The sequence below is a fragment of the Mobula hypostoma genome, chromosome 4 (assembly GCF_963921235.1).
Source record: "Mobula hypostoma chromosome 4, sMobHyp1.1, whole genome shotgun sequence".
In the NCBI taxonomy this organism is placed as follows: Eukaryota; Metazoa; Chordata; class Chondrichthyes; order Myliobatiformes; family Myliobatidae; genus Mobula; species Mobula hypostoma.
In genome coordinates this window covers 193,502,388-193,790,745 of record NC_086100.1, presented here as the reverse complement: position 1 = coordinate 193,790,745, position 288,358 = coordinate 193,502,388, and the positions used below count along the sequence as shown (strand labels likewise).

The window sequence follows — 288,358 nt, the reverse complement described above, 5'->3', positions numbered from 1 at the left end:
AGTGAACTGCCCCAGAATGGACACAAAAGGCCCCTTCACCAGAGGTATTACCTCCTCCTGGACACCCTATACACCCCAAATCTAAATGTGTCCCTATCTAAACGTCTCTTAAAACGTATCTTAAAAGTCCCTAATGTATCTGCCTCTCCCACCACACCAGCTGGCGCATTCTAGACACCTACCTCACTCTGTGTAAAAAAAGCTTCCCCTTACATCTCCTTTGAAATTACTCCCTCTCACCTTAAAAGCATTAGACATTTCGACCCTGGGAAATAGTTACTGTCTCTCTACTCTGTCTTTGGCTCTCATAATCTTATAAATCTCTATCAGATCTCCCCTCAGCCTCTGCCTCTCCAGAGAAAACAGTAGTTAACCCCAACCGTACATCTGTGGGATGTCGGAGGAAATGGAAGCACCTAGAGGAAAGAACATACAAACTCCTTACAGGCAGCGATAGGAATTGAAACCTAATCACTGGCACTCTAAAACATTACACTAATCACTATGCTACCATGCCGCCCAGGTGGTCAGTATGCAGGGAAGAGGGCTTAGATTAATTAGGAGCCATTGGTTTAATTAGTTTGACACAGCATCATGGGCTGAAGGGCTACTGTGGTGTTCTATGTTCTTCAAAAGGAAGGAATTTCCACAGCCAGGCAGAGAGTGGGATATCTGGGGTTGCTCTCACACAGGGCTAGTATAGACTCAATGGATTGAATGGCATCCTTCCGTTTGCATCACACTCTGATCCTGTGATTCTTCATGTTATGGGGACACTGTAAATTTGTCTGCCCCGCCACATCCCTGGGTCTGTCAGATTGCTTGGACGGTATCCAGTCTTGGATACGGGGTGGTTTATTCCAATTAAACCAAGGAATACAATTCAAAGTTCAAAGTTAGGAGTAAATTCATTAACAAAGTACAATTATTTCAACATAAACAACCCTGAGATTCATTTTCTTGTGGGCATATTCAATAAATCCATAATAGAATACTAACCATAATAGAATCAATGAAAGAGCACACCAACTTGGACTTTCAAACAATGTGCAAAAAGCAACAAACTACGCAAATACAAAAAGAAAGAAATAATAATATTAATGAATAAGCAATAAATATTGAGATCATGATATGAAGAGTCCTTGAAAGGGAGTCCATAGGTTGTGGGAACATTTCAATGAGGGGGCAATTAAAGTTGGGTGATGTAATCCCCTCTGGTCCAACAGCATTATGGCTACTACTACGTCGACTCAGGCCTAGGGGGCTGGCGTCAGGCATTATGGCATTAACTGTTCCTGAATCTGGTGGTGTGAGTCCTGAGATTCCTGTACCTCCTTCCTGATGGCAGCAGCGAGAAGAGAGCATGACCTGAGTGATGGGAATCCCTGATGATGGATGCTGCTTTCCTTTGTGTAGCTGTGCTCAATGGTGGGGAGGGCTTTACCGGTGACGGACCGCACCATATCCGTTACTTTTTGTAGGATTTTCCATCCAAGGTCATTGGTGCTCCCACACCAGCCTGTGATGCAGCCCGTCAATATACTCCCCACCACACATATATAAAAGTTTGTCAAAGTCTTAGATGCAATGCCAAATCTCTGTAAACTCCTAAGGACGGATTCCACAATTCCATTTCCACAGCATGTGGCCCCTGGCATTCATGAGTTCGAATTGGAAATAGAGTTGGAACTGGAATAGGTTTATTCTTGCCATAAAGGAAGGCGGGAGAGGCAGGTCCATTAGGGTCACAAGAGACACAAGAGCATCTGGATAAAAGAATAATGGGGTGGGGGTGAGCAATTCTGGGCCCCTTACCTAAGAAAGGATGTGCCAGCATTGGAGAGGGTCCAGAGGAGGTTCAGGAGAATGATCCCAGGAACATGCTTGATGGCTCTGGGTATGTAATTGCTGGAGTTTAGAAAAAAGAGGGGGGATCTCATTGGAACCTATTGAATTTTGAAAGGCCTGGATAGAGTGGATGTGGAGAGGATGCTTCCTATCGTGGTGAGCCTAGGAGCAGAGGGCATAGCCTCAGTGTAGAAGGGCATCCCAATGGAGCAGAGATGAGGAGGAATTTCTTTAGCCAGAGGGAGGTGGGTCTGTGGAATTCATTGCCACAGACAGCTGTGGAGGCTAAGTCACTGGGTATACTTAAAGCACAGGTTGACAGGTTCTTAATTCGTAAAGGTGTCAAAAGTTACAGGGAGAAGGCAGAGGAATGGTGTTGAGAGGGATAAAATCAGCACTGATGGAATAGTGGAGCAGAATCAATAGACCAAAGAGCCTAATTCTGCTCCTGTGTCTTACGGTCTTGTGGGAGGGAAGGCTTAGATCCAACCTTGTGGGCCAAAAGTCCTGTACTGTGCTGTGCTGATCTATGTACTGAGGTGCAGTGAAAAGGTTGTGTTCTTACAGATCATTTCATCACATCAGTGCGTTGAGGTAGTGCAAGGTAAAACAATAACAGGATGCAGAATAGGGTGCTACACTTACAGAGAAAGTGCAGTGCAAGACAAGAAGGTGCAAGGCCATTATGAGATAAATCGAAGATCAAGAGTCCATCTTATCATACCGAACCATTCATTTCTTCTCTGAGGATCGTCATCTTGTTGTGGTGGAGAGGCCTTGAATTCCTGAGATTCCGGAGAGTGATGCCTTCTGGAGTTTAACCATTTGGCATTTGGATTTCGGTAGGCTCAGCATCACATCCTTGCTCTTGTGTTCTAGACCTCCTGAAATGACTGCTAACATGGCATTTGCCTTCCTCACCACAAACTCACCTTCCAAGTTAACCTTCAGGGTATTCTGCACAAGGACTCCCAAGTCTTTCTGCACCTCAGATTCCTGTATTTTCTTGAAGTTTAGAAAATAGTCCGCACATTTATTTCTACTACCAAGGTGCATGACCATGAATTTTCCAACTTTGTATTTCATTTGCCACTTTCTTGCCCATTCTCCTAATCTGTCTAAGTCCTTCTGCATCCTACTGGTTTCCGCAACACTACCTGCCCCTCCATTCATCTTCGTATCATCTGCAAACTTGGCAACAAAACCATCTATTCCATCATCTAAATCATTGATATACAGCAAAAAAAGAAATGGTCCCAACACTGACCACTGTGGAACACCACTAGTCACTGGCAGCCAACCAGAGAAGGATCCTTTTATTCCCACTCGCTGCCTCCTACCAATCGGCTAATGATTTTTTTAGTTGCTCTCTGTAGGTTTTTAAAAAATTCTCAATCCTCTATCTTCTCACTAATTTTTGCTTTGTTGTATGCTCTTTCTTTTGCTTTTACAATAGCTTTGACTTCCCTCGTCAGCCACGGTTGTACTATTTTACCATCTGAGCATTTCTTCATTTTTGGAATACACATGCTCTGCACCTCCCTCATTTTCCCCAGAAATGCACGCCATTGCTGGTCTGCTGACATCCCTGCCAGTAGCGCCTTCCAATTTACTTTGGCCAACTGCTCTCTCATGTCACTGTAATTTCCCTTACTCCACTGAAATACTGCTACATCAGATTTTACTTTCTCCCTATCAAATTTCAAGTTGAACACAATCATATAGTGATCACTGGTACCCAAGGGTTCTTTTACCTAATTGCCTCCGGTTCATTACATAACACCCGATCCAGTACAGCTGACCCCCTAGTTGGCTCAATGACAAACTTCTCATGGACTAATAGCATTAAGCAAGGGGTCCATGGACTCTAGGTCAGGGTCCCCTGGCTAAGAGGGATATGGACCAAATGAAGGCAAATGGGATTTGCTTAGATGAACATCTTGGTCAGTATAGACATGTTGGATTCAAGGGCTTGCTTCCATGTTGTTTCACTCTCTGACTCTTTTACTCTTCTGAAGATCCATAAGCCCATTAGATTTAGGAGCAGACAAAGGCCATTTTTTAATTATTGAGATACAACGCAGAGGGTACTTCAAGCCTGTTGCCCAGCAACCCCTGATTTAATCCTAGCCTAATCAAGGGACAATTTACACTGACCAATTAACCTACCAACCGGTACATCTTTGGACAGTGGCAGGAAACTGAAGCACTCTGGTAGAAACCCACGTGATCACGGGGGGAGCGTACAAACTCCTTATGGACAGTAGCGGAAATTGAACCTGGGTCGCTGGTATTGTAAAGCATTGTGCTAACCACTACACTACCATGTCACCCCATCAATTAGTCCATCAATCATGCCTAAATTTTTCACAACCCCACTCTTTATACTGTACATATTTTTTGTGTGATTACATGTTTACTTGCTATTTTATATGTGCCAAATGTCCCTTGTGCTGTGTATGACTGTCAATACTGTGTTTTGCACCTTGGCCCTGGAGTAATACTGTTTCATTTGGCTGCATTCATATATGGTTGAATGATAATTAAATTTGAACTTGAACAGTCCTTCTTTCTCTTAAACTTCTTACCAGTCAAGAACCTATCAATTTCTGCTTTAGATATGCCCAATGACTTGGCCTCCACCACCCTCTGTGGCAATGAGTTCCAGATATTCACTACCCTTTGGCTAAAGAAATTCTTCCTTATCTCCGTTTTAAAGAGATGCCCCATTATTCTCAGACAGTGCCATCAGAGCCTAGATTCTCCTACGAATGGACCTCTCCACGTCCACTCCATTCAGGTTTTTAAGTATCTGGTAGTTTTCAATGAGATCCCCCCATCCATCGAGTACAGGTCTGAAACATCCTTGAGCAAGGATAACAGAAAGAATCAGATCAGGACCACACCTAGACCTTGTATCCTGCTCTACCAGTCAATACGATCTCTGCTGATCTGGCTTTAGTACAGCACCCCCTTACCCGCGCTCTCCCCATATTCCATGTAGGTTATTCGTCTGTCGCACTGTGGACTTCAAGAAGGGGAAATCGGGGAAACACATACCAGTCCTCATTGAGGGGTTAGTGGTGGAAAGAGTAAGCAGCTTCAAGTTTCTGAGTATCATCATCGCAGAGCTCTGCCCTGGGCTCTGCACAACGTAGCAAACGTCAAAAAGTCATGCCAGCGACTATACTTCTGTTAGGAGTTTGAGGAATTTGGTATGTCTGCAAAGTCTCTAGCAAATTTCTACAGATGTACGCTGGGGAGCACCCTAACTGGTTGCATCTCCATCTGGTAAGGGGGCTCCAATGCACAGGATCACATGAGGCTATAGACTCAACCAGTTCCATCTCGGACTACATTGGTCATTGATGCAAGAGCGGCATTTCATTATAAGTTTCAATGTACCTGTGACAAATGAAGCTGATCTTAAATCTTAGATCCTAACCTGACCAGTTTATCCGTATAACTCAGGGCGTTGAGTCCTAGCGACAGGATTGAAATGTGATATTAGGACTGGCCAGAAAATCTTCTCATGATAGCTGCTTGGGAGCTTGAGAGTGTGGACAGAGCTTTGGTTAGACTTGAGTCACAGAGCACTGCAGGACAGAAGCAGGCCATTTGTCCCATCTAGTCCATGTTAAACTGTTGTTCTGCCTAGTACCGTTGATCCTCACTTGGACCATAGACCTGTGTACCCCTCTGATCTATGTACTTCCAAACTTCACACTTCAGACTTCATATCCAATTATTTCAACACTTCTTCCATGTTATGCTAGAGCCAAGGTCTCGGAATCAGGGTTATTATCACTGTCATATACAGTCAGAGAGTCATAGAAAAGTATAGCACAGAAACAGGCCATTTGGCCCATCTAGTCCACGCCAAACTATTTAAACTGCCTACTCCCATTGGCCTGCGCTGGGACCATAGCCCTCCATACCCCTACCATTTGTGTTCTTACCCACACTCTCACCACTCTCTGAGTGAAGTAGTTTTCCCTCATGTTCCCTCAAATATTTCACCTTTCGCCCTTAACCCATGACTTCTAGTTGTAGTCCCACCCAACATCAGCAGAAGAAGCCTGCTTGTATTTACCCTATCTACACCCCTCATAATTTTGTATACCTCTAAAAAATCTCACCTCAGTATGCTGTAAAATTTGTTGTTTTAGGGCAGTAATACAGTGCAAGGCATACAAATTCCTCTAACTTACAATAAATTAGAATATATTAAAATATTAATGTAAAAAGAGGCCAAAATAGTGCGGTAGTGCTCATACATTCATAGTCTGTTCAGAAATCTATTGGGAGAGGGGAAGAAGCTTGTCCATAAAATGCTGATAGTGTGTCTTCAGGCTCCTGTACTTCCTCTGTGGTGTTAGCAATGAACAGAGGGCATGTCCTTAGGGTGTTGTGGGTCCTTAATGATGGATGCCAGCTTCTTAAGGCATCGTCTTTTGAAGATGTCCTTGACGCTGGGCAGACTAGCGCTCATGATGTAGCAAGCTGACTCTCCAATCCTGTGCGTTCAAGCCTCCATACCAGACGGCAATGCAACCAGTCAGAATGCCCTCCATCTTTAGAAATTTGCTGCAGTCTTAGGTGACAAGCCGGATTAGATCTCACTGCCTTTGGATTCAGAGTGTTGCCCCCCCCCCCCCCCCTGCCGTGGGACCCCTGCAGTGGGTGGAAAATTGAAGAAAGCAAAGTCAGCTTTTCAGAATTCTCCTTTCATCTCCCGGTTGTCTCTTCGAGCCTCTGACTTTCCTGTTCCTTGAAACTATACAGTTTACTTTAGTCCTCTCTGATTATTGTCTGATGTTGAGTGTTAACCTTCTCTAATGGTTATAAGATTGGGCTGTTAAAAGATAAGCCTTTTCTTATAGGATAACAACAGTTACAATGTTAGGAGTCCTTTACTAGCCCTGGCCTGCAGCCTGCTGCGTTTAATGCTTGGACCAATCCATTATACCTGTCTCACACCCGCCTTTAAGATATATAAAAAAACCATCGCTTTGTTCTGACAATACACAAATAATCACAGGATGGAGCCCTGTAATCTCCGTCGTTCTTGCCTCAGGCAAGCCGATATACCAAAGGACTATCACAAAGTTCTTAAGCTTTCTGTCTGGTTCCTCTGTTTTCTTGTCAATTTACAGATGTTAGTTTGTAAACCAGACACCACAATGAAAGTTGGCAAGTTGGGCGCTTGCCAGAGACTTGAAAGGCCAAAATCAGTTTGGCTTTGTGTTCTGTGGAGCTCCTGTTGAGACCCTTACTGACCAGCGAGCTTTTAACCAGGGGACGAGAGCATAAAAAGCTAGGATGTAATGTTGAAGCTTTGTCAGGCGTTGGTCAGAGCACATTCGGAGTATTGAGAGTAATTCTGGCCCCATATCTAAGAAGAATGTGCTGGCTCTGGAGAGGGTCCAGAGGAGGTTCACAAGAATGATCCAGGGAAAGAAAGGCTTGATGTATGAAGATTTGATGTTTGGCAATCGATATATTGTGCTGAGTCCACTGCCCTCCACAGCTTCTTAAATTCCTGCACACCATGATACACCCACTCCCAGTCAGTACATCTGTAGAAGTTTGGTGACAAGTTTAACATCCTTAACCTCATAAGAAAGTAAAAGTGTTGGCATGCCTCTTCGTGACTGCACCTATGCAGTCATTCGTAAGGCCAGTGATGTTGTGGGGATGGAACTGGACTCTCTCACGGTGGTGTCTGAAAAGAGGATGCTGTCCAAGTTGCATGCCATCTTGGACAATGTCTCCCATCCGCTACATAATGTACTAGTTGGGCACAGCAGTACATTTCAGCCAGAGACTCATTCCACCGAGATGCAACACTGAGCGTCATAGGAAGTCATTTCTGCCTGTGGCCATCAAACTTTACAACTCCTCCCTTGGAGGGTCAGACACCCTGAGCCAATAGGCTGGTCCTGGACTTATTTCCTGGCATAATTTACATATTACTATTTAACTATTTATGATTTTATTACTATTTAATTATTTATGGTGCAACTGTAACTAAATCCAATTTCCCCCGGGATCAATAAAGTATGACTATGACTATGTGCTGAGCTAGGACAGATCTTCTGATATGTTAATGTGCAGGAATTAAAAGCTGCCGACTTTCTCCACTCCAGATCCCCCAATGCAGACAATGTTTGCCCTCCTTCCCCTTCCTGAAGTCAGTGCTCAGCTCTTTCATTTTACTGAAGTCCAGTGAGAGGGACAAGCAGGTGTCCTATCTTGGTGTATCCTACACTGGCTTATCACCACTCAACACCAATAGTAGTGTTGTCAGTGAACTTAGAGCTATGCTTTGCCCTACTGCCATAGCACATGGAACATTGAACGATACAAGACAATACAGGCCATTCAGCCCACAATGTTGTGTCAACTCTTTAACCTACTCGAGGATCGATCTAACCTTCCCTCCCACAGACCCCCCAATTTTTTTTATCTTCCATACACCAGAGGGTCTCTTAGATGTCTCTAATTTATCTGCTTCTATTGCCACCTCTTCCAGCACATTCCACACACCCACCAATCTCAGTGAGAAAAAACTGCTTCTGACCACCTCCCCATTATTCTCCCTGTTTTCTTTAGAGCATAAAAGATTGCAAGGAGATTTGATAGAGGTGTGCAAAATTATGAGGCTTATAGATAGGGTAAATACAAGCAGGTTTTCCCACTGAGGTTGGGTGGGACTACAACCAGAAGTCATGGGTTAAGGGTGAAGGGTGAGAAGTTTAAGGGGAACGTGAGGAGAAACTTCTTCACTGAGTGGGTGGTGAGAGCTGACAATTCAAGTGGTGCACGCAAGCTCGATTTCAACGTTTAAGAGAAGTTTGGATAAGTTCATGGATGGTAAGGATATGGACGTCTACGTTTCTAGTGCAGGTCAATGGGACTAGGCAGTTTAAATGGTTCTGGCATGGACTAGCTGGGCCAAAGGGCATGTTTTTGTGCTGTATTAACTTATGACTATGACTCCATGACTAGTACTTACTCACTGCCAATTGCGCTACTAGTGTTTGGAGCAGCAATGAAGGTCCTCCATCTCTGTCTGTCCTTGACCACTCAGACGTAGGATTCCTTATTGCTGTTTCTGTAACAGTTTTGTTTTACCAGTCAAGGTTGTTACCCCTGAGCTGAACCCCCGATCCTGGAGGACCGGTGGTCCACTCTTAGTCTGGCCTCTACCCTTTGACCTGTCTGTCATGGTTGACCCTACCAAGACCCAAAGCATAAAGCCCTGACTCCAGCTAACATAGATTGCTGGGTCTTTGAGGCATGCAAGCGTCTAAACCTTATGAGAAGGTTGTGGTCATGTTGGAGGATTTTCCCTATACGTTCCTCCAATCACCTTAAATTATGCCCCCTTGTGCCAGCCAGTTCTGCCCTGAGAAAACGTCTCTGGATATACTCTTGATAGCCTCTTACCATCCTGTATCAAATCACCCTTCATCCTTCTTCACTTCGAAGAGAAAAGCCCTAGCTCATTCAACCTTTCCTCATAAGTCATGCTCTCTGATCTCCTCTGCATCTTCCCTGAAATTTTCACATCATTCCTATAGTGAGTCAAGCAGAATTGAACACAATATTCCAAGTGTGGTCTCACCAGAGTCATGTGGGGTATTGGGTGTAGAGTCATGGGCTATACACACATTCCTGAGGAGCAGATGAGCTGAAGCTGGTTAAGAAGAGATTTGTGATGTTTGCCAGTTTTTGTTTGGTTTACAACAGAAGAGTATGAAGACATGCTCGAACATAATAGATATTCATTAAGATAGAGTGCAGAATAGGCCCATCTGGTCCTCCAAGCTGCAATGCCCAGCAATCTCCCAATTTAACCCTAGCCTAGCCTAAACATAGGACAATTTACAATCACTAATTAACCTACCAACTGTCTTTGGACTGTGGGAGGAAACCAGAGTGCCTGGAGAAAACCTAGGGTCATAGGCAGAACATACCAACTTCTTAAAGACATGAAGGCTTGGAGTATCTGTGAAAGGCAGGGTCAATGTTACTACCTACCATGGGCTGAAAGACCTGTATCTGTTCTATGACTCTATGACTCTAAGATGTCACAATTTCCACATCGGATCAGGCACAAGAAAGACTGTAGCTGCTGGGCTGGAGCAATACACACAAATTCTGGAGGGACAGAGATTTGTGGAGGGGAGCACTTTGCAACTAGTGATCATAATGCCATTATTTTCAAGGTAATTATGGAGAAGGATAGGTCTGGTCCTCTTGTTGAAGTTGGAGAAAAGCCAGTTTTGATGGTATCAGAAAAGATCTAGCAAATGTGGATTGGGACAGGTTATTTTCAAGGTATACTTGGCAAGTGGGAGGTCCTCAAAAGTGACATTTTGAGAGTACGGAGCTTGTATGTTCCATTTTGAGAGTACAGAGTTTGCATCTATATTTACCCAGGAGATGAACACAGAGTCTATAAAAGTGAAGCAAAACAGCATGAGGTCATGTACAGATTACCGAGGAGGAGGCATTTGCTGTCTTGAGGAAATTAGGGTAGATAAATTCTTGGGGCATGACAAGGTGTTCCCTTGGACCTTGTGGGAGGCAAGTACAGAAATTGCAGGAGGCCTAGCAGGAATATTTAATATATCCTTAGCAACGGGTGAAGTTCAGGAGGATTGGAGGATAGATGATGTTGTCCCATTGCCTAAGAAAGGCTCTAAAAATAATCCTGAAAATTATAGGTCAGTGAGCCTGACATCAGTAGTTGGTAAGTTACTGGAAGGTATTCTAAAGGACCAGATATACTGTACAAGTATTTTGATAGACAAGGACTGATTGGGATAATTAACGTGGCTATGTGTATGGTAGGTCGTGTCTAACCAAACATAGAGTTTATTGAGGAACTTACTAGGAAAGTTGATGAGGACAAGGTAGTGGATGTTATCTACATGGAGGTTAGTAAGGCCTTTGACTAGGACTTGCATGGGAGGTTGGTCAAGAAGGTTCAATCAGTCAAGAAGGTTTAGTTGCTTGGCATTCAGGATGAGGTAGTCAATTGGATTAGATATTGACTTCACTGATGAAGGCAGAAAGTGGCGGTAAATGGTTGCCTCTCTGACTGGAGACCTGTGACTAGTGGAGTGCCGCAGGGACCGGTGCTGGGTCCGTTGTTGTTTGTCATTTATATCAATGATCTGAATGACAGCAAGGAAAGCTACCAAAGCTTGCAGCAGGATCTAGACCAGCTGGAAAAATGTACTGGACAATGGAAGATAGAATTTAATGCAGTCAAGTGTGAGGTGTTGCACTTTTGAATGATCAACTAGGGTAGGACATTAGCAGTGAAGTGTAGGGTACTGAGGGGTGCAGTAGAACAGAGGGATCTGGAGGAACAGATCCATAACCCCTTGAAAGTGGTGTCACAAGTAGACAGAGCTATAAAGAAAGCTTTGGGCACATTGACCTTCGTAATCAAAGTATTGAGTACAGGAGATGGGATTTTATGTTGAAGTTGTATAAAATGTTGGTAAGGCCTAACTTGGAGTACTGTGTGCAGTTTTGGTTACCTACCTACAGGAAGGATGTAAATAAGATTGGAAGAGTACAGAGAAAATTTAGAAGGATGTTGCAAGGGTTTGGGGACCTGTGTTGTAGAGGAAGGTGGAATAGGTTAGGAGTTTATTCCATGGAGCATAGAAGAGTGAGCGGAGATTTGATAGAGTTATTCAAAGTTCTGAGGGATATAGATAGGTATACATGGATGAGAGGGGAATGCAGGGCTATGGTCTGGGTGCAGGTCAATGGAACTAGGCAAATTAATAGTCTGGCACCAACTAGATGGGCTGAAGGCCTGTTTCTGTGCTGTACTGTTCTATGACTCTATAATTCATCATGTCAGACTGCATCTATGGAAGACAGTTCATTTCCTTAATAGATGCTGCCTGATCAGCTGACTTCCCCCAGCATTTTACATGTGTTACAACATCATGTCACAAGTCTTCTCCTGCTTTCATCTCTGTACATTGACCAATTCTGCTCCATCCCTCATCTTGTAATGATGTAATGCTGAGGTTTTATAAGGCCAGCTCACATTTGGAGTATTGGGAGCAGTTTTGGGCCTTTCTATAAAAAAAGGAAATAGTGCATTAGAGAGGGTCTAGAGAAGGCTCACGTGAATTATTGTAGGAATGAAAGGGTTACTGTGTTTGAGGAGCATTTGAAGGCTCTGGGCCTGTACTCCCCGGAATTTAGAAGAATGGGGGGTGGGGGTGGATCTCACTCAAACATCAAATATTGAAAGGCCTAGTTTGAGTGGCTGTGGAGAGGATATTTCCTATAGTAGTTCTGTCTAAGACTAGAGGACACAGCCTCAGAATAGAAGGTTATCCCTTTTAGAACAGAGATGAGGAGGAATTTCTTTAGCCAGAGGGTGGTGAATCCGTGCAATTCATTGGCTGTGGAGGCCAAGTCATTAGGTATATTTAAAGCACCATTGATCTGTTTTGATTAGTAAGGGCATCAAAGGTTACTGGGAGAAGGCAGTAGGAGTGGGGTTGAGAGGGAAAATAAATCTGCCATGGTCAAATGGCAGAGCAAACTTGATGGGCTGAAAGGCCTAATTCTGCTCCTATGTGGTATGGTCTCCTAGTCTTGCAGACTTCTCCTTTCCCTTCCTCTGTCACTTATACCCCCCATCCTGTCAGATTGTGGACTTCCTTTTCACCTATGGCTGCATTCCTGTACATGGTTCTAACTCCATAATCAAGTTCGCCGACGACACCACGGTGGTTGGCCTGATCAGAGGGGATGACGAGACGGCCTACAGGGACGAGGTCCAGCACCTGGCTGCATGGTGTGCCGACAACAATCTGGCCCTCAACACCCAGAAGACCAAGGAGATCATTGTGGACTTCAGGCATGCCAGGAGTCACACTCATGTCCCCATCTACATCAATGGAACTGTAGTGGAGCGTGTATCAAGCTTCAAATTCCTTGGTGTCCACATTTCCGAGGATCTCACCTGGTCCCTGAACTCGTCCATCTTGATCAAAAAGGTGCAACAGCGCCTTTATTTCCTGTGGTGCATGAAGAAAGCTCACCTCTGTCCCAGGATACTGATGGACTTCTACCGCTGTACCATTGAGAGCATACTCACCAACCGCATCTCAGTGTGGTATGGCAATTGTCCCGTATCGGACCGCAAAGCACTCCAGCGTGTGGTGAAAACTGCCCAGCGGATTATCGGCACCCAATTACCCACCATTGAGAAAGCATTATCAGGGATGCATCTCACCGTAACCATGGACTTTTTAACTCTCCTCCCATCCGGTAGGCGCTATAGGAGCCTCCGCTCCCGCGCCAGCAGGCACAGGAAGAGCTTCTTCCCTGAGGCTGTGACCCTGCTGAACCTCTCATCACAGCGCTAAGCAGTATTGCACTCATATTGTACTGTCTCAGTACTTTTATATTTGTGTGCTGTAGCACTTTTTTTATTTGCAGTTATTTTGTAAATAACATTATTCTTTGCATTTCTGGTCAGATGCTAAATGTATTTCATTGGCTTTGTATCTGTACTCGGCACAATGACAATAAAGTTGAATCTACTCTAATCTAATCTAATCTTCAGGTTGGGGAAGTTAGGAGCACACCAGTGCTTACTGAGGGATCAGAAATGGAAACAAAGGGCAGTTTTAGGTTTGTAGGTGTTGACATCCCTGGGCTCAACATAATAAGGCAATTGTGAAGAAGGTGTGCCAGTGGCTATATTTCATTCACTGCTTGAAGAGATTTGGTAAGTCACCAAAGACCATAGAACTTTCAACAGATGTACTGAGGAGAGCATTCTAACTAGTTGTATCACCATCTGGTTAGCAACTTTAAACTCCTCAGTGTTATTATTTCAAAGGACCTGTCCTGGACCCAGCATGGAAGTACAACTGTGAAGAAAGCGTGGTAGCACCTCTAGTTCCTCAGAAGTTTGCAGAGATTTGGCATGACATCCAAAACTTTGACTAACTTCTATAGATGTGTAGTGGAGAGTGTATTGACTAGCTGGATCACAGCCTGGTATGAAAACACCAGTGCCCCTGAATGGAATATCCTACAAAAAGTAGTGGATTTGACCCAGAACATCACAGGTAAATCCTTCCCAACCATTGAGCAATCTGCATGAAAAGCTGTCGTAGGAAAGCAGCATCCATCGTCAGGGATCCCCACCACCCAGGCCATGCTCTTTTCTCGCTGCTGCCATCAGGTAGAAGGTACAAGAGCCACAAGACTTGCACCACCAGGTTCAAGAACAGTTTCTGCCCTTCAACTATTAGGGTCTTGAACAAAAGCAGATAGCTCCACTCAACTTCACTTGCCCCATCATTGAACTGTTCCCACAACCAATGATCTCACTTTAAGAACCCTTTATCTCATTATGTCATGTTCTTGTTATTTCTTGCTATTTATTTATATTTGCATTTGCACAGTTTGTTGTCTTCTGCACTCTTGTTGATGTTTCAATGATCCCGTTACAGTTACTATTCTATAGATTTCCCGTGTATGCCCACAGCAAAATGGATGTCAGGGTTGTACAAGGTGATATTTATGTACTTTGAGAATAAAAATTTACTTTGGACGTTGAACTTGTTGGTATAGAGAGGCCACTGCACAGAACTGGGAAAAGTTAAAGAGGGTTGTAAATTTAGTCAGCTCCATCAAGGGCACTAGCCTCTGCACTGTTGAGGACATCTTCAACGAGCAATGCTTCAAAAAGGCGGTATCCATCATTAATGACCCCCATCACCTAGGACACGCCCTGTTCTCATTGCGACCGTCAAGGATGAGGTACTGGAAGGAGTCTGAAGATACACATTCAGGAACAGCTTCTTCTTCCTCTCCACCATTGATTTCTGAACAAACAATGAATCCATGGACACTACTTCACTATCTTTGCTCTACTTATCTATGTTTTGCTTATTATAATATATATACTAACATTTATAGTACATTGTATGTCTTGCACTGTACTGCTGCCATAAAACAACATATTTCACAGCATATGTCAGTGATGATAAACCTGATGCTGCCAACTGATTTCGGTATGGACATTGAACCCATGAACACTACCTCACCACTTTTTTATTTCTGTTCTTTGCACTATCTATTTTAACTAGACTATTTAATAGACTTAAATAAGCTTAATGTAACCCAGTTTTTTGTTCTCTATATTTATCATGTATTGCATTGTACTGCTGCTAAATTAACAAATTTCATGACACATGCCAGGGTAATATCCCTGATTCTGATTCAGATCCTGATTTGTGATTTAATAAACCCAACACCTGCTGATGCTATCCTACCCCAAAACAAGTACTGCTTGCCATCTGCCCCTCTGATATCATTGGCATCTGACCTCCGTCCTCCACCACCTCTCTGTTAATAACAGGGAGTCGTGGAAGCAACGTCTTTGAATGTCTTTAGGGAAGTGATAAACAGGTTCTTGATAAGTCAGGAGGTGCAAAGTTACCATTGCTTCTGCCGACTCTCACTCACTAATCTCCTCACACATTGTCTCCCATGTCAAGGCCCTTCCCACTGGGAAAGATTAAGCAGGAAAATGCCAGCACAGGAGGACAAGACATTTTTGGGAGAGGCTGGCCAGGCTAAGTCTTTATTATTTGGAACGTAGGACATACATTGTCCATGAAGTCCATAAAGTGATGCTAGGCACAGGAGTGTCTGTACATAAGGTGACTCTGACAGGAAATGAAAAGTAGTGGTGGTAGGGGGTGTGGAGGGGTGGGTTAGTAGGTGGAGGTGTTGATCAGCCTCACTGCTTGGGGAAAGTCACTGGTTTTGAGTAGCCTCCTCCTTGATGGGACTGGGAAGAACAGCCCACAAACAGGGTGTGTGGGATCCTTCATGTGCTTCACGTGTTTCTGGTCCTTTTCTGTACGTATGTTCTTGATGGTGGATAGATTAGTGCCAGTGATGCCTTGGTCAGTTTTGACAGTTATGGAGCCTTCCTGTCTGCCGCAGTGTAGTTTCCAGACCGTGCAGTGATGCAGCTTGTTAGAACATAAGATAGGAGCAGAATTAGGCTAGTTGGCCCAAAAGTCTTCTCCGCCATTTCAACATGGCTGATCCAATTTTCCTCTCAGCCCAATTCATGCTCTGATCAAATTCCTCCTCATCTACATTCTAAAAGGATGCCTCTCTATTCTGAGGCTGTGTCCTCTGGTCTTAAACCCTCTCATCATAGGAAGCATCCTTTACACATCCACTCTATCAAGGCTTTTCACCATTCAATAGGTTTCAATGAGGTCACCTCTCATTCTTCTGAACTCTACTGAATACAGGCTTAAGCCATCAAGCACTCTTCATATGACAAGCCATTCAATCCAGGGATCATTTTCTTGAACCTCCTTTGAACCCTCTCTAGTTTCAGCACATCCTTTCTAACATAAGGGGCCCAAAACTGAGGCCTCATCGGAGTTTTATAAAGTTTCAACATTACATCCTTGATGCTCTTTAGATGTTCTCTACTGCGCATCTGTAGGATGATGTGAGGATGGACGTGCATAGTCCAGCACTCTCCAGCCTGCTCTGAAAGTGGAGGCATTGGTGAGCTTTCCTGATTGGATGGGATGTGTTCGGGGCCCATGAGATGTTCTGCGAGATGTGCCCGCCCAAGAGTTTGAAACTGCTCACAGTGGAGCGAGTACTCTGTGGCCTCACAAATTTGAGAATTTTCATTTCCCCTGACCCCTCTGCTTCATCTTCACTAAGGATGGAAAATCCTTTTTTTTCATCTCCACCCTCATTACAAAGTTCTTAAAGCCCTTCACTTCTTTCTACAACAAAGGTCCAAGCAGTTTGCCTCCACCAACATTCTCACCCACCTGACTGAACTTGTTCCTGCCCTGAAGAACTCCCCCTTTGACTCCAGGATCTCAGGCAGGTTTAAGATTCAAAGTCAAAGTCAAAGTCGAGTTAATTGTCACCTGCACAAGTACGTGTGTGCACAAGTGCAATGAAAAACTTACTTGCAGCAGTGTCACAGGTACATTGCAGCAGAAAAGCAGCATTCACATGAAAAAACATATATAAAACATAAATGATATAAACGTTATGTATTTATTTAATTTAGAAATACTGTGTGGTACAGGCCCTCCGAGCTATACCAGCCAGCAACCCCTACCCTGATTTAATCCTAGCATAAACACAGGACAATTTACAATGATTAATTAACCAGTATGTCTTCGTACTGTGGGAGAAAACCAGAGCACCACAAGGAAACCCACATGCACAAGGGAGGAACATACAAAATTGCTTAGAGAGATCACTGGAACTGAACTTGAACTCTGATGCCCTGAGCTGTAATAAGTTCACACAAATTGATAAACTACCATGTACCACAATGAGAAAGAACTAAATTAGAACAAGAAAAAGCAAGGACCATTTTAGTGCAAAATGATGAAAGTGGTCGTAGTGTTTCTATACCCACACAGAGTGGTGAGTGCGTGGAATGGACTTCTGGCCGCGGTGAACGAGACGGAAACAATAGGGTCTTTTAAGAGATTCCTGGATGGCTACATGGAGCTTAGAAAAATAGAAGGCTATGGGTAAAGCCTAGGTAGTTCTAAGGTAGGGATATGTTTGGCACAGCTTTGTGTGACGAAGGGCCTGTATTGTGCTGTATGTTTTCTATGTTTCTATGTAATGATTAACAATGTTATTTTTGTCTGCCTGACATGCTCTATGTGTTTCCTACTTTGTTGATTTTCTGCAGGTTTCACCTTTAAATCTGCATTTGTTTGGTGAATATAACATCCTGCCACAAAGGTAACACAACTTGTTTGGCCAGACCAGTTTATGTTTAGTTTTGTTCATGCTTGCTTTCATTCCTGACTGCAACTCAATTGTGTCTCTGTCTGCGGTTTCCATTGAAACAGCAATTTCCACATTCATTTGAATGTAAGCTGTGCTTCAGTTACGAGCCATTTTTCAATGCTTTCTTGTAAGAGTCCACAAACTAAGTGATCTCTCAGGGTATCATTAAGCCCATCACTAAACTGACAAAGCTCATGTAGTCTCTTTAATTCAGCCACGTGTGCTGAAATGGACTCCACTTCGTTTTGATTCCATGTATGAAAGCATTCTGCAATCAACAATGGCTTTGATTTTAAGTGTTCTTGCATTACTTTCATAATATTAGCAAAGCACATTGCTGCATGTTTGGTTGGAGTAATGAAACTTCGAAGCAAACTGTATGCCATTAAACCCAACGAACACATGTAAATCGGTATTGGCTTTTCATTGGCCATTTCATTTGCTTCAAAATACTGTTCTAATAGCTCAGTATACATGAGCCAATTACCCATTGTGCAATCAAACTCATCAATATTTCCAAAGTACCCAGCCATTTCAGATTTTTTTAATGAATATTATCACCCTGTACTCACTCTTTATGAACCTCAAATTCTTATTTTCTAAGTTTTCTTTAAAAATTACTCGATCATATCTTGCCTTCTGAAGAACGCTGCTTTTTTTAAAAAAAGAACTCAACTATCTCCATGTGCTGACCTTTTTACTGAGGGCCGTTCCTCACGGCCTTATTTTTAATTCAAAATTCTCACTTCTCTTCAACAAGTAGGGAGCTGTCTTGGGTTTTGTTTTAAAAATACCTTGTCATCAATGCTATGTTTTGTAACTGCAAAACATTAAACTAACTCTACAAAAGACACGAGAGTCCAGGAGTGCAGGTGTAATTTCATGTTTTACTTTAAGTAAGGCGCATGGTCTTTCCACAGCCATGATTGTTCTTGGCAAATTTTTCTACAGAAGTGGTTTGCCATTGTCACCTTCTGGGCAGTGTCTTTACAGATGGGTGACCCCAGCCATTATCAATACTCTTCAGAGATTGTCTGCCTGGCGTCAGTGGTCACATATCCAGGGCTTGTGATATGCACCAGTTGCTCATACGACCATCCACCACCTGCTCCCATGGCTTCACATGACCCTGATTGGGGGGCTAAGCAGATGCTACACTTAGCCCAAGGGTGACCTGCAGGCTTGCGGAGGAATGGAATACCTTACACCTCCTATGGTAGAGACGTATCGCCACCTGGCCACTCGACCTGCTGCACTAGCTTTTTGTGTGTGACATTATGATGCAGTCATTGTCCCCCACGGAAAGGAAGAGGGGGAAAACGAGAGAGGAACCTGTAAGGCAGCAATACCGCAATTGTATTCTTTAGAAGAGGAACGGTTAAAGGGAGATTTAATTGAGGCAATAAGCCGAAAAAGGGTTTTTTGCAGAGTAAATCAGGAGATGCTGCGTCCATTAGCAAATACTAGGCAGAAAACTTGAAAGAGATAGACAGAATAGATTCTGCAGATGCTGGAAATATCACACATATAAATGCTGGAGTAACTCAGCAGGTCAGGCGACATCTATGGAGGGCTGTAAACAGTTGCATATATAAGAGTTTCTTAAATGTCCCTGATATATCTGCCTTTACCAATACCCCAGGCAGCAAATTCCACATACCCACTGCTCTGCATGACAAACCTACCTCTGACATCTCCCACCCCATTCTTTCATCCAATTACCTTAAAATTATGCCCCCTTCTATTAGCCATTTCCACTCTGGCTATCCATTATGTCTATGCCTCTTATCATTGAATACACCTCTGTCAGGTCACCGCTCATCCTTCTGGACTCCAAAGGGGAAAGCACAATTCAAGCCGTGCAGTTCTTAGGCCATGTAAAAACTTTCTGCTCTGAGCAATGGTCACTCCATGCAGCCGTAAAAAAAAAGAGAGAATACTGCTCAAATCACATTTCTTTAACAAGTAGGTGGACAGATTTAGTTAATGTAATGTGCCTAGTTACTGCCTGGAGTAGGTAGTAGGAGTTGAGGCAGAATCAATTCATAATTGGTTCAAGTTCAAAGTTCAAAGTAAAATTTATTATTAGAGTACATACAGTATGAAATGACAAGATAGATTCCTTGAAGTGAGACCATAGGTTGTGGGAACACCAGAAACTGAGTGAGTGTAGTTATCCCTTCTTGTTCAAGAGCCTGATGGTTGAGGGATAGTAGCAGTTTTTGAACCTGGTGGTGGGAATCCTGAGGCTCTTATACCTTCTACCTGATGGCAGCAGCAAGAAAAGAAAAAAGCAACACACATAAAAGTTGCTGGTGAACGCAGCAGGCCAGGCAGCATCTTTAGTCTAAGGGTCCTGACAAAGGGTCTCGGCCTGAAACGTTGACTGTACCTCTTCCTAGAGATGCTGCCTGGCCTGCTGCGTTCACCAGCAACTTTTATGTGTGTTGCTTGAATTTCCAGCATCTGCAGAATTCCTGTTGTTAGCAAGAAAATAGCATGGCCTGGGTAGTGAGGATCTTTAATGATGGATACTGCTTTTCTATGGCAACGTTTCACTTAGGTGTGCTCTATGGTTGGGAGGGATTTACCAGAGATGTACTAGGTCGAATCTATTACATTTTGTAGGATTTTCCACTCAAACGCATTGATGTTCCCATACCAGGCCGTAATGCAGCTGGTCAGCACACTTTCCACCACACATCTATAAAAGTTTGCCAAGGTTTTCAATGACATGCTGAACTTCCGCAGACTCCTGAAAAAGTAGAAACGCTGTTATGCTTCCTTTGCAATTATATTTATATGATTGGTCCAGGACGGGTCCTCTGAGATAGTGAGTAAAAGGAATTTGAAGTTACTGACCCTTTCCAGTCTGATCCTCCAATGAGTTCTGACTCAGGGACCTCTGGTTTCCTTCTCCTGAAGTCTACAATCAGTGCCTTGGTCTTGTTGGCATTGAGAGGGAGGTTCACACACAAATGCTGGAAGAACTCAGCAGGCCAGGCAGCATCTATGGAAAAAAGTAGTCGGCGTTTCGGGCCGAAACCCTTCAGCAAAACTGGAGAAAAAAAAGCTGAGGAGTAGATTTGAAAGGTGTATATATATAGGCTATATATATAAGTTTTATGATTTTTATGATTATGATTATGAGGACACGCAATCCCCTTTTATTGTCATTTAGTAATGCATGCATTAAGAAATGATAAAAATGTTTTTCCAGAATGATATCATGAAAACACATGACAAACTGACTTATAAACTAACAAAAACCACATAATTATAACATATAGTTACAACAGTGTAAAGCAATACCATAATTTGATAAGAACAGACCATGGCACAGTAAAAGTCACAGAGTCTCTGGAAAGTCCCATCATCTCACGCAGACGGTAAACCTCCAGCACCGCCAACTTGCCGATGCAGCATCCCAGAAGCATCCGACCACAGTCCGACTCCGAGTCTGTCCGAAAAACTCCGAGCCTCCGAACACCTATTCGACACCGAGCACCTAGCACCATCTCTGCTGAGCGTTTCGACCCTGACCCTGGCCCTGGCAACAGGCGATACGCAAAGCCGAAGATTTGGGGTTTTCTGAGTCTATATGATTCTTTGCTCACTTGCTCGCTATTTTGATTTATGTTTCTTGCTATTTTTGAAGATTGCTTGCTAGTTTGAATGTTTTGCACCTTGGCCCCAGAGGACACTGTCTTGTTTAGCTATATCTACTGTATGTATGGTTTGATTGATAATTAAACTTAATTTGATTTGATTTTGACATAGTAAGATGCTTTTGAGCTTTTCCTAAAGTAAGAGCAAGGGAGAAACACAAAACGAAAAGCAAGAATAGAATGCAGAATGAAGTGTTCAAAGTTCAAAGTAAATTTATTATCAAAGCACGTGTTACCATATACTACCCTGAGATTCCTTTTCTTGTAGAAAATAAAGATACAAAGAAGTACAATAAAATCAATGAAAAACTGTACACAATAAAACTAGACAAACAACTAATGCGCAAAAGGCAACAAACTACAAATACACAAAACAAAATAGTAGTAATAATACCTGGGTGCACAAACCGCTGAGTCAGAGTTGGTGACCTCTTCGCAGAAACAGAGGGGTTCCTCAGGATCAGGTAGTTAACACAAAAAATATCAAAAATACATAATTAAAGATTTACAAATTCAAGATGATAAATGCAAAAATCCCCAGGGAAACCAGAAACAATCCAACACATTACAGGTCCTGCAGCAGTTTAACTCAATCTGATTACTTACACAGGCAAAATCAAACATCATTCACCAAAATCTTGCTTTAACGTACAAATTTATAAAAGGCACTATATAGTGGTATATACTACTATATCTTTCTATAAATACAAATACCAGCCTGATCCAGTTTTAGAGTCACAGTCCAACAAATTGTATTACGACCAATCCATTATTACAGAGAGGACAATCCATTAGAACCATCCAGATATAATATTACAGGATAAACAAGCAAGAACAACTAATAGATAGAGCCATTCCAAACACACATAACATGCAGAAGTCAATAAGTGAAAAACTTATTGCTGAAATATTCCGAATTAAAAGAGGAAATTGAAAGACTTTGGAACGTGAACAGAACATTGTCTCGATAGTAGTATCTACGAGTGGTATCATCCCAAATTCACTACACAACAGTATAAAATAATTAAGCCTACACAACAATGTTTATGTAAATCTCCAGAAAGCCACAACACTAAATAGCACTAGAACAGTTCAAAGTTCCCAGCAATTGAGAAATGAGTGTGCTTATCTATGTCCGTACCTCAGGTTTTACCAGCTTGAGCTGAGAAAAAATAAAAATAATAAAAAAGTAAGCACTAAATATCGAGTTATAGTGAAATACAGTTATACTGTAATAGAGAAAGCACAGTGCAGCTAAGGGACGTGGGAGGGTAGATTGTGAGGTCAAGAGTCCATCTTATCATACAAGAGAACCAATGTATAGTCTTACAAGAGTGGGATAGAAGTTGTCAGTCTGGGAGTGGGAAGGAGAAATAAATGATTGGCAAGCTAGAGATCCATAAGACCATACAACATAGGAACAGAATTAGACTATTCACCTGTCAAGCCTGCTCTGCAAGTCCATCATGGCTGATTTATTATCCCTCTCAACTCCATTCTCCTGCCTTCTCTCCATAACTTTTGACATCCTTACTAATGAAGAACCTATCAAACTCTGCTTTAAATACACCCAATGACTTGGTCACAGCTGTCTGTGGCAATGAATTCCACAGATTCACCACCCCCTGGCTAAAGAAATTCCTCCTCATCTCTTGTTTCAAGGGACATACTTGTTTTCTGAGGCTATGCCCTCTGGTCCTAGACTCCTCCACTATAGATGGCCATGGTGATCAAGAGTTGTGAGCTCAAGAGTTCATCTTCTAAAAATTGGGCATAATTTATGCTTAATTTATGGTCTTCTTATGAGTATTGTTTACATGATACTCTGCACCTGTGATTCTGCTGCAGGTGAGTTTATCATTCCAATTGTGCATACATATATTTATGCAGATGACAATGAACTTAACTTTGATCCTTCTTCTGCAAGAGGTCTTACAACTTGGCACAGTAGTATAGTGGTTATCATAATGGTGTACCAACACCAACGACACAGGTTCAATTCCCACCACTATCTATAAAGAGTTTTAAGCTTTCCCCGTGACCGTGTGGGTTTCCTCTGGGTGCTCAAGTTTACTCCCTCGTTCCAAAGATGTACTGGAAGGGCTTGGTACCCTGCTGTATCTCTAAATCTGAAACCTGAAATTGAATAACAGTGGGCTTGAAGCTGACCTTGTGCCTGGTAGTATGTGTTCTCAAACTTTGGTATCTTCTGCCTGATGGAAGTGGGTGAAGAGAGGTTGTCCAGGAGGGAGGGGTCCTTGATTAGCATCAGTTGTAGCATTCAAAAAAACAGGGTAAGCACTTCAGGAAAGTAATGTCTGACACTATAGGGGGAGGGCAAGGGAAAGGAACCAGCTGAATGGCTGTTGAGTTGGATAGACTGAGTGGCCTCCTGTAGCGATTCCACGATTCTGTGCTATTGTTGTTTAGCTCCCTTAACATGTGCACTTCCAAGAATCTGCGTTCTCTGAAATAAGTATAGGGTACCTCGCCTTCGATGGAGCTTCACAGCTGTTACTGCAAAGCTGCGAGGGACCCATTACTCATGGACGCTGCAGGCATGGGCAAGGCAAGGGGCTGCTTCTCACGCATGAGAAGAATGAACAGGGTTTCAGTCAATGGCTTCCCTTTCTCCAATTCTCTCCTCCCAACCTAATTTACTGTTCAATGACTTTTAACACCATAGAACAAAGAACACTGCAAGCCCTTCAACCCTTCACTGCTGACCTTATTACTGATTCTAAGGTCAGTCTAACCCTCCCTTCCATTTCTGAGCTATCCACGTGCCTGTCTAAGAGTTTCTTAGATACCCCCAGCATATCTGTCTCTATCCCTGGCAGGGCATTCCACGCACCCACGACTCTCCATGTAAAAACCTACCCCTGACATACTCTCTAAACCTTCCTCCAATCACCTTAAAATTATACCCTCTCATATTAGCTTCTTCACCCTGGGAAAAAGTCTCTGGCTGTCCACTTGAACTGTGTCTCTCATCATCTTGTACACCTCTATCAAGTCACTCCTCCCCCATCCTCCTTCATTCCAAAAAGTTAACAATTCCCAATTCCTTATTTGTTAACTTAGCAGCAGCATTTCAATGCAATACATCATATAGAAGAAGAAGAAGAAAAAAATAAAAATAATAATAAATAAATAAGTAAATCAGCGACAGTACACACATGTTGAATAGATTTAAAACCGCGCAAAAAGCAAAAATAATATATATTTAAAAAGTGAGGTGGTGTTCATGGGTTCAATGTCCATTTAGGAATCTGATGGCAGAGGGGAAGAAGCTGTTCCTGAATCGCTGAGTGTGTGCCTTCAGGCTTCTGTACCTCCTACCTGATGGTAACAGTGAGAAAAGGGCATGCCCTGGGTGCTGGAGGTCATTAATACTGGACGCTGCCTTTCTGAGACACCGCTCCTTGAAGATGTCCTGGATACTTTGTGGGCTAGTACCCAAGATGGAGCCGACTAAATTTACAACCCTCTGCAGCTTCTTTCGGTCCTGTGCAGTAGCCCCCACCCCCCATACCAGACAGTGATGCAGCCTGTCAGAATGCTCTCCACAGTACATCTATAGAAGATTTTGAGTGTATTTGTTGACATATCAAATCTCTTCAAATTCATAATGAAGTATAGGCACTGTAGTGCCTTCTTTATGACTACATCGATATGTTGGGACCAGGTTAGATCCTCAGAGATCTTGACACCCAGGAACTTGAAAATGCTCACTCTCTCCACTTCTGATCCCTCTATGAGGATTGGTATGTGTTCCTTCGTCTTACCCTTCCGGAAGTCCACAATCAGCTCTTTAGTCTTACTGACGTTGAGTGCCAGGTTGTTGCTGCGACACCACTCCACTAGTTGGTATATCTCACTCCTGTGAGCCCTCTCATCTCCATCTGAGATTCTACCAACAATGGTTGTATCATCAGAAAATTTATACATGGTATTTGAGCTATGCCTAGCCACACAATCATGTGTAGACAGAGAGTAGAGCAGTGGGCTAAGCACACATTGTTGAGGTGCACCAGTGTTGATCGTCAGTGAGGAGGAGATATTATCACCAATCCACACAGATTGTGGTCTTCTGGTTAGGAAGTCGAGGATCCAATTGCAGAGGGAGGTACAGAGGCCCAGGTTCTGTAACTTTTCAATCAGGATTGTGGGAATGATGGTATTAAATGCTGAGCTATAGTCGATGAACAGCATCCTGACGTAGGTGCCTGTGTTGTCCAGGTGGTCTAAGGCCATGTGGAGAACCATTGAGATTGCATCTGCTGTTCAACTATTGTGGCGATAGGCAAATTACAATGGGTCCAGGTCCTTGCTGAAGCAGGAGTTCAGTCTAGTCATGACCAACCTCTCAAAGCATTTCATCACTGTTGATGTGAGTGCTATCAGGCAGCTCACATTATTCTTCTTTTTAGGCACTGGTATAATTGTGACCTTTTTGAAGCAAGCAGGATCTCCCAGTGGCCACACATTTTAATTCCACATCCCATTCCCATTCTGACATGTCTGTCCACAGCCTCCTTTACTGTAAAGATGAAGCCACACTCAGGTTGGAGGAACAACACCTTATATTCCATCTGGGTAGCCTCCAACCTGATGGCATGAACATCGACTTCTCTAGCTTCTGCTAATGCCCCACCTCCCCTTCGTACCCCATCTGTTATTTATTTTTATACACACATTCTTTCTCTCACTCTCCTTTTTCTCCCCCTGTCCCTCTGAATATACCTCTTGCCCATCCTCTGGGTTCCCTCCACCCCCCCATTTTTCTCCCCGGACCTCCTGTCCCATGATCCTCTCATATCCCTTTTGCCAATCACCTGTCCAGCTCTTGGCTCCATCCCTCCCCCTCCTGTCTTCTCCTATCATTTCGGATCTCCCCCTCCCCCTCCCACTTTCAAATCTCTTACTAACTCTTCCTTCAGTTAGTCCTGACGAAGAGTCTCGGCCTGAAACGTCAACTGTACCTCTTCCTAGAGCTGCTGCTTGGCCTGCTGTGTTCACCAGCAACTTTGATGTGTGGTGCTTCATTATCTCTCTCTTGACTGGGCGAGCTCTGACCTGAGTCATCACTGAGACTCTAAATATGATGAATCAGCGCTGAGATGCGCTGGGTTTACGAGCATCCAAGAAGTGGAAAGGGTCAGCGGATCAGATACTTCATCTGTGTCAGGGTTTATGCTTGGCACTGGATTTCACCATGGAATTCAGGACCCCCACAGCAGAGTACTGCAGCAATGCAGAAGCACTGCTGGCCCATTACCATCATGGCTTCTTGGAGCACTTGAAAGACAAGCTGTCTACCTGAGAAGTAGTCACTGACCTCAAAAACCAAGATTCTTGTGGAACAAACCTCCAGATCACCAGTCAGATCCCTAGTTTTATTCCCAGAACTATTTCAGGCTGCAGGACCCTAATTATCAATGCCTCTAGAACCCATGCGGGTACAGAAATCTCCCTTAAACTCTGAATAATGTGAGCATCAGTACAGAAACAACTTCTGCACCTACTGTAGAGCCGTCAATCACCCACACTTCAAGTGCCTGCTGCAAACAGGAAAATGACACCACTAGATAGAGATGAGGGTGCTTCCATCTGGCAAGCTGTCTCCGGCCCCTCGTTCCAGCACCATAGCCCAACTAACTCTCTCTGCCCTCCTCCACGCCCCGGTGGCTCTCCGTGCACAGGAGACTGTGGTGGGTTCCAGCACAGCAGACAACTTTCTGGACCAGATTCTGTGTGTGTAGCTTAGGCCTCCCACCGAGCCTTTCTCTCACCCCTTCTGCATCACGGCTACTTATGGATGTCCACTGGGGTCTGGAATGATAAAAATGTGCACATGGCCTGTGCATATGAGCATTGGAGAGCACTGGAAGTCCATCCAAATCCTGCATATTGGCTCATCCACATTTTGGGTTACCCCTGACTCTCCGCTCATGACCTTCACTTTGCCTGGTCATCTGGTTCACTGCTGAGCTGGGGACCATCTGCTTGCAAATTAGGAGGGAGGAGGAGAAGATGATGGCGCGACGCAGCGCACGTGGCCGCTCCGAAATGATATCGGCATTTGTAAGTAGGTACTGTGCACAATCCTGATTTGATGGAGACAGACGTGAGAAGCACAGAGGAACATCTGGAGAAACTTCTGAAATGCCCGCCTCGCTGCCGCTGCTACTGTGTGATCGAGAATCTCCAGAGGGGAAGGCCCCAAATCCTCGGCTTTGCCTATTGCCTGTTGCTGGGGCCAGGGTCGAAGCACTCAGTAGAGATGGTGCTCGGTGCTTGGTATCGAAGGGCTGGTCGGATGTTCGAAGTTTTCAGACGGACTCAAGAGTCGGCTGTGGTCGGGTGCTTCCAGGATGCTGCATCGGCAAGTTTGCGGCGCTGGAAGCTCATGGCAAGGAGAGTTTTTCTTCCTTCTACCGTCTGCGTGAGATGATGGGACTTTTGAGAAACTTTGAGACTTTTTACCGTGCCCAAGGTCTGTTCTTTATCAAATTACAGTATTGCTTTGCACTGTTGTAACTATATGTTATAATTATGTGGTTTTTGTCAGTTTTTTTAGTCTTGGTTTGTCTTGTGTTTCTGTGATATCATTCTGGAGGAACATTGTATCATTTCTTAATGCATGCATTACTAAATGACAACAAAAGAGGACTGCGTGTCCTCATAATCTAATCTAATCTAATAATCTATCCTACTTTTTAAAAAATTAAGTGCCATTGTGAACAATAGCTAGATCAGAAATGCTGATCAGGTCAACTAGTTCCCAAGAGAACTCTGATAGGCTAATCAGATGGTTCACTGCTGCTCAGCGATAGAACGCAAAACTGGCACAAGGGTCGCTAGCCCCTGTACCCCAGAAACACACCTGAGCGGTGCGGCAGAGGTATGTGCTATGCATGACCTGATCTGAAAGCATCATGTTGACTCATAACAGATCGTGTTCACGGTGGAACAGCTTAGTTAAGGATGGGGTGATCAGCACAGATGGACAAATTATACCTCCACTACCCACTTGTCATCAAATGGGCTTTAGAGGAATGGGAATATTGGCTGATTGGAAACACTGAGATCTTCCTGATCTGTACTGACCATCTGAATGTCATATCCATACAACAGGTCCACCAACTCAACCTATGCCAGTCTTGTTGGGCCCTCTTCTTTGAATTCAACTTCACCTTCTCCGACCGACCCAGGTCCAAGAACACTAAGGCAAATGTCCTGTCACAACAGCTGAAACGGAGCTCGACCCTCAGCCCGTCATTCCATCCCCTCAGATCCTTGCCCCAATCATATGGGATCTTGAGAAGCAGATCCGCCAGGCGCCACTGCGCCAGCCTGCTCCGGCCAACACAAATGACAGCCGTACGTAAGTGCTGGTGGCTGTGCACTCCTCACCCCTCCCCGGCCATCCAGGCACACATTGGACTCTGGACTTTCCACGGTGCCAGTCCTGGTGGCCTACCATGATCACAGATGAACTGTACATCAGTTGATCATTGCCTGCCCTCAATATGCCCAGTTCAATTCCTCCAACTGGCACCCTCTAGGTTCCCAATGCCCTTCTAAGCTTCTACCCGTACCTGATGCCCATGGTCATGCATCACCATGGATCTCATTACAGGTTTGCCACCTTCCGATGGGGCCACGGTGATCACAATAGTGGTGGACCAGTTCTCCAAGGCTGCCCACTTCATTGCCCTCCCCAAATTTCCTTCAGCCACTCAGACGATGGTCCTGGTTTTCCAAAGTGTAGTTTGTCTCTATTTTTTTTCCCTCAGGACATTGTGTCAGACTGGGGTCTACACTTCGTCTCCTGCTTCTGGCGAGCCCTCTGCTCCTTCCTCCGCGTCTCAGTGAGTTTGTCCTCTGGCTATCATCCGCGGGCCAATGGTCAACCAGAAAGAGCCAATCAGCAGGTGGAGAAGTTTCCGGGATGCTTTGTCACCTCTAACCCTTCCACATAAAGAAGTAACACACATCAAAGTTGCTGGTGAACGCAGCAGTCCAGGCAGCATCTCTAGGAAGCGGTGCAGTCGACGTTTCAGGCCGAGACCCTTCGCTAGAGATGCTGCCTGGCCTGCTGCGTTCACCAGCAACTTTGATGTGTGTTGCTTGAATTTCCAGCATCTGCAGAATTCCTGTTGTTTGCACATAAAGAAGTATCTGCTTTTGGCTGAACTGTCCCACAATTTGCAAAACTCCTCTGCCACAGGTATGTCATAGTTTGAAGTGCTTCATATCTAGCAATCTCTATTGTTTCCCCACAGAAGAGCCAACGGTGAAGGTCTGGGCTGCCAGGGCTTTGTGTTCACTGATGCCAGAATGCTTGGAATAGGGTGTGGAGGGCTATCCTAACCACCATTGGTGCCCTGCCAGACTTCTCCAGCCTGGGGATTGTCTCTCTCAGCACTCGATCTGCCCCTGTGCATCGACTTCTGCAAGTTCTCACTCCAGTTCACCGGTCCCTTTAAGATTACTCATCATATTAACCCAGTCTCTTACCTTCTCCAGCTGGCACCACCCCTCAGGATTACACCTACCTCCCACGTGGCCAGCACCAAGCCCATTGTCCATGTACCATTCAACCCAGCTGAGCCTGCTCCTCCAGAACCAAGAATGCTGGAAGGTGGTGCAGTGCACATAGTTCGGCGGTTGATGGATTCACATCATTGTGGATCGGTTGTGCAGTACCTGCTTATCTGGGAAGGATATGGTCCAGAGGAGAAGTCTTGACTGCTGTCCAGTTTCATCTTGATTCCACCACTCACCTAAGAGTTTCACAGGACCCATCTGGATAGGCCTGGGCCATCGGGTGCCTGCCGTAGGTGGGGCAGGGTCCTGTCAGGCCTGCACCTGCAAATCTCCACCCAGACAACAGGAACCACCTGCCACTCATTTCCAACTCATAACCTGCAGCCTATTTAAACCCAGCTCTCATCATCCTTGTCCTCTCATTGCACCAGCCAGCTTCATTCAGTCGCTGTTGGCCTTGTCATGTTAAGTATCCATTCTCTCTTGTCTTGTGACCCTCATGGCTCGTTATTTTGCTGTTTATTAGTAAAATATCATTTACAACTAAGTTGTCTCCACTGCTCTGCTTTTGGGTCAAACTTCCTCTACATTTCCTGACAAAGTCTTTGGTGACATATCAAACCTTCTCAAACACCTAATAAAATACAATCGCTGACGCGCCTCCCTCAAGTTTGTATCAAAATGTTGAGGCCAGGATAGATCCACTGAGATGTTGACACCCTAGAACTTGAAGCTGCTCACTCTTTCCATTGAGGACTGGTGTGTGTATTCCATTCTTCCCTCTCCTAAAGTCCACAATTAACCTCTTGGTCTTATTAACATTGAATGAAAGGTTGCTGTTACAATACCACTCAACCACCCGACCTGTCTCACTCCTGTACATGTCCTCATCACGGTCTGAGATTCTGCTAACAGTAATGTCATTGGTGTAGTTATAGATGGCATTTGATTCCATTTATAATGGGGGGGGGAGGTGTAGTGGGGATAAGCTCCTACTCCCTATTAAATGTTCCTTATGGTGTGCATCTCAGATAGCCTCTGACAACTAAGACCAGCTTCAAGCCTACTAAGCCCAACAGAGCAATTACCACTGACAGGAGAAAGGTCAAAGATGGGTTACTGGTACCTTAGAACCACCTTAAAAAAGTGGACAGCTGGGGCTCATCAGTGATGTTTGGCAGCTCATCTAGGAGAAGGAAAATACCTACTCATGGGTTAAGTTTCAGGAATAAATCCTGAGGGAAAAATCCAGAGCTAAAGTCCCTAAGGAAACATTGAGTTCAACATTGATCGACAACTCCAGTAATGCCACTGGTGCCAAGCTGTTTCAGTCTCTGCCATTCCCTTGGATTTATCAGCTGTGTGGAGACGGGGAGCTTGAACTCTATATCGTACCGCCCTGGCTTATAACTGGCGTGCGGACAGCTAAGACGCAACATCTATGGTTGGCCCTGACCAACGGGGGGCTTCAAAGATGAGATCTGAGCTGTGCTTAGCCACACAGCTTTTGATGTAGAGAGAGTAGAGTAGTGGGCACAACTCTGAGGTGCACCTGTGTTGATTGTCAGCATGGAGGAGATGTTATTTCCGCTCGGTATTGACTTGAGTTTGATTTCATCGGAGCAGAGGAGGTGGAGTGCTGAAAGAAACTTACAAACTGATGAGAGTTTTAAATGGAGTAGGAGAAGAGAGTCTGACCAGGGTGGGTGGGATCTTTGATTATGTTGGTTGCTTTTGAAGGTGGTGAGCAGAATAGACAGAATCCATGAAGGAGAGTCTGGTTTCCCTGATGTAATGAGCTGTGTCTACAACTCTGCGGTTTCTTGTGATCTCGGGCAGAGCAGTTGCCATTCCAAGCCATTATTTATGCGTCCAGACAAGATGCATTCTATGGTGCATCTATAAAAATCTGATCAAAATATCAGTTATTCCTTTCCATAGATGCTGCCTGAACTGCTGAGTTCATCCAGCATTTTGTATCTGTTTCTGTGGATTTCCAGCATCTGAAGAGTCTTTTAAGTTTATGCATTTGGGCAATTGGTGTTTGCAACTGATGGGCTGAAGGGCCTGAGTGGTCCCAGATTTAGACCCAGCCACAGCAGTTCTAGAGTCATACAATCATGGAGCCATACAGCACAGAAATAGCCCCTTTGGCCCATCTAGTCCATAAGACTATAAGACATAGGAGCCGAATTAGGCCATTCAGCCCATCAAGTCTGCTCTGCCATTCCATCATGGCTGATCCCAGATCCCACCCAACCCTATACATCTGCATTCTCGCCATATCCTTTGATACCCTGACCGATCAGGAAGCTATCAACTTCCACAATAAATAAACCCATGGACTTGGCTTCCACCACAGTCTGTGGCAGAGCATTCCACTGATTCACTACCCTCTGGCTAAAAAAGTTCCTCCTTACTTCTGTTCTAAAGGGTCACCCTCAATTTTGAGGCTGTGCCCTCTGGTTCTGGACACCCCCACCATAGGAAACATCCTCTCCACATCCACCCTATCTAGTCCTTTCAACATTTGGTAGGTTTCAATGAGATCCCTCCCACATTCTTCTAAATTCCAGTGAGTATAGGAAACATCCTCTCCACATCCACCCTATCTAGTCCTTTCAACATTTGGTAGGTTTCAATGAGATCCCTCCCACATTCTTCTAAATTCCAGTGAGTACTGGACCAAAGCTGCCAAATACTATTCATATGTTAACCCGTTCATATCTGGAATCATCCTTGTGAACATCCTCTGGACTCTCTCCAATGACAACACATCCTTTCTGCGATGTGGGGGCCAGAACCATTGACAATACTCCAAGTGCAGCCTGACTAGTGTCTTATAAAGCCTCAGCATTATCTCCTTGTTTTTATATTCTATTCCCCTTGAAATAAGTGACAACTTTGCATTTGTTTTGTTTACCACTAACTCAACCTGTAAATTAACCTTCTGGGAGACTTATACGAAGACTCCTAAGTCTCTCTGCACCTCTGATGTTTAAACCTTCTCCCCATTTAGGTAATAGTCCGCACTATTGTTCCTTTTACTAAAATGCATTATCATACATTTTTCCAACACAGTATTCCATCTGCCACTTTTTTGCCCATCCTTCCAATTTGTCTAAGTCCTGCTGTAATCACATTGCTTCCTTACAACTACCTACCCCTCCACCCATCTTTGTATCATCCGCAAACTTTACCACAAAGCCATCAATTTGTTGACAATGCGAAAAGAAGCGGTACTGATACCTTGAGGAACACCACTAGTCACTGGCAGCCAACCAGAAAAGGCCCCTTTTATTCCCACTTGCTGCCTCCTGCCTGTCAGCCATTCTGCTATCCATGCCAGTATCTTTCCTGTAATACCATAGGATTTTAGTTTGTTAAGCAGCCTCATGTGTGGCACCTTATCAAACGCTTTCTGAAAATCCAAGTAAATGGCATCCACTGCCTCTCCTTTGTCCACCCTGCTTGTTACTTCCTCTAGGAACTCTAATAGATTTGACAGGCAAGATTCCCCTTTTGCAGAAACAATGCCATCTTTGACCTATTTTATCATTAGTCTCCAAGTCCCTCGAAATCTCATCCTTAATAATAGACACCAACACTTTCCCAGCCACTGTGGTCAGGGGATCTGGTCTATAATTTCCTTTCTTTTGCCTTCCTCCTTTCTTGAAGAGTGGAACAATATTTGCAATCCTCCAGTCGTCTGGGACCACGCCAGAATCAAGCGATCATGACCAATGCGTCCGTTTTCTGTTCAGCAACCTCTCTCAGGACTCTGGGATGTAGTCCATCTGGCCCGGATGACTAATCCACCATAAGACCTTTGAGCTTGCCGAGAACTTTTTCCTTAGTAATAACAATGTCATTCACTCCTACTCCCTGACACTCTGGCACACTGCGACATGTCTACTACAGAGAAGACTGATGCAAAATGCCCATTAATTTCATCTGCCATTTCTTTGTCCCCCATTACTACCTCACCAGCATAATTTTCCAGTGGTCCAATATTAACTCTCACCTCCTTTTTACTCTTTATCTAACTGAAAAAAATCTTTGGTATCCTGTTCTATATTATAGGCCAGCCTGCCCTCATATTTCATCTTTTCCCTTCTTACAGCTTTTTTTAGTTGCCTTTTGTTGGATTTTAAAAGTTTCCTCATCATCCAAATTCCCACTTACTTTTGCTACCTTGTATGCCCTTTACTTAGCTTTTAAGCAGTCCTTAATTTCCCTTGTCAGCCACGGTTGCCTACACCTGCCATTTGAGAACTTCTTCCTCTGTGGGGCATATCTATCCTGCACCTTGTGATCTGTTCCCAGAAACTCCAGCCATCTCAGCTCTGCCGTCATCCCCACCAGTATCCTCCTCCAAACCACGTGGGCAAACTCATCTCTCATGACTGTGTAACTCCCTTTATTCCGTTACGATACTGATAAATGTGCTCATTCTGAGGCAGAGTACGTGCTGAACTACTAATTTGCTTAGCCCCATGATACTGTATCCAGACCATAACCCTCCATATGCCTCCCATCCACAAACCTATCCTAACTTCTCTTAAATGTTGAAATCAAACCTGCATCCACCACTTCTGCTGGCAGCCCACTCCACACTCCCATCACTCTCTGCATGAAGTTCCCACTCATCTTCCTCTTAAACATTTCACCTTTCACCCTTAACCCATGACCTCTAGCTCTAGTCTTACCCAAGTTCAGTGGAAAAAGCCTGCATGCACGTACCTTATCTGTGCCCTTTATAATTTTGTATACCTCTTTCAAATCTCCTCTCATTCTGAGGCAGGGTCAACCATGCGTGTTGCATCTTAGTTGTCTAGATATGCAAGCCAGGGCAGTACAATATGGAGAGCAAACTGTTGCCCATATAGCAAGCTCCCCCTCGCCACGCATCTGATGAACCCAAAGGAACAGCAGAGACTGATATAGTTTTGCACCAGCGGCATCGCAGGAGTTGCCAGTCAGTGTTGAACTCAATGTTGGACTGCCTTGGGGACTCCAGCTCTGGATTTTTCCCTCAGGGTTTACTTACAAAGTCTTCCCCATGAGTGGGTATAGCCACAAGACAGCGGAGGTTTGAGATCAGAGTTTTCCTTCTCTTAAATGAGCTGCCAACCACGGCTGATGAGCTTCATCTGCCTGAAGTGACTGGTTTAAGGTGCCAGTAACCCGCCTTTGCCCCTTCTGTCAGTAGAGACTCTTCTGCTGGGTTTAGTAGTTAAACCACACATGAAAACCAGGAGCTGGACTTGGTTGTCAGAGCCATTTAAAGGTAGTGGGAGCTTATCCCTATTACCACCCCTGCCTATAACAACTGTGAGGAACTATTCTAAGGGTGATAATTTCTCCTCATTCTCTGTGTAATCATTTCCAATTCAGGATAGAGGGTGAATCGGTGACAAGTTTGGTCAGGTCATTGGACAATCCTGGATACGGCCTTTCCCCGTTCTTGGGTTAGGCTCAAGTAGCTCCAAAGTTAACTTCTGATTTTTCACACATCTGTAATCTCAAGGCTGGCTATCCATTATTCAGCTGGGAAATCACTCCCCAACCAGCTGGTACAGTAACACATTTCTAATTTGCACATTCCTAAAGTGGAACAAATTCTTTCCCATCAGCTAAAAACAGATGTCAGCACAGCAGACTGAGTTAACCACTCTCCAGGCAGCCTTCGTACACCATGCTGAGAGGCTCCTGCATGAGCACCAGGAGACCTTAACCCTCCACACGGTCCATAAGTCAATAAGATGCAGGAGCAGAATTAGGCCTTTTGGCCCATCAAGTCTGCTCCCGTTCTATCATGGCTGATTTATTATCCCTCTCAACCCCATTCTCCTGCCTTCTCCCTGAAACCTTTGGTACCCTGATTAATCAAGAACCTATCAACCTCTGCTTTAAATATATCCAATGACTTGGCCTCCACAGCTGTCCTGGCAATAAATTCCACAGATTCACCACTCCCTGATTAAAGAAATTCCTCCTCATCCCTGTTCTAATTGTATGCCCTTCTATAGATTGGCTGCAGCTTGTTCAAATTCCAGCTGCAAGAATCTTTTCATCAGTTTTGGCATCATTACACTGGCTGCCTGTGCCCTTTAGAATCAATTTTAAAATGCCCTTTATTGTATGTAAAGCTCAGAGTAATCGAGCTCCTCCATATATTTTGGAGTGTCTAACTCCTTACTTCCCTAATCATAATTTTAGATCCACAAATACTGGTTAGCTTAGTGTTCCTAAAATCAAACATGTAAGAACTGATGATGGGGCCTTTTGCTCTTATGTACCAAAAATCTGCAATATTCTGCTGACTGAGATATCCCAGGTTAGTACTGTGGAACTCTTCAAAACAGTTCTAAAAACCTACTTTTTAATTTGGCCTACTTATATAATCACTTAATATCTGTTGATCTGTTTATATAATTTTGGGATATTTGGTTACATTTTATTCTGTATAATGTTTGCCTCATATTTTTATGACTATATTGATTTATCTTTACAATCTATGTAAAGCACTTTGAGCCTACATCTTCAAAGTTCAGAATTTAAATACGAAGAGAAGATGGCGGTGCGATGCAGTGCGCAGCGGCCACTCCGGAATGATACCTGTAATCTGTCAAGTAGGATGCCATGCACAATCTTGATTTGATGGAGACTGATGTGAGAAGCACGGAGGAACATCTGGAGAAACTTCTGAAATGCCTGTTTCGCTGCCGCTGCTACTGTGCGATCCAGAATCTCCGGAGGGAAGGCCCTGAATCCTCGGCTTTGCCTGTTGCTTGGCGGCCGGGGCCAGGGTCGAAGCGCTCGGCAGAGGATGGTTCTCAGTGCTCGGTGTCGGAGGGCTGGTCGGAGGCTCGAAGTTTTTGGACGGACTCAGAGTCGGCTGTGGTTGGGTGATTCCAGGGTGCTGCATTGGCAAGTTTGCGGCGCTGAAGGTTCAGGGCAGGGAGAATTTTACTTCCTTCTACCGTCTGCGTGAGATGATGGGGCTATCGGGACTTTGAGACTTTTTTTTACCGTGCCCATGGTCTGTTCTTTATCAAATTACGGTATTGCTTTGCACTGTTGTAACTATATGTTATAATTAGGTAGTTTTTGTCAGTTTTAGTCTTGGTTTGTCATGTGTTTCTGTGATATCATACTGGAGAAACATTGTATCATTTCTTAATGCATGCATTACTAAATGACAATAAACGAGGACTGAGTGTCCTCATAATATAATCTAATCTAATATTATACAACCTTGAGATTCGTCTCCTTTTAGGCAGCCACAAAACAAAGAAGGAACCCATAAAAAAAAGAAGATTGTCAAACACCCAATGTGCAGAGGGAGGGAAAAAAAACGTGTAAACAATATAAGTAAACAAATAAGATTCATTCAAGTAAGTCCACAAACATGAAGCTGAGAGCAGCCGGAGGCAGGTCACCGCCTCAGTTCAGTGCAGAGCCGAGTAAACATCACAGAGCAGCGAGCAGAACCAGCCTCTTAATGTATGAAAGGTGCAATATGAATAAAGTTACTACTATTATTAAATTGCAATAAGAAAAACACAGTATATATAGAAAGGTTGAATGTGTAGCGCAAAAATGGTGAGTTGGTGTTCATGGGTTCATTATCCATTCAAAATCTGTTGATGGAGGGGAAGAAGTTGTTCCTAAAAGGTTGACTGTGTATCTTCAGGCTTCTGTACCTCCTCTCTGATGGTAGCAATGAGATCAGGGCATGTCCAGGGAGGTGAAGGTCCTTCATAATGGGCGCCGCCTGTAATGTATGGATCTATTTCTTTTAAAGCAATGACCTTCCCCCACCCGCCTTAGCACGATGCATTGACCTGTTGTTTATGCATACACATTTCTCTCTCTTTCTCTCTCTCCCTGCAATGTGAATACACTAGTTAAAGCCATCTCCCATGTGCATGCTTTTATTTAATTGATATGTAGTTGTGCACAGACACAACAAATTTGCGACGAGTACAAACCTGAAAATACCACGAACTGCACCAACAGTTACGGGACAAAACAACGAGATTTAAACAGCATAAAGCTGTCACAGATGCTAACAAAGGCATGAGAATTGAGAGGGTGGAACTGTATTGTAACACAAACAACATAGATGAGCAAAAGAAAGCCCTTACGTTTCTTAGCTTAATTGGCCCAAGAACGTAAGAATCTTATGCAACTTAGCAACCCCTGCAAAGCCAGCAAGCAAAACTTCCAATGAAATTGTTACCATTTTACAAAATCACTTGTAATTACTGAGAGATTTAGATTTTACAAAAGGAGCCAGTAAAAGGATGAAAGCATTTCTGAATACATTGCAGATCTCTGCAAACTTTCCCAGTACTCTGATTTTAGAGATGGACTTTCTGATGCATTAAGGGACAGGATTGTATGAGCCATGCATAGTCAAAGCACTTAAAAGAGGCTATTGACCGAAACAGACCACACCTTAGAAGGAGCATTGACCATGTAATGTTATTAGGGACTGCAGCAAAATTTGCAGCAGAACTACAGGAAAGGACGTTAGAACTTGAAATGCACAAAATCTCCCTGAAGGGTGCAAAAAGCCAAATAGGTTATCAATGTGGCAAATCCTCCCACGATGCAAATGACTGTTGGTTTAAAGAAAAAGTCTGCAGAAAGTGTCACAGACAAGGTCATATAGAGAGAGTGTGCAAGGAAGACAAAAAAGCACAACCGAGTGAAAAGTCTCCAAAACTATGCAAACGCATAAAGTTACCAAATGTAAAACAGAATCAGACAACATAGAGTCTGACAAAGGTGAACTGTTATGCCTAAAACTACATAGTATTACTGAAGCAGATCACAAAATTATTTGGATCACAATAGATGTGTTTGATGTAAAACTGAAAATGGAACTGGACACAGGGTCACCTTTGTCTATAATTTCAGAGGCTGACTACAACATACTGTTTTCTATGATACCATTAGAGAAGACCTCAATGATGCTTAAGACCTATGCAGGTGAAGAAATGTCTCCCGAATGCACGCTGAAGGTAAATATAACGTATGGAGGCCAAACACAGCAGCTAGAGCTTTATGTATTCAAAAGTGGAGGCCAGCACTTCTCGGATGTGAACAGCTGAGAAAAATCCAACTAGACAGGCGCTCAATCAAAGCTCTCAATGTGGCATCAACAGGCAACAGCAGCCCAAATGATAGTACTAACCAGAGGCTGTCACAGCTGCTTAATGCTAATCAAAAGGCGTTTGAGAAGGGAATAGATGAACAGATTGAAGTCCTGGCTAAAAGCTGTCCAGGATGCTAAAAAGTTAAAAAATGCACCCCCACAGTCGGAGAGGCAGTCTTCAGCATGGCAAGGAGTACATATCGACTTTGCTCGGTCATTCATGGACGTCATGTTTCTAATTGTTGTGGATACTCATTCGAAGTGTCTGGAGGTTATACCACCACCTTAGGAAAGACTGTTTCCACCCTGAGAACTATCTTCACCTGAAATGGCTTACCAGAACAAATTGTGAGTGACAACAGACCACAATGCATGTCAGGAGAATTCCCACTGTTCATGAGAAAAATAACATCAGACATTTCAGCTCAGTGCCTCACCACCCGGCAATGAATGGGTTAGCTGAAAGGTTTATCCAAATCTTCAAGAAACCCATTAAAGCAATGGAGAAGGAGGACATTTCTTTACAGCCCAAGGCGGACAGCTTCCTTTTTGTGTATCGGAACTCTGTTCATGTGATGACAAATCAAACACTTGCAATGCTGTTTGTGAGCAGGAATCTGAGATCTCACATCATCATCATCATCCGGTGCCATGCCCAGTTTGAGCTTTGACTGCCATGGCCCACACACTCCTGTTTCGGGTCAAGTGGATCAATTCAATGGTATTCATTTCCAGTTCTCTGGCTGCTGTCTCCATCATCATTTGTCTTTGTCTTCCTCTTGCTTTCTTCCCTTCAATCTTTCCCATAAATACCGTGCATTCTAACTCCTCGTTCCTAATCACATGTCCAATGAAGTTACGTTGCCTTTTCATGATCTCATACATTATTTCTCTTTTTATGTTTGCTCTGCTCATGACATCCTCATTAGATATTAGTTTTGTTCATGATATTCTTTGCATCCTCCTCAAAAACCACGTCTCTGCTGCTTCAATTCGTTTCCTCATGTTACTAGATATTGTCCAACATTCTGAGCCATATAACATAACTGGATAAACGTAACATTTCAGTACTCTGAGGCAGGTTGTCATGTCTAGTTTAGTATTGGTCAGTATACTCTTCATTCTCGTAAAGTTGTCTTTTGCCATCCCTATTCTTCTTTTGATGTCCATGTCGCACCTGCCATCTGATGTCACCCAGCTTCCTAAGTAGCAAAAGTTCTGTACTTGTTTTATGTCTTCCCCATTTATTCCCAGCCTGCAGATAGGATTCTCCTTCTTTTTGGATATCACCATACATTCTATCTTTTTGCAATTGATAGGTAGACCCATTTTTGCACTTTCTTCAAAAACTATATCAATTAAATTTTGTAGTTCTTCCTCCGTACTTTCAATTAACACAGTGCCATCTGTATATCTGAAATTATTGATGTTTTCACGGCCAACTTTGATTCCCAAGATGTCTCTTATTTTTTGTAATATTGTTTCACTGTACACATTAAATAAATCAGGGGAGAAAACACACCCTTGTCTAACACCTCTCTTGATTTTCATAAACTAACCTATTTCTCCACCTATTCCTACAGTGGCAGTTTGTTCCCAGTACAGATTTCTGATTAGGTGGAGGGCTCTTGAATCTAGATCTAGAGTTTTCTGTAATATTTCAACTAACTTATTGTGCTTCACTTTATCAAATGCTTTTGTGTAGTCGATAAAACAAACAAACAAACAAAAATCTCCTGAAACCAGACCTCCAGAGGGAAGTACAGAATAAACATTTCAGCCATTTGCCATGTGAAGCAAAAGGAACCTCGAGATCGGACAGGAAGTCCGAGTGCGTGATTACCGAGAAGACAAGTAGACACCGGATAGAACAGCTACTAGACCACTAATGGACACAGTGAATGTTGGAGATCAGACATGGAGACATCATGTGGACCAAATACTGGATGCTCAACCGAAGAACATACTTGAGTTGATTGCCTCCAACAAGACGGACACATTACAGTCACTGGACTTACCTCTCAGTAATGATCATGTTACTGACAGCAACCGATAAGGTTGTCTTAGACAAGACACCTACCAAACTCGATGCCACTCTACAGGTCCAGAGGCATGATGAGAACATTATCGTTGAGAAGACACCTGCCAAACCTGATGCCCCTTGTCTCTCACCCTCTGCATGCCACCTTGGCTGAACAGAGGAGCACTTTTAGTAATAGACTAAGGCAACTGTGCTGATCCAAGGAGCGCTATATAATGAGTCAACCTATACCCGGGGAAGTGATGACACCCTCCTGTTAGAATGTTTGAAGTTACTCATTTTTTATGCTTTCTTACTTCTCTTCTGTTATTTGTATATTTGTATATCTGTGCACTTGTAATGCTGCTGTAACACTGTAATTTCCTTTGGGACCAATAAAGTATCTAGCTATATATAACAGAATCAATGAAAGACTGCACCAACTTGAGCATTCTTCTAGTGTGAAAAAAGCAACAAACTGTTCAAATACAAAAAGGAAATAATAATAATAATAATAAGTGGGTTGCAGGCAGACAGGGTGATGAAGGAGGCTTATAGTACACTGGCCTTCTTCAGTCGGGGCTGTTGGTTCCTGGTGATTTTGTGATCCAGAAGTTTGGAAGTCAAGAAAGAGGCATAAAACTTGTTTACGGCCATTTTATGAAGTGCTACAAGGGCAAAGAATGAACAAAGAAGAAAGAGAAGAACAAAGAAGCCTAAAACATCTTATACAAAAATTAGCTCTGACTAAAAATATAACAATATTTCAGTGATAACAATTAACCTATAAAATAGCCAGTTTCAATTGGCTTAAAAAAACTAAGAAGTTACTAAAAAAATACAGAAGCAACTATGTTATAGTTACTGGAAAATTCACTGAACAATTTCACACACATTAAATCGGTGCTTTTATAAAAATATAAGCAAGCATAGGAAAGATCAGCTGCAAGAAAAACTCAAGAGATTGAGCAATCTTATACCCTAATCCAACAGGACATTGAGTATTGAAGTTGGAGTTCTTATGTTTCAGTTGTACAAGGCTTTGGTGAGTCTATGTCTGGAACATGGTGTCCAGTTTTGGTCAGTTAAGTTTCTACAGGCAAGTTGCCAGTAAGATGAACAGAATGCAAAGGAGATTTATGAGAATGTTACCGGGACTTGAAGTACTGAGTTATGGAGAGAGCTTGAGCAGGTTATTATTTAGCATTGGAGCATGGGAGAATGAGAGGTGATCTTACAAATGTGTACAAGATGATGAGGGGCCTAAATAGGGACAATACGCAGTCCTTTTCCTAGGGTTGGGGAATCAAGAAGGCACAGAGAGAGGAGAGACTTAATATGAACCTGAGGGGGCAACCTTTTCACCCAGAGAGTGGGCAGTGGATAGAATGAGGTGCCAAAAGTGGCCATGACAACTGCAGTAGCAGCATCCAAAAGGTGCCTGGACAGGTTCAAGAACAGAAAAGGTTTACAGCAGGGGTTCCCAACCTGGGGATAACAGACACCTTGCTTAATGGTATTAGTCCATGGCATAAAAAGCTTGGGAACATCTGGTTGAGAGATGTGTGGGCCAAATGCGGACAAATGGGACCAGCCTAGATGGGAATCTTGGGTGGTATGGACACATTGGGCTGAAGAGCCTTTTTCTATGACCCTATGACTCCATCTCTCTGAACCACCTCCATTTCTTTAATTTTTTTTAGGTAATTAGAGATACAACCCATTAACAGGACCTTCCAGCCCAACGAGCCCCCGCTGCCCAATTACACACATGTGAGCAATTATCCTACTAACTACTAACCTGTACATCTTTGGAATGAGAAGGGAAACCAGAGCACTAGGCAGAACCCATGCAGCTATGGGAAGCTTGTACAAACTCCTTACAGACGATGGCGGAATTCAACCCGGTTCATGGGTACTGCAATAGATGCTACCATGCTTAATTACATTAAAAATTCATTTAAAAATTAAACCTCTGCACCTTAAAACTTATCTTTCCAGTTCAAGGAAGCATAGAGTGATGCAGCATGGAATTAGATCCTTGAGGCTGATCTCTAGTCCCTGAGTCTGAACTTCGGTCATTTGAGTCTGAACTCCGGTCACTGAGTCTGCTTTCGGCCAAGTCTGATTATCTAAAAGATTGGCCCTTGGTTCTCCCCTCTTTAGATGCCTCCTGACCACTTGTGTGTCTCTGAGCCTTTGCCTTTCACTGTGGATAAAATAGGTCGCAGGCTCAGTGCAGTGGATGTACACCATCCTTGTGTTTACAATCGAGCATCAATGTGAAAAATATTGACGTTTTGAGATTTGATGCACGAATGAAATACCCGGATTCATCTCTTGCTGCTCAAAGTGAAATGTTCCATTTATTTTAGAACATAGAACACAAAATATTACAACACAGTACAGGACCTTTTTGCAAAACATAGAACATAGAAGTTGCGGATTGGAGATAATTGCCCTTGGGCAAGGTGTAGCACCCACTTAGCAACCCTCCACCTGATCCGGGTCACGTGAAGCCATGGGAGCAGGTGGTGGATGGTTGTACGAGCAGCTGATGCAGATCACAAGTCCTGGTGATGCGACCACTGACAGCAGGCAGATAATCATGAAGAGTATTGAGAATGGCTGGGGTCACCTGTCTTGTAAAGACACTGCCCAGAAGAAGATAATGGCAAACCATTTCTGTAGAAAAATTTGCCAGGACCAATCACGGTCATGGAAAGACCACAATCACCTACATCATACAATGTGGTACATAACGAATTAGGGAGGAAGAACACAGAACATAATTTGTGGCCGAAAATCCTACTCCATCATCAATCTAACCTTTCCCTCCTACACATCCCATAACCCTCCATCTTTCACACATCCTATTTAAGAGTCTCTTGTATGCTGGTATTGGGTATTGAAAGGCCTAGACAGAGTGGGTGTGGAAAGGATGCTTCCTATAGTGGAAGAGTCTAAAATCAGAGGGCACGCTCTCAGAATACAAGGACATCCAATTAGAACAGAGATGAGGAGGAATTTCTTTAGCCAGAGGGTGGTGAATCTGTGGAATTCATTGGAAATATTTAAAGTGGAGGTTGATAGGTTCTTGATTAGTTAGGGTGTTTGCAGGGGGAAAGGCAGGAGAATTGGGTTGAGAGGTAAAATAAATTAGCCATGATCAAATGTCAGAGCAGATTCAATGAGCTGAATCGCCTAATTCTGCTCATATATTTTATGGTCTTATGAATTCCCTACAGGGTAGGTGTAGAGGCAGATACAGTACATTATGGATGTTTAAGGAACTTTAGATAGGCACACAGATGATAGAAAAATGGAGGGCTATGTAGGAAGGAAGGGTTAGTTAAAAGATCGTCACAGTAGTGAGGGCCAAAGGGCCTGCACTCTGCAGTAATTTTCTATGTTCTGCATGTCAACCTCTACCACCACCCCTCACAGTGTTTTCCAGGCACAAATACTCCTTGTATGATTTTGCATAATTTATGTTTTTCTTGTGTGAATGCTGTGTCTCTGATGCTGCTGCAAGTTTGTCATTGCCCTGTGCATGCATGCAAATGACAATAAACTCGACATAAAACGTAAAGATTACAGTCTCCATTTACCTAACAATTAGAAAAAAATAGAGAAATAGATAGACAGATATAGACAAACAGATAGATACATAGATAGATAGACCGAACAGTACAGCACAGGACCAGGCCCTCTGGCCTATGATATCTGCACCGAATACGATGAAAAATTAAACTAAACTAATAAAAAATTCTGCACATTGAACATTTTTCTTCTTTTCTTAATGGGTGCTGCTGGGTTTCTTCGTTTTGTGGCTGTCTGGAAGCAGATGAATCCCAATGTTATATGTGGTAAACATAGTTTGATAGTAAATGTACTTCGAACTTTGAAATCCATGCTGATCCGTATCCCCCCATTCCCTGTATTTTCATGTGACTATCTAACAGCCTCGCAAGCATCTCTATCACATTTGCAGCCCCAGTAGCCCAGTCAAGGCACCCACCACTCTCTGTGTAAAAATTTTAACTCGCAAATCTCTATTAGATTTTTCCCCCGTCTCATATGAAATGCATGTCCCCTTGCATTCGATTTTTCTACCATCGGGAAAAGTCTCTGACTGCCTATCATGATTTCCTCTCAGCCTCTGATGTTCCTGAGAAAACAGCTCAGCTTTGTCTAACATCTTCTTCGAGTACGAGTTTCACGAGGCTGCAACTACCAACATCTTGTGAGGAATTTTAACTCCCGTAAAATGTCCACATGAATAATACCTGCAGACCACAAGACATAGGAGCAGAATTTGGCCACTCAGCCCATTGACTCTGCTCCACCATTCAATTATGGCTGATTTATCACCCTTCTCAATCCAACTCTCCTGCTTTCTCCCTGTAACCTTCGACACCCTGACTGATTAAGAATCTATCAACCTCAGCTTTAAATTTACCCAATGACTTGGCCTCCACAGCCATCTGTAGCAACGAATTGCACAGATTCACCACCCTCTGGCTAAAGAAATTCTTCCTCATCTGGGACATCCTTCTATTCTGAGACTGTGCCCTCCCACTGTGGAAAACGTCCTCTCCATGTCCACTCTATCTAGGCCTTTCAAGATTCGATGGGTTTCAATGAGACCCTCTCCCCTCATTCTTATTCAAGTGAGTACAGGCCTAGAGCCACCAAATTCTCCTCAAATGTTAACCCTTTCATTTCCGGGATCATTCTTGTGAACCTCCCCAGACCCTCTCCAATACCAGCACATCCTTTCTTAGATAAAGGGTGCAAAACTGCTCACAATACTCCATGTGGTCCGACCAATGCCTTATAAAGCCTTCGCAGCCCAACCTCCTGTAACTGAATTTGGTCAGGTTTGTCCTGCACAATCGACCCTTTACAGATCCACGCCGGCTCTCTCTGATCAGCTGAAAATGTTCAAGGCATTCAGTCACTCCATCCTTAATTATAGACTCCAGTAATTTCATTGCTACAGCTGTCAGACTAACCGCTCTATAATTGCCTGGTTTCGCTCCATCACCTTTCTTAAGTATCAGAGAGACATGTACAATTTTCCATTCTCAGGGAACGGGCCCCAAATCAAATGAACTTTGAAGGATTATACTTGGTGCATCTACAATGCGTTTCTATAACACCTTTAATGTTCAACATCCGAGCAGAGCCATCAAACAGTTGACACTGAACTTCATCAAGGCAGGTTCCCAGAAGTGAGGTCAAGGAGGAGAGAACTGGACTGCTGATGCTGGAATGTGGAGCAGAAGCAACAAACCATTTACTCAGAGGTTCCAAACCTGGGGTTAACAGACCCCCGGTTAATGGTAAGGCTTCATAGCATAAAAAAGATTGCGAACCCCTGAATCTGCTGGAGAAACTCAGCAGTTAAATTGGTAAATTGGCTTATTATTGGCACATGGATCATGGTACAGTGTTTTAACCATATAACCATATAACAATTACAGCACGGAAACAGGCCATCTCGGCCCTTCTAGTCCGTGCCGAACTCTTACTCTCACTTAGTCCCAGCGACCTGCACTCAGCCCATAACCCTCCATTCCTTTCCTGTCCGTATATCTATCCAATTTAACTTTAAATGAGAATATCGAACCTGCCTCAACCACTTCTGCTGGAAGCTCGTTCCACACAGATACCACTCTCGGAGTAAAGAAGTTCCCCCTCATGTTACCCCTAAACCTTTGTCCTTTAACTCTCAACTCATGTCCTCTTGTTTGAATCTCCCCCACTCTCAATGGAAAAAGCCTATCCACGTCAACTCTATCTATCCCCATCATAATTTTAAATACCTCTATCAAGTCCCCCCTCAACCTTCTATGTTCCAAAGAATAAAGACCCAACTTGTTCAACCTTTTTCTGTGACTTAGGTGGAGAAACCCAGGTAACATTCTATTAAATCTCCTCTGTACTCTCTCAATTTTATTGACATCTTTCGTATAATTTTACCTGCTGTCCATACCGAATATTTAATCTCATTATTTACTTATTTATTTACTGAGGGACATTGTTAGGCCTTTCGAGCCACGCCTCGCAGGAACACCCGATTTAACCCCAGCCTAATCACAGGGCAATTTACAATGACCAATTAATCTACCAACCAGTACGTCATACATAGACATAGACATAGAAAATCTACAGCATGTTACAGGCCCTTCAGCCCACAATGTTGTGCCAGCCATGTAACCTACTCCAGAAACTGCCTAGAATTTCCCTACTGCATAGAACTCTATTTTCCTAAGCTCCATGCACCTATCTAAGAGTTTCTTAAAATACCCTGTTGTATCTGCCTCTCTCATGTCATCCAGACAATAAGATGTAAATTCATAAATTCATAAGTTAGATTGTGAGGACAGGAGTCTATCAGATCATTCTGGGAAATGGTTTAATAGTCTTATAGCAATGGGATAGAAGCTGTTCTTGAGCATGGTCGTACCTGCTTTCAGGCTTTTGTATCTTCTGCCCCACTGGGTTGGGGATGGGGCAGGAGAACAGAGACTGTCACACCTGGAGAGGGTGGGATCGTTCATTATGCTAGCTCTATTTCCTGAGGAGACTGAGGTCCTTTAACATCTGCCGGATGATGCTGAGGATGTTCTACGAGTCTGTGGTGGCCAGTGCTATCAAGTTTGCTGTTGTGTGCTGGGGCAGCAGGCTGAGGGTAGCAGACACCAACAGAATCAACAAACGCATCCGTAAGGCCAGTGATGTTGTGGGGATGGAACTGGACTCTCTCATGGTGGTGTCTGAAAAGAGGATGCTGTCCAAGTTGCATGCCATCTTAGACAATGTCTCCCATCCACTACATAATGTACTGGTTGGGCACAGGAGTACATTCAGCCAGAGACTCATTCCACCGAGATGCAGCACTGAGCGTCATAGGAATTCATTCCTGCCTGTGACCATCAAACTTTACAACTCCTCCCTTGGAGGGTCACCCTGAGCCAATAGGCTAGTCCTGGACTTATTTCATAATTTACTGGCATAATTTACATATTACTATTTAACTATTTATGGTTCTATTACTATTTATTATTTATGGAGCAACTGTAACGAAAACCAATTTCCCCCGGGATTAATGAAGTATGACTATGACTATGACTACTTTGCCAAGGCAGAGAGAGCTGTAGATGAAGTTCATAGAAAGGAGGCTGGTTTCCCTGTTTTGCTGAGCTGTGTTCACAGCTCCCTGAAGTTTCTTGTGCAGAGCAGTTGCCATAACAAACCATGAAGAAGAAGGCATGGTAGTGGCTATTTTTCATCAGGAGTTTGAGGAGAATCGATATGTCACCAAAGACACTCACAAATTTCTACAGATGTATCATGGAGAGCTTCCCAGCTGGTTGCTTCACCACTTGTTACGTAGCAGCTACTGCACAGGATCAGAAAAAGCGGCAGAGGGTTGAAAACTCAGTCAGCTCCAGCATGGGCACTAGCCTCCTCAGCAGTAAAGACATCAGTGCGCACCTCAGAGGTGTGAGCTTAGCCCACTGCTCTACTCTCTATATACACATCACTGTGTGGCTAGGCATTCCTCAAGAACCATCTATAAATTTGCCCGAAGGTTGGGGACCACTGCTCTAGAGAACACTGGGTGGAGGTTTTTGGTGACAGACACTGCTGCGGGTCGAAGTCTTTTTGGTGGGAGCTGGGAGAAGACAGGAGGGAAGATGGCTGAGGATGCCATCCCTGTTGCACAGGGTGCCTTGTGAAGATGAATGGCTTCCAGGAGGAAGGAGGAATACTCCCTTGGAGGAACCCATTTGTTCAACACACATAAAAAATGCTGGTGAACGCAGCAGGCCATGCAGCATCTATAGGAAGAGGTACAGTCGACGTTTCGGGCCGAGACGTCGACTGTACCTCTTCCTGTAGATGCTGTCTGGCCTGCTGCGTTCACCAGCAGTTTTTATGTGTGTTGCTTGAATTTCCAGCATCTGCAGATTTCCTCGTGTTTGCCCATTTGTTCAAGGTGGGTTTCGAGTGACATTTGAAAGGTGGTGTGTGTTTTCACCGCAGGTCCAGCGGGTGAGTTAAAGACAACTTCAAGATGAGCTCCAAGTTATATGCACATTTGGACTGGGTTAACTGTAATGGGTCCTTATTTATTCATTTCTTTTCTTTTTCTTACTAACCATTCAATAAAGCTGAAATTTGTAAACACTCTTCCTTTATAATTGTATGCAATGTACGATCTGTTATTTCATGCCAATGGGTAATTGCAAGTGGGCAGCATTTACAGAGCACTTACTCAGATTGGGGGCGCGGGTAGTCAAAACACCCTGGCTCTCCCGGTCTGGTGGGACCCAAGTCATATCGTGTGTGTGTGTGTGTGTGTGTGTGTGTGTGTGTGTGTGTGTGTGTGTGTGTGTGTGTGTATAAAAACAATAAGAAATATCTATAAGTATTTCTGATTGTAATTTACAGTATTTTTTATGTATTACACTGTACTGCTGTGACAAAAGACAACATATTTCATGACATACGGTTCTGTGCAAAAGTCTAAGGCACATACATGCAGCATGCACCAAGCGCCCACTCGGAAAGATGCAGGAAAACATCAAGCGGGCTCGAATGAAAATCAGACCCAGCAAGTCACAAAGCATCTCCATAGTCAAGGGAATGCTGAAAGGCATCAGGTTCTGCATTGGTGATGACCCACAGTGTCTGAATAGCCTGGTAGATGTCACAATGCCAGTCACATAGACAAAGAGCAGGTGCAGCAACTAAAGCAGCACATTGCCAACGGCCTGGATAACATCGACAAGACCATGCTGCCTGGGAAACTGAAGCTCTGGTGCTTACAGTTTGGATACCTACCTGGGTGATGTGGCCACTCACTGTCTATCAGGTCCCACTATCACCTAAAGGAGCTCGAGCGAGCAATCATGTTGTTCATAAAAATGTGGCTGGGTATCCCAAGCTGTATCAGTAACATCAGTCTCCCTGGTAAGGGAGTCCTTGAACTACCTTTCACTAGCCTTACAGAGGCATTCAAGTGTTCTAAGGTGTTTCTAGAGATGACACAAAGTCTCTCATGACAAGACCATCAGTATCACTGCACGGACCTTATCAACTGGGGTGGGGAATGGACCCCAGCTGATGTAGTGCAACAAGCAACAGCCGCCCTTAGTCACAAAGACATTGTGGGGCAAGTCCAACAGGACAGGGACGACTTTGATCTGGCAGCAAGTGGACTCACCTGGGGCAAGGACACAGTTCCAGAGCAAGGACGATGGTTGTTGAGGAAGTACGGTGACAAGAAGAGTCAGACAGACGTGCACAGGCTGTCTCCCTGGCTAAGCAGGGACAATGGATGCGGTGGGAAAGAATTAAGAGTAGGAAAATCAGCTGGAAGGACTTCTGGGAGATGGAAGCAAACAGACTTAGCTTTCTCATCAGAGCTACATGTGATGTGTTTCCCTCATTAAAAAACCTCCACCAGTGGTTTGGTGAGGGCACAGCTTGTGCCCTGTGCCTGATTCCAGCGACCCTCAATCATACCCTGGCAAGCTGCAAAACCAGCCTCACACAAGGCAGATACACATGGCATCACAACCAGGTCTTGAAGAGTCTGGCAGCAGCAATTGAAACTGTAGTTCCCCGGCCAGCCTCAGGGTCGCTCAGCTCGCTGTCGTCTAGGGAAATAGCCCTCGGCCCCGCCAAACTGGGTAATAGTTTGTGTGGATGCTGTGTGATGTACCCCACCTCGCCCAAATAACAGACAATACACCAGATACGATTAAATGATTTACAGTTTATAGATATTACTGGAACTATATAATTAATAGAGAATAAAATATAAAAGGAAAATAAAAGGCGCCACACTTATCGAAGTTCAATCTCTTCGTGCACAAACAGTCAGAGCTCAGGACCCTCCTTCTTCACCCTGCGATCCCCTCGGACCACCTCGACCTTGTGGACTCGCGGCTCGGGACCACTCGGAGTGATCCACCTGAGCCTTACAGACACACCGAAAGCATAACAACTATCCCAATTGGTTCGTAACATCTTCTTATCAGTAACATGATCCAAACAAACTGCTAGCGGGAGGACTTTCTCAGCAGTTAACATAACAAATAAGCCATTTTAATTAGGCTACGCAGTGACATAAAAAAAAGAAACCCCTTACAAGAGGATAGAAACCAGCTCCTTGCCCCCTAGAGTGACTAATACTCTGACACCAGCAGCATTTGACCAGGAGAGAGAGAAAAGGCCAACTGATCTCCCCCCAAGCCTGAAACCGTACAGATGAACGTGGCCTGTGGCTGGAAAATGCTGGTGGATGTCAATAAGCAACTCACCTTTCCACCAGACCTTGCAACCACCAGCCTTAGGCCAGACTTGGTTCTCTGGTCCAATTTATTACACATTGTCTACATCATGGAACTCACAGTCCCATGGGAGGATTCAGTGACTGAAACACATGAGCATAAGAGGCTACACTATGCAGTTCAGCGACAGGGCTGGAAAATCAATGTTTGTTCTGTGGGATTTGGTTATTGGGGATTTATAGCCACACCCACCATCAAATTGGTGAAGGAGCTATGGATCTATGGTCAGGCTCTATGGCAAACCTTCAGAGCCACATCAGAGGTGGCGGAAAGAAGCAGTCAGTGAAAAGACCTCTCCCGGGCTCCAAGATAGCATCAAGAGAGTGGGAGGACACAAAGGAGGGGAAGGAGGTGACTCTGGGATGCCAGAAGTCATCATTGTAGTGGGCTAACTGATGAAACATCGAGAAAGGAGGGTGCCCACTTGAAAACCCCTGCGAGTCAACCCTGTACCACTCCCTACATCAAGGCAGTCTCGAGCAAGTGCTCATGACCCATTGGCATGAGGGATATTAACATCTTATCCTGTGCTTTTTGATTTTGATTAGGTTGCCTAAACCATTAGCACAATACTGTAGTAATTTTATGTGGGGTGATTGATAAGTTTGTGGCCTAAGGTAGAAGGAGATGAGTTATTAACTTCAAACTTTCTGCATTTTTCACTCAAAGAGTTGAACTGCATGTGCATGTAATGAGAGCCGTATAACTCATCTCCATCTACCTTAGGCCATGAACACCCCTCACGTGTGTGTGTATATATATATATATATATATACACACACATACCCAATGACCTGGCCTCCACCGCCACCTGTGGAAACGAATTCCACAGACTCACTACTCTCTGGCAAAAAAATTCCTCCTCAACTCTGTTTTAAATGGACATCCCTTTACTTTGAGGTCCTCTCCACATCCACTCCATTGAGGTCTGTCAACAGTCGATAGGTTTCAATGAGATCACCTCTCAACAAGTTCTTATCCAGGCGTGATATCTCCAGCAATGTACCATACTCTTGAGAGTTGTTTTTTCTTACAAAATAATCTTTATTCTTAGAAAAAGATAGTTAATCTTTTTAAAAAATCTTTAGCTTTAAGATCTTAAAACCTGAAGATAGGTTATGAACGCATTGTGTCCCAGCAGTGATGTTCCCTGTTCCGTACCTGACATGCTCTCTCATGTGTGAATAGCCGGGAGCTCATTGTCCAGGTCACCGGCCCCCTGGATCAGCATGCACTTTGGTCATTTGAGAGGTGAGATGCCAGGAGAGACATCGGGACCAAGCCCAAGATCCAGGTTCTTTGAGTACCCTGCCAGACCCATAGTTAAAAATAAAGGAGATTAGCTTTACCTGACACCTACACCTTGAAACATCAGAACTGCCCAACGCATCACTGGCACTACCATCAATGACATATATACAGAAAGGTGCCAGAGAAGGGCCAGTAATGTCACGAAGGATCCCACTTCAGAGATTGTTGGCCTGGCGTCAGTGGTCACAAAACCAGGATTTGTGACATGCACCAGCTGCTCACACAACCATCCACCACCTGCTCCCATGCCTTCACCTGATCCTGATCCGGGGGGTGGGGGTCGGATGGGAGGAAACCAGAGCACCTGGAGTAAACCCATACAGTCATGCGGGGAACGTGCAAACTCCTTACAGGCAGCCGCGGGAACTGAACCCTGCTGGTGCTTTAAAGTGCTGTACTAACTGCTACGCCACGGTCCCACCAGCTCCACTGGTGGCCAGATCCTCTGAACATGGAACAAGCTGAGATCAGCAGTTTTCAATGAGCAATTTCATGGGTTTAATTTGGCTCGTGCATAGAAGATAGAATGGAAAATTGGTTACATTTCATAGACCTCACAATCTACCTCGTTAGGACCTCGTTCCTGACTGTCTGCCTGGATTGCACTTTCATTGTAACTGGAACAGTTTATTCTGTTATTGCATTTCCCATGCAGTACCTTAATGTGCTGTTGTAATGAAATGATCAGAATGGATGGGATGAAATACACGCGAGAATATGAGAGCATTCTGATTGGTTGCATCATACATACAAACTACACTACAGACAATTTGAATTATATTTTTCAACTTATTTCAGAACCAGAAACAGGTTTAATATCACTAGCATATGTCGTGAAATGTATTGTTATGTGGTGGCAGTACATTGCAATACAGAATAATAAAAACTGTTAATTACAGTAAGAAGTATATATATATATATATATATATACTTAAGTTAAATTAAATTAAATAAGTATGCAAAAAGAGAGAGAAAAAAGTAGTGAGGTAGTGTTCATGGGTTCAATGTCCATTCAGAAATCTGGTGGCACAGGGGAAGAATCTGTTCTGAAAACATTGACTGTGTGCCTTCAGGCTCCTGTATCTCCTACCTGATGGTAGCAATGAGAAGGGGGCATGGCCTGGGTGATGGGGATCCTTAATGATGGATGTTGCTGTTTTGAAATGTCGTGGATACTATGGAGGCTAGTGCCCATGATGGAGCAATCCTATGCAGTAGCCTCCCCCACCCCACCCATACCGGACGGCGATGCAGCCAGTTAGGTGAACGCTGTCCACGGTACATCTGTGGAAATTTGTGAGAAGTTTATTATCACTGAGATGCGCTTCTTTGTGCAATGCCTAAAAAGTTATTATAAATTACAGTAAATAAAAGTACAGAAATGGAATAGTGAGGAAGTGTTTGTGTGTTCATGGACCATTCAGATATTTGATGGTGAAGGGAAGGAGGCTGTTATTAAAGCAGTGAGTGTGTGTCTTCAGGCTTCCATGGTCATGTGGGATTTCAGCTTCGATACTTCTCCATCTGACGGTAGCTGAGAGAAGATGGCATTACCTGGATGGTGGGGTCTTTGAGATAATGGATGTTGCCTTCTTGAGAAGGAGTGATCAGCAGATGAAGGAGGGTGGAGGCAGTGACGGAGGCTATGAGGAGAGAGGTGGAGGTGACAAGAGGTGAACTCAGACCATCACAGTTGAGGGTGAAGCACTGAATTCCCTGTTTGCAAACTTAGTGGTCTTCTCTGTTCTGGGAATGCGCAGGGATGAGATATGATGGATGAGATATTAGCCTCATAGGCTAAAGTCAATTTAACAATAGGCTTTGGCTGGGCTCTCACTGCCCCCTAGTGTTTAATAGCTCCTAACACACCTTCTCATCTTCCTTCAATACCCGGCACCATTCGCGCTAGATCCTTCAAAAATTCTCCTATGTTGCTTGGGCTTCACTGTCATAAGCTCTAGTAGGCATGTGTTATGTGTTATAAGAAACATCACAGAGTAGCAGCTAAGAAAGCTTCTACCTCCTGTGAGCCACTTCAATCTTGACCAGTGATTGGTTGAAAGTGTAGGCTGGTGAGGCAGAAGACGAAGCCAAGGCCTAGACAGAGTGGGTGTGGAGAGGACGTTTCCTATAGTGGGAGAGTTTGGGACCAGGGGGCACAGTCTCAGAATAGAAGAATGTCTATTTAGAACAAAGATTAGGAGGAATTTCTTTAGCCAAAAGGCGGTGAATCTGCAGAATTTGTTGTCACAGATGACTGTGGAAGCCAGATCATTGAGTATATTTAAAGTGGTGGTTGATAGGTTATTGATTGGTAAGCACGTCAGAGGTTACGGGGAGAAAAGAGGAGAATGGGGTTTGGAGGGATAATAAATTAGGCATGATGGATTGGCAGTGCAGACACAATGGTCTTGTGGTCTAAGGTAAATGTGACCTGGTTCTGGAATGGAAGAGAGGAGAGTGGAGGTATGGGAGGTGGAAAAGACACCAGCACAGTGGACAGGAATCATCGGCTGAGGTACAAGGGAAAGGTATTGCCTCTGTAAAAGCAAGGATGCAATGGTGAACATAAAGTCCCTTTCTGTATTGATGCCTATATCCTTTGGTCAATGGTTCAACCTTCTGTCTGTTAGTCCAGTACCTAATGTCTGTGCAGTACTCATTATCATTATGTGCTGTATCGTATGATGTGGGCGATCATGGTCTTTCCATTACCATGATTGTTCTTGGCAAATTTTTCTACAGAAGTGATTTGACATTGCCTTCTTCTGGACAGTGACTTTACAAGATGGGAGACCCCTGCCATTATCAATACTCTTCAGAGATTGTCTGCCTGGTGTCAGTGGTCACATAACCAGGATTTGTGATATGCACCAGCTGTTCATACGACCATCCACCACCTGCTCCCATGGCTTCATGTGAGCCTGATTGGGATGACTAAGCAGGTGCTACACCTTGCCCAAGGGTGACCTGCAGGCTGGTGGAGGGAACGAGTGCCTTACACCTCCTTTGGTAGAGACGTATAGTTGAAGTCAGAAGTTTACATGTATCTTAGCCAAATACATTTAAACTCAGTTTTTCACAATTCCCGACATTTAATCCGAGAAAACATTTCCTGTCTAAGGTCATTTGGGAATCCGATAGAAAATTTGTGGGCAGAACTGAAAAAGCATGTGCGAACAAGGAGGCCTACAAACCTGACTCAGTTACACCAGTTCTGTCTGGAGGAATGAAACAAAATTCCAGCAACTTACTGTGAGAAGCTTGTGGAAGGCAACCCAAAACATTTGATCCAAGTTAAACAATTTAAAGGTAATGCTACCAAATACTAACAAAGTGTATGTAAACCTCTGGGAAAGTGATGAAAGAAATAAAAGCTGAAATAAATCATTCTCTCTACTATTATTCTGACATTTCACATTCTTAAAATAAAGTAGTGATCCTAACTGACCTAAGACAGGGAATGTTTTCTAAGATTAAATGTCAGGAATTGTGAAAAACTGAGTTTAAATGTATTTGGCTAAGGTGTATGTAAACTTCTGACTTCAACTATATCTCCACCCCCGTCACCCAGTAGTACAGTACTACTTGGATTGATAGTTTAACAATGCAAAATGGGTATACTATATGTGTTAAAGCAGCATATTTGACATGAAGACAAAGAATGCTAACAATGTTCAGTAGTTCAGGCAGTGACAATGGAGAGAGAATTGGGACTGAGTATTGTATATTGGTATATTATTGTCACATGTACCAAGATACACTGATGATCTCACCTTGTCCCTCAACACCACCTATTTGGTCAAGAAAGCCCAGCTACATCACCTCCACTTCCTTTCCCCCAACCCTATTCTAAACAACTTATACAGGAGCCCCATTGAGAAAGTCCTGACCAGCTGCATCACAGTCTGGTACAGGAATTGCAAGGTATCTGACTGCAAGACTGTGAAGACTGTGAAAGGTTTGTGAAGACTGCTGGGAGAATCATCGGGGTCTCTCTTCCACTTATCCGAGATATTTATCTGGAGCACTGTGTATGCAGGGCCCTTAGCATTGTTGAGGATCTCTCCCATCCATCCAACAATCTCTTTGACACCCTACCAGGAAGTACCAGAGCAATGGGACAAGGACTGTTAGAATGGGAATCAGCTTCTTCCCCCAGGCCGTGAGATACTGAACTCCCTGCCAGCACTGAGGTATCATCACATATGAAGTGCCAGTAATGTTATACTGCTTACTTTTTAACTTGTATCATATTATTTGTTAATTTCTTTGTGGTAATATTACTTTATGTGTTGTGAGTTATCGGTACTGTAGTGTGCACTTTGGAGCAGAGGAATGTTGCTTTGTTTGGCGGTATACATGTGTACGGTTGGTTGACAATAAACTGAACTTGAAAATTAGACCTAAAATAGCAAAGACAAGGCCACTGAAACCTCAAACAATTGGAATTGGAAAGGGAAAAGCTCTTTTTTTTGTGCACATACACAGTAAATCCAAGAAACACAATAGAATCATTGAAAGACTCCACCCAACAGGACAAACAACCAGTGTGCAAAAGACAACAAACTGCAAATACAAAAGTGAAAATAATAATAGTAGTAATAACAAGCAACAAATCTCAAGGACATGAGAGGAAGAGTCCTTGCAAGTCCATAAGTTGTGGGAACAGTTCAGCGCTAGGGCTAATGAAGTTGAATGAAATTATCCCCTCTGGTTCAAGAGCCTGATGGTTGATGGATAATAACTGCTCCTGAACCTGGTGGTGTGGAGTCCTGAAGCTCCTGTACCTTCTACCTGATGGCAAGAGCGAAAAGGGAGCATAGACTGGGTGCTGGGGGTTCCTTGATGATGGATGCTGGTTTCCTGTGACAGCACTCCTTGCACATGTGCTCAATGGTTGGGAGAGCTTTACCCATGATGGAGGGAGCTTTACCTGTGATGGACTGGGCTGTATCTGTTCATGGGCATTGGCATTTCCATTCCAGGCTATGATGCAACCAGTCAATATAGTCTCAACCAGATGGCATGAACATCGCTTTCTCAAACTTCTGGTAATGCCCCCCCCCCCACCTCACCATTCTCTATTCGCTTTTCCCTCTCTCACCGTATCTCCTTACCTGCCCATCACATCCCTCTGGTACTCCTCCTCCTTTTCTTTCTCTTCTGTGGGCAAAAATGCCTTGAGAGAGGTCAATGGAGAATGGCCATACTGGTTCACGCTGGCAGGAAGGTGACAGTAACTCAAATAACCATGTGTTACAACAGTGGTGTGCAGAAGAGCATCTCTGAATGCACAACAGTTGAACTTGAAGTGGATGGGCTACAGCAGCAGAAGGCCACATTGGGTTCCACTCCTGTACCAAATGAAGTGGCTACCGGGTGTATTGAAGCTGGAGAGAATGGGGATAGGTGGAGTGAATGGAGGGAATGCCTATGAGGGTACAGGGACTTTAGATGTGAACTCTTGTTTCTCTCTCAGCTGACCCAACCTGACCTGCTGAGTGTTCTCAGCATTTTCTGTTCTTTCAGATTCTGAGCATTTATTGCTGGACTTGTGGACAGAATTTGATACTAAGCCACAAAAGGTGATGGGGAGTAGCAGATTTACACGCTGAATAAGATCATTTGGAGATTAACCTTGTGTGTTTTATTTTTCCTTGAAGGCACGGCCACAAAGATATTTACTCCCTCACATTGTCGGATGGATGTAAGAGTTAAATAAATTCAATTCAAAGTCGGGCAAATTTCAGCCTGGTGACCGAGGCGACTCACTCAAAGCTCATCAAAGGAAATTGACTGTTCTGCCCAATCTAGACGTTAGAAGCTGAATTGCCTTGGTAGACCAAACTGAAACAGATTATTAGTTGTTAAGCACTTTGAGACACCTTAAGGCTCTTAAAGAACCATGTGCCCAGTCAACCTCACAATCTACCTCAAGGGCGCAGAAGAGATTTACAAGGATGCTGCCTGGTTCAGAGAGCATGTCTTATGAAGATAGGTTGAACAAGCAAGGATTTTTCTTCTTGGAACAAAGGAGAATGAGAGGTGACTTGACAGAGATGTACAAGATGATAAGGGGCATAGATCCAGAGTACAGCTAGAGACTTTTCCCGGGGGTGGAAATGGCTAATACGAAGGGGCATAATTTCATGGTGGGAAGTATAGGGGAGATGTGAAAGGTATGTTTTTAACACAGAGAGTGATGAGTGCGTGAAAAGCTCAGCCCAGGATGGTGGTAGAGGTGGATACGTTAGGGATATTTAAAAAATCTTAGATAGGCACATGGATGGTAGAAAAATGGAGGGCAATGAGGGAGAGAGTGTTCGATCGATCTAGACTATATTACAACATTGTGGTCAAGGGGCCTGTACTGTGCCGTCATGTTCTATGTACTGCACTTCCTCAGTAGCTTGTATACTTCATTCTGCATTCTGTTATTGTTTTACCTTGTACTACCTCGATGTACTGTGGAATGAATTGATCGATAAGAACAGAGTGCAGAACAAGCTTTTCATTGTTCCTTGCTACAAATAATAAATGAATTCCAGTTCCAATTCCAATTTCATATTACATTCTCTGCTAAGATCAGGCATCTGAAACGTGAAAGACAACAGATGTTGTGTGGGATGTTATGTTGAAACTGATGTGAGGCCTAACTTGCAGAATTGTGTCCTGTTCTGGTCACCTACCTACAGGAACATTATCAATAACATTGAAATAGTACACAGCAACTTCACAGGGACGTTAATGGGACTTGATGACCTGAGTTATAGGGAAAGGTTGACTTTAATCCCTGGAGAGTAGAAGAATGAGGGGAGATTTGATAGAGATATATGAAATTATGAGGGGTATAGATAGGGTAAATGCAAACAGGCTTTTTCCACTGAAGTTGGGTGAGACTAGAACTAGCGGTCATGGGTTAAGGGTGAAAAGTGAAATGTTTCAGAGGAACATGAAGTGGAACTCCTTCACTCAGAGGGTGGTGTACATGTGGAACAAGCAGAAGTGGTGGACGTGGGTTCGATTTCAACGTGTAAAAGAAGCCTGGGTGGGAGGCATATGGAAGGCTATGGCCCAGGCACAGTTTGATGGGACTAGGCAGAATAGTCAATTCAGCAGGGACTAGATGGGCCGAAGAGCCTGGTTCTGTGCTGTAGTGTTCAATGACTGTATTTAAGGGGAAACTGAGGGGCAAAGTCTTCATTCATAGGGTGGTGCGAGTGTGGTGGATGTGGGCTTGATTTCAACATTTATGAGAGGTTTGGTTAAGTACTTGAATGGGTGGATGTGAAGGGCTACGGTCCAGGTGTGGGTTGATGGTACTAGGCAGAATCATTGCTCAGCTTTTCTGTGCTGTAGTGCTCTATGACTATGTTAAGACACACAGAAAACTCTGGAAAAAAAAACTAAAGCAGATTATAGACAACCAGTGAATCTTTATTCAGAAAGCAAGTACAACAAGGAGACCTGTTACACCCATTCGATTCCTGACAATCAAATATGGAACAGTGCAAAAGGGTAAAACATTTACACAGCTAAAAACCTCCAGTATCTGAAAACCACATTCTGTTCGGTCCTCAGAGCCACTGCTGAAATATTTCACGTTTCACCCTTAACCCATGATCTTCATTCACTAATGTTTCCGTACAAAAGGAGCATGGAGAACTGAATGACTATTTGGTATTCCCTTGAGCATATATTTCACTTAGAGATATGGCACAGAACAGGCCCTTCCGGCCCACCGAACTGCACCGCCCACCTATTTAACCCTGGCCTAATCACGGGACAATTGACAATGACCAATCAACCTGCTAACCAGTGCGTCTTTGGACTGTGCGAGGAAACAGGAGCACACGGAGGAAACCCACGTGCACACAGGAAGAACACACAAGTTTTCTTACAGAGGGCATCAGAATAATCAAGTACAAAATCACCTCAACCTGTAGGTGGGTCTACAAGGATTAATGAACACAGTATTAATAATAGTAGCATATGAACAGCACTACTGTTGTACTCTGCTGTGGAAAGAGCTTTGGCCTTTAATGTAAGAGGGTCAGAGTATAGAACATCAGTGGGATCACACATGGAGTAATGCCTAAACACAAGACATTTTGCAGATACTGGAAATCTAACACGCACAAAATGATGGAGGAACTCAGCAGGCCAGGCAGCTTCTATGGAGAGGAATAATGAGTCGGTGATTTGGGCTGAGACCCTTCATCAGGAGTAATACAGATGCTTTTGTTTTACTTCCTTAAGGACGGATGCACTTGCTTAGAATGTTCAGAGAAAGCTCATTGGTTTGACTTCCTCAGATGAAGGGTTATCTCTAGAGTTTAATAGAATGAGAGGTGATCTTGTTGAGATTTGTCTCGACAGGGTAAACGCTGTGAATTATAAACACAAGAGATTCTGCAGATGCTGGCTATCATGAACAACACACACAAAATGCCGGAGGAACTCAGCTGGTCAGGCAGCGTCTACGGAGGGGAAAAGGTAGTTGATGTCTTGAGCTGAGCCCATTCATCAGGATTGGAATGGAAGGGGGTAGAAGCCAGAATAAGGTGGGGCGAGGGGAAGGAGCACGGTGGTGATAAGCGAGGGGGAAAGTGGGTGGGGGGGTGAGGGGGTGAAACAAGAAGCAGGGAGGTGATAAGTGAAACCAGGTTAGGAAGAAGGTGGGGAAGGGGGAATAAACGAAGGAGCAGAGAGGGGAGTGGTGGAAGAGGTAACAGGCTGAAGGAGGAATCTAATAGGAGAGGACAGTAGACCATGGAAGAAATGGAAACCAGAGGGAGGTGATGGGCAGGTGAGAAGAAGACAAGGAGTGTGAAGGTGAGAGGATGGGAGAGGAAGAGATAGATGGATGGAAGAGAGAAAGGAACAAAAAAACTATTTCTATTGTGTGTAGGAATAATGAAGTGTCTTGGCTCGAAATGTTCATTACTTATTCCTTCTCAGATGCTGCCTGACTTGCCGAGTTCCTCCAGAATTTTATGCCTGTTGCTGTTAATGCTTTGAAGATGTTTTGTTTCATGGGAAGATGTAGAACGTGGGAACACTACTCTGGAATAAGGTGCCACCCATTTTAAGCAGTGAGGAAAAGGAATTACTAAATTAAGGGTTGTGGAACATTGTAGCTTTCTATCCCACCGAGCTGTGGAGGATGAGGCATTGAATATATTCAAGGTTGATGTGGATGGATTATTTATCTACAGTGGTGGATTGAGAGCAATAGGGGAACTGGTAGCAATGTAGACTTGTGGCTCAGGTCAGAAGATCCACGATGGGATTGAGTGGAAGGGCAGGCTGGAAGGACTGAATGGCCTCCTCCTACTCTTATTTCTTGAGTTCCCTAACATTCCCAATTTGAGGAACATTCCCAAATTGATCATTCCAATGAAGGAGATACATGTAAGACCAGGGCAAGAACACTGGCAGTCGACATTTGGGCCAGTCCAGGTAAAGGGTCTCCACCCAAAATGTTGACTGTCCATATCCCTCCACATTTCAGCCTGAAATGTTGACTGTACTCAGCCTTACCTACTGACTTCCTCCAGCATTTTGTGTTTGATATTTATTGGCAATTCCTAATTGGCTGCAAACAATAGGTTGTTGGGCTATTAGAGTAGGAGATGAAGAGTCAATCATACAGGTACGACTGGACTCATATGCATGCCACTCTGGCTAGATATTCTTTTTGAAGCTGATACTTTTTATGACAATCTGGTAGCTTCTCCAGGCTACGAATGCCCAATTTATGTACCGCCCAGGCATACGGATGAGTGTTTGGGAGACTGGGGAATGGATTTCCTGGTAACTAGGAGGGCTGCTGGCATCTTCTGCCATGTGGGAACTCTGTTTGTGGCTACATTTCAGACTTGTGAGCTGTGCAGGTTATAAACAGTTCACAGGAACAGAACCCTGTTGTAACCCAGTGAAGGCCGGTATTTTAATTTAAGTTCCCCAGCTGAAATTATGGGGATTCAAACTCAAGTCTACAGATCGATGATCCACACCTCCAGATATCAGTCCAGTTCAGCATAACCACTGTCATACTAAACATGGGGAAGATTGTCATCTCTAGCTAGCAAAAGCAAACATTTGGAAAGGAAGATTAAAGGGATGGGGGAGGAAACAATGGTATTCAGGTAATTATTCCAGTAGGTAGCAAGCAGATTGAGTCCTTTTACAATTTAGTTGGTACTTAACTGTGGAACTTAAACTATCCATGATAAGGACCCTGTGCAGGATCGGAATAATCTACTGAGGGTTGTAAACTCAGCCAGCTCTATCATGGGCACTCGCCTCCCCAGCATCAAGACCATCTTCAAAAGTCGATGCTTCGAAAAAGGTGGCATCCATCGTTAAGGACCCCCACCACCCAGGAGATGCCCTCTTTTCATTGCTGGCATCAAGGAGGAGGAACAGGAGCTTGAAGACACACACTCAATGTTTTAGAAGCAGCTTCTTCCCCTCTGCCATCAGATTTCTGAACCTGTGAACACGACCTCACTATTCCTCATTCGCATGATTTAAAAAAAAATTATAACTTTGTTACGCCTGCACTGTACTGCTGCCACAAAACAACACATTTCACAACCTATGTAAACGACAATAAACCTGATTCTGATAGGGTGAAAAGTGGTTAGCGCAATGCTTTACAGCACAAGCTGTAAGATCGGGTTTCGATTCCGGCCACTGTCTGTAAGGACTTTGTACATTCTCCCTGTGACCAAGTGGGTTTCCTCTGGGTGCTCTGGTTTCCTCCCAATATCCAAATACATACGGGTTGGGGTTGGTGAGTTGTAAGAAGCATGGCAACACCTGAGGGCTGCCGCCAGCACATCCTCAGACACAAACGATACATTTCCCTGTATGTTTTAATGTACATGTGACAAGTAAAGCTAATCGTTAAAAAGAAAGCTCGACAGTAAACAGAAGCAGTCTGCCAGCACATGCCCGTGACATGGCCACCTATTCACATTCCAGCCTATCCAGTCAGCACTGGCTGGCTACTCCACAAACAGTAACACACACAAAATGCTGCAGGAACTCAGAAAGCCAGGCAGCATCCACGGAGAGTAACACCGAGAGCCAAGGGAAAGATTAGTTGGACATTCCAGGCTGAGACCCTTCATGGTCCACGCACAGATCTGACCTCGCACTTGGTCCACATGCACACATTTGTGGAACAAGCAGAAGGCGAAGGTGGAAAGGTTGACCTGCATTTATGTAGTACCTTTGACAACCTCTGCAAAGACAGGGTTCAGGGATAAAAGTTCCATCTACCTCATCCATCAGGCGTTTGAACCAAAGGGGATAACTCCACTCGACCTCACTTGCCCCATCATTGAAATGTTGCCACAACCTATGGACTCACTTTCAAGGACTCGTCATCTCATGTTCTTGATATTTATTGCTTATGTATTTATTATTATTATTTCTTTATTTTTGTATTTGCACAGTTTGTTGTCTTTTGTACACTGGTTAAATGCCTAAGATGGTGCAGTCTTTCATTGATTCTGTTACGGTTATCATTCTATGGATTTATTGAGTATGCCCACAAGAAAATGAATCTCAGGGTTGAATATGGTGACGCGTATGTATTTTAATAATAAATTTACTTTGAACTTTGGTGTGATCAAGACTCCTTAAAAAGATTCCAGGCCATCTCAGAACAAGGTATCACCAGTGAAGACTCAACATTAAATTGAACTTTGGAAAACAACGCGGCAATTTATCTAAAAAAAATTTGTTTTTGGTGACACAGGAGACTGCAGGCGCTGGAATCTGGAGCAACACGCACAGTGCTGGAGGAACTCAGCGGGTTGAACAGTCAACGTTTTGGGTTGAGACTCAAGAAGGGAAGACACTTCATTACCTGCCAGATCTTTGTCCACACTTTCCCTCCACCTCTTTATACTCCCCTCCTTCCTTCAGTCCAGATGACCTGAAATGTCAACTGCCCATTTCCCTCCTTAGATACTGTATGACTTGCTGAGTTCCTTCAGCACTTTGTGTGGATAAAATTTCCTGTAAACAGCTAGTCAGGAGAGATAAAGATTAGCTTTATCTGCCACATGCACATCGAAACATACAATGAAATGTGTTGTTTACTTTAATGACTAACTCAGTCTGAAGATGTGCTGGGAACAGCCTGCAAGTGGTGCAATGCTCCCAGCACCAACATAGCATGTTCACAACTCACTGACCCTAACCCCTATGTCTTTGGAATGTGGGAAGAAACTGGAGCACCCGGAGGAAACGTTTGCCGTAATGGTGAGACCATACTGTACAAACTCTTTACAGACAGCAGCAGGAATTGAACCCTGATCGCTGACGCTGTATTCATCTGTTTACTTATTATTGAGATACAGTGTAGGATAAGTCCTTCCAGCCCTTCGAGCCATTCCGTCAGCAACCCCCGATTTAACCCTAGCCTGATCACAGGACAATTTACAATGACCAATTAACCTATTAACCGGCACGTCTTTGGACTGTGGGAGGAAATCGGAGCACGGGGAGAACATATGAACTCCTTATAGGCAGTGGCGTGAATTGAACCTGAGTCACTAGTACTGTAGAGCGCTATGCTATCATGCCGCAGGAACAGAAACTCTGACCAATCTTCCCCGTTCCTTGGTTCTTGGGGTTGAGAGATCAGGGATCGACGAGCTTCAGACCCAGAACTACCTCCTACACCACACCAGGGAGTCCCAGTAAGCTCAAGAGGTACAGTATGCTTCGAGTGGCCATCAAAAGAGAAATTGTCTAAAGGACATGGCATTCTGTGTAGTTTTAAGAACAACTAGTCCAATTATTTTGCATGCTTTTAATTGCATGGAATTTATTGGCTATGAGCTATATAAAATCAAATTAAGGAACATAGACAGTGTTGAGAACAGAGTGGGCCTATCAGCATCTAAAGGAGAAGAGAGGGTTTCATGTAATTTCTTAAAGCAATTAATAGGTTAGAAATATTAATCTCAGATTTGTTAAGATGCTGATACACTTGCTATGTTTCCATTGGCCGTGCCTTTAATTTTAACTTGCTTTTTGGACTCCCTCTGGCAATATTTTAGAACAGCATATCTGTGTCACCAAAGACATGAACATACAAATGTTTGTAGAAACAACTTCAAACAAAATGTGGTTTGCAGATATCCTGTGGACAAAATAGGTTGTAGAACCTCCATCAACTCGGCAAATTGTAGGCGATCTTTGAGAGAAATGAGTGGCAATTTTGGGCCCCCCTCACTTGGCTTGCTTCAGGGTCTGACCCCAGGTCCAAAGCTCCTCAATTACCTGTCGACAAAGATAATAAGTGTTCAATCAAAATCAGGTTTAATATCATTGGCATACAGTATGTTGTAAAATTTCTTGTTTTTGCAATGGAGCACCACTACAGCAGCCTGAAGTGTGCGTCTTCAGGCTCCTGTAGTGGTGCTCCACTGGTTAGCACAGTGCTGTCCAGAAGGAGTTTGCACGTTTTCCCTGTGATCGTGTGGGTTTTCTCTGGGTGCTTCGGTTTCCATCCACAGTCTGAAGACGTACTGGTTGAAAGGTTATTTGGTCATTGTAAACTGACCTGTAATTAGATTCCTAGTGCACATGCGCCGGTCGTGCATGCAGCCTGGTACAGCCGTTCTGATCTATTCTTTTACTTTCTTCTTCTTACTTTTTAATTTACGTTATTTTTTGTATTTTTTTCTCACGGTAACACGTCGAAGCTGCACCCCCTCTAATATGCAGGTAGAGAGAGTTTTATTTGGGTTTTCTTTAGCACTGGAAATGGTTACATCCCGACACGTGGGACAGAAGCAAGGTCGCATTGTGTATTCCACGGACAAATTCCGGTCGGCTTAGCGAACAGAGCGGCAGACATCCCTGCTGAAATCCAGAGGAAAACACACAGAGGGGGATCACAAAGCCGAGGAAAGAGGACCGGGTCGAGACAACAGAGACTTTTGGAGAAGAGGAGTTTGGTGGGTAATACCATTCTGGCTGACCAGAAGTGCACTGAGAGCAGTAATCGTAAAGGAATTGGGTGCTTACTGATCTGGTTAACAACGGATGGTGCAATCCGGGGTATATCACGATCGAGGAACGTGTTTGTAGACCGGATATTGAACTTTTTACTGTTGGACTTCGGCCACATTCCACCGTGATACAACACTTGGCGGCACGGGAGGTCGTTCCTGCCTGTGGCCATCGAACGTGCAGCTCCTCCAGTGGAGGGTCAGACACCCTGAGCCAATAGACTGGTCCTGGACTTATTTTCCATCTGGCATAGTTTTGCATTTTGTTGTTTGATTGTTGGGCTTTTTTGTATTGCTATATTTACGCTCTATTCTTGGTTGGTGCGGCTGTAACGAAACCAAATTTCCCTCGGGATTAATAGAGTATATCTATCTATCTATCTATTAAAGATTAAAGTCTGTCATGAGCCTTCTGGCCCATCAGGCCGGTGCTTATGCTGGTTTCCGTGGCGTGAAGCGACTGAGAGTACGAGACTCCCCCCCCCGGTACCCATTCTGAGCTGGACAGACTGGAGCATTGTGTGGTTAAGTGCCTTGCTCAAGGACACACACGCTGCCTCAGCTGAGGCTCGAACCCACAACCTTCAGACCTGTGCTAGTCCAACGCCCTAACCACTTGGCCACGTGCCACACTTGTCCTGTAATTAGACTAGGGTTACATTAGGGGTTGCTGGGTGGAGTCCCTCAAGGGGCTGGAAGGGCCGATTCTGAGCTGCATCTCAATAAGTAAATAAAAATAAATAAAAACATTGAGTGTGTGTCTTCAGGCTTCCGTTCCTCCTCCCTGATGGTAGCAGTGAGAAGCGGGAATGTCCTGAATTCCTGAATGATGGATGTCACTCTTTGAGACGCTGCCCTTTGAGGGTGATTTCTGCGCTGGGGAGTTACCGCCCATGATGGAGCTGACTGAGTTTGCAACCCTCTGCAGCCCCACAGCAATAAACGTGGTGAAGAGTACCTGGGTGAGGTGAACAGGAACGACCACCTTCTCTTGGCGGAGAGTTGCTAACTTGCGGTTAGAGGGAAACTGAGCTGAAATTATTTTAGCACACGAGTAGTGGTGGTCTAGGACACTGCCTGAGAGGGTGGTAGAGGCAGAAATTCTTCTTTATTTATTGATTGAGAAACATGGAATACGCCCTTCGAGCCATGTGAGCCACACAGCCCATCAACCTCCGATTTAACCCCAGCTTAATTACAGGACGACTGACAATGACCAACTAAACTACCAGTATGTCTTTGGACTGTGGGAGGAAACCAGGCCACCCGGACCATGCATTCACAGGGAGAACATACAGACTCCTTACAGACAGCGACAGGAACCGAACCCGGGTCGCTGGTACTGTAAAGCATTGTGTTAAACACCACGCTACCGTGCCCACCCCTTCAGCAGGATGAGCACTTAAGGAAATAGAGTCATACGGCACAGAAACAGACCCCATGACCCAACTCTTCCATTCCCAATGTGTTTCCCAGTAACAGACCCATCTGACTGCATTTGGCCCGCGGCCCTCTAAACCTCCCCTATCCATGTAATTATCTAGATGGCCTTTAAATATTGCTAATGTGTCTGCCTTCACCCCCATTTCTGGCAGCTCATTCCAAATAAGCACCACCTTTTGAGTGAAAAAGCTGCCACCAAAGTCCCTTTCAAATCTCTCGCCTCTGGTCTTAAACCTGTGCCCTCTTGTTTTTAGCACCATCTCTTTGGGAAAAAGGCGACATGCTTTCACCCTGTCTATGTCTCATTATTAAGGACGATGATTTGCTCTGACTCTGCTCTGCCATTCAATCATGGCTGATTATTCTTTCCCCTCCTCTGCCCCACTCCCTGGCCTTCTGCCCGTAACCTCTCATGCCCTGGCCAATCAAGACCCTATCAAGCTCTGCCTTAAATACACCGAATAACCTGGCCTCCACAGCTGCCTGTGATAACAAATTCCACAAATTTACCACCTTCTGGTGGAAATTTCTCCGCACCTCCATTTTAAATGGACACCCCTCTACCCTGAGGCTGTGCCCTCTTGTCCTAGACTCCCTCATCATGGGGAACATCCTTTCCACATCTACTCTGACTTGGCCTTTCAATATTCGAAAGGTTTCAACGAGATTCCTCCTCATCCTTCTAAATTCCAGTGAGTATAGACCCAGAGCCGTCAAACGTTTCTCATTTGATAAGCCTTTCATTCCTGGAATCATCCTTAAGAACCTCCTCTGAACCCTCTCTAAAGCCAGCACAAATTTTCTTAGATGAGGAGCCCAAAACTGTTCCTAATACTCAAGGTGTGGCCTCACCAGTGCCTTATAAAGTCTCAGCAATACATCCTTACTCTTGTATTCTAGACCTCTTGAACTGAATGCTAACATTGCATTTGCCTTCCTCACCACCGACTCAACCTGCAAGTTAACCTTTAGGGTGTTTTGCACATGGACTCCCAAGTTCCATTACATCACAGAGTTATGGATTTTCTCGCTGTTCAGAAAATGGTCTGCACATTTATTTCTACTACCAAAGTGCATGACCATGCATTTTTCAGCTTTTCCACTTTCTTGCCCACTCTCCTAATCTGTCCTTCTGCAGCCTACCTGTTTCCTCAACACTACCTTCCCCTCCACCAATCTTCATAAAATCTGTAAACTTGGCAACAAAGCTATTTATTCCATCACCTGAATCATTGACATACAATGATTTATAATCTTATAAAATGGTAGAGACATATAATCTTATACATCTCTATCAGGTCACCCGTCAATCTTCTACATTCCAGGGAATAAAGTCCTAGTTTATACAACTTCTCCTTGTAACTCAGGCCCCCAAGTCCAGGAAACATCCTGATATATCTTTTCTGCAATCTTTCCAATTGAATAACATCTTTGCTAGACATACAACAAAGGACATAGAATAGTACAGCAGAGTACAGGCCATTCAGCCAATGAATTTGTGCTAACCTTTTAACCTACTCTGAGATCAATCTAACCTTTCCCCCCTACATAGCCCTCTATTTTTCTATCATTCATGTGCCTATCTATGAGTTTCTTAAATATTCCTTCTGTGAATCCTCTCACTATCACGTCCCTCTCCTCAATGTTTACAGACGAGGAGTATTTATTTTAAAGGGTTGCTCCTCGTGACCACACATGAACCAAATAGGAGGATGATAACTGGACAAATGCCCAAACCCGGTGTGCTTAGGCAGGCTTGGGAGCCAAACAATGACGAGCTAAAACACAGAACACGAGCCACTACAGCACAGTACAGGCTATGATATTGTGCCAACCCTTCAACCTGCTCTAAGATCAATCTAACCCTCCAGAACATTCCTCCATTTCTCCTTCACACTAACACACAATGTTCTGAAGATATTCCCTTCAGCTATTAAAGGCCCAAAGTATTGTTGAGGATCCCTACCGCCCCTCCATAATCTCTTTGGCCCACTACAGTCAGGAAGGAGGTACGGAACCAGGACTAGGTAACAGCTTCTTCCCTCAGGCGGTGACATTAATGAATAACCCGCCACCACTGAGGTCTTGTCAATGTTTACTGTTTACCTGTGCTGCACACTACATATATTTTGAATTATATTTTATGAGCTTATCTGTGGTAATATTTTGTTTTATGTGCTGTGTGTGATACATGTTTTGTGGGTACACAGTTGTCCGGTCAAATGTTGTTTCATTTGGTTGTATATATGTCAAAGTCAAAATACATTAATTAAAAAAGTACATATACTACATACAACCTTGAGATTCATCTCACTACAGGCATCATAAAGCAAAGAAACCCAAAAGAACCAATTTAAAAAAGACAAAGAAGCACCCAACGTGCAGAGAGAAAAAAAAAATCTTCAGTAATTTTCTTTGATTTGTTTGCCATCGGCTAGTCTTCACTGAGCTTCACCGGTGCCATTTTAAACCGGTCAAACGACAACAAAATTGAACTTGAGATTCTTACTTAAAGGCTGATGTTACTCACTTTTTGATCTTCAAGTCGGAATGAACTTTTTATAAAGTTCTGAAACTTCTGTATGGTCTTCGGTAAGTGCTGCCCCTGCAAACCAGTAGCAACCAGGGTCAGTGCTGACCACAACATCATGAAGAAAGTCTGCACAACAGTCATAGGAGCTATATATCACCTGGAACAGGTAGCCCTGGGGAAAATGGGGGAATGGGAGGCAGCAGCCAGAAGGACAAACAATCGAGGCAGGTTGGTATGAAAATGGAATGGCAGACAGAAAGAGAGAGGGTGATTTGGGAAAAGAGCATGAATGGGTAAAGAAGGGGGCAAGCAGGAAAAGAGGAGTATGACTGGGAGTAAGGTGGGGAGTAAGTGAGTGGGGAAAAAAGGGGCACAAAAGAGACGGTAAGCAGGAAAAAGGAGATGAGATTTAACCAATTTCCCCCGGGGTCAATAAAGTATGACTATGACTATGAGCAAGAAAAGGGGTGCAAGTGGGGGAAAGAAGAAGGAAAGTGAGAGAAAAGGGAAATAAAACGTAAAGTCGGAGAGCTGGGCAGCATCTGAAGGGGGAGAAACATCTGACGCTTCAGGTCCTGTCTCCTGGGCAGAACTGATAGTCCCAGAACCAAATCTGCAACCGTTTTTCTCTCTCCACAGATACCGCTTGGTGTGCTGAGTGTTACAAATTTCCAGCATCCGCAAGATCTTTTTTTAAATGTTTTATTTTCATCACATTTTGCTTTGACTTTACCACCCAGAGGAAACACCTGATCTCAATTTAAATCTGTTATCACCTCCTTCCCAAAAAATACAGGCCTTGGATTTTCTCCCAACAATTCTTGACTCACAGAGCACTACAAGCATAGAAACGAGCTCTTTGGCCCTTTTAGTATATGCTGGCCTGGTCTTCTGCCTAGTCCCATCGACCTGCACAACCAAACATCTCTTGAATGTGCATCTACCACTTCCACCTGCTGTTTGTTCCACACTCTCACCACCCTCTGAGCGAAAAAGCTCCCTCTTAGATTCCCCTTTAACACTTCACCTTTCACCCTTAATCCTCTGACCTCTAATTCAAGTCTCACCCATCCTGAGGGAAAAGCCTGCTTGTATATTTACTCTACCTACACCCCTTATAATTTTATATACCTCTGTAAGATCTCCCTCATTCTCTTGAGCTTCAGGCAATAAAGTTCGAATCTATTAAATCTTTCACTCTAACTTAGGTCTTCAAGCCCCGGCAGCATCCTTGCAGGTCAGGCAGGGTTTTGGGCAAAGACCCTTCATCGGAATGGAAAGGAAGAGGGCAGAAGCTAGAATAAAAAAAGTTCGGGAGGGAAAGGAGCTGACAGGTGACAGGTGACAGGTGGATGAAGGTGAGGAGGGAAGCGAAAGCCAGGAGGGTGCGGAAGGGGGTAAAGGGGATTAATGTCAGAAGCTGGGAGATGATAGCTGGCTGAAGGGCTGAAGAAGGAATCTAATAGGAGTCTAAAAGACCATGAAAGGAGGCAGGGAGCCAATGGGAAGAAGGTGAAGGTGATGGGCAGGTCACGAGGGTAACGGGACCACAGGGATAAGGGAAAATAGGAGGGGAGGAAGAAGAGAGGAGAGTGGGCACATGTTGTTAAGGTAAATGAATGTTCATGCAGTCAGGTTGGAGACTACCAAGATGGAATAGGAGGGGTAACTCCTCAAATCTACATGTAACTTCATCGTGATAGTGGAAGAGGCTGTCTGTAGGTGTACAGCCTCATCAAGACACCAGGAACTAACAGCATTTTTGAGTAACACAGATAGTTACCTTTTCAACCAAGGCCTTCATTTTCGTTTTAATGTCGTCTATAGCAACTGCAGTCTTGGAGATTTTCGGTGGTTTTGAATTGTCTCCTAGATTTTTGGTTTTCACAGGAGTCTGCCAAAAAAAGTAAAGAGCATCAGCCTCAGCCAATCAGGATTTAAGTACAATTCCAAGTAAATTCTTTCCTCTCCCTTTCCGCCATCATAGTATAACAGAGCAATAGTGCGCATGTCCTTAAAATCCATCACCAAATACCAAACACTTAGAAAAATAGAGGGCTATGGGTAAGTCTAGTAAAGTCTAAGGTAGGGACATGTTTGGAACAACTTTGTGGGCCAAAGGGCCTGTATTGTGCTGTAGGTTTTCTAGGGTTCTATGTTTCAAATGTAGAATAAAACAGAGGAGACAATCCTAATGCTCACAACAGCATGAACAATTAACTCTTTCCCACTGCTATCAGGCTCCTGAACCAACTGAAAAAGTATGACACCACCTCAGACTATATAGTCAAGTGCAAAAGTCTTAGGCACAGAGATAAGTACAGCATAGAAACAGGCCTTTCAGCCCATCTAGTCAATGCTGACACCATTTACACCCATCCACTTGCACTGGGACCAAAGCCTCCATAACTCTACTATCCTTGCACCTATCTAAACTTCTCTTAAACATTGAAATCGAGCTCACATGCACCACTTGTGCTGGCAGCTCATTTCACACTCTCACAACCCTCTGAGTGAAAAAGTCTCCCCTCGCCTTTTCCTTAAACTTCTCACCTTTCACCCTTAACCCATGACCTCTGGTTGCACTCCCACCCAACCTCAGTGGAAAAAGCCTACTTACATTTACTCTGTCTAAACCCTCATAATTTTGTATACCTCTATCAAATTTCCTCTCAATCTTCTACGTTCTAAAGCATACAGTCCTAATCTATTCAATCTTTCCTTATAATTCAGGTCCTCCAGACAAGGCAATATCCTTGTAAATTTTCTCCGTACTCTTTCAACCTTATTTACATCCTTCCTGTAGGTAGGAGACCAAAACTGCACACAACACTCCAAATTAGGCCTCACGAATGTCTTATACAACTTCAACATAACATCCCACCTTCTGTACTTAGTACATTGATTTATGACGGCCAATGTGCCAAAAGCTTTCTTTACAACCCTATCTTCCCGTGACTCCACTTTCAACTAATTATGGACCTGTATTTCCAGACCCTTTGATTCTACCACACTCCTCAGTGCCCAACCATTCACTGTGTAAGACCTACCCTGGTTGGTCTACCAAAGTGCAAAACTTCACACTTGTTTGCATTAAATTCCATCTACCATTTTCAGTCCATTTTTTTCAGCTGATGCAGATCTCTCTGCAAGCCACAATAGCCTTCCTCACTGCTCACTACACCCCAACTCTTAGTGTCATCCACAGATTTGCTGATCCAGTTAATCACATTATCATCCAGACCATTGATATAGAGCAAGGACCCAGCACTGATCCCTGTGGCATACCACTAGTCACAGGCCTCCATTCAGAGATGCAACCCTCTAATACCACGCTCTGGCTTTTCCCACCAAGCAATGTCTTATCCAATTTACTACCTCATCCTGAATGTCCAATGACTAAACCTTTTTGACCAGCATGTGTCAAATGCCTTACTAAAGCCTATGTAGACAACATCCACTGCCTTGCCTTCATCCACTTTCCTGGTAACTTCCTCGAAAACTCTCTAAGATTGGTTAGACATGACCTACCATGCACAAAGTCATGCTGACTATCTCTAACCAGTCCATGTCTATCCAAGTACTCATATATCCGGTCACTTAGAATACCTTCCAATAACTTTCCCACAACTGTTGTCAGACTCACGGGCCTATAATTTCCAGGTTTACGCTTAGAGCCTTTTTTAAACAGTGGAACAACATCGGCTATCCTCCAGTCATCTGGTACTTCTCCTGTCGCTATGATTATTTAAATATCTCTGCTAGAGCCCTGGCAATTTCTGCATTTGCCTTCCATAGGGTCCGAGGGAACACCTTGATAGACCCTAGGGGCTTATCCACCCTGATTTGCTACCTCAGGGTAGCAAACACTTCCTCCTCTGTAATCTGTACAGGGTCCATGAAGTTGATGCTGCTTTGCCTCACTTCTATAGACCCTGTGTTCGTCTCCTGAGTAAATACAGATGAAAAGAATTCATTTAAGACCTCCCCCATCTGTTTTGACTCCACACATGCATTACCATTTGGTCTTCAAGAGGATCAACTTTGTCCCTTGCAATCCTTTTACTCTTAATATTTCTGTAGACATCCCTAGGATTCTTCTTCACCTTGTCTGCTAGTGCAACTTCATGCCTTTTAAGTCCATTTAAGTCTCTTGTGTTTCTAATACTCCATAAGCACCTCATTTGTTCCTATCTGCCTATACCTGCTATGCTCCTCTTTTTATCTCTTAACCAGTGAATACCTCTTGAAAACTAAGGTTCCCTACAGTTGTTATCTTTACCTTTTATTCTAACAGGCAAATACAAGCTCTGTACTCCCAAAATTTTGTTTCTGAGGGCCTCCTACTTACCAAGTACACAATGCCAGAAAACAGCCTGTTCCAATCCACACTTGCCACATCATTTCTGATACCATCAAAACTGGCCTATCTCCAATATAGAATCTCAACCTGTGGACCAGACCTTTGTTTTTCCATATTTACTTTGAAACTAAAGGCATTATGGTCTCTGGATACAAATTGTTCCCCTACACAAACTTCTTTTACCTGTCCTGTCTCATCCCTAAAGCAGATCCAGTATCACACGCTCTTTCATTGGAACTTCTACATACTGATGAAGTAAACTTTCCTGAACACATTTGACAAGCTCTATTCCATCTATTCCTTTTACAGTATGGGATTCACAGTCAATACGTTGAAAGTTAAAATCACCTACTATAGTAACCTTGTTTCTTGCAACAGCCTCTGACCTCTTTACAAATTTGTTCCTGTAAATCCCGAGGGCTGTTTGGTGATCTGTAACATAGCCCATTAATGTGGTCATATATATACATATAAAACAAGGGAGCCTAAGATTTTTGCACAGTACTGTAGTAATTTTATGTATTGCACTGTACCGCTACCGCAAAAAAAAACAAATTCCATGACATGTGAGTGATGATAAACCTGATTCTGATCTGGGTCTCTATTGTGGACTGAGAGCGGGAAGGGCGAAGGAAGAGGGGAATCATGGTTGGGAAAAGGGGAAGGGAGAGGGGAGGGAGTGGGAAGCACCAGAGAGACATTTTGTAATGATCAATAAAACAATTGTTATTATTACTCTCTGCATCTTGCGGAGCATCAGGTGGAAACCTTGCCATTTCTTTAGCATTTTGTCTGTTTTCTATGAGGCCACGATGCTAGCTTGACACTCAACCCAGCATGGATGGGAAGCGTGCATGGAGCTGGCTGGATTCAAACCCAGGACCACTCGTCCAGTGCTGATGCCACTACACCACCGGCCGGCAATAAACCAACTGTATGGAATCAAATTACCTTTTCCTGGAGTCTCATTGCTGAGTAAGTCTGCACCCATGCCAATAACCCCCAACCCCATCCCCTGGCACACCTTTTCTGCCACCTGTCTCACAATCCTGTGGTGCTCCACCCTCACCATTCCCAACATCCTTTGCTCATGCCAGGTTTACAGACTCGTAAACACAAAACCTGCTGAGTTCCTCCAGCGTGTTGTGAGTGTAGATTTACAGACTCGCTCTCTGCTCCATGTTGACCATCACAGTACTATGCAAAAGTCCTGGACTCCCTGGCTATATATACACTGTATGTGTATTATTTCTCTGACGATTTTGCACAATTTGGCCTTTTGAAAATTAAAGTGCACAACATCCATCGATTCTCCTGTCTATCCTGTGTGTTGTTTCTTCAAAGAATTCCAACAGATTTGTCTGGCAAAATTCTCCCTTAAGGAAATCATGCTGACTACGGCCTATGGTGCACCCTCCCAGTATCACAAACACCACAAGCCCTCTAAGTAGAATGGTCTTCACTAATCAGACTATTGACTACAGAAGTTGGGATGTTATGTTGAAGTTGTATAAGGATTTGGGGTATACTGTGTATTTGGAAATTTGTTTTTATTTTTGTGGCACAGGTACAGTGCAATACATAAAATTATTATAGTACAGTGCAAAAGTCCTAGGTACACTAGCTACAGTTAGTTATGTGTGCCTAAGAATTTTGCACAGTAATGTAGATTAATTTGTAAGGGATTAATGCAAGAGATTCTGCTAAAATCCAGAGCAACACACACAAAATGCCGGGGGGACTCAACAAGTCAGGCATCGTCTATGGAGAGTCAGTATTTCGAGCTGAGACCCTTCATCAGGCCGAGAAAGGTAGGGGACAGAAGTCAGAATAAGAAGGTGAGGAGAGGGGAAGAAGTACAAACTGGCAGATAATAGGTGAGATCAGCTGAGTGGGAAGGTGGGAGGTAGCGAAGGGGAATTAAGTAAGAAGCTGGGTGTTACAACCACGGATTCAGCAGCGCAGCAGATTTGGCAATTGCCCTTGTGAATATGCACGTGTCAGCTAATTATTATTTCATTGTGATAGTATTTAACTCCACTCATTCTGTCATGGTATTTGTCAAAATTTGGACATAGCTACACTTCGTTATCTGCATTCCGCCTTGCCTAAGAAATTGGACTGTCGAGTCAACTGACTCTGAAGACTAGCGGTATTCGTTTTATTCTTAGTTGTTCTTTTCAGCCGCAGTGTAGGCTTCATTTTCCATTTGAGTGTTTTAGTCAACGGCCCTGTTTGGCTGAGCGTTTATTGTTTTCTTTCTCCCTTTAACATTATTCGCATTAAAGTCTGTGAAATATCGACCCGCTTCTGTGTCACTCACTCCACACTTGGGCCATATCCGAACCGGGTGACAGCAAGTCTGGACCACGCAAAGATGGAACCAGCGGAGAGAGAGAGGCTCATCTTGGCCGTGAGATTCCTTGGTCAGAGTGATTTGTCAAGGCAACAATGCTCAGCTGGAATTCCTACGTATGATCTCTTGTTTCTGTCTCCAGCGTGACAGAAGGATCTTGCCAAGTAATGGACCCAGCATAGTTTGAACAGTGACGTTTTGACATTGGTGGCTTGAAGACAGGGTGCCTTCTATTCTCAGTGCATGTCCTGCCTCTACACTCCGGGAGTCCCGAGTCTACCTATCGAGCTTCTCTAGTCTACATTGAGTTTCTTCGGTATCCATTCCAAGCTTTTCCAGTCACAAATACCCAGGTTCCCAGCACTGTGGTTCCGTGACTCCGTGCGGAGGATCAGAGGGATCTTGGGGTCCGAGTTCATAGGACACTCAAAGCAACTGCGCAGGTTGACTCTGGGGTTAAGAAGGCATACTGTGCATTGGCCTTCATTAATCGTGGAATTGAATTTAAGAGCCGAGAGGTAATGTTGCAGCTATATAGGACTCTGGTCAGACCCCACTTGGAGTACTGTGCTCATTTCTGGTCGCCTCACTACAGAAAGGATGTGGAAACCATAGAAAGGGCGCAGAGGAGATTTACAAGGATATTGCCCGGATTGGTGAGCATGCCTTATGAAAACAGGTTGAGTGAGCTCGGCCTTTTCTCCTTGGAGCAACAGAGGATGAGAGGTGACCTGATAGAGGTGTATAAGATGATGAGAGGTATTGATCGTGTCGATAGTCAGAGACTTTTCCCCAGGGCTGAAATGGTTGCCATAAGAGGACACAGGTTTAAGGTGCTGGGGAGTAGGTACAGAGGAGATGTCAGGGGTAAGTTTTTTACTCAGAGAGTGGTGAGTGCGTGGAATGGGCTGCAGGCAACGGTGGTGGAGGTGGATACGATAGGGTCTTTTAACAGACTTTTGGATAGGTAGATGGAGCTTAGAAAAATTGAGGGCTATGGGTAAGACTAGTAATTTCTAAGGTAGGGGCATGTTCAGCATAACTTTGTGGGTCGAAGGGCCTGTATTGTGCTGTAGGTTTCTATGTTTCTAACAAATGAGCGCTTCAAGCAAGCCTTTCAATTGATTCAACGTTCAAGTCAAGTGTAAATTCTGGAAGAGCCCTACTCCACAATCTGATCCCTGGCTGGAGTGTGCAAATACACAAGTAAAGTAACCCTATCAAGAGAACTTTAACCCCTTGATGAAAGTCATGGTATAGACTGGGAAAATTGAACTTTCATGTAGCAAATTAAACAAATCTACGGAGAACCTGCTAGCTTAGTGATGAAAGAAACCTGTCTATGCTGTATTGATCTGTAAAATTGAGAGTATATCCTAATAGTCTCTGGAAAAATTGTTTCAAGTTTCATGGTTTCAAGGTTTCCTAAGGACTTCTCTTTATGTCCCCAGGGTTTTCTTTTTCCAATCGTTTCCAAGGATTACTCAATGTGTTTAGGGTTTTTCAATGTCCTCCCCATCTCGAGGACTCCCAAACCTCCCTCTTGGCCCCGCCCGAAGTTCCTTGATCTCAGTCTATTGGGGTTCCCAGGTCTCAGTCTCTCTGGATCCCCAAGTCTACCTGCCTCTCGAGTTCCCCATGCCTCCCTCTTCAAGTTCCCCAGGTCTTTCGAGTCTTCTCTGGATCTTAAGTTTTCTGGTCTTCCAGGGCCATAAGTAGTAGTAGTAGTAGCAGTCATAGTCATACTTTATTGATCCCGGGAGAAATTGGTTTTCGTTACAGTTGCACCATAAATAATAAATAGTAATAGAAATAGTAATAGTAATATTACTATTAGTAAATAGTAAATAGTAATAGACATAGAAATAACAAATAGTAATAGAAAATAGTAATAAATAGTTAAATAGTAATATGTAAATTATGCCAGTAAATTATGAAATAAGTCCAGGACCAGCCTATTGGCTCAGGGTGTCTGACCCTCCAAGGGAGGAGTTGTAAAGTTTGATGGCCACAGTCAGGAATGACTTCCTATGATGCTCTGTGCTGCATCTCGGTGGAATGAGTCTCTGGCTGAATGTACTCCTGTGCCCACCCAGTACATTATGTAGTGAATGGGAGACATTGACCAAGATGGCATGCAACTTGGACAGCATCCTCTTTTCAGACACCATCATGAGAGAGTCCAGTTCCATCCTCACAACATCACTGGCCTTATGAATGAAGTGCCAACTATAGGGAGGGGGGTCCTGAAGAGACTTCTTCAGGCCTGTGCAGGACATCAGAGAGCTTTGGGCTCTGAGGTTTTTAGAGCACCTGAATTGGTTAATTGTTGCTGAATAGTTATTAATGGTTCTAGAGTTTCTTGTGTTTTTCTCGAGCAACTCGCTCTTTGTAGTGTGGTTTCCGGGTGCTTTCTGTTTAAGTTTATGTTTATTTTCATAAATTCAGATTCTGTTAGCTTTGTTCTTGAAGCAGATGCCGGATTAGCTCCAATCGGAGAGTCCTCACTTTGAGAATGGTTCGTCTCACGGTGTCACTTGGTTGAACTACCTCTGTAGAAGCTCTTGTTCCTGTCTCTACATGGAACTCTCTGGCTCCGATAGTGGCAGTACACACCTTGGCACTTATCAACCAGCATCACTGAAGGACATCTTGGACAAGTCCCTCATTCAGGACTTCTAGCGGACACAGGTCTGTGGCGCCTCAGGGGCTGCGCCTAGAGAGGGGGGCCCTGCCACAACCACGGATTCGGCAGCACATCAGATTCGGCAATTGTGCTCGTGAATATGCACGTGTCAGCTAATTATTTCATTATGACAGCACTTAACTCCATTCATTCCGTCGTATTTGTTGAATCTTGGACATAGCTATGCTTCGTCATCTGCATTCTGCCCTGCCTGAGAAACTGGACTATCGAGTCAACTGACTCTGAAGACTAACGGTATTCGTTTTATTCTCAGTTGTTCTTTTTCAGCCGCAGTGTAGGCCTTGTTTTCCATTTGAGTGTTTTAGTCAACGGCCCTGTTTTGGCCTAGCGTTTATTGTTTTCTTTTTCCCTTTAACATTGTTCGCATTAAAGTTGTGAAATAATCGACCTGCTTCAGTGTCTCTCACTCCGCACTTTTGCCACATCCAAACCCGGTGACTCTGGGAGATGATAGGCGGAAGAGGTAAAGGGTTGAAGACGAAGGATTCTGATGAGAGAGGTCATTGGGCCTAATTCTGGCTTCTTCCCCCTGCCTTTTCAGACCTGATGAAGGGTTGTGACCCGAAATGTTGACGGTTTAATTCATTTCTGTAGATGCTGCCTGACCTGCTGCGTTCCTCCAGCATTGTGTGTGTGTTAATTTGTAAAGATTGATAGTGGGACAATATAAAGCTGCAACATTTAACTGGCCAGTTGCGCTCCTTCACCGTCTCCCCGGTGCTGGCGAGGTGCCCTACAACTAACCCCACATAATCAGTGCAACACTGGTGCCGGAGGACAACAGTAAGCGCAATGCCTGCATCACAGCTGGGATTGTGACCTGGAGATTTGCAAAGTAAATGCCTTGGCCTTCCACAATTATCTTCTACGTAATGGAATGCCAAAAAAACAAAGGCAGGAAACATTGCAAAGAGCTTAAACCCCTTGTGGAAGACCAAAAAAACAACCTCTGCTGTGGACCACAACACAATTCTTTGAAGGCTCAAAGTCTACTGGTTCTGGCTCTAAGCCAGGGATTTGAATGTAGTTTCTGTATCCCATAATAACGTTGTCTTTGATCTGACTGATGTGATGCATTCATTTACAACTGGAATTTTTTTTTGTAGTTCTTATTCTCAAGGCTCTCCATTACTATTTTTGTAAAAAAAAAGGGAAAGTGTCATTAATTTACTCATTCAGGTGAGTAATGGCCATATTAGGGGATGGAATGTCTTTTGTCTCATTTCTTTCAGTGAAGCGAGAGTTTGGTTGGGTCAGGTATAACACAGGCTGCAATGAATTGCTGCCCAGTTTCTCATAAAAGTTAGTATTTAATAAATTATAAATGAAGGAACTGCATTAAGAACAAAGGCATTAAAAGTGAAAAGTGCAGTGGAAAAAACTAAAAGTTTAAAGATGTGGAGACCATAAATTGGTTAGCAATGGGAAGGATATCATAAGACCATAAAACTATATGACAAAGGAATAGAATTAGGCCATTCAGCCCATTGAGTCTGCTCTGCCATTTGATCACAGCTGATTTATTATACCTCTCAATCCCACTCTCCTGCTTTCTCAACATTCAAAGTTACTTTGAACTTTGAACTTTTTGATTTGGGCTGAAGGGCCTGTTTCTGTGCTGTGGTATGAATGACTTTAAATTATTTGAAAACTCAAACCGGATCTTTAGGGCTTTTCAAGCATTTCTGAATATCACATAAAATCAAATGACCTGAACAAGACCACACTGATCATTATCTCACTATTTTTGAGAGGTTGCTGGACGTAAACTGGCTGCAGTGTTACCAATGTTACAAGAATGAAAACAATTCCAAAGCAGATGGGAACATCTTTAGAAGTTATTGAAATGTAAGTCATTTTTATCAGGGTCACTCCACATACTGTTTATCAAAGTTCAAAGTAAATCTAGGATGATTCTGAGAAAGAGAGGGTTATTGTACAAGGAACATTTGATAGCTCTGGATCTGTACTCACTGGAACTGAGAGGGATGAGGGGGATCTCACTGAAATCTTCTGAACGTTGAATGATGTGGGAAGGATGTTTCCCATGGTGAGACAATCTAAGACAAGAGGACACCTCCTCCCCCCCCAGGATAGAGGGGCTTCTGTTTAAAACAGAGATGCAGAGACATGTGGAATTTGTTACTACAGGCAGCTGTGGAGGCCAGGTTGTTGGGTGTATTTAAGGCAGAGCTTGCTAGGTTCTTGATTGGACATGGCATCAAAGGTTACGGGGAGAAGGCTGGGGAATGGGGCTGAGAGGGGAAAAAAGGATCAGCCATGATTGAATGGCGGAGCAGACTCGATGGGTCAAATGGCCTAATTCTGCTCCTATGTCTTATGAATTTATCAAAGTACATATATGTCACCATTTACAGTACTGTGCAAAAGTCTTAGGCACATATATGTAACCAGGGTACCTAAGACCTCTGCACAGTACTGTATTTATCAACATGGAGACTGAATCTGTAAATCTGGTGGAAGCAATGGATGCTGGGAATGGCGAGGGTGGAGTGCCATGGGAACAGTGTCTCAGGGCTGGGTGCAAACACACCACGTGAGGCCATTTGATTCCAAACAACTGGTTTATTGATCATTACAGAATGTCTCCCTGGTGCTTTGCACTCCCTTCCCCTTTTCCCAACCATGATTCCCCTCTCCCCGCCCTCTTCCCACTCTCAGCCCACAACAGAGACCCAGATCAGAATCAGGTTTATCATCACTCGCGTATGTCATGACTTTTTTGGCAGTGCAATGCAATACATAAAATTACTACAATACTATGCAAAAGTCAGACGCCCCAGCTGTATATGTGTGCCTAAGGCTTTTGCACAGCACTGTATTAGCCCGAGATTAATTGTCTTGCAAGCATTCCATAGAAACCATAGAAACTACAGCACAGAAACAGGCCTTTTGGCCCTTCTTGGCTGTGCCGAACCATTTTCTGCCTAGTCCCACTGACCCACACACGGACCATATCCCTCCATACACCTCCCATCCATGTATCTGTCCAATTTATTCTTAAATGTTAAAAAAGAACCCGCATTTACCACCTCATCTGGCAGCTCATTCCATACTCCCACCACTCTCTGTGTGAAGAAGCCCCCCCTAATGTTCCCTTTAAACTTTTCCCCCCTCACCCTTAACCCATGTCCTCTGGTTTTTTTCTCCCCTTGCCTCAGTGGAAAAAGCCTGCTTGCATTCACTCTATCTATACCCATCATAATTTTATATACCTCTATCAAATCTCCCCTCATTCTTCTTCGCTCCAGGGAATAAAGTCCTAACCTATTCAACCTTTCTCTGTAACTGAGTTTCTCAAGTCCTGGCAACATCCTTGTAAACCTTCTCTGCACTCTTTCAACCTTATTAATATCCTTCCTGTAATTTGGTGACCAAAACTGAACACAATACTCCAGATTCGGCCTCACCAATGTCTTATACAACCTCATCATCACAGTAAGATAAATACAATAGAATCAATGAAAAACTACACACTATGATGTGACAAGCAACCAATGTGCAAAAGAAGAAAACTCTTCAAATACCAAAAAAAACCAAATATTAATAATAATAAATAAATAATATTGAGAACACGCATTGTTGACTCTATAGGTTGCGTTCAGTGATCATTTCCGCGTTGAGGTGAGTGAACACACTGGCTCAGAAGCTTGGTGGTTGTAGGGTAATAACTGTTCCTGAGCCTGGAGGTATGGGACCTAAGGCTCCTGTGCCTCCGTCCCAATAACAGCAGCGAGAAGAGAACATGAACTGGATGGTGGAGTTTCTTGATGACAGGTGCTACTGTGGAGGTTCTGTAATTCTCCTCTCTTTTTGAACTACTTATTTAATTTAATTTTTTAATATATATTCTTATATCATTTATAGTTTTTATTATTGTGTATTGCAATATACTGCTGTTGCAAAACAACGCCAGTGATATTAAACACGAGGAATTCTGCAGATGCTGGAAATTCAAGCCACACATATCAAAGTTGCTGGTGAACGCAGCAGGCCAGGCAGCATCTCTAGGAAGAGGTACAGTCGACGTTTCGGGCCGAGACCCTTCGTCAGGACCAACTGAAAGAAGAGCTAGTAAGAGATTTGAAAGTAGGAGGGGGAGGGGGAGATCCAAATTGATAGGAGAAGACAGGAGGGGGAATCACCTGTCCAGCTCTTGGCTCCATCCCTCCCCCTCTTGTCTTCTCCTATCAATTTGGATCTCCCCCTCCCCCTCCCACTTTCAAATCTCTTACTAGTTCTTCTTTCAGTTAGTCCTGACGAAGGGTCTCGGCCCGAAACGTCGACTGTACCTCTTCCTAGAGATGCTGCCTGGCCTGCTGCGTTCAACAGCAACTTTGATGTGTGTTCCAGTGATATTAAACCTGATTCTGATTGCTTTCGTGTGGCAGCGCTCTTTGTAGATGTACTCAGTGGCGGGGAGGACTTTTCCTGTGACAGACTGGGCTGTATCCACCACTTTTTGTAGGCTTTTCCATTCTTGTGCATTGGCGTTTCCATACCAGGCTGTAATGCAGCCAGTCAGGATACTCTCCACTGTGCATCAGTGTTTTTCGCCACTTTAGTTCAAGCAGAAAAGTAAACATTTGCTATAATTTTGTTTTAGTACAAAGCACATGCTAAACTTGGCTTGCAAAACTATTTACACCGCAATTGATCTATTATATTTTGTGTGCTGTCCTTGGCCAGTCCCTGAAATGCCATATACTATTACAGTGGATCTGAAAGACGACCCCACACCCCCCCTGTAGCAAGACTAACCAGGTAGTCACGCTCTGATTATTACATACTTATTAAGGGTAAGAGACATCTGAACACTGTGGTTAAAGAACTAAAAGAAGCATTAGTCCACAATTTGTCTCGCATAATCATGCCAAACTTAATTACATGATGCTAAAGGCTGGAATTCATTTCATGTGGTAAAATGCTAAATACTGTGATGGAAACCCATGTAAGTTGTAATTCAATACCGTTGATTCCTGGTCAGTCGATAACCCCAGTTTGCCGTGAAGTTTTTCTCTTCATTAAGAGACAAAATAGGTGACTTAAGGGATTTTAAACTCTAACACAAACCTACATGTGCTGTAAAACACTCGGCTAATCTGTTTTAGCCACGATGGTGAAAGGAGAATATAAATAAACAATTGGGAATATGCCAAGGCAAAGAAAAGAGAGATACTGCAGTTTGCCGGAGTGTGAAATGCGTGAGCGGACAGACTTACAGAGTTTTGTTTGAAATTGTCCTTTAATTGAACTGATCAGGGTGGCTACTGAATCTCAAGTTGGAACAGCGCTAACCTGACTACAGAGTGGCAACATCCCTCGCAGGCAAAGGTCCAGTTCACTTATTGCTCAATAAGGTTCCGATGAATAAAAACAACAATGGCCAGGATGGGAGGCAGTTTCTTCCTTCAGGCCATTAGGCTTTTGAATGCCCTGCCGCATCATATTCGAAGTGTCACTGGTTAATCTGTTCCATAGCTTACAAATTTAATATATGCACTTTAGTTTGTTATTTATGTATAATTCATTTGTAGGTTTTATCCCTACCTTCAGAAGTTACTGAGTGTATTGTGTACTACTGTGCTTTGCACCCTGGTTCAGAGAAACATCTTGCTTGACTGTATACATGTATATAGTCAAATGACTAGGCTTGAGCACATCTACAAGGAGCACTGTCATATCAATCATCATGGACTCCCACCGTCCAGCCATGTTCTCTTCTCGCTGCTGCCATTGGAAAGGAGGTACAGGAGACTTAGGTCCCACACCACCTGGTTCAGAAACGGTATTACCCTCACAGTTATTGTCAGGCTCCTGAACCAGCATGGATAATTTCACCCACCTCAACTCTGAACTGATTTCACTCACTTTCAAAATTGCTTTGCAAATAATGTTCTGTGTTATTTACTTTTAAGATATGCACTATTTGTCTTCTTCTGCACAGTTTGCTTATCAGTCTTTGCTTATGTATAGTTTCTCATAAATTCTATTATATTTCTTAATTTTCCTGTAAATGCCTGAATGAAATGAATCTCAAGGTTGTATATGGTAGCATATACGTACTCTGACAATGGTAAGTGGACATGACAGGAAACACAGGTACAGATATAATATATGGTTCCAGATGCTGGGAAGTTGTGTCCCAGTAGGGCTGAAATGCCCAACCACCATTCCAGTGATGGGGTGGGAGTGGGGCAGGAGCTGCTCCATCCATAAGTGACATCACAGGCAGACAGGAGAGACTGCTGACGCTGGAAATTCAGAGTAACATAAGGAGTGCTGGAGGAACTCAGGTTCAGATTCATTTATTCATCACGTGTACGTTGAAAAATACAGTGAAATTCACTGTTTGTGTTTATAACCAACACAACCCAGAGACGTGCTGGGGTCAGCCCGCAAGTGTTGCCACACATTCCGGTGCCAACATAGCGTGCCCAGAACGTTCCGCAGAACAACACAAACAACAACAACACAACAACAGCAACAAAACAAAACAAGACCATTTCTCCACCCCCCCCCCCAGCGGGTACTGGGGGTTAGGAACTATTCATTAGTAATGGGCCTGCAGCCCCTGACCAGGAAAACAGTGTGCCTGATGGTGGGGTGGCATGAGGACAGTGAGTGTCCGTGTCAGGCTCTGCTAGTCTGGGCTATATTGTATGAGTGTAGCATTTGGATTAGAGTGCAGTGAGAATGAATGACATCGAGTGTAGACACTGGTTCTAAGTAAATTTGTTATCATATACAACCCTCCGATTCCTTTTCTTGTGGCTATTCATAATAAATACAAAGAAACACAACAGAATCAATGAAAAACTGCACACAACAAAGACGGACCAACAACCAATATGCACAAGATAACAATGTGCAAATGCAAAAAAAAAACAAATAAAATTATAATAATAAATAAACAAATAAGTGATATACATCGAGAACCTGAGATGAAGAGTACTTGAAAGTGAGTCCATAGGTTGTGGGAACAGTTCGGTGATGGGGCGAGTGAAATTGAGTCAAGTTATCCCACTGGTTCAAAGCAAGCAACATATTTCACTGTCTGTTCCAATGTACATGTTCAAAAAATTTAAAGTTCAAAGTAAATTTTTTTATTAATGTACATATATGTCACCATATGCAACCCTGAGAATCCTTTTATTAGTAAATCTAAGAAGCACAATAGAATCATTGAAACACCACATCCAACAGAACAAACAACCAACGTACAAATACAAAAGAGAAAAATAATAATTATAAATAAAAAACCAATAAACATTAAGAACATGAAATGAAGAGTCTTTGAAAGTAAATCCATAAGTTCTGGGAACAGCTCAGTGAGGGGGCAAGTGATGTTGAGTGAAGTTATCCCCTCTGGTTCAGGAGCCTGCAGGTTGAGAGGTAATAACTGTTCGTGAACCTGGTGGTGTGGGTCCTGAGGCTCTGGTACCTCCTTCCTGTGGGCAGAGAGAGAGCATGGGCTAGATGGTCGGGGTCCCTGATGATGAATGCTGCTTTCCCGTGACAACGATCAATGTAGATGTGCTGAATGCTGCAGATGGACTGGGCTGTATCCATGACTTTAAATAAATCTGAATGTTGAATCTGAATCTTAAATTGTGATACTAAAAATACAGTCCCTCAATTTTAAACCTGTTTTACTAGCCGGCCCTCCATGCCAGTATTTGTTATGTTCACATTTCTTCATTTTTGGCTGATGTTGCCAATCAGATTGCATCAAAGAGGGAAGAGATCGGCAATGCTGAGCTTCTTATGACAAGACAGGTCAACGGAAGCATCCAGTGCAGCGTGCTTGGTAAGGGTTTCTTATTGCCACATGCACCAAGGTACAGTGAAAAGCTTCCCTTGCATAGTTCATACAGATCAAATCATTACAAAATGCTTTGAGGTACAACAAGGTAAAATAATAACAATGCAGAATAAATTGTAAAAACTACTGGGAAGTGCAGTGGAGGTAACTGATAAAATCTAAGATCATATCGAGGTAGAAAATGAGGCCAAGAATCCATCTCTCCTCTGCCTGTACGGAATTCGCATGATCTCTCGTGGGTTTTCTCCAGGTGCTCTTGCTTCCTCCCACAGTCCAAAGATATACCACTTGGTAGGTTAATTGGTCATTACAAATTGTCCCGCGATCAGGATCAGATTAAATCCAGGGATTGCTGGGTGGCAGAGCATGAAGGGTCAGAAGGGCCTATTTCAAGTCGCAGCTCAATAAATAAACAGATAGAAAGATAAATAAATAAACAATCTTATCATACAGGAGTCTGATAACAATGGGATATCGATTAAGATTTTTTAAATTAGCTTTATTTGTTGCAAGTGCATCAAAAGATACAATGAAATGTGTCATTTTGTGTCAGATCAAATCAGTGAGGATTGTGCTGGGCAGCCCACAAGTGTCGTCACGTTTCCAGCGCCAGCATAGCGTGCCCACAACTTACGAACCGGAACCATACATCTTTGGAATGTGGAGCACCCGGAGGAAGTTCATGCAACCATGGGGAGAAGGTACAAACTCCTTGCAGACTACGGCAGGAATCAAACCCTATTGTCGATTGATGGCACCATAAAGCAATTGTGCCAGGTGCTACGCTATCGTGCTGCCCACTACACTATTGTGTCACCCACAGATAGAAGCTGTCTTTGAGCCTGGTGGTACATGCTTTAATGGCACTCAGTAGCTGCCCTGGATCTACATATAGAAGCCACTCTATGTGCAGCTAGGCACGTCAGATAAATCTTGATTCTGTCATGATTTTGTAAAGCAACTGTTGTGCTTGTTCTCTGAGCCAGAGAAATATTCAGGAAAACTATTGGATTGGTATTCAGTAATACCTTTATGGAGCAACATACCAGTGCAACTCTAGTTGCAAACTACATAGTGGTGCCTGAGAACACAGTTTATGACTCAGTATTGTTAGGAGTGAATAATAAATGTAGTCTTGGTGACAGAGTAGCGTAGTGATTAGCACAACACCTTACAGCATCAGCGACCTGGGTTCAATTCCCACCGCTGCCTGTAAGGAGTTTGTACGCTTACCCATGAGCGTGTGGGTTTCCTCCCATATTCTAAAGACGTACGGATTGGTAGGTTAATTGGTCATTATAAATTGTCCTGTGATTAGGGGCCCGGAAAGTTCTATTCTGCACTGTATCTCAATAAATAAATAAACACTTTTCCAAACAGCAATTTTAAAGAACTTCTGGAATTGTAAAGACTTAACAAACCATAACAATATTAAGAAAAACTTTTGTTTCATGTTATACTTATAGTTTGATGTAACATCTTTCAGGAATATATCAGGCATGTTTAAATTTGCATGTATTTACATTTGTAAAATAAAATAAATTTTTACTTATTTTAGAGATACAGCATGGTGACAGGCCCTTTCAGCCCAAACAACCTGTGCCACCCAGTTACACCCATGTGGCCACTTAACCTACTACCGGTATGTCTTCGGACTGTAGGAGGAAACTGGAGCACCCTGAGGAAACCCACATGGTCACGGTACAAACTCCTCACAGAAACTTAAAGGACCCAAGAAACAGATTGCAGGATTGCATCTGAGGAGAGAAAATACTTCACATTTAAGGTTGACGACTTTTATGAAGTATCATTGGTCTAAAATAATTCCCTCCATAAAATATTGCCTAACAAGTTATGTATTTTCAATTTTTTTTAGATTAACACCTTGAGTATCTTGTCTATTTGGATTGTCTCCTTTTGACAAAATTCTTCTCTGAGGCACCAGAGTATTTGCCTAATTCTTGATTGCAGAATGGTGGCTACATCACTTCAGTAGTTCATAAACTTGAGGAGAAATTCTGTGTGTGTGTGTGTGTGTGTGTGTGTGTGTGTGTGTGTGTGTGGCGGGGGGGGCAGTTGAGACTCTAAATTAATCTATAAATTCAAGCGTTTCTTGTTCTTAATCTTGCCTTGTCCTTGTAATTACTTTATTCCCTAGGTTATGGATGGCCTGACTTACCGGAATCTGACAGTGCAAATGCTCCCTACGTTTCTAAAGCATATTTCAATATAATAATGTTTTGTCGTATTCATTTATGACTAAATACACTATGTATTCCAGTAGTGTTAGGGTGAATATTCAATGAGATTATAGTAATTGTAAATAGAGCAAGACGATGTTGGATAACAGATGTTTCTGACTTAAAGGAGAACTCAGCCTGCAGACTGTTAGAACATAGCACAGTTCAGCATATTGCAGGCCCTTGGACCCATGATGTTGTAACGACCTTTTAACCTACCCTAAGATCAATCTAACCTTCCCTTTTACATAAGATCATAAGAAATACAGTACTGTGCAAAAGTCTTAGGCACATAAATATAGTTAGAGTGCTTAAGAGTTTTGCACCGGACTATAGTAATTTTATGTATTGCACTGTACTGCTGCAAAAAAAAGTCATGATATATGTCAGTGATGATAAACCTGATTCTGATGTGGGTCTCTTTTGTTGACTGAGAGTGGGAAGGGGTAGGGAAAGGGGAATCACGTTGGGAAAAGGGGAAGGGAGAAGGGAGGATGTGGGAAGCAGCAGAGAGACATTCTTTGCCGATCAATAAACCAATTGTTTGGAATCAAATGACGTTGCATGGTGTCTCAGGGCTGAGTGTGTCTGCACCCACACCACCCTCCGCCCCGGCACTCCTTCTCTGCCACCTGTCCCATTCCCCTCCCGCAATGATCCTTCCTCGCCATTCCTAACATGCCTTGTTCCAGCCAGATCTACAAACTCGCTCTCCGTTTCACGTTGACAAATACAGTACTGTGCAAAAGTCTTAGGCACCCTAGCTATATATATGTGCCTGTATGAGTCCGCTCCTCCATTCGATCATGGCTGATTTATTTTCCCTCTCAGCTCTACTCTTCTGTCTTTTCCCTGTAACCTTTGATACCCTTTATTAATCAAGGCTTATGAACCTCTAATTTAAATATACCTATCGCCTTCATTTTTAAATTAATAAATATATAGATAGCCCTCCATATGCTTATCTAAGAATCTCTTAAATGTTCCTAATGTATCTGCATCTACGACTATACTGGCAGTACATTCCACACACCTAGTGACCCTGTGTAAAAGACCTACCTCTGATATACCCCCCCCCCGCATACTTTCTTAGGGTGGCCACCTCCTCAACTGTACCAAAGGAGGTGTAAGGCACTCCTTCCCTCCTCTAGCCTACAGGTTGTCCATGGGTAAAATGTAGAACCTGCTTCGTGCTCCCTCCACCCCCGATCAGGATCCCACAAAGCTGCGGGAGCAGGCGCTGGATGGTCATAACAGCATATCACAAGTCCTGGTTATGTGACCACTGACGCCAGGCAGGCAATCTCTGAAGAGTATTGATAATGGCTGGGGTCACCCACATTGTAAAGACACTGTCCAGAAGAAGGCAATGCCAAACCACTTCTGTAGAAAAATTTGCCAACAACAATCATGGTCATGGAAAGACCATGATCGCCCACATCATACGACATGGCACATAATGAAGACGATGAGTTTTTTCCAATCACCTTAAAAGTATATCCTCTTGTATGAGCTACTACCTCTCTGGGGAAAAGGCACTAGCTGTCCATTCAATCTATGCCCCTTAACATCTTATACACTTCCGTCAAGTCACCTCTCAGCTTCCTAAGATCACTCAACCTTTCCACATAAGGTATGCTCTCTAATACCAGCATCTTGGGAAATCAGGAATGGAACCCTTCTGAAATCCAGGAGCTGCCGGTATAATGTATTTTCTCTTTGCTGTTTCCTAACATCACTTGCAAGACCCTTTTGGAGGAGCAAGTGGTGCAGCTAATAGAGTGGCGGCCTCACGGTTTTTGAGACCTGGGTTCAACATTGACCATGGGCCATGCCTATCTGGAGCTTGTTAATTCTCCTGGTGCCCATGTGGGCTTCCTCTGGGTGTTCTGGTTACTTCCTGAATGACAAAGACGTGCAGGTTGGGAGGTTCACTGAACTTGTCATCAGCATGAAGATGAGTTGACGGGCACGTGGGGAGAATAAAAAGGGATTAATGACTATGGGTGGCAGACGGTCAGCATGGATTTGGTGGGCCAAACAGCCTGTTTCCGTGCTGTATGACCATATGAGTAAACTGTCTAGCCTTGACCCTACATTCCAATTAAACAATTGTGAATTTAAGCTCCAGTCCACCAAACTCACAATCCTAGTTGACAACAGAGCAGACTGAACAAGCAGTGAGTTGTGTTGAGATGCGACGTAACTCAATAGCTCTTAACCACTTAATAAGAAGACGCCTTTTTCTCTTTGCTGTTGGTTATGGTACTAGTTGTGTGCGTCTATCACTTTTCACAGCTTTTTCAACATTTTGGTATGTAGGGAAGATCTACAGTAAAACTGATAATCTATTATTAGACAACTAAGATATCCTAATGGGTTGGGCACCTTGTTCAACAGGGCTTTGATTCCCTCCCTCGTCCTCAACACCAGGGCCCTCATTCCCACCCTCCTTAAAATGATAAAATGATAAATTTGATGGGAATAGGTAGGGGAATGCATGCCCCAGGGTCATAGATTCAAGAACTCATATTTATAGGTTTAAGCTAAGAGAAGGGATTTAAGTTGCCCTCAGGGGCAGTTTTTTCCACCCAGAGGGATGTCAGCATATGGAATGAACTGCCAGTGGAAGTGGTTGAGACAGTTAGGGTTAGAGTTACATGTTACATTAATAATATTTAAAGGAAGCTTGGACAGGTTACATGGATAGGATACATTTTTGATTGATCAAGGATCTGGGGCCTGACATGATCATGCTAACTGGTGGGCTAGGCTCGAAGGCTGCCTCCTATATTCTTCTATGCTCTTCCATCATCAAAGACAAAGTCGATTTTACTATCACGTGTACAGTACACGTAAGCGCAAGTGCAAAGAAAAACCTTTTTGCAACAGCATCACAGGCACATGGCATCAAATAAGCTTCATTCAAGAAAAGCAGAAATTATACACATTCTTTTGGAAGAAGACACAATTAGGTAAAAGAAATCCATTTTGGTGCAGCATGGTCAAAGTAGTCAGTGTTGCTAAATGAAGTGATTAGGGCTGTGCTGGTTGTTTCAAGAACCAAACAGTTGAAGGGAAGTTCAGATCATCCCTCAGCCCCCTTTACTCCAGCAGAAAACAAAACTAGCCAGTCCCATGTCTCCCCACAACTAAAGTCCAGCAATCCAGGCAATATCCTGGTGAATCTTCTGTGCATACTCTCCAACACATCCTGTGGTACGCTGCTGGTCACAGGCTTCCTACCAGAGAAGCATCATTCATTACAAAGATTAATGTACCAAGTTGCCTCAGTATGTCAGAATGAAAATCAGGTTTATTATCATTAACATATGTTGTGAAACAACAACACACAGAAAATACGGGAGAAACTCAGCAGGTCAGGCAGCATCAATGGAAACGAATAAACAGTTGACGTTTTAAGCCAAAACCCTTCTTCAGGACTGAGAAGGAAGGGAGAAGATGCCAGAATAAAAAGGTGGGTGGGGTAGAGCAGGAGCATAGCTATAAGGTGATAGGTGAAATCTGTTGCTTTGCGGCAGCAATACAGGCAATGCATAAAGTATAATATAACTTACGAAAAGAACACATAAATATAAATAAATAGTGCAAAAAGAGAGCAAGATATTGAGTCATTGAGAGTAAGTCTTCAGGCTCCTGTACCTCCTCCCTGATGGAACTGCACAGCAGAATCGATGGGCTGAATGGCCTAATTCTTCTACGCCCAATGTTTTATGGTCTAGTACTGAGAAGAAGGCACATCCTGGGTGGTGAGGGTCCTTCACAACAGATGCTGCCTACTTGAGATGCCGCCTTTTGAAGATGTCCTCGATGGTGGCGAGGGTTGTACCCGTGAAGGAATTGGCTGTGTTTATAACCGATGTTGCCGAGTTCTGAGGACCTGAGTTATAGGGAATGGTTGAATAGTTATGAGTTTATTTCCTGGAGGGAGGAGAATGAGGGGAGATTAGATAGAAGTATAGAAAATTATGAGGGGTATAGATAGGGGAAGTGCAAACAGGTTTTTTCCACTGAGGTTGAACTAGAGGTCATAGGTTAAGGGCAAAAGTGGAATGTCTGAAGGGAACCTGAGAGGGAACTCCTTCACTCAGAGGGTGATGAGAGTGTGGAACCAGCTGAGAGCATAAGTGGTAGATGGGGCTTTGAGTTCAACATCTAAGAGAAATTTGGATAGATGCATGGATGGCAGGGGTATGGAGGGCTATGGACCAGGTGCGGGTTGATGGGATGAGGCAGAATAATAGTTAGGTATGAACTTGATGGGCTGAAAGGCCTGTTTCTGTGCTGCTTTATGACTGTATGCCTGCTGTGCCTCTTCCCTGATGGTAGTCATGAGAAGGGGGTATGTTCCAGATGGTGAAGATCCTTCATGATGGATGCTGCCCTCCTGAGGTGTCGCCATTTGAAAATGGAGAGGCTAGTGCCCATGATGACCCTGGCAGAGTCTACGACCCTCAGCAGGTATTTCCACTTATCTCACCTGTGCTGCATGCCAATAATCAGCTGTTTAACGGCAGGCACAGTCACAACACTACAACATTTCAAAGCATCAACAAACTCAGGTGCTCCGGGTGCTTATCCGACCAAATTTTGAGTAGAAAACGTGGGGTGTTTGGGGGGGGGGGGGTGATCCTGCAAAGAACAGCCTTTCATGGACGGAACTGCAGACAGCGACAGCGCTGGTGATTTGCAGTCGGAAGCAGATGTTTGCTGATTATGGGTGTACACTTGAAGATAATGACAGGACAGCGTGTGTACAGTGAGGAATTCGGCTGCTCGAAGGACAGCAGGTTTCCATGCCCTGTGCTTTGAAAATGAAACCCCGCTCCTTTTATTTGAAAGCTGCTGATTGCTGGGCAAGATGAAATGTTTGTTCAGGGAAAAGAATTGCTCAGGTAAATTAAAGGTGCATGTATTTAAACATCAACTGGTGTTGAAGCATCTCAAAGATTTCTCACAGTTCATTTCTTCTGTAGTGCTGTAAACAGAGTGTAGCCAACGTGCTTCAGTGGGCAGCATGGTAAGCAGTTAGCACATTGCTTTACAGTGCCAGCGAACAAGGTTCATTTCTCGCCGTGGTCTGTACGTTCTCCCGGTGAGAGCGGGGGTTTCCTCTGGGTGCTCCAGTTCCCTCCCACATCCCAAAGACGTAGGGTCAGTAGGTTAATTGGTGACATGCGTGGAATTGGGCCAGAAGGGCCCGTTACCATGTTGTATCTTTAAATCAATACAAAATTAAAGGAATGATATTCTGTAAACAGAATGAGACTGATTTATTTCTCACATGCAGTGAAATGCATCATTTGCGTTAACAACCAACACAACCCAAGGATGTGCTGGGGGAGGCCTATAAATGTTGTCACCCCGGCACCAACATAGTGAACCGAATCAGATCGACTGTGAGAATGTGTCGAGTGTGCGTGTGGCTGACTGATCGCACCGTTAATCAATGGGGCCTCCTACGTGCAGAAGGCCCCTGTCTTTTTGCGGGCAGCTTTGGAGTACACGTTTTTTGTATCGACCATGCTGTGAGTTTCCCAGCGTGTACCAGGGCTAACATTTGCTCCAATTTTCAAGACTGCTTAAAGTCATTTCCTGTCGACAACTGTGAAGGAGAACGAAATAATTGTTATTCCAGATCCAATGCAGCACAAAAAATACACAAGATAAAGAATTCAATAACAATAAGAAAACAATGAATACATAAGATAGCTTATATACCGTACATAGATTGCTTGTATGTCCATGAAATGGTGCTAGGCTGTATATAATGTATCTGAAGGAGATAGTAAATTAGTGGTGGAATTAGTGGTGGAGTTATTGGCTGGGGTGTTGATCAGGCTTACTGCTTGGGGAAAGTAACTGTTTTTGAGTCTGGTAGTCCTGGTGGGGATGCTACGTAGCCTCCTCCCTGATGGGAGTGGGACAAACAGTCCATGAACTGGTTGAGAGGATCCTTCATGATGATACTGGCCATCCAGCCTACCCACCATCAAGGACATATATACAGAAACATGCCAGAAAAAGGCCAATAACACCGCTAACTATTAACCCAACAATCCACACTCGCAACACTACTTTGTCATTTCCTGTCAGTCATGTTATGTACAGATACTCCTGTACCTAGCGTCACTTTATGAACATACAATCAATCTATATAAGCAATCTTACATATTCATATGTTTTTATTATTGTTGTATTCCTTATTTTATTAAGTTTTTCTCTTCTGCATCGGACCCGGAGTAACAATTATTTGTTCTCCATTACATTTGTGTACTGGAAATGACATTAAACAACCTTGAATTTACAGAGACAAACTTGGGGTGCATGTTGGATTTTTCAGAGCTGCAGGATGCTCCAGAAGTATTTCCAGCTACTGAGGCAAAGATGGGTTGTAATCACTACGACAATACCAAAAAGACATACAGTACATAGATATCAAAGTTGCCGGTGAACGCAGCAGGCCAAGCAGCATCTATAGGAAGAGGCGCAGTCGACGTTTCAGGCCGAGACCCTTCGTCAGTGTCTCGGCCTGAAACGTCGACTGCGCCTCTTCCTATAGATGCTGCTTGGCCTGCTGCGTTCACCAGCAACTTTGATGTGTGTTGCTTGAATTTCCAGCATCTGCAGAATTCCTGTTGTTTGCAGTACATAGATATATTTATTTATTTACTTTGATAGACACAGCATGGTAACAGGCCCTTCTGGCCCAGTGAGGCCAAGCTGTCCAATTACACCCAGATGACCAATCAACCTACTCACCCAGACGTATTTGGAATGTGGGAGGAAACCAGAGCACCCAGATGTTCTATGTATTAGGCAAAGCATAAACACAAGAGGTTCTGCAGATGCTGGAGATCTTAAGCAAAGCATTTTCAAATTTCAAAGTTCGAAGTAAATTTACTATCAAAGTACATATATGTCACCATATACGACCCTGAAATTCATTTTCTTGCCGGCAATCTCAATAAATCCATAGAATAATAATCATTACAGAATCAATGAAAGACCACACCAACTCGGGCACTCAACCAGTGTACAAAAGCCAGTAAACTGTGCAAACACAAAATAGAAAGAAATAATAATAAGAAGAAGTAGATAAACAATAAATATTAAGAAATAGATAGATAGATAGATAGATATACTTTATTGACCCCAAGGGAAATTGGGTTTCGTTACAGCCGCACCAACCAAGAATAGAGCATAAATATAGCAATATGATAAATATAGCAATGCATGAGATGAAAAGTCTTGAAAGTGAGTCCATTGGTGGGAACATTTTGATAATGGGGCAAATGAAGTTGAGTGAAGTTGTCCCCTGTGGTACAGTTGAGGGGTAATAACTGTTTCTGAACCTGGTGCTGTGAGTCCTAAGGCTCCTATACCTTTTCCTGATGGCAGCAGCGAGAAGAGAGCATGTCCTCGGTGGTAGGGGATCCCTGATGATGGAAGCTGCTATCCTGTAACGGTGTTTCATGTAGATGTGCTTAATGGAGGGGAGGGCCTTACCATGACGGACTGGACTGTCTCCACTATTTTCCACTGAGCGACATTGGTGTTCCCATACCAAGCAGTGATGCAGCCAGTCAATATATTCTTCACTACACATGTATAGAAGTTTGTCAGAGTTTTAGATGTCATGCTGAATCTTCACAAACTCTGAACGAAGTAGAAGCACTGCTGTGCTTTCTTCATAATTCCCCTTATAGGCCCAGGATAGCTCCACCGAAATAATAACACAGAGGAATTTAAAGTTTCTGAATTTAAAGGTGTGTGTTGTACTAAAGAAAGATTTTCCACAATTAAGGTGGACAAGGCGCAAAGCATTCCGATGCCAATCAACATTCTTTACCTAAATCCTAATGTCTCCGTTAACTTGGGATGGCTCAGGCACTAATCAGTGGATTCAGAAGAGGTGCAAGAAAGTGCGTGGGATTAGGGGAGAGCAGACAAAATAACCGTGAAGAATGCAAGATGAAAAGAGAGGAAACTGTCAACTGGTTTTGCATTTCAGCTCAGCCAAAACTGGAAGGAAAGGAGGTATTCAGGTAGGCACTGACCTCTATAGGCCTTACAGCCAGGAAACTTCTGGTGTTTTGATCAAAGTTCAGGCTCAGAAACAACTTTATTCAGCATTTAATTTATATGTACTGGAATTTACTGTGGTGTGCTGGAGCAGCACGGTAGCGTAGTGGTTACAGTACTGCTGACCCGGATTCAATTCCCACTGCTTGCTGTAAGGAGTTTGTACGTTCTCCCTGTGACCGCATGGGTTTCCTCCTGGTGTTCCGGTTTCCTCCCATAGTCCAAAGACGTACTGGTTGGTAGGTTAATTGGTCACTGTTAACTGTTCAATGATTAGGCAGGATTAAATCTGGGATTACTGGGTGGTGTGACTCGACGGGCCGGAAGGGCCAATTCCACACTGTTTATAAAACAAAACAAAAACTTCACACCATCTTAAAAATTTTCTCCCCCAGTTAGTTAATCTGGTCAACAATTCCAGATAGTTCCCACTTACCCCCCTATACCTATTACCCCCATCACTGAACTACACTGTAAACACTTTAAACCACTTTTTACAATGCTGTTTACATTGTAAATGTCCCACCTGCAATAGAGTTTGTGGGTCCAGGAAAGGACTGTGTAGTCATCAAAGATCTCACCGTTAAAGGAGTGGACGTCGTCATCGAATTTCGATGGACAACCGAAGAAGAAGAAGATGCTGGTATTTGTTCTATTATTTAGAGATGCATAATGGTAACAAGCCCTTCTGTCCTAACAATCCTGCGCCACCCAATTACATGCGTATGACCAATTAATCTACTAAACCGTCAGTCTTCGGAATGTGGGGGGAAGCGGGAGCACCCGGAGGAATCCCACACAGTCACGGGAAGAACGTACAAACGCCTTACAGGCAGCAGCAGGAAGAGAACCTGGTTCACTGGGCCGAAAAGCGTTACGCTAACCACTACGCAGCCGTGCCACTCCAAGTTATGTTTCATGTATTATTGTTTATGCACATTTTATTCCATATCTATATTCCTAACCGTATTTTATATAATTCTTTATTCTGTATAATTGTTGTATTTATTTATTTATTGAGGTACACAGCTCAGAATAGACCCTCCTGGCCCTTCAAGCCACACCACCCAGCAATCCCCTGATTTTAATCTGAGCCTGCTCACAGGACAATTTACAACGACCAATTAACCTACCAACCGGTACGTCTTTGGACTGTGGGAGGAAACCAGGGCACCCGGACCGTGCAGTCACAGGGAGAACACACAGGCTCTTTACAGATAGCGGCAGGAACCAAACCCAGGTTGCTGGTACTGTAAAGCATTGTGCTAACCACTATGCTACCGTGCCCACCCCTTTAGCAGGATGAGCACTTGAGGAAATAGAGTCATACAGCACAGAAACAGACCCCACGACCCAACTCTTCCATACCCAATGTCGTTCCCAGTAATAGTCCCATCTGCCTACATTTGGCCCGTAGCCCTCTAAACCTCCCCTATCCATGTAATTATCTAGATGGCCTTTAAATGTCGCTAGTGTGCCCACCTTATTTTTGGCAGCTCATTCCAAATACACATCACATTTTGTTCGTTCGTGCCAACACACTACGGCAACTTCTTAATACATGTAAATGTATATGGCAAAGAAAGTTAATCCTTGCTCCTCATTTGTACGTCACACAGGAGATAAGGATCTACAGGGAGATGTGTGTGAACTTTTACCCAGCACTTTCCCAGCATAATGTCCAACATGCTTATCATGTCTTTTTGATATCTATGACCAAGTCCATTTTCAAACACAGTTGACTAATCTGTTATTAATTACTTTATGTTATCTAGATGCCTCCGGCAGAAATCTTAGAAAATTCAACTATAATTACATCTCTAGCTTCACACCAAACAGGTGATGAGCACACAGTTCTGTGAATAAATGTGGAATTCAAAGTCCTGTGTACAGTTCTGGGCACCAATCACAGGAAGGATGTGGAAACGTTAGAAAATATGCGATAGAAATTCACCAGGACTTTGTCTGGAAAGGAAGGCTTTATTTATGAGAGAGTGGATAGGCTAGGACAGTTTCTGGAGATTCAACACCTTCACAAAGCGCAAAAGGTTGGTTTGCAGATGCAACAGGTTATCAAGATTTGTGAGTGGAATGCTGGCCTTCATTATGACAAGGATTGATGTTAAGAGCAGATATGTTATGCTGCAAATCCACAAGTTAGGCTGCACCTAGAATACTGCATCTCCTTACTTGAGAAAAAATACTGTATACTGGCTTTGGTGGATGTGTAGAGGAAGTTTGCCAGGTGAATTGCGGAGATGACGGGGTTAACCTGTGTTGGATTAGGGTGTAAAATCCTTATTTTTCTTGAGTTTAACTTTCCTGTGCATGTGTATAATTTTATATAATCAACTGCATTCCACACACCCACCACTCTCTGCGTAAAAAACCTATCTCTGACATCCCGCCTGTACTTTTCCCCAATCACCTTAAGATTATGCCCCCTTATATTAGTCATTTCTGCCCTGGGGAAAATCTCTCTGGCTGTCCACTCTATTTATGCCTCTCTTCATCTTGTACACCGCTATCAGGTCACTCTCATCCTCCTTCGCTCCAAAGAGAAAAATCCTAGCTTACTCAATCTATCCTCATGAGACACGATCTCTAATCCAGGCAAGGTTTGATAACACTGGATAGGTTGTGAAATATGCTGTTATGTGGCAGCAGTACATTGCAATACATATTAAAAAAAAATGTGAATTATGCTAAGTACATACACAGCAATATATAATAAAAATTGAATTACAGCAAGTATATATACATATTAAATAGTTAAATTAAATAAGTAGTGAGGTAGTGTTCATGGGTTCAATGTCTGACAGCAGAGGTGAAGAAATTGTTCCTGAAACATTGAGTGTGTGTCTTCAGGCTCCTGTACCTCCTCCCTGACAGTAGCAATGAGAACCAGGCATATCCTAGGCGGTAGGCTCCTTAATGATGACCGCCACCTTTTTGAGGCATCACTCCACGAAAATGTCCTGGATACTGGGGAGGCCAGTGCTGATGATGGAGCTGACTGAGCTCACAACTTTCTTTCGATCCTGTGCAGTGGCCCCTCCAAACCAGACGGTGATGCAGCCAGTCAGAATGCTCTCCACAGTACATCTTCAGCAATTTGTGAGTGGTAGATCCCAATAATCTCCTCTGCATCCTCTCAAAAGCTTCCACATCCATTCCTATAATGAGGTGACCAGAACTGAACACAATACTTCCATAACTCCTACGTCTATTTCTTATGTTCTTATGATTGTAGCGTATGTAATGCCGTTCACAACCCCCCAGATAAGGAAGTTATCTGGATGACATTCAGGGTTACAGCTGCCATGGGGTAAATAATACTTAACCCACGCAGGTGTCGGCCAATGACAGCTCGAAACCAATGATGGCCTCTACGTCTTTAGAAGTCTGCCAAGATTCATTATGACATCTAAAACTTTGGCAAATTTCTATAGATGTGTGGTGGAGTATATATTGACTGGTTGCATCACGACCTGGTATGGAAACACCATTACCCTTCAACAGAAAATCCTACAAAAAGTAGTGGAGACAGCCCATTGCACATCTACACTAAGTCTTATCACAGGAAAGCATCATCCATCATCAGGGACTCCCACCATCCAGGCTATGCTCTCTTCTCACTGCTGCCAACAGGAAGAAAATACAGGAGCCACAGGACCCACACTACGAGGTTCAGGAACAGTTATTACCCCTCAATCTTGAACCAGTCAAGGTAACTTCATTCAACTTCACTCACCCCATCACTGGACTGTTCACACAACCTATGGACTCACTTTCAAGACTCTTTATCTCATGTTCTTGATATTTATTGTTTATTTATTTATTATTATTATTTCCCTTTTTTTCTTTTGTATTTTCACAGTTTGTTGTCGTTTGCACATTGATTATTTGCCTGTCCTGTCAGAAGCAGTCTTTCATTGATTCTACTGTGTTTCTTGGATTTACTGAGTATGCCCACAAGAAAACAAATCACAGGGTTGTATATAGTGATATATACAGTACTGTGTCTGAAGAAAAAAAATATATAGAGAGAGAGAGAGAGAGAGAGAGAGAGAGAGAGTGCGCGCATGCCTAGGACTTTTGCCCATTACTCCAGAAATTTTATGTATTGCACTGTACGGCGGCCGCAAATAAAAACAAATTTCATGACTTTTGTGAGTGATGATAAACCTGATTTTGATATGTGTCTCTATTGTGGACCGAGAATGGGAAGAGGCAGGGAGAGGGGAATCACGGATGGGAACAGGGAAAGGGAGAGGGAAGGGAGTGGGAAACACCAGAAAGATGTTTCGTAACGATCAATAAACCAATTGTTTGGAATCAAGTGACCTTTCTTGATGTCTCAGGGCTGGGTGTCTCTGCACCCACGCCACCTCTACTCCGCCCCTGGCACTCCTCTGCCACCTGTTCCACACCCCTCCCGCGGGTCTCCACCCTCGCCAATTTCCAACATCCTTTGCTCCCGCCAGATTTACAAACTTGCTCTCTGTTCCACAATGACAAATACAGTACTGTGCAAAGGTCTTAGGCACCTAGCTATATATATATATCCCTAAGACTTTTGCACAGTACTGTATGTACTTTTGATAATAAATTTACTTTATACTTGTTCTTTGCTTGCCTGAGCATAATACTGCAGAATCCACCTTTATAATATATGCTGTAGCTGTACTGCTTATGACTGAGTGTTCTTCGGGGAGGAATAACCCACGATTGGGTGCATCTGAAGAATGGAAAGCATTCTTTGGAGCAGGTCCCCACCACGCTGATTAGCCGCATCTTTATAAACGAGAGCTTTGTATCAGCGAGCTGAGTGACTGTAGGTCACCACCACCCGAGCCACACATCAAACTTGGCACAAGTCACAGAGACCCAGCAACATTTATCAAAAGGTTAATGAGGGTCAGGAAAAGTACATCTCAAGCTTAACCGACTGCATGCCGAATACCCTGACGCAGAACGAGGAAAACAGAAGCACTGCCTTCAATAATTCCAGACAATTGAAAGGTTGTCACCGTTCGCCTCTGCATAACCACTACCAAGAAAGTTGTGATCACAGCTCAGCACATCACAGAAACCCTCAGTGGGCTCCGCTTATACCTCTCACGGCCTCGGTAAAGCAGCCAGCATGATCAGAGACCCACACCCACACATTCTCTCCCATCGGGCAGACAGTACAAAAACTTGAAAGCATGTATCACCAGGCTCAAGGACAGTTTCTATCCTCTGTGATAAGACAAGCTTCAAGATTTGTAAGATACATTTTTCATTGATTTTATTGTAATTCTCTAGTTCTACTGTGAATGCCTACACAAAAATTAACCTCAAGGTAGTATTTGGTGACATACAGTTCTTTGATAATAAATTTACTTTGAACTTTGAAGATTATTGAATGGTTACCTAGTACGATAAGATGGACTCTTTAACTCACAATCTACCACATTGTGATTCTGCACCTTATTGTCTACCTGCACCGCACTTTCTCTGTAGCTGTTACACTTGTTTCTGCATTCTGTTATTGTTTTACCTTGTACTACCTTAATGCACTGTAGAATGCTTGATCTGTATAAACAAAGTTTTGACCATGTTTTAGTGCAGATGACAGTAATAAAGTAATTCCAATTCCAGTATGGCAGAAAGAAATTGGGAAAGAACTCAGGAGAGGCACTCACCACAGGTTAAGCCTCTACTATTGTTGGCCACTGTATTTGAGTTTCCGGTCAACGGTGACACCATTATGGGAATGGAGTATCAGCTGCAGTAAAAAGCCATATGACACAGGAGCAGAATAAAGCCATTCTACCCATCCAGGCTGCTTCACCATTCCATCATGGTTGATTTATTATCCCACTCAACCCCATTCTGCTGCCTTCTCCTCGTAATCCTTGATGTACTGATTAATCAAGAACCTACCAACCTCTCCCTTAAATATACATGAAGATCTGGCCTCCATAGCTCTCTGTACCAATGAATTCCATAGATTCACCACCCTCTGGCTAAAGAAATTCCTCCTCTTCCCATTCTGAGGCTGTGCCCTCTGGTCCTGGACTCCTCCACTATAGAAAAGACCCTCCCCACATCCACTCTTTCAATATTCAATTGGTTTCGATGAGATCCCCCCCCCCCGCGAACTTCTCCTAAACACCAGCCAATACAGGCCCAGAGCTATCAAACATTCCTTTAATGTTAAGCTTGATCATTCTCGTGAATATCCTCCAGATCCTAATGCCGTTACTGGACAGTAATGCCATTAAATATCAAGGGAATAGTCATTTACCACTTCTATAACATGAATATTACTTCCACCTGTTGTCCAAGTCTCACATACAACAAAGAACATAGTGCAAGTAGAGCACAGTACAGGCCCTTTGGCCCACAAAGTGCTGACCTATTAACCTTTTCCAAGATCAATCTGACTGTTCCCTCCTACATATTGTCCATGTGCCAATGCAAGCTTAGTTTCTTAAATGTTCCTAAGGTATCTGCCTCTACCACCACCCCTGGCAGGGTGTTCCACGCATCCACCATTCTCCATATAAAAAACTTAACTTTGACATCCCCCTTATACTTTCCTCCAATCACCTTAAATGATATTCCCTTATATCAGCCATTTCTGCCCTGGGAAAATGTCTCTGGCTGTCCACTCGATCTATGCCTCTTATCATCCTATACACCTAATTTTCTCAATATTATTTGTTTTTCTTTTAGTACTTGTACAGCTTGTTGTCTTTTGCACGTTGGTTTGTCAGTCTTTGTGTGTAGTTTCTCATTGATTCTATTGTGTTTCTTTGTATCTACTGTGAATGCCCGCAAGAAAATTAAATCTCAGGGTATTTGGTGACATGTTCTAATAAATTTACTTTGAACCTCTATCAAGCCGCTTCTCATCCTCCTGTGGCACACAGGGACAGATTGCTGCATTATCTAAGGAATTGCAATAGACAGAACGTTGAAGACTTTCCAACAATCAAAACCACAGAAACGGTGCAGAGGAGATTTACAAGGATGTTGCCTGGATTGGGGAGAATGCCTTATGAGAATAGGTTGAATGAACTCGGCCTTTTCTTCTTGGAGCGACGGAGGATGAGAGGTGACCTGATAGAGGTGTTCAAGATAATGAGAGGCATCGATCGTGTGGATAGTCAGAGGCTTTTTCTCTGGGCTAGTTTTAAGGTGCTTGGAAGTAGGTACAGAGGAGATGTCAGGGGTAAGAGTTTTACGCAGAGAGTGGTGAGTGTATGGAATAGGCTGCCAGTGACAGTGGAGGCGGATACGATAGAGTCTTTTAAGAGACCCCTGGATGGATACATGGAGCTTAGGAAAATAGAGGGCTATGGGTAAGCCTAGGTAGTCCCAAGGTAAGGACATGTTCAGCACAGCTTTGTGGGCCGAAGGGCCTGTATTGTGCTGTAGGCTTTCTGTGTTTCTAAAACCCCAAGATCAAAGCTCTCAGCTGTGACCCACTGAGCAGCAGTTTCATCTGTGAGCCAGATACCGTGGCTCCAAGAATGAGTCTATAGGGATGAGCATAGTCTTGACCAACACTCAATACAATGCTGAGGGAGTACATCACTGTCAGAAGTGCAGTCATTCTGAGGTAAAACTGCGTCCAATGCTTCAATGCACAGGATCGAAAGAGGGTTATCAACTCAGTCAGCTCTATCATGGGCATAACCCTCCTCTCCAATGAGTACATCTTCAAAGGTGGTGATGCAAGAAGGCAGCATCCATCATTAACGATCCTTACTATGGGGCTGGGCTGGGGGTGGGGGACATGCTCTTTTCTTATTACCACCATCAGGTACAGATGGACCGTGGAGAGCTTTCTAACTGGCTGCATCACCATCTGGTATAGGATGGGGGAGCTACTGCACAGCACTGAAACAAGCTGCAGAGAGTTGTAAACTTAGTCATTTCCATCATGGGCACTCGCCTCTGTGGTATCCAGGCCATCCTCCATGAGCCATACTTCAAAAAGATGGCATCCATCAGTAAGGACCCCCATCACCCAAGTCATGCTTTGTTCTCATTGCTACCATCAAGAAGGAGGTACAGCAGTGAAGGCAAGCACTCAATAGTTCAGGAACAGCTTCTTCCTCTCTGCCATCCGATTTCTGAATGGACATTGAACCCATGAACACTACCTCACTACTTTTTTATTTCTTTTTTTTTGCACTAAATTAATGGTGGCTGTGTGGAATGAGCTTCCAGCAGAAGTGGTTGAGGCAGGTTCGATGTTGTCGTTTAAAGTCAAAGTGGACAGCTATATGGACAGGAAAGGATTGGAGGGTTATGGGCTGAGTGCAGGTCGGTGGGACTAGGTGAGAGTAAGAGTTCGGCACTGACTAGAAGGGCCTAGATAGCCTGTTTCCGTGCTATAATTGTTATATGGTTATATAGTTATATAATTTAACTATTAAACAATATATATTATTTGTACTTATTTTCCTATTATTATGTATTGCATTGTACTGCTGCAACAAAGTAAACAAACTCACAACATAAATTCTGAGTTCTGTAAGTCAGTGATAATAGACCTGATTCTCATTCTGGTGGATGAAGATCTAATTGTGTTGTTTTGAACAACAGGAAGGCAGCTTCTCCCTCATTCAAACAACATGTGAAACAATTTTCACACTGTTATGATGTTGCTTTTATGGAAATTGGCAACCACACTTCCTAAATTACAGTAGTGATTAAACTTCAAATGTAAAGTATTTAATTATCCCTATGATTGTGAAAGGTGCATTTCCTGTGTGGAATAGGAACTGTCAGATGTACCGAAGTACGGTGAAAAGCTTGCCTTGCACAGAGCATACAACGTGATGTTGTGCCAACGTTTTAAACTACTCTAAGATCGATTTACGTAGCCCTCCATTTTTCTTTCATTCATGTGCCTGTCTAAAAATCTCTTCTGTCCCTAATGTATCTGCTTCTACTTTAGTATTTCTATTTTAACTTCATCAGTCCACAGGACTTGTTTCCAAAATGCATCAGGCTAGTTTAGATGTTCCTTTGAACCTTTTGAATAGAACTTTTATGGCCGCAATGAGCAAAGGTATGTTTGGAGAAAAAAGGATGCAGAATTTCATGAAAAGAACCCCTCTCCAACTGTTAAGCATGGGGGTGGGGGGAAAATCCCCCAAACAAGAATTGAAAGACTCTTAGCTGGCTACAAAAAGCGTTTACAAGCTGTGATACTTGCCAAAGGGGATGTTACTAAGTACTGCCATGCAGGGTGCCCAAACTTTTGCTTCAGGCCCTTTTCCTTTTTTGTTATTTTGAAACTGTAAAAGATGGAAATAAGAAAAGTTTTCTTGCTTAAAATATTAAAGAAATGTGTCAACTTTAACTTTCTGCCTTTTGGAAATCAGTTCATCTTTTACTTGGTTAGCTATTCACAGTAACAGAAATTTTGACCAGGGGTGCCCAAATTTTTGCATGCCATTGTATGTTTCCAGGTATATTTAGCAAATAAAGATAATTTCCTTTCAAGTGTTAGCAGTTCTCTGTGATTGGCCAGTATTGAGATGCACAGCAATAAAGAACTGCTGGGGTTATCCAGCAGATCAAAGCAACATCTGTGGAGGTAAAGGGATAATTGACATTTTGGGTCTCGACCCTCCATCAACACACAAATTTGTTTTTCGTTCCAGGTTCCAGCATCTGCAATCTCCTGTTTCTCCAGGATCAAGGATCAACTTTATTGGTGTACTCAGTGGCCACTTTATTAGGTACACCTTCACACCCGCTCATTAATGCAAATATCTAATCAGCCAGTCATGTGGCAATAATTCAATGCATTGAAACATGCAGACCTGGTGAAGAGATTCAGTTGTTGTTCAGACCAAACATCAAAATGGGGAAGAAATGTGATCTAAGTCACTTTGACCATGGAATGATTGTTGGTGTCAGACGGGTATCTCAGAAACTGCTGATCACCTAGGATTTTCACACACAACATTCTCTGGAGTTTACAGAGAATAGCGTGAGAAAACTAAAAATATCCAGTGTGTAGCAGTTCTGTTGGTGAGAATACCTTGTTAACAAGAGATCAGAGGAGAATGGCCAGACTGGTTCAAGCTGAGCGGAAAGTGACCATAACTCAAATAACCATGCGTTACAAGAGTGGTGTTAGAAGAGCATTACTGAACTCACAACATGTCGAGCCTTGAAGTGGATGGGCTACAGCAGCAGAAGACCATGAATGTACATTCAGTGTCCACTCTATTAGATACAGGAAGTACCTAAAAGAGGCCACTGAATGTACATTTACATGTATTAGGAACTTACCGGGGGTGTGTTGGTGTGTCATGCAACAAAAAAAACAATAATTACAAAGATTTATAGAAAATATAAAATTGGTTAAAGTACACTTAAGGAACAAAATGTGTATAAATACATAAATACCAGCATGGATTTACAATGTAAATCATCTCCATCTGAGATGACCTGAACTCCTCTCGGATCAGTTTCATTTACACAGATGACAGCACTACTGCAATTTTTTTAAACATTCAGAAACAATGATTTAACATACGTGAAATTTAATGGAGTCAATGATGTTATACGTGCCCTCCTTGCCTTTCCCTAGCCTGTAGGTCTACCTACTTCAAACAGGGCAATAAAGGTAAAAATGTCAGAATAAACAAGCCAGCAATTTATTTTCTTTCCAAAAAAAAAATTGGTGTTTGGTTTAATACTGTCCTCCCAAGTTGTGGTAATTGGTCTTTTCCTCTGCGGCTTTCATGTGGCTTAAAGGGATTTCCGAACAGTTACCATGTGGTTTAGCTTCCAGCCAGTTTCCCACAATTTTTTTCCTTCTCTCTCTCTCTCTCACACACACACACACACACACACACACACACACAGCGCTGTTGCAGATATTGATGCTGAATGACAATAATCTATAAAAGTGGGAACAACACACACAAAATACCGGAGGATCTCAGCAGGTCAGGCAGCACCCATGGAGATGAATAAACAGTCAACATTTGTGGCCAAGACCCTTCATCAGCCTGAAAAGTCAACTGCTTATTCTTTTTCACAGATGCTGCCTTACCTGCTGAGTTCCTCTTTGCATATGTTGCTCAAGATTCCCAGCAACTGCAGGACCTCATGAATTTATAACAATTGAACCCTATCAAATGTTGGAAGGCCTCAATAGAGTGGATGTGGAGAGGATGTTTCCTATGGTGGGAGAGTCTAGGACCAGAGGACATAGCCTCAGAATAGAACGGAGATGAGGAGGAATTTCTTTAGCCAGAGAGTGATGAATCTGTGGAATTCTTTGTCACAAGCAGCTGTGGAGGCCAAGTCTTTACGAATATTTAAGGGAGAGGTTGATAAGATTCTTGGCAACACTCACAACACGCTGGAGGAACTCAGCAGGTCGGGCAGCATCAGTGGAAAAGATTGGTCGACGTTCCGGCCCGAAACGTGGACCGATCTTTTCCACTGATGCTGCCCGACCTGCTGAGTTCCTCCAGCGTGTTGTGAGTGTTGCTTTGACCCCAACATCTGCAAATTATTTTGTGTTTATGATAAGATTCTTGATTGGTCAGGGCATGAAGGAATACGGGGAGAAAGCAGGAGATTGGGGCAGAGGGGGAAATTGGATCAGCCATGATGAAATGACCTAATTCTGCTCCTATATCTTATGGTCTTATGTAATTATTTATGTAGCACACTCACAACCCTGAGAATTCCCACTAGATTATGTACCTAGCTGAAGTTTCAGCACAATTTTTTATTTACTATTTTGTTCATGGGATGCAGATGATGCTGACATTTATCATCTATCACTAACTGAGAAGTTAAATGTCAATTATATTGCATGCTCTAGAAACACATATACACCAGGCTAAGTAAGAATACTTTACTCAAATTGATTAATTGATTAATTAATAGATAAATAAATACATGACAGAATTGGCCCTTCTGGCCCATCAAGCCGCATCACCCAGCAACCAACCTATTTAACCCTTGCCTAAACACAGGACAATTTACAATAAACAATTAACCTACTAACTGGCATGTCTTTAGACCATGGGAGGTAACTGTAGGTCCCGGAGGAAGCTCACACAGTCACGGGTGGGCGTGCAAACTCCTTACAGATGATGTCAGAATTGAACTCTGAACTCCGACGGCCCAAGCCGAAATAGCATCACAGAAACCGCTATGCTACCATGGTGACTTGTTGATTTGCAACACAGTCATTGTTACTAAAAAAAAAATACCATTATTCCAGATTAATTAAACAACTTAAATTTCAACTCCCTGGCACTCTGATGGGATACGAATTTCTGACTTTGGATCAATAGTTAGGGATTCTGGGTTTGAATTGGGTAACCTGAGCTCCACGAACATTTTCACTGTGGTAATGCAACAGCCAGTTTCCACAAGTAACTTTAGCACAGTTACAAAGAACAATGAAACATAGGGCAAAGAGCAGAAAACCACAGGAATAGGCTCTTCAGCCCACAAGGTCTGCATCCATGATGATGCCAATTTAAACTAATCCCATCTGCCTCCAGATAGCCTGTATCTCTTAACTCCCTGTCTGTTCGTGTGGCTGTCTACATACCTCTTAGGCATTGCCATTGCATCTGTTTACACCATCTAATCAAAGTAGTAAGCTCCCCCTCTCCATGTATTTGATGAGCCCAAAGGAACGGCAGAGACGGATATAGTTTGGCACCAGCAGCAGAACAGGGTTTGGCAGCCAGTGTTGAATTCAATGTAGGACTGTCTTAGGGACTCCAACTCTGAATTTTTCTATTGGGGTTTACTCCCAAAGCCTTCCCCATGGGTGGGTATACCCGCAAGGTAGCGGAGGTTTCAGACCAGAGTTTTCCTTCAGAGTTTCCATAACTTGCCATCCCTACCTTTCATCCTCACAAGAACACGGTGGCCCTGAACGCCAATCAATTGGCCTATAGAAGACAAGTTAGGTGCAGATTTTACCATCAAACCACTGCTCCCAATCTATTTTCTGCAGTTCCTGCCTAATACAGCTGTAATTAGCCTTCTCCCAGCTTAGCACTTTCACCTGAGGATCTGTGTTCAACCCTGATCCCGGGTGTGGAGTTTGCACCTTCTCCCCGTGACTGCATGGATTTCCTCTGGGTGCTCTGGACTCCCCCCATGTCCCAGAGCTGTTTCTGCTTCTGTGACCCTCATCGATTTTAACAGATGATTCTACCCAGGTGCACCATGGCTAGGTTTGGCAAATGTTCTGCCCAAGACTCACAAGATCACAGAACGGTACATCACAGTACAGGCCCTTTGGCCCTACTCCAATATCCTTCCCTCCTACATGGTCAATAATTCTCCATTTTTCTATCATCCACATGCCTACCCAAGAGTTTCGTTTAAGGGACTTTTAGTTAGGAACGTGAATGATATAAAAATGGAGAGCTATTGTACCAACTCTAACAGTGAGGAATAAGATAATCTACTCCTGAGGTAATAATAAATAGTTGTTGTCAGTTTCTTCAGTCCTGAAAGAGACATAGAGCATAGAAAAGTGCAGCACAGAAACAGCCCCTTCAGCCACAATTTATCTGCCAATCAATGATGTACCGTCTCTACCGCCACACCTAGCAGTGCATTCCAGGAACATGGCAGTGCCTGTATAAGAAACCTACATCTGACATGTCCCCTACACTTTCCTCCACCCACCTTAAACAGGTGTCCTCAGGTACTGGCATTGGGACATATTTAAACACATACACGTACAAGATAAATTCAATGTCGTCAATAAGAAAATAACACAGAAGATTTTGTCAGCATTCCAGGGATAAGCATGTGTCACAGCACTGGGTATATTACTCACCTTTCTTATGGATTCAGTACCAATTCGTTGTCGTTATGTGCCGTGTCATATGACATGGGCCATCACGGTCTTTCAATAGATTCTGGCATGGTTGCGGAGGACTGGAAGATTGCAAATGTCACTCCGCTATTTAAGAGGGGGGCAAGGAAGCAAAAAGGAAATTATAGACCTGTTAGCTTGACATCGGTGGTTGGGAAGTTGTTGGAGTCGATTGTCAAGGATGAGGTTACGGAGTACCTGGAGGCATATGACAAGATAGGCAGAACTCAGCATGGTTTCCTTAAAGGAAATTCCTGCATGACAAACCTATTGTAATTTTTTGAGGAAATTACAAGTAGGCTAGACAAGGGAGATGCAGTGGATGTTGTGTATTTGGATTTTCAGAAGGACTTTGACAAGGCGCCGCACATGAGGCTGCTAAACAAGATAAGAGCCCATGGAATTACAGGAAAGTTACATACGTGGATAAAGCATTGGCTGATTGGCAGGAAACAGAGAGTGGGAATAAAGGGATCCCATTCTGGTTGGCTGCCGGTTACCAGTGGTGTTCCACAGGGATCAGTGTTGGGCCACTTTTTTTTACGTTGTACATCAACGATTTGGATTATGGAATAGATGGCTTTGTGGCTAAGTTTGCTGATGATACAAAGATGGGTGGAGGGGACAGTAGTGCTGAGGAAACAGAAAGACTTGGATAGATTGGGAGAATGGGCAAAGAAGTGGCAAATGAAATACAATGTTGGAAAGTGTATGGTTATGCACTTTGGTAGAAGAAATGAACAGGCAGACTATTATTTAAATGGGGAGAGAATTCAAAGTTCTGAGATGCAACGGGACTTGGGAGCCCTCGTACAGGATACCCTTAAGGTTGACCTCCAGGTTGAGTCGGTGGTGAAGAAGGTGAATGCAATGTTGGCATTCATTTCTAGAGGGATAGAGTATAGGAGCAGGGATGTGATGTTGAGGCTCTATAAGGCACTGGTAAGACCTCGCTTGGAGTACTGTGTGCAGTTTTGGGCTCCTTATTTAAGAAACAATGTGCTGACATTGGAAAGGGTTCAGAGAAGATTCACTAGAATGATTCCAGGAATGAGAGGGTTAACATATGAGGAATGTTTGTCTGCTCTTGGACTGTACTCCTTGCAGTTTAGAAGAATGAGGGGAGACCTTATAGAAACATTTCGAATGTTGAAAGGCATGGACAGAGTGGATGTGGCAAAGTTGTTTCCCATGATGGGGGAGTCTAGTACGAGAGGGCATGACTTAAGGATTGAAGGGTGCCCATTCAGAACAGAGGTGTAAAGAAATTTTTTTAGCCAGAGGGTGGTGAATCTGTGGAATTTGTTGCCACAGGCGGCAGTGGAGGTCAAGTCATTGGGTGTATTTACAGCAGAGATTGATAGGTATCTGAGTAGCCAGGGCATTAAAGATTATGGTGAGAAGGCGGAGGAGTGGGACTAAATGGGAGAATGGATCAGCTCATGATAAAATGGCAGAGCGGACTCGATGGGCCGAATGGCCGACTTCTACTCCTTTGTCTTATGGTCTTATGATGGTTCTAGGCAAATCTGCGTTGCCTTCTTCTAGGCAGTGTCTCTACAAGACAGGTGACACCAGCTCTTCAGCGATTGTCTGCCTGGTGTCAGTGGTCACATAACCAGCTGCCCATATGCCCATGGCTCCCATGGCTTCATGTGACCCTTGATCGGGGTGGGGGGGGGGCGTGGTGTGGATAGATAAGCAGGTGCTCCACCTTGCCCAAGGGCGACTTGCAGGCTAGTGCAGCACTTCACCTTCTTTGGTAGAAGCATATCTCCACCCTGCCACCCATGAGTTCCGTTTATAGAAGTTTAAGAGAGAGGCTTCGCCAACCTCAAAAATTGTGTATTCAAAATCAAGAAGAGTTGTGAACACACCTCACTCCATCAGGCAAATCAATCTCACCCCCACTGACCCTGTCCACACTTTCAACTGCCTCAAGAAAGCAACTAACACAATGAAGGACTGTTCCCTCCCCTTCTCCTGCTCTTACTGAGGAGAAGATACAAAACCCTGAGGATCAGTCTCAAGGACAGCTTTTATCACGCTGTTAGCAGATTCGTGAACAGATTTTTTATCCACTGAAGATAAATCTTAGTTCACTCAATCACTTTATTTGTCTACCTGGACTGAAAGGTATTAAGAGTATTGTAAAGACACTACCCTGAAGAAGGCAATGGCAAACCACTTCTGTAGAAAAATCTGCCAAGAGCAGTAACGGTCATGGGACCATAATCGTCTCCGTCATACAACACGGCACATGATGATGAAGATGATGTGCTGCCTCAATATATGGAATGATTTAGCTGATTGTCATGAAAAACAAACGTTTTTTTATGTGACAATATTAAACTAATTTAACTGTTATGATCATTCAATTCTGGGACATTTCAAAAGGGTCAAGTAACAATGACTCCAGTGAACACTCTTATCAAAAAGGCTCAGCTCAGGTTGTGTTTCCTATGTCAACTCAGGAAGTACAACCTGCCTCAGGAGCTGCTGATTCAATTCTATTCAGGAATAATCCAGTCTGTTCTCTGTTCGTCCATCACTGTCTGGTTTGGATCAGCTACCAAACAAGACAAGAATAGACTCCAAAGAACCATCAGGGCTGCGGGAAGGATTATTGGTGTGAAGCTGCCCTTGATCCAGAACTTATATGCATCTAGAGTCAGGAAGCGAGCAAGCAGCATCATTGTAGACCCATCACACCCTGGACATCACCTGTTCCAACTCCTTCCTTCTGGTAGGCGCTTTAGATCACTGTGTGCCAGGACAAATAGGTACAAGAATAGTTCCTTTCTGTATGCCATCAGTCTTATGAACACTTGAATTTTAGTCTATTATAAACCAAGTCCACCTGTATATACACAGGTATACTTCATTTCACGATTATTTGCACTATTGTTTTGTTTGCTTTTTGATTCTGTACAGCGAGAGCTCAGGGAAACCAGCACCAAATTCCCTGTATGTGTCCACATACTTAGCGATAATAAACGATTCTGATTCTGATTCTGAAGCAATGAGTAAGTGAACATGGTGAGTAGGTTATATAAATAACTCCCTCACCTTCCAGTGCAACACACACAAAATGCTGGACCAACTCAGCAGGTCAGACAGTATCTATGGAAATGAATAAACAGTTGATGTTTCAGGCCAAGACTCTTCTTCTGGACTGAAACGTAAGGGGGAAGATGCCAGAATAAAAAGGTGGGAGGAGGAGAAGGCGGCTAGCAGTGATCAGCTTCCAGTGTTTCCCTCACTCTCCCACCAATGCAGAGTTCAGAATCAGGTTTATTATCACTGACTTACATGACATGAAAATTGTTTTGCTGCAGCCCTGCAAAAACATAAATAGCTATAAATTACGAAACTAAATTATAAATGCAAAAAAGGGAAATAATGAGACAGTGCTCGTGGAGTCATGGGCTGCTGATGGCAGAGGAGAAGGAGCTGTTCCTAAATCAGTGAGCGTGGTCTTTAGGCTCTGGTACCTCCTCCCCATCAGCAGCAATACGAAAAGGTCTAAAGTGTAGACCTCTAATCTGGACATGGAGAGAGTATTTCCTGTAGTGGGAGAGTCCAGGACCAAAGGGGAGAGCCTTAGAATAGAAAGACATCCTTTATAACAGAGATGAGGAAGAATTTCTTTAGCCAGAGGGTACTGAATCTGTGGAATTCATTGCCACAGGCGGCTGTGGAGGCCAAGTCATTGGGTATATTTAAAGCGGGGGTTGATATTAAGGGTGTCAAAGGTTATGGGGAGAAGGCAGGACAATAGGATTGAGAGGGATAATAAATCAGCCATGATGGTGCTCGGGTTTCCAGCATCTGCAGATTTTCTCTTGTTTATGATGGAATCGCAGAGCAGATTCGATGAGCCAAATGAACTGATTCTGCTGCTACACATTATAGTAAGGTCTTGTGTATCCACCAGTCTCCTTCTTGTGCAGCATGTTGGCACCCTAGTCTCAGACATGAACTTCCACAAGCCAAGCAAAACAAAGTAGTTACTTTATACCCAATGTACCTGGGTCTAGAAACCAGTCATGCAAAAGAGCAAGGGACAAAATCACAAAAATGCCTCAAAGAGAATGGATGAAACGAAAAGAATCCCGCTGCATTTACCTAGCGCTGTGATTTGGCACTGGGTGTGACTGTTTCCCAGGTGCACCATTCAGCTCCTCGTCGAGCTTAGGCTCGGTTTTGACCTTTGCTGCTATCTCCTCTTAGAAAGATTCGATTTGAAAAGAAAGAAGATTAAAATAAAAAAAAGATCAAATACACTATTTTTGGTATGTACGGAGTGGAAAGGGGCGATGGGGAGGAAGGCGGATTATCACAAACACTTGTGTGAGGATTAACTTTATAACTGGATATTTTTTAAATACTTTCGTGAAGCGTAAAAATGTGTCCATAAATCCTCCTTTCTCATTTACCTGTGCTGTAATCTACAATGAATGGATTGGGTTTGTCAAAGTAGCCACATGAGCTGGATCGGATATCTAATACCATACTGTACATTTCATGAGCCCCAAAGCCTTTATTTTGCCTCTTAGCATAGCTTTGAGGTAAGAATTAACATTTAAAACTTTTAGGACAATAGTCTGCCTTTCACAATTTTATTTAAACAATGTGCATTTCTTTCACATCATGTTTGCACTGTAGGTATAAGGTTGCAGCGGTGAAGTTACTATACAGAAAATTCAGATACTCAGGCTAGTGATCTAGATACAAGGGTTGAAAATCACAAACCAGTAGCTAAGGCATTTAAATTTGATTAAATAATTCTGAAAAACAGCACCCTCAGTAATTGGCAACCGACCCAAAAATTCTGGAGGAACTCAGCAAGTCAGGAGGCATCCATGGAGAGGAATAAACAGTTGACCATGTGGATTCATGAATATCATTAAAGCCCAAATGCCCTTCCAAGAGGTAGTTTGCCTTTATATACAGTACCTCAAGACCCACACAAATGCTGGTTCACATCTGCCCCGTGATATTTGGCCGGGACTTGAGGACCTGAGTTGTAGGTAAGGTTGAATAGGTTAGGACTTTATTTCCTAGAACGCAGAAGACTGAAGGGAGATTTGATCGAGGGGTATTACAAAAATATGACAGGGTGGCCATCTCAGTATATAATTTGATGAATCTTTTCTGCACTGTCAATACCAAATACGTTCTCTTGTTGGATTGGAGTGGAGTTCAATTATTTTTCTTGTAGTTTTCTAACTTTGAAGTTCAAGCTAAATTGTCATTCAACCATACATGAATACTGATGAATATAGCCAAATTAAATTGCATTTCTCTGGGGCCAAGGTGCAAAACACAGTAGCAACAGTCATATAGCACAATTATAACAGCAAATAAACATACACGCTAACTTCCGGTAAGATGGCCACGCAAGAGAACGCAGTGGCCTCTAGGGGCCAACCAAAGGTGCCTTTTCCTTAATAAAATTTGTTTTTGCGAAGTTTCGTGCGTGATGCCCTCACCGCGCAAGACAGGCCTTTCGCCGCCAGTAACCAACTGGAACTCAAGAAATGCAGCCACAATCTACGCAATCATCAAGGCAGCCAAACGACAATAAAGGGAAAAGATCTAGACACAACTCTCCACCAACACATGCAGCTTATGGCAAGGTCTGCACACCATCACAGACTTCAAAGCTAAACGCAGTAGTGCTGCCAACGTCGCTGCCTCTCTCCCAGATGAGGCAAGTCTTTTCTACACAGTTCAATATCACCAACACTGAGCCCTCGATATGACCTGCACCTTGGTCACCTCTGAGGCTGAAGTACGCAGGTGTTTCCAACGAGTGGACAGCCTCAAGGCTGCGGGACCAGAGAGCATCCAGAGCGGGGTACTCAGGATGTGTGCAGCACAACTGGCTGGTGTGTTTACAAACATTTTTAATCTCTCCCTCTCCCAGTGTAGAGTGCCCTCCTGCTTCAAAACATCCACCATTGCTCCTGTACCTAAAAAGACCAAGGGAACACGTCTGAACAACTGGCATTCTGTCACGCTCACCTCAACAATAAGCAAATGCTTTGAGAGGCTGGTCAAGGACTGCATCTGCAGCATGCTACCACCCACACTGGACCCCCTATAGTTCACCTACCAACACAACCCGATTGACAGATGACGCAATAGCTGCAGCTCTACACATCATCCTTACACATCTGGAGAAGAAGGATGCTTATGTGAGAATGCTGTTCTTGGACTACAGTATAGCATTCAACACCATAATTCCCTCCAGGCTTGACACAGAGACCTCGGCCGTCACCCTGCTTCATGCAGCTGAATCCTGGGCTTCCTGTCAGATCACCAGGCAGGTGGTAAGAGTGGGCTCCCTCATGTCTGCACCTCTGACCCTCAACACAGGTGCCCCTCAGGGCTGTGTCCTAAGCCCCTCCTTTACTCTCTGTACACCCATGACTGTGTCAGCACCCACTGCTCCAATCTGCTAATTAAATTTGCAGATGATACTACAAACGGTACATTGATTGGCCTTATCTCAAATAATAATGAGACAGCCTACAGAGAAGTCATCACCCTGACACAGTGTTGTCAAGAAACCAACCTCTCCCTCAATGTCGCAAAAACAAAGGAGCTGGTTGTGGACTACAGCAGGAACAGAGACAGGCTCACCCCTATTGACATCAATGGATCTGGGATTGAGAGGGTGAACAGCTTCAAGTTCCTCAGTATACATCATCGAGGATCTCATGGGGTCTGTACATATCGGCTGTGTGGTGAGAAAAGCACAATAGTGCCTCTTTCACCTCAGATGGTTGAAGAAGTTTGGCATGAGCCCCGAAATCCTAAGGACTTTCTCCAGGGGCACAATTGAGAGCAACCTGACTGGCTGCATCACTAACTGGTATAGGAATCGCAGGACTCTGCAGAGAGTGGTGCGGACAGCCCAGTGCATCTGTGGATGTGAACTTCCCACTATTCAGGACATTGACAGCAACAGGTGTGTAAAAAGGGCCTGAAGGATCATTGGGGACAAACTGTTCCAAATGCTACCACCTGGTAAACGGTACCGCAGCATTTAAGCCAGGACCAACAAGCTCTGGGACAGCTTCTTCCAATAAGCCATCAGACTGATCAATTCACGCTGATACAAATGTATTTCTAAGCTATATTGACTGCTCTGTTGTGTATCTCACGGCACATACTATTTATTACAAATTACGATAATTTGCACATTGCACATGCAGACGGAGACGTAACACCAAGATTTTTACTCTTCATGTACTGTATGTGAAGGATGTAAGAAATTAAGTCAATTCAATTCAATGCAATTTTTATGATGTAAAGACAATTCTACTCCAAGAACATCGGGCATACAGGGCTACTCCATCAATGAGTTGCTCGTTGATCAGAATAGCTGGACTGGTGTTGGCAGTGGAGCCGGCCGAGGTGTCAAACGGGCCAGTCAAGGCTGAGATGGTGGAGAAGGAGCCCCTCGGGGTATCAGAGGAGCTCGTCAGTGTATCAGAGGAGCCCATTGGGATATCGGAGGAGCCTGCCGGGATGTCAGAGGAGCTGGTTTGGGTTCAGAGGAGCTGACCTGGCCGCAGACCATGTTGCTGCCCGCGACTCGGAAGCATCAAATTTGATGTGGTTTAACTGTGTGAGATTGTCCTGGACATTTCACTTAAAATCACAAGACTGTTGGACATTGATAATGTAAGTTGCACAGGCCTGTTACCCTTATCTCGTGGAGGGACAGTCAACATGGGAGCTGTGTAGTCTTGGTTGCAGTGAGAACTAGGCCTCAAGCCTCGGGTTAGCCTGCTGCTGCAGACCAGACGAGAGACACGGAAGTGCAACAGTGTGGTTGAGCTCAGCTGGGGCCTGCCCTTGCCGGTCGGTGCTGCCCTCCCGTGTTTGAGCAGTGGACTGACAGGCTGGATTGCATGCATCAGTACACTGCTGGGAGACTGTACCATTGATTGCCAGACATTGTCATTCAGGGTTTTGTACTATACATGCTTTTTTTTGAGTGAATATGCTTCTTTGAATTTGTTACTCACTTTTTTTTAATGTTTGCTTGCTATTTTTTAACGTTCTGCACTTTGGCCCAAGAGGAACACTGTCTTGTTCAGCTGTATCTAGGTAGAGTTGAATGGTAATTAAACTTGATATGATTTGATTGATTTTATTGTCACACAAAAAAAATATTTAGCCTAAGTCCCTGAGTGACACATCTTGTAAGCTGATGGCAGGTTTCTGCAGTCCACAGACAAGCATATGCACACAATCCTCTGAGTGAATACAGGAGAAGACAGGAGAAGCCAGCCCCTAACCCAACATAGAACACCTTCAACGCCTTCTCTCCTGGACTGCTACAACAGGCGAGCCCACGGCTTAGGCATAGTCCTTGCTATAACCAAGCTTTCTTATGCCTGCTTGTATTTTTATATGATCACCGACATACATGTGATTGTTCAGTGAATTTTACAGTGCTCGACGTACAGACACACACAGCACTGAGACACTAGGCAAGGTCACTTGAATTATTGATCACTATAGAATGTCTCTCTGGTGTTTCCCGCTACCTTCATTCTCCCTTCCCCTTTTTCCAACCATGATTCCCCTTTCCCACTCAATACAGAGTCATATCAGAGTCAGGTTTATCATCACTCACATATGTCATGAAATTTGATTTTTTTTTTGCAGCAGTACAGTGCAATACATAAAATTATTACAGTACTGTGAAAAAGTCTTAGGCACCATAGCTATGTAGATGTGTCTAAGACTTTTGCTCAGTACTGCATAATAAATTTAAGTAGTATTTCAAATTCAACTGTTCAAATTAAAATCATTTCAATTTTCTGGGTTGAACTCTACCTGCCATGGGACTGATAAAATGTACCTGCTGAGAGCCAGAATGAATCTGAAGGCCTTCATACTATGATGAACTTCTGACTGAACGATCTATATCCCTCCACCTCCTGCACATTCATGTGCCCTTCTGAAAGCCTTTGATCGCCACTATTGTATCTGCTTCCACCATCATGCTTACAGCCTGACCCACTCTCTCTATAAAATCTTTTCCTCTCTCACCTTTAACTATGTCCTCCAGTAGTTGTTTTCCTTTTCTGGGAAAAAGATTCTAGCTGTCTACTTTATCTATGCCTTTCACAATCTTATAAACTTCTAACAGATCTCCTCTAAACCTCCAACGCTCCAGAGAAAACAATCCAAATTTGTCATACCTCCCCTTACAGCTGATCATCATCATGTGTCATGTCATAAGATATAGGCGATCATGGTCCCATGACCATGAGTGTTCTTGGCAAATTTTTCGACACAAGTGGATTGCTACTGCCTTCGTCTGGGGCAGTGTCTTTACAAGATGAATGACCCAGCCGTTATCAATCCTCCTCAGAAATTGTATCCCTGGTGTCAGTGGTCACCTAACCAGGACTTGTGATATGCACCATCTGCTCCCATGTGACCCCGATCAGGGATTGGATGGGGGGGGGGGGGTGCTAAGCAGACATGACCTGCAGTTAGTGAAAGGAAGGAGTGAAGGAGTGTCTTACACTTCTTTTGGTAGAGACATCTTCACCCAGTCACCCACTTACAGCTAATACCTCTCCCTATTAGTATCTCAAAGAAAAACTAGAAGGAATCAAAATCAGACTTAGGTTTAATATCATTGGCATACGTTGTGAAATTTGTTAACTTTGCGGCAGGAGTTCAATACAATATACTGTGGCATGCAAAAGTTTGGGCACCCCTGGTCAAAATTTCTGTTACTGTGAATAGCTAAGCGAGTAAAAGATGACCTGATTTCCTAAAGGCATAAAGTTACAGATGACACGTTTCTTTAATATTTTAAGCAAGATTACTTTTTTATTTCCATCTTTTACAGTTTCAAAATAACAAAAAAGGAAAAGGGCCCGAACCAAAAGTTTGGGCACCCTGCATGGTCAGTACTTAGTAACACCCCCTTTGGCAAGTATCACAGCTTGTAAATGCCAGCTAAGAGTCTTTCAATTCTTGTTTGAGGGATTTTCACCCATTCTTCCTTGCAAAAGGCTTCTAGTTCTGTGAGAATCTTGGGCTGTCTTGCATGCACTGCTCCTTTGAGGTCTATTCACAGATTTTCGATGATGTTTAGGTCGGGGGACTGTGAGGGCCATGGCAAAACCTTCAGCTTGCACCTCTTGAGGTAGTCCATTGTGGATTTTGAGGTGTGTTTAGGATCATTATCCTGTTGTAGAAGCCATCCTCTTTTCATCTTCAGCTTTTTTAGACAGTGTGATGTTTGCTTCCAGAATCTGCTGGTATTTAATTGAATTCATTCTTCCCTCTACCAGTGAAATGTTCCCCGTGCCACTGGCTGCAACACAAGCCCAAAGCATGATCGATCCACCCCCGTGCTTAACAGTTGGAGAGGTGTTCTTTTCATGAAATTCTGCACCCTTTTTTCTCCAAACATACCTTTGCTCATTGCAGCCAAAAAGTTCTATTTTAACTTCATCAGTCCACAGAACATGTTTCCAAAATGCATCAGGCTTGTTTAGATGTTCTTTTGCAAACTTCTGACGCTGAATTTTGTGGTGGTGACTCAGGAAAGGTTTTCTTCTGATGACTCTTCCATGAAGGTCATATTTGTGCAGGTGTCGCTGCACAGTAGAACAGTGCACCACCACTCCAGAGTCTGCTAAATCTTTCTGAAGTTCTTTTGCAGTCAAAAGGGGGGTTTTGATTTGCCTTTCTAGGAATCCTATGAACAGTTCTTCCGGAAAGTTTTCTTGGTCTTCCAGACCTCAACTGCTGATTGTTGGGACAAGGTTTGAGGAGTCAGGGTATTTATAAAGCATTGAAATTTGCATCACATGGCCTTTCCTAACGATGACTGTGAACAAGCCATAGCCCTAACAAGCTAATTAAGGTCTGAGACCTTGGTAAAAGTTAACTGAGAGCTCAAATCTCTTGGGGTGCCCAAACTTTTGCATGGTTCTCCTTTCCTTTTTTTCACTCTAAAATTTTACAAAACAAAAATAATACACTAATCTTGCTTAAAATGTTGAAAAGAATGTTTCATCTTTAACTTTATGAGTTTTGGAGATCAGTTCGTCTTCTACTCACTTAATTATTCACAGTAACAGAAATTTTGACCGGGGTGCCCAAACTTTTGCATGCCACTGTATTAGCTATTTCTGCCTTGGGAAATAAAGTCTCTCTCCACTTGGTCTGAGGTCACAAACAGGGTAATCAAAAATGTAAATTCTTGCTTTCTTTCTCCACACATTCAGTGAGAAATTTGAAGTATTAGCAATTGAATTTGATATAAAGTGTCTGCAGAAAATAGTATAGAAATGGCTGTTACGGTGCTTTTTTAAGTTAATAGCAGTCTAAAATTGTATGTTTCAATCATTTAACTCAAGACAAGCTCCCGACCTGCTGAAATATATGGTTTTGAGTTTAATCATATGGACACAGCTTTGTAATCTCTCCTTCGCTTTCAGTTAGTAATTCCTCAGTGCTTCTCCATGCCAAGAGAAAAAACGGCCTGAGTGAACAAAGGATGTGTTCTTTTCTCTCTCCCCAGCTGATGATATGGCTACATTCACTTCCAACTGGTGCTTTTGTTGGCCTCTGTGCGCACCTGGGCTTTTTTATTTTTGACTCAAGAGATTAACGCATGAATGTCGTAGAGAGAAAGGAGGGGAGGGGAGGAAAAAAAAAGGCGCTCTCTGTTGCAACAGAGCCAACCTCAGATCAAAGTGCTTCCCGCGACCCCTCTTCCTTGTTTCTATGTGGGATTCCATGGATGTGATGGGGGTGTGGGGATGTAAGGGGGGGGGGGAGGGAAGAAGCAGAAGCCTTAAACATAAGTGTTTGCTTATTCATTATGTGATCAGATTGGATGTTTAAGGAATCGTGTTTCAGCCTGAGAACTGAAGTCACGATGAATCGTCAGAAGGACAGTGAGGTTCGCTGGGATGCGCGATATAGCTTTTTTCATCTCTCCTCACAAGGCACCAGCTGTCTGCGTTCGCCTGAGCTCTGCTGCTTCCACGGTACACAGTATCAGGTTTACTATTACTGACATGAGATTATGGCATTTTGCGGCAGCAGTACTGTGCAAAACATAAAAAGAAATTAGTATGTTACAATAAGAAATATTAAAAAAAAACATAAGTAGATCAAAAAGAGAGCAAAAGGTGAGATAGTGGTCATGGGCTGTTCAGAAATCTAATGGCAGAGGGCAAGAAGTTGTTGATAAACTGTTGTGTGTCATCTCCACAAAATCAGAATCACTATTATTACCACTGACATTTGTCAACAAATTTGTCATTTTGTGACAGCAGTACAGTGCAAGGCACAAAAGTACAATAAATTACAGTAAGAAATATAAAAAAACAAATAAATAAGTAATAAACACAGAAAAGTGTGTTGCCTTTACCATTAATCGAGGGGTCCGTGAATCCTAGGTTGGGAACTCCTGTATCGGATACTATCTCCAAAGAACACATATGGAACTTCCCATAGAGTTACAGATAACTTGAGCAAAGACCCAGCACTTTGGAATGTGTATGAACAGTTGCCAGTGAGGTTTGAAGCTGCCCTCTAAAGTGCCTGGACATGAGCAGTTACCCTTTAAAATGTACCTAAATGAAGAAAGCCATGTTCTAATTAAGGGTCTCAACCCAAATTTCCACAGATGCTGCCTGACCTGCTGAGTTCTTCCAGCATTTTGTATGTGTTAAGCCATGTATAGTGCTCCTTTGATCCTTATTGCGATTTAAGATTGTTTAATGTCATTTCCAATACACAATGTAAAGGAGAACGAAATACTTGTTAACTCTGGATCTGATGTAGCACCAAAGATAAACACAATAAAATAAAGAAGACAATCATATAAAAAACACAATAAATATAAATACACAAGTTAGCTTATATACATAGATTGACTTCATGTCCATAAAGTCACGTTAGACACAGGAGTGTCTGTACGCAAGGTGACTGACAGGAAATGACTAAGTAGTGGTGGTTGGGGGTATGGAGGGGTGGGTTAGTGGGTGGAGGTGGTGATCAGCCTTACAGTTTGGGGAAAGTAACTGTTTTGTGAGTCCGGAGACCCTGGTATAGATGCAACGTAGCCTCCTCTCTGATGAGAGTGGAACAAACAGTCCATGAGCAGAGTGGGTAGGATTCGTCATGATGTAACTGGCTCTTTACCGGTACCTTTCTGTATATTCTGTATGCCCTTGATAGCAGGTAGGCTGGCATCTGTGATGTGTTGTGCAGTTTTGCCTACCCGTTGCAGAGCCTTCCTGTCCGTCGCAGTGGAAATTGCTCAATGAGAGGTGACCACAGGACCTGGTATGTCAAAAGTGACTGAAACATGCACTCACACCACAAAATATATGATTTACTGGATATCTGATGCTGGCAAAACATGGAATACACTAAACTGGATCTCAACCTGAATTACCCTGCCAATTTTTTCAAAACTGTCTAACGTAATTTACTGCAATTTTGGATTACAAAAGCCTTGCAAAAAAAAAGGACCCCACAATCCAATTTCTAGGCAACCGTTTTTTTTCCACACATTTACAAAGACTTGAGACTGGTTAGAGAGTCAGCTGCACAACCTAGTGGCTATATGGAGCAGGACACCACACTGATCTTCACTAACCCAGGTATTCCATCCAAGTCAATTATGTTGCTGGGCCATAATTGGTTTTGTTCATTTAGATTCAGTTTAGTTTATTGCTATATACACAAGGGTGTAATAAAATTCCTTACTCTTGTGAGGCTTACAGTATTAAGTACAACAATAAATATGACTCGTGTAAGACAGCAGAAGATTGTAATGCAAACTGAAGTCGTGCTAAAGAAATGCTAATGCAAATCAAAATCACTTTATTACCAGTCTGTGAAACACACCAGAATTAACTGTGGTTCAGTGCCAAACATAAAACACAGGACAATACCATAAAAGACAGAATCAGAATCAGGTTTAATATCAACGGCATAAGTCATGAAATAAAAAAATGAATTACGGTAAGTATATGTACATATTAAATAACTAAATTAAATAAGTAGGGCAAAACAAGTAGTGAGGTAGCGTTCATGGATTCAATGTCCATTCAGAAATCTGATGGCAGAGGGGAAGAAGCTGTTCCTGAATCGTTGAGTGTGTGCTTTCAGACTCCTGTACCTCCTCCTTGATGGTAACCTTGAGAAGAGGGCACGTCCTGGGTGTTGGGGGTCTTTAATGATGGATGCCACTTTTTGAAGGTGTCCTGGATGCTAGAGGGGAGTGCCCATGATTTATTACTTACTTATTGACATACAGCACGGAACAGGCCCTTCTGGACCTTCGAGGCTGCGCCGCTCAGTAATCCCCCAATTTAATCCTGGCCTAATCGTGGGACAAGTTACAATGACCAATTAACCTATCCGCAAGTATGTCTTTGGAATGTGGGAGGAAACCGCAGCACCTGGAGGAAATCCACGTGGTCACGGGGAGAACATACAAACCCCTTACAGGCAGCGACAGGAATTGAACCCAGGTCACTGGTACTGTAAAGCGTTCTGCTAACCACTACGTTACCACAGCCCCATGATGGAGCTGACTGAGTTCACAACTTTCTGCAGCTCACTTCGATCCTGTGCAATTGCACCTACGCACCCCCCCCCACCCCATACCAGTCGGTGATGCAGCCAATAGAATGCTCTCCATGGTGCAGCTGTAGAAATCTGCGAACATCTTTGGTGACATATCAAATCTCCTCAAACTCCTAATGAAATATAGTTACTGTTGTGATTTCTTTGTAACTGTATCGATATGTTCGGTCCAGGATAGATCTTCAGAGATCACAATAGCACCCAACAATTTACAAGACAATAATGCAAACAGCCGTGAGAAATCAACAATTAGCAGAAAGGTCACAAGCACAAACATCAATAATCAAATAATCATGTGAATGTATGAACAGAATCAATAATTATCAACAGATCAAGAAGAGCAGGAAAGACTGATTTAATGGACAATAACAGAATAACTGAGAGAGAGGTAAGAGTTCGAGAACACAGCATCACCAGCAAGTTGGGTAGGTGAAAGATCCAACTGGTCCAGAGGTCTGATAGCAGTGGGGAAGATGGGATGTGGATGTGATTGACAATGCAGCTAAAGATAAAGATTCACTTCATTTGTCTCATGCACATTGAAACACACAGTGAAATGCATCGTGTGCATCAAATCAAATCATCGAGGATTGCGCTGGGTGTTTCAATGTACACGTGACAAATGGAGTGAATCTTTATCATGATACAGGCACAAACATAGTACTTACTAAACCATACACCTTTCAAGTTCACTTTATTGCCATTCAATCATACATACATATATTATCAAATGAAATAATGTTCCTCTGGACCAAGGTACACAACACAGTATATATAACTCACGCACACAACACGTGGAATATTATCACCACAAAAAAAAATTAACTAATAATTTTTCTCTGTACCTAATGTATGTATCTGTGATGCCTCTGTCCATTTTTCATTGTAGTAGTGTGATCATTTGAGTCAAGTATGATGTTCGTCCAAGGGGTTGCCTAAGGAGGTGGCGGATGGTTATGTGAGCAGCTGGTGCATATCACAAGTCCTCATTATGTGACCACTGATGCCAGGCAGACAACCCCTGAAGTATTGTTAATGGCTGGGGTCACACGTCTTCTAAATACACTGCCCAGTAGAAAGTAAAGGCAAACCACTTCTGTAGAAAAATTTCCCCAAACAATCATGGACATGAAAAGACCATGATTGCCTACGGCATAAAACACAACACATAACAAAGTAACACACATAAAAGTTGCTGGTGAACGCAGCAGGCCAGGCAGCATCTCTAGGAAGAGGTGCAGTCGACGTTTCAGGCCGAGACCCTTCGTCAGGACTAACTGAAGGAAGAGTTAGTTCTCTTACTAGCTCTTCTTTCAGTTAGTCCTGACGAAGGGTCTCGGCCTGAAACGTCGACTGTACCTCTTCCTACAGTTGCTGCCTGGCCTGCTGCGTTAACCAGCAACTTTTATGTGTGTTGCTTGAATTTCCAGCATCTGCAGAATTCCTGTTGTTTACATAACAAAGTAAATTCCATTAAATGGATCCACATTCCTCCAACCCTCGATGGTCTCAGCCCAAAACGTCGACTGTTTACTCTTTTCCAGTGATGCTGCGTGCCTGCTGAATTCCTCCAGCATTTTGTGCGTGTTGCTTGGATTTCCAGCATCTGCAGACTTTTTCTTGTTTGTCCCTCCATTCCTGCAGATTTGTCATAGAGACAGAGACTACAGCATAGAAACGGCCCTTTGTCCCAACTCATCCACACCGACTATGTTGCCCAGATATCTATTCCCATTTGCTTGCACTTGGCCTGCAGGTCTCTAAACCTCTCCTATCCATGTACTCCGCTTTTGAATATTGCTAATATGCCCACCTCAACTGTTATTTCTGGAAGTTCATTCCAGGTATATTGCCTGTAGAAGCTGCTTCTGATGTTTCTTATATACTTCTCGCCTCCAATCATAAATCTATGCCCTCTTGTTCTTAGCATGTCCACCCGGGAAAAAGACGATATGCTTTGACTCTGTCTATGGCCCTCATAATCTTATGTAGCTCTATCAGGTCACCCCTAAATTCCAGGGAACAAAGATCTACTCTTCTTAACTTCTCCTGTAACTCAGGATCTCAAAGCAAAGCAACATCCTGGTAAAACTTTTCTGCACCTGGACTAGTTTAATGACATCTTTCCTATAAGTAAGTGACCAAAACTGTACACAATACTCCAAGTGTAGCTTCACCATTGATTCATGTGCACAAAAAGCACATATGCCCAGTAAACCTGCTTTGAATCTTGCCTTTGGAGTGAACATTAGCTCAAGTTAATGTTAATGTTAATATTAACGGCTGTTTCATTAAGATTATGTTCCTTTGCTCAGGTTATTAATAGGGTGAGTGAAATACGCAGTGAGTAGAGGTTTCATACATTCCTAGACATAGATTCAAAGTAAACTGTTTATCAAAGTATGTGATGTCACCATATACTATCCTGAGATTCATGTTCTTACAGGCATTCACACTAGAACAACGAAATATTATAGACTCAATGAAAACAAATCTGTACGCAAAGATTGACAAACAACCAATGTGCAAATATAAAAGAATCAAACACAGTGGATTCTGGTTAATTGGGCCAGCCACTTATTTTGGACAACTCTTAAAGACCAAAAACTAATTCAGCAAACAGCCAGGACTCTCTTCATTTATTTGAGATACTAATATTAGGATAGGAGACTATTACGAACAATTTCTAACTTGCATCAGTTGCATGTGTTTGTGTTCAAAAAGCAATAGTTTTTGTCACAGATAGTTCAATGCTCAAAGTAAACTTATTATCAGAGTACATACATATCATTACATACAACCTTGAGATTCTTCTCTGTGGGTATACTGAGCACACCTATAGAACAGTAACTATAAACTATAATCATCAGAAACTGTAATCAAACTGTGCAAATGCCATTATAGATAAACGGCAATAAATAACGAGCATGTGGCCAAGTGGTTAAGGCATTGGACTAGCGACCTGAAGGTCGTGAGTTCCAAACCCCAGCCGAAGGAACGTGTTGTGTCCTTGAGCAAGGCACTTAATCACACATTGCTCTGCGACGACACTGGTGCCAAGCCAGTAATTTATGGGTCCTAATGCCCTTCCCTTGGACAACATTGGTGTCGTGGAAAGGGGAGACTTGCAGCATGGGCAACTGCTGGTCTTCAATGCAACCTTGCCCAGGCCTGCACCCTGGAGAGTGAAGACTTTCCAGGCGCCGATCCATGGTCTCGTAAGACTAACGGATGCCTTTATATTATAAATAATGAGCATGACATAACAAGATAAAAGAGTATTTAGATGATTGTAGTTATTCCCTTTTGTTCAAGAGCCTGATGATTAAGGGGTAGTAACTTAAACCCGGTGGTGTGAGTCCTGAGGTGCCTGTACCTTCTACCTGACGGCAGCATGGCCTGGGTGGTGAGGATCTTTGATAATGGATGCTACTTTTCTATGGCAACGTTTCATATAGACGTGCTCAATGGTTAGGAGTATGTACTGCGCTTAATTCACTATCCTTTGAAGGATTTTCCGTTCAAAGGCATTGGGGCTCCCATACCAGGCTATAATGCAGCCAGTAAGCACATTTTCTAGCAAACATGTATAGAAGTTTGTCAAGGTTTTTAATGACATGCCGAATTTCTGCAGACTCCTGAGGAAGTACAGGCACTGTCGTGCTTTCTTCGCAATTATATTTATATGATGGGTCCAGGACACCTCCTCTATGATAGTGACAGCCAGGAATTTAAAGTTTCTGACCCTCTTCATCTCTGATCCTCTGATAGTTGGAGAAATATTCAGGAAGATAATTCAGAACTTTTTTGCTCACTGCAGTTTCAAGTATTGAGGCTTGAAGGTGCCAGAAATGGCTGGGAGTGAAAATGAAATGAGTTCACTTCAACAAATTAGAAACTACAAAGAACTTGAAGGTAATGACAACCATTTTGAATGTTACCATGAAAGTGAATATTTGGAGAATGCAATAGCTGAAAGCATTGTATGAAGGCCTCCATTATTTCCACTTGGTGTTGGCACCGAATTTGTTCATTTACAGTCAATCAAAAGAATACAGCGCAGCAAACACTGGATTAATTCCTCCATCAATAACTATTAGAAACTAATACAGTTTTATGGTACTGTAGTTGTATTGTTAGTGCTCTAATTTGATTTGTATTTCATTTAAATACATAAATTGTTACAGCTAAATGCAATGTCTTTTTTATACCTTTTTAATTATTTCCATGAAACTTCAGCTAATTGGGGCAGCCACTTAATTGAACCAAAATGCACACATCCAGAATAAACAATTATAAATAAATATATAATACCAAGAACATAAGTTATAGAGTCTACAACTTACCTAACTCAATGGGAGATCAAGCACAGTGATCTCTGAAATACATATTCTTCAGCAGGGGGTCATTTAAGAATGGCAAATATTTATCAAGTGGCTATCTGTACAACCTTTCATATCCTTATAATCGAAAAATAGTAAATACTTCAAAATTACCAAAAATGATGAAATTTATAAACACCATGGGGATTTATAATAAATGTCCATATAATTCATGATAGTTGTTTTAAGCATCAAAAATCTTTTAAGAGAAATATAAGAAAATGCATTTATAAATAAATAAATAAATAAATAGCAGATTGGTAGATAGACAGGTAACAAAAGTAATTTACTTTGGAATAAACAGCATCATCACTGACTAATGCATCCCTTTGTATATACTGACTTAAAATCTCTCTGTATCCCTTCACTGTAACAGGCACAATTCTGTTACTACCCCTCTATGGCTTCACACGTTCGTTCTTTATAACCCCACAGCTCTGCAGCCTTCAGCCACCATGAAAACAAGATCTCTGAACCAACTTCCTTCATAATCTGGAGAACTCCAAAAAGTCTTCACAGAGCTATGGTACTAAATTAGACTCGAATTGGAATCTTGCTTTGGACCAACTTGTAAAGGTTGCGTCCCTGCATTCTGCCTCCTACTAACACCCAACCGCATCATCACGTGGGACTTACTGCTTCTATTATATCCTTTGATCATTTACATCATTGCGGAGATCATTGTATTGTCTACACTAATTACTACAATTGGCAAGCATTATGTTAACTCACGTTAACTGTTTTTTTCAGAGGAGTCTTTGGAATTTCATCTTCTTCATCTTCATCATCCTCATCGTCATCTTCTTCCTCATCATCATCATCATCTTCGTCGTCCTCCTCCTCCTCTTCCTCCTCCTCACTGAAAGGCAACATGGTAAATTCAGGAGGAAGAAAAAACAGTAATTTCCAGTTCCAACACAACACAAAATATAAAAACAAATTACTTTGCGACACAGATTCTGCAAATGTTGGAAGTCCAGAATAACACACATAAGATGCTGAAGACACTCAGTAGGTCAGGCAGCATCTATGGAAGGGAATAAACAGTTGATATTTTGGACTGAGACCCTTCATCGGGATTGGAAAGGAAGGGGAAGAACCTAGAAAAAGCTGGAGAGGAGGAGGAGTAAAAGATTAGAGGTGATAGGTGAGGAAGAAGGTGGGTGGGTAGGGGAGGAGAGGATGAAGTGAGAAGCTGGGAGGTGATAGGTGGAAGAGATAAAGGGCTGCAGAAAAAGAAATCTGATAGGAGAGGACAATGCTGACAAAAAGATTGCCAGCATCTGCAGAGGCCAATACATTGCTCCAAGCAGATGAACACATTAGTTGTTTCTCTTTCCATGGATGCTCTTTGAATTTTAAGTTTGGAGTTCTAGAACCTTTCACATTTAGCTTTTCGCTGACTAGGGTTTCATATATAGAGACAGGATATTATAAAACATTTCAAGTATTTCCCTTCATTCTCCTGCCCTGACTCCTCCAGAACTATAACACTTTGATCTGTGTGCTATGATTCACACAGTGTATTTTATGCACTTTTTTTTAGGTACACCTGCTTGTTAAAGTAAATACCTAATCAGCCAATCATGTGGCAGCAACTCAATGCATAAGAGCATGCGGACATGGACAAGAGATTCAGTTGTTGTTCAGACCAAATATCAGAATGGGGAAGAAATGCAATCTCCGTGACTTTGACTGTGGAATGATTGTTGGTGTCAGACAGGGTGGTTTGAGTATCTCAGAAACAGCTGATCTCCTGGGATTTTTACACATATCCAAGTTCAAAGTTCAAAGTAAACTTATTAATCACAGCACATATTTATCACCATACATATGTACATACATACAGAACCCTGACATTCATTTTCTTGTGGGCATACTCAGTAAATACAAGAAACACAACAGAATCAATGAAAGACCACCCCCAATCAATGTGCAAGAGACAACGAGCTGTGCAAATTCAAAAAGGAAAAACACAAAATAATAGTAATAAATAAATAAGCAGTAAGTATCAAGAATATAACACAATGAGTCTTTCAAAGTGATTCCATTGGTTGTGGGAACAGCTCACTATTAAGTTGAGTGAAGTTATCCCTTTGTTTCAAGAGTCTGATGGTTGAGGGATAATAACTATTCCTGTACCTGGTGATGTAGATCTTGAGGCTCCTACACCTTCTTCGTTATGACAGCAGCAAGACGAGAGCATGGCCTGGATGGTGGGGGTCCTTGATGATAGATGATCCAGTCCTGTGACAGTGCTCTGTATAGATGTGCTCAATGGTGGGGAGGGCTTTACCTGTGATGGACTGGGAAGTATCCAATACTTTTGGTAGGATTTTATGTTCAATGGCATTGGTGTTTCAATGCCAGGCCCAATGCAACCAGTCAGTATACTCTCCAATGTACGTCCATATTAGTTTATCAAAGTTTTGGATGACATGCCAAATCTTCGCAAACTTCTAAGAAAGTAGAAGGTGCTGCCATGCTTTCTTCATAATGGCACTTACTTGCTGGACCCAGGACAGATCCCCTGAAATGATTACACCAAGGAGTTTGACCCTAGTCACCTGATTCCCCAATGAGGACTGGCTCATGGATTGCAGCCGTCCTCCTCCTGAAGTCAATAATCAGCTCCTTGGTCTTACTGAGTGCAAGGTGGTTGTTGTGGCACCACTCAGCCAGATTTTCAGTCTCCCTCCTATATGCTGAATTGTCACCACCTTTGATTCCGCCAGTGCCAATCTTGAACATGGCATTGCTGCTGCACTAAGCCTCACAGTCATAAGCATAAAGTGAGTAGATCAGGGGAGTAAGTACACAGCCTTGTGGTGCACCTGTGCTGAAGGAGACTGTGAAGGAGCTGTTGTTGCCAACCTGACTGAGTGGGGTCTGAAATCGAAGATCCAGTTGTACAAGGAGATACTGAGGCCATGGTCTTGCAGCTTATTGATTCGTTTTGAGGGGATGATAGTACTGAATACTGAACTGTAATCAATGAAGAGCATCCTGTTGAATGCATGTTTGCTGTCTAGATGTTAGAGGGTTGAGTGAAGAGCTTCTGCTGTGAGCCTGTTGCTCCGGTATGCAAACTGGAGAGGATCCAAGTCACTTCTCAGGAAGGAGTTGATATGCTTCATCACCAGCCTTTCTAAGTTCTTCATCACATCCAATAGTACATACTACTGGATGATAGCCAATGAGGAAGGTTACCATCTGGTATGATTGAAGCCTGCTTGAAGCAGGTGTGTTCCTCAAACTGCCAAAGCAAGAGGTTAAAGATATTGAACAGTCCAGCCAGTTGATCAGCACAGGCCTTTAGCACTTGGCCAGGTACCCTGTCTGGGCCTGACACTTTCCATGAGTTCAGCCTCCTGAAGGATGCTCTCATGTCGGTCTCAGAGACTGAAATTCCTCCATGTTTTGATGGTCAAAGGGAGCATAAAAGGCATTCAGATCATCTGGTAGTGAAGCCTTGTTATCGTCTACGTTGCTTTGTTTCACTTTGTTGAATGTGATATCTTTAAGCCCTGCCACAGCTGTTAAGCTTTCTTTAGTGATTCAAGTTTGATCCAGAATTAACACCACACGTGAGCTGTCTTTCTGGAGATTCCAACAGTCTCCGGAGTTTAGAGAGAATGGTGCACAAAACATACAACATCCAGTGAGTGTCAGTTCTGTGGGTGAAAACACCTTGTTAATGAGGGAGGTCAGAGGAGAATGGCCAGACTGGGTCAAGCTGACAGGAAGGTGACAGTAATTCAACTAACCACGTGTTACAACAGTGGTGTGTAGAAGAGCATCTCTGAATGCACAGCACATTGAACCTTGAAGTGGATGGGCTACTTCAAGACCACAAACATACACTCAGTGGCCATTTTATTAGGTGCAGGAGCTACATGAGATTCTGTCTGCTTTTTAACAACATTGTTGTACTGACATATGGCATGATCTGTCTAGATGGCACACAAACAAATGTTTTTTGCTATCTTAATACACGATAATTTTTTATGGCATCCGTTAAGTCTTGCGAGACCATGGATCTGCGCCTGGAAAGCCTTCATTCTCCAGGGCGCAGGCCTGGGCAAAGTTGTATGGAAGACCAGCAGTTGCCAATGCTGTAAGTCTCCCCTCTCCACGACACCGATGTTGTCCAAGGGAAGGGCAAGAGCCGATACAGCTTGGCACCAGTGTTGTCACAGAGCACTGTGTGGTTAAGTGCCTTGATCAAGGACACAACACGTTCCAACTCACAACCTTCAGATTGATAGTCCAATGCCTTAACCACTTAGCCACATGCCCCCCCACACACACACACACACACACACACACACACACACACACACACACACACACACACACACACACACATATTGAAGGACTATTAATCATATCACAATCATGTCATCTCTCACTCCCTTCTATCCACCTCTTCAAAACTGGAACACATCTTACAATACTTGAAATAAATGGGATCTAATCAACTTTTATCCAGTCTCTTTTACAGTGATGGCACCCTTCGTCCAGGTAACTGCATACCTACAAATGTTTTTTGAACACCATGATGGCCTTATCAAATGCCTTATACTTACAGAATAAATGACAGGATTCCGAGGAGCACTAATGTACAGAGGGATCTGAGCGTCTAGATTCAGATTTATTAATCAAATGTACATTGAAATATATAGTGAAATGCGTCGTAGGCAGTAACAACTAACAGACCCAAAGATGTGCTGGGCACAGCCTACAAGTGTCACCACACATATCGGCACCAACACAGCATGCTCACATAGTTCAACAGAACAACACAGAACACAAGAACCAACAAAACAGCAACAAAACAAGCCCCATTCCTTCCTTGCATCCATCTAGACACATGTTGTAAACACAAGAAAGTCATCAGATGCTGGAAATCTAAAGCAACACACACAAAATGCTGGAGGAACTCAGCAGGTCAGGCAGAATCTTTGGAAAATAGTAAACAGTCGACGTTTCAGGCCAGGATCCTTCTTCAGGACTGAGAAGGAAGGGAGAAGTTGCCAGAATAAAAAAGTGGGGGGGAGCTGGAAGGTGACAGGTGAAACGAGGTGGGTGGGAATGGTAAAGAGCTGGAGAAGAATGAATCTGATTGGAGAGGACAGTGAACAACAGGAGAAAGAGTGGGGGGGGGCAAGAAGAAGTATTAGGCAGGTGAGAAGAAGTGTAAGGTCAGAGTGAGGAATAGAGGAAGGGTCGGGGGGGTGGGGGGGTAGTAGTGTGAAATTTGTTCACCAAAATGGGAAATCAATATTCATACCATCAGGTTGGAGGGTACCCAGGCAGAATATAAGATGTTGCTCCTCCATCATCAGGGTGGCCATGGATCGACACATCGGAATGGGAATAGGAATCAGAATTAAAGTACTTGGCCACCAAGAAGTTCCGCTTGATGCGGATGGTGCGGAGTTACTCAACAAAACATGATATCGACAACCCAAAGAAGAATAAAGTTTGACGAGTTAATGTTTCTTGCAGCCTTGAATTGCTATAATCAAGTGTTTGAACCTGTGTTACCCTGAAAGAGGCACCCACCATTTATTTGGCTGACTAGGAAAGGAAGAACTACTCACTCATCCTCATCTTCTTCATCATCATCATCGTCATCATCCTCTTCATCATCAGCGTCATCACCTTCATCACTTTTAGTTTTAGCTTTCGTCGACTTTTCTAACTTTGCAATTTTCTACAAACATAAAAGACAATTAGTTCAGGGCTGGCAGCTACTTCAAGGTGGCAATCTCTATTCAGTGGAGAACGTCCGGACTGATTCACAATCAGATTCATTTAGTTATTGCTTGCACATCAAAACATACAGTGAAATGCAACACCAACACAACCTAACGATGCGCTGGGGGCAGCCCACAAGTATCACCACATATTTTGGTGTCAACATAGCATACCCATCGTATTCAGCAGAACATTGGCTGGTTAGTTAGGGTTTAGTAGGTTCAGTGAATACAAGATCAAACATTCCAAAGAACTGGCTTTCACAAATGGCAAAGAGCCTCCTGCCTGAACCACTCTTCTCTTCCCAAGAATCTTTTGCAATGATATCTAGAAGCTTTGATAGTGGGTCGCCAGCAATCAAAACTGCCTGCTCTTATACCTAGAATATACAGTACTGTGCTCTTAGGTGTGTGTTGTGTGTATGTATATGTGTATATTATTTATATATATATAAAAAAAAGACTTTTGCATAGTTCTGTATTTGTCAATGTGGAGTACAGAGCAAGTTTGTAAGTCTGGCAGGAAGCAAAGGATATTGAGAATAGAGGGGGTGGCGTGCCACAGGAGGGGTGTGGGACAGCTGGCAGAAAAGGAAGTGTCAGGGGCAGTGATGGCTCGGATGCAGACACACCCAGCCCTGAGACACCAGACAAGGTAATTTGATTCCAAACAATTGGTTTATTGATGATTACAGAATGTCTCCCTAGTGCTTCCAGTTCTCCCCCCCTTCTCTTTTTCCCAACCATGATTCCCCTCTCCCTGCCTATTCCCACTCTCAGTCCACAATAGACACCAATATCAGAATCAAATTTTACTCGCATGTCATAGTTCTGTGCAAAAGTCTTAGGCTCCCTAGCAATGTGACTAAGGTGAGAAAAGGTCAGATGCGTTCAAAGTAAATTTATCATCAATGTACATATATGTTACCATATATACCATGAGATTCATATTCTTGCAGGCATTTACAGGAAAAAGAAAAATATAATTTTACAAAAAACTATACCTTTTGAGTTCAAAAATCAAGATGTTATGTTGCAACCTTATGAAACTCTGGTTAGACCACATCTGGAGTATTGTATACAGTTCTGGTCACTCCACTATAGGAAGGACATTGAGGTTTCAGAGAGGGTGCAGAAGAGGTTTACTAGGATGCTGCCTGGTTTAGAGGGCATGTGTTATCACAAGAGGCTGGATAAACGTAGGTTGTTTTCTCCAGACCAGCTGAGGCAGAGGGGAGATCTGATAGAGATTTACAAGATTATGAGAGGCATAGATAGATAAGAGTATCTCTTTCCCAGGGTTGAAATGTCTAACACCGGAGGGAATGCATTGAAGGTGAAAGGGGGTTGGTTCAAAGGGGATGTGACGGGTAAGCTTTTTAACTCAGAGTGGTGGATGCTGGGAATGTGCTGCCTGGCGTGGTGGTAGAGGCAAATACATTAGAAGCTTTTAAGAGACATTTGGATAGGCACATGGATGTAAAGAAGATGGAGGGATATGGACATGGTGGAGCTAGGAGGGATTCATGTTTGAGTGGTTTCGATTTGTTTTTAGCTGGTTCGGCACAACACTGTGGGCTGAATAGCCTGTTCCTCTCATGCACTGTTCTATCTTCTGTACATAAACAGACATTGACTGACAAACATCAATGTGCAAAAGAAAAACTGAGCACCTGAGTCTGAAAGTCATAGAATCAGTTCAGGTTGAGGTGAGTGAAATTATCCACACTGATGGTTGAAGGATAATAACTGTTCCTGAACCTGGTAGCATAGGACCTAAGGCTTCTGTATATCCCGCCTAAGTGTAGTAGCCAGAAAGGGGTGTAACCTGGATGTTGGTAGCTCTTGATGATAGATGCTGCTTTCCGTTGGCAGCGCTCCCATATAAACGTACTCCAAGGTGGGCAAGGCTTTGCTTGTGATGGACTGGGCCGTATCCACCACCTTCATCCAGTAGCACTGCGATGAAATGCTTTGAGAAGCTGGTGTCCAACTCATGCCTGAGAAGCGGCCTAGATCTACTCCAATTTGCCTAACAATGGGTCCACAGCAGATGCCATTTCATTCGCTCTTCACTCAACACTGGAACATCCAAACATAGACTACAACTCAGCATTCAATACTATCATCCCCTCAAAACTAATCTATAAGCTTCAGCACCTTGGCCTCAGTACCTCCTTGTGCAACTGAATCCTCCATTTCCTGACTTGCAGACTCAGTCAGTTCGGATTGGCAATGACGTCTCCTCCATAATCTCCATCTGCCATATTTAAGTTGCCTGATAACACCACTGTCGTTGGCCAAGTCGACGGTGGTGAAGAATCAGCAAATTGGCTGATTGGTGCCACAACAACCACCTCCTACTCGACGTCAGCAAGACCAAGGAGCTGCTTACTCACTACAGGAGGAGGAAACTGAAGGTCCATAAGCCAGTCCTTATCGGGGGAATTAGAGTTGAAGAGGGTGGGCAGCTTTAAATTCCTTGGTGCTATCACTTCAGTGGATTGTCCAGGGTCCAGCACAGAAGTACCATTTCAAAGCAACACGGCTATTTTCTTAGAAGTTTGTGAAGATTTGTCATGTCATCTGAAATTTTGACAAACTTCAATACGCCAATGCTCTTGAAAGGAAGAGCCTACAAAAAGTCATAGACACAGCCCAGTAAATTTCTGGTAAAGCCCTCCCCACTATTGAGCACATCTACAAGGAGCACTGTCACAGGAAATCAGCATCCATCATCCGAGACACCCACACTGCGCAACCCCCCTCCCCCACTATCCAGGCCCATACTCTCTTCTCACTGCTGTCATCAGGAAGGAGGCATACCACCTGTTTGTTAATGCAAGTATCTAATATGGGGTCTGATATAGGGTGAGTAAGTTGTGGGCATGCAATGTTGCCATGTCCCCATTGTTTCCAGTGCCAACACAGCACGCCCATCTAACACTAACCCTAACTCATATGTCTTTGTAATGTCGGAGAAAACCCATACGGTCATGGGGAGAATGTACAAACTCCTTACAGGCAGTGGTGGAAATGGAACTGCCCTCGGTACATATTCAGACTGTGTTGGACGTTGATGCAAATGATGCACATTTTGACAAGTGAAGATTATCAGGGAACATGAAATGGAGATTACAATCAAATAATTGAATTGTGTCCAGTTCTGGTTGCCTCACTATAGGAAGGATGTGGAAGCATTGGAAAGGATACAGAGGAGATTTACCAGAGTGCTGTCTGGTTTAGAGAGTACGGATTATGATCAGAGATTAAGGGAGTTAGGTCTTTACTCTTTGGAGAGAAGGAGGATGAGAGGAGACACGATAGAAGTATACAGGATATTAAGAGGAAAAGATAGAGTGGATAGCCAGTGCCTCTTCCCCAGGGCACCACTGCTCAATACAAGAGGACATGGCTTTAAGGTAAGGGGTGGGAAGTTCAAGGAGAATATTAGAGGAAGGTTTTTTACTCAGAGAGTGGTTGGTGCATGGAATGCACTGCCTGAGTCAGTGGTGGAGGCAGATACACTAGTGAAATTTAAGAGACTACTAGACAGATATGTGGAGGAATTTAAGGTGGGGAGTTATATGGGAGGCAGGGTCGGCACAACATCATGGGCCGAAGGGCCTGTACTGTGCTGTACTATTCTATGTTCTATAAGGTTAAGGGGTTGAATAGCTTATCCTGCTCCTGACTTATCTGCTCTAATGTAGGCGTTCCCAACCTGGGAACCACAGACCCCTTGGTTAATGATAGGGGACTGTGGTATAAAAAAGGTTGAGAACGCCTGCTCTAATATGGAGCATCATTCCATCCATCGGAGAATTTCCCCAAGCCTTGTTAATGGGCCTCAAACAACTGATATAAGGCAGGATCTCATAGCCAGCTACAAATCAAAGTCACTCACTCTTAACTAATCTTTCCCCTCAAGAGTCTTAAAATGGGCAAGAAATTCCACAGATGGTGAAAATCCAGAACAACACACACAAAATGCTGCAGGAACTCAGCAGGTCAGGCAGTATCAATGGAAGGGAATAAACAGGCAATATTTCAGACCGAGACCCTTCATTAGGACTGGAAAGGAAGGGGGAAGGGGTTTCTGGTAAGCAGTTTATCCCCAACAGGGAGACTGTGATAAGACAGAGATTTTGTTAACAAGTTGTTTAGTATGGCAGTGGTTTCATACAGATAGCTAAACTTTTGTTTAAAGCTCAGTACAGCACTGAGAAAAACAATGAAGAGTGAAGATACACACACAATAGCTACTTTATTAGGTGTGTTTAGGATCATTATCCTGTTGTAGAAGCCATCCTCTTTTCATCTTGAGTTTTTTTTTATGCAGACGGTGTGATGTTTGCTTCCAGAATTTGCTGGTATTTAATTGAATTCATTCTTCCCTCTATCAGTGAAATGTTTCCCGTGCCAGTGGCTGCAACACAAGCCCAAAGCATGATCGATCCACCCCCGTGCTTAACAGTTGGAGAGGTGTTCTTTTCACGAAATTATGCACCCTTTTTCCTCCAAACATACCTTTGCTCATTGCAGCCAAGAAGTTCTATTTTAACTTCATCAGTCCACAGGACTTGTTTCCAAAATGCATCAGGCTCGATTAGATGTTCTTTTGCAAACTTCTGACGCTGAATTTTGTGGTGAGGACGCAGGAAAGGTTTTCTTCTGACGACTCTTCCACGAAGGTCATATTTGTGCAGGTGTCACTATACAGTAAAACAGTGCACCACCACTCCAGAGTCTGCTAAATCTTTCTGAAGGTCTTTTGCAGTCAAACAGGGGTTTTGATTTGCCTTTCTAGCAATCCTACAAGCAGTTCTCTCAGAAAGTTTTCTTGGTCTTCCAGACCTCAACTTGACCTCCACCATTCCTGTTAACTGCCATTTCTTAATTATATCACGAACTGAGGAAACGGCTACCTGAAAACGCTTTGCTATCTTCTTATAGCCTTCTCCTGTTTTGCAGGCATCATTTATTTTAATTTTCAGAGTGCTAGGCAGCTGTTTAGAGGAACCTATGGCTACTGATTGTTGGGAAGAGGTTTGAGGAGTCAAGGTATTTATAAAGGTTTGATATTTGCATCACCTGGCCTTTCCTAACGATGACTCTGAACAAGCCATAACCCTAACAAGCTCATTAAGGTCTGAGACCTTGGTAAAAGTTATCTGAGAGCTCAAATCTCTTGGGGTGCCTAAACTTTGGCAAGATGCTCCTTTCACTCTAAAATTGTACAAAACCAAAATAATACACTAATTTTGCTTAAAATGTTGAAAAGAATGTTTCATCTTTAACTTTATGACTTTTGAAGATCAGTTCATCTTCTACTCACTTAACTATTCACAGTAACAGAAATTTTGACCAGGGGTGCACAAACTTTTGCATGCCACTGTAAAATGATGAGAATTCCCTTTCACTCACAGATGCTGCAATACTACCAAGTTCCTCCAGCAGGTAGTTTGTTGCTCTAGATTCCAGCATTTGCATTCTCTCCTGTCTTTAAAGCTATTGTGTGTGATTGGACCGCTGTAGTTGACCTCCCATCAGAATTCAATTAATTGTACACTACACCTTTCAGAAATCAAACTTTAAGAAGGTTGGACCAAGTAAAGTTCTGCTTTTGGCCACACAGCGTGAAAAAAGCCCAAATGGTCTGTGGCACCCAAGGTTCCCATCTAAACTAGCCCTCAGTTCTTTGTACTATTTCTCATGTTCTTAGTATTATTTTTATTATTTGCATGATTTGTCTTGCTTTGCAAATTTGTCAGTCTTTATGTAGTTCTTCTTAAATTCTTCTACAGTATTACTTAAAACTATGCCCCCAAGTGCTTGATTTCGTCAAACCTGGGAAAGACTGTGTGCGTTCACCCTATTGATACCCCTCGTGATTTTATACATTGTTCTGGTAGACAATAAAGTGCAAAATCAATAAATCGGAATTGCAGAGAAACTGCGGGGCTGTGTGACAAATATACTTTAACGAGCTGACAAGGTGTCAGAGGCACAATGGGTGAAAAAAAATTCTCTCCAGGGAATCTCATCAAAGAACTTAAAAATGAACAATAAATCAGTAGCTTGAGTCACTACACAAATGGCCTTTCAAAAATTGAACAGTGTCGTGTTTCGGTTATCAAGCATCTTGACTTGAGTATTTGCATCGGTGTAGGTATTGGAATTTGTGACCATGTGTATGAGCGACAGGACTTGTACAGATTGTGGCATGAAACTGCAGAGTTCCTTCTCCATCCTCCCAGTACCTTTGCGGGTGGCTCTATGGGTGAAGATATGCGTTTCACTGGCTCCTTCTTGGCGGGGGCTTTCACATGTTCGTCTTCAGATTCAGAATCTGATTCAGGCACACCTGTTAATATCATAAGGTATAACAATTAACAAAGGTCATTATCATCCCAGGAAAGTGCAGATGCTAGAACCTGGAGCAATAAATAAAATACAGGAGGAGCTCAGCAGTATGGGCAGTGCCTGGGGAGGGAAATGGACAGTTGTCATTTCGGGTCAAGACCATGCATCAGGATTCATAAAAGGACCAGATGAAGGGTCTCAACCTGAAACATCAACCATACATTTGCCTTCTCAGATGCCGCTGAGTTAATCCAGGGTTTTGTTTACAGCTAAATACTATCCAAAATACATTTGCACTAACTATCCAAAAGGATGGGAAAGGGGCTTGTTTTGTTCTTGTTGCTGCTGCTTGTGTTGTTCTGTGAAAATTGCAGGCACGTTAACGTTGGCAGTGGAATGTGCAGCAACACTTGCAGGCGGCCCCCAGCACATCCTTGGGTGTGTTGTTAACGCAAACACTTTTCACTGTATGCTCTACATGATTAATAAATCAGAATCTGAAGTCAACATACAAGAACAACACAAGAATTGAGAGGTTATAGGGGCAACTGAGAAGTGATCTTATATAGAACTTGAAAATCCAAGAACTTCATAAAATTTGCTTTCACAAATGGGTGGCCTGAACCACCACGTATATAATCCTAAATAACAACTCCGAAAAGGTATCCAAGGGAAAAAAAGCTGTAAATAAATAAATAAATAAATAAAAATTAGCCAGTCACCTAATAATTTGAATGTGCTCTGCCATTAAATGAGATCATGGCTGATTTTCTTTTTTACTTCCCCATTTCCCTTGGTGTTCACATAACCATCCATCTTGGCCTTAGCACCCACATGAATAATAGCTGCATATGCTGGCCATCTGAAGTCAAACTGACTTTGGTCTGAAATGTTAATTGCTTTTCTTTCCACAAATAACACCTGACCTGCTGCACACTTCCAAAATCCTAACATAAGACATGGGAACTAAAGTAGACCATTCAGCCCATCAAGTCTGCTCTAGCATTCCATCATGCCTGATTACTCCTTTCAACCCCATTCTCCTGCCTTTCTCCCGTAACTTTTGACACCCTTACAAATCAAGGGCCTATCAACCTCTGCTTTAAATATACACAATGACTTGGCCTCCATAGCTTTCTGTACTCCAGGTAGAAGGTGCCAGATATACACAACCCCAGAATTATATATAAAAAATTATCACCTCGTTTTAAAATGACTAACCATTCATCCTGATACTAGCCCCTTTGTTCTAGTACCAGCTACAGGAAACCACCTCTTGACACCTACTCTCTTAATAATTGCCCAGAACATCATTGTATTTCAGACAAAATAATGGAAAGAAACAGAATGCTACTATACTAGGGAAGAGGAAAAGCAGGCAGGATGGGAAGTGTCATGTGTGAACCTTAACTGGTTACAAATTAGCCCTCTTTTCCTTGTAATTTTTATTTCATACTTCTGGAGCTTCAAGAATTTCAAGAAATTAGAATTCCTCCTTAGCCAGAGAGCACTGTAGTACAGAAACAGGTCCTCTGGTCCATCTGCCAACTAGATGGTTGAATATTCTGCCTATTCAACCCACACCTCTGTACCCCACCTATACATGCACTTCTCTTAAATATTACAATCAAACCCACATCCACCACTTCTGCCAGCAGCTCATTCCACACTCAGAGTGAAGTCCTCTGTCAGGTTCCCGTTAAATATTTAACCCTTAACATGTGCCCTCTAGCTCTGGTCTCACCCAACCTCATTGGAAAAAAGAATGCTTGCATTCACCCTCAATTTTGTATACTTCTAGCCAATTTCCCCTCATTCTCCAGGGAATAAAGTCCTAACCTATTTAACCTTATTTGTCTCAAGTCCTAGCAACATCCTCTCTAAACTTTCTCTGTACCCTTTCAATATTGTTGACATCCTTTTTGTAGGCTGGTGCCCAGCACTGCACATAATACTCCAAATCTGGCCTCCCTAAAGTCTTATACAACTTCCGCATGACACCCCAATTCCTGTACTAAATATTTGATTTATGAAACTCTTTGAACCCTTCTTACTGTCTAAAAGCTAGATGGTCAAAAATGGTCCATGTAGATGAAACTAGACAATTCTCAGTCGTATCAAGCTGCTGTACATCATAACAGCCTGGCTTTTGACATCACTCCCTTGGTACAAATAAGCAAGCTTCCTTGGTCTCTGTACCTCACTCTGCAACTTCCTCATCAGGAGACCAGTCAGTCTACACATGCAAGAACATCTCCCTCTCACTATTAACACAGACAAGATCTCAAAGATGCATGCCTGGCCCACTGCTCTATTCTCCGTGTGGCCAAACACGACTGAAATAACACCTATAACTTTGCTGATGATACCACTGTTGTTAGTACAACCTCAGATGGAGATGCAGGGACTTACAGGAGAAAGTTCATTTGGTTGAGCAGCGTTACAAGAAGAACTTCACACAGTGTCACAGTGATTGTGAACTTCAGGTCGGGAAGTCAGGAGAACACACACACCAGTTCTCATTGAGGGGTCAGTAGTGGAAACAGTGAGCAGCTTCAAGTTCCTGGGTGTCAGCATCTCAGAGGATCTATCCTGGATCCAACACATCAAGGGAATTTTAAAAAAAAGGAGGCATGGCAGCAGCTTCACTTCATTAGTTTGATGAGTTTTGGTATGGTACTGAAGATTTTACAAATTTCTATAGATGTATGATGGAAAGTAGTCTGACTGGTTACATTATTCTGACTGGTATGAAAGCACAAATACAGATGATAAGAGGCTGCAGATTGCAGATCCAGCCAGTGCCATCACATGCATGACCCTCCCAATCATCAAGGACATCAAGAAGGAAGCATCCATCATTAAGGATCTTAACCAAGGGGGTCATCCCTTCTCATTACTACCACCAGGGAGGAGGTACAAGAACCTGAAGACTCACACTCAGCGACTGAGGAACAGCTTCATCCCCTCTGCTGTCATATTTCTAAATGATCCATGCACACCACCTCACTATTTTGTTTGCTTTGCTCTTTAGATGTATGTGGTTGAAAGGATTTTTGCAGATACAAATTGATCTTCATCTTTAGCCAACTTTAACACATTGAACCTTGCATCCAAACAGTGTTCAGGTCATGGGTTCCCAACCTTGGTTGGGTTGAGTTGTTCTCCGATCAGCAATTTACTTGCAAACATTGTCACCATATGAGGAGACATCATCAGTGCGCTGTTAGTTGCTCCTCGTCTGGTGATGAAACGTTTGCAAGTACATTGCCAAGTTCAGAGAGTAACTCAACCAGCCAGGCTACACATTTTCCAAATTGTTCCCAACCTTTATGACATGGAGCAATACCATTAAGCAAGTGGTCCATGGATCAGAGGTTGGGAACCCCTAGTTTAGATTAAAAGTGGATAGATAACTTATCAGCACACAAACCCATTAATGTTTCAGTCAGCTCCACGAGAAAACAAGACCGCCAGAATATGTAGTACAATTGTATTTATTTGTGATAGGTGTAATACTTTATTTCAAAGGCAGTGCTTTCTTTAGCAGCATTCCAGTAGTCGTCCCTGGAAAGTAGAAAGGTGAGATGAGAGGAAGGACACCCACCATCAATGCTGACAGTCCTGATGTTGGAACATTTGTCCTAGTTACACCACCAGATAGGTAGCCTGGAGATGGCTCATTTGCTCAACCCCTTCTTTGAAATGGCTTACCCAGATGAGTGAAATAACCCTGAACATTAACTCCACGTGTAAAAGCTATTCCCAAAAAGAGTGTTCAATAAATAAGGAAGCAGAAAGTCCTACAAAAAAAAGTCTGATTTTAAAACTTCCTTGCCACATGCTTCTTGTGAGGCCCCTCACTGTGCACATTGCAACACATCCATACTTCAGTGCGTCAAAGTCCATCATCCCAGGCTTGTATCCAGATCCAATCGATGCTTCAAAAACTTCCAGTGAAGCTTTCCCATTGCCTATCCTTGCAGGCATTTCAGATCCTTCAGCTGCTGATCTACATCCCCTTCCACCATGAGACATGTCACATCCATTATAAAGCTGATCAAGCTGGTGCCAAATTCTCCAGCATAGGGGCTAGAAATGCTGGATGTATCTGAGCCAAAGGATCCTCTTGTGGCTGCATCACATTCAGGCCAATCTGTAACCAGAAAACATGGCCATAATTGAGAAGGATATAAATATGATACACTATAACTTTATTAATAATCTCAAAAATACATATGCGCTGACTTTACATATTATCCCTTAATCACACTTACCAAGATTATTCCTGATATGATCAATATCCCAGGAACCATTTCCCTCCAGGTTCTCCGCAATACAATGTCTTCTTTGGGCACGGAGGTCTTGGTCCTACGTTTCTTCAACCCTGGAGGTCGAATGAGAAGACTTTCATCCCAAATCACTCCGAGCTGGAATCTTAAGCATGTTTCTGGCGTAAAAGACCAAGGTGCAAATCCATTGCATACACTAGCCACCCAACCAACCAAGTCATGGAAAGGCATTTGAAAGTCACCATAGAGGAAAAAATGTAAGAATTTCTTTTTTTAAAAATAAATATTGATGCATTTCCTATACCAAGATCACAACTGACATGCAGACACTCACCGATGATATGCTCTCCACTGATGTAAACAGGACCAGAGCCACTCTTCAGGCGGAAACGGACTGGGGGAGACACCTCAAATCCACCCAGACCCATCTGGAAAAGACCCAGAATTCAGCATTTCAGATAAGATGCTCATTAATTCAGACCTCATCACTAGTGCGAGACGTTGGCCCTCTAGCTAAAGCCACAGTAATGTAGTGCCTGGGATATTCACAGTGGTTGTGTCTCTCCATTATAAATACATACAAGCAACGCATGATCTTTTTCTGTAGCAATACACACAATGTGCTGGAGGAACTCAGAAGGTCAGGCAGCATGTATGGGTGGGAATAAACAGTCGATGTTTCAGGCCGAGACCCTTCATCAGGACCTTTCCATCGTACCAGCGACCCGAGTTCAATTCCTGCTGCTGTCAATAAGGAGTTTGTACATTCTCCCCGTGACTGCGTGGCTTTCCTATGGGTGCTCCGGTTTCCTCCCATAGTCCAAAAGACATAACAGTCGGTAAGTTAATTGGTAATTGTAAACTGTCCTGTGAGTAGGCTAGGATTTAATCAGGGACTGCTGGGCAGCGTGGCTTAAAGGGCCAGAAGGTCCTACTCCACACTGTAGCTCACTAAATAAAACTGTCCCCAATAACAAAAAGGAGCACAATTGTAAAAGCTAACATTTGTAAATTTCTGGAATGTATGAAATAAGGTAATCTGGGCTAAAGTTGGAACGTAATCAGGACTGAGTGGAAATAGCAAACAGTGAGGTTACTAGAACATACTGAATAAATCTGAAGTAAAATGCATACAAAATTAAGTGTTAGATTTTTGCATTACGTAACAATGAATACATAGAACAGTTATAATGATCTGGCCTCTCTAGTTACTGTACTCACTGCAATAATCATTAGACAAGCTAACAGAATATACAGCTCTGAAACAGGCTAGATGGCCCAACCAGACCAACACTCACACTCCAGTCAAGCTCCCTTTTCAGCCGTAATGTCACAGAGTACTACAACACAGAAGCAAACCCTTCAGCCCATATAGTTATATATACGAGTTATACAGCTTTCGTTATATGTGCGTGCAGTTCAACTCTTGAGTGATTATGCAGAAAGTTTGAAGTTAATAACTCGTCTCCTTCTACCTTAGGCCATGAAGTTATCAATCACCCCTGCTGTGAACCACTTTCTGGAGGTCCAAGACATCGACTTCTACAAAGAAGGGATCCGTATGCTCCACGACTGCTGGACTAAGTATGTAAATGTAGGAGGGGACTATGTTGAAAAATAAATATGCTAGGTTTTCTGAAATTGATTTCTTCTACCCAAGGCCACGAACTTATCAATCACCCCTTGTATATCCCTCAGTTTTGTATCCCTTTATGAGATTTTCTATCATTCTCCTACACTCTAGGGAATAAAGCCCTAACTTATTCAACTTTTCCCTAAACTCAAGTCCACACAATATCATTGTAAATATTCTTGCACTCTTTCAAGCTTATTGATACATTTTTTCTATAGGTAGGTGACCAGAGTGGCAGACAAATGTCAGGGTAGTCCTCTCTTCCACGCAGCAGTGTGGAGGATCAGAGGGATCTTGGGGTCCAAGTCCATAGGACACTCAAAGCTGCTACAAAGGTTGACTCTGTGGTTAAGAAAGCATACGGTGCATTGGCCTTCCTCAATCGTGGGATTGAGTTTAGGAGCCAAGAGGTATTGTTGCAGCTATATAGGACCCTAGTCAGATGCCACTTGGAGTACTGTGCTCAGTTCTGATCCCTCGCTATAGGAAGGATGTGGAAACCATAGAAAAAGTGCAGAGGAGATTTACAAGGATGTTGCCTGGATTGGGGAGCATGCCTTATTAGAATAGGTTGAATGAACTCGGCCTTTTTTCATTGGAAGTGACGGAGGATGAGAGGTGACCTGATAGAGGTGTACAAGATGATGAGAGGCATTGAGCATGTGGCTAGTCAGAGGCTTTTCCCAGGGCTGAAATGGTTAGCACGAGAGGGCACAGTTTTAAGGTGCTTGGGAGTAGATACAGAGGGGATGCCAGGGCTAAGTTATTGTTTTTTTATATATATGCAGAGAGTGGTGAGTGCGTGGAATGGGCTGCCAGCAACGGTGGTGGAGGACGGCGGTAATAGGGTCTTTTAAGAGACTCCTGGACAGGTACATGGAGCTTAGAAAAATAGAGGGCTTTGGGTAACCCTACATAATTTCTAAGGTAAGGACATGTTCGGCACAGCTTTGTGGGCTAAAGGACCAGTATTGCGCTGTCGGTTTTCTGTGTTTCTATGTTTCCCGTCTCCCTCACTTGCTAGTTCAACTTTCTCTTTACTTGCCCACTATTACTGCCTCTGTGATCTCGGGACAAAATGCCTTAGGAGTCAACAAAGTACTTTAGAAGTACATTAATTGTTTTAATGTAGGGAAACAGCAGACCTGAAGAGAACTAAATGACAAGCAGCAATTATGGTATTTGTTGCAAGTTCAGCGCTGGCTAGGACTGTGCATGACATCTTCCATTCATCTCACACAAAACTCTACAGCACAGTACAGGCCTTTGGGCCCACGAAATGGTGCTGACCTTTTAACCAATCTAAGATTAATCTAACCCTTCCCTCCTGTATAACCATGCATTCTAAATGACCCTTAAATGTTCATAATGTGCCTGCTTCTACTACCACTCTTGACAGGGTTACTGTTAGAACAATTTTTGGGTTCAGCACATTTACATTTAGCAAATGACTTTGGCTACCAGTCTTTACATCTGAATGTATTGTGAATTTAATTTAGAGTACAGCTCTTAACAATGGGTTCCTAAAAGCAGTGAATCTCAGACCAGACAATGCTGATTAAAATTCACTTGGATGTCTGTAGTGAGTGTGTGAATACAATGTGTAATTTCAAAGGGAGCACTGTCCATACTTTGTAAATGTGGAATTGTCCTTTGATGTTTAGCACATAAAATAGAGCCCCATGTTGGCCCAGCGAGATCTGTTGACCGAAAATGTGTCTATCTGATGCTTCTGTACCTTGATTTGTCGAATAAAGAAGCTACTTTGAATCTACTAGTACTTTTCTCCGGTGACTTCATTCACGCAATACCACCACTCTATACAAAACCTACCTCTGACATCCCTCCGATACTTTCCTCCAATCACCTTAAAACTAAGCCCTCTTGTATTATCCATTTCCTCCCTGGGAGAACGTCTCTGGCTATGCATTTTATCTATGCCTCTTATAATCTTGCACATCTCTATCAAGTTCTCTCTCATTCTCCTTCACTCCAAAGAGAAAAGCCCTAGTTCACTCAACCTACCTTCATTAGATGCGCTCTCCACTCTGGGCAGCATCCCGGTAAATCTCTGCATCTCTCTAAAAATTCCACATGCTGCCTATAATGAGGCGCTCAGCACTGAACACAACATTCCAGGATTTTATAGAACTGCTCTATTACCTCACGGTTCTTGAACTCAGCCCTCCGATTAATAAATGCCAACACACCATACGCCTTCCTAACCACAGTCAATGTGTACAGCAACTTTGAAGAGGACCTTTTGCAAACACCTGAACAATTAATTGCCCAGAAAGCAAGCAGCCACAACCACGCAGCATTCTATAACCCAGAACAGCACAGGAACAGGCCATTCAGCCTACAAAGCCTGTGCCGAGCATGAAGCCAAATTAAACTAATCTCTTCTTCTGCACATGGTCCAGATCCATCCATTCCCTGCACCTTTCTGAATGTTCTGTCATATCAGTTTCCACTACCACTCCCACTCCTAGCAGCACATTCTAAGCCCCTGTAGGTTGTGTAAAAGTGAAAGCACTGAGCTATCAGTTTGCATAATGGCAGAGGTAGGAAACGAACCCAAACCTCTGAACTGACTCGGGCAACAGTGAGGAGCAAATCTAACACTGTTTACTTCTACATAGCCTTTTCTCACCTGAGCAGACCCTAACACTAACTTTCCATCAACTTTAAACATATCAAATCATATACTGAGATTCAATGGGCCAAATGGCCTGATTCTGCTCCTGTGTCTTATTGTCTTATGTATATATATATTAAAATCTGATCTTACACATATTCACAAACATAAATATATATATTTATATACATACATCAGAAGGCCACTTACAGTAGTTAGAACGGACGGCTTCAGAGAAGTCAAGGGCATTTTGATCAATTTCCCATTTGCACTCATGGCTTCCAGTTCAATAACATGCAGCTCATCCTTTGTGTTAGGCCCCACACACACCTGTCAAAATGAAATAAGAGTAACAAAGCTTCCAAAAGCAATTTGAAAGTATTTGCCAAATCAAATTCATCCATCATCAGGGACCATTACCACCCAGGCCATGATCTGTTCTCACTGCTGCCATCAGGAAGGTGGTACAGGAGCCTCAGGAACCACACCACCAGGTTCAGAAACAGCTACTTCCTCTCTTGAACCAGAGGGGATAACTTCACTCGACCCATCTTTGAAATGTTCCCACAACCTATGGACTCACTTTCAAGATCTCTTTATCTTATGTTCTTAATATTTATTGCTTATTTATTGTTATTATTAAATTTTTTTTGTATTTGCACTCTTGGTCATCTTCTGCACTCTAGTTGAGCACCCAAGTTGAATGACCGTTCATTGGTTCTGTTATGTTTATTATTCTAGTATGGATTTAATGAGTAGGCCCACAAGAAATCGGGATTGTACACATACAAGAAAATCTGCAGATGCTGGAAATCCAAGTAACACACACACACACAAACAAAGTGCTGGAGGAACTCAGCAGGCTAGGCAGCATCTAGGGAAAAGAGTGAACAGCTGATTTTTCGGGCTGAGACTCTTCATCAGGACAGGAAAAGATGATGAGAAGTCAAAGCACGAAGGTGGGGGAAGGTGGGAGCCTGGCCTGCCAAGTTCCTCCAACATTTTGTGTCTGTTGCTCTGTGTTGTATATGGTGACATATATGTATTTTGATAATAAATTTACTTTACCCTGAATATTCCTTGAGCTTCACACTAAAGGGGCAAGAAATGCTCCAGTCACAAAATCAAATAGACTAAACCTCCGCATGGTTGAAGGCCGATCTGCTGTCTGAGATGCCATCTGGTGGCATCAGTAAGTTACAACATTAAGAGAAAACAAGTTAAAAGTGTTGCTGAACTGTACTGATCAGGGTTGTGCCATTTGGCTCAAGAACTGAATGACTGAAGGGAAGTAGCTGTTCTTGAACCTGGTGCAGTGGGACTTCAGGCTTCTGTACTCCCTGCCCGATGGTAACCGCAAGAACAGCACCCAGATGATGTTCCACGGTGAATAAATTTAGAAAATGATCACACACAATGCTGGAGGAACTCAGCAGGCCAGGTAGCACCTATGGAAAAAAGCACAGTTAATGTTTCGGGCTGAAACCTGTCGGCAGGACTGGAGAATAAAAAGCTTAAGAGTAGATTTTAAAGGTGGGGGAGGAGAGAGAGAAACACCAGGTGAAAGGTGAAACCTGGAGGGGGAGGGATGAAGTAAAGAGCGGGTAAGTTGATTGGTGAAAGAGACAGAAGGCCGTGGAAGAAATGGGGGGGGGGTTGGGGGGAGAGAGAACCAGAGGGAGGTGATGGGTAGACAAGGTGAGAGGGGGAAATGGGGATGGCAAAGGGTGGGGGGGGGTAGAAATCAATGTTCATGCCACCAGGTTGGAGGCTACAGCACAGAAACAGGCCCTTTGGCTCATCTAGTCCATGTCGAACTATTATTCTGCTTAGTCCTGTCGACCTGCAACATACCCCTCCATACCCTTCCTGTCCATGTACTCATCCAAATTTCCCAAATGTTGAAATCATATGTGCATTCATTTCCACTGGCAGCTCGTTCCACGCTCACACACCCTCTGAGTGAAGAAGATCCCCCTCGTGTTTCCCTTTTACCCATGACCTCTCCATATCCCTTAAAGTTTTTGAGTGGTGAACTTGTGGACTAGCTGCCTGTGGGACAAGCCTTGCTCACATGCAGCTCGTGTGGAGAGTCAGAGAGCAGAGAGTTAAGCCCCTTGTCTCACCACGTTCCTGGCAATCTAAAAGGAAAGGTACATCGCATCCGGAGTTTCTCCGGTTAGTGGACGATTTCCCTCCACGCCTCTCTGACGTAGTGGGGAACCGCGTATAAGGCATGTTACAGTAGTGGTTTGCCATTGCCTTCTGCCGGGCGAGTTTCCAAAGAGATCACCAGCTCGTAACGCAGGACTGATGGAAAGCGTGCAGGGGAGCCGGCTGGATTTGAACTCGGACCTTTCATACCGAAGTCCAGCACTGATGCCTCTACGCCACTAGCCAATTCTCTTGGCAGTCTACATAGTCTAATTTGGAAGCTCTTGCCAAGTCTTCTATGCTTTGGCAATTCCAGTCTCATCTCAATACTATTTACCTGTTACACGGCACAAACAGAAAGATCCCATAACAATTAAGAATTAATGACTATTAAACAACACACTGAATATTAAAACAAAGCATCCAAAAATACTATGGTTATTTTGCATGAATATTTATTGGAAAAATTACACGGATGGGAGAGGTATGGAGGGCTATGGTCTGGGTGCAGGTTGTTAAGACTAGACACAATAATAGTTCAGCATGGATTAGATGGGCCAAAGGGTCTGTTCTGTGCTGTAGTGCTCCACAAATTTGAGAATTATTCTACATGCTTCATTCTTCAATGTTGTCTGACCAGGATCAAATCTGGTAGCCAGATAAAAATCTCAAATACCTTGATCCCACAACATTGCGCTATTACCTTCACACACTAAACAATGCTGTCAAAATAAACAAATTAAGCCTTTTCAGTCAACTGTGTGTCTTCAGCAAAGACATGCTTATACGTAAATGTTCAGCCTAGGGTGGCCCTGTAGCATGGTGGTTAGCACAACGCTTATAGCAGAGTCACCCTGGGTTCAATTACGCTGCTGCCCATCAGGAGTTTGCAGGTTCTCCCCGTGACTACATGGGTTTGCTCCAGGGGATCCGGTTTCCTCCCACAGTCCAAAGACGTACTGGTCGGCAGGTTAATTGGTCATTGTAATCTGTCCCATGATTAGGCTGGGATTAAATCAGGGGATTGCTGGGCTGCGTGGTTTGAAGGGCCTATTCCACGCTGTATCTCAAAAAAATGTACAGTGAAAGCACGTTATCATTTAGACCTGCCAGTGGTGCTGATAGAGCAGGGATAGGCAACCTTAAGCACAAATGAATTTCTAGCAAGCGTTATCCATTAATTTGAGGTAAAACATAACTAGATGTATGTAAATGGATAATTCCCATATTTCAAGTTTTTTTTTTAAATGGCATTTATCTGGCCCACTGTCCGCTCATTAATACGTGATCTGGCCCACAGAGGCAAAAAGGTTACCGACCCCTGTAATAGAGGCACATACATTAGGGACATTCAAGAGACTCTCAGATAGGCACATGGATAATAGAAAAAATGAAGGGCTATGTGAGAGCGAGGGGCATATTAGAGTAGGTTAAAAGGTTAGCAAAACATTATGGGCCAAAAGGGCCCATCTATACATCTATAGATGTAGCGTGGAGAGCATTCTGACAGGCTACATCACTGGTATGCAGCAGCTACTGCTACCAAAAGGTGAAGAGGGTCGTAAATTTAGTTGGCTCCATCTTGGGTACTAGCATACAAAGTACCCAGGACATCTTCAATGAGCGGTGTCTCAGAAAAGCAGTGTCCATTATTAAGGACTTCCAGCACCCAGCCAGGGCATGCCCTTTCCTCACTGTTACCATCAGGAAGGAGGTACAGAAGCCTGAAGGCACACACTCAGTGACTCAGGAACAGCTTCTTCCCCTCTGCCATCTGATTCCCAAATGCACATTGATCCCGAGAACACTACTTCACTTTTTTAAATACGTATTATTTCTGTTTTTGCACGACTTTTAATCTATTCATTATATGTGTATTGTAATGATTATTTTCTTCTTCTATATAATGCATTGCATTGAACTGCTGCTAAGTTAACAAATTTCACGACACATGCCTGTGATAATAAACCTGATTCTACTGCATAAAGTTCTGGTCGCCCCACTAGAGAAAGGATGTTAAGGCTTTGGAGAGGGTGCATTAGAGGATGCTGCCTGGTTTAGAGGACATGTGCTATCATGAGAGGCTGGACAAACTTGGGTTGCTTTCTTTGGAGAGGCGGAACCGGAGGGGAGATCGAATAGAGGTTTGTAAGAATATGAGAGACACAGACAGAGTACACAGGGAGTATCGTTTCCCCCCAGGATAGAAATGTCTTTGAAGGCCAGAGGGTCAAGTTCAAAGGGTACGAGAGGAGTAAGCTTTTTTACTCAGAGTCACAAATGCCCAGAATGTGCTGCCTGGTATGAGAAACTTAGATAGGTACATGAATGTGAGGAAGATGGAGGGATATGGACATGGTGTCGGTAGGAGGAATTCATTTTTTGGTTGGGGGAGTTGATTTACTCTCTAGTTGGCTTGGCAGAACATTGCGGGCAGAAGGGCCTGTTACTGTGCTGTACTGTTCTATGTTCTTTGTTCTGTGAAAGGCCTGTGCTGAACTGTAATGTTCTATCCTCAAGACACCAATCTTCCGAGCACAACACTTCAATACTCAAGTTCATGCATCATCCAGACTTGAGTGAAGCTGCAAGATTCAAGAGCAAGCATTTTCTCCAAAAACATTAGCCAGCACAATCAAAGTCCATTTTTCTTTTTATTAAAGCGTGTCGCAGCAGTCAGCCATTCTTGTCTGGCGCGTGGTGTCAGGATTGGTCTTGGATTAACCGGGTCATGACATGAACGTTCCTGACTCGACCCCAAGGCTGAGAGGCTAGCTCGACGCTCGACCCGGCATGCTCAGGGGTGGGGGGTGGCCCGACTTGGATTCAAACTTGGGAGCCTTCGCTCTGGAGTCCAGCGCTAATGCCATTGTGCCACCAGCCGGCCTAAAAGCCCACTTATTTCTTAAGAATGCTTTCTCTCCCATCATGTGCAGTTGGATACACAGATCTGCAGAGCATTGAGTTTTGGGTTCAAAGCTTGAACCATTGAAACCAATCGACTATTGAACGGCCTCTGTAGAATGAACATGGAGAAGGTGTTTCCTATAGTGGGGGAGTCCAGGACCAGAGGACACAGCATCAGAGTACAAGGACTCCTTTTTAGGAGAGAGATAAGGAGGATGTTCTTATCCAATGGTTGGTAAATCCATGAAGATAATTGCCTCAGATGGCTGTGGAGGACAAGTCATTGGGTATATTTAAAGCGGAGGTCGATAGGTCCTTGATTAATAAGTATGTCAAAGGTTACAGAGAGAAAGCAGGAGAATGGGGTTGAGAGGGTTAATAAATCAATGATGATGGAATAGCAGAACAGACTCGATGTGCTGAATGGAAGTGCATTGCAATATGTAAAAATAAAAACTAAGTTTATTCATATATACTTATTGTAATTAAGTCCACTTCACCAGTTAAAGCACTCATTAATTGCTGATTAAAGCATCAAGTTGGAGTGAGACATTGCGGTGAATGCGGAAGGCAAGCAAGAGTTCAGTGCCATCTGCTTTCCTTTTGATCACTGCCAGAGGGGTCTGTCAGCAGCCTATTGCTGTGGCAGGTGGGTAGACCTCTGCCCTCTCGTGATGTCCCTCTTTCGATGAATGCCAGTGATATCATAGGATGGTATCATGGTTCTGCATTGCACTATCAATTCTGCTATTATTTTCTTATTTACTGCACCGAACTACCAAGATCTGCTGTTCCTTCCATTGTGTGCTAATCCACTGTCAAATACATCCAGTGTTTTCACCTCAACAGCTGTATTTGCTCAACAAAATATTCCTTGGATAAGGAAACCAACATCCTTTCTCCTCAACCTTTATACCTTGGTGATCCGTTAAAACAGGGGTTCCCAAGCTTTATGCCATGGACCCCTACCATTAGCCAAGGCATCCGTGGACTCCAGGTTGGGAACCCCTGCTTTAAAAGAAATATTATAGCAATGAAGGACTTCACTTCCTTCTATTCTCTTGCCATGCTAATGTTATTGTACTGCTTCCTGGGTCTGTTGCACCTGTTCACTCTGATGGCTCCAGTAAGTCCTATGGTCTTCAATGGTATGCTCTCTGATACTAACATTACAGCAAGACAGACCAAAAGGTGACTTCCTACCATTTTCAGTGTAATGATTACAAGATCATAAGGTACAAGAGTAGAATTAGGCTATTTGGTCCATTGAGTCTGCTCCACCAATTCATTATGGTTGATCCAATTTTCCTCTCAGCACCAATATCCTGGCTTCTCCCAATATCCCTTCATGCCCTAACTAATCAAGAATCTAATGACGCTCAGGATTAGAAAGTTAAGAGTTGTTAAACCCACTTTTTCAGCTTTAGCTGTGGGAGTAGCTACAATGCAACAGAACAGCAGTATCAGAAGCAATATTGGTTCTTCAGCACAATGCAACCTCCAAATACCAACCGACACACTTCTCTGGCTCTTTTTTGAATTTCAAATTTAAATCATATTGAAACTGTTCAATATCAGCTTCCCCAGTATAGTAGTGTAGTGGTTAGCATAACATTGTTACAGTGTCAGCAATCCAAGTTCAGTTCCGCTGCTGTCCATGGCACAGGGGCTCTCAAACTTTTTTTTAATGCCACGTACCCCTACCCCTATGATAAATCGGAGCAAGCGGCCGAGAGTGAAGGAGTAAGGAATCTCGGAGAGAAGTTTTTTTTCCCCTCCACTGCTCGGGGAAAAGAGGCTAGACTGCGCAGGCTTGTGATGTAGAGCACCAAAGGTTTTAAAAAAAACCCACCATATACAGCGGGCAGCGGAGTGAGAAGAAGCAGAGTGGGACAGCTTTGGCTCAAAAGACTTCGGCGTAAACAGGCAGAGGTGAGGATAGGTTCCAAATTTCAGTCCTGGGTATGACTCTAAACTGCAACTGGTGATGAGGCTCTGATTGGGGACTTGCAGAGCTTTGGGGAAAGTGGAGCTACCCCTTAGTCATTCATTGCTCCCAGGGCCACTCTGACCCGGAACGGTAGCACCTGCAAGGATTCCTGCTCAGGATACGAGTGAAGGCCAACGGCAGATCCAGCAGGTTCAGTAACTGAACTTATGACGGAGAAGGCAGATGAGCTAGGACCTCAAATGTCAATGGCTATAGTATAGGCAGATGAACATTTAGGAAGAGAAATGGCAATTTCTTTGGTTCACCCAACGGTAAGCAATAGCAAACCACTGTTGCAATTTGCTAAGAAAACCATGGTCAAACTCACAAAATGTATCACACAACAACAGCGTCAAGAGGATCTTCCAAGACAACTCTGAAGGTGTTTTGCTCGGTAGGGTTGATTCTGGCCAGCAGGGGATCCCCGACTGTCATCAAGCTACTGCTCATAAAATTAAAGTAACACAAAAGAAAATTATTGCCACTTGGAATGTAAGGACCCAATATCAAGCAGGAAGATTGGACAATGTGATAAATGAAATGGAAAGATTAACATCCTGGGAATTAGCGAAGTTCATTGGATAGGTGCTGGAACATGTCAGATTAGAAATAAAACACTAGTTTATTCTTGGGGAACATCCCATACTAATGGAGTAGGAATTCTTATGGATGAAAACATGGCAAAAGTGTCTTAGGACATTGGGCAATATCAGAAAGAATGCTCCTTGTTAGATTCAGAGGACAAACATTTGATTTAGCAATTATACAGGTATATGCACCAAAAACAGATGGAACAAATGAAGATATAGATCTATGTAGAGCTTGAACAAGCAAAGAATGGATGCAAATCTCAAGATACTGTTATTGTCATGGGAGATCTAAATGCTAAAGTAGGACAAGGTGCTGATTGAAATACCATAGGAAAATTTGGACTGGGGAAAGAAATGAAAGAGCTGAGAAATGGGTAGAATGGTGCAAGATGAATAATCAGGTCATTATGAATACCTACTTTAAAAACCATCCACTTGTGGACCTAGAAAAGTCTAGGTGATAAAATCAATTTGATTTCTCGTGTTATTACTATAAACCAAAGATTTAGAAACTCAGTGACTCAATGCATAACATATCCAGGTGCAGACTGTAATAGTGACCAAACCCAGCAGTATGTCATGTAAAAGTAAAACTTTAAAAACTAAAGAAGCAAAAACCTGAACAATCCCTTGACTACTTGCAATTAAAGAAAACTTAAGACAAAAACTTACAATTGAGGTAAGGAATAGATTTCAAAGTCTAGAAATAGAATCTGTTGAAGATGATAGCGATCATGTAGAAATGAAATTTAACTCTCTAAAGGAGGCCTTGGTAGAATCAGCAAAGTCAGTGATTCCTAAAAAAGAAAAAAAGCACAAAGAATAAATGGATGACAGATGAAATCTAATGGAAGAAATGAGACGGAAGAAAGCAAATCCTATAAAATATAAGTCCTCGGATAAAAAAGTTAAAAGCTTACGTCAAAAAGCCAAAGAAGAATAGTTAAACCAGGAATGAGAGCAAATAGAAAGAATCCCTATTACTGATCCAAAAAGGTAAATCAAGAATATCACTGGTAAAAAGCTCCTGTTCTTCAGGTGGATGTCTGAAAGTAAAGGACGGTACCATTATCGTGAAAAAAAGATGAGATTATGCACAGATAGACTGAGTATATTCAGGAATTGTTTGAAGACGATCGAGGCGAAAAACCAGAAATTAAGAAAAACCCTGAAGGTCCAAGTATTTTAAAATCTGAAGTTCATAATGCAATAAATAAGATGAAGAAAGGAAAGGCAGCAGGTCCTGATGAATTAGTAATAGAACAAATTATTGCCCTTGAAGATTATGGAATTGAAAAATTTACTGATTTAATCAATGACATTTATGAGACTGGAATAATACCAAAAGAGATGAAAAAATCAGTATTCATCACTCTTTCTAAGAAAGCTGGAGCAACAGAATGTGAATTACATCGGACCATAAGTTTAATGAGTCATATCACCAAGATACTTCTAAGAATTTTGATGACAAGAGCAAACAGTAAAATACAAGCTGAAATAGACTAAGAACAATGTGGTTTTTTGAAAGACAAAGGTACAAGAAATGCAATATTGATGTTAAGGATACTATCAGAACGAGATATTCAAGTGCAAAAAGATTTGTTTGTTTTATCAACTACACAAAAGCATTTGATAAAGTGAAGCACAATAAGTTATTTGAAATATTACAGAAAACTCTAGATCTAGATTCGAAAGAGCTCCGCCTAATCAGAAATCTGTACTGAGAACAAACTGCTGCTATAAGAATAGGAGAAGTGAGTCAGTTTACGAAAATCAAGAGAGGTGTTAGACAAAGGTGTGTTTTCTCCCCTGATTTATTTAATGTGTACAGTGAAACAATATTACAAAAAATAAGAAACATCTTATCTTGGGAATCGAAGTTGGTGGTGAAAACATCAATAATTTCAGATATGCGGATGACATTGTGTTAATTGCAAGTACAGAGGAAGAACTACAAAACTTAATTGATATAATTGTTGAAGGAAGTGCAAAAATGGGTCTGTCTATCAATTGCAAAAAGACAGAATGTATGATATCCAAAAAAGAGAATCCTATCTGCAGGCTGAGAATAAATGGGCAAGACATAAAACAAGTAAAGAACTTTTGCTACTTAGGAAGCTGGATGATATTGGATGGCAGGTGTGACTTGGACATCAAAAGAATAGGGATGGCAAAAGACATCTTTACGAGAATGAAGAGTATACTGACCAATACTGAACTAGGTATGACAACTCGCCTCAGAGCACTGAAATGTTATGTTTATCCAGTTATGTTATATGGCTCAGAATGTTGGACAATATCTAGTAACATGACGAAACGAACTGTAGCAGCAGAGATGTGGTTTTTGAGGAGGATGCAAAGAATATCATGGACGAAATGAATATCTAACGAAGATGTCATGAACAGAGCAAACACAAAAAGAGAAATAATGTATGAGATCATGAAAAGGCAACATAACTTCATTGGACATGTGATTAGGAGAGAGGAGTTAGAATGTACAGTAATTATGGGAAAGATTGAAGGGAAGAAAGCAAGAGGAAGACAAAGACAAATGATGATCGAGACAGCAGCCAGAGAATCGGAAATGAATGCCAATGAATTGATCCACTTGACCCGAAACAGGAGTGTGTGGGCCATGGCAATCAAAGCTCAAACTGGGCATGGCACCTGATGATGATGATGAGCCCTACTATTAACCGAGGGGGGTCTGTGGTTCCAACGTTGGGAAATCCTGCTATAAGGAGTTTGTATGTTCTTCCCATGACCACATGGGTTTCCTCCCGTCCTTCATACTTCCCACCTTTAAAGACGTACAGGTTAATAAGTTAATTGATCACGCGAGTGTAATTTGGCTTATTGTGGTGGAAGGTCCAGTTACTGTGCTCATCTCTACTTTGAGATACACTGATGATGGTGTGTTAGACTGAGTTGTCGCAGGTTGGGGTGGTGCAGTGGCCCCCACCCTCCAGGCCACCAACCGATACCAATCCGCGAAGCATGCAGGGGTACAGCGGTAGCTGGGAGGCACACAGCACATCTTTAAGAAAAAAACCAAAACAAACATGCTAATTAACTAGGTACCACCCGGCACGTAATTGTCGGCCTAGATCAGTGCTGATTTCCAATTGTGTCGTCTCTGATCTGGGCCGACAATTACGTGTCGGGCAGCACCTAATTAATTAGCATGTTTATTTCGGCTTTTTTCTTAAAGATGTGCTGTGTGCCTCCCGGCTACTGCTGCATTCTCCGCGGATCGGTATCTGTCCGTGGCCTGGGGGTTGGGGTGGTGGGACACTGGGGTGTCATCTCGTCATCGTCTGTTTCCATTAGGGCAGGCAGGTCATCTTCTATCTCTGCCCACCCCGATGTCGAAGGTCGAGGTTCGTTGTCTGCTGTGGCTGATGTGGAAGGCTTGCTTGACTGCTGAGCCTCGCGTATTTTTCTATCACACAGTTCTTTGTAAGGACTCAAACCATCTTGCAAATATCCCCTAAACCCATGTACCCTTTCAAAATTAAAGTCGTACTTTATCATTGCAGCGAAAATCTCATCACAGTTGCTTCACGTTCAGTTCGCTACTGCATTCAGTTTCGATTGTTATCCTTTTTTCTTCCAATTGCATCAGCTCTTCATCTATCAGATCTTGGTCATGGGATGCCAAAACCTCTTCAACATCATCTTCGTCAACTTCCACAAGCCAAACTCACTTTGTCCTTACTTCGTTCACCAGGATCGAAACGCTTCATTATGTCTAGTTTTATGCTAAGTGTAACACCCTTACGAGCTCTTTTAGGCTTTTCCGATACCATAGAACTCATCTTGCAAACGGCTGCTCACAGGAAAGCAATGCCGGCGAGAATACCGTTCCAAATCTGGGGGAGAGCGGCTGCTTGGGGCGCGCGCTGCCTTTTATCACGCGCTGATTTTCCCCGCACGCTGCTTTTTTTTGTAACAGTGAAAAAACCTTCTGTTAGCGAAAACAGGGTACTAATGTAGGTCTTTTGTAACAGTGAGGTTTCATAAAGCAAACGTTCAAAAAGCAGGGGGCACCTGTACGTGTATTGTGGATTTAACTTGCACTCCTAAAGGCTGTGAATACCAACCCAGACATGCAGGCATCTGGAGGAAAGGATGAAGTCAGAAGGTGTGATGTTTTGTATGTAGCTTCAAAAGAAAGCATTGTCTATAACTTCGTAAATAGGAATTACCCTTTGTGTTTAGCATATAAATATCAAGCCCACATTGGACTAGCAGACCTTTCCAATGAAAGCATCTCCGTCCATATGATGCCTGCTGTACCTTGTTGTGTTGAATAAAGAAGCTGTGTTGTATCTACCAGTAACACTGTCTCTCCAGTGATTTCATCCACACCACAAGTACATAGCAACACACATCAAAGTTGCTGGTGAACGCAGCAGGCCAGGCAGCATCTCTAGGAAGAGGTACAGTCGACGTTTCGGGCAGAGACACTTCGTCAGGATAACTGAAGGAAGAGCTAGTAAGAGAATTGAAAGTGGGAGGGGGAGGGGGAGATCCAAAATGATAGGAGAAGACAGGAGGAGGAGGGATGGAGCCAAGAGCTGGACAGGTGATTGGCAAAAGGGATATGAGAGGATCATGGGACAGGAGGCCCAGGGAGAAGGAAAGGAGGGGGGGGGGGGAAAAAACCCAGAGGATGGGCAAGGGGTATAGTCAGAGGGACAGAGGGAGAAAAAGGAGAGTGAGAAAAAGAATGTGTGTATATAAATAAATAACGGATGGGATACGAGGGGGAGGTGGGGCATTAGCAGAAGTTAGAGAAGTCCATGTTCATGCCATCAGGTTGGAGGCTACCCAGACGGAATATAAAGTGTTGTTCTTCCAACCTGAGTGTGGCTTCATCTTTACAGTAGAGGAGGCCGTGGATAGACATATCAGAATGGGAATGGGATGTGGAATTAAAATGTGTGGCCACTGGGAGATCCTGCTTTCTCTGGTGGACATTTCAGATTAAAATAGTGTAAAAATAGATGTAATGTATATTATATAAAAACGGTGAGTAGTGTTCATGGGTTCAATGTCCTTTTAGGAATCAGATGGCAGAAGGGAAGAAGCTGTTCCTGAGTTGCTGAGTATGTGCCTTCATACTTCTGTACCTCCTTCCTGATGGTAACAATGAGAAGAGGGCATGTCCTTGGTGATGGGGGTCCTTAATAATGGATGTAGTCTTTTGTGGAGCTGCTCCTTGAAGATGCCTTGGACCCAAGATGGAGCTGACTATTCTTACAACTTTCTGTACCTTCTTTCGATCCTATAGAGTAGCTCCCCCATACCAGACAGAGATGAAGCCTGTCAGAATGCTCTTTACGGAAGATCTATAGAAGTTTTAGTGTTTTAAGTGAAAAACCAAATCTCTTCAAGCTCCTAGTGAAATTTGTAGCTGTATTGATATGTTGGGTCCAGGTTAGCCCTTCACAGATATTGACACCCAGGAACTTAACATTGCTCACTCTTGCCACTTCCGATCCCTCTACAAGGAATGTGTGTGTTCTCTCATCTTACCCTTTCTGAAGTCCACAATCAGCTCTTTGGTCTTGCTGACATTGAATGCAAGGTTGTTGCTGCAACACCACTCAACTAGCTGATACATCTCGCTCCTGCATGCCCTCTCACCTCCAACTGAGATTCGACCAACAATAGTTTTATCATCAGCAAATTTATAGATGATATTTGTGCTATATCTAGCTACAGTTATGGATAGATAGGGAGTAGAGAAGTGGGCAAAGCACACACCCGAGGTGTGCCAGTGTTGATCACTGGAGTTGTGAGATATTATCACCAATCTGCACAGATTGTGGTCTTCAGGTTAGGAAGTCAAAGACTCAATTGCAGAGGGAGCTACAAAGGCCCAAGTTCTGTAGCTTATCGATCAGGACTGTGGGAATGATGGTGTTAAACGCTGAGCTATGGTCAATGAACATCATTCTGACCTAGGTGTTTGTATTGTCCGTGATCCAAGGCCGTTTGAAGAGCCATTGAGATTGTGTCTGCCATAGACCTATTGTGGCGATAAGCAAATTGCAATGGGTCGTCCTTGCTGAGCAGTTCACTCTAGCTCTGACCAACCCCCTCAAAGCATTTCATCACCATAAATATGAATGCTACTGGTCGATTGTCATAATGGCAGCTCACACTACTCTTCTTAGGCATTGGTATAATTGTTGCCTTTTTGAAGCAGGTGAGAACTTCCAACCGTAGCGATGAGAGATTGAAAATGTTCTTGCATACTCCCGCCAGTTGGTTGGCACAAGTTTACAGAGCCTTTAACAGGTACCCCTTCAGGGCCTGCCACCTTGCAAGGGTTCATTCTCCTTAAAAACAGCCTGACATCAGCCTCTGAGACAGAGATCACAGGGTCACTGGGTACAGCAGGGATCCTCGCAGCTGTAGTTATGCTCTCCCTTTCAAAGCGGGCATAGAAGACGTTGAGCTCAACTGGTAGTGAAGCATCACTGCCATTCATGTTATTGGGTTTTGCTTTGTAGGAAGTAACGTCCTGCAAACTCTGCCGGAGTTGACAAGCATCTGATGTTGCCTCCAACCTTGCTCAGAATTCTTTCTTCACTCTTGAAATAACCCTTCGCAAGTCAAACACATCAAAGTTGCTGGTGAACGCAGCAGGCCAGGCAGCATCTGTAGGAAGAGGTACAGTCGACGTTTCAGGCCGAGACCCTTCGTCAGGACTAACTGAAGGAAGAGTGAGTAAGGGATTTGAAAGTTGGAGGGGGAGGGGGAGATCCAAAATGATAGGAGAAGACAGGAGGGGGAGGGATAGAGCCAAGAGCTGGACAGGTGATAAGCAAAAGGGGATACGAGAGGATCATGGGACAGGAGGTCCGGGAAGAAAGACAAGGGTGGGGGGGGACCCAGAGGATGGGCAAGAGGCATATTCAGAGGGACAGAGGGAGAAAAAGGAGAGTGAGAGAAAGAATGTGTGCATAAAAATAAGTAACAGATGGGGTACGAGGGGGAGGTGGGGCCTTAGCGGAAGTTAGAGAAGTCGATGTTCATGCCATCAGGTTGGAGGCTACCCAGACGGAATACAAGGTGTTGTTCCTCCAACCTGAGTGTGGCTTCATCTTTACAGTAGAGGAGGCTGTGGATAGACATGTCAGAATGGGAATGGGATGTGGAATTAAAATGTGTGGCCACTGGGAGATCCAGCTTTCTCTGGCAGACAGAGCATAGATGTTCAGCACAGCAGTCTCCCAGTCTGCGTCGGGTCTCACCAATATATAAAAGGCCACATCGGGAGCACCGGACGCAGTATATCACCCCAGCCGACTCACAGGTGAAGTGTTGCCTCACCTGGAAGGACTGTTTGGGGCCCTGAATGGTGGTAAGGGAGGAAGTGTAAGGGCATGTGTAGCACTTGTTCCACTTACACGGATAAGTGCCAGGAGGGAGATCAGTGGGGAGGGATGGGGGGGACAAATGGACAAGGGAGTTGCGTAGGGAGCGATCCCTGCGGAATGCAGAGAGGTGGGGGGAGGAACATCAACTTCTCTAACTTCCGCTAAGGCCCCACCTCCCCCTCGTACCCCATCTGTTACTTATTTTTATACACACATTCTTTCTCTCACTCTCCTTTTTCTCCCTCTGTCCCTCTGAATATACCTCTTGCCCATCCTCTGGGTTACCCCCCCCCGTCTTTCTTCCTGCACCTCCTGTCCCATGATCCTCTCGTATCCCCTTTTGCCTATCACCTGTCCAGCTCTTGGCTCCATCCCTCCCCCTCCTGTCTTCTCCTATCATTTTGGATCTCCCCCTCCCCCTTTCAAATCCCTTACTCACTCTTCCTTCAGTTCGTCCTGACGAAGGGTCTCGGCCTGAAACGTCGACTATACCTCTTCCTACAGATGCTGCCTGGCCTGCTGCATTCACCAGCAACTTTGATGTGTGTTGCTTGAATTTCCAGCATCTGCAGAATTCCTGTTGTTCTTCGCAAGTCAAACCTGGCTTTCTTGTACAGACCTGGGTCACCAGACTTAATTGCTACAGATCTAGCCCTCAACACATGACAAACCTCCTTATTCATCCATGGCTTTTGGTTTGGGAACGTACAGCAAGTTTTCATAGGCATACATGAATATTATTTAAGGCAGAGGTTGATAGGTTCATGATTAATCAGGGCATCAAAAGGTTACGGAGAGAAGGCAGGAGAACAGGCTTAAGATAGATAATAAATCACTCATAATGGAATAGCAGAGCAGACTTGACAGGCCAAATGGCCGAATTCTGTTCCTTATGTCTTATGGTCTAATTTGCAGTTTTTAAAAATTATTTTACAGGTGTCCCCCACTTTTCAAACATTTGCTTTATGACATCTCGCTGTTACGAAAGACCTACATTAGTTACCTGTTTTTGCTAACAGAAGGTGTTTTCACTGTTACGAAAAAAGGCAGCGCGTGCCCCAAGCAGCCAAGCCCCTCCCCGGAACTGCATTCTAGCCGGCATTGCTTGAACACGTGCCTGTGAGCATCTGCATCTGTGCTCTATGTCGATTTATTTTGAGCATCCGTTAGCAAGATGAGTTCTAAGGTATTGGAAAAGCCTAAAAGAGCTCGTAAGGGTGTTACACTTAGCGTAAAACTAGACATAATTAAGCATTTCAATCGTGGTGAAGGAAGTAAGGACAAAGTCAGCTGGGCTTGTGGAAGTTGACGAAGATGTTGAAGAGGTTTTGGCATCCCATAACCAAGAACTAATAGATGAAGAGCTGATGCAATTGGAAGAGGAAAGGATAACAATCGAAACCGAATACAGTAGCCAACGGACTGAAAGTGAAGTCATCCAGGAACTGAACGTGAAGCAACTGCATGAGATTTTTGCTGCAATTCACAACAATGATTGCAGAAAAGTACAATTTTAATTTTGAAAAAGTACGTAGGTTTAGGGCATATTTGCAGGATGGTTTGAGTGCTTACAAAGAACTGTATGACAGAAAAATGCGCGAGGTTAAGCAGTCAAATATACTGTCGTTTTTCAAGCCTTCCACATCAGACGACGAACCTCGACCTTTGACATCGAGGCAGGCTAACATAGAAGATGATGACCTGCCTGCACTGATGGAAACAGACGACGATGAGATGACACCCCAGTGTCCCACCACCCCAACCTCCGACGACTCAGCCTAACACACCATCATGTGTGCTCGCTGTCTTCCCGATTCCGGTATGTGATACCACACTGTATATACATTGTTTCTACTTTATATAGTCTGTGTATTTTTATGTGTTATTTGGTATGATTTGGCAGCTTCATAGCTTATAGGTTACTGGAGAGAGTGTTTCTGCCAAGAGCGCTTGTGTGAGATTTTCACTACGGTGGACAATGCAATGATTACAGAAAAGAATTTCTACTTTATATAGGCTGTGTATTTATTATACAATTCCTGCTTTTACTATATGTTACTGTTATTTTAAGTTTTGTGTGTTATTTGGCATGATTTGGTAGGTTATTTTTTGGGTCTGCAAATGCTCACAAATTTTTCCCATATAAATAAATGGTAATTGCTTCTTCACTTTATGACATTCCGGCTTATGAACCATTTCATAGGAACGCTCTACCTTCAGATGGCAGAGGAAACCTGTATATTGCAATGTACAGCTGTGGCAAAACAACAAATTCCATGACAGATACCAGTGATATTAAACCTCATTCTGATTCTGAAAACATTTCCGAGTGAAGCATGCAGATAAACAAGCACCATTTTGGAGGCCCAAAGAGCAAAGAAAGAATGAGCAACAGGTCACTCTCAGCAACACTTTCACTGGACCAACATCAGGCCAAATTACAGCAGAATGAAAGCACCCATAGCAGATTCATACTGAAATCCCACAACTTTTGCCCATTTCTGGGGATGAAATGAAGACTTTGAACTACATTCACTGACAAGGGAGGATTGAAAGACTGACAGTTAATGAGTCTGCATGGGTCCCATCAGAAAGAAGATACAAAATCCTGATAGCATGTATCACAAGTTTATAAGACTGTACAATAAATTGGCTCTTGACTCAGTCTACCTCATTGAGACCTTGTACCATACTGTCTATCTGCCCTGCACTCTAACTGTAATACTTTATTCTGCCCTGGTTTTGCCTGATATGACCTCAATGCACTGTGTAATGAATTGATTTACACTCGGTGACCACTTTATTAGATACCTCCTGTAGCTAATAAAGTAGCCACTTCAGGAAGGGCAAGACATGGGAACACATACCAATCCTCAGGGGGGTCAGAAGTGGACTGTCAAGATCTCTTAGTATCTAACCTGGTCCCAACATATCGAGCAACATACATCAAAGTTGCTGGTGAATGCAGCAGGCCAGGCAGCATCTCTAGGAAGAGGTGCAGTCGACGTTTCAGGCCAAGACCCTTCGTCAGGACTAACTGAAGGAAGAGTGCCTTCAGTTAGTCCTGACGAAGGGTCCCGGCCTGAAACGTCGACTGTACCTCTTCCTAGAGATGCTGCCTGGCCTGCTGCGTTCACCAGCAACTTTGATGTGTGTTGCTTGAATTTCCAGCATCTGCAGAATTCCTGTTGTTTGCGTTCCCAACATATCGATGTAGTTATAGACAAGGCAAGACAGCGGCTATACTTTATTAGGAGTTTGAAGAGATTTGGCACGTCAACGAATAAACTCAAAAACTTCTATAGCTGTACTCTGGATAACATTCTGACAGGCTGCATCACTGTCTGGTATGGGAGGCTACTGTACAGGACCGAAAGAAACAGCAGAAAGTTGTAAATCTAGTTAGCTCCATCTTGGGTACTAGCCTACCAAGTACCCAGGACATCTTTAGGGAGCGGTGTCTCAGAAAGGCAGCGTCCATTGTTAAGGACCTCCAGCACCCAGTGCATTCCCTTTTCTCACTGTTCCTATCACGTAGGAGGTACAGAAGCCTGAAGGCACACACTCAGCAATTCAGGAACAGCTTCTTCCCTCCTGACATCTGATTCCTAAATGGACAGTGAATCTTTGGACACCACCCCACCTTTAAAAAAAAACAAACAGCATTTCTGTTTTTGCAAGTTTTTGAAAAATCAATTCAATATACGTAATTGATTTACTTGTTTATTTATTATTATTTCTTATTTTATTTTTTCCCTCTGCTAGATTATGTAGTGCATTGAACTGCTGCTGCTAAGTTAACAAATTTCACGTCACTGCCGGTGATAATAAACCTGATTCTGATTCTGTTGGTCCTGACGAAGGGGCTCGGCCTGAAACGTCGACTGCACCTCTTCCTAGAGATGCTGCCTGGCCTGTTGCGTTCACCAGCAACTTTTATGTGTGTTGCTTGAATTTCCAGCATCTGCAGAATTCCTGTTGTTTCTGATTCACTAAGTTTGTGGTCTTCCGCTGCAGTAGCACGTCCACCTCAAGATTCAATGCGTTGTGCTCTTTTGCACAGCACCATTGTAACGTGTTTATTTGAGTTACTGTCACCTTCCTGTCAGCATGAACCAGTCTAGCCATTCTCCTCTGACCTCTCTCATTAACAAGGCGTTTTCACTCAGTGAGCTGCCACTCACTGTATGTCTTTCTGGTTTTCGCACCATTCTCTGTAAACTTTAGAGAATGTTGTGCGTGAAAATCCCAGGAGATCAGCAGTCTCTGAGATATACTCAAACCATCCCACCTGGCACCAACAATTATTCCACAGTCGAAGTTACTGAGATCACATTTCTTCGCCATTCTGATATTTGGTCCGAACAACTAAACCTTTGACCATGCTGAAACATGCAGTCCTGCATGCTTTCGTGTATCGAGTCGCTGCCATGTGATTGGCTGATTAGATATTTGCTTAACGAAGGGAACAGGTGTACCTAATAAAGTGGCCTCTGAATGAATATGAACAGTACACAAAACAAGTTTTTTCCACTGCACTTTGTGACAATAATAAACAAATTTACCAAAATACAAGTACTTTCCAATTATGCACTGCACTCACCGTCTTCAGAACAAGTTGATGTGCCATAGGATCATCTTGCACCTTGAACTTGTACTCTTTCTTTGATCCCTCCAGGACACAACCTGAACAACCAAATAAACACTATAAATATAACCAGCAATGCCTGCAAAGAACTCCACCATGGACGGTCCCAAGTCCATTGTGAAAGCAGGTTGGGCACGGGGCTAGCAATCCCATCCATAAAAACCCAGACGTACAGAAACTCCAAAGGTCTCATCTCTGGGAGAGGAAGGATTTTCAAAAATGGGCTACACATGGGGTAAACTCAAAAGATGGGCCTAGGCCCTTCATTCAGACGGTGGTGAGAGTGTGGAATGAGATGCTAGTGGAAGTGGTGGATGTGGGTTCGATTTCAGCATTTAAGAGAAATATGGATAAGTACATGAATGAGAGGGGTATGTTGGTATATGCTCTAGATGTAGTTCGATAGGACTAGACAAAATAGTTCAGCATGAACTAGATGGGCCAAAGGCCCTGCCTCTATGCCACAGTGTTCTGTGACTACAACATTACCTCACAGTCTTTGAACTCAATCCCTCGAGTAATGAGGGTCAAAACACAATACAACTTAACCATTTACGGGATATAAGGAATCAAATAAAGTTGGAGAGAGATTGTTTAGGCTCAAGTGCACACCTCTGGGTAGTCTCCAGCCCCAACTTCTGGTAATTCCCTCCCCCTCCCTTTCCCCATTCCAGTTTCACTCTGCCCCCTCCCACAGCTGCCTATCACCTCCCTCACGGTTCTGCCTTCTACTACCCATTGTGCTTTCCCCTATTCCTTCTTCACCTTTCCTGCCTATCCCCTCCCCCACCCCTTTATCTTTCCCCTTACTGGCTTTTCACCTGGAACCTACCAGCCTTCTCCTTCCCACCCTCCCCCACCTTCTTTACAGGGCCCCACCCCCTCCCTCTTCAGTCCTGACGAAGGGTCTCGGCCGGAAACATTGACTGTCTGTTCCCACGGATGCTGCCCGACCTGCTAAGTTCCTCCAGCGAGTTGTGCGTGTTGCTTTGACCCCAGCATCTGCAGAGTATTTTGTGTTTACCTCAGTCAGACATTCAGAAACCTCATGATCTTTACGAACTACTTGCTGGGCTCAAGATTAGTTCTAAATTCCTTATTCTGACCAGTTGGGGCCAAAGGGCCACCATCAGCGCTGTTTTATATTTCTAATCCAACGGGGTATTTATTGTGTTCCAGAAGTGATTCCAACTATGAGCACTGGGTCTGGGGAAGGACCAGTAGTGAGGGTGTTGTAGGGGTGAGAAGAGGGAAGGAATGGTCGGATGGGTAGGAAGGAGGGTGGAACGGTCGCGGTGGGGAAGGACCCCCGTTTGTTGGGGGGAGGGTGTTCGCGGTGGGGAAGGACTCCCGTTTGTTCGGGGGAGGGTGTTCGCGGTGGGGAAGGACTCCCGTTTGTTTGGGGGACGGTGTTCGCGGTGGGGAAGGACTCCCGTTTGTTAGGGGGAGCGTGTTCGCGGTGGGGAAGGACTCCCGTTTGTTAGGGGGAGCGTGTTCGCGGTGGGGAAGGACTCCCGTTTGTTGGGGGGGAGGGTGTTCGCGGTGGGGAAGGACCCCCGTTTGTTGGGGGGACGGTGTTCGCGGTGGGGAAGGGCTCCCGTTTGTTGGGGGGAGGGTGGTCGCGGTGGGGAAGGACTCCCGTTTGTTCGGGGGAGGGTGTTCGCGGTGGGGAAGGACTCCCGTTTGTTAGGGGGAGGGTGTTCGCGGTGGGGAAGAACTCCCGTTTGTTCGGGGGAGGGTGGTCGCGGTGGGGAAGGGCTCCCTTAAGGAGGGCCGGCGGTCGTAGTGGGAAGGATCGGCTAAGTCAAAGTGGTTGTGGTGGGAAAGACCAGGGTGCAATTGTGGCCTTCCGGTCAGCCACTGTCGTTGTGTCCGCAGCAGACTAGCCCCTGAGCCCGATCTCCCACCGCCGCCTGCCTACCGAACAGCCGCACGCTGGGGTTGAGCGAAACCCCCGACCGCTCTCTGCGCTCCTCCATCGCAACTCCTCCACTCACTCAATGCGCAACCGCCGCTCGCTCCAGCCAATCGGAAAATGCCCTCGAGCCTCTGGGCCGTTAGCCAATCACTACCCCAGGAAGCCGCCCATTTACACCAATCACTGGTGTGTAAAATTGAAGCCCGTTATCCAATCCTGACAGGGGCTCGCATTCACTCCGATTGACTCTCCTGCGGACCAATAGACATTCGGTGCCTCGGCAGACTCGGACATGAAGTCCAATCATTATGCAATATTCCACATCAATCAACCGAAAGGCAGGCGGGTCCGGGCGTTGATTGACAGCTTGCTCCCTCACACCCGCCGGCCTGTTGCTGAATCTGGCAAATGCCTACCGAAAGGGACAATGCACTTATTCTTGTCACTTCTCAAAGTTTTTCCAAATGCTTTTCCACTGCACAAATCTCGGCTCCATCTTGTGTTTATTTCATAAGGTTATGGCCTAGGAAGTGCAAGCAAAGTGAATCTGAGGATTTTAGAGTGTCGATGCTATATGGGACTCAGTGCCTGAGCAGGGGGTGGAGGAAGAGACTCACGTTTGAAAATTATGTAGAACAGCACGTGAATTGCCAAGGCCAATGTTTCTCTCCTGCTGACTTGCTTCATCTGCCCATCACCCTACACCGCCCCTTGTTCTACAGCCATCTCCCCTCCCCAGTAACACATATAGAAGTTGCTGGTGACCCAGCGTCTCTAGGAAGAGGTACAGTCGACGTTTCGGGCCGAGACCCTTCATCAGGACTAATTGAAAGAAGAGCTAGTAAGAGATTTGGAAGTGGGAGGGGGAGGGGGAGATCCAAAATGATAGGAGAAGACAGGAGGGGGAGGGATGAAGCCAAGAGCTGGACAGTTGATTGGCAAAAGGGATATGAGAGGATCATGGGACAGGAGGCCCAGGGAGAAGGAAAAGGGGGAGGGGGGAAAAAACCCAGTGGATGGGCAAGGGGTATAGTCAGAGGGACAGGGAGAAGAAGGAGAGAGAGAGAAAGAATGTGTGTATATAATAAATAACGGATGGGGTACAAGGGGGAGGTGGGGCATTAGCGGAAGTTTGAGAAGTCAGTGTTCATGCCATCCCCAGTCCAGGGTTTCAGCCTGAAACATTGATGGTTCCTTCCCCCACCTCCTCTACTGCCAACTGGCACTTTCCAGGCTACAATAGTACATGCTAAAGACTGATTTATACTTATGCATCAACTCGACACCGTAGGTATGGCGTCGCCGTGAACCCTATGCAGTGCCTACGCAGATCCCTACGCCGTAGCCTGACGCGCACCTCTCCCAGAATGTAACTTCGCATCGCAGCAACGCAGACCACAACAACTGTGATTGGTCCGCCTGGTAGCATCGCATTTCCTCCTACACTGCAATAGCTTCCCATTGGCTGACTGAAGGGACTCTGGCTGCAAGAGTTCCCCTTGTCCTCACCTACCACCCCACCAGCCTCCGGATCCGGCACATTATCCTCCGCAACTTCCGCCACCTTCAACAGGACCCCACCACTAAGCACATCTTTCCCTCTCCACCCCTCTCCGCTTTCCGCAGGGATCGGTCCCTCCGCAACTCCTTGGTCCACACGTCCCTCCCCACGGATCTCCCACCCAGCACTTATCCCAGTAAGCGCAAATGCTACACCTGTCCCTACACCTTCTCTCTTACCACCATTCAGGGCCCCAAACAGACCTTCCAGGTGAGGCAACACTTCACTTGTGAGTCTGTTGGGGTCATCTATCACATCCAGTGCTCCCAGTGTGGCCTCCTCTACATCAGTGAAACCCGATGCAGATTGGGGGACTGCTTCGTCGAGCACCTCCGCTCCGTCCACCACAACAGACAGGATCTCCCAGTTGCCACCCACTTCAACTCTGCTTCACATTCCCATTCGGATATGTCCATACATGGCCTGCTCTACTGCCATGATGAGGCTAAACTCAGGTTGGAGGAGCAACACCTGATATACCATCTAGGTAGACTCAGTATGAACATAGAATTCTCCAGCTTCTAGTAATTCCCTCCCCCTCCCTTCCTGTATCCCTATTTCACTCTGCCCCCTCCCCCAGTTGCCTATCACCTCCCTCATGGTTCCGCCTCCTTCTACTACCCATTGTATTTTCCCCTATTCCTTCTTCACCTTTCCTGCCTATCCCCTCCCTGCCTCCCCTCCCCCACCCCTTTATCTTTCCCCTTACTGGTTTTTCACCTGGAACTACCAGCCTTCTCCTTCCCACCCTCCCCCCACCTTCTTTATAGGGCCTCTGCCCCTTCCCTCTTCAGTCCTGACAAAGGGTTCCAGCCCGAAATGTTGACTGATCATTTCCACGGATGCTGCCCGACCTGCTGAGTTCCTCCAGTGTGTTGTGAGTGTTGCTTTGACCCCGGCATCTGCAGGTTATTTTGTATTGAGTTCATCTGGTAGTGAAGCACTGTTGCCATTTATGCTACTGGGTTTCTCTTTGAAGGAAGTAGTATCTTGCAAACCCTGCCAGAGTTGTCGTACTTCTGATGTTGCCTCCAACTTCATTCAAAATTGTCTCTTCACCCTTGAAATCTCCCTCTGCAAATCATACCTGTTTTTTTTTGGTACACACCTGGGACACCAGACTTGAATGCCACAGATCTGGCCTTCAGCAGACGACGTACCATCATTAAATGACAGAGCAGACTCAATGGGCCAAACGGGCTAATTCTGTTTCTATGTCTTATAGTCCAGAAAGAACAGCAATATATCCACTTCCTGAGGAAATTCAGGCACATGAGGATTCCGCCCCCCCCCCGCCCCCCATTCTAACCAATTTTTACAGGAGTACCACTGAAAGTGTCCTGACTAGCTGCAGCACTGTCTAGTACGGGAATTGCAAGGTATCTGACTGCAAGACCCTACAAGGGATAGTGAGGACTGCTGGGAGAATCATCGGGGTCTCTCTTCCATCCATTACAGATATTTAGCAGGAGAACTGCATGTGCAGAGCCCTTAGAATTGCTAATGATCCCTCCCACCCTTCCAACAATCTCTTTGACTCCCTACGATTGGGAAGGAGGTACGGTTAGGATATGGGCTGTTAAGGATGGGAGGCAGCCTCTTCCCCCAGGCTGTGAGACGACTGAACTCCCTGCCACCACCCAGGTCTCATCATGTATTCATGTATGAAACACCAGTAGCGTTATAATGTTTACTTATTAATTTGTGTCAAAAATGTACTTTATGCTAAATGTCAATCTTCTGGAATACATTTTACTATTTGTTAATTTATTTGTGATAATATTGCCTTATGAGTTGTATGTGAGTTATATGTACTGTGTTCAGCAGCTTGGTCCAGAGGAACGTTAACAACAGGAATTCTGCAGATGCTGGAAATTCAAGCAACACACATCAAAGTTGCTGGTGGTCGACTGCACCTCTTCCTACAGATGCTGCCTGGCCTGCTGCATTCACCAGCAACTTTGATGTGTGTTTCCAGAGGAACGTTGTTTCATTTGGCTGTATACCTATATATGGTTGAATGACAATAAACTTGAACTTGTCCGATGAGGATAGGTCGAGCGAGGTAGGGCTTTTCTCTTTGGAGTGACTGTTAGAGGTGCACCAGATAAGAGTCATAGATATGGGTAATACCAGAGCAGATAATTTTAAGGCGATTGGAGGAAAGTATAAGGGGGAATATCAGAGGAAGACTTTTACACAGAGAATGGTGGGTGCATGGAACACACTGCTAGCAGTGGTGGTAGAGGCAGATTAGCTAGGGATATTTAAAAGACTCTTAGATTGGCACATGGGTGATAGAAATAAGGAGAGCTATGTAGCAGGGAAGGGTTAGATTGATCTTACAGTTGATTAAAAGGTTGACACAACATCTTGGGTTGAAAGGTCTATACTGTGAGGGAAATGCGTAGAAACATAGAAAACCTACAGCAGAATACAGGCCCTTCAGCCCATAAAGCTGTGCCGAACATGTCCTTACCTTAGAACTACCTAGGCTTACCCATAGCCCTCTATCTTTCTAAGCACCATGTACCTATCCAGGAGCCCCTTAAAGGACCCGATCGTATCTGCCTCCATCACCGTCACCGGCAGCCCATTCCACTCACTCACCACTCTCTGCATAAAAAACTTACCCCTGACATCTGCTCTGTACCTGCTTCCAAGCACCTTAAAACTATACCTTCTTGTGCTAGCCATTTCAACCCTGGGAAAAAGCCTCTATCCACATGATCAATGGCTCTCATTATCTTATACACCTCTGTCAGGTCACCTCTCATCCTCTGTCGCTCCAAGGAGAAAAGGCCGAGTTCACTCAACCTATTCTCATAAGGCATGCCCCCCAATCCAGGCAATATCCCTGTAAATCTCCTCTGCACCCTTTCTATGATTTTCACATCCTTCCTGTAGTGAGGTGATCAAAACTGAGCACAATACTCCAAGTGGGGTCTGACCAGGGTCCGATATAGCTGCAATATTACCTTTCAGCTCCGAAACTCAATCCCACTTCTCAATATGCCTTCTTAACCACAGAATGAACCTGCATAGCAAGTTTGAGTGTCCTATGGTGTCGGACCCAAAGATCCCTCTGATCCTCCACACTGCCAAGAGTCTTACCATTAAAAAAGATTCAAAGAGATTAAAAAAAAACTCTATTGTCATTCTAACCATACATCAGCTCTTCAGGGCAGAATGAGACAGCGTTTCTCAGGGACAGTGCAATCAAACATAACAAACGCAACACTAAATAATAAACATAACAATAAATAGTAAAACACAACAGCCACATGTCAGTTAAAATCAGTTATAAGTGTCCAGTGCAAGTTAAAAGTGTCCAAAGCAGTGTCAGGTAGAGCAGCTATTTAGCAGTCTGACTGCCTGTGGAAGGAAGCCGTTTAGTAGCCTTGTTTTAGTTTTAGTTTTGATGCTCCTGTAACGTTTGCCTGATGGCAGAAGAACAAACAGTTCATGGAGAAGGTGTGAGGGGTCTTTAATGATGTATCATGTCTTCTGGAGGCATCGACTCTGAAAGAGGTCTTGGACAGAAGGTAGGGAGACCCCAATAACCTTCTCTGCTCCCCTAACCACCCTCTGCAAGGCTTTTTTGTCGACAGCACTGCAGCTGGAGTACCAGGTCGTGATGCAAAAGGTCAGCACACTCTCAACCACGCCTCTGTAGAATGTAGTTAAGATGTTAGTGGGGAGTGATGCTTGTTTAAGCTTCCTCAGAGAGTGCAATCTCTGCTGGGCCCGTTTCACAATCCCAGTGGTGTTCCCGGACCAAGTGAGATTGTCCGAGATCTGCACCCTAAGGAACTTGATGTTTTCCACTCTCTCCACTGTGGAGCCGTTGATGCTGAGGGGTGTGTGCTCAGGCTGAGACCGTCTGAAATTGACGATCATCTCCATTAATGCTAAATTCTGCCATTTTGGTGTTATATGCTCTATGGAATGTTTTAACTCTGAACTCACCGCTGACGAGGACCCCAAACAATAGACCTCGCATGATGAACTCTTTTTTGGCTGGCATTACGACCACTAGGTCTCAAACTCCGGGCTTGCCGACATCTAAGGCAGTGGATACTGGGCTTCAGGCTGTGGTCTCACAGATCTGCATACGCGGGGGGAGAGTGGGCACCAGTCCTCGGCCTGTTGGACACACAGAACTCGGATTTTGGAACCTTCCAACTAGGAATCAGCCAGCAAACTCAGAGCTGAAGGGCAAACCAGACCTGATGTGAATTCAGTCATGAGCAACAGAGACTTGGATGATCTTAACACCTCACACAGAGGGTAGAAGATGAGAGATTGAACACAATATGACGGAAAGCACTCGGTATGCAATCTCCTTACACACGTGCATTCACTTGCACACAAACATTACCTTGTCATTGTGTTGTTGTTGTGGTGAGTATAACACTGCAATGTCTTTCCCAGCATACCCAATGTTTTCCCTCTACATTGCTGCATACATTCAGAACTAGACAACAAAGTTTAGAATAATTCTAAACTAAGCTGATGTGCTCAGGATGGCTTTGTGGTGCCTTTCCCACCATAAATAAATAAAGGCATCCGTTAGTCTTGTGAGACCATGGATCTGCCCCTGGAAAGTCTTCACTCTCCAGGGCGCAGGCCTGGGCAAGGTTGTATGGAAGACCAGCAGTTGCCCATGCTGCAAGTCTCCCCTCTCCACGACACCGATACTGTCCAAGGGAAGGGCAAGGGCCTATACAGCTTGGCACCAGTGTCGTCACAGAGCAATGTGTGATTAAGTGCCTTGCTCAGGGACACAACACGCTGCCTCGGCTGGGGCTCAAACACACGACCTTCAGGTCGCTAGTCGAATGCCTTATCCACCTGGCCACGTGCCCACACTTTCCCACCATACACAGCGGAATTTTCCATTTCTTTACTGATGGGATGTGTAAATGTATGTATATTGTTTGTATACTGTATTAAGGTAGATACTTCTAGTTATATTGCAATGTGATTGTAACTACATTGTGGGGTGCATCATGTTCTAATTCACGTGGGTCTTAAGTTAATTTTGTTGCTAGTTAAAGATGGTATGTCCTGGTGCTTAAAAATAAGAAGCTCTTCACTCTCAGTAAGAGAAAGAGATCAGGGCTGGGTGGACTTCACATTGGACAAGAATAAATATGGAGCTATTATTGTGTTTACATGTAGATATCATTTTGTAAATATTGGCATTTTTCCTTTCACAGTTTTCTCTAATTTTTGAAAGTTTGATTTTTAACACACCTAGTAAATACCCTTGCACTAAAGTGCTTAGTGAACTGAACTCCAGCCATTTTTTTCCTCTGGTCATAACCCAAGTATCCAGCACAGGACAGAAGTGAATTTCAGCATCCAGTGAACTGAGACAGGTGATTCTGGAGATCTGGAACTACAGAGACAGTGATGTCATTAAATTTAGTGTTTGGCCAAAGGGGCTGGTCTGGTGCTACGTTCAATATGGTCAAAACGGCTAATCAGAGTCAAGGTTATACTGAATTTGGGAAAGGATTAAATATCAATAAGATTGAAGGTTTACCGAGAACTTTTACAAGCATGTTGAGGACCTGAGTTATAGGGGAAGGTTGAATAGGTTAGGACTTTATTCTCTAGGAGAATCGGGGAAGATTTGATAGAGGTATATGAGGTATATACAGTTATGAGGGGCACAGACAGGGTTAATGCAAGCAGGCTTTTTCCACTGAGGCGGGGTATGATGAGAGCTGGAAGTCATAGGTTAAGGGTGAAAGGTGAAATATTTAAGGAGCACCTGAGGGGGAACTGCTTCATTCAGAGGGTCATGAGAGTATGGAATGAAACATTCTTAAAAGTGATGGATGCTAATTCGATTTCAGTATTTAAGAGAAATTTGGATAAAACATGATGGGAGGCGTATGAGGGCGATGGTCCAGGCGCAGATTGATGGGACTAGGCGTAATAACAGTTCAGCATGGACTAGGTGGGCAGAAGGACCTACTTTTATGCTGTTGTGCTCCATGACTTGATGACTCTAAGGGGGTAAAAGAAGTTTATTGTAGTCCACAAAATGCAATCTTTTAAGTTCATCCCTGGTCAGTAACAGTACATCAAAGTTCAAAGTTAAAATGTAATTTTATCATCAAAGTACATGCTGTATGCGTCATCATACACAACCCTGAGATTCATTTTTTTGCGAGCATTCATAGTAGATACAAAAAACCAGAATAAAATCAATGAAAAACTGCACACAGACAAGCACAGATAAACAACCAGTGTACCAAAGATAACAAATAGTGCAATTACAACAAAAATACAATAATAAATAATACTGAGAACATGAGTTGTAGAGTCTTTGAAAATGAGTGAATAGCTTGTGGAATCAGTTCAGAGATGAGGTGAGTGAAGTTATCCATGCTGGTTCAAGAGGCTGATGGTTGAGGGGCAAACCAACTCCGGTGGTTTGGATCTTAAGGCTCCTGTACCTTCTCCCTGATGACAGCAGTGAATAGAGAGCATGGCCTGTGTGGTGGGGATCCCTGATGGTGGATTCTGATTTCTTGTGGCCGTGCTTCTTGTGGATGTGCTCAATGGTGGGGAGGTTATCTCCTCTGATGGACTGGGCTGTATCCATTGCTTTTTGTAGGCTATTCTGTTCTTGGGCAGTGTTTCCATACCAGGCTGTAACGTAACTATACAGAGTACTCTCCACTGTGCATCTAAAAAAGTTTGTTCAAGTTTTAAATGACATGCACAATCTGTACAAAATTCCAATACAGTAGAGGCAATGTCATGCCCTCTTTGAAAGTGTTATATTTGAATGCACGCAGCATAAGAAACAAAAAGGATGATCTTGAAATTCAGCTACAGATTGGCAAGTATGACATTGTGGCCATCTCTGAAACTTGGCCAAAGGATGGCTGCCATTGGGAGCTGAACATTCAAGGATATACAGTGTATCAGAAAGATAGTAGGCAGAGGGGGTGGTGTGGCTCTGTGTATAAGAAATAATGTTAAATCATTAGAAAAGAATGACATAGGATCAGAAGTTGTAGAGTCTCTATGGGTTAAGTTAAGAAATGGCAAGGGTAAAACGACCCTAATGGCAGTTGTATATAGGCCTCCAAACAGCAGCTGGGATGTGGATTACAAATTACAGCAGGAGATAGAAAAGGCGTGTCAGAAGGGCAATGTCATGATAATCGTTGGGGATTTTAACATGAAAGTGAATTGGAAAAACCAAGCCAGTACTTGACCTCAGGAGAGAGAATTTATAGAATGTCTAAGGGATGGCTTTTTAGAACAGCTTGTTGTTGAGCCCACTAGGGGATCAGCTGTGCTGGATTGGGTGTTGTGCAATGATACAGAAGTGGTAAGAGAGCTTAGAGTTAAGGAACCCTTAGGGAACAGTGATCACAATATGATCGAGCTCACTTTGAAATTTGAGAAGGAGAAACTAAATTCCAATGTGTCGGTATTTCTGTGGAATAATGGAAATTATAATGACATGAGAGCGGAACTGGACAAGGTTGACTGCAAAGGGACACTAGCAGGAAGGACAGCAGAGCAGCAATGGCTGGAGTTTCTGTGAAAAATGAGGGAAGTGCGAGACAGATTATTCCAAATAAGGAATTTTCTAATGGAAGAAGGGCACTACCATGGCTGACAAGTGAAGTCAGAGCCAAAGTAAAAGCAAAAGAGAGGGTATACAAGGAAGCCAAAGCTAGTGGGAAGATAGAGGATTGGGGAGCTTTTAAAAACTTGCAGAAGGAAACTAAGAAGGTCATTAGAACGGAAAAGATGAATTATGAAAGGAAGCTGGTTACTCATATCAAAGAAGATACGAAAAGCTTTTTTAAGTATATAAAGGGTAAAACAGAGTTGAGGGTAGATATAGGAACAATACAAAATGATGCTGGAGATATTGTAATGAGAGATGCAGAGATGGCAGAGGAACTGAATGCATATTTTGCATCAGTCTTCACAGTGGAAGACGTTTGCAGTATACTGGACATTCAAGAGTGTCAGGGAAGTGAAGTCTGTGCAGTGAAAATTACAACTGAGAAAGTGCTCAGGAAGCTTAATGGTCTGAGGGTGGATAAATCTCCTGGACCTGATGGAATGCACCGTCGGGTTCTGAAAGAAGTAGCTGGAGAGATTGCAGAGGCATTAACAATAATCTTTTAAGAATTGATAGGTTCTGGCATTGTACCGGATGACTTGAAAATTGCAAATGTTACTCTGCTATTTAAGAAGGGTGGGAGGCAGCAGAAAGAAAACTATAGACCTGTTATCCTGACATCAGTGGTTGGGATGTTGTTGGAATTGATTGTTGGGGATAAGATTACGGAATACCTGGAGGCACATGACAATATAAGCCAAAGCCAGCGTGGTTTCCTGAAAGGAAAATCCTGCCTGACTAACCTACTGCAAATTTTTAAGGAAATTACAAGCCGGGTAGACAAAGGAGATGTCGTAGATGTGGTGTACTTGGATTTTCAGAAGGCCTTTGACAAGGTGCCACACGTGAGGCTGCTTAGCAAGATAAGAACCCATGGAATTACAGGGAAGTTACTAGCGTGGGTGGAGCTTTGGCTGATCAGCAGAAAACAGAGAGTGGGAATAAAGTGGACAATTCTGATTTGATGGAGACAGATGGGAAAGCACAGAGGAACATCTGGAGAAATTTCTGAAATGCCAGTTCGCTGCTGTTGTTACTGCGCTGTCGGAAATCTTCCGAAGGGAAGGCCGCAGAATCCCCGGCTTTGCCTGCTATTGGCGACCGAGATTGAGGTCAAATCAGACGGACAGAGATAGCAGTCAGTACTCGGTGTCGGAGAGCTGATCGGAGGCTCGAAGTTTTCGGATGACTCAGAGTCGGACTGTGGTCGGGCATGGCAGGGAGAGTTTTTCTTCCTTCTCCCGTCTGCGTGAGATGTGGGACATCTGAGAGACTTTGAACTTTTTACTGTGCCATGGACTGTTCTTCATCAAGTTATGGTATTGTTGCACTGTTGTAACTATATGTTATAATTATGTGGTTTTGTTAGCTTTTTCAGTCTTGGTTTGTCCTGTGTTTTGTGATATCACACTGGAGGAAATCTTGTATCATTTCTTAATGCATGCATTACCAAATGACAATAAAAGAGGACTGCGTGTCTTCGTGATCTAAAGGGATTCTATTCTGGCTGGCTACCGGATGCCATTGGAGTTCCACAGGGGTTGGTGTTGGGACCGCTGCTTTTTACGATGTATGTCAATGATTTGGATTGTGGGATTAATGGATTTGTGGCTAAATTTGCTGATGATACTAAGGTAGGTGGAGAAGCGGGCAATGTTGAGGAAACAGAGAGCCTGCAGAGAGACTTAGATAGTTTAGGGGAATGGGCAAAGAAGTGGCAAATGAAATACAATGTTGGGAAGTGTATGGTCATATTCATTGGTGGAAGAAATAAATGGGCAGACTATTATTTGGATGGGGAGGGAATTCAAAATGCAGAGATGCAAAGGAACTTGGGAGTCCTTGTGCAGGTTACCCTTGTAGGTTAACCTCCAGGTTGAGTCGGTGGTGAAGAAGACGAATGCAACGTTGGCATTCGTTTCTAGAGGTATAGAATATAAGAGCAGGGATGTGATGTTGAGGCTCTGTAAGGCACTTGTGAGACCACACTTGTAGTATTGTGTGCAGTTTTGGGCTCCTTATTTTAGAAAGGTTGTACCTACATTAGAGAGGGTTCAGAGAAGATTGGGTTACCGTATGTCTGGCAGATCTTGGGCTGTAAAAGGCTTGAACAGATAAGACATGCCAAAGTTATTTCCCATGGTAGGGGAGTCTAGGACAAGAGGACACAACTTAGGGATTGAAGGGCGTCCATTTAGAACAGAGATGCAGAGAAATTACTTCAGTCAAAGAGTGGTAAATCTGTGGAATTGGTTGCCAAGAGCTGCTGTGGAGGCCAAGTCATTGGGTGCATTTCAGGCAGAGATAGATAGGTTCTTGATTAGCCAGGGCATCAAAGGATATGGGGAGAAGGCAGGGGTGTTGGGATGACTGGAAGAATTGGATCAGTCCATGATTGGATGGCGGAGTAGACTCGATGGGCTGAATGGCCTACTTCTGCTCTTATATCCTTTGGTCTTATGGTCTAATGTAATGCGATGTTTCCATCATCATCCATGATCAGGGACCCCCCGCCCCCACTACCCAGGACATACTCTCTATTGCTGCTGCCATCAGGAAGGTAGTACAGGAGCTTCAGGACTCACATCACTAGGTTCAGGAACAGTTATTACCCCTCAACCACCAGACTTTTGAACCAGAGGGGATAACTTCACTCAACTTCCCTCACCCCATTACTGAACTGTCCCCTCAACCTATGGACTCACTTTCAAGGTCTCTTCATCCTATATTCTCGAGATTTATTGCTTATTTTTTTTATTATTATTTCTTTTTGTACTTGTACGTGTGTTGTCTTCTATACTCCGGTTGTATCTCCAGTTAGGCAGTCTTTCATTGCTTCTTTTCCGGTTGTTATTCTATAGATTTGTTGGGTATGCCCACAAGAAAGTGAATCTCAGGGTTGTATATGGTGTTGTATACATACTTTGATAAAAATTTACTTTGAACTTCAGAATAAAACCAAAATAAGGTTTAATATAACTGGCATGTCATGAAATTTGTTGTTATACGGCAGTAGTACATTGGAATACATAATAATAAAAAAGCTGTGAATTAAAGTAAGTATATATATATTTAAAAGGTTAACTAAATAAGTGGTTCAAAGAGAGAGAAAAAAACAGAGATAGTGTTAATGAGTTCAATGTCCATTCAGAAATCTGATGGTGGAAGAGTAAAAGCTGTTCCTAAAACATTGAATGTGGGTCTTCAGGCTCCTGTACTTCCTCCCGGATGGTTGCAATGAGGGTGCTTTGAACTTAGATTATGAAAAAGATAAGACACGAGAGACTGCAGATGCTGGAATCTCGAGACAACTGCTGGAGGAACTCAGTGGAGGAGGAGGGGGTAAGAAATTGGTGACATAAAGTCATAGAGAGAAGTACAGCACAGAAAAAAAGCCCTCCAGCCCACCTAGTCCGTGCCAAAACCATTTAAACTGCCTACTCCCTTTGACTGCACCGGGACCAATACCTCTACAATGCATATATCTGTCCAAACTTCTCTCGTTGAAATTAATCTCGTATACACCACTTGTGCTGACAGCTCATTCCAAACACTCAGAACCCTCTGAGTGAAGAAGTTACCCCTCGTGTTCCCCTTAGACTTCTCACTTTTTGCACTTGCTGACCTTTGGTTGTAGTTCCACCCAACTTCAGTGGAAAAAGCCTACTTGCACTTACCTTAACTATCCCTCATAAATTTGTACACCTCTATCAAATCTCCTTTCAAACTTCTACATTCTAAAGAATACAGTCCTAATCTATTCAATCTTTCCTTATAAATTAGGTCCTCCAAGCCCGGAACATCCTTGCACATTTTCACTTGAAACCCTGCATCAGGACTGAGAAGGGGAGATGTGGATCATTTTTGTCATTACGGTATGGGAAGCATTGATTGGCTGGGTGGTGGAGCAGAAATACAAAAACTTAGAAACAAGTGTCAACGCGAATTCTTGAGGTTTTCTCGGTTAAAGATTTCACCAAGCTGTTATATCTGTCGATGTGGTGGCTCAAACTTGGTTGTGTTTTAAGTTCACGGTGATGGTTTTGGTGATAGTGGGGATGTTAGGGCTTAGGGACAGGGATAAGGAAGAGTTAGAGGTCAGGTCAGTTAAAGCAGAGGTTGATAAGTTCTTGATTATTAAGGGCATCAAAGGTCAGAGGGAGAAAGCAGGAAAATGGGGTTGAGAGGGAAAATAAATCAGCCGTGATGGAATGAACTAATTCTACTTCCATGTCTTGAGTGAAGAGTCGGGGGAGGAGCTTGTGTTCGAAGTCCAGGTCAGAGTGCTCTGCAGTTGAAGATCAGCAATTCCACAAATCAAAGGTTTCAAAGGTAATTTAATGTCAGACAAATATATACATCCTGACATTTTTTTTCTTCACAGCTATCCACGAAAACAGAGGAGTGCCCCAAAGAATGAATGACAATTTAATGTTAGAACCCCAAAGCCACCCCCCAGTTCCCCCCTCCCACGCATAAGCAGCAGGAAAGCAATGATCCCCCCTGCCCCACTAGCAAAAAAAGCATCGGCGCCCTCCACTGAGCACTCAAGCGTGCAGCAAAGCTTCAATAAAGACACAGACTTGCAGTACCCCAAAGATTACTTGTTCACCCGGTAATTCAACATACCACAGGCTCTCTCTATCCTTAATAAGGGAAATAGGGATGTCTCCATCTCACTGCTTTCGATCTTCCGTCTCCCACGACACCCTGGATTCCTGCCAGGATGTTGACCTTCAGTCCACCCATCTCCAGAGCCACGAGATCCCGGAACTCCGAAGGCGAGCATCCTTTGCATCCCTGGCATATTGAATAACAGCCAGTCATGAGACCCTGACAGCAGGTCCCATTCCCACAAAGAACCGAAGTCAGTATGTAAACTCCAGGTCAGGTCTTTAAAAGAACCCTGAAATGAAAAAGGAGAGATATTAAAGATAGAAATAGAGCTGTTTCCAAAGATGCAAGCAAAGGGGGCGCCAGATCAGGTCAATGGGCACTGAGGAGACCAATGATCCCCTGCTTAGCAAGACTGAGGTCAGAGATCCATACAAGCAGAGTCACAGGGCCGGTGATGACACCCCCCCCCCACCTTACAGGTCAAGAGGGTTAAAGGTCCATGTGAGGCTGAAAGTTGAGGCCAAAGGTCAAACCCTTGACTGGTGAGTCATGGGGTTAAGGCCCGTAGGTTAGATCAGTGATCTGCATGTCCTGGGATCAATACCCTGAGCTCAGTGAGTCTGGAGGTAAAAGCCCGCAGGTCAAAAACCCTAGTCAACCAGTTCAAAGGTAAAGGCCCAAGAAATGAAGATCCAGGATTGTCTTGATCGGAGGTCAAAAGTCAAATGCCCAAGTGTCTGCAAGTACACCCCAGGGACTGATGGTTGAAATCCTAAGGTCTGCAAATCTGAGAGTCTGGGGCCAAGGGTGCATGAGTGGCTGGAAGGGAGGAAAGGGGCTTGTCTTACTGTTGTTGTCTTGCTTCATTGTTTGTCGTTGTTGTTTGTGTTGTTCTGTTGGACACTTGTGGACGTGCGACACTTGCGGGTTCCTCCCAGCACGTCCTTAGGTTGTGTTGGTTGTTAACGCAAATGACCCATAGCCCTGAAAATTTCAATGTACACGTGATAAGGACATGAATCTGAATCTGACCTGCTGAATTCCTCCGGCTTCTTTTTAGTTGCTCCAGATTCCAGCATCTGCATTCTCTTGTGTCTCTACATTTAGAAGGAATTCAGATATGTACTTCAAAATAACAGTAGAGCGGGGAAAAATGTTGAGTACACTGAACCATTGAGACAGGTAACTCTTTGTCTGATTTCTTTCCATGACATCTAGTCCATGACATTGGCCTGGTATGGAATCACCAAGGCCCAAGAACGGACAAGCCTATAAAAAGTAATGGATACAGCCCAGTTCGTCACAGGAAAATCCCTCCCCACTATTCAGCACATCTGCAAGAAAAGCTGCCACAAGAAAGCAGCATCCATCATTAAGGACCCCCTACTCACCCCATCCCCCCATCCAAGCCATGCTCTCTTCCTACTGCTACCATCAGGAGGGAGGTACAGGAGCCTCAGGTTCCGCACCACCACGATCAGGAACAGTTATAACCCTACAACCATCAGGCTCCTGAACCAATCAGAATCAGGTTTAATATCACTGACATATGCCGTGAAATTTGTTTTGCAGCAGCAGTATATTGAAATACATAATAATAAAATCTATAAATTACTACAGAAGTATCTATGTAAGTATATTAAATAAGTCGTGCATAAAGAGAGGGAAAAATACTAAGTGTTCATGGGTTCATTGACAATTCCGAAATCTGATGCTGGAGGGGAAGAAACTGTTCCTGAAACATTGAGAGTGTGTCTTCGGGATCCTGTACCTCCCCCCTGATTGTGGCAATGAGAAGAGGGCACGTCCTGGGTGATGGACGGTGCTGGGTGTTCTTAATGATGGAAACTGCCTTTTTGAAGCATCGACTTTCGAAGATGTCCTGGATGATGTGGAGGCCAGTGCCCACGATGGAGCTGAGTGAGCTTACAACTTTCTGCAGCTTTTTCTGATCCTGTGCAGATGCTTTCCCCCCCCCCCGCCACCCCGCCATTCCAGGCAGTGATGCAGCCAGTTAGAACGCTCTCCACGTTACACCTGTAGAAATTTGTGGAGTATCTCCTCAAACTCCTAATGAAATATCGCCACTTTCATGCCTTCGAAACTGCATCAATATTTTCAGCCCAGGATAGATCATCAGAAATGTTGACACACAGGAACTTGAAACCGCTCACCCATTACAATTCTGATCCCTGGTGTGTGTTCCTTTGACTTACCGTTCCTGAAGAGGAACCAGCATATATAACTACACTCACCTCAACACTGAACTGATTCCACAACCTATGGACTCAACAATTCATGTTCTCCTATTATTAGATTAGGCTAGATTAGATTAGATTCAACTTTATTGTCATTGTGCCGAGTACAGATACAAAGCCAATGAAATGCATTTCACATCTGATCAGAAATGCAAAGAATAGTATTATTTACAAAATAACTGTGAATAAAAGGTAAGTCCAAAAAAAAAAGGCATCCGTTAGTCTTGCGAGACCATGGATCTGCGCCTGGAAAGTCTTCACTCTCCAGGGCACAGACCTGGGCAGGGTTGTATGGAAGACTGGCACTTGCCCATGCTGCAAGTCTCCCCTCTCCACGACACCAATGTTGTCCAAGGGAAGGGCATTAGGACCCATACAGCTTGGCACCAGTGTCGTCGCAGAGCAATGTGTGATAAAGTGCCTTGCTCAAGGACACAACACGTTCCCTCGGCCAGGGCTCGAACTCACGACCTTCAGGTCGCTAGTCCAATGCCTTAACCATTTGGCCACGTGCCCACAGCACACAGATATAAAAGTACTGAGACAGTACAATATGGATGCAATACTGTTTAGCGCTGTGATGAGAGGTTCAGCAGGGTCACAGCCTCAGGGAAGAAGCTCTTCCTGTGCCTGCTGGTGCGGAAGCGGAGGCTTCTGTAGCGCCTACCGGATGGGAGGAGAGTAAAAAGTCCATGGTTACGGTGAGATGCATCCCTGATAATGCTTTTCGCCCTACCCAGGCAGCGTTTATGCTAGGTGTTCTCAATGGTAGGCAATTGGGTGCCGATAATCTGCTGGGCAGTTTTCACCACACGCTGGAGTGCTTTGCGGTCCGATACGGGACAATTGCCGTACCACACTGAGATGCAGCTGGTGAGTATGCCCTCAATGGTACAGCGGTAAAAGTCCGTCAGTTATTTATGTACAGTTTATTTATTATTATTGTTATTATTTTTGTTGTATTTGTACTGTTCATCTTCTTTTGCACATTGGCTGCTTGTCAGTCATTGTGTATAGTTTGTCTTTAATTCTATTGTATTACTCTGTTCTACTGCAAATGTCTGCAGGAAAATTAATCTCAGGGTCATATGTGGTGACATATATGTATTTTGATAATAAATTTACTTTGAATTACTTATTTCCCTTTGAATGTTGAGTTTGTTTGCCCCAACCTCCCATGCAGAATGCAGCTCTACTCATTTCATCTTTCTCCCACTGGGTGGCAGTCTTTTCCACAAGTTAACAGAAACAATTTTTGAAATCTATTTCTCCCAGCTGGGTTGAATTTATTTTATTTATTTTTTACAATGATCTCTTGGGTTTTGGAATACAACACAAGATTATGCCTTGTCTTTCTGTGGCTGCAAACTCATCCCTGTGTCGAGGAGATTGCATGGCCATGATACAGTATATGGCCTTGGTGAAATACTGCATAATGTCAAAGTCAAATTTATTAATTATGTACATTAGTATTACTATATAATACCTTCAGATTCATTTTCTTACAGGCATTGACAAAAAAATAAAGAACTGCAATAGAATTCATGAATAACTATACATACACAAAGACTAAAAAACAACTAAAAGAAGAAAATTTTTGCAAATAAGATAAAACTGAGAACGTGAGTTGAAGAGTTGTTGAAAGTAGCTCTGTCTTTTTTTAGAATCAGTTCTAAGTAAACCTCTTCTGCACCCTCCAGAGGACCCTCTACCATCCAGGACACAATCTCTTCTTGCTACTGCCATTGGGCAGGAGGTGCAGGAGACTTAGGCCCTACACCAACAGGTTCACGAACAGTTATAACCCTTCAACCATCAGGCTCCTGAACCAGCATAGATTACTTCACTCATCTCAACAATGAATGACCTCTACAACCTACAGACTCACTTCAAGTTCAAGTTTAATTATCATTCAATTATTAATATAGCTAAATAAAACAGCACCCTCTGGGGCCAAGGTGAAAAGCATAGTACCAACAGTCATACACAGCAAAAGGCACGTATAGCACGTATAAAATAGCAAGTAAACATACAAACACATGAAATAACATAGCCAAAGTTCTTGAGTGACATGCCCGGTAATCTGATGGTTCAGGGACTCCTTACAACTCATGTTCTCAGTATCACATTACTGTGCAGAAGTCTCAGGCACCTATGTACATATATCGTTGGGGTGCCTAAGATTTTTTGCGAAGTACAGTATTTGTCAACGTGGAACAGAGAGCGAGTTGGTAAATCTGGCAGAAGCAAAGGACGTTGAGAATGGTGAGGGTGGAGTGCCGCTAGAAGGATGTGGTGGAGAAGGTGTGCCGGGGCGGGGCTGGCACAGATTGCAGTCACACTCAGTCATCAGGGAAGATCATCTGATCCCAGACAATTGATTTATTAATCATTACAGAAGACTCTCTGATGCCTTCCACTCCCTTCCCCTTTTCCCAGCCACAATTCCCCTCTCCCTACCGCCTTCCCACCCTCCATTCACAATGGAGACCCAGATCGGAGTCAGGTTTATCATTACTCTCTAAGTCATGATGTTTTTTTTAGTGGCAACAGTACAGTGTAATACATAAAATTACTACAGTATTGTGCAAAAGTCTTAGGCTCCCTAGCTATATATATATGTGCCGAAGACTTCAGCACAGTACTGTATATATTTGTTTTGTTTGCACAGTCTCAAGGTAACGTAACTCAGTGCTCTCTATACTAGGTACCTCCTGTACATTTGTGGTCTTCTGCTGATCGAGCCCATCCACTTCAAGGTTCGACACGTTGTGCATTCAGAGGTGCTCCACGACATGCCACTGTTGTAGCACATGGTTATTTGATTTACTGTCGCCTCTCCTGTCAGCTTGAACCAGTTTGGCCGTTCTCATTCAACCTCTCTCGTTGGTGAAGCATTTCGCCCATAGAACTGCCGCTCACTGGATTTGTTTTTTCGTTTTCTACACCATTCTCTGTGAACTCTAGAGACTGTTGTGCATGAAAATCCCAGGAGATCAGAAGTTTCAGGAGTACAGCAGGCAGTGAAGAAAGCTAATGGCATGCTGGCCTTCATAACAAGGGGAGTTGAGTATAGGAGCAAAGAGGTCCTTCTGAAGCTGTACAGGGCCCTGGTGAGACCACACCTGGAGTATTGTGTACAGTTTTGCTCTCCAAATTTGAGGAAGGACATTCTTGTTATTGAGGGAGTGCAGTGTAGGTTCACAAGGTTAATTCCCGGGATGGCGGGACTGTCATATGTTGAAAGATTGGAGCGACTGGGCTTGTATGCACTGGAATTTAGAAGGATGAGAGGGGCTCTGATTGAAACATATAAGATTATTAAGGGATTGGACACGCTGGAGGCAGGAAGCATGTTCCCGCTGATGGGTGAGTCCAGAACCAGAGGCCACAGTTTAAGAATAAGGGGTAGACCATTTAGAATGGAGTTGAGGAAAAACTTTTTCACCCAGAGAGTGGTGGATATGTGGAATGCTCTGCCCCAGAAGGCTGTGGAGGCCAAGTCTCTGGATGCTTTCAAGAAAGAGATGGATAGAGCTCTTATAGATAGCGGAATCAAAGGTTATGGGGATAAGGCAGGAACTGGATACTGATTGTGGATGATCAGCTATGATCACAGGGAATGGCGGTGCTGGCTCGAAGGGCCGAATGGCCTGCTCCTGCACCTATGGTCTATTGTCTACTCAAACCACCCTGTCTGGCACCAATAATCATTCCATGGTCAAAGACACTTAGATCACATTTTTTACCATTCTGATCTTTGGTCTGAACAACAACTGAACCTCTCGACCACGTCTGCATGCTTTTATGCATTGAGTTGCTGCCATGTGATTGGCTGATTAGATTCTTGCATTAATGAGCAGGTGTACCTAATAAAGTGGCCACTGAGTTTATATTCACTAACTGTTCATTGTGCTTGTCAGTGCTGTACTGAGCTTTAAACAAAAGTGTAGCTATCTGTGTGAAGCATGAAAACCACTGCCATACTAAACAACTTGTTAACAAAATCCCTGTCTTATCACAGTCTCCCTGTTGGGGATAAACTGCTTACCAGAAACCCCTTCCCCCTTCCTTTCCAGCCCTGATGAAGGGTCTCGGTCTGAAATATTGCCTGTTTATTCCCTTCCACTGATACTGCCTGACCTGCTGAGTTCCTGCAGCATTTTGTGTGTGTTGTTCTGGATTTTCAGCATCTGTGGAATTTCTTGCCCATTTTAAGACTCTTGAGGGGAAAGATTAGTTAAGAGTGAGTGCCTTTGATTTGTAGCTGGCTATGAGATCATGCCTTATATCAGTTGTTTGAGGCCCATTAACAAGACTTGGGGAAATTCTCCGATGGATTAGAGCGGGGGTTCTTAACCTTTTTTTATGCCACAGTCCTCAATCATTAACTGAGGGGTCCATGGACCCCATGTTGGGAATGCCTGCATTAGAGCAGATAAGTCAGGAGCAAGTAAACCATTCAGCCCCTTAGACATATATGATTGTAATTTCCATTTCATGTTCCCTGATAATCTTTCGCCTTGCTTATCAAGAATTTAAAGATTTTAAAAATACCTCTACTTGTCATATGTGCATTGAAACATACAGTGAAATGCGTTATTTGCCTCAACGACCAACACAATACGAGTACGTTCTGAGGGCGATACAATTTCCACCCCCGCCTGTCGGGAGTCTGTACATTCTCCCCGTGACCGTGTGGGTTTCTTCCCACATTCCAAAGACACGTGAGTTAGGGTTAGTGGGTCGTGGGCGTGCTATGTTGACACCAGAAGCAATGGGGACATGGAAACATGGCATACCCACAATTTACTCACCCTAACACGTACGTTCTTGGAATATCAGAGAAAACCTACATGGTCACAGTGAGAAGGTACAAAACCCTTACGGACAATGGTGGAAATTGAACCCTGTTCTTACAGTTGGAACATGAGGCAAAGTATTACTCTAACCACTGCACTACCATGCCAATATTGGATACTTGCATTCACAAGCAGGTGGTACAGGTCTAACTAATAAACTGGCCACTGAGTGTATACGTACTTCAATAATACATTTTTCTTTGACTTTGACTTTGAGAAGAATTAGTCTTGCACAGGCATTTGTGACCTAGAATGAACTGTGCAACAGTAGATGTGCAGTATCTTCAGAAAGAGAATTGGGTAAAGGGTTGAAGAGCATATGATTTACAGGAATGGGAGAGGAAAAGTGGGATCACTTTTTTCACAGACAAATTACATTTTTCTAATTAGCTGGTACTGCAGTGAATTCATTTATCAAGATCAGGTCTGTGTTTAGAGTCAGATCCATGGTGTCATAGAGTCATAGACTACGGAAACAGGCCCTTCAGCCCCATTGGCCCATGCCGAGCAAGATTCTCATCGCATCCATTCCATTTCCGATGCTTTGGAACATATCCCTCTAAGCCTTTTCTATCCATGTTCCTGTTGATATGGTCTAGTTTCTGCAGCCTGATGGAGTCATAGAGGAATACAGCACAAAACAGGCTCATTGTCCCATCTAGTCTGCGGTGAGCTGTTATTCTCCCTATTCCATTGACCCGCACCTGGACCATAGCCTCCATACTCTTCCCGTCCACGTACTTATCGAAATTTCTGTTAAATCTTGAAACTGAACCCACATCCAGACTTCCGCTGGCACCTCATTCCACCCTCTAACTGAAGAATGAGTTGTAGTCCCACTGAGGTTGGGTGGGACAACAATTAGAGGTCATGGGTTAAGGGTGGAAGGTGAAATGTTTAAGGGGAACATGAGGGGAAACTTCTTAACTCAGAGAGTCCTGAGTGGGTAGAATGAGCTGCCAGCGCAAGTGGTGCATGCAAACTCGATTTCAATGTTTAAGAAAGATTTGGATAGGTACGTGGATGGCAGGAGTAGCCAGCGCTATGGTCACTGTGCATGTCGATGGGATTAGGCAGTTTAAGTGTTTCAGCATGGACTAGATGGGCTGAAGGGCCTGCTTCTGTGTTGTACTTTTCTATAAGTTCCTCCTCATGTTCCCTTTAAGTATTTACAATGATAAGCTACTTACAATGTTAGAACTATGATGAATGTATGGCAAAAATGTGTAAGAAATGCAAGAGAACATTTAAGAAGGAAACCAAAAGGGCTAAAGGCATGAGGTTGCCCTAACAGATAAGGTGAAGGAGAATCCCAAAGGCTTCTACAGATATATTAAAAGCAAAAGGGTTGCAAGGGACAAAATTGGTCCTGTTGGAGATCAGTGTGGTCATTTATACATAGAGCCAAAAGGGATGGGAGAATCTTAAATTGATTTTTTTGTACCTGTATTTACTTGGGAGATGGACACAGAGTCTATAGAAGTGAGGCAAAACAGTAACAAGGTCATGGACAGAATACAGATTACAGAGGAGGAGGTGTTTGCTGTATTGAAGCAAATCAGGGTGGACAAATCCTTAGGGCATGCAAGATGTTCCTTTGGACCTTGTGAGAGCCTATGCAGAAATTGCAGGGATCCTAGCAAAGATATTTAAACAACACACATCAAAGTTGCTGGTGAACGCAGCAGGCCAGGCAGCATCTATAGGAAGAGGTGCAGTCGACGTTTCAGGCCGAGACCCTTCGTCAGGACTAACTGAAGGAAGAGTGAGTAAGGGATTTGAAAGCTGGAGGGGGAGGGGGAGATGCAAAATGATAGGAGAAGACAGGAGGGGGAGGGATGGAGCCGAGAGCTGGACAGGTGATAGGCAGAAGGGGATACGAGAGGATCATGGGACAGGAGGTCCGGGAAGAAAGACAAGGGGGGGGGTTGACCCAGAGGATGGGCAAGAGGTATATTCAGAGGGACAGAGGGAGAAAAAGGAGAGTGAGAGAAAGAATGTGTGCATAAAAAAGAGTAACAGATGGGGTACGAGGGGGAGGTGGGGCCTAGCGGAAGTTAGAGAAGTCAATGTTCATGCCATCAGGTTGGAGGCTACCCAGACGGAATATAAGGTGTTGTTCCTCCAACCTGAGTGTGGCTTCATCTTTACAGTAGAGGAGGCCGTGGATAGACATGTCAGAATGGGAATGGGATGTGGAATTAAAATGTGTGGCCACTGGGAGATCCTGCTTTCTCTGGCGGACAGAGCGTAGATGTTCAGCAAAGCGGTCTCCCAGTCTGCGTCGGGTCTCACCAATATATAAAAGGCCACATCGGGAGCACCGGACGCAGTATATCACCCCAGTCGACTCACAGGTGAAGTGATGCCTCACCTGGAAGGACTGTTTGGGGCCCTGAATGGTGGTAAGGGAGGAAGTGTAAGGGCATGTGTAGCACTTGTTCCGCTTACACGGATAAGTGCCAGGAGGGAGATCAGTGGGGAGGGATGGGGGGGACGAATGGACAAGGGAGTTGTGTAGGGAGCGATCCCTGCGGAATGCAGAGAGAGGGGGGGAGGGAAAGATATGCTTAGTGGTGGGATCCCGTTGGAGGTGGCGGAAGTTACGGAGAATAATATGTTGGACCCGGAGGCTGGTGGGGTGGTAGGTGAGGACCAGGGGAACCCTATTCCTAGTGGGGTGGTGGGAGGATGGAGTGAGAGCAGATGTACGTGAAATGGGGGAGATGCATTTAAGAGCAGAGTTGATAGTGGAGGAAGGGAAGCCCCTTTCTTTAAAAAATGAAGACATCTCCCTCGTCCTAGAATGAAAAGCCTCATCCTGAGAGCAGATGCGGCGGAGACGGAGGAATTGCGAGAAGGGGATGGCGTTTTTAAAGGTTCCTTAGCCATGGGTGATGTGCCAATGGATTGGAGGATAGCTAATGTTGTTGCATTGTTTAAGAAAGGCTTTAAGAATAAGCTGGTGGGCCTGATATCACTAGTGGGAAAGTTATTGGAAGGTATTCTAAGAGACTGGATATATAAGCATTTGACCATAAGACCATGAGACATAGGAGCAGAATTAGGCCATTTGGCCATCAAGTTTGCTCCAGCATTGAATCATGGCTGATCCTTTGTTCCCCTCCTCAGCCCCACTCCCCGGCCTTCTCCCCGTAACCTGTGATGCTGTGTCCAATCAAGAAGCTATCAAGCTCTGCCTTAAGTACACCCAATGACCTGGCCTCCACAGCTGCCTGTATGTCACCAAGTACTCCATAACCTCAACCTTAACAACTGACTCCAGCATCTTCACAACCTCTGAGGTCAGGCTAACTGGTCTATAATTTCCTTTCTGCTGCCTTCCTCCTTTCCTCCTTTCTTAAAGAGTGGAGTGACATTTGCAACTTTCTGGTCCTCTGGCACCATGCCAGAGTCCAAAGGTTTTTGAAAGATTATCACTAATGCCTTCACAATCTCTTCCGTTACCTCTTTCTGAGCCCCAGGCTACAGTTCACCTGGTTCTGGTGACTAATGTTTCCTTAGGTCTTTCAGGCTTTTGAGCACCTACTCCCTTGTAATAGTAACTGCACTCACTTCTCTTCCCTCACCCCCTTCAACGTCTGGCACACTGCTTGCGTGTTCCACAGTGACGATCGATGCAAAATACTCATTTAGTTCATCTGCCATCTCCTTGCCTCTGTTAGTATTTTCTAGACATCTTCTATCCACTCTCATCTCTCTTATTTTTTACATACTTGAAAAAGCATTTACTATCCACTTTGATATTGTTTTCTAGCTTTCTTTCATATTTCATCTTTTTCCCTCCTAATGATTCTTTTAGTTGCTCTTTGGATAGATAGGGACAGATTAGGGATCATCAATACCGTGTCTAACCAATCTTATAGAGTTTTTGAGGAGGTTACCAGGAAAGTTGATGAAGGCAATGCAGTGGATATTGTCTACATGGACTTTAGCAAGGCATTTGACAAGGTTCCACATGGGAGGCTGGTCAAGAAGGTTCAGTCACTCGGCATTCAGGATGAGATGGTAAATTGGATTAGACATTGGTTTTGTGGGAAAAGCCAGAGAGTGGTAGTAGATGGTTGCCTCTCTGACTAGAAGCCTGTGATTAGTGGTGTGCCGCAGGGATCAGTGCTGTGTTCGCTGTTTGTCATCTATATCAATGATCTGGATGATAATGTGGTAAAGTGAATCGGATAACTTACAGATGACACCAAGATTGCGGGTGCACTGGAGACCGAGGAAGGCAGCGGGATCTGGATCAGCTGGAAAAACGGGCTGAAAAAAGGCATATCTGAGTGAGGTGCTGCACTTAGGAAGGATAATCCGGGGTTGGATTTACACGGTGAGCAGTAGGGCACTGAGGAGCGTGGTAGAATAGATCTGGGAATACAGATCCATAATTCCATGAAAGTGGTGTCACCAGTAGATAGTGTCACATGGAGAGTTTTAGGGCAGTGCACTCATAAGTCAAAATATTGAGCACAGGAGGTGGGATGTTATGTTGAAGTTGTATAAAATGCTGTTAAGGCCTAATTTGGAGTATTGTATGCAGTTCTGGCCACATGCCCACAGGAAAGATATAAAGAAGGTTGAAAGAGTACAGAGAAAATTTACAAGAATGTTGCCGCGTCTGGAGCACCTGCGTTGTAAGAAAGCTTGAATAGGTTAGGACTTTATTCCTTAGAATGTAGAAGATTGAGAGGAGATTTAATAGTGGTATACAAAATTATAAGGGGTGTTGATAGGGTAAATGCAAGCAGGCTTTTTCCATTGAGGTTGAGTGAGACTGAAACTAGAGGTCATGGGTTAAGGGTGAAAGGTGAAATGTTTTCACTCAGAGGATGGTGACAGTGTGGAACAAGCTGCCAGCAGAAGTGGTGGCTGCGGGTTCGATTTCAATATTTAAGGGAAATTTGGATAGGTATCTGGATGGGAGAGGTAGGGAGGGCTATGGTCCGGGTGTAGGTTGATGGGATTAATAGTTCAGCATGGACTAGATGGACCAAAGGGCCTTTTCTGTGGTATAGTATTCTTTGACTCATAGTATGCAACTTGGAGAGGAACCTACAGGAGTTGGTGTCCAGAGGTTTTTGTTGTCCTTCCAGAGGTTTTGGGAAATGCTGATGAAGTCTTCAGAAATCAATGTGTTTTTGTCGAGGAATAAGTACATGAATGGGAGGGGTATGGGGGTGCTATGGTCCAGGTGCGGTTTGATGGGACTGTTCAGAACAACAGTTCAGTACAGACAGAAGGTCCTGTTTCTGTGCTTTATGACTCTAAGAATCTATTGGATAGCGAGAGACTTCTTCCCAAGGCAGAAATGGCTTCTACAGGGAGCATAATTTTAAAGTGTTTGAAGGTAGGATTGGGGGGGATATCAGAGGTACTTTTTTTTGACACAGAGGAGGGTATGTGGAACACCCTGCCAGGGTTGGTGGTAGAGGCAGATACAGAAAGGAGATTTAAGAAACTTTTAGATAGGCACATGGATGATAGAAACATGAAAGGCTATGCAGGAGCCAAGGGTTAGATTGATCTTGGAGTAGCTTAAAGGGTCAGCAAAACATCATGCACTGAAGGCCGTGTACTGTGCTATGCCATTCTGTGTTCTATGCCACGTAGTGCCCCACCATACAATGGGTCCTGATCTCTGTATGAAGTTCAGTCTCCACCATCATTGTCCAGTGATAGACCCCCTATCCATGGTATCATGACCACAGCCATGTTGTCAACAGAGGGCAACATCTCAAAGGTTCATTTTATTATCAAAGTATGTATGCAGAATACAACTCTGAGATTCGTCTTCTCCAGATAGCCATGAAATACAGAAAAACCATAGATGCTGTTGAAAGAAAAGACATCATCCCTACCTCCTGCATGAAATAGAAAAGAAACAGAACTCACAAACCCCAAACTGCCCCAACCCCTCCCTCGTACAAAAACTAACGGATCACCCAGACACGGCAGCTAAAGCATCAAACCCCTAATCCCCAAGCCCCTTCGTCACAAAAATAAACAGCGACAAACTCCCAACCTCTCTCGCGCACAAAAATCCAACAGATCGTTCACATAGACATACAACGACAAGTCTCAAATCCCCAACACCTTCCTCGCCCTAAAACGTAACATATTTTCCACCCATCAATCATCAACAAGAAAGAAAACACAGAAAAAAACTTAAAGATAAACTACAGTCCACACCAATAATCACATATATCTTGGAATTTCAAAAACATTCTCTGTCAGCTCTGAGGAGAGTGACGGGTCGAACTCAGGTCATGAAGAGTGACCAATGACCCACGGCCACTCGACCTCCGGCTCGACACTGCTTCCCGGCCTCTAGCCCGACACAGCCTCTCAACCTCTATCCCACTCTTCAGTGAAGAGCAACTGCAACCGGGCCTCTTCTGCATTTGCCTCGATGTTTTCAATCTATCTCGGTGCTTCGATCAGTGAGAAGTGGAGTTGATCAAGGCCCCGCACCCCCTCTCTGGTCCCCTGATCAGGACAGCTCGTGTTCATGGTCCTCTCCTGGAATTTTCTTGGGGACAGCAGGGCGCTAGATCACTCATTTGAACTCTAAACTGTAAGTCACAGGCTACATCAGTTTCTGAAACACAAATAAGATAAAAGGAATAAGTAAAAGGCATAGAAAAACTTAAATAATTAACTATCTGGAAGATGTCGCCCAAGGAATGGTTGTTTGTTGGTGCCATCTTGACATCTGCTTCATAAACAAAAGAGATTCTGCAGATGCTGGAAATCCACAGTAACACACACACAAAATGCTGGAGGAACTCAGCAGGTCAGGCAGCATCTTTGCAGGGGAATAGAGTCAACGTTTCAGGTTCAAACCCTTTATTAATGAAGAGCCTGGGCCAGAAACTTCGACTCTTTGTTCCTTATCTGCTTCCTTCAACTCAGTCAGAAAAGATTCAGTGTTTATTTTGTTCTTTGTCAATGCCTCTGCTATAGAAATCGGTGGTGCCTCTTCAGCTATTCCTTCGTCACGCTCTTCTGCTTTCTGCTGACGACCCTGTGCTTATTTCATGTTTAAAGAATTCTGCTACCTGCTTTACTCCTTCTGTTGCAGATCGTTCATGGTTCACCGACATCCTCTCACTGAACTCTTTCTTCCCAGTAATGAGCCTCTAGCCTGCATTTCCTTCTGATGCACACCACTCTTTGATCCGATCAGCAGCTCTCCACTGCCATGACCGATGTCTTTTCATTGAATTCCTCTGGGCTCTTGTTTTGATGTGCTCGACATGCTGGTGCATTTGCGAGTGGCTGAAGTCATGTTACAGGATCTGAGGCTAAATGCAAGCTTCATTTCAACCACTCCAGTAAAACGCCCAAGCACAGCGTTCCACTTTCAGGCGCTCTGCTGGTTGCGCCCGACCATGGATGCCGTGGCCTAGCTAACTACGTTGTCGTTGCAGCGCCATTGGTCGATGTGCAAGCTGGTACACCAGCCAGGGCAGTTCGATATGGAGAGCAAGGTATTGCTCATACTGCAGGCTCCCCTGCTTCAGGCAGTTGATGAATTCAAAGGAACTGCAAAGACCGATACAGTGTGGCACCTGCGGCGTCGCAGAGTTGCCGGTCAGTGCTAATCTCAATGTGGGGCTGCTGTAGGGACTCCACCCCTCGGGATTTACTCCTGAAGTCTTCCCCGCAAGGCAGCGGAGGTTTGAGGCCAGAGTTTTCCTTCTCCTCTATAAGCTGGCAACCACAACTGACGAGCCCCATCTGACTGGTTTTAAGGCTCCAGTAACCTTCCTTTCCCACCTCCCTTCTCAGTAGAAATAGTTCTGCTGGGCTTAGTAGCTGAGGCACACGTGAAAGCCAGGAGCTGGACTTGGTTGTTGGAGCCTATTTGAGACACATACCTTTGGGAGCATTTGATAGGTAGTGGGAGCTTATCCCCACTACCATCAGGCCCTTCTCCCAGCTATAACAACCTTAAGGAAGCAGAGTTCTACTGGGATAAGCTTATTCATACTCTGTGATAGGATATACACTCAGTAGCCTCTCTATTATGTGCAGGAGTGGAACCCAGTGTTGTCTTCTCCTGCTGTAGCCCATCCACTTCAAGGTTTGAAGTATTGTGTGTTCTAAGATGCTCGTCTGCACAGCACTCTTGTAACATGTGATTATACGAGTTCTTGTTGCCTTCCTGTCAGCTTGAACCTGTCTAGCCAATCTCCTCTGACCTCTCTCATTAACAATGCGTTTTCGACCACAGAACAACCGATCACTGGATGTTTTTTCCCTTTGATTTTTGCACCATTCTCTGTAAGCTCTCGAGATAAGACCATAAGCCCATAAGGCCTAGGAGCAGAATTAGGCCATTTGTCCCCTCGAGGCTGCTCCGCCATTCAATCATGGCTGATCCTTTTTTCCGCTCCTCAGCCCCACTCTCCGGCCTTCTACTCATAACCTTGGGTGCCCTGTCCAATCTAGAACCTATCAAGCTCTGTCTTAAATACACCCAACTGCCTGGCCTCCACAGCTGCCTGTGGTAATAAATTCCACAAATTCACCACCCTCAGGCTGAAGAAATTTCTCTGCATCTCTGTTTTAAATGAACGCTCCCCTATCCTGAGGCAGTGCCCTCTTGTCCTAGACTCCCCCACCATGGGAAGCATCCTTTCCACATCTACTCTGTCTAGGCCTTTCAACATTCGAAAGGTTTCAATGAGATCCATCCCCACCCACATCTCACCCATCCTTCTAAATTCCAGCGAGTAAAGACCCAGAGCTACCAAACGTTCCTCATGTGGTAACCCTTTCATTCCTGCAATCATCCTTGTGAACCTCCTCTGAAACCTCTCTAATGCCAGCACAACTTTTCTTAGATAAGGAACCCAAAACTCAATACTCAAGGTGAGGCCTCACCAGTGCCTTGCAAAGCCTCAGCATCACATCCTTGCTCTTGTACAGTGTCTATAAAAAGTATTCACTCCACCTTGGAAGTTTTCATGGTTTATTGTTTAACAACATTGAATCACAGTGGATTTAATTCGGCTTTTTTGACACTGGTCAACAGAAAAAGACTCTTTCTGTCAAAAGTGAAAACAGATCTCTACAAAGTGATCTAAATTAATTACAAATATAAAACACAAAATAATTGATTGCATAAGTATTCACCAGCATCTCCTTACAATTTACATTGGCCAACTCCTCTCTCATACCACTGTAATTTCCTTTACTCCACTGAAATACTGCTACGTCAGACTTTACTTTCTCCCTCTCAAATTTCAGGTTGAACTCAATCATATTGTGATCACTGTCTTCTAAGGGTCCCATTACCTTAAGCTCCCTAATCACCTCTGGTTCATTACATAACACCCAATCCAGTATAGCTGATCCTCTAGTAAGCTCAATGACAAACTGCTCCAAAAAGCCATCTCATAGGCATTCAGCAAACTCTCTCTGTTGAGATCCATTAGCAACCTGATTTTCCCGATCAACCAACAGGTTAAAATTTCCCAGGACAATTATAATGTTGCCCTTTTGACATGTGTATTCTATTTCCCATTGTAATCTGTGGTCCACATTTCAGCTACTGTGGGAGGCCTGTATATAACTGCCATCAGGGTCCTTTTACCCTCGCAGTTTCTTAACTCAACCCACAAGGATTCAACACCTTCCAATCCTATGTCACGTTTTTTCTACTGATTTGATGCCATTCTTTACCAGCAGAGCCACGTCCTCCCTCTCCCCTCCTCACCAGCTACCTTCCTATTCCTCTGATTCAATGTGTGACCTTGGATATTCAGCTCCCAACTGCAAGCATCCTTCGGCCACGATTCAGTGATGGTCACAACATCACACCTGATAATCTGTAACAGTGCAACAAGATCATCCACCTTATTTCTTATGCTCCGTGCATTGAGATCTGACACCCTGAATACTGCATTTGTCACCTTTTTTGATTCTGCAGCCCTAATGCAGTGATACTCACCCTAATGCCTGCATGTTTGTCCTATCATCTTCCCGCCCTTCCTGACAGTCTGACTTTTTTACCATCTATCCTATCCTGAGTCCCTTCACTCTGGTTCCCATCCGCCTGCCAAATTAGTTTAAACCCTGCCCAACAGCTCTAACAAAACTGCCTGCGAGAATATTGGTCCTCCTCAAGTTCAGGTACAACCCATCCCTTTTGTACAGGTCGTATATCCCCCAGAAGAGATCCCAATGATCCAAGAACCTGAAGCCCTCCCCTCTGCACCAGCTTCTCAGCCACACATTAGTTTGCCAAGTCATCCTGTTTGCTATCCTCACTGGCGCGTGTCACAGGCAGCCATCCAGAAATTACTACCTGGAAGGTCCTGCTTCTCAGCTTTCTATCTAGCTTTCTAAATTCTCTCTTCAGGACCTTTTTGTTTTTCCTTCCTATGTCATTGGTATCAATATGTACTAAAATATCTGGCTGCTCTCCCTCTCTCACCAAAATGTTGTGAACGTGATCCAAGATGTCCCTGACCCTGGCACCTGAAAGGCAACGTACCATCTGGGTGTCCCGTTCACGTCCACAGAATCTCATGTCTGTTCCCCTCACTATCACTCCCTTCTTCTCTCGCTTTCCCTTCTACACCACGGACCCATGCTCAGTGCCAGTAACCTGGCCTCCGTGGCATTCCCCCGGGAGGTCAACCCCCATATTAGTATCCAAAGTGGCACACTTATTTTTGAGGAGAATGGTCACAGGGGTGCTCTGTGCTGACTGCCTATTCACATTTCTATTTGTCCTGACGGTCACCCAGCTACTCGCCTCCTGCAACTTCGGGGTGACCACTTCCCTGTAACTCTGATGGATTATCTGCTCACTCTCCCGTACAAGCCGAAGGTCATCCAGTTGCTGCTCCAGATCCCTAACGCGGTCCATAAGGAGCTACAATCTATGTACTTCATGCAGATGTAGCTCCCTGGGAGACTTTGGGTCTCCAAGGACTCCAACATCCGGCACGATGAACATACAACAGCCATTTACTACACTTGGTACAGTAAGAGGAAAGAAAGGGGCCCTTAACAGAAGCTTACGCAGGGTAGAGGACTTGGTAGTGAGGAGGAACAGAGGGATCTTGGGTCCATGCCTAAGTAGCCATCAAAATTGCCACACAAGTTGATAGGAGGCGTATGGTGTGTTGGTCATCATGAATTGGGGGGTTGAGTTCAAGAACTGTGAGGTAACGTTGTAGCTCCGTCAAACCCTGGTTAGTCCACACTTGCAGTATTGTGTTCAGTTCTGGTTGCCTCATTACAGGAAGGATGTGGAAGCTTCAAAGGAGATTTGCCCAGATGCTGTCTGCACTAGGGAGCATGTCTTATGAAGATAGGTTGAGGAAGTTTGAGCTTTTCTCTTCAGAGTGATGGAGGATGAGAGGCAACTTGATAGATGTGAATAAGATTATGAGATACACAGACAGAGTGGATAGCTCAGCCTTTTTCCCTGAGCTGCAATGGCCAATACGAATGGGCATAATTTTAAAGTGATTGAAGGAAAGTATAGGGGAGATGACAGAGGTAAGTTCTTTACGCAGAGAGTGCTCAGTGTGTGGAATGCCTTGTCAGGGTTGGTTACAGAGGCAGCTTCATTAGAGACATTTAAGAAACTCTTAGATAGCCACTTGGAGGACAGAAAAATGTGGGGCTGTGTAAGAGGGAAGGGTTAGATTGATCTTAGAGTAGGTTAAGAGGCCGGCACAGCCTGTATTGTTCTATAATGTTCGCTGCTCCATGTAATATCATCTTGAAGTCCTGCATACTCCAGAGACGCCAGTCCCCAATTCAGCATCCTGTGCAATAGGCACATGATTCCAACCCTGTACCCCAATGATCCCTCCATGATAACAAACACGAAGTTAGGCGACCACCAACTGGACCGCCGCACCAGTGCAAAGTTTGCTTGCCTTTCATTGCCCCTTCTCATCCAATTCCTGGACTGGATCTCCAAGCACTCAGTGTTTATGCGCAAGCTGGTAATTCTGGCCCAAAACCTACAATTACTAATCACAGGAATTTTCAGCATCCGATATGGCTGTTCTACCTATTGTGTTTTCATCCTGTCGAGCTGCAGTAGGTTCTCTGATGTGCCTATCCACATTTTTCAACTCTTGAGGTACTCTTGGAACTACCTCTTTCCATGTAATTAATGACAGCTTCCATCATCTTTTCAAGTAGCCTCTTACAACCTAAATGTCTGAGTTCCTGGTCCTGCCACATTGAAGAACCTATGCTGCCATCCTGATCATGGTCTGTTTGTCCCACTCTCATCAAGGTGGGGGGGGGGTGTGCTATACAGCATCAAGGCCAGGACACCCAGACTCAAAACCAGTTACTTTCCCCAAGCAGAGAGGCTAATCAACACTTCCACCCACTAACCCACCCCTCCACACTGCCAAACACCACTACTTTTATCATTTCCTGTCAGAGTAACCTTATGTGCAGACACTCCTGTGCCTAGTGTCACTTTATGGACATACAATCAATCCATGTATATAAGCTATCTTATGTATTTATATTTATTATACTTTTTTTAAATTATTGTGTTCTTTATCTTATTGTGTTGTTTTTGTGCTGCATCTGATCTAGAGTAACAAATCAAACATGAGGAATATCCTCTCATATCCCTTTTGCCAATCACCTGTCCAGCTCTTGGCTCCATCCCTCCCCCTCCTGTCTTCTCCTATCATTTCAGATCTCCCCCTCCCTCTCCCACTTTCAAATCTCTTACTAACTCTTCCTTCAGTTAGTCCTGACGAAGGGTCTCGGCCTGAAACGTCGACTGTACCTCTTCCTAGAGATGCTGCCTGGCCTGCTGCGTTCACCAGCAACTTTGATGTGTGTTGCTAGAGTAACAATTCTTTTGTTCTCCTTTACGCTTGTGTACAGGAAATGACATTAAACAATTTTGAACCTTGAATAAAACACTTTGGCATGCAAATTGATAGTGATGGATGCAGATAGACATGGTCAGGGAAAGGCAGCACTAGCTTTGATAAATCTAGAAATAAGTTAAGTTGTTGTGTATGAAAACAGTGCAAACTGTTGGAGTGGCACAATACCATAGCAGTTAGCATAACACCATTAAAGTACAAGTTCAATTGCTGCCACTGTCTGTAAAGAGTACGTATGTTCACCCTGTGACTGTGCGGAGACTGTCTGTAAGGAGTACGTATGTTCACCCTGTGACTGTGCGGAGACTGTCTGTAAGGAGTACGTATGTTCACCCTGTGACTGTGCGGAGACTGTCTGTAAGGAGTACGTATGTTCACCCTGTGACTGTGCGGAGACTGTCTGTAAGGAGTACGTATGTTCACCCTGTGACTGTGCGGAGACTGTCCGTAAGGAGTATGTATGTTCGCTCTGTGACTGTGCGGAAACTGTCTGTCTGTAAGGAGTATGTATGTTCGCTCTGTGACTGTGCTGAAACTGTCTGTCTGTAAGGAGTATGTATGTTCGCTCTGTGACTGTACGGAGACTGTCTGTAAGGAGTACGTATGTTCACCCTGTGACTGTGCGGAAACTGTCTGTCTGTGAGGAGTACGTATGTTCGCTCTGTGACTGTGCTGCCACTGTCTGTAAGGAGTACGTATGTTCACTCTGTGACTGTATGGAGACTGTCTGTAAGGGGTACATATGTTCTCTGTGTGACTGTGTGGGTTTCCTCCCACATTCCAAAGACATACCGAATGGTAGGTCCATTTGTCTCATGGGTATAATTGGGCAGGGCAGGCTCGTTGGGCCAGAAAGACCTGTTACCATGCTATTTCCCTGAAATAAAAAAAAATGGGACAGCATCTAATTTTAATCTGGTTTCCCTGACAGAAGAACACACAGGAGAACTCTTGAGTATTATGGTTATTATTCTATTACAGATTTATTGAGTCTGTCCAGAAGAAAATGAATCCTAGGGTTGTATATGGTGTCATATATATACTTTGTTAACAATACATTTACTCTGAGTGACTATGAAGTCACCTTGCTATCTTTGACAGCTAGTTTAATTATCACCATTTATCTCACTTCTTGTCCCGTTTCTCTGGATGTGTTGTGGTATTTAATGGGTTGATCCTAAACCATATGGAAGGAGTTCACATATTGTACAAGCAGCATTATCAATGAAGTTAAGTTGAACAGCCTGCATGCTGGATTCCTGGTGCTCTGCACTCCCCCATTATCAAACACAACAGAATGCATTCTGCGGGTTGCATATTTAAAGAGGTTTTGATCTGGAAAGGCTCAGAATTGGGGTTCAATTTAGAATTTGCATTGTTGAGACATATACAATTCCAGAATATGAGAGGGCACAGCTTTAAGGTGAGCTGGGGAGAGAAGTTTGTAAAGGAGATGTGTGCAGCAATTTATTTTTGCACAGAGAGCGGAAGGTGCCTGGAATGGGCTACCTAGGCTAGTGGAAACAGAGTGATAATGGCATTAAAGAAACACACACAAAATGCTGGAGGAACTCATCCATGGAAATGAATTAACAGTCGACATTTTGGGCCAAGACCCTTCTTCAGGACTGAGAAGGAAGGGGGAAGATGCCAGAATAAAAAGGTGGATGGAGGGGAAGGAGGATAGCTAGAAGATGATAGGTGAAGCCAGGTGGGTGGGAAAGATCAAGGGTTGGAGATGAGGTAATCTGATAGGAGAGGAGAGTGGACAAGAGGAAAAAGGGAAGAAGGAGGGGACCCCGGGGAAGTAATGGGCAGGTGAGAGGAAGTGAAAGGTCAGATTGGGGGATGGGGGGGTGAATTAGTCCACCAGAAGGAAAAATCAATATTCACACCATCAGGTTGGAAGGTACCAGACTGAACATAAGGAAGGTGTTACTCCTGCATCCTGAGGCTGGCCTCATCTTGGCACAAGAAGAGGCATTAAAGAGGCTTTTTGACCAATAATTGAATATGCAGGGAATAAAGAGATATAGGAATATGGACAATGTGCAGGCAGAGGTGATTAGTTGAATTGATTAGTTTAGTTTTATAATAATCTGTTCAGCACAAACGTCATGAGCCAAAACACCTGTCTCTTGCAATATTCAATGTTTTATATGAGGGAGCTTTAGAGGTTAATGTTCAGGCCTGACTTTGTGGGCTGAAGGGCCCGTTCCTGCACTATACTGATCTATGTTCCATGTGAAGGGCAGATGTTCAGAAACCCTGCATCAGGGGCATTGGCCTCAGATGAAAAGGTCAGTCCAGGTGAAGCACCTTTATTCACGCTAACACGCACAAAACGCTGGAGGAAATCAGGCAGCGTCTCTGGAGAGGAACAAACAGTCAAATTTCAGGCATAATTTCCGCACCTGCCGAGTCCCTTGGGGTCATTCAGAGAACTGAATGTCTTCAAAGTTGTCTGCTTGGGAAAGCCATGATACTGAGCCATGAGTACAGAAGGAATCAGGGTAGAGTAGCAGTTAGTGCATCGCTTCACAGTGATCATCAACCTGGGCTCAATTCCTGCCACTGTCTGTAAGAAGTTTTACATTCTCCCTGTGGCCGCGTTGATTTTCTCTGGATGTTCCGGTTTGCACCCACATTCCAGAGACATACGGGTTAGGGTCAGTTAGTTGTTCGGTTCTGGATGCATGCCAACACTTGCAGGCTGCCCCCAGCACATCCTCGCTGATTTGATTTGATGCAAATGATACATTTAACTATATGTTTCGATGTAATGAGCACATCTACATGAAACACTGTCGTAGGAAAAGCAGCATCCATCGTCAGAGATCCCCGCCTCCCAGGTCACGCTCTCTCCTCGCTGCTGCCATCAGGTAGAAGGTACAAGAGCCTCAGGACTCGCACCACCAGGTTCAAGAACAGTTACTACCCCTCAGCCATCAAGCTCTTGAATAAAAGGGGATAACTTCATTCACTGGCCCCATCATTGAAATGTTCCCACAACCAGTGATCTCACTTTCAAGGACTCTTTATCTCATTATTTCATGTTATTTATTGCTATATATTTATATTTACACTTGCAGTTTGCTGTCTGTTGCACTCTGGTTGATCTTTCATTGATCCTCTTATAGTTACTATTCCACAGATTTGCTGAGTATGCCCACAGGAAAAAGAATCTCAGGGTTGTATATGGTAACATATGTACTTTGATAATAAAATATACGTTCAACTTTGAACACATGATAAATAAAGCTCATCTTAGGAGGTGGAGTCAGGCTTCAAAGATTAGTTGATGGATTGTTTGATCCTTGGTATCTCAAAATAAATCTCAAGGCAGTATATGGTGACATATATGTATTTTGATAATAAATTTACTTTGAACTTTATAAGTTGTGACATGGAAACTGAACAGTGGACAAAGTACAAGGCAAGAGGTTAAATGTCTTACTTCTGATTGCATGCTAGCATCGTCAAAATAGCACAAATAAAAGTTTTATCTATTGAATCATATTTTTATTACCTTTTTTTTTTGCATTGCAATAACCCTTTAGCAAGTACTTTTTTTTTAAATGGTAACATTCGAGTTAACATTGAAAATGAAAAATTCCAGCCAGTAATATACGGTATTGTGCAGTGCGATTTGGTACCAGGAGTTTGAGAGTCTCTGCAGGTGAGCAAGAAAAAAAAACCCAGAGGAATTGTCAGACCACAGAAGCCACTGAGGTGACGGAGGTGATTTTGCTGCTGTCATCTGCCCAGGGCTGTAGGTTCTGCAGGGCGTAAAGGGAAGCGTTGTGGGCGCAAAGTGGGTCCTGTTGAATGGGCTGAGTCAGCGACTTCTGGAAGGCCTCCTGTTGAAGCTGGATCATCAGTCGGTTTGCCTGTTGCCTCTCAGCTTCCCGTTCCTCGGCTGTTTGTCTCCTGGTTTAACAAAGAAAACACAAGAGGGAAACTTCTTTAGAGGAGCATGGTTACAAATCGCCTTAGGTTTCCCAAACTGGGGCAACCCCTGCCTTAGAACCACTGAGTAATATTGCACAGAAGGCCCTTCAACCCAACTGGACCAAGCTGACCAAGTTGCCTAACTTAGCCAGTCCCATTTACTTGCATTTGGCCCGTATCACTCTAAAACTTTCCTATCCATATACCTGTCTAAATACCTTTTAAATGGCATAAATGTGCCATCACAAAAACCAAATTGCCCTCCATTGACTCTGCTTCTTCTTGGCTTGGGAAAACAGTCGACATAATTTTTCTTTAAATTAAAATTTTTGATTGAGTGGGTTGAAAGAGATAATAAACTAGCCATTATAAGACCATAAGACAATAAGATATAGGAGTAGAAGTAGGCTATTCAGCCCATCGAGTCTGTTCCACCATTTAATCATGGGCTGATCCAATTCCTCCAGTCATCCCCACTCCCCTGCTTTCACCCCATATCCTTTGATGCCCTGGCTAATCAAGAACCTATCTATCTCTGCCTCAAATACACCCAATGAATTGGCTTTCACAGCCACTTGTGGCAACAAATTCCACAAATTTACCACCCTCTGACTGAAGTAATTTCTCCGCATCTCAGTTCTAAAAGGACATCCTTCAATCCTGAGGTCGTGCCCTCTTGTCCTAGAATCCCCTACCATGGGAAATAACTTTGCCACATTATGGAACAGCAGAGCGTGCTTGATGGGCTGAATGTCCTAATTCTGCTCATGTGCCTTATGGTCTTATGATATTGCTAGGGTTGCGGACCTGAGTTATAAGGAAAGGCTGAAGAGGTTAGGTTCAGCAACCCACCTAATTAACCCATGCCTAATTATTAAATATATAAATAAATAGTTATTTATTTATTATTATTATTTTATTTCATTTTCTTCTTCTTCTATATTATGTATGTATTGTACTGCTGTTGCTAAGTTGAGAAATTTCATGTCCCATGCCGGTGATAATAAACCTGATTTTGATTCTGAAATATTTAAATATTTCACCTCAGATTTTTAACCCATGACGTCTAGCCCAACCTGAGGGGAGAATGCATTCATTCTAGCTGTAGGCTTTGTAATTTTGCATACCCCTATAGGTTCTCCCCTCTTAAAACAATACAGTACGGCAGACCACAGGCTCTTCAGTCCATGATGTTGTGCAGCCCTTTGTAACCTACTCCAGGATCATCCTAACCCTTCCCTGCCACAGAGCCCTCCATTTCTCTCATCCATGTGCTGATCTAAGCGTCCCTTAAATGCCCCTGTTGCTGATGCATCTGCTTCTACTGTCATTCTCCTGTGCAGCAGGGAATAAAGTCCAAACCTCTTCATTTTTTCCTTTTCAATAAGGCTCTCAGGTCCAGGCAATATCATAAGACCACAAGAAGCAGGAACAGAATTAGGCCATTTGGCCCATCAGTCTTCTCCACCATTCCGTCATGGCTGATTTACTATCCCCTCAACCCTATTCTCCTACCTTTCCCCGTAACCTTCGATGCCCTGACTAATCAACAACCTATTGAACTCTGCTTTAAATATATCCAATGACTCGGCCACCACAGCCACCTATGGAAATGGATTCCATAGATTCACCACCCTATGGCTAAAGAAATTCCTCCTCATATCTGTTCTAAAGGGAGGTTCTTCTAAAGGGACACTCTTTCAAGTTCAAGTTTATTGATATCTTTCCTGTAGATAGGTGACGAGAACTGTCTGCTGTTTGCAAATTGACATAATACCAACAGCAAATATCACTGTTGGATTTAACTGTTTAATTCTTAGATTAGACTCTTTCATTGTATTTTCTTTGCATTTTAACAATTAATTTTCTGCTTCTGTTTTACATAATTACACTGGGCGTTGGGGTGGAGATACGTCTCTATCAAAGGAGGGTGTAGGGTGCTTCTTCCCTCCATTAGCCTGCAGGTCACCCTTATACAAGATGTAGCACCTGCTTAGCCCCCCGATCAGGATCACATGAAGCCATGGGAGCAGGTGGTAGATGGTCCGATGAGCAGCTGGTGCGTGTCACAAGTCCTGGTTACATGACCACTGACACCAGGCAGGCAACTGCTGGAGAGTATTGAAATTGGCTGGGGTCACCCACCTTGTAAAGGCACTGCCCAGCAGAATGCGATGGCAAACTACTTTTGCAGAAAAATTTGCTAAGAACAATCATGGTCTTGGAAAGACCACGATCACCTAATTCATACGAGGCAACACATGATCATGATAATGACTTACATACAAGTTTCAGTTTATTATGCTTCCTAGTGGCTATAATATGTATATGTAAGTTCAGTGGCTAGAACTTACAGGCTAGATTGGTATAATACTGGAATTATAGTGTAAGTTTCTCTTGGTACTGCGTTATTTGAATAATGGCCATCTCATTGGTTAACTCTTGCCTACAAATTTGAACGGAATTCTCCTTATCTATGTACCATAAAAATAATGCTCTATGCTGAATGTCATCTTCTCAATCTTAATATCTTCCTGTCTTTCTCTTTAAGCCTTCTGCTACTAGTCTCTGCTTCTGATTCCTTTGTTCTATCAACGTTTAATAAAATGATTGTGAAGTAACAAGTTTTGTGCCTCTTTCCCAACATCTGAAAGAACCTTGGATTTAAACATCAGAATCTACCATCACCGAAGTGCTTTGGATATTGAGAAGAGGGTGAAGTAATGCAGCCCATCTGCTCTGGAGGTGCACTCGTTCTGTGAATGAGTTGACTGGTGGAGGTGGAGATACCATCTTCCATTCATGCCTGCATTCTTGTGGTCTTATCCTATTCATAATTCCCATGCGTGTGGCATGTTTGGGTGCATGCTGTCCTCTGCTCTCTGGCAGGCAGACTGTCGTGGTAATTTGCTGCACAGATTTCAGTAATTGCTGCTTCCTCGCGGAAAGCATAAGGTTCCCGTGTCAGTGACAGGCAATTAGGCGGCGTAGTCAGACCTGTATCTCCTCCGACTCCTGGTGAAGTATAGCTGCTAGCATGCTTTCTTTGTGATTCCATCAATGTTCAAAGTTCGAAACTTCAAGCCAGATTAAAGTGGCAGGGCCCAAGAGCAAAAAGTGTTTAGCTGATTTAAGCAGTGAGCCAGATTAAGAAGATTAAATCATTGAGGCTGTGGGCAAGAGTGAACCACTGTTCAGCTACCTGAGGCTTTACTCGCCTTAGGCCTGAACTGACTTTGTGGGCTCCATCTGCGCTCTCCTCAGCGCTGAACGGGCTCCATGGTTGGGGACAACACTTTCAGGGACTTTTCACTTCATGCTCTGTATATTCTTTATTTGCTTCTTTTATTGCCTGCACAATTTGTACTTTTTTTAGCGCATTGGGGGTTTGATGGGCCTTGTTGCATTATTTTTTTCTAGTGGACTCTATTGTGTTTCTTTGTTTTGTGGTTGCCTGTAAGAAGATGAATCTCAAGGTTGTATATGGTAACTCAAAACAATCATTATCATCACCACCCTTACGTGCCATGCCGCATGACATAGGCAATCATGGTCTTTCCATCAATGACCATGATTGTTCTTGGCAAATTTTTCTACAGAAGTGGTTTGCCGTTGCCTTCTTCTGGGGAATGACTTTACAAGACCAGTGACCCCAGCTATTATCAATCCTCTTCAGAGATTGTCTGCCTTGCGTAGGTGGTCGCATAGCCAGGACTTGTGATACGCACCAACTGCTCATACGACCATCCACCACCTACTCCCATGGTTTCATGTGACCCTGAATGGGGGGTGCTAACCAGGTGCTACACCTTGCCCAAGGGTGACCTGCGGGCTAGTAGAGAGAAGAAGCACCTCACCGCTCCTTTGGTAGAAATGTATCTCCACCCCACCACCCATCATTGTAGACATACTTTAGTACGAAATGTACTTTGAACTCCCAAGCTTTCCTCCCACATTAAAAACAACTAGTACTGACAGCAGACAATGACCCAGTAAACTAAATGTGATTTTGGATTTGACAACAGCTGACCACAATATTCCAGCCATGCCATCTTCTCGCGACTACCTAACGGGCAAAGCCTGAAGTCCCATGTTCAGAAACAACAATTTCCCTTCAACCATTCAGCTCTTGAACAATCTGGCAAATCCCTAATCACGACAGTGTAGCAACGTTATGACCACTTTGATCACTCAATGGGCTTTATGCATTTTTTGTTCTTATTGTGTTTTTTTCTTATTTTTGTTTATGGTATTTTTTGTTGTGAATGGGGTGTATCTGATGCTCTGTTCCTGAGATGCTGCTGTAAGGAAGTTTTCAATCGCACCCGTGCATCTATGTGCTTGTGTAGATGACCACAAACTTGACCTTGATTTTGACTTCAACAATGAGTCCAACCACTTATCCTCCATGGGCACTGTGTACACTTCCCGCTACCTCAGGAAAACAGGCAGTGTAATCAGAGACCCCACCCACCCCAGTCCTTCTGTCTTCTTCCCACTCCCCATTGGGCTGAAGATAGGAGAAAAGACCTCCCACTAGGCTCAAGAACAGCTTCTATCCCACTGATATCAAACCTTTGAACGGATCTCTTGAACGGATAAAGATGAAGTCTGAATCTAACTTGTCATGGTCCTGGTACTTTATTTGTCTACCTGCAGCGTGCTCTGACTGTAACTGCAACACCAGCTTCTACATTGTTTTCTTTTTATCACCTTAATACACTGATGGGGTGGTGGGGTGGAGAAACGTCTGTACCAAAGGAGGTGTAAGGCGCTTTTTCCCTCCGCTAGCCTGCAGGTCACCCATGGGCAAGGTGTAGCACCTGCTTAGCCCCCAGATCAAGGTCACGTGATGCCTTGGGAGCAGGTGGTGGATTGTCGTATATGCACCAGCTGCTCATCACAGGTCCTGGTTATGCCACCACTGAATCAGGCAGACAATCAGACAATTGATAATGGCTGGCGTCACACGTCTTGTAGAGACACTGCCCAGAGGAAGGCAATGGCAAATTACTGCTGTAGAATTTTAAAAATTTTATTAAGATACAACACGGAATAGGCTCTTCTGCCCTTTGAGCTGCGCTGCCCAGCAATCTCCTAATTTAACCCTCGCCTAATCCCAAGACAATTTACAATGGCCAACTAGCCCACCAACCAGTACACCTTTGGATTGTGGGAGGAAACCAGAGCACCTGAGGGAAACCACACAATCATGGGGAAGGACGTACCAGCTCCTCACAGGCAGTGGTGGGAATTGAACCCAGGTTGCCAGAACTGTAAAGCATTGCGCTAATCACTGCATTGCCAAGAACAATCGTCGCCTACATCATGACACAGCACATAATGATGATGATGGATGTAGTCATGTATGGAATGATCTGGGTGGACGATATGCAAACTAAAGCTTTTCATTGTATCTTAGTGCATGTGCCAATGGTAAATCAATTACAGTGTTCAAAAAATTACACTGTGGAGTTAATCCACTGTCATCAATTCGTGAGGCAGAAAGAAATTGAATATTATGAGAGGTATAGATGGGATAAATGCAAGCAGGCTCTTTCCACTGAAGCTGGGTGGGACTGCAACTAGAGGTCATGGGTTAAGAGTGAAAGGTGAAATGCTTAAGGGGAACATGAGGGTGAACTTCTTAACTCAGAAGGTCATCAGAATGTGGAACAGGCTGCCAGCAGAAATGGTGCATGCGAGCTTGATTTCAATGTTTAAGAGAAGTTTGGATAGATACATAGATGGTAGGTGTATGGAGGGCTATGGTCTGGGTGCAGGTGAATGTGAGTAGGCAGTTTAAATGGTTTTGGCAGGGATAAGATAGGCCAAGAGGTCTGTGTGCCGTATTTTTCAATGACTCTATGACTCCTGCATATACCTCCTCTGGCCCAGTTTTTATTTTTGACTTGTCTACTACCACCTTCCATTTTACCTGGTGTTACCATGGTAACACAACAGTAAAGTTATTTGTAGGAGTCCAGAGGTATGTGTCCAAATCTAAATGCCGCTAATTATTCTAATAGGAGCGCAATGTATGTTGTAATGGTGACTGTGAAACTTCTTAACTGTCACTGCTGATTAATATGCTTCAGGGCAAACAATCAGTCGTTGTTACTGGTCCTAGGTTAAGGGTGAAAGGTGAAATATAGAAACATAGATAGAAACATAGAAAATAGGTGCAGGAGTAGGCCATTCGGCCCTTCGAGCCTGCACCGCCATTTATTATGATCATGGCTGATCATCCAACTCAGAACCCCGCCCCAGTCTTCCCTCCATACCCCCTGACCCCCGTAGCCACAAGGGCCATATCTAACTCCCTCTTAAATATAACCAATAAACTGGCCTCAACTGTTTCCTGTGGCAGAGAATTCCACAGATTCACCACTCTCTGTGTGAAGAAGTTTTTCCTAATCTCGGTCCTAAAAGGCTTCCCCTTTATCCTCAAACTGTGACCCCTCGTTCTGGACTTCCCCAACATCGGGAACAATCTTTCTGCATCTAGCCTGTCCAATCCCTTTAGGATTTTATACGTTTCAATCAGATCCCCCCTCAATCTTCTAAATTCCAACGAGTACAAGCCCAGTTCATCCAGTCTTTCTTCATATGAAAGTCCTGCCATCCCAGGAATCAATCTGGTGAACCTTCTTTGTACTCCCTCTATGGCAAGGATGTCTTTCCTCAGATTAGGGGACCAAAACTGCACACAATACTCCAGGTGTGGTCTCACCAAGGCCTTGTACAACTGCAGTAGGACCTCCCTGCTCCTGTACTCGAATCTTCTCGCTATAAATGCCAGCATACCATTCGCCTTTTTCACCGCCTGCTGTACCTGCATGCCCACTTTCAATGACTGGTGTATAATGACACCCAGGCCTCGTTGCACCTCCCCTTTTCCTAATCGGCCACCATTCAGATAATAATCTGTTTTCCTATTTTTGCCACCAAAGTGGATAACTTCACATTTATCCACATTAAATTGCATCTGCCACGAATTTGCCCACTCACCCAACCTATCCAAGTCACTCTGCATCCTCTTAGCATCCTCCTCACAGCTAACACTGCCACCCAGCTTCGTGTCATCCGCAAACTTGGAGATGCTGCATTTAATTCCCTCATCCAAGTCACTAATATATATTGTAAACAACTGGGGTCCCAGCACTGAGCCTTGCGGTACCCCACTAGTCACCGCCTGCCATTCTGAAAAGGTCCCGTTTATTCCCACTCTTTGCTTCCTGTCTGCTAACCAATTCTCCATCCACATCAGTACCTTACCTCCAATACCATGTGCTTTAAGTTTGCACACTAATCTCCTGTGTGGGACCTTGTCAAAAGCCTTTTGAAAATCCAAATATACCACATCCACTGGTTCTCCCCTATCCACTCTACTAATTACATCCTCAAAAAATTCTATGAGATTCGTCAGACATGATTTTCCTTTCACAAATCCATGCTGACTTTGTCCGATCATTTCACCGCTTTCCAAATGTGCTGTTATCACATCTTTGATAACTGACTCCAGCAGTTTCCCCACCACCGACGTCAGGCTAACCGGTCTATAATTTCCTGGTTTCTCTCTCCCTCCTTTTTTAAAAAGTGGGGTTACATTAGCCACCCTCCAATCCTCAGGAACTAGTCCAGAATCTAACGAGTTTTGAAAAATTATCACTAATGCATCCACTATTTCTTGGGCTACTTCCTTAAGCACTCTAGGATGCAGACCATCTGGCCCTGGGGATTTATCTGCCTTCAATCCCTTCAATTTACCTAACACCACTTCCCTACTAACATGTATTTCGCTCAGTTCCTCCATCTCACTGGACCCTCTGTCCCCTACTATTTCTGGAAGATTATTTATGTCCTCCTTAGTGAAGACAGAACCAAAGTAATTATTCAATTGGTCTGACATGTCCTTGCTCCCCATAATCAATTCACCTGTTTCTGTCTGTAGGGGACCTACATTTGTCTTTACCAGTCTTTTCCTTTTTACATATCTATAAAAGCTTTTACAGTCAGTTTTTATGTTCCCTGCCAGTTTTCTCTCATAATCTTTTTTTCCCCTTCCTAATTAAGTCCTTTGTCCTCCTCTGCTGAACTCTGAATTTCTCCCAGTCCTCAGGTGAGCCATTTTCTCTGGCTAATTTGTATGCTTCTTCTTTGAAATTGATACTATCCCTAATTTCTCTTGTCAGCCACGGGTGCACTACCTTCCTTGATTTATTCTTTTGCCAAACTGGGATGAACAATTGTTGTAGTTCATCCATGCAACCTTTAAATGCTTGCCATTGCATATCCACCGTCAATCCTTTAAGTGTCAATTGCCAGTCTATCTTAGCTAATTCACGTCTCATACCTTCAAAGTTACCCCTCTTTAAGTTCAGAACCTTTGTTTCTGAATTAACTATGTCACTCTCCATCTTAATGAAGAATTCCACCATATTATGGTCACTCTTACCCAAGGGGCCTCTCAGGACAAGATTGCTAATTAACCCTTCCTCATTGCTCAAAACCCAGTCCAGAATGGCCTGCTCTCTAGTTGGTTCCTCGACATGTTGGTTCAAAAAACCATCCCGCATACATTCCAAGAAATCCTCTTCCTTAGCACCCTTACCAATTTGGTTCACCCAATCTACATGTAGATTGAAGTCACCCATTATAACTGCTGTTCCTTTATTGCACACATTTCTAATTTCCTGTTTAATACCATCTCCGACCTCACTACTACTGTTAGGTGGCCTGTACACAACTCCCACCAGCGTCTTCTGACCCTTAGTGTTAAGCAGCTCTACTCATATCGATTCCACATCTTCCCGGCTTATGTCCTTCCTTTCTATTGCGTTAATCTCTTCTTTAACCAGTAATGCCACCCCACCTCCCCTTCCTTCATGTCTATCCCTCCTGAATATTGAATATCTCTAAACGTTGAGCTCCCATCCTTGGTCACCCTGGAGCCATGTCGCTGTGATCCCAATTATATCATAATCATTAATAACAATCTGCACTTTCAATTCATCCACCTTATTACGAATGCTCCTTGCATTGACACACAAAGCCTTCAGGCGCTCTTTTACAACTCTCTTAGCCCATATACAATTATGTTGAAAAGTGGCCCTTTTTAATGCTTAACCTGGATTTGTTGGCCTGCCACTTTTACTTTTCTCCTTAGTACTTTTTGCTTCTACCCTCACTTTACACCCCTCTGTCTCTCTGCACTGGTTCCCATCCCCCTGTTGTGAACTAACCTCCTCACGCCTAGCCTCTTTAATTTGATTCCCACCCCCCCAACCATTCTAGTTTAAAGTCACCTTATGTAAGGGGAACCTGAGGGGCAACTTCTTCACAGAGAGAGGTGCGAGTCTGGAATGAGCTGCCAGTGCAAGTAATGGATGTGGGTTTGATTACAGCCCTATCTATCTGTGACACCGCTTTCCTTGAATTGAGTACAAGAGTTGGGATGTTGTATAAGGCATTGGTGAGACGGAAGTTGGAGTATTATGTGCCGCTCTGGTCATCTACCTACAGGAAAGATGTCAATAAGATTGAAAGAGTACAGAGAGTAGTTAGAAGGCTGTTGTAAATTTTCTCTGTGCTGAGTTATAGGGAAAAATTGAATAGGTTAGGAACTCATTCTCTGAAGCACAGGAGAATGAGTGGGGATTTGATAGAAATATACAAAATTATGAGGGGTATAAAATAGATAGAGTAAATGCAAGCAGGCTTTTTTCATTGAGGTGGGGGGGTGACTAGCAGTAGAGGTTAAGGGTGAAAGGTGAAATATTTAAGGGAACATGAGGGGGAACTTCTTCACTCAGAAGGTGGTGAGAGTGTGGGACAAGCCGCCAGCAGAAATTGTAGATGTGGGTTTGATTTCGACATTTAAGAGAAGTTTGAGTGAGTAAATGGATGGGAGGGGTGTGGAGGGGTATGGAGGACTATGGGTACAGGACCATGGGACGAGCAGGGTAGATGGCATGGACTAGATGGACCAAAGGGCCAGCTCCTCTGCAGTAGTGCTGTGAGTCTATGACACTATGATATATTGTCTGCCTCATATTCAGAACCAGTAACGAGCTGTATGGGTCCTAGTGCCCTTCCCTTGGACAACATCGGTGGCGTGGAGAGGGGAGACTTGCAGCATGGGCAACTGCTGGTCTTCCATACAACCTTGCCCAGGCCTGTGCCCTGGAAACCTTCCAAGGTGCAAATCCATGGTCTCATGAGACAACTGATGCCTATATACATATATTCAGAATCATGACTGAACTCACACTTTTACTTCACCTGCATTTATTATTCCGCCTTTCTCGGTTCCTGAGTATCCTAATATTGGCCATTTACTTTCTTCAAAATACTTAATAAATGAGCCTGCACAGACTCTGAGGTAGAAGATCCATGGTCCCTTAAGTGCAAAATGCTCTCTCCAGTCCTTTATGACTGAGCCCTTTTCCTCAGACTGCATTCCTTGGTTCTAGACTCCCCTGTGGTGGAAAATGGCCTCTTAACGGCAATGAAGTTCCTTAAAAATTTATAGATGGCAAGTGAATCAATATTCATTCTTCTAAACTCTGTAGACGCAGTCTGTTCAATACCTCCTCAGAGGACAATCCCATGATCCAAGAAATCAATTTAATGCCATCTCTCTCAGGCAAATATGTTGAGATAAGAGTTAAGAGAGAGATGCAAATTTACAAGGGTCATGAACACGGTAGAAAGTAAAAAAAAACTTTCTTTATAGCAGAGGTTATGGGGTGGCACGGTAGTGTAGCGGTTAGGAGAACACTATCACAGCACCAACAACCCGGGTTCAATTCCCACCACTGACTATAAGGAGCTTGTATGTTCTCCCCGTGACTGCGAGGGTTTCCTCTGGGTGCTCCAGTTTCCTCCCTCATTCCAAAGACGTAAATTACCTGGTCAGATGGGTGTAATTGGTCAGCACAGGCTCATTAGGCTGGAAAGCTGTATCTCTAAATAAGTAAACTATAAATAAATAAACAATAAAAGATGTCAAAAACTAGACAACATTGTTTGCATGTTATCCATGAAGATCATTCAATGTATCAGCTGTATATCCTGCCCCACACATGGCTAATACAAAGGAGTATAATTTTAAGGTGATTGGAGGAAAGTATAGGGGGGATGTCAGAGGTAGGGTTTTTACACAGGGAGTGGTGCAACGTCCTGCCGGGGCAGTGGTAGAGGCAGATAAATTAAGGCCATTTAAGAAACTCTTTGATAAGCACATAGGTAGTAGAAAAATAGAGGTCTATGTGGAGGGAAGGATTAGATTGATCTTAGAGTAGGTTAAAAGTTTAACCAAAGGGCTTGTACTGTGTTGTACAGTTCTATGTTGTACATTCTAGTTCATTCATTCATTATGTGCTGTGTTACATAATGTGGGCGGTCATAGACTTTCCATGACCATGATTGTTCTTGGCAAATTTTTCATCAGAAGCGGTTTGCCATTGCCTTTTTCTGGGCAGTATCTTTACAAGACAGATGACCCCAGCCATTATCAATACTCTTCATGATCGTCTGCCTGGTGTCAGTGGTCGCATAACCAGGATTTGTGACATGCACCAGCTGCTCATATGACCATCTACCACCTGCTCCCATGGCTTCACGTGACCATGCAGAATAAAAGTGTTGCAGTTACAGAGAAAGTGTGGTGCAGTAGTGATGTGGTAGATGGAGACACAGTTTGCTGTTAATGTACAAGAGACTTATAACAGTGGCATAGAAGCTGTCCTTGAGCCTGGTGCTACATGGTCTCAAACTCTTGTACCTTCTGTCCAATGGGAGGGGGGAGGAGAGAATGATGGGGTGGAGAGGTCTTTGATTATTTTGCCTGTTTTCCTGAGGCAGTGAGCAGTGTGGACAGAGGGCAGGCTGGTTTGGGCAGTATCCTGGGCTGTGTGGACAACTTCCTGCGATTTCTAACGTTCTTGGAAAGCGTATTTGTCATATAAAACCATGATCTATCTGGAAAAGGTGATTTCTGTGGTCCATCTGTAAAATATTGATGAAGGTCAAAGGGCACGTGCTAAATTTACTTAGCCTTCTGGGGAAGTAGAGGGTCTCTCTCTCCATCTCTCTCTCTCCCCTTGCTCTCTCCCTCTCTCTCACACTGTCTTCCTCTCCCTCACTCTCCCCTTTCTTTCACTCTCTCTCCCTCTTTCACTCTCTCCTTCTTTCTCTCTCACTCGCTTTCTTCCTCTATCCCCCTCCCTCCCCATCTCTCTCTCCCTCTCACTTTCTCTCTTTCACTATCTCCTTCTCTCTCTCCTCCTCTCTTTCTTCCTCTCTCTTTTGCTTTCTCACTCTCTCCCTCTCTCCTTCTCTCCCCTTTCTCCTCTATCCTCGCTTTCTAGTTCTCATCAGCTCCAAGCTCTAAGCCAGCGCATTCACCATTCACATTAGTCACACTCTCTTAGCCTGCGGCCTACGACACACCCTTCCTTTATTCTCACCACCACTTCCCACTTTTCCACAACATGAAATGTGTCCATTTTCAAAACTATCCCAGTCAGTTTTCCAACATTTTCTATTTCTGATGGATATGACACAAAATACTGCCTGCATAGATGCTGCCTGACCTGGTGAGTGTTGAGGTCTTGCTTTCTTTATCTGTGGTTTTTTTTTCCCTTTTCAATTTCCCACCCATTTACCTCAGTTTCTGATGGTTAAAGTAACTCTTCTTAATAGCTTCTTTCTCCTCAGGGCTGGGTGTTTCCAGCATTTCAAGTTTCTATACAATAAAAAAACAACAAACTGCTGGAGGAACTCAACAGGTCAGACAACATCTGAAGAAGTGTAGAATTGGTCAACGTTTTGGAATGAGACTCTTCATTAGACTGGATTTCCTGTCTTTATTTCTGATTTCAGGTCTCTCTTGTTGGAAACCACTTTTTAAAATATGACTTTTTATATTATTTGTACTTTTTAACAAACTCGTGTATTTTTCACAGTATGCGGTGGTTCATCCCCACTCACTGGCAGAAAGCAATATAGCAGCTAAACTAACGGTTTATCACCATTCCCATTTTTCATCAGTTACGTATCAGCACATTACCCATAAAATGTAATTGTTTTAATATGTAGCCTATTAACTAGTTTATTCCCATCTAAAGAATTTCTTATCTTAATCATAAAAGTAATGCATTTTTCAGAGATGCCCTCTTTTATTCTTTTGCTATCTTTGTGTCATTTTTTTCGCCATTCATTTATCTCTTAGCTTCATTTCTTAGCTCTTTATTTAGTTTGATTCGTATTTTCATGTTTGTTAGATTTAAGGCTGCTCATCAATCCTGACTCCTGGAAGTACGCCGAGGATCAGAAAATAGAGAGCCAACACAATTAGAATCAGAAGCCGGTTTATAGGGTGGATGCTGAAAGAGCGCGACCTGGATGGGGGGGGGGGCCCTTATGATGGACGTTTCTTTCCTGTGACTGCACTCTGTGTAGAAATACTCAATGGTGGGGAGGGCTTTACCCATGATGGACTGGGCTGTATCCATTCTCTTTTGTAGGGCTTGCCATTCAAGGGCCTTGGTATTTCTATACCAGGCTGTGACGCAGCCAGTGAATTTACTCTCCACTACACGTCTATAGAAGTTTATCAGAGTTTTGAGCTGTCCCTCCATTGGTGCTGCCTGACCTGCTAAGTCCCACCTGCATCTCCAATGATGCTAGGGATAAAAACACAGCTCTTTAATATCTCCTATCCATTCTACCATTCCGGAACAGAGAGTGGGAATAAAGGGATCCTATTATGGCCGGCTGCCGGTTACCAGTGGAGTTCCACAGGGGTCGGTGTTGGGACCGCTGCTTTTTACGATGTATGTCAATGATTTGGACTATGAGATTAATGGATTTGTGGCTAAATTTGCTGATGGTACAAAGATAGGTGGAAGAGCAGGTAGTGTTGAGTAAACAGAAGGCCTGCAGACTAAGATAGTTTAGGGGAATGGGCAAAGAAGTGGCAAATGAAATACAATGTTGGAAAGTGTATGGTCGTGCACTTTGGTGGAAGAAATAAATGGGCAGACAATTACTTAAATGGGGAGAGAATTCAAAATGCAGAGATGCAAAGGGACTTGGGAGTCCTTGTACAAGACACCCTAAAGGGATTGAGTCGGTGGTGAAGAAGGCAAATGCAATGTTGGCATTCATTTCTAGAGGTATAGAATATAAGTGCAGGGATGTGATGTTGAGGTTCTATAAGGCACTCGTGAGACCATACTTGAGTATCGTATGCAGTTTGGGCTCCTTATTTTAGAAAGGATATACTGACATTGGAGAGGGTTCAGAGAAGATTCGCGAGAATCATAACCGGAATGAAAGGGTTGCTGTATGAAGAAAATTTGGCAGCTCTAAGGCTGTATTCCCTGGAGTTCAGGAGAATGAGGGGGGATCTCTTAGAAACATTCCAAATGTTAAAAGGCCTGAACAGATTAGATATGGCAAAGTTATTTCCCATGGTAGGGGAGTCTAGGAAAAAAAAAACATGACTTCAGGATTGAAGGACGTCCATTTAGAACAGAGATGCGGAGAAATTACTTTAGTCAGAGGGTGATAAATCTGTGGAATTTGCTGCCAGGAGTGGCTGTGGAGGCAAAGTCATTGGGGGTATTTAAGGCAGAGATAGATAGGTTCTTGATTAGTCAGGGCATCAAAGGATATGGGGAGAAGGCAAGGGAGTGGGTATGACTGGAAGAATTGAATCAGACCATGATTGAATGGCAGAACAGACTCGATGGGCCAAATGGCATTCTTCTGCTCCTATATCTTATTATTATTGTTTATTTACTTTCATTTAGAGATACAGCACAGAACACACCCATCCAGCCCAAACAGTCACACCGTCCCTCGATGGGCCAAATGGCATTCTTCTGCTCCTATATCTTATTATTTATTGTTTATTTACTTTTATTTAGAGATACAGCACAGAACACACCCATCCAGCCCAAACAGTCACACCGTCCCTCATCGTGGGACAATTTACAATGACCAATTAACCTACTAACCTGTCCGTCTTTGAAATGCGGGAGAAAACCGGCGCATCCGGAGGAAACCCACATGGTCACGGTGTGTTGCCCTTAAGGCATTTATTTGACTTTGTTGGGTCTACGCTTTAAATGATTTGTTTGTAACTATTTTCTAGTTAAAGGTTGATAATTAAGTTACAGTATAACAAAGGTAAATTCATTTTCTATGGTATATCGCGGCATGTGATGACGTCACGTCCGGTTTCGCCGCGTTTGATGTGTAACTTCCGGTTCAGGAAGGTGTAAAAGTGGGTGCCATGCGTGTAAGTTCCTATGAAAGTATTTGAAGTAAAAATATTAACGCGGTTTCTGTTAAGGAAGTGGCAGTTCGGGTGGCGCACGTGTCGGCTTTTCAATTTCAAACGCGGGGTGGGCTCGGGCCCAGTGGCGGTTTGATGGGAACCCCCTCGCCTGCTACTCGGGGCGGCTGGAGACACTCGCTAACAGAAGAGAGTGCACGTGGTCTCCAGAATGAAACAAACGCTGTATATGTTTATATTTTTTTATCAACAGTTTTCACCATACGATGTTAATGTGGAAGAGTGAACAGTAAATGGTCAACCTTACTACGACTCTGTCTTCATTGGCTCTGGTTTAACTTGGTGTTTCGTCAGAGTTTCAACACATTGCACGAGAACACTACACACAGGGAGAACATACAAACTCCTTACGGACGGTGCCAGAATTGAACTCCAAATTCCAGAACACCCTGAGCTGTAATAGCGTCACACTAACTGCAGCACCATTGTAGCTGTCTTAGTTTGATAAATCTACTGATTTAGAAACAGAAGGTGACCTTCTAACCCATTGCTTCATGCCTGCTTCCAAAAGAAAAATTCCACAAATCCACTCCCGTCACTGCCGTAGCTCTGTGATTTATTCTCTTTCACACTTGGCTGTCAACTCCCCTTTGTTTCTTTTGCCACTCCCCTAACCCAGGCGTAACCCCATATAAGATCATAAGGCATAGGACCTGAATTAGGCTATTCAGCCCATCTCTCTATTAACTCTTACCAACCCTCCACACTGCCCCACAAAGATGAACTCTTTATCTCTCACTCTACCTTGTCATAGCCATAAAACATATCATCATTAGATATAGGAGCAGAATTAGGCCATTCAGCCCTTCAATGCTGTTCTATCATGGCTGAGTTATTTCCCTCTCAATTCCATTCTTCTCCCTGTAACCTTTGACACTCTTACTGATCAAGAACCTATCAACTTCTGCTTTGACTTGGCCTCCATAGTTGTCTGTGGCAATAAATTCCATAGATTCACCATACTCTGGCTAAAGAAACACCTCCTCAATGAAGAGGGGTAGTATTGATGGGTGAAAGGATTGGTATGGATGTGTTGGGCTAAATGGCCCAATTCTCTATGACTGTGACTCCATAAGACTCTAAGACCAGAAGACTTAGGAAAATTCCAGAAAATGAAGAGATTGCAGATGCTGGAAGCTGGGGCCTCTACTACATATATCGGCATGGTAACGTCGTGGTTAACATAAAGCTTTAAGGCATAGCGATCATAATCGTGGTTCCATCCCCACCACTCTCAGTATGGAGTTTGTACGTTCTCCCCATGTCTGCATAGATTTTCTCCTGGTGCTACGGTTTCCTCCCACATTCCAAATACCTATGGCCTAGTAAATTGTTATCACAATGTGTGCTGGCAATATTGGAACCCAAGTGCAGAGGAAAGGTAGACTCCAATGTAGAGATGATGATGAGAGTTTATTCATAATAATCTAAAAGGACATCGGTGGCTCGGTCAAGCAACATTGCCAAAAGTAAGACATGAGGAAATCTGCAGATGCTGGAAATTCAAGCAATACACACAAAAAATGCTGGTGAACACAGCAGGCCAGGCAGCATCTATAGGAAGAGGTACAGTCGACGTTTCGGGCCGGGACCCTTTGTCAGGACTAACTGAAAGAAGAGATAGTAAGAGATTTGAAAGTGGGAGGGAGAGGGGGAGATTTGAAATGATAGGAGAAGACAGGAGGGGAGGGGTGGATCTAAGAGCTGGAAAGTTGATTGGCAAAAGGGATACCAGACTGGAGAAGGGAGAGGATCATGGGACGGGAAGCCTGGGGAGAAGGAGAAGGGGGGAGGGGAGTCCGGAGGGTGGAGAGCAGGCAAGGGGTTATAGTGAAAGGGACAGAGGGAGAAAAAAGAGAGAGAGAACAAAAAGGGGGGGGGGAATAACATTCTCAAAACTAGGATCCTGTGATTGCTGCTAATCAGGCATCCACTCAAATAATACGAGTACATCAAAATAAACTTAACAAGGCTAAACAGAAAGCACCAGGAGAACACATTACAAAGAACGAGTCACCAGAGGAAAACACAAGGAACTCGAAATGATTAATGACTCTCGTTAAACAACAATTAACCAATTAAGGTGCTCTAAAATCCTCAGAACCCTACGCTTTCCAGCGCCCCGCACAGGCCCAAAGAGCTCATTGCAGTTGTGGGCATGATATGTTGGCACCAGAAGTGTGGCGACTCTTGTGAGCTGCTCTCAGCACAATCGTTGAACTGTGGTAGTCAGTGACACAAACGATGCATTTTACTGTATCTTTCAACGTTTCAATGTACAACTGACTAATAAAGCTAATCTTTATCTAAATCTCTTCAGGATGTGAGAAGACACCAGAGTACTTGGAGGATCCCCTCGCAATCACAGAGAGAATGTGAGAACCCCACACAGTATTGAACCAGGAGCAATAAGGGGTCAGCTCCCTTTCCTGCAACACTCTCCACCTGTCTCTTCAAATATCCATTAATATATTCAGTCAAGGTAAATACATTCAAAATTCAGAACTAAACATGAACCAGTTGTCATTTGCAGAATCTAACTATAGGTATTGTTGGCTTATAGATTCATAGGGTTATATAGGATGGAAAAAGGACCTTCAGCCCAACTCGTCCATGTGGACAAAGATGTCTGTCTATGCTAATCCTATTTGTTTGTGTTTAGTCCCTATCCCTCTAAACCTGTCCTTGCCATGAACAAGTTTCTTTTAAATTGCTCCTGCCTCTACCAATTTATCTGCAGTTCAGTCCATATACCCACTACAGTCGGTGTGAAACAATTTCCCCTTAGATCCCCTTTAAATCTTTCCCCTCTCAACTTCAATTCGCAAATGTCTACTGATGTACCATGGAGAGCATTCTGACTGGTTGCATCACCGTCTGGTATGGAGGGGCCACTGCACAGTATTGGGAAAAGCTGTGGAAATTTGTAAACTCTGCCAGTTCCATCACGGGCATTAGCCTCCCCAGAATCCAGGACATCTTCAAATGATGATGCCTGAAAGAGGCGGCATCCATCATCAAGGGCCTCCATTACCCAGAACATGTCCTCTTCTCATTGCTAACTCCAGGGAGGAGGTTCAGGAGCCTGAAGTTACACACTCAATGTTTCATGAACAGCTCCTTCCCTTCTGCCATCGAATTTCTGAATGGACGTTGAACCCATGAACACAACCTCACTCACACACACACACACACACACACACACTCACACACACACACACACACACACACACACACACACACACACAAGGAAATCTGCAGATGCTGGAAATTCAAGCAACACACATCAAAGTTGCTGGTGAACGCAGCAGGGCAGGCAGCATCTCTAGGAAGAGGTGCAGTTGACGTTTCGGGCCGAGACCCTTCGTCAGGACTAACTGAAGGAAGAGTGAGTAAGAGATTTGAAAGTGGGAGGGGGAGGGGGAGATCCAAAATGATAGGAGAAGACAGGAGGTGGGGGGGATGGAGCCAAGAGCTGGACAGTTGATTGGCAAAACGGATATGGGAGGATCATGGGACAGGAGGCCCAGGGAGAAAGGAAAGGGGGAAGGGGGGAAAAACCCAGAGGATGGACAAGGGGTATAGTGAGTGGGACAGAGGGAGAAAAAGGAGAGAGAGAAAAAGAATGTGTGTACCTACACTCTGTCCACCAGAGAAACCAGGATCTCCCAGTGGCCGCACATTTTAATTCCACGTCCCATTCCCATTCTGACATGTCTATCCACGGCCTCCTCTACTGTAAAGATGAAGCCACACTCAGGTTGAAGGAACAACACCTTATATTCCGTCTGGGTAGCCTCCAACCTGATGGCATGAACACTGACTTCTCAAACTTCCGCTAATGCCCCACCTCCCCCTTGTACCCCATCTGTTATTTATTTATATACACACACACTTAAAATGTGAGAGGGAGTAATTTCAAAGGGGATATGAAAAGCAAGTTTTTATTCACACAGAGAACAGTGGGTGCTTGGAATGTGTTGCTGGGCCGATGGTAGAGGCAGATACATACATTAGGGATTTTTAAGAAATGTTTAGATAGGCACATGGGTCTGAGGAAAATGGAAGGATATGGACATTGTGTAGGCAGAAGAGATCAGTTTAGTTGACCAGTTGTTTGGTGTGGCACAACAGTGTGGGCTGAAGGGCCTGTCCCTGTATTGTACTGGTGAATGTTCTATGGTCTAAGTTATACTCAGTGATGAAGTACAGCGTGCCAATTGCCTTCTTCACCCCTCTGTCTTCTTGCGAATCTGAAATACTCAGACTGTAATCTTAAGACTGCCCTCCTGTGTTCCAGCTTCTGTAGCCTGAGAAAACAGTCCCTCTTTAGAACTCTCAATTCTTTGACAAAATGCATCATAAATGGTACAATGGGCTTGAGGGGCCTCATGGCCACCTCGTGGTCCCTGTAGTGCCGTTACCTCCACTTGGTTCTTCTGTTCTGGAACCAGGTCTTGACCTGGGCATCGGTCATCTTGAGAGCCTTAGCCAGTGTTGCCCTTTCAGCCGAGGCCAGGTATTTCTGTCGATGGAAGCGTTTCTCCAGCTCGCAGATCTGTAGGCGGCTGAACGAGGTCCTGGGCTTCTTCCGCTTTGGAGGTGTGCGGTTCTGGTACGGGTGTCCGATCCTCCTGGCCGTGGTGAAGGGAGACAGGGCAGCTAGTGAGATCAGAGGGGAGAAGTCATTGGAATGAGAAGGACAACAAGACCATCACAAACTATAAACAGCTACTAGTACTGGACCAACTGGATGAGAGCAGGATGCTCCCAGTGGTTGGGAGGTCCAAGATCAGGGACCTCCACTGAATGATGAGGACTAAATCGCTTAGGATTTGAGGTGAGGAGAATACTTGGCAACTGAAATCAGCTGAAACCTTACCATTGAATATGAAGATCTGTCCTGGGCCCAACATTAATGTTTTTACGAAGAAGCTACAACAGCAGCCGTATTTCATTCAGAATTTGAGGAGAACGGGTGCATCACCAAAGATATTCACAAATTTCTACAGATCTACTGTGGAGAGCATCCTAACTGGCTAATCGCTGTCTGGTATGGAGGGGAGGATCAGTAAAAGCTGCAGAAATTTCTAAACTCAGTCTGCTCCAAAATGGGCACTAGCATCCCCAGCATCGAAGACACCATCAAAAGGTAATGCATCAAAAAGGTGGCATCCATCATTAAGGACCTCCATCACCCAGGACACGCCATCTTCTCATTGCTACCATCTCATATATAAAATAAATAAATAAACACGCATTTCTTAATGTAATAGTTGCTTTTTTATGTATTGCACTTTACTGCTGCTGCAAAACAACAAATTTCATGACATATTTTAGTGATATTAAACCGAATTCCTAAGTCTGATCATTGGCACTGGTAAAGCGATTACATCATTAACAATTGCTCTCCCATGCCACCCCATTAAATCAAATTCAATTATTTTTAAAGGGGTTTCTTAGGGTACTTATGATATTTTCATAATACTCAGTACAGTGTTTAGAACATGTAGATCAAACTGAAAAATTGGCATCTGTAGCTAGGATACACTCCAGACCCTGTGACGGTCGGCAGTCCCGGATATACAGTATCCAGTAGAACTGCGGACACTGTACACCACCCTCTCCAGGGAGATTCAGGTGTTCTGAGTGAGTGAGACGTAGGGAAGTGGGTAGTGGGCTTTATTCTGTGTCTAACCTGTGCTTTTCCTGGTCTGTCTTGGAGGCCTATCCTGGGGTTGTAGGACTGTTCCTGTGGGAGGGTGGGTGGTAGGGAGGGATGGGGCTGGTTTTACAGTAGATCTGTTGCTCAATGTGGGCATGTTATGTTGGTGCCAGAAGGTGTGGTGACACTTGCGGGCTGCCCCTAGCTCATCCTTAAGTAGTGCTGGTTGTGCATGCAAGCAACACATTTCCCTGAATGTTTCCTTGTACCTGTGATAAATAATTGAATCTGAATCTAGACATGTGGGGGAGATTTATTCTGTGTCTGATCTGTGCTGTCCCTGTCCTGGGAGTGTGTGAGTGTAGGGGAAGATTTATTCTGTGTCTGATCTGTGCTGTCCCTGTCCTGGGAGTGTGAGAGTGCGGGGGGAAATTTATTTAGTGTCTGATCTGTGCTGTCCCTGTCCTGGGAGTGTGAGAGTGCGGGGGGAAATTTATTTAGTGTCTGATCTGTGCTGTCCCTGTCCTGGGAGTGTGAGAGTGCGGGGGTAGATTTATTCAGTGTCTGATCTGTGTTGTTCCTGTCCTAAGAGTGTGTGAGTGTAGGGCGAGATTTATTCTGTGTGTGATCTGTTCTATTCCTGTCCTGGGAGTGCGTGAGTGTAAGGAGAGATTTATTCTGTGCCTAACCTGTGCTTTCCTGTCCTGGGGCTGTGTGAGTGTAAGGGGAGATTTATTCTGTGCCTTTCCTGTGCTTTCCTGTCCTGGAAGTGAGTGAGTGTAGGGGGAGATTTATTCTGTGTCTGATCTGTTCTGTCCTAAGACTGTGTGAGTGTAGGGCGAGATTTATTCTGTGTCTGATCTGTGCTGTTCCTGTCCTGGGAGTGTGTGAGTGTAGGGGGAGATTTATTCTGTGCCTAACCTGCGCTTTCCTGTCCTGGGAGTGAGTGAGTGTAGGGGGAGATTTATTCTGTGCCTAACCTGTGCTTTCCTGTCCTGGGAGTGAGTGAGTGTGGGTCAAGGGCTTTACAGAGTCATGGAGTACTACAGCATGGAAACAGGTCCTTTGGTTTATCTAGGTAATGCCAAAGTGTTGTTCTGCCTAGTCCCATCGACTCACACATGGATCATAATGCTCCATGCCTCTTCCGGCTAAATACTTCTCCAAACTTCTCTCAAATGTTGCAGTCAAACCGGCATCTGCAACTTCCTCTGGCAGCTCATTCCACACTGACACCATCTTCTGAGGTGAACCTCATAGTTCGCCCTCTGTGAACTGTGAGATTCTCCATTAGGGTTCCCTGAAACATTTCATCTTTCACCTTAACCTATTTCTCCTGGTTGTAGTCTCACCCAGCCTCAGTGAATAAAGCCGGCTTGCATTTACCCTATCTATACTGATAATTTTGTATACTTCTATCAAATCTCCCCTCATTCTCTCATGCTCCAGGGTATAAAGTCTGAACCTTTTCAACCTTTCCCTGTAACTCACGTCCTCAAGTCCCAACAGCATCTTTGCAAATTTTCTCTGCACTTTATCAATCTTACAGTTATCTTTCCTGTAGATCGGTGACCAACCCTGCACGCAATCATCCAAATTTGTTCTCATCAATGTCTTATACAACTTCGACACAGCATCCCAACTCCAGCACACAGTACTTGAGAGGAAAAAGCCCGCATGCATTCACCTTATCTACACCCCCTCATAATTCTGTATAGAGAACACCTATCAAATCTCCCCTCCCTCCTCATCATGCTCAGTACTCGACTGTGTGCTGAGTCAACTACTGTACGCTCTGTTCGCACATGCCTGCACGCCCAAACACCCGAGTAATCATATTGTCAACATGGCTGGTGACACAACTCATCACGAACAACGATGAGACAGCCGCTCTGCAGGAAAGCTCACCAACATCTCTGCTTTCTGGGGAGGCTGAAGGGAGATGGACTTTGCACATCCATACTCAAGGCATTCTACAGAAGTGTAATAGACTGCATCCTAATGAGCTGTAATACCGCACGTAATGGAAACTGCGCTGCGGTGGACAGAAAGGCTCTACCATGGGTGGTCGAAACTGCCCCATGCATTACCAGCACCAGCCTACCCACCATCAAGGGCATATATGAGGAAAGGGACTGGAAGAAGGCCAGTAACATTATGAAGGATCCCACCCAACTGCTCATGGACTATTTGTCCCATCAGGGAGGAGGCTACACAACATCCACGCCAGGACCACCAGACTCAAAAACAGTTACTTTCCCCAAGCAGTGAGGCCAATCAACACCTCCACCCACCAACCCACCCCTCCACACCCCCAACCACCACTACTTTATCATTTCCTCAGTCACCTTATGTTTCTGTGCCTAGCGTCACTTTATGGGCATACAATCAATCTGTGTATATAAGCAATCACATATATTTATATTTATTGTGTTTTTAAATTATTATTGTGTTCTTCACCTTACTGTGTTTTCTGTGCTGCCTTGGATCCAGAGTAACAATTAGTTTGTTCTCCTTTAAACTTGTGTACTGGAATTGATAGTAAATGGTCTTGAATCTCCCAGCAAAAACGTCCTAAGCTATTCACCTTTATTCTGTGTCTAGTCTCCGTGGAGACTGCCGCGTTCCGGCTTTGACATAACATTTACGCAAAGAGTTAAACGAAAGCTATACTGCCATTTCACAGCACAACACCCTGTGCTGTTTTGTTGGATTCCATGGTTGCAGCGGTAAACTGGTGCACTGACTCACTGGTTGTCAGTGCCCCAGGGCTGATAGGACCCCAGATATTACTGTGCAAGTTGAGATTGAATCAGGGTTGAGTCACTGATATTTCACGTCTGGGTGGCACTTTATGAATGGACAAGGAGAAAGTTCTATAGAAGTATAAATTTCAAGATGTCATTTCTGCTGCAGCCTCTACTCCCTTTTCTCTCTCCTCCTGATCTACCCGATCCCTATCTTGCCCCCTCTTGCCTGTGTGTTTGAGTGGGTGGGAGGGAGGAAAGGGGCTTGTTTTGCTGTTGTTTTATTGCATGCTGTGTTCTGTTGTATCGTGTTCTTTGTTGTTCTGCCGAACATGGTGGGCAAGATATTTTGGCGCTGGAATGAGTGGTGAATCGAAAACACAAGAGATGCTGCAGATACTGGAGAGCCATAGTAACATGCTCAAAACGCTGGAGGAACTCGGCATCCATGGAAATGAATAAACAGATGGTGTTTTGGGCGAGACCCTTCTTCGGGCCCAAAATGTTGACTGTTTCTTTCTCTCCACAGATGCTGTCTAACCTGCTGAGTTTCTCCAGCATTTGGTGTGTGTGAGATGACATTTGCAGTCTGCCCCCAGCACATCCCTAGGTTGTGTTGGTTGTTAAAGCAAATGTCTCATTTCACTGTATGTTTTGATGAATAAATTTGAATCTGAAAATAATCAGAAATGTTACCGCTCCTACCCATCATTTACACACTTCTCCCACAGGTGACCTTCCTTCCAATACATAATCTACCCTCTTCTCCCATCAGATTCCACCATCTTCAACCCTTCTACCTATCATCTCCCAGCTTCTGACTCCATTCCATTCTATCAGGCACCTATTGTTCAACTTTATTTGCCTCCGAAGTGTCTGATATAATGGAGTCCTGACCAACAAAGACCTACAGGTACCTTTCCCTAGAAAATATCAGTGAATGTGTAGCATTTCTGAGAAGTTTGTGATTACTGTTATTACATCAGTTAAGGCTATTCCAAGATGTAAGTTTACGTCACCATATACTACCTTGAGATTAATTTTCTTGCAAAAAAAAAATACAAATCCTGAAAATAATTTTAAAAAGTAAATAAATAATACGGAGAACGTGAGTTGCAGTGGTCTTGAAAGTGAGTCCATAGGTTGCGGGATCAGCTCAGAGGTAAGGTGAGTGAAGTTATCCACTCTGGTTCAGGAACCCAATGGTTGAACTGTTCCTGAACCTGGTCGTGTGGGACCAAAGGTTCCTTTATCTTTATTTGATGGTAGTGATGAGAAGAGAGCATGGCCTGGATAGTAAAGGTCCTTAATAATGGAATCTGTGATGCAACCTGTCAGGATACTCTCCACTGAGTATCTATAGAACTTTCAATTCCCATTTGTAAACTCACATTTATAAATATTTATAGACAGTTAACAGTCACTGACCACTTTATTAGGTATTTGCTTGTAAATGCAAATACCAAATCAGCCAACCACGTGCCAGCAACTCAATGCAAAAATGCATGCAGACATGGTTGTCGTTCAGATGAAACATCAGAATGGGGAAGAAATGTGATTTAAGTTACTTTGGCCTTGGAATGATTATTGATTATTTTTCCACTGAGATTGTGTGACACTAAAACTAGAGGTCATGAGTTAAGAATGAAAGGTGAAATGTTTAAGGGGAATGTGAGAGACGCTTCTTCACTTGGAGGGTGGTGAGAGCATGGAACGAGCTGCCAGTGCAACTGGTAGATGCGGGGTTGATTTCAACATATGAGAGAAATTTGGATAGGTACATGAATGGGATGGGTATGAAGGGTTATGATCAGGGTGCAGATTGATGGGTCTAGGCAGGTTAATGGTTTGGCACAGTCTAGATGGGCTGAAGGGCCTGTGTCTGTGCTGTTGAGGTCTATGACTCTATGGTGCCAGACAGGGTGGTTTGAATAAATCAGAAACTGCTGATACCCTGGGATTTTCACACACAACAGTCTTTAGTGTTTACCGTGGATGGAGTGAAAATGGAGGAGGAGGAGAAGATGGCAGCGCAACAGCAGTGCGCGCGGCCTCTCCGGTGAATGATATCTGTAATCTGTCAAGTAGGGGACCATGCACAATTCTGATTTCATGGAGACGGACGTGAGAGTACGGAGGAACATCTGGAAAACTTCTGAAATGCCCGCTTCGCTGCCGCTGCTACTGTGTGGTAACCGGAATCTCCGGAGCAGAAGGCCCCGACTCCTCGGCTTTGCTTGTTTCAGCGGCTGGGGTGAGGTCAAAGGCGCTTGGCAGAGGATGGCACTCGGGAGGCTGTATCAGAGGGGCTGGTCGGAGGCTCAAAGTTTTCGGACGGACGGACTCAGTGTCGACTGTGGTCGGCTGCTTCCAAGGCATCAGCAAGTTGACAGTGCCTGGAGGTTTATGGCAGGGAGTTTCTCCCTTTTGCTGCCTGCTATTGGGGACTCGGGAGTCGATCAACTCAGGGACTTTGAGACTTTTATTTACCGTGCCCATGGTTTGTTCTTCATCAAATTATGGTATTGCTTTGCACTACTGTAACTATATGTTAAAATTATGTGATTCTGTCAGTGTTAGTCTTTGGTTTGTCCTGTTTTCTGTGATATCACTCCGGGGAAACATTGTATCATTTCTTAATGCATGTATGCATTTCTAAATGACAATAAAAGAGGACTGTGTGTTCTCATAATCTAAATCTAAAAACAAAAAAAAACATTCAGGCAGTGGCAGTTCAGTGGGTGAAAGTATTTTGTTAATGAGAAAGGTCAGAGGAGAATGACCAGACTGGTTTAAGTTGACAGGATGGTGCCAGTAACTCAAATAACCACGTGTTACAACAGTGGTGTGCAGAGGAGCATCTCTGAACACAAGACATGTCAAACTTTGAAGTAGATGGGCTACAGCAGCAGAAGACCATGAACACACAGAGAATGGCCACTTTATTGGATACCTCCTGTGACTAATAAAGTGGCTACTGAGTCACATTCATAAACTGTAAATTAAACTGATGTGATTAGTGTTAATAAAGGAATGTAACAATTAGCCTGTGTGTTACTAGGTAGAGACGGCAAAGATCAAACAGGGTGCCTGACTTTAATCCTTATTTGATGACAGCTGCTGAAAGAAGGTGGATATTTGTGTATAAGGATAACTGCACTTCAGTTTTCATTCAGATCCTCCTTTTCTGAGTCATAAATTCTGCCAATTCCACAGCAGGGATGTGAACACGTAATGCAGGTAGTAGAGAAAATATGCCACCTTTTCGGTCAAGTAAACAGAGCCTCTGAGAAAGACTGACAGAATGTTGCACAATGACTCTGTTTCCTTAATATCCCTTTGCTTTGCAATATTCAACATTGTGTTACTTGACAGGAGCACCATTGAGGGTGTCATGGCCAGCTGCATCACGGTCTGGTATGGGAACTGCAAAGCTGTAAGACCCCTGCAAACGATTGTGTGGACTGCTGAGATGATAGTCGTAATACCTCTCTTCCACCCATCAGTAATACTTATCAGGAGCACTGCATACCCAGGGCCCTTAGCATTGTCAAGGATCCTTCCCATCTGTCCCACAACCTCTTTGACCCCCTACCATCAAGCAGGAGGTACTGTAACATTAGGACAAGGACTGTTAGGAAGGGAAATAGCTACTTCCCCCAGGCTGTGAAACCACTGAACTCCCCACCACTACCCAGGTCCCATCGTGTGTGAAGCGCCAGTAGTGTTATACTGTTAACTTGTATCATAAATGCACTTTATGCTTAATGTCAATCTTCTGGAATATATTTTATTATTTGTTAATTTATTTGTGGCAACATTACTTTGTGCTGTGTGAGAGTTATATGTACTGTGTTACGCACCTTGGTCTAGAGGAACGTTGTTTCGTTTGGCGGTATACATGTATAGACTTGAATGACCATTAACTTGAACTTGATCTTGAGCAATATTCCTCTCCATTTCAATGGGTCATCACCTTGTTGTGGTGGAGAGGCTTTGAGTTCCTGAGATTCCAAGAGCAATACTGCCTGGAGGTTAACTCCTGGTGGGGTCACCCATGGAGGTAAGGTCAAGGGGGAGGTTCCAGAGAATGTGCGATTTGGCCAAGACCTCAGCATTGGAGCTGGCAGAAGATGATGACACATCACAACTGCAGTGAAGGTGGAGGAAAGTTGCAGTGGTGAAGGTTTCACTGTCACCTTGCACTCCACACTACTGGACCCTGACCCAGATCTACTGAGGATCATGTGGTGGCTGCCCATGTATCAGCCTCCCCCACATAAAAAAAGTCAGACACAGGCATTCTCCATTTAGGGAATCCACTGCCCCTTTAGGAGAACATCATACTCGATTTGAGTAATCACACTACTATTCGAAGAAAACCAATATTCAAACAACAGGAGGATGATAGTTACCTTGCAAAACCAGTGTTAAACCACTAGGGAGGAAACTAGTTTGCATGGACTAGATGGGCTGAAGGATCTGCTTCTGTGCTCTAGTGCTCTTTGCCTCTATGACTCCATTTCCACTGTATCTGCCCTCAGCCTCCTCTACTGCCAAGATGAGGTTAAACACACACCAGGGGAAGCGCACCTCATATTCTCCCTGGATAGTCTACAACCCAACAGCATGAGCGTTGCTATAACTTCCAGTAACTGCCTGCCCCATCTTTTTGTCTCTCTTCTTCTGAGCTATCCGGCCCCTGTCATCTTCACACTCATCTCACAAATTTCCCCCCTCCCTCCTCCCCCTTCCATTGATCCCCACCTCCCTTCCTTTATTCAATGTTCTACCTTCTTCTCCTATCAGGATTTACCATCTCCCGCTCTTTGTCACTCCCATCTATCCTCTCCCAGCTTCTGTCACCACTCCTGTTCTCCACCCTCCCTTATCTGCTGATACCTTTTATTTGGAGTTGCGGTGTGGTGACGAATCTTTGGGATCAATGAGCCCCACCCCACCCAGTTACACTCATGTGACCAATTAACCAATGTGTCTTTGGATTGTGAGAGGAAACCCACATGATCACAGGAAAAACATACAAATTCCTTACAGACGGCAGCAGAACTGAACCCAGGTTTCTTGCACAGTAATAGTGTTATCCTAACTGCTACACTACCATGCCACCCTGGATCTACCTGTTAGCTTATGCTCTTCCCTTCCCTCCACCTCTTTACACTGGCTACCTCCCCTCTATCCTCCAGTCCAGATGAAGAGTCTAGACTCAAAACATTGACTGTCCATTTCCCTCCTCAGATTCTGCTTGACCTGTTGAGTTCCTTCAGCATGTGACAACAATAAACCTTACTCACATACTTACTTATTGCCCATTATTCCATCTCTGTCTGTCCTTGGCTATTTCCCTATGGTGCCCCATGTATGGTTCAGGGCCCTCATTTCTGCCTGTATGGGACAGCACCAAGTTCTCTTTGGCCTCCTATGTTTCCTCCGCCCATCACAGATCCAACGAAGTGCTGTCTTGGTGATGGAGTTGGCCTCTCTTCTCCTCACGTGCCCAATCAATGTCCAACACTTTTTGGTCCAGGAGGTGTTCAGGGCTTCCTTCAACATGGCAGTAGCTTCCTCACAGTTTCCACTACTGTCAGTCATGCAAGTCCCAGGTGGAGACTCAGGAATACCATCGCACACAGATGTCGAAGGATTCTTCATTGCTGTTTCCGTAGCAGTTTTGTTTGACCAGTCAGGGTTGTTAGCCCTGAGCTGAACCCCTGTACCTGGAGGTCTGGTGGACCACTCTTACTCTGACCTCTACCGTTTGACCTGTTTGGCATTGGTGACCCAACAAAGAGCCAAAGCACAAGATTCTGACTCTACCCAATGCAGCTCTCTGGGTCATTGAGGCACACAAGCCTCCAAACCCTACGACAAAGTTGTGGTCCTCTTGGAGAAATAATAAACCAATTTACCAAATGCAGTCTCGCCAATGTGTTGTACAGTTATAACATTAGCTTTTTTTCTGGTTACCCACTCTCCTTGTAATGAATAGAAGTTGCATCCTATCACTCGTTTTAGAATATAAAAGTAAGGATGAAATGTTGGGGATTTATAAAACACTGGTGAGGCCTCCCTTGGAGTACTGTGAATAGTTTTGGGCCCCTTGTCCAAGAAAAAAATGTTCTGACATCGGAGGTAGTTCAGAGGAGGTTGACAAAAATGATTCCAGGATTGAAAGGCTTAATCATCAGAGGAATGTTTGATGACTCTGGGTCTGTACTCACTGGGACTTAGAAGAATGGTTGGGCGGGGTGGTGATCTCATTGAAGCCTAGCAAATGTTTGAAGGCCTAAATAGAGTGGATGTTTCCAACAGTAGGGGGTCTAGGACCCGGGGCACAACCTCAGTATAGAAAGAAATCCATTTAGACTGGAGATGAGAAAGAATTGCTTTAGCCCGAGGGTGGTGAATCTCTGGAGTTCATTGCCACAGACAGCTGTGGAGGCCAAGTCACTAGATATAGTTAAGGCGGAGGTTGATAGATTCTTGGTAAATCTGGGTGTGTAAGATTACGGGGAAAAGGCTGCAGAATGGGGTTGAGAAGGGAAATGTATCAGCCATGTTCAAATGGCAGTGCAGACTTGACGGACCGAATGGCCTAATTCCGCTCCAATGTCTGATAGTCTTATAACCTCTCATTGCTGATTAATTCAGTTGCACCTTAACCATCTTTCCCACAGGCTAACCAATGGGCTGAATGGCCTAAATCTTCTCCTATTTCTTATGGTCTTAGAGTCAATGCCTCACTTGGTCTACCTTGACAAGCTAGACTTTAGTCCAAGTCTATCTTGTTAAACCTCCTCTGCAATGGGGGGGGGGGAGGGGAAGGGAAGTGGATCTAATTGAAAACTATTGAAAAATGAAAGGCCTAGATAGAGAGGAATTAGAGAGGATGTTTCCACGAGTGGGCGAGTCTGGATCCAGAGGACACAGCCTGAAAATAAAATGTCCCTTTAGAATGGAGATGAGGAGGAATTTCTTTAGCCAGAGGATGGTGAACCTGTAGAATTCATTGCCTCAGACGGCTGTGAAGGCCAAGCCATTGGGTATATTTAAAACGGAAGTTGATAAATTCTCCATTACTAAGGGCATCAAAGGCTGTGGAAGAAGACAGGAGAATACGATTGAGAGGGAAAATAAATCAGCTGTGATGAAATGAGTCGACTAAATGGAACGAATGCCTCCATTCTGCTCCTATGTCTTCAGATGTTATAAGGTGAGGGAGAGAGATTGTAAAGAGACCAAGTGGTAAGTTGTTTTACATTGAGCATGGTGAATCTCTGGAATGCACTGTCAGAGGATGTGGGGGCAGTCAGATACATTTACGATGTTTAAAAGGTGTTTTGGCAGATATTTGCAGAGGAGAGGCATGGTGAGATATGGGCCTATTGGAGTCAAACGGGATTAGCATCATTAAGTATTACAGTCACCAGGAACGTCCATTTTTGAGCTGTATGGTTCTATGAACCTCAAAATATCACTGGCATATGTCATGAAATGTGTGGCTATGTTGCAGCAGTGCATTGCAATACATTGTAATAAAAACTACACATTATACAGTATATAAGTTAACTAAGTGGTGCACAAAGGGAGGGGAAAAAACTGAGGTTCATGGATTCATCGTCCATTCAGAAATCTGATGGCGAAGGGGAAGAAACTGTTTGTGAAACATTCAGTGTGTGTCTTCAGACTCCTGTACCTGCTCCCTGATGGTGGCAATGAGAAGAGGGCATGTCCAGGGTGATGAGGGTCCTTAATGATGAGTGCCACCTTTCTGAGGCACTGCCTTCTAAAGATGCTGGGGAGACTAGTGCCCATGTTGGAGCTAGCGGAGTTTACAACTTTCTGCTGCTTTTTATCCTGTGCTGTAGCTCCGCCCCCCACCCACCCCATCCCCACAATACCAGACGGTGATGCAACCAGTTAGAATGCTCTCCACAGTACATTGATAGAAACTTGCAAGAGACTTTGGTGACATACCAGTTCTCAGAAATTTGACTTGCCATCTCCTGGGTAGGAAAATCCCAGAGACTCCTTCCCTGCAGCCAGTTTAGTGTTGTTGTAGCTTGTAAGACAGAATCAACCACCGATAAACCCAGCCTGATCGAGGAGACCGGTCTCAGGCTGCAGAGAGTCACTGCGAGAGCTGTTCAGACTTGTGTGCCCTTAGACTTCCTCTTGGCGCAGTGGGAACTTGTAAAAGGTTTGATTGGAAGTGTGCATGCACTGCTACAAGAAAGCCGCATCCAACGTCAAGTTCTCTCATCATCCAGGCCATGGTCTCTTCTTGCTGATAGTATAGGGCAGGAGGGACAGGAGCCTTAGGTTCAGGAACAGTTAGCTATTACCCTCCAACCATCGGACTCCTGAACCGCTGTGGACAACTTCACTCACCACTGCACTGAACTGATTCTATGACCTACACACTCATGTTCAAGGACTCTTCACAACTCGTGTTCTCTATATTACTTATTTAATTTTATTTGCACAAATTGCCTTCGTTTGCACATTTGTGGTTTGCTGGTCTTTGTTTATGTATAGTTTTACATAAATTCTATTGCATTTCTCTATTTTCCTGTGAATGTCCACAAGAAAATGAACCTCAGGGTAATATAATAAATTTACTTTGGTTTTGCCATCGACTTCATTATTATAGACTATAAAAGTGATACAGGCCACATGCTAGAAAACGTGACTAGCTGGGTGGGTACAGTGAACAGCATAGACTGGATGGGCCAAGTGGTCTGTACCTGTGTGTTGTATTGCTCTAACTCTTTATAACAATTACACCATTGGGTTATTCCTCAAGTGCTCATCTATCAATTTCACAGCTAACTCAGAAACTCAGTGGTCAATATATCAAGATAAGAAGATTATTTTCCAGGGAATATTCCTATGTTGTTCCATATCTTACTCTACACCCTCTCTTTCAATTGCTTAAGTATCCCTGATTAAAATTCCTCAGGTCTGGACAGCCACGCCTTTTTTTGTTTCATTTGAGAGATAAGACCATAAGACATAGGAACAGAATGATGCCACTCAGCCCACTGAGAAAGCTCCATCATTTGATCATGGCTGAATTATTTCCCTCTCAACCTCATTCTCCTGCTGAAACCTCAATAGGTACTTGATTCTTACTAATCAAGAACCGATCAACCTCCACTATAAATATACCCAATGACTTGGCCTCCACGGCTCTCTGTACCAATGAATTCCACAGATTCACCACCCTCTGGCTAAAGAAATTCTTCTTCATCTTCATTCGAAAGAGAAGTCCTTGCATCCTGAGGCAATGCCCTCTGGTTGGCCGGTGGCGCAGTGAGATCAGCGCCGGGTTCGAGAACGGAGGCTCCCCCATTCAGTCCAGTGGCAGACCGCTCCCGAGCGCACTCTCCATCCGCGTCAGGTTGATGTCGATCTCGCAACTCGGTCTCGTAAAATAATACTGCGAAATGTCTGTGTGAGGAGTGGTGCCCCACACAGCCCTTCGAACTCCGCCTTGTAAGGCATGAAAATGCCCAACGCCGGCCTCTCAGGTCTGAGTCGACGTCATCATCATCATCATCTGGTCCTGGACTCTCCCACCACTGGAAACATCCTCTACACATCCAGCCTATTTAGGACTTTCAATATTCAATAGATTTGAATGAGATAACCCTGAATTCTTCTAAACTCCAGACTCCTCTGGCCTAATGAGCCTGGGCCGCCCATTTATACCCATGTGACCAACTAACCTACTCACCCATATATCTTTGGAATCTCAGACGGAACTAGAAGGAGGAAGGGACCCAGAGGGAGGTGATAGACAGGTGAGAAGAGGTAAGGAGCCAGAGTGGGGAATAGAAGAAGAGGAGAGGGGGAGGGATTTTTTTACTGGAAGGAGAAATCGATATTCATGCCATCAGGCTCGAGACTATCCAGACCACAAAATCAAAAATCTCCTTCTTTGACTCAAGTTTTGGACATTAATTCCGCCATGGATGGTCCCAAGCCTGGATGTGAAAGGAGGAGGGTTGGACATGGGGCCAGCAACTCCATCCCGTATAAACCCAAAGCCACAGCAACGCCAGCAGAAGCTCTAAAGAATTCATCCCTTGGACAGTAAGGATACACCGAGAAGATGGACTACATGTGGAAACAATGTGAAAGACTGGCCCAGGACAGACGACTCCGTTGAGCTGCTGTGGGCAGCCTACATCCCCGGCTGGGGTGATGGTGCTTTTTTTTTTAGACATTCTGCTATAAATCTAGGGCACAACAATGTCATTTTTTTTCAGCATTCCTGTGAAGTGGTATTAGGACATTTTACAACCTAAATATATTATATAAAATACATTCTAAGGTTATTGAATAAACCCAGAATGCAGAGCCCCTTTATCAGCTCTATTGTCCTTTATACACTGTTATTAAATATGGTAGGTATATTGCCTCAAACAAATGCCACCTAGATTAGAGGCAATATCCCCTCTAATACTTTTTACAGCTGTGTGGACCAAGCATTGCTCTGATCAGGAAATCTTTACACAGCCTGAAAACTGTGCTGCACTTTAAATGTTTAAATGTTAAAAAGATTCCAGCTGCATGGCAACAAGGGCTATGTGCATGGGAGTATTTCAGTTACTGTGCGGCTGCGATCCTGCACAGCTTAGAAGGAACAGTGATTAGAGGGTGTTATCTCTAAGATGAAGATAATGGAAAACATGGCTTGCTTTCCCTGGAGCAGCTGAGTCTGAGGGGAGACTTAATAGAAGTTTATAAAGCCATTGGAGGTAGACAGCCAGTATATTTTTACCAGGTCAAAATGTCTAATACTGAAGGTTGTGCATTTAAGGTGAGGGGGTAAGGTCAAAAGGGATGTCCCTGGTAAGTATTTTACAGAGGGCGTGGGTGCCTGGAATGGGCTGCCAGGGGTGGTAGTGGGGACGGAAATGATAGAGGCACTCCTGAGGCTCTTAGATGGGTACAAGAACACAGAGAGAATGGAGGGATATGTGTCACATGCAGGCAGAAGTAATAGTTCTATTTCTTCTGCCTTCAGCCTCTGAGTTGAGTGAAGTCCATTAAGAACAGATGAGGAAAAATTTCTTTAGCCAGAGGGTGGTGAATCTGTGGAATTGGGCTGCGCAGGCTAAGACATAGGGTATGATTAAAGCAGAGGTTGATAGATCCTTGATTAGTCGTGCCGTCAAAGGTATGGGGGGAAGACAGGAGAATGTGGTCAAGAGGGATGATGGATCAGCCATGATGGAATAGAAGAGTAGATTCGATGGGCCAAATGGAATAATATTGCTCCTATGTCTTATGGCCTTCTAGTCTTAACATTGTGGTCAAATGATCTGTTTCTGTGCTGTTCTATCCTCCATTGAGTCTTCCCCAGGCTAGGTTAGGATTAATGCATTGTGACCAATGCTAATCCATTGGATTTCAGATTTTAGATACAGTTATTTATCACATGTATAGTGAAACATACAGTGAAATGCGTCTTTATGTGTTAACAACCAGCACAACCTAAGGAGGTGTTGGGGAATGCCCACAAGTGTTGCCATACATTCTGGTGCCAACATACATGCTGACCATGTCCCACAGAACACAACAAGTAACAAAACGACAGCAAAATAAGCCACATTCCTCCACCCACGCACATACACTGTTGTCCAACACCAGGACAGGCCACCTCCAGCCCCTAGCCTCCATCTTGTACACGCACTGGCCACTTTATTGAGGACAGGAGGTACCTGCTAAAGTGATATCTGAGTGTATGTTCATGGTTTTCTGCTGCTGTCGCCCTTCCACTTCAAGGTTTGAAGTGTTGTGCATTCAGAAATGCTCTTCCGCATACCACTGCTGTAAAGCATGGTTATTTGAGTTACCGTCACTTTTCTGTCAGCTTGAACCAGTCTGGCCATTCTCCTCTGAACTCTGTCATTAACCGAGCATTTTCACCCACAGAACTGCTGCTCACTGGATGTTTTTTGTTTTTCCCACCATGCTCTATAAACTCTAGTGACTCTTGTGCATAAAAATCCCAGGAGATCAGCAGTTTCTAAGATACTCAAACCACCCCATCTGGCACCAATAATTATTCCACGGTCAAAGTCACTTAGATTACATTTCTTCCCTTTCTGATATTTGGTCTGAACAACAACTGAACCTCTTGACCATGTCTGCATGCTTTTATGCATTGAATTGCTGCCACATGATTGGCTGTTAGATACTTGCATTAAAGAGCAAGGGTACTGGTGTACCTAATAAAGTGGCCACTGAGTGTAGAGGGCATCAGTTCAAAGTAAGGAGGGGTGGAGGTAAGAATCCAAAAGGACATGAAGGGCAACTTCTTCACAGAGAATGTGGTGGGTGTGTAGAATGAGCTAACAGAGGAAGTAGTTGAGACAGGCGCAATAACAAGATTTAAAAGACAGTTGGACAGACACATAGGAAAGGTCTAGTGCAGGGGTTCCCAGCCTTTTTTATGCCATAGACCCCTACCATTAGCTGAGGGCCCCGCAGACCCCAGGTTGGGAACCCCTGGTTTAGAAGAGTATGGGTCAAACACACAGGCAAATAGGACTAGCTCAGATGGGAACTTGTTCAGCAGGAGTGAGATGAGCCAAAGGGCCTTTTTCTGTGCTGTGCTATGCCTGTATGACTCTCTCCTCCCTAGTTCTAAATCCTCCCCTACCATATCCTGTCCCTATTTCTATATAGCTCTCCCTGCAGCTTCCTACAGAACCACCACTCCCTGCTCCCACCACCAGCCACCCCTGCCTTAAGCCAACTAAGTACGAAACTTTTGGTAAAGTTCCCCTGGCTCTTTCTGCCAAATCACTTTAATAATTGCATTATCATCCCCTCTAATAACTTCTGAAATTCTGAGCCAATTACTGTCACTTTGAAGGAGCCTGGGGCTGATTTTCTGTTGACAGATAAATAATTGAGAGTTTTCATTGTTATCTGGATTCAGAGAATAACTTTGAGGCCATTATGAAACCAACATCATGCAGCCACAAACACTGTATATTGACCCAAAATAACACCCAAATAATATATGAAGTTATCTAAAAATAAAGTACAAAAATAAATCACTGGTGAAATAGAAAGACTAAGTGAAACTGGTGCTGAAATTGAAAAATTGAGTGAAACTATTGACTTTACAATCAGTTGACTGGCCTTCAAAACTGCAGTTCCTATGATTCACCGACTTCAGTAAAACACACTGACAATGAACAGCGGATCTCCAAAAGGTGATATCTCAGAAAGGCGATAACCACCATTAAGGACCTCTGTACTCAAACTGTGAAGGTGTACGGCCTCACAGCAGCTGAAATACTCACACGCACATATCCTTTGTTGCTGCGCAGCTGGAATTTTCTTTTATATGATGTTAAATAATGTGCCATGCAGTTTTCAGGCCATGTAAAAATTTCCTGCTCAGAGCAATGGTTGGTCTGTGCAGTTGCAAAAAAAAATAGAGAGAACGTTGCCCAGGATATGCATCAGGGAGGAGGTACAGGAGATAGAAGACACACACTCAGTGATTCAGTAACAGCTCCTTCTTCTCCTCTGGTATCAGATATCTGATATATCCCATGTACACTACCTCACTATTTCTTTCCATCTCATTTTGAACTACTTTAATTTCAATTATATATATATATATATACAAAATATTGTAAATTGTAGTTTTTTATTATGTATTGCACTGTACTGCTGCTGCTGATAAACAAGAAATTTTACAACAGATGCCAGTGATATTAAACCTGATTCTGATTTCCTTCCAGTTTGGAGATTAGTGATTATAAAACAGGATAGAGAAAATGCTGCATTTCCTGTAAACCATATTTCTTTTCTTTCAACTTGCACTACTTTTTCATGTAAGTTATAAGACAAAGGAGCAGAAGTCGGCCATTCGGCCCATCGAGTCTGCTCCACCATTTTATCATGAGCTGATCCATTCTCCCATTCAGTCCCACTCTCTCGCCTTCTCACCATAACCTTTGATGCCCTGGCTACTCAGATACCTATCAATCTCTGCCTTAAATACACCCAATGACTTGGCCTCCACTGCTGCCCGTGGCAACAAATTCCATAGATTCACCACCCTCTGGCTAAAAAAATTTCTTCGCATTTCTGTTCTGAATGGGCGCCCTTCAATCCTTAAGTCATGCCCTCTCGTACTAGACTCCCCCATCATGGGAAACAACTTTGCCACATCCCCTCTGTCCATGCCTTTCAATGTTTGACATGTTTCTATGAGGTCCCCCCTCATTCTTCAAAACTCCAAGGAATACAGTCCAAGAGCGGACAAACGTTCCTCATATGTTAACCCTCTCAATCCCAGAATCATTCTAGTGAATCTTCTCTGTATAGTGTATAGAACACAGAAAATTACAGCACAAGAGAGGCCCTTCAGCACAGGATGTTGTGCTGACCTTTTAATCTATTCTAAGATCAACCTAATCCTTTCCTCCTACATAGCCCTCCGTTTTTCTATCACACATGTGCCTATCTAAGAGATTATTAAATACCGTTAATGTATCTGTCTCTACCATCATCCCAGCCAGGGCGTTCCTTGCATTCACCACTCTCTGTGAAAAGAGCCTGTCTCTTACTATCCCTTATACTTTCCTTCACCTTAAACTTATGTATTGTGACTGCTGAAGAAAAATTAAATTTCCTTTGCATTAATACCCTGGACCAGGCAGATGACAAACTTGAACTTGAAATACAAATTTGGACCCGCCTGTATGCAAATAAACTTCTAGAAACAGAAAGTAAGTTTCTGCAGATATGCACACATATATTAAGCATATGCAAATTTCCGCAAGTATGGGCACATACAGTACTGTGCAAAAGTTTTAGGCCATATACAGTATTTAGCTAGGGTGCCCAAGACCTTTGCACAGTAGTGTAGTAATTTTATGTTTTGCACTGTACTGCTGCCGCAAAAAAAAAATCAAATTTCATGACATATGTGAGTGATGATAAACCTGATTCTGATCTGGGTCTCTATTGTGGACTGAGAGTGGGAAGGGGGCAGGGAGAGGGGAATCATGGTGGGAAGGGAGTGGAAAGCACCAGAGAGACATTCCCTGATGATCAACAAACCAATTGTTTCAAACGAAATGACCTTGTCGGATGTCTCAGGGCTGGGTGTGTACGCCATTCCCACCGCCGGCACTCCTTCTCTGCCACCTGTCCCTCACCCCTCCAGCAGCGCTCCACCCTCGCTATTCTCAACATCCCTTGCGCCCACCAGATTTATAAACTCGCTCTCCTCCACGCTGGCAATTACCGCACTGTGCAAAATTTTTTGACACTCTAGCTATATATATCTGAACCTAAGACTTTCGCACTGTTGTGTACAGTATATTAAGTATGTGCGATACCTCGAGATAAATAATCTATCTGATCATATACATTATGTGCAACGCGAACACACAATGCTGGCGGAACTCAGCTATGGCTCTGCCGTCGTCCTTTCCTGTCCTGATGAAGGGTCCTGGCCCGCAACGTCGACTGTTCATTCCCCTCCAAAGCTGCAATTTGACCTGCTGGGTATTTTGTGGGGTTGCTCTGGATTTCCACTGTTTGCAGAATCTCGTGCTTAGGTACACTATATACAACTTTTAATTTTTTTTACTGATAAATTAATATCGCTGAAGATCTACTTGTGGGGAGAATGTTTCTTTTTGCTGATAAAGCTGCGAGCCGATAATGAATATCATTTATATCATTTACACTTTCAAAAAAAAAGTACAACAGAACCCTTCATTTTTACTTAAAAGATGCGCTGGTCAGAGATGTTTTGTTTTGTCGACTTTAAACGGGTTCGTCCAGATTGTGAACGCTGCTCTCTTCACGCCCTCTTGGATGGTAGCGGCGAGTAGTAAATCGGACGAAGTGTACGTAACTTCCGGTTATTACTGATTTCAAATTTATTGCGTTTCAGAGGAAATCGATGAAGTTCATTCCTGAAGTAACTTGCAAAATACAATTAGCATTCAGAAACTCGAACACGCGAGCACACACACACACAAATTCACACAGTCACACGCACACACACACATTCACACACACTGCACATTCACGCACACAATAACACGCACACACTGGCACAGACTGCATGTGTAAGTGTGCGTTAAGAGAGGAACGGCCTTGGCTGTCTGCACAATAAATAAACAGATAGATATTTAGACAGACTGATAGATAAACAGATAGATATGTATACATTAAAGCGTTTATAAACAAACATAGTAATAATTTCTCCAATCAAGAACACGGAATAATTTAACCACAAATTACCAGCCGTATCTTATAGTTTTCTCTGAATCTTGACCTCAGTTGTCAGCGCAGAAATTGTCAAAACTCACCTCACCATCAGAATCTGAATCAGGTTTAACATCTCTGGCATATGTCGTGAAATGCGTTGTCTGCGCCGGCAATACATTGGAATACATAACAGAAAACGGATAAATCACAATTAGAAATATAAATATTTCCCCAACCCGTTTCCAACTGTTCGCTTTCCATGCCACAAATAAAATGAAGATGGAGCACTTGTTATCTGAGGTTGGAACTGAATGCTGAAAAGGAAACAATTTCGCTTGCAATAGATACAAACTGAGAACACGGACCGCACACCCGCCACGCACCCATTCACAAGCACACGCTTAACCCGCTCTCGGATATCAAGTACTGTTTACTCCGGTCGGTATAACATTAAACACACAACAGATCAGTTAACTATTTCTGACGCACAATATTTGGCAGGGAATTTATAACATTACTAATATAAAATTGTACAATTACTTAATTATATTTATCGAGACAATTAATTCATTGCTTAGTTTAGTTTTTATGTACGCGCTTTTGTAATTCACTTCTTCTTAAACCCATCACCCCTACTGGGGCAAAGGCCGCCGACAGCAGCTTGCCAGAGTCCTCTGTCCTGGGACAGTCTTTCAAATTGCCCCAGGTGTAGCACATCCTCTCTCCCGGGGATGAGGTCTCCGGAGCTTCTGTTGGAGTTTCGTTTCTGTAGCTCTGGGTTTTGACGGAATGGGTGGGGGTTGCTAGCCCCGTGTCCAACCCTCCTCCATTCACAGCAGGACTTGGAATCGCCCATGGCGGAGTTTTATAGTTCACTTCGGTCAGATAAACAACATCGCGTGCGTGGGCGGGGACGCTTTCCAAAGCATTTCAATATATAATAATTAAATTGCGTCATTATTATGGTACCGAGGCACAGTCATAAACTCTGAATGTCATCTATGCAGATCATTTCATTACAACAGTGCGCTGAGGTAGTACAAGACAGAGCGATTAGGTTAAGCGTAGTGGTTAGCCCAACGCACTACCCAGGTTCGATTCCCGCTGCTGTCTGTAAGGAGTACGTTGTACGTTCTCCCCGTGACCGCGTGGGTTTCCCCGGATGCTCCGGTTTCCTCCCACGGTCAAAAGACCAATCGGTTGCTAGGGTAATTGCTCATTGTGAATTGTCCTGTGACTAAATCGGGGAATTGCTTGGCGGCGGGGCACGGAGGCCGGAAAGGTCTATTCCTCACTGTGTCTCAATAAATAAATAACATAACGCAGAATAAATACAAGTATCATTTATTTAAGTAATACTTCGTGTTTCTATAAACTTCACTGTTCTTTTTTAAATTCAACGCTCACCCTGCCCTTCGCTGTGTCCGAGGAGTGAATACGATGACGCGGCCTTTAGTAATGGTCGTCTGTTTCCGTGTGCTGTCATATGGGTTAAGAGCGGATTCAAAGTTCATAGTTCAAAATAAATTTATTATCAAACTACGTGTATGTCACCATATGCTACCCTGAGATTCATTTTCTTTCGCAGGTTGTGGAATCAGTTCAGAGTTGATTTGAGTGAAATCATCCACGCTGGTTCAGGAGCCGGATGTTTGAAGGGTAAAAACTGTTCCTGAGCCGGTGGTGTGGGGCCCGAGGTGAGGATTTGATGGTTCAGAAGGCTGGGTACACTTTTACACGCACAGGGAGAGAGAGTAAACACGAGGAATTCTGCAGATGCTGGAAATTCAAGCAACACACATCCAAGTTGCTGGTGAACGCAGCAGGTCAGGCAGCATCTCTAGGAAGAGGTACAGTCGACGTTTCGGGCCGAGACCCTTCGTCAGGACTGCCTGGCCTACTGCGTTCACCAGCAACTTTGATATGTGTTGGGAGAGAGAGTAGACGGTACTGAAGCAACACACATCAAAGTTGCTGGTGAACGCAGCAGGCCAGGCAGCATCTCTAGGAAGAGGCGCAGTCGACGTTTCAGTACTGAATGTGGGAGGGCAGAGGGTTTCGATCATTCGTCCCTGAACGCCGTGACAGTAGCTTCATAAGTACGCTGGCGCTGTGATAACACACGAGCCACGGCACCCAGTATTAACAAAAACACCAGACGTCCAGTAATTCCGCACAGCATGTACAACTCCTAATTGCATTTTTGGACAAAACCTTCAAAACATTTTTAAAAAGAGATACAGCACGGGAACAAGCCCTCCCTGTCCCAACGAGTCTGCGCTGCTTAATTACACCCATGTGACCAACTAACGCTTACCCCTTTGCAATGTGAGAGGAAACCGGAGCGCCCGGAGGAAATTCACACGGTCAGGGGAAATCGTACAGGCAGCAGCGGCAATTGAAATCCAGTCTCTAGCGCTGTAGAGCGTTACGCTTGCCGCTACGCTATTCTACCCCCCACCCTTTGCATACGCATATCGCTCGCACATCCCCACTTATACGTGCACATCGATTTTTGTTAGTTTAATAATTAAAATCGAAAATAATCCAGCTACTTTCTATTATTTTATGCACATTTCCGGCAGAACTGTACGCAAAATAAAGCCCGCAAGTAAAGAGGATGTACTTTAAAGCAATTACTGTTACTAAGGAGAAAGTTACGGGAGACAACAGAGGATCAGAAAGCGAATCGTCGCCGCGGACCTGCTCACCTGCATTCCAGTGATAGAGCGAGTTGGCTGCAGGGATAGTAGTTTCATATACTTGGCACGACGTTCAACAAATGAATTAATAATTCGTATGATATGAATTAGCGTAGATATCGCCTCACACACAATATATAGCAGGCTTGTTCACTAATTCACGCAGACTATCTGTCCCGAGTGTATTTCCTGCCGCGATTATTTTATATAAAGGCACGAATGATTTTATTATTATTTTTTTATTTTAGATGTTATTCATAAATTGATAGCGGTGGATTTAGTGCTGTTTGAAACACAATGCTGCATTTGGGGTTTCCTTGTCTTTGAATAACAGCGAAGCCCCCGGTTGCAGGCGCAGGACACGTTAAGGCAAAGGTTGTGTCGCTAATATTTGGGATTAGAAAAGCCCTTTGGGTCGTACGCTGTTATTGAATGACTGGAAAATTTACAAGATTGTAGATTGCTTATAATATCATCATCATTATGTGCCCTGGTGTATGACAGGGGCGATCATGGTCCCATGATCATGATTGTTCTTGGTATTTTTTTCCTAGAGAAGTGGTTTGCCATTGCGTTCTTCGGCACCGCGTCTTTGCAATTCAAGTGACCCCAGCCATTATCAATACTCTTCAGAGATTGTCTGCCTGGCGTCAGCGGTCGCATAACCAGGACTTGTGATATGCCCCAGCTGCTCATACGACCGTCCACCACCTGCCCCCATGGCTTTACGTGACCCTGATCGGGGTAGGGTGGGAGGACTTAGCAGGTGCTACACCTTGCCTGAGGGTGACCTATAGGCTAGCGGAGGGAGGGTAAGCCTTACGCCTCCTTTGGTAGACGCGCATCTTTACCCCGCCACCCACTTTTGTAAGAGCACATACAAAATGTTGGGGGTACACAGCAGGTCAGGAAGTATCTATGGAGGGGAGTAAACAGTGGACATTTCAGGCCGAGGCCGTTAATCAGGACCGGAAAGGACGGGGGGGGGGGGCGGGAGGGGTGGATAGAGACAGAATGGCTCAGAAATATAGCGAGAAACATGTGTCCCACACAGACCATGAGACCATAAGACATAAGTACAGAATTAAACCATTCAGCCCATCGAGTCTACTCCGCTATTCCATCATGGATGATGCAGGATCCTCCCGCCCCTCCGCATTTAATGAAATCCTCTCCCCCCCCCCCCGCCCCGCATTCTTCTAAATTCCAGTGAGTACAAGCCCAAAGCTGCCAAACGCTCCTCATATGTAGAAACATAGAAAATCTACAGCACAATACGGGCCCTTCGGCCCACAAAGCTGTGCTGAACATGTCCTTACCTTAGAAATTACCTAGGGTTATACATAGTCCTCTACTTTTTCTCAGCACCATGTACCTATCCAGGAGTCTCTTAAAACACCCTATCATATCTGCCTCCACCACCGTCGCCAGCAGCCCATTCCACGGACTCACCACTCTCTGCATAAAAAACTTACTCCTGACATCTCCTCTGTACCTACTTCCAGGCACCTTAAAACTGTGCCCTCTCGTGCTAGCCATTTCAGCCCTGGGAAAAGCCTCTAACTATCCACACGATCAATGCCTCGCGTCATCTTATACACCTCTATCAGGTTACATCTCATCCTCCGTCTCTCCAAGGAAAAAAGGCCGAGTTCATTCAACCTATTCTCATAAGGCATGCTCCTCGATCCAGGTAACATCCTGGTAAATCTCCTCTGCACCCTTTCTATGGTTTCAACATCCTTTCTGTAGTGAGGTGACCAGAACTGAGCACAGTACTCCAAGTGGGGTCTGACCAGGGTCCTATATAGCTGCAACATTACCTCTCAGCTCCTCAATTCAATCCCACAATTGATGAAGGCCAATCCACTGTATGCTTTCTTAACCACAGAGTCAAACTGCACAGTAGCTTTGAGTATCCTATGGACTTGGACCCCAAGATTCCTCTGATCCTCCACGCTGCCAAGAGTCTTACCATCATATTTGATCTAAAAAAAATGAACAACTTCACACTTATCTGGGTTGAACTCCATCTGACACTTCTCAGCCCAGATTTGCATCCTATCAATGTCCCGCTATAACCTCTGACAGCCTTCCACACTATCCACAACACTCCCAACGTATGTGTCATCAGGAAATTTACTAACATATCCCTCCACTTTCTCATCCAGGTCATTTAAAAAAAACGAAAAGAGTAGGGTTCTCAGAACAGATCCCTGAGGCACACCATTGGTCACTGACCTCCATGCAGAATATGACCCATCTACAACCACTCTCTGCCTTCTGTGGGCAAGCCAGTTCTGGATCCACAAAGTAATATTCCCTTGGATCCCATGCCTCATTACTTCCTCAATAAGCTTTGCATGGGATACCTTATCAAATGCCTTGTGGAAATCCATATACACTACATCTACTGCTCTACCTTCAACGTGTTTAGTCACATCCTCAGAAAATTGAATCAGGCTCATAAGGCATGACCTACCTTTGACAAAGCCATGCTGACTATTCATAATCATATTATGTCTCTCCAAATGTTCATAAATCCTGCCTCTCAGGATCTTCACCATCAACTTACCAGCCACTGAAGTAAGACTCACTGGTCTATAATTTCCTGGGCTATCTCTACTCCCTTTTTTGAACAAGGGAACAACACCTGCAACCATCCAATCTTCCAGAACCTCTCCTGTTCCTGTTGATGATGCAAAGATCATTGCCAGAGGCTCAGCAATCTCCTCCCTCGCCTCCCACAGTAGCCTAGGGTATATCTCATCCGGTCCCGGTGACTTATCCAACTTGCTCCAGCACATCCTCTTTCTTAATGCTCAAGCTTTTCAGTCCGCTGTAAGTCACCTCTACAATCACCAAGGTCTTTTCTGTGGTGAATACATTAAGTATTCATTAAGTACCTCTGCTGTCTCCTCCGATTCCATACACACTTTTCCACCATCACACTTGATCGATACTATTCTCTCACGTCTTATCATCTTCCTCTTCACATACTTGTAGAATGCCTTGAGGTTTTCCTTAATCCTGCTCACCAAGGCTTTCTCATGGCCCCTTCTGGCTCTCCTAATTTCATTCTTAAACTCCCTCCTGCTAGCCTGATAATTATCTGATCTCTATCATTACCTAGGTTTTCAAACCTTTCATAAGCTTTTCTTTTCTTCTTGACTAGATTTTCAACTGCCTTTGTACACCATGGTTCCTGTATCCTACCATCCTTTCTGTCTCATTGGAATGTACCTATGCAGAACGCCCTGCAAATATCCCCTGAATATTTGCCACATTTCTGCCATACATTTCCCTGAGAACATTGTTCCCAATTTATGCTTCCAAGTTCCTGCCTGATAGCTTCATATTTTCCCTTACTCCAACTAAATGCTTTCCTAACTTGTCTGTTCCCATCCCTCTCCAATGCTATGGTAAAGGAGATAGAATTATGATCATTATCTCCAAATGCTCTCCCACGGAGAGACCTGACACCTGACTAGGTTCATTTCCCAATACCAGATCAAGTACAGCCTCTCCTTTTGTAGGCTTACCTACATATTGTGTCAGGAAACCTTCCTGAACAAACCTAACAAACTCCACCCCATCTAAATCCCTCGCTTTAGGGAGATGCCAATCAATATTGGGGAAATTAAAATCCCCCATCACAACAAACCTGTTATTACTGCATCATTCCAGAATCTGTCTCCCTGTCTGGTCCTCAATGTCCCTGTTACTATTGGGTGGTCGATAAAAAACACCCAGTAGAGTTATTGACCGCTTCCTGTTTCTAACTTCCACTCACAGGGACTCAGTAGACAATCCCTCCATGAATTTGTCCTTTTCTGCAGCCATGACACTATCTCTGATCAGCAGTGCCACGCCCCCACCTCTTTTGCCTCCCTCCCTATCCTTTCTGAAACATCCAAAGCCTGGCACTCTAAGTAGCTATTCCTGTCCCTGAGCCATCCAAGTCTCTGTAATGGCCACAATATCATAGCTCCAAGTACTAATCCACACTCTCAGCTCATCTGCTTTTTTCATGATGCTTCTTGCATTAAAATAGATACATCTCAAACCATCAGTCTGAGTGTGTCCATTCTCTATCACCTGCCTATCCTCCCTCTCACACTGCCTAAAAGCTTTCTGTATTTGTGAGCCAACCACTTCTTTCTCCATCTCTTCAGTTCGGTTCCCCCCACCCCCCACAAGCAATGCTAGTTTAAACTCTCCCCAGTAGCCTCAGTAGACTTAACAAACCTCCCTGCTAGGATAATGGTCCCCTTCGGATTCAAGTGCAACCTGTCCACTTTTTACAGGTCACGCCTGTCCCAGAAGAGGTCCCAATGTTCCAGAAATCTGAGTCCCTGCCCCCTGCTCCAATCCCTCAGCCATGCATTTATCCTCCACCTCACTATATTCCTATACTCACTGCCGCGTGGCACAGGCCGTAATCCCGAGATTACTACTCTTGTAGTCCTGCTTCTCAGCTTCTTTCCTAACTCCCTGTAGTCTATTTTCAGGACCTCCTCCCTTTTCCTACCTGTGTCATTGGTACCAATATGTTAACCCCTTCATTCCTGGAATCATCCCCATGAACCTCCTCTGAACTCTCTCCAATGACAATACATCCATTTTGAGATATGGAGTCTAAAACTATTGACAATATTCCAAGTGCAGCCCGACTAGTGTCTCAAAAAGGCTCAGCATTATCCCCTTGCTTTTACATTGTATTCCCCTGGAAATAAATGCCAACTTTGCATTTGCCTTCTTTACCACAGACTCAACCTGTAAATTAACCTTCTGGGAGTCTTTATGAGGACTCCTAAGTCCCTCTGCAACTCTGATGTTTGAACCTTCTCCCCATTTTGATAATAGTCTGTATTATTATTCCTTTTACCAAAATACATTATCAGACATTTCCCAAAACTGTATTCCATTTCCCACATTTTTAGCCATTCTTCCAATTTGTCTAAGTCCTGCTGCAATCACGTTGCTTCCTCAGCGCTATACACTCCTCCATCTAACTTTGTATCATTCGCAAGCTTTGCCACAAAGCAATCACTTCCATTATCTAAATCATTGTCAAGCAATGTGAAAAGTAGCAGTCCCAGTACTGACTCCTGAGGAACACCACTAGTCACTGGCAGCCAACCAGAAAAAGCCCCTTTTATTCCCATTCACTGCCTCCTGCCTGTCAGCCATTCCTCTATCCATGCCAGTATCTCTCCTGTAATGCCAAAGGATTTTATCTTGTTAAGCAGCCTCATATGTGGTACCTTATCAAAAGCCTTCTGAAAATCCAAATAAATGACATCCACTGACTCTCCTTTGTTTACCCTGCTTGTTACTTCCTTGAAGAACTCTAACTCTCCCTTTACAGAAGCCATGCTGACTTTGACTTATCTTATCATTAGTCTCCAAGTACCTCGAAACCCCATCCTTAAGAATAGACTCCAACCACTGAGGTTAGGCTAACTGACCTATAATTTCCTTTCTTTTTCCTTCCTCTCTTCTTAAAGAATGGAGTGACATTTGCAATCTTCCAGTCCTCCGGGACCATGCCAGGATCCAGTAATTCTTGAAAGTTCATGACCAATGCATCTATTATCTCTTCAGCAACCTCTTAGGACTCTGGGATGTAGTCAATCTAGCCCAAGTGACTTATCCACCTTAAGACCTTTCAATTTGCCTGGAACGTTTTCCTTTGTAATAGCAATGGCACTCACTCCTGCTCCCTAACACTCACAGACCTCTAGCACACTGCTAGTGTCTTCCACACTGAAGACAGGTGCAAAGTATCTATTAAGTTCATCTGTCATTTCTTTGTCCTCCATTACGACCTCGCCAGCATCATTTTCCAGTGGTCCAATATCAACTCTCACCTCCCTTTTACTCTTTATATAAACTGAAAAAACTTTTGGTGTGCTACTTTATATTATTGGCTAGTCTGCTCTCATATTTCATCCTTTCCCTTCTTATAGTTTTTTTAGTTGCCTTTTGTTGGATTTTAAAAGCTTCCCAATCATCCAACTTCCCAATCACTTTTGCTGTCTTATATGTCCTTTCCTTGGCTTTGAAGTAGTCCTTAACTTCCTTTGTCAGCCATGGTTGCCTACCCCTGCCATTTGAGAACTTCTTCCTCTGTGGGACATACCTATCCTGTGCCTTGTGAACTACTCCCAGAAACTCCAGCCACCTCTGCTCTTCCATCATCCCCGCCAGTATCCTCCTCCAATCCACCTGGGCAAGCTCCTCTCTCATGCCTCTGTAATTCACTTTATTCCATTGTGATACAGGTACATGTGACTTATACTTCTCCCTTTCAAATTGCATTACAAGTTAAATCGTATTATGATCACTGCCTCCTAAGGGTTCCTTTATGTTAATCTCCCTAATAAGATCTGGGTTATTACACAACACCCAATCTACGATGGCCTTTCCCTGAGTAGGGTCAAGCACAAGCTGCTCTAAAAAGCCATCTCATAGGCATTCAACAAATTCCCTCTCTTGCGATCTGACACCAACCTGATTTTCCCAATCCCCTTGCATATTGAAATCCCCCATTACAATTGTGTCATTACTCTTATTACATGCCTTTTCCAGTTCCCTTTGCAATCTCAACCCCACATCTTGGCTACTATTTGGAGGCCTACATATGTTTCTTATAATGGTTTTTTACTCTTGGAATTTCTTAACTCCACTCACAAAGATGCAACATTCTCTGACCCTATGTCATCTCTTTCTAAAGAGGTAATTCTATCTTTAACCAACATAACCACACCACCACCTATAGCTTCCTGCCTGTCCTTTCAGTACAAAGTATATCCTTTGATGTTAAGCTCCCCACTATGGCCTTCTTTCAGCCACAACTCAGTGATGCCCACCATGTCGTACCAAACAATCTCTAACTGCACCATGAGTTCGTCCACATTATTCCGAATGCTATGTGCATTTAAATACAGCACCTTCAGTTCCCCCTCGGATACTCCCACGACATTTACTCTGACTTTGTTGATAACGTTGTATGACAATAGTTCACAATCAAAATCAGAATCACATTACTACTCATATGTTGTGAAATTTGTTCTGTGGCAGTAGTATGGTACAATACATAAGGAAAACTATAATTTACAATCATGAATTAATAAATACTGCAAAATAGGAACTGAGAGGCAGTGCTCATGGGTTCATGGACCATTCAGAAATCTGATGGTGGAGGGGAAGAAGCTTTTCCTGAAACATTGAGTGTGGCTTTCAAAAGTGTACTATCTTTTAAATGATGAAGTGTATGTTCAGCTTTCTGAGTTCATAACAAGATACTGTGTTACAGATATATTCTTTTATTATTATTATTAAATACTCAGTGTAGCAGCCAATTTATTTATTGTTTTATTTATTTAGAGATGCAGCACAGAACATGCTCTTCCAGCCCAGTGAGCCATACCACCCAGCGTTCCACCTATTTATCACATAGTACAATTTACAATGACCAACCAACCTACTAACCAATATGGCTTAGAATTGAGGGAGCAAACCAGAGTATCCAGAGGAAAGCCACATAGTAACAGGGTGAGCTTAAGAGCTCCTTACAAATGTCGTCAGAATTGAACTCCGCATTCTGATGCTCCAAGCTATAATACCGTCACACTAATGTGGCACCCTATTTGTGCCTAGCAAATTCTCATAAATGGCGAGCAAAATATACAATACTGCGGATGAAGGACAGCCGAGATAAAAACAGAAAATGCTGAAAATGCTCAGTAGGTCGGGCAGCATCTGAGGAGAGAGAAATCCGGTCAGTGTATGATGACTTGTGATAACAGCCCATCATCCTGAACCATTGACTTCATTCCTCTCTACACTGACGCTGCCTTACTTGTTCAGTATTTCCAGCTTCTTTTTGCATCCACCCCAAAAAGTAAATCAGGATCAGCTAGTTGTGTTATTAAAAATAACGAAGAATTGCAGGTAACAGAGGACACCGTGGTAGCATAGAGGTTAGCATGATACTATTATAGTTCAGGGCATTCTACATTTCAGAGTTCAATTTGGCATCATTACATAAAGAGGCTTTGTATTTACTCCCCATGGAGTCCTGTAAGTTTTCTCTGGGCCCTCCTGCTTCCTTCCGCAGTCCAAAGGTGTACCGGATTGGTAAATGCGTCATTGCAAATTGTCTAGTGATTAGGTTGGCTTTATCGGGTTTGGCAGAGGTTGCTGGGGCATCATGTGTCAAAGGACCGAATGGGCCTACTCCACATTTTATCACTAAATGAATAAAGTCGGGCAGCATCTTTGAAAGGAAAATCTAGGTTAAGGTTTCAGATTACGGCGCTATTACAGCTTGAGCTGTCAGAGTTCAGAGTTCAATTATGGCATCCTCTGTAGGAAAGTTTGCACGTTCTTGCCACTTGTGCATGTGTTTCCTCTGGGTGCTCCAGTTTCCTCCCACAGTCCAAAGCTGCACCGGTTAGTAAATGTAAATTGCTCCGTGATTAGGCTAAGGTTAAATTGGTGGGTTCCTGGGCAGTGCAGCTCAGTGGGCTGGGAGGGCCTGTTCTAAAAATAAATAAATAAATTTTAAAGACCTCTTGATAGAATAAGAGAGAGAAAATAAGTTGTGCGCTTTTTTTAAACTCTATTTTTATTGTTTTGCCAATAACAGAACAAACAGGATAAAAACGAACAGACAGGGTCATCATAGGTGAAGTAAAATCTGTATCTTATAATAGAAAAAATGAATAGAGAAATGGGCTTTATCGAGGTTAACAAAACTCTTATGCCCATAATTGTCCTTCAAAGTCTAGGGGAACCTTAAGATCCTTGACTTTAAAGTCCATTCTACAGGTTCTCTCATAGGAAGAAATAAAACAAAGTTCTTCAATCCAAATGTACAGTGAAGAAGTGAAGAATGGCTGAGCAAAGAGTCTCCTACAGTCCTGGAATGGATAGGAATAGTTCAAGAAATTTAGGTTATGAAATGATTGACTTTCTCTGAGACATGCCAGTAAAAAATTTGAAAGATACTGGGAAAATTTGAACCTGAAGTTGTGTGTGTTTTAGTTGTGAAGTGTGTTTTGGAGAGATAGGACAAAGGAAATATCTCTGACAGGTTGAGGCTGGGGTTGTCATGGTGAGAAGTTGCTGATGAATATATATGTTTGATTGATTAATGGGGGGACTTACAGATGAGATTCCACAAAGGAATGCAATGAGGTTGCATTTTCTCCCTTTGACACCTTCATTAAACTTACCAACCAGATAGCTTCATCGACAGCTAAGCACCATGGTAACCTTGCCTCGCCTGTGACATTCCATTTGGTCTACCTTTATCTCGCCGGTCCTCTCTGCTATTTAAAATCTCTCCCTCCTCCTTTTCCAGGTCTGATGAAGGGTCTTTAACCTTTAACTTTATCTTGCTTTCCACCAGAAGTTCAAATTTCAAAATTCAAGGTAAATTTATTATCAAAGTACACCTTTGTCACCGGATACTACCCTGAGGTTCATTTTCATGTAGATATTCAGTGTAAATAGAAAAAATACACACTAGAGTCAATGAATACCACCGCTGTCTGTAAGGAGTTTGTATGGATGTGGATAGAGAATTGGTTAGCAGACAGGAAGCAAAGAGTGGGAATAAATGGGACCTTTTCAGAATGGCAGGCAGTGACTAGTGGGGTACCGCAAGGCTCAGTGCTGTGACCCCAGTTGTTTACAATATATATTAATGACTTGGATGAGGGAATTAAATGCAGCATCTCCAAGTTTGTGGATGACACGAAGCTGGGCGGCAGTGTTAGCTGTGAGGAGGATGCTAAGAGGATGCAGGGTGACTTGGATAGGTTGGGTGACTGGGCAAATTCATGGCAGATGCAATTTAATGTGGATAAATGTGAAGTTATCCATTTTGGTGGCAAAAATAGGAAAAGAGATTATTATCTGAATGGTGGCCAATTAGGAAAAGGGGAGGTGCAGCGAGACCTGGGTGTCATTATACACCAGTCATTGAAAGTGAGCATGCAGGTACAGCAGGCGGTGAAAAAGGTGAATGGTATGCTGGCATTTATAGCGAGAGGATTCGAGTACAGGAGCAGGGAGGTACTACTGCAGTTGTACAAGGCCTTGCTGAGACCACACCTGGAGTATTGTGTGCAGTTTTGGTCCCCTAATCTGAGGAAAGACATCCTTGCCTTAGAGGGAGTACAAAGAAGGTTCACCAGATTGATTCCTGGGATGGCAGGACTTTCATACGAAGAAAGACTGGATGAACTGGGCTTGTACTCGTTGGAATTTAGAAGATTGAGTGGGGATCTGATTGAAACATATAAAATCCTAAAGGGATTGGACAGGCTAGATGCAGGAAGATTGTTCCCGATGTTGGGGAAGTCCAGAACGAGGGGTCACAGTTTGAGGATAAAGGGGAAGCCTTTTGGGACTGAGATTAGGAAAAACTTCTTCACACAGAGTGGTGAATCTGTGGAATTCTCTGCCACAGGAAACAGTTGATGCCAGTTCATTGGCTATATTTAAGAGGGAGTTAGATATGGCCCTTGTGGCTACGGGGATCAGGGGGTATGGAGGGAAGGCTGGTGCAGGGTTTTGAGTTGGATGATCAGCCATGATCACAATAAATGGTGGTGCAGGTTCGAAGGGCCGAATGGCCTACTCCACCTATTTTCTATGTTTCTATGTATGTTCTCCCTGTGACCACATTGGTTTTGTCATGGGGGGGGGGGCGCACTGGAAGCAGATCCAAATGCAAGGCACAGACACTGAAGTACAAGGAACAGGACTAGGTGTCAAGAAAGCAAGGGAAGTGAGGAAGAAAGGACGCTGGACATTGACACAGACCCTGGATGAGACTAGGATGCAGGGCCTGGGCTAGGACATGGACAAGAAACACAGAACCCAGACAAGGAACTAGGAACAAGGAGCCTGGACTAGTGACAGGGAACTCTGGAACCAGAGCCTGGACACATCCTTGGGAACAGGACATAGACCTGGACTCATACACAGAACACAGAGAGACAGTTACCAACACAAAGTAGCGGCAAACAGCCAGACCTACCTAGCAAAGGTATGGACACAGAGACAGTTCTCAACTCAAGGTAGCGGCAAATGGCCGGACCTACCTAGCAAAAGCATGGACACAAAGAGACAGTTCTAAACAATGAAATACATTTCCTTATCTAGATACAGCAAGGCTCCTGTCTTACTCCAGCGGTTGAACTTGGCAAGGATACAGGTGAGGATGCTGGTGAGGTTGCAGGCAAGGCTTCAGGCAGAGGCGAGGCAAGGTGAAGCGAGGCAAGGCTTCAGGAGGAAGGGGCAGAGAAGGGATTCAGACAGGGGGTTTTGATAGGAACAATCCAACAGCCAAGCCCTGGTCTCCAGAGGTATTTATGTGTCTGCCCAAACGAGAATCATGTGTCTTAATTAGAGCACCCAACAGAACAATGGAAAACGGATTGACGGACCGGACCGGACCGTGAACCGGAATGTGGATTTCATGGACCGGACCATGACAGATTTCCTTCAGGTGCTCTGGTTTCCTCCTCCAGTCCACAGACATACCGGTAGGTAGGTTAATTGATCATTGTAAATTGTCCCGTGAATAGGCTAAGGTTAAAGGGGGTTGCAGGGCGCGATGCTCGAAGGGCCGGAAGGGCCTATTGCACTCTGTATCTCATTAAATATTTTTTTTTAAAACGCACACAACAAGACGGGTAAACAACCAATGCCAATGTGCAAAAAGACAACAATCTGCAAACTCAGAAAGAAAATAATAATAATAATAATAACAAATAAGCAATAAATATCCAGAACTGAGATGAAGTATCCTTGAACGTGAGTCCATAGGTTGTGGAAACAGTTCAGCGTTGGGGTGAATGAAGGTGAGTGAACTTATCCGCAACCTAACCTTCCGAGTCTTTCACGAATGCTCTGTTTTATTTTACCGATTTCAAACACTTGCATTTTTCTTTAAGAAAAATATCCGATAGTTCTTTCAAGTTTGTTGCCCAATCAAGGTAAAAGTCTCGCGGTCTGCTTCAGTGAATTCCGTGGGATGTTTACTGTCTATTCGAGGGCCGGGTGCTATATCAAGGAGCGGATACACACACACACACACACACACACACACACACACACACACACACACACACACACACTAGTGTAACATTCCCCACAAAGCTCCACTGGGAACAGTGGCCTGGAGCTTGTGGTCAAGATGCCGAGGGGAGACTAAAGTACATACGTGTCTTTCTGCAACTCTTCTTCGAGGATTGACACTTCATCGCAGTGGAGAGGCTTAGGAGCTCCTGAGATTCCCGAGAAGACGCCTTCTGGACTTAACCACTTGGCGTTTAGCTCCTGGTAAGGTCACCCATGGCGGTAAGGTCAAGGAGGAGGTTCTAGACAAAGACCTCAACGATGGAGCTGGCGGAAGATGATAACACATCACAACAGCAGCGAAGGGGGAGAAAGATTGCAGCCCTGAAGGGTCCCCAGTTGTCTTGCATTCCATAGCACTGAACCCTGATCCCGATCTGTCAAGGACTGTGTGGTGTCTCCCCGTGCATCAGCCTCCAATTTGTATGTTATTGATATTAATTCCGATTCTGATTCTAATGCATCCTAAATCCCGGTTATGTGGTTTCCGGGTCAGCCGCCTGAGAAGCCCCCTTAGGAGAGCACCACACTTGACTCGAGTGATTACATTACGACTACTATCCTGCCAACTGCCCCCAGGCTTTAAAGGTCGATACAGCCACAAGCTCATGCCGCCAGAGACGCAGGTTCGATCCTGGCCTCGGGCACTGTCTGTGAGGAGTTTGCACGTTCTTCCTGTGACGGCCGTGAGTCTCCCCCTCCCCCTTCGGGTGTTCGCAGATCCCGAAAAGTGCGGGTTGGCAGGTTCACTGCATGTTGCACCTACTCCGCACGAAGGTGGGAGAATTGAAAGTTCAAAGTACAAAGTAAATTTATTACCGAAGTAGTCAGGGGAAACCCACGCCGTCACGGGGGAGAACATATAAATTCCTTACAGGCAGCGACGGGAATTGAACACGGGTTACCTATACTGTAAAGCGTTGTGCTAACCACTACCCTACCGTGTGGCGCCAAATAGAACCTTGAGATTCATTTTCATGCAGGCAACCACAAGAAAATAAAGAAATACAATAAAATCAATGGAAAACCATAAATAATAAAGACAGAATCCCTGAAAGTACTGGAGGAACTCGACACGTCAGGCAGTATCTGTGGAGAGGAATGAGTAGTCGATGTTTCTGTCCGAGGCCTTTCATTAGGATGGGAAAGGAAGGGGGCGGGAGTCAGAATGAAAAGGTAGCGAGGGTGAGTGGAAGGTGCACGTCAGCTGCCTCTGGTTCCTCTCCTCCTTCCATTTTTTTTTCCTATGTGTCACTGTCCTCTGCTTTCCGATGAATTATGCTTCTGCCCTTTATCTTCTCCACATTTCACGGCCCGGCTTCTTACTTCATTCCCTCTTCCCCACCCACCCAACTTCCCTTTCACCTGGTCTCACCATCACCGGCCAGCTTGTACTGCTCCTCCTCCTCTCCGCACCTCCTTATTCTGTCTTCCTCCCCCAACCTTTATAGCTCCAATGACGGGGCTCAGCCTGAAACGCCGACTGTTTATTCCCCTCCATAGATGCTACCCGGCCCGCTGAGTTCCTCCAATATTTTGTATGTCGCTCTTTCATCATTTGCTGAGAATCCCAGCGTTTTCTGTTTTTCCGCTTTAGATTTCCAGCATCTGCGGTTTCTTTTCGTTTTCGCTTTGAAAGAGCTGTCCCATTAGTCTGAAATTCCATCGGGGTCTCCACTTAACCCTCACTCTCTTTCTTCCAGTTGGATATCCAATTCCCTCTGAAAGTTATTATTGAATCGGTTTCCACTAACCTTTCAAGCGGCGCGTTCCTAGCCATAACAACTGGCCTGAAAGAAACATTTTCCGTCACCGCCCCTGCATGTTTCAATATTGTAGCAGGGTCAGGGGGGTAAAAAACAGTGTCTGGAAATTATGGGATCTCTCTCCGCTGGTATGTGTTGATTACGGAAAGGATACGGTGCTCATTCGATGTGTTATTCAAATTGTTCGGGTGCGATTATAGGGCACATGGCACCAGAACGAAATATATATATATATATACTCTCTCTCTCTCTCTCTCACTCACACACACACACACACACACACACACACACACACACACACACACACACCACAAATTCCAAAGTTACTAAACGAATTGCTGTAAATCATCGAGAAACGGAACGGACTGAATGTCTCTTTATGTGGCCAATACTTGAAGTGGATTTATACAAAAACAACAAAATGCGCTCAGCTGGAAATCCGCGATAAAGAATTACAGGCACTAAACACTAAAACCACCAAACGATTATATTAAAAAGGCATCGCACCAGATCTAAGGACTGCTCCCCTTTCCCGTTTGTTCCCCTTTCCACCACCGGTTCAGTGTTCCCAGCATTTTTAAATTTAAATTAGCGGCGTAGCTTCACAAGTGTCATTAACTACACATCCGCAGTTTGTACATTGAAAAAATGAGATCTGTTTATTTTATTTATTTAGAGGTTCAGCACAGTATCGGGCCCAACGAGCCCGCGCAGCCCCCAAAACACCCATGAGACCAATTAACCTCCTAACCCGTACGTGTTTGGGATGTGGGAGGAAACGGAGTACCCGGCAGAAACCCACGCAGTCGCAGGCAAAACGTACAAACTCCTTACAGACAGCGGCGGGAATTGAACCTGTGTCGGTGGCACTGTAAAGAGTTACGCCAACCGCTCTGCTACCATGTCGTTCAGTGAGAATGTTCGGAAGTAGAAGAAACTTGATATAGGACCACTGTTCCCTCTAAACTCCACGGGTGCGCGGGCGCGCAATTATTCCGCGCATTTAGACTTTTGCCGTGCAACTGGAAATGGATAAAAAGCAAGTAAGTGTCGCGCAGTTTTCAGGCCGCGTAAAAGTTCCCTGCTCACAGCAATGGCTGGTCTGCGCAGCTGAAAGGCAAGATGATAGAGGAAACGTTGTTAGGACGCGGCAAAAGTGGCAGCTGCTCTGTGATGAGAGGACACGGGTTTATCATAATCTGCAAAATAAAGAGAATGATAAAGGGAACATTTTTAAAATCATCTTGGTCCACGTTGTCTCGAAGAATTTCCGATGGTATCTCCTATAATGACGGGAAGTACAAATGCGCAGGTTATAAGGGTCAGTGGGGTCAAATGAACGGGGTCCGGTAAAAGCACTCTGGCCCGAATAGTCTCTTTTTATATCTTTAATAGGTAGGATTTTCTTTTAAAAATATCGGAGCTGCGTAAGATGGCTAAAACTTTGGGATGTGGGTTGTTTTCGTTATCGTTACCCATCCACGCTATCCCTACAGAACAAAAAAAAAATGGGCTGGGCACCGGGAACGTCCTCAGCCCGGACGGCAAGACTGGGCACGGCCCGTTTCTCGCGAGCGGCTGTGAGTGGCCGGGGTCAGTGTCACTGACCGAATGCCTGCTGCGTCTGTAAACTGGGCAGCCGAGGAGACCCACGAACAGGGTCCGCTTCCTGGAGCCGCAGATTACGGGACACTGGCTCCTCAAACGGCCAAATGGTCCAGAATCAGAATCAGGTTTAATGTCACTGACATGTGTCGTGAAATTTGTTGTTTTACCGCAGCATTTAAGTGTAATATATTAAAAACTATAAATTACGCTTATAATTGCGACTGGGCAGGGTGATGGTTCGGCGCGAACTGGATGGGCCGAAGGCCCGGGTTCTGTGCTCTATGACCACGGTAGAGTACCGGTTAGCGCGACGCTATTACAGCTCCAGCCGTCGGTGTTCAGAGTTCAGTTCCCGCGCCGTCTTTAAGGAGTTTGTACGTTCACCGCCTGACCGTTTCTGTTTTCCCCCTTGCGTTCTAATTTCCTCCCACAGTCCAAAGACCTACCGGTTAGTAGGTTAATTGGTCATAGCAAATTGCCCAGTGATTAGGCTAGTTTTAAATCGGTGGTTTGCTGAAGGGTTTGTTTCGTGCTGTATCTCTAGATAAATAGCTCTGTTAGTAGTGCAAATGACCCATCTTTAACCGCTGGAGCGACACCGAAAAAACAGGCGATACCACCTTCTTACGCGTTGCTCCGGAAGTCGGCAACCTGCATTTTCTTCTGTTTCTAACTTTAACCACACCACTATACACTCCACTCAGGTAGTTCTGTTTTGGAGGCATTCTCAGAACAGCATTCTTGCTCAAGCATCTACCGACAAAACCCACCAGGATTCTTCGTGGAAGACACAGAGTGCAGATTCGGGGTACAAAACTCCAGCACCATCTAAATCCCGTAAATTATTAAAAGTATAAATCGGTGGCGGGAAGTCCAGTCAAGTAACTGAATCATTCAATTCCTTTCGTTCGATCTCCTTTTGTTGCTCCCGTTTTTCATTCTCCCGTCTTTTTTTCGTACGCTTTCCTTATTCTGCAGTCTCACCATTTCACCCCACATCTGAAATAACTTTTCCTTAAAGTTCTAAAATAACGCAAAAAAAGACAGAAAATTCTGGAAAATACTTTTCGTTAGTTTTTACTGTTTCACTCCCTACAGATGCTGTCCGACCTGCTCAGTAATTCCAGCCATTGCCGATTTAATTTTTGATTTCCAGCATCTGCTGCAACGTTCCCTCTTTTTTTTTACACGGCTGCGCGAACCAACCATTGCATTGAGCAGGAAATTTTTACACAGCCTGAAAACCGCGCGGCACTTTAATAAAACGTTATATAAAATAAAATTCCAGTTGCGTGACAACAAAGCTATGTGCGTGGAAGCATTTCAGTTACTGCGCGGCCGCACACCCACGCAGCTTAGAAGGAAAAGTGACTGCTGCCCCCCCCCCCACTTTACGCGCTCTCTCCTTCTCTCTCTCTCTTTCTTTCTCTTACTCTTTCTTTCTCTCTCTCCCTCCCTCTTCCTCCTCCCTCGATCTTTTCCTCTTGTTCAATTTCTTCCACTTGGTCTACTCGCGCCGTCAGTCTCTCCTATTCCCCTTCCTCCGCTTCCTCTCACTCCCTCCGAGACTCAGCGTCACAGATTTTAAGTGCGAAGCGGCGGCTGGGTAAACGGACCAAACACACAAAAAGCAGGAGGAACTTTTGTTTCCCTTCATAGATGATGCCTGAATTAGTTATTTCCTCCGGCATTTTGGATGTGTTTCTTAATGTTTCCAGCATCTGCACAGTCTTTTGTGTCTCTGGTAAACGGACCTAATATTGCCACGGTTGTCCCGAGGTTTCACCGTCACCACCGTCACGTTATTCAAGGCGGCAATTCGAGCCGATACAGATTATTACAGACGCAACAATTCCGCGGGACAGACACACTCGACCTTTTGAAATGCGCAAGGGGTATGGCTGGTCCATGACGAGGATTCGCCATCATCACTGCGAAGGAACGTTGAACACTACAGCACAGTTCAGGTTCTTTGGCCCGCGATGTTGTGCCGACCTTTTAACCAACTCAAAGATCAATACCCTGCAAGAGGACCACAACGTTGTCGTGGTTTGGAGGTTCGCGTGCCTCGATAACCCGGAGGGGTATATGGGCTGAATTCAGGGCTTTAGCTCTTGGTAGAGTCCAACCCGGTGAAAGGGTAGAGGGTAGACTAAGGGTGGTCCTCTCCTCCTCCAGCTAACAACCCTGACTGGACAAACAGAATAGTGATGGAAACAGCAATGAAGAATCATTCCACACCTGCGTGCGACGCTATGCTTGAGTTTCCACCCGGGACTTGTGTAACTAGCGGTAGCGAAAACCGAGAGGAAGCTACCGACACGTTGAAGGAATCCCTGAACACCGCCGGAGATGGAGGAGCTTCATTGTTGCCCTAAACGCCAATGGCGTACGAGGCAGGAAGCAAGTAAGTAAGATCAACCTAACCCTTCCCTCAAGCGTAACCCACCATTTTTCTATCATCCACGTGCCTATCTAAGAGTTTCTTAAAGGTGCCTCATGTACCCGCCTCTACCACCATCTTTGGCAGGTCGTTCCACGCACTCGCTGTGTAAAAACGTAACTCTGACCCCCCCCCCCCGCCTTATACTTTTTCTCCAATCACCTTAAAATTGAGGCACCTCGCATTAGCCATTTCCGCCCTGGGAAAATGTCTGGTTGTCCACCTGATCTAATTTTATCTATGGCTCCCTGCGGCTTAATTAAGATAGCTAGATTATTAAGAAACGCCAGAATGTTCGCGATCGAAAGGCGATTTCTACAAGGAACAAAAATCAGTGAAAAAATTTAGGATTCATAGCATGGAAAATGCGCTTCGATCTGTGTACATTGAATGAAGGCCCAAAGAAGTTTGAATTTTGAACAATGTAACTGAAATGTCCTTTCATTGGGCCTACAGTTAATCTATGAGGCAAAGCCCTCTCCGGCTAATACAGTGACGTGAACTGAGTAACACACACACACACACACACACACACACACACAGAGAGAGAGAGAATGCTGGAAGAATTTAACAGGCCAGGCATCCTAGATCGGAATAAGGATCCGACGTTGACTGTTATTTCTCTCCATTGATGCAACCTGACCTGCTGATTTCCTCTTCTGCAGAATCTCTTGTGTTATTAGTTTGGAACTGTGGTCACTGACGGAAGCGGGTCAACCGATCTGAAGATGCGAAGACGAGCTTTACAATGATGCATTGCCACACAGACACACACTGCTGGATGAAATCCGCGGGTCAGGCAGTATCCATGGAAATGAATAAGCAGTCGACGTTTCGGGCCGAGACCCTTCTTCTTCAGGACAGGAAAGGAAAGGGGGAAATGCCAAAATAAAACGGTTGGGGAATGGGAAGAAGGTCTTACTAGAAGGTGATAGATGAAGCCAGGTGGGTGGGAAAGGTAAAGGGCTGGAGATGAAGAAATCTCCAATGACCCATTGATCCATTGCTAGGCCGGTCAGCTCGCCGAGAGAATTCCGTTTTCATTGCAATTATTGCTCTGCGTTCGTTCAGGTCCACTTTAGAGGCAAAAACGTGTATGATAAGCATCAAATGTGGAAATGAGAGTTCTAACCAATAACAGGAAATTATGTCTTTCAAACAGGTAGGGAATCGAGTTAAAACGAGTATTGTCCCTCCCCAAGTCACACTCCATTCTGATTAAAATATACACTGTCGTTACTTCATTGTCACTGGGTCTAAATCCAACAGCTTGGTGGAAGATTGTCACGGCAAGGACTGCTATAGTTAATGAAAGTTACTAGTCCCCCACTTTCTGAAGCGGGATTTCCTGATAAACCATACGCACGGCCCTGTCTAAAAAGCCCACAATCCCAATGATTCTATTGCTTGAGATCTGATGGACGAACGCTATGTATTTACAAAATTCTGCTGTAATTTGAGATTTTTAATATTTACAGTTCTATGGGTTATTAAAACAATCACATAATATGTTCCCTACTGATTTAATTACATACAGTAGATAATCAATGTGTGTGTGTGTGTGTGTATTGGGTATTCAGGGAGTGGGTAGCGCATTCGGTGAAAAGGCTTGTCGTGTCCATCCTGGGGCAACTCAGTCACCATTGGTGCCCACTGGACACTCAGCTCTCTCACCTGTGCCTCCTAGTAGCTGCTTGCGTGATACCCCGGTGAGTTAGAGACATGCCTGTCACAGCATACGAAATCATCTCCGGCGGAATGGGCAGATGAGATCTACTGTGAGAGGCAACGGCCGGGAAGAGAGTACTGTAATGCTAAAGGACATGTCAAGGCACGGAAGTCACGGTCACCCGCTGCAACCAAGGTAGACCCAATGTGTGACGCTAGTTCGTACTACTGGACCCGGCCTTCTGAGGGCGAGGGAGAGGAAATGCCACACTGCAATGGTGTTTCCATGAAAAAAAGCCTTTCGCACAGATCTACCAGGATCAAGATACGACGGACAACCACCACCCAATATATACTGTACAAAACTTACATATACATAAATAATACATTACTTATGTATATGTAAATATACATAACATTTATTATTATATATGCTTGTAAGTAAAGTAACGTGTGCGTGCCATATATTATAAATTTAATTGGGTATGTAGAAACAAATATGAATTCGCCTATAGGCGAATATATGTTATATATATGCACACACATATAAACAATCTATATATATAAAATAAACGCCTCTACTTCTTTATTAAAGGGGGTCTGGGAATATCGGGATGTTTATACCAGTATGAATGGATTCCAATACTCCTGAAGATAAGAAAGAAAATGTTCGTTAAGTTCCGAGGTTTTATTGTCCACTAAATATTTATTTGGCTATGCCGGCGAGCCCAGACTTCAGACCGTCACAACAACGCGCAGCTGTGGGTTACAAACATTAATTTCTCCATGCATTATACATCCTGTCATCGCATTGAAAATTTGCCTGAAGTAGCTTATTGGCAGAAATAAATAATCGATTATATTAACAGCCCTCATTGTTACAACAAAGAATTCGATTCCCTTTTATATGACATAAAAATGTGTCATTGTTCATCGCAGCTAATTTTAATTCTGGACTGTCTTCTTACTGATCCTGGGTGACTTACGTCTGCGAGTATTTAATACACTAAATATCTGCAGAATTGCAGGAGTTCAATATTGTAAAAAATACGCATGTTTCTATTTACATAATAGCAATTAGGCTAAGTTAGCAGAACAAAAATCAGTTAAATAATCAAAACAATTAGCCCTATACTCACGCACAATCTTTTTGCATGCATATGTTTTGTGTGTAATGGGACATTTTGCTCCTAAATTAAGGACGGATATATTTAAATTTAATTACAAACTAATGCATAAATATAGATCACTACACTTTCAGTCTGTATGAAATCATAAGAATAAAATTTACGTTCAATTGTGTAAAACATTTTTAAAAAAGAGAAATTACTTTTCATTGTCTCCAAACGAGCTCTGTCCGACTATATTAATTGCGGAGTAGGTTAAATATTGTTATGTGAGTTATTAGGCAGCAGTTTATTTTAACAATCTTCACATAATGAGGGCATTTTGTGGAATTTCGGGTTTGCTCTGTGTGCGTTTGGACAAGGCCGTCGGAACCGGCCGTTCATTACCAAGAAAACCAGACATCGAAATTTCAGACCAAGAGACGGGAACAAAATTGACTCGAGGGACTGATAATGTCAAACCAAACCCAACGATGCCAGTGGCTGAAGACATCAACAGTAAATATACATCTTCAAAAATGTCTCAGCTAATATCTACTGTAGTGAACTTATTGCTCATATTACACGACACATTTTTCACCAACTATGATCACTATATGGCAGGCTATAAAGCTGTAATCAATTTCATTTAATGACGATTCTGACTCATAGGGAAACCCAACTGATAAGTTTCCACCAGACAGTTCAAATGATGCGTGCTATTGGCGACGAAGCTATCAGTTAAGGAATATGAGAATTGGTAGATCCATTTCTGGCAATCGTATGTTGCCTCCTCATTGCTTAATTCTAATTGAATTAAAAAATAGACAGGGCCCGAAAGCCTTCGCTAAAACATGGCATTCCATGTAACCTTAAAAATGGACTAAACTATTCCATATGTCAGAAATTATATCAACGACAGCGCAGAGGGACATTTTGCCCTTGTTTATTTCGAAGCGTCATTTTATTCTTTGTAGCGCAAGAATAAATGTCCTGCTTTCCGATTTGATCACCAACACAGTCACATTTTTGTTCCTCTGTTTTAGCTACGGCTTCAGCCACTTTGAAAATTTAGGAATATTCTCTCTTCCTGAAAGTTTTGTCTTTTACTTGGAAGTAGCATTCCTCAATCACCTTTGCTGCTATTGCCCGCTTGCAAGCTTTTATACCTTCGAACCTCTCGATTAGATCGCTGATGTTCTCGGCTCTAATTTAGATTTAGTTCTACTTTAGAACTTTTTGACAGATTTTTTTCTGTTTCATAAATCCGTACAAAGGTCACCATTTCGCACCTTACGCTCAACCCAACTTTTTAGGTAGAACCATTCAACCCGCTCGTCGTCCTCCATCATTTCCGGTCTGCACCTTGCTCTCATAAACATACCATCTCTTAAATTTCAACAATCTCCCTCAAAAGAAAATCGGCAGGTCAGTTTTTTTTTAAAAGAAGCTCCGCTCCTAAACTGTGGAAATCAATAGGTAAAACTATAAGAGATTCAGACTCAGCTGACTCTTTTAAACGCCAGTTTAAACCCCATTTATTTAATCTCGTTTTTAACTGACATCTTTTTTGTTTTTTTATTTTTATGTTTGCACTTTATCCCATTATAAAACACTTTGAAATGCGTCATCTGTATGAAAGGTGATCTATAAATAAGTTATTATTATTATTATTGTTATTATCTCCACATACAAAAATTCAATATTTAAGATTTTCAATGTCATTTCCCGTACGGAAGTGGAAAGGAGAACAAATTAATTTCCACTCCAGATCCAATGCAGCACAAAAAAGAATAAGATAAGAACAATAAAAAACACACAATAAATATAAATACGTAAGTTCGCTTATATACATAATGGGACTGTATGTTCATAAAGTGACGCTAGGCACAGTAGTGTCTGTCTGACAGGAAATGATAAAGCAGTAAAGAGGTAATACCAAATATTTACAAAACATCCACACAAATACAGAACCTCACCTGTTAGTTTGTCTTTAGCAAAGCGCCTGCTGCTCTCCATCCAAGGGAAAGTTAAATTAGATAAGTTTGCCACGTTGCCCATACTGGGGAGACAGGGCACAGTTGGCATCCCGGCCGAGAGAGGTGGAGGTGGCATAGGTCTGTGCGCCGGGACACGGATCACCCCGGCCCCGCTGTTCATGTTAAGATTCATATTCATACTTACATTCATATTCATACACATGTTAACATTATAGGATCCGGGTAATCCAGCCATACTGCAGGCGTTATTGTAAGCATTACTGTAGCCATCTGGCTGCGAGTTATACGGGTTGGTTACAAGCTGGTAATCCGATTCAGCAACTCTGTTTGGATGCATACAACTCCCTTGATCCGAATTGTTCAGTATTTGGTCTATCCCAAAGCTTATAGGTTCATGTTCGTGTGAATGCGTTTGCTCAATTGCAGCATGATCCATATTTTGTTTTGAACAGTGTTTTTGTTTTGCTTCAATTAGCCAAAAGAAAATCCCCTTGCGTTCTTTCTCTCCACCAAAATATACTTTCTCTTTCACTGAAAAGCGAACTCGAAAAAAAAGACAATAAATCCACACGGTCCGCGTTGAACACACTGGATTGTATTTTTAATCTTCCGCCTCCTGATTTGGGTGACTTGATTAAATCCAAAAAAAAGATTAGAGAAACATTTCCTCTCTGCCGAGTTACATCCGAGTTTCTGCAGGTAGCACAATTCAGAGCGCCGAAAATCCGGGGTCCTCGCCCCTCATTGGTTTCCGCCTTACATAATTGACAGCTCAACCCTTTTGATCCCACCCTTATCTTCTTCCGATTGCTCTATGATTGACGGCGAGAGTACCCTATAAAGACAGGGTCTGGGAGATTCCTAACGGTGATTGGTCATAGATTTCTTCCCTCGTTCGTCTGGCTGACTTCTATTTACTCCGCCCCAATCTAGGCGTCTGAGTTCTCATTGGCTACCACGGCCATCCCGATTGATTGATGGGCGTATCACAACAGGCGCTGAGTTTTGCAGCGAGAACCAGCCGATCAATAGCGATGAAAAAAATTATTTGCAATAAAGAGCGAAAACGCCCAAATGACCTCAACATTTAAGAAAGCATGAACTCAGATCAGTAGCCAAACTGTTGTTATAAAATGGCAAATCTGAAGAAATTACGAATAAAACGTAATTTTCAGAAAACCTTTTCAAACCCCTTCTTTGCGTTTAATATCCACAGGAACTAACGCCACTCTAACAAATTAGGTTTAAATTATTCAGTTTTAGTTGGGCTTGGCTGTCTCGCCGCTGCTAATGCGTCCAGTTGGTAGGGCCCATTGGATTTTTTTTGTGCTGATTTGCATTGAATTTGAACATCCCGCCTAACTATTCCGAATGTAGAAGGAAATTAATATAAAACTGTAAAGACAACCCGATATCCCCTTTGCTCGCCACCCAGAACTCTACCTTGGTGAGTACGTACTTGGGATATATTTTGTAGGGATCAGACGTAGATGTTGTCCTTACTCTCAATAATCAGAATTTGACCCCTCCATGCAATATTCTGGGAGACTTGCACTTGCAGATTAACGTTGTTTGAATTCCTTTGTTAAATTGTTCCATATTATATCCGCAATCCGAATATACTAATTATCAAATAGCCTTTTGTTTTCCCAAATCCATCATGATATTTGCAGCGTTTTTTTTGAAAAAAGAGTAAAGTAATATGTATTTTAAAATTATTTTTGCCTTATTACGGAAATTGCTAGGCAGCATACTACTAAATAAATGGCATGCTATAACCACATTTAAAATAAGTGACATATTTTAATCAAATTTTGGGAAGTTATGGTCAGATTATGGGAAATCGCAGTGATTTGTTTCCCCTGGGTTTATTCTGACTATAATCGCTCTTACTTTCCAACGGCGGAAAGCATTTATAGGATATTTCAGGAACAAAATTTTATTCATCGGATTTCACATTTCCCAAATATCATAACATTCGAACCGGGCAAATCAAAAACTACCGCAAGATAAGATCGTGAGACAAGTATGAAATTAAATCAAATACATTCCAGATTACAATAGCGCCTGTCTGACAATTACCCCTAATTTGATTGGTTATTGTTCCTATAGCAAATTAAATTAATAACAATCATCAGTCAAAATTGGATAAGATATATATTTTATGCTATGCCATATTATATTTATTTGTGAGTAGATATATTTATATCTATATATTATATAGATAACGTGACGAAAGGCGTTAAAAATGTTTGCATTAAGGGTCTCGGCCGGAAGCGTCAACAGTTTACTCTTCCCTATAGAGGCTGCCTGACCAGCTCAGTTCCTCCAGTATTTTGTGTGTGTTGCTTGGATTTCCAGCATCTGCAGATTTTCTCGTCAAAGTGTTTGCATTCTACATTTACGATATATACTTAATGCAAAACGCGCAGTATATATACATAAGGACAGGAGATTCTGCAGATGTTGGAAATCCAGAGCAACGCACACAAAACACTGGAAGAACTTATCAGCTCAGGCAGCAGCCATGGAAAGGAATGAACAGTCGACGTTTCGAGCCAAGATCCTTCATCAGGACTGGAATATAATGTATATACGTATATTATATGATATATATTACATTATATATTATGGGATATAATATATGATTCTCCCTACTGTGTGTAGTTTTTTTTTAATTCTAAAATTCTTGCTTTCTAAAGGATTGACCACCTTTGACCAAACAAATTCTCAGGATCAAACGCGCGTTTGACAGATATGATATGGGCACACGCAGTTAACAGCAGACGTGTCTGCAATAATATAACTCTCTACTATATTATTCTGTTTGCGTGCACATTAAAATAGTAAGCAGTAAAATAATTCATTGCAAATGACGCACTTTGGGACTTCTCCGAGACTTGATGATATTTAATATAAACAGAGGCGATTCTTTCTTGTTTTTTTCCCGTTCGGCAATAATATGCCAGACATATTATTACATATTTTTATATGACACACTTCATTACCCTTGTCAGCGCGGGATGTTGCAGATATTAAATGCAAACTGATTTGTTCAACACCAAGCTGTTTTCGCTGATACATTTATTTATGAATTAGTGCCAGGCTCTCGTTTTCTGCCGCCTTACTTTTTCCATTCAGCAGCAGATAATTTTATTCGGCCCATCCTGTCGCTTCCCGTTCCACGAAACAATGCAATTCGCCCCCTACGCCGCTTTTTATTATTTGGGGTCTACAATTCAACCCTAACGTTACACTACCTTTCCATTTCCTGCCCGCTTAGCAACCTTTCTCAAATTCTGCCATGGTTGACCCAATTACATGGGACCTCTCCGTCTCTAACATAGCGTACTTGCTCCGAATATGCTTTTGAAATCACCAGATGCACCCCTGTGATTGCGGTCAGGAGAGGGAGCAAATGGGGGAGAGGAGCTGTCACACCATTGAATTTCATTGCTCATTTTGTGTCCGCTCCACTGTCCCCCCAACATAAACACACACACACACTCAACCCACCCTACACTCACTCGACACATACTTACCCCGTACACACACAATAACGAGCACACACTCACCAAACACAAACTCATCATACGACATTCTCACGCATAAATACTCACACGCACCACTCCACATATATGCACATACTTACCCCCACACACACTCGCCCCACCACACACACACAGACACTCGCAGTCATCTCTCTCACTCTTTCACACACACAGAGTCGTGTCTCTCTTTCTCTCTCTCACACACAATCTCTTTCTCTCTCTCTCTCTCTCTCTCTCTCTCACACACACACACACACACACACACACACACACACACACACACACACACTTTTAGTCTACAGATGCTCTAAAATGTGCTTAATACTCCTATTTCACCCGTGTTCGATCCACATGGCGTAAGGGTTAACAACTCCGACTAAGCCCTGTATTTGAGGCTGCATCACATTAGCTCCCCCCACGTACAGCAGGAGAGTGGCGAAAAAAAGGACCCAGCCAATTCCTGAAAGAAGATTCATATCGACAAAATGCTGGAAACATTTTGCAGGCAAGGCGGCACCTGGGGAGAGAGAAATAGAGTTAATGTTTCACATCGAAGACCCTTCATCATTAATTCGGCTAATTTGTATTTAAATAATTAATTTATATATTTTGTGGATAAAGGAAAGACTACCGTTAAATTCGTGTTGTTACTTAGCGCGAAAGTGTCGCTTGGAGTCTTATGATGTCACAGACCGTTTAATTTCACACCATCTACCATTTAGGCATTCTTCCTAAAATAGAATAAAACGCCATTTAAAGTCACCTTACATTTGAGTCAGGCAGACCCCATCTAGAAACACGAGTTCTTTTTATTTTTCCAAAGATAGGGAAAGAGTATCCTCTTGTTCTACTGAGATTTCATTCAAAACAATTTATATTTCAATACAAATTCTACAGCCGTCTCGCGAATAACAGTCAAAAGCCCCTCCAGCTAGGAAAACGAAACAGGCGTCCATCTGTTAATCCAAATTTATTAAATAAAATCACAGTGCAACCAACAAAAATATTCGAGGTCAAATAGTTATCACTTTCGGTTGTATTGATCGGAATGAAATGGCAATAATTTAGTTTAATATAAATTCAGCAATTAATGTAATTTATAACGTATTTTATGAACCCTCCCGATTTGCAGTTTAGTTCAACGAAATTTTAAAAGGTGGGGGGAATAAGATTGCTACCAATTTCATTTCCGTTTCTCTGGGATTCTATAGCTATCCCAAATTATGTTAATCTTTCCTCCTTCAAAGTTCAAAGTAAATTTTATTATTAAATCGCACAAATGTCACCATATACTGCCCTGCGATTCATTGACTTTCGGGTATTCACAGTAAATACAAAGAAGCAAGTTAGAATATTAGAATCAATAACAAACTGCACACAAACAAAGACGGACAACGAACCAATGTGCAAACAAAACTGAACAGTGCAAATACAAAAAGGAAAAATAACAAGTAAGTCATAAGGATTAGGAACAGGAGTTGTAGAATCCAATGTTGCGCCGTTATCTGAGAGAGTTATGAACACAAACCAAAGCATAGTTATGGAGAAAAGAGATATAGATTAAATAGACAACGATAGATAGATTGGTAATATAAATTTAGAGGTAGGAACCGGTCAATTAAATGATTCAATACGTATATATTAGATATTAAATAGTTAATTAGAAAAGGGATACACGTTGCATCGACGTTTTGATTATAAGGGTATGGCTTTAGGTGAGAGTTGACTTGCTGGGAGTCCGCTTGGTCGCTGGTCAAAGGCCTGATTTAACAAGGGATTTCTTCGCTCCTACCCCCACCCCATACTCTCCCCTCACTCCTCGCTGTCTTAATTTGTTTGTCTTTTCATCATTGTTTTCTTCGTGTTTTAATTCGCCCTCGCTCCCTTTTCCGGAGTTAAGTCTGTTCTTTCTCTTTGGCTGAAATTCTCTTCCTTTCACCCGCATCTCTGACTCGCCGTCACTGAACGATTTCATAATCGGCGACTTCAATCGTAACGGCTGCCCTTTCTTGCCCATGTCCTTTCCCTCAGCCACATCCACGCCACGAAGTATTGACAATGTACGTTAGAGAGCATTATCTCCTTGCTTATTGCTTATCCTGCTATAAACTTGCCACGCTCCCATTGGTAACGCTTAATAACACTCGCGCCAACTTGTAGAGAGGGCAAATTGCATCTCGCAGACACATTTAGAACGCGGTCCTTATCAAATTATATTTAACGCAATTTCTCCGCAATAATTAAAATGCTCTCCGTCAATTCCCTGTTACAGAAAGCGAATTATTCAGCGAATCATTAGATTTGAACCGGCTTGTAGATTTATTGGAACCGGCCGACGACATAATGAAGATGCGAGGACTTGGCGTGCGATGTTAAACAGATATTGAAAGCTTCCTCAAAATGAGAGATGTAGAATGACTAATACCGACTATTGGATAATTTTCTCGTTAGAAAAATGCCAGCAGTTGGAGACCGCTCACTCAGTTACGCTAACTGTAGTTACCTCAGACCCGGGTCGGTCGGAATTGGGTCAAGATGACACCAGCTGACGATTGCGACTACAGATAGCACTGTTCGTTTCGCGGCCAGAAGAGGAACGAAAGGAAAAAATATCGAGAAGTAAGCCATAGAACGAAAGTCAGAACAGCAAACTGCAGCGTTATAAATGGTTTTAAATATTTAATTGATTTATACTCAACTATATAAAGCGTTACATGAAAAGTGTTGCAACATATTGAGACAATCTGTAAAATTATTTAAATATTTAGACTTTATTAAAAAACAATGACATGAGGAAAATTAACAGAAATAAAACATAATTAAAATACAAAAAGGAAAATATTAACGCAGACGAATTATAATGTATTTTATAGATGCCAATTTGGGGCGGAAATTGGATTCGTTCATATTTGTTATTTCACCATTTGTGTGTATATACTACGTGCGGTATATTTTATCTATAAACAATGAATATATATCATAGATACATTTTACATTATATTCATATAATTAAATGTGTGTATTAAACACTATTTATATAATAACCATAATGTATGTATTATGTATAATATATATTTTATATACAAATATAAAATATATATTATATTATATATATTAAATAGTATTATAGTGTGAGTATAATACATATATTTTATTACATAAATATAAACAGTAAACTAATATATAACACAATTCTTTGCCACAGACAGCTGTGGAGGCGAAGTCTATACGTATATTTAAGGCAGATTGATAGATTCTTGATTAGTCAGAACATGAAGGGATACGGGGAGAAGGCACGAGATTGGGACTGAGCTGAAAATTGGATCAGCCATGATCAAATGGCGGAGCAGACTCGATGGGCCAAATGGCCTAATTCTGCTCCTTATCCCATGGTCTTATGGTCTTAAAATGCAAACCGAATACATATATACGAATGTGTGTATGTAAAGCACATAAATACATTCGTATGTATGCCCTTTGCATTATATTATAGATTAGCTTCTTGTGTTTTAAAAAAATGGCTTTGTTATCGTTACATATTTTATATTTAGTTAATGGAATCACCAGTTTGCACAGGGCACAGGTTGTAGAACATAAACGTATTCATATAATTTTATTGTTGTTAATTATAAGAGCATAATGCATTATCCTGGGACAAATATATGCCCATTACATTTCGACGACCTGTTATTTAATTACATTCTATACTCTTGGATAATGCATTATTATTAAAATACATTCAACTGGTCAAAGTGGTGATTGTCGGTGCGGTGTGCGCTTGTCGGTGCCCTCTCACGAGGCAGTGTACATTACATCTAGCAAAGACGGCCCGCATTTCGCAGGAATCCTTTCACAAGCCTACTTGCACGAAACGTATGTCCTTTCGGGTTTGGAAAAATAAACGACATGGACCGCGCTTCACCAGAACCTCGACCGTGTGGGCACAGCTCTGCTTAATTAACCAGCGATGAAACATTTTCAATATATGTAAAATTAATATTTTTAGTATAATAGTTTCAACAATTTAAGGAACACAAACTAGATGAAAATAAAACATAAGTGAGTATCAATTTACATTTCTCCCGTGTTTAAAGCTATTTCCCGCGACGTCTCTTTATTCCTAAAGAACCATTTATCCGCACCCAGTCTCCACGGAGGCTCTCATCCAATGATTCGGGATAATTATAAATGTCTACTGCACAGTATGAGGCTGTGCGGCCCATCGCGTCGATCCTGGCCGAAACATAGTTTTGGGTTAAACCCAGTCACTCAGTTTGTCCCCCCCATCCCTCCGCACTGATCTCCCTCCTGGCACTTATCCGTGTAAGCGGAACAAGTGCTACACATGCCCTTACACTTCCTCCCTTACCACCATTCAGGGCCCCAACAATCCTTCCAGGTGAGGCATCACTTCACCTGTGAGTCGACTGGGGTGATATACTGCGTCCGGTGCTCCCGATGTGGCCTTTTATATATTGGCGAGACCGGACGCAGACTGGGAGACCGCTTTGCTGAACATCTACACTCTGTCCGCCAGAGAAAGCAGGATCTCCCAGTGGCCACACATTTTAATTCCACATCCCATTCCCATTCTGACATGTCTATCCACGGCCTCCTCTACTGTAAAGCCACACTCAGGCTGGAGGAACAACACCTTATATTCCGTCTGGGTAGCCTCCAACCTGATAGCATGAACATCGACTTCTCTAACTTCCGCTAAGGCCCCACCTCCCCCTCGTACCCCATCTGTTACTCATTTTTATGCACACGTTCTTTCTCTCACTCTCCTTTTTCTCCCTCTGTCCCTCTGAATATACCTCTTGCCCATCCTCTGGGTCCCTCCCTCCCCTCCTTGTCTTTCTTCCTGGACCTCCTGTCCCATGATTCTCTCGTATCCCCTTTTGCCTATCACCTGTCCAGCTCTTGGCTCTATCCCTCCCCCTCCTGTCTTCTCCTATCATTTTGGATCTCCCCCTCCCCCTCCAACTTTCAAATCCCTTACTCACTCTTCCTTCAGTTAGTCCTGACGAAGGGTCTCGGCCTGAAACGTCGACTGCACCTCTTCCTAGAGATGCTGCCTGGCCTGCTGCGTTCACCAGCAACTTTGATGTGTGTTGCTTGAATTTCCAGCATCTGCAGAATTCCTGTTGTTCACTCAGTTTGTGTCTTGTTGAATACCTCAGTCAAGGTAATTGACGTATGACACAATATCTATGTTCTAAAGAACTGCTTTATATTTAAAATACACTTCTGCACTCTATGGTTGTAATGCATGGTTATTTGAGTTACTGTCACCTTCCTGTCTGCCTGAACCAGACTGGCCATTCTGCTCTGACCTCTCTCATTAACAAGGAATTTTCACCCAGGGTTACCACTCACTGAATGTTTTTTTTACACCATTCTCTGTGAACTCTAGAGACTGTAGTGTGTTGAAATCCCAGAAAATCAGCAGTTTCTGAAATACTCAGACCACCCCATCTGGCACCAACAATCATTCCATGTTCAAAGTCACTTTTCTTCCCTATTCTCATGTTGGACTGAGCAACAACTGGACCTCTTGACCATGTCCGCATGCTTTAATGAACTGAGTTGCTGCCACCAGACTGACTGATTAGCTATTGGCATTAACAAACAGATGTACAGGTGTACCTAATAATGTGACCACTGTGTGTATTTTGAAACATTTAATTGATTGTTTCCTACCTCTGCATTAAATATTACACTTGATGGTCATCAATTGCTAAAGTTAACACACTTTGTGATTTCTGTCCAATCACTGACACTCACCTAACACTCTTTATTTATTGGGGAAACAGTTGCTAACTGTCTCTCTTGGCAGGTGGCCTGTTTCTTCTTCACTTTCCTTGTAACTTCTACACTGTATCCATTGCCACCACCTGGGAGCCTTCTTCAAGTTGGGTGTGATCCTCCATGACCTTTTTCCATTGATGCTGCCTGACCTGCTGAGTTCCTCCAGCATCCTGTCTGTGTTACTCAGATTTCCAGCATCTGCTGGTGTTCTCTTGTTTGAGACCTCAACTCACACCCATTTCCTGGAAATGTTAAAGTTCAAAGTTCAAAGTAAGTTTATTATCAAAGTACTTATATGCCACAATATACTACCCTGAGATTCATTTTCTTGCAGGCATTCACAGAGATCAAAGCGATACAGGAGAATCAATGAAAAGCTACACACAAACAAAAAGACTGATTAGCAACCAACATGCAAAAGAAGATGAACTGTGGAAATACAAAAAAAAAGTAAATAAATAATACCAAGAACATGAGTTGTAGAGGCCTTGGAAATTATACTATAGGCTGTGGAATCAGTTCGGTGTTGTGGTGAGTGAAGTTATCCACACTGGTTCAGAAGGCTGATGGTTAACTATTCCTGAACCTGGTGATATGGGACCTAAGGCTCTTGTACCTCCTGCTCAATGGCAGCACCGGGAAGAGAGCATGGCCATCTTACACTGTACACATTTATAGGTCAGAAAGAAATCCTCAGAAGCAACAATGAAGTATGATGCAAGCCATTAGCTTTTTCTCAGTCACTTTAATTGCATCTACGCCCAATAGATTGCTGCAATTTCTGACATGCTATCAATCATAATTTCATAATGAATGCTCAGTTAGCACAGGTCGACCACATTAATCTCATTATCTCTATCCACCAAACAGATCAAAACCAATTTGAATTTGATTTCAAAGCAAAAGCTCGCAATAAACATCAAGTCCCTATTTTTTTTGGGTGCAAGCCCCTCTGAAGATTGTTGGCAGAGCATGTGATGAATAGATGGCCCGAGGGCTAAGATCCAATAGGTTAATGAGCACCAGCAAGCAAGACGAATTAGAATTTATACGGCTTGCTCGCTGCATTGTGTCATCCTGCAACCTCTGCTAGTGTTTGGGAGCAGCGGAACATGGAGATTTAGATTTGCCCACCATATGGTCACAGGGAGAAACCACCTCATGTAAATGCAATGCAGAAGGTAAATGAAATGCTAGCATTCATTCTGAGGGAAACAGAACAATGCAAATGCATTCACTTTGAGAGGTTTGGAACAAGGCCGGACTACTGAGGCTTTATATGGAATTGGTCAGGCCATTGAGTCAGTGGCAGGGAAGGCAAATGCAATGCTAGCATTGGTTTTGAGAGCTTTAGAATATAAGAGCAAGGATGTAATGCTGAGGCCTTATAAGACATTGGTCAGACCACACAGTGGACAAACAAGAGAAAATTTGCAGGTGCTGGAAATCCAAGCAAAACCCACAGAATGCTGGAGGAACTCAGCAGGCCGATCAGCATCTATGGAAAAGAGTGCAGTTGACATTTCAGGCCTAGACCCTATTGCGAGCAGTTTTGGGCCCTTACCACCTCATCTGAGAAAAGATGTGCTGGCTCGGAGAAGGTTTGTGAGAATGATTTTGGGAATTAAATGGTTAACGTATGAAGAGCCTTTGATAGCTCTCAGCCTTTTCTCACTGGAGTTTAGAAGAATGGGTGGGGGGGGGGATCTCACTGAAACCTATCAAATATTGAAAGGCCTAGATAGAGTGGATGTGGGGAGGATGTTTCCTGTAGTGGGGGAGTTCAGGACCAGTGGGCACAGCCTCAGACCAGAGCAGGGTTTCCCAACCTTTTTTAAGGCATGCACATATGCCGTTAAGTAAAGGGTTCATGGATCCCAGGTTGGGACGTCCATTTGGAACAGAGATGAGGAGAAATTTCTTTAGCCAGAGGGTAGTGAATCCGTGGAAT

General features: G+C 43.6%; 2 protein-coding genes across 2 annotated transcripts; both read right to left on the bottom strand.

Moving 5' to 3' along the window:
- Positions 1 to 60,248: 60,248 nt before the first annotated feature.
- On the bottom strand, positions 60,249 to 173,802 carry npm1b (nucleophosmin 1b). Its single transcript, XM_063047150.1, has 10 exons — positions 173,699 to 173,802; positions 171,733 to 171,815; positions 152,305 to 152,424; positions 148,158 to 148,251; positions 143,429 to 143,532; positions 137,010 to 137,122; positions 132,136 to 132,262; positions 72,626 to 72,736; positions 70,840 to 70,914; positions 60,249 to 66,132 (listed from the first exon to the last, which is right to left on the bottom strand). Exons 1-10 carry the CDS (start codon positions 173,754 to 173,756, stop codon positions 66,082 to 66,084), a joined length of 936 nt encoding a protein of 311 aa, XP_062903220.1. The 5' UTR covers positions 173,757 to 173,802; the 3' UTR covers positions 60,249 to 66,081.
- A 37,481-nt stretch (positions 173,803 to 211,283) lies between these two features.
- On the bottom strand, positions 211,284 to 277,618 carry tlx2 (T cell leukemia homeobox 2). The gene is made up of 3 exons (XM_063045145.1): positions 277,025 to 277,618; positions 231,319 to 231,556; positions 211,284 to 211,503 (listed from the first exon to the last, which is right to left on the bottom strand). Exons 1-3 carry the CDS (start codon positions 277,479 to 277,481, stop codon positions 211,284 to 211,286), a joined length of 915 nt encoding a protein of 304 aa, XP_062901215.1. The 5' UTR covers positions 277,482 to 277,618.
- Between the last annotated feature and the right edge of the window lie 10,740 nt (positions 277,619 to 288,358).

What these genes read in the sequence shown, in the direction of transcription:
- npm1b (XM_063047150.1), bottom strand. Translation starts at nt 173,756, where the DNA reads ATGGAGGAGCGCAGAGAGCGGTCGGGGGTTTCGCTCAACCCCAGCGTG. An exon ending in AGCCGTCCGTTCTAACTACT is followed by an intron (nt 148,252 to 152,304) that starts GTAAGTGGCCTT and finishes GGTCTTTTCCAG; the next exon opens with ATGGGTCTGGGTGGATTTGA. An exon ending in CAGTGGAGAGCATATCATCG is followed by an intron (nt 143,533 to 148,157) that starts GTGAGTGTCTGC and finishes TGATATTAACAG; the next exon opens with GTGTGCCTGAATCAGATTCT.
- tlx2 (XM_063045145.1), bottom strand. Translation starts at nt 277,481, where the DNA reads ATGGATCATGCTGCAATTGAGCAAACGCATTCACACGAACATGAACCT. An exon ending in TGCTAAAGACAAACTAACAG is followed by an intron (nt 231,557 to 277,024) that starts GTGAGGTTCTGT and finishes TGATCTCACTAG; the next exon opens with CTGCCCTGTCTCCCTTCACC. An exon ending in AACAGAAGAACCAAGTGGAG is followed by an intron (nt 211,504 to 231,318) that starts GTAACGGCACTA and finishes TTGTTAAACCAG; the next exon opens with GAGACAAACAGCCGAGGAAC.